Below are 288,358 nucleotides of genomic sequence, written 5' to 3'. Positions count from 1 at the left end.
GGCCAGCACAACATCAAGGGCTGAAAGGCCTATACTGTGCTATACTGTTCTATGTTTTAAACTGCAAAGAGTCACATTCTATTGAACCAGATATCTTGAAGTTTATTTATCACATCAACTATTTACAAGCCGACAATATCACAGACTTACATTCATTGTCTTGAATTCTACACTTACTGATGTTATCATACTAGCTGTACTGACTCATTACACAGACCATTACTAAAGGTGAGGCAGGTACCTTTAAATCAGAATGTAATATGCTATGATGTCATGTGATTGTCTTAAAGTTCAGTGCCTGTGTGGGCTGGAATCCATGCCAGAACACAACAATGAGAGAGAGAACATATCTCTACTACTTCACTCAGGTATTGACATCGACCTGATTATCAGTACAAACCCTTCACTTAAACAAGTGTTGCAATCAAACATTTCAAACTGGCCAGCCTGCCACTGAAGAAATAAAGTATATGTATATAATCTAAAAGTAGGACAACATGGAGTGTTCTGCAAATTAAATTCTCAATGCAAAATGAATAAATAGCTTTTTTTTCATAGGAGGGCATGGTGCATAGGAATTTCTCAATGTAATTCCACTTTGAGCCAGCTGGGAATTCTAGAAACAAGGCTAACATTATGGCATTGAAATAAGAGAAGCAAAGCAGTTCAGTAATTATCCGATCTGTGTCACTGTGTATTTTACAGATAGATACTCAAAGATGATCTTAAAAATCACTAAAGCTTTCTGGATTTGCATGCTTCTGTTCTGCAGAACCTAGTACTACAGTATCCGTTATCAGTTGGCAAATAATACCATTAATCAAAATTGTTCACTGTTCCAATAACTGTTAAATCCAATACCTTTGAAACCATTGTTTCAAAGATCCCTTCAACAGTCCCCAGTTGTCAGTTTTATTTCTATGTAACTGATAGTTCAAGGCTTCAGTATAGTTTTTCGGCAACATTCAGTCATCTTTGTGTACAGGTTTTTGAACAACATAATAATGGAGACAGTCTGTCAACAGTGAACTGGTCAACAGCTAAAAGGAACATTCCAGAAGCATTAGCATGGCTTGAGAAATTGAGACGGCCTTACATCATCATTATGCCTTGAGGTAAAACCTTATCTGTGAACTTATAAGAAGCCTCTGTGCAATTGGAGACATCTGTTTTGATTTTCATTTCTTAGTGTTATAATTGCTTATCGGTACACGGCTTAGGAATTTGAGGTTGGAAATGGCACAATGTGATGAGCACTCTTCTAAAGTCAATTTCCACTTAACCGAGGATTTCACAGCTTCTACTGCACTTTTATTCATTTCCCCAGTTAAGAGATGTCTGTCAAAAGAGGAGTAATGATGTCTTTTAAACTTGTGTTAGTTCTTTCAAATGGCCAAAAGAACAATTATCTCAATGTTTCTTGTGAATAACATTTTCCATTTTAAGTGCTATGTAAATCTTAAAAGGACAGCTTAAAAGCTACTCAGCAGCCATTCTTAAAAATTGGGAAAATTTGTTAATAATTTTGCAGATAGACAATTTGCAGAAGTACAGATGATCCAATTTTAGTTTTGGGTACAGTTGCGCCACTTTGCATCAATGGCTCAAAAAAACTTTTGTGGGAATACTGGGTTGTGAATTTGTGGATCACAGACATTAAAACTGGGCAAAATGGAGTCTATACCATAGGGAAGACTAATCCTGACCAGGGTGGGACTCAGCATAAAGTCACAGAGCATGGAACAGACCCTTCGGTCCAACTATTCCATGCTGAACATAATCCCAAACTAATCTATTCCCACCTGTCTGCTCCAGATCTATATCTTATCAAACCTTCCCTATTTATGTACTTGTCCAAATATCGTTTAAATGTTGTAACTGTGTCCACATCCACCACTTCCTCAGGAAGTTCAGTCCACATGCAAACCACCCTCTGTTAAAAGATTTGCTCCTCATGTCTATTTTAAAATCCCTCTCTTCCCACCTTAAAAATATGCCCCTTAGTCTTGAAATCCTCCATCCTAGGAAAACCTATATACGGTCATCACTCAAAATCCTATGTTCCAGTGAAAACAATTCAAACCTATCTAGCAAGCGACATAACTAGAGGTGTAGTGAGTGTTTTATTTAAGGAGTAGAGGAAGGTATCAAAATTAGGAAGATTAAATTAAAAGAATAGAAACAAGGAAATATAGGAAATGAAAACAGACCATGGCAATAATTTAAGAGTAAATTAACAGATAAATCTAGAGTTTACAAAAATAATGAAAAGGATAAAATTAAAGGCTCTGAACCTGAATACACATAGCATTCTAAACCAAACAAAACAGACGAATTGATAGTATAAATAGAAATAATGATGTGTAGGTGCCAGCATTGTACTGGGGTGGCAAAGTCAGAAGTCACATGACACCAGGTTTATTTGAAATCACAAGCTTTCAGAACTGACCTTCACCTGACGAATTGGCAGCCCTTCAAAAGCTTGTGATTTCAAATAAACCAATTGGATTATAACCTGCGACTTCTGAAACAGAAATAAATAAGTACTATCTGATCACCATTGAAGAAACATGGCTGCCAGATGACCAGGACTGAAAACTGAATATCGAAGGGGATATGATTTTTAGGAAGGATGGAAAGCTACAAAACGCTACAAAAGGTGGTTCTGTTAACGAATGATGACATTAGCATAATACTGAGAGATGACTTAAATTCTGGAAAACAGGATGTAGAAGTAGTTTGGATTGGGAGCGCTGCTCCTTCATCAGGTACCCTAGTGGGGGAGGATCATAGGACACAGAATTTGTAGCATAAGATCAAAATGTCACACAATTAATGAGATGTATTGAAAAAATCTAGATAGCTATTAAGCCTTTAATTACTTAAAATGGGTTGCATATTTTGAATCATTAATATGTAAATCCCAGAACTACTTACAAGTCACATTCCCAAGATGATTTAAGATTTTATATTTAAAAAGTGACATCTCAATTCAGACAATGTTTTAAAAGTGTGAGGTTAGAATCTGTCTGTATTCCAATCTTGAGGCAGACCAGTTCTATTTCCAAAGTAGGAATTGATAAAATATCACATGGACTGACTGCCTACAGATTGTGCTTTTTGAACAAATAGAATACAAATCTGCAAATGCCAATTCACCCCATAGACGTGTATGCACATTCGTGTGAGGGAGGAAGAGAGTGTGTGTGCGCATATGTGATGGAGTGTGTGTGTGTGTGTGTGTGTGTGTGTGTGTGTGTGTGTGTGTGTGTGTGTGTGTGTGTGTGTGTAGTGTAGTGGGGTCACCTGTAGTTTGACATAAACCCAAGATCCTTTTGAGGATGGCCTCAACCAGGATCTTTGATTCGTGTCACTATAGGTGACCCCACTACACTATACTCATACTCACAGGCATATACTCACATTAATGGGTGGCACGGTGGCACAGTGGTTAGCACTGCTGCCTTACAGCGCCAGAGACCCGGGTTCAATTCCCGCCTCAGGCGACTGACTGTGTGGAGTTTGCATGTTCTCCCCGTGTCTGCGTGGGTTTCCTCCGGGTGCTCCGGTTTCCTCCCACAGTCACAAAGATGACTGTGACTGTGGGACTTTGTGATTCATCATCACAATGATGTGCGGGTCAGGTGAATGGGCCATGCTAAATTGCCCATAGTGTTAGGTAAGGAGTAAACGTAGGGGCATGGGTGGGTTGCGCTTCAGTGGGTCGGTGTGGACTTGTTGGACCGAAGGGCCTGTTTCCACACTCTAAGTAATCTAATCAATACTCCGTCATGCACAAATACTTCTCTCTCTCTCTCTTACTCACATACACCCACACATACACGTGTCCATGTGATATTTTATCAATTCCTACTTTGGAAATAGAACCAGTCTGACTCAAGGTTGGGATATAGACAGACACTAATCTCACACCTTTAATGCATTATCTGAGCTGAGATGTCACCTTTTGTTTTAAAATGTTAAGTTATCTTTGGAATGTGACTTGAAAGAAGTTCTGAGATTTACATATTAATGATTCGAAACCTGCAACCTCATTCTAAGTGATTAAAAACTTAACAGCAATCTAGGTTTGTTCAACATATCTCATCAGTTGTATGGCACTTTGATCTTTTGCGATACATTCTGTGTCCTATGATTCTGCCTAACTAGGTTCCTGACGAAGGAGTAGCACTCCAAAAGCTTGTACTTCCTAGTAAACGTGCTGGACTATCACCTGACATTGTGTGATTTTTTAACTTTGTCCACCCCAATTCAGCCCGACACCTCCACATAAAGTCATAACAGCAGAGCACATAGAAAAATTCAAGGTAATCGCACAGTGAACACGGGTTTGAGAAAGAAAAATCATGTTTAACTAATTTATTGGAGTTCTTTGAGGAAGTAACATCAGCTCAAGGCTGTATTATACTTACATTGCCAGAATTTGATAGACGCCACAAACTGGGACAACACATCCATCCAAGAACAAGCCAAACAGATACACACAAGAACTCATAGAAGCATGGCATTCCAACCAGAACTCTATCAACAAACACATTGACTTGGACCTCATTTACCACCCCCTGAGAAAAAGAACAGGAAAGGATATCACCACAGGAAATGACATCACCAACCCAAAGAAACCCAAATATATAAATAGAAAGCAGGAATCATCAGCAGTGCTTTGTCCAGAGGCTCACTGAAGATGTTACGTGGTTATGGTAATGAAACATCTGAAAAACGAACCTTCCAGCTCAGCAAGCAAACCTACATCTAGATGCCACAAAGTTTATTGTGGAAAATAAACACCCACCATTCAATGGTAGCATTGGCATGGATAGAATATTTTCAGAAATTGTGGTGCTGGAATCACACAGCAGGTTAGGCAGCGTGTGAGGTGCAGGAGAATTGACTGTTCATGCATAGGCTCTTCATCAGGAACTTTGGGGGGTGGGGGTTGGGGGGGTGGCAAAGGGGGCTGAGAGATAAATAGGAGGCTGGGGCTGGGGGAAGGTAGCTGGGAAGGCGATAGGTGGATGCAGGTGGGGGATGATGGCGATAGGTCGGAGGGGAGGGTGGAGCGGATAGGTGGGAAGGAAGATGGACATTCGTACAGTTGAAGAGGGTGGGGCCGAGTTGGAGGTTTGGATCTGGGATGAGGTGGGGGGAGGGGTGATGAGGAAACTGGTGAAATCAATGCTGATATTGTGTGGTTGGAGGGTCCCAAGGTGGAAGATGAGGCGTTCTTCCTCCAGGTGTCGGGTGGCTAGGATTTGGCAGTGGAGGAGGCCCAGGACTTGCATGTCCTGGCAGAGTGGGAGGGGGAATTGAAATGGTTGGCCACAGGTTGGTGGGACTGTTCAATGGATAGAAATTAGAGAGTTAAAAGAAAGCAGAGAAGAGTTAATGGGTAATTTTCTGATTGACACAATGTAACAGGTGGTAACCATAGGGATCAGTGCCAGGACCTCAACTTATTACAATTTATATAAATAACCTGAATGAACAGACCCAAGACATGGTTGTTAAATTTGCAGATGATACTGAGATAGGTAGGAACATAAGTCATGAAGTGGACCCAAGGAGGCTACAAAGGGATAGAGATGGATGATGCAAGTGGGTAAGTAGAACATAATATAGGAAAATGTCAAATTGTCACTGTTGGCAAGAAATGGTGAGCAATTGCAGATTTCTGTGAAGCAGGAGAATCTCAGTGTTCGAGTGCATGAAATGCAAAAGGGTAATGTTCATGGACAGCAAGTAATTAGGAAATAGAACCTTCTTGTTTTATAGTGAGGAGAATTTAATAAAGTTATAATTTGGGTGTATGAGGTAATTGTGAGACTACATCTGGAGTACTGGATACACTATCAGGAGATACGTTTGAATTGGCCTGTTCAGATGCACTTATAGAGCAGATGGAAATTGAGCACAGGCCTCCTGGCCCAGAGATACAGGCAGTAACATTGCACCACAAGAACCTTTGTATGTTACTGGTTTTCCTTATTTAAAGGAACAAAATATTGGCAGTAGTTCAGTGATGATATACTAGACTAACACCTCTTATGAGGGATGGTTTGATTGGATAGACTTATCCAGTGGAGTTTAAAAGGGTAAGAAGCAATTTGTTTGGAATCTAAGATCCTGTGAGATCTTGACATTGCATATGGAAAGGATATCTCTTTTTGTGGGAGAATCTAGCATTAGGTGGCCACTGTTTAAAAATAAAGCATTGTTCATTTAAAACCGAGATAAAGAGAATCATTGAGCATCTTGATATTTTCAAATGCACATCCTCAAAGCACCATGAACGCAGAGTCCTTAAATATTTTTAAGGTAGAGGTAGATAGATTCTTGGTGAGCCACTTTTGGAATATTCTGTGCAATTCTGGTCTCCCTGCTTTAGGAAAGGTTTTGTGAAACTTGAAAGGGTTGAGAAAAGATGTACAAGGATGTTGCTGGGTTTGAGCTATAGGGAGAGACTGAACAGGCTGGGACTATTTTCCCTAGAATGTTGAAAGCTAAGGGGTGACCTTTATAGAGATTTATAAAATCATGAGGACCACAGATAGGGAAAATAGACAAGGTCCTTTCTCAGAGGTAGGGGAGTCCAAAACTAGAGGGCATAGATTAAGGTGAGAGGGGGAAAAAATTAAAAGGGCAACTTTTTCACACAGAAGGTGGTGCATGTATGGAATGAGCTGCTAGAGGAAGTGGTGGAGGCTGGTACAATTACAACTCTTTGAAAAAGATTTTTGGATGGGTACATAAATAGGAAGGGTTCAGAGTGATATGGGCCAAATGCTGACAAATGGGATTAGATTAATTTAGGATATCTGGTCGGCATGGACGAGTTAGACTGGGGGGGTCTGTTTCCATGCTGTACAGCTCTATGACTCTAAAGAGAGTGAAAGGTTATCAGAGAGTAGGTGAGACACTGACTAATCAGATCAGCCATCACCTTATTGAATGGTACAGCAAGATCAAAGGCAGTAAATTGTTCAGAGACTTTTCATCTTGCAATTTTAAATGCTTTTTCTTTCTACTCCTTTCATAGGCTGAGACAGCACAGAAGGTAACCATCTAGCCCATTGTCTTTCTACCATGTCTTTGGTAGAACTATCCAACTGATCCCATTCCCTGCTCTTTTCTAATAACCCTTGTGAAATGTTTTTCTTCCAACTGATTATCCAAGCCCTTCTGAAAGTTATTACTGACTTTGTTTTCATCCTCTCTGTCCTTCAGGAGCATATTACAAATCACAACATCTCAGTGTTTAAAAACCTTCCTCATGTAGCCTGTGGTTCTTTTCTCAAACAGCTCAAGCTCATGTTCTCAGGTTGCTGACCCTCCTGCCATTGAAAACAGTTCCTCCTGTAAAACCATTCATAATTTTGGGTAGCAGTGTAAAATCTCATTTTTAGCCGTCAGTTTTCCCTCAATTTCCATTTTTCTTTCCATATTTATTTTGACTTAGATTCACCCAATTTCCTTTACTATAACTCCTCTGGCTTTGAAATACCATTGGTTAAGGAGTTAGCTTGTTTGTCCAGTCACCAAGGCAACTTTGACCTGACTGTGTCATTATCAATCCACACACAAATCTAATAAGCAGGATATACTGAGATGTCCCTGTTTCAACACATTCTGGCTTCTTTTATGCAGAGTGGAATTTGACAGGAGAAAATTATTAGTTGTATCATTTGCAAAGGTAGAATGAATTCCATGTACCCTATACTGGAGCAGAATAATTATAATTGGCAGCAAAGTTTACCAGAGTATGCATCAACTCTTCCCCAACAGTTTGAACATATCGCAGAAATGAAAAGTGAGCTTTGTAAATTGGCTTTCACATCAGCAACCCCAGTTGTTACCCCCCTCTGAATAAATGGCAAATACCTCCCTGAAGTAAACACAGCTCACCTGCTTTTAATCCCTGTGTTTTGGCATTTAGAATAAAACAGCACAAATTTTATGATTCACGACAGATGCCTTTGTTATGTGAATGTCCCAACTGCAGCGTGTTTCTTAACACAGAAAAGAAAACAAGCTGCAAACAAATGAGTTAAATCCTCCTTCAGAGAGCAAATTTGGACTGAGCAGTAAGTGCAAAACCCACCTATTTCCCAAATTGTGTATTTACTCTGCTCATTATTTTAGAGAAGATGACTAGAGTATACAAGATCATGCAACAGGATTATAAACATAAGTCTTCCCCCAAGAAATAATCATCCTGCTGTGTCAGGGAAAAATATGCAATAATGTCTTAACTCCGTTCAGCATAATAGCAAAAACATCCACTTGGCGTGGAAGGAGATAAGAGTCGAGACTATAGTGCTGAAAGGCACAGCAGGTCAGGCAGCATCGAGAAGCAGGAGAATCGACATTTCAGGCATAAGCCCTTCATCAGGAGATCAGGTATATACATGTTCATGGATGCATGTTTCATCATTATCCTTTGCACTGATTGGAATGCTCATCCCATATATATTTGTTGAGGATGTCTCTTCCGCAACTATCACACTAAACATGTAATGGTGATTTCAACCTGCTGTAGGATTATTTACAGATATAAGAATGTAAATCTGCTCATCTCTACATTTAATCTTCCTAGCTTCCCCATGTTCCCTATGGATATCACCTCCATGGATGCATTTCTTCCAGTCATCTTTCTCTATGCTAATCTTAGCTTCTCACTATTTTTGGCTCTGTATATCCCTATCCTCTATCATTGTGACCTGACAAATTCTTTTTTAGATTTTGTGTTCATAAATACAGTTGAATATTGATTATCTGGCATTCAATTATCTGAATTTCGGATTATCCGATAGGATCGCAAGGTCCCGATGCTTGGCTAAACTCTATTATCCAGCATTCAATTATTCGAACCAAAATACTCCCTGTCCGTGTCATTTGGATAATTGAGATTCCTCTGTATATATCTCAAGCTGAAATATGATCACTATTTTTATGTCTTGCTGGATTAAAGCTTGCTACATGTTATCCAAAATGACGACACATATCCACATACTCACATATAAGGATGGCGGGTTTATCTTGTCATTTACTTCTTTTGTAAAAAATAGGTTCACCTTGAAATATTTAACATTAAAAAATATTTCATTTTACAATAAGACCACAAAATGTAGGAGCAGGAGGTCGTTCAGCCCATCGATTCTCCTCCAAATTCAGTGATATCGTGCCTGATCTGAGAATCCTCTACTCCACTATCCTGCCTTTTTCAACAGCCCTTGGTTCCTTTACTGGTTAGAAATCGGTCTCTCTCAGCCTTGAATATAGTTAACAACCCAGTCTCTGCATCCCTTTGCAGTACAAATTCATATCCTCTGAAAGAAGAAATTCCTCCTCATCTCCATCTAAATCGGGTTACCCCAAACTCTGAGATTATGGCTTCTGGTCCTACAGTCTCGCAGGAGAGGAAGAAACCTCTCATTGTCTATATGTACTATTCCTTCATTGTTTTGTTCCAAAGACAAGATGCATTTAAGAGCCACTAATTTTGCCTTTTTTAAAAACCATTTCTTTCCCCCCTTTTGCCAGGTGTTTTTAAATGCCTGTACACTGTGTCCTTTCCTGACACACTCTGGATAGTGGATTTGAAATAAAAGCTCTGCAGTGCTGTCATCAATAATGATTTTTTTTTCACCAGATGGATCTCTGAGGTCCATGAGTGGTGGCAGTTTCTGAAACCGGATGTCAATGCTGGGCACTTTACAATCTTCTGGACTCAATATTGAGTTCAACAACTTCAAATTGTCAACCAATTTTGCCCTTTAGCTTTGTTTATTACATTCTCTGTCACCATGTCTTCCCCAACCAAACTCTACCCCCCACCTCCCACCTCCAGCCCAGTGAGACTGTTTGTTCTTTCCAGTCTGTCAGCTAGACACACCGCTGTTCTCATTCCTGATGAAGGGCTTTTGCCCGAAATGTTGATTTTCCTGCTCCTCGGATGCTGCCTGTGCTTTTCCAGCACCACTCTAATCTCGACTCTGGTCTCCAGCATCTGCAGTCCTCACTTTCACCTACACCATTGTTCTGCCATTCTCACATTCCCATCACTTAGTCTGAACTATCAACATCCTTTCTCCCCCCAGCACTCCACACAACCCCCCTCGCAAATATTTTATAAATGTTGCCCTGTCCACACTTCACATCAGCTCAGATAAAGAGTCATCTAGATTTGAAACACTCGCTTGCTCTCTCCATGGATACTGCCTGACTCATTGTGATCTCCAGCATTTGTTGTTTTCACCAGAATAGCTCCCTCTCACCCCAGAGTCTCATGAACTGAAACTATTTCTTCCACTCCATTGAGCCACACATTTAACTCCTTAACTTTCCTTACCTGAAGGTACTTCGCCCATAACCTGAGATAATAATCTCGGAGCGTCTGCTTTTTAGTTTAGGTACTGACTGGTCACTGGTTTTTTTAACAGCACAATCTTGTTTATAGCCCTATCAGTTGGTACCAGTGTGGATGTTGAAAACTGTATCCCTCTTCACATTCCTCCCCAGCCCCAAGGAGATGTTGTTAACCCTAGCACCAAGTGGACACTACAGCTTTCGGGACTCATGCTCACAGCTGCCTGGGGCACAATAAACAACACCAGAGCATGACACACTCATTAAATGTGACTCACTGTTTGTTCCTAGGTCAGCAGTTTTGATAAGCTTCTTCACTTTGCGATGATCAAAGCGAAAGTAATCTTCTGAAACAACTGTGAATGCATCAGTACAAGTCACTCTGAGCTGATACCTACAGTACACACATTTGTTCACTCGGGATTTCACTGCCTTCTCTGAATAGATAACAGTTCCCCAATGTTGCTGTATCTTGTTCTTCCTCTTCCTTAGGCAGAGCTATGGGATGGAGCACTGGCCAGGAATTTCCCAGCCTCACGGAATTGGCTTCAGAGACAGGAAAAACCAGATAGACTCCCCCATCTGGAATGTTCCACAATGTTGTCCCACCTTACACCCACTTTGCTAGAGACAGTGTGAAGCCAATGGAGATCACACATTGTGGCCATTTTCAGAACCCACCGGTATTTTTGCGAAGTCAGGCCAGGCTCCTGTTAATTCATTTCCCAGGCCCTGTCCACTTGAAGCCGCGTCTCAGTTATCCCCACAATATCGTATCTGCCTATTTCCAAATTTTTAATTTAACGAATTAAAAATACTATACATGAATGCACGAAGCATTAGAAATAAGATGGATTAGCTTGAGGCTCTTTTGGAAATTGGCAGATACGATATTGAGGGGATAACTGAGACATGGCTTCAAGTGGACAGGCCTGGGAAATGAATATTCAAGGCTACATGTGCTATCGTAAGGACAGAGTGACGGGCAGAGGGGGTGGGGTGGCCATGTTGGTAAGGGATGATATTCAGTCCCTTGCGCAGGGGGACCTAGAATCAGGGGATGTAGAGTCAGTGTGGATAGAGCTGAGAAATACTAAGGGTAAAAAGACCCTCTTGGGAATTATCTACAGGCCCCCAAACAATAGTCTGGATGTTGGATGTAAGTGAAGGCAGGAGCTGAAATTGGCCTGATGTTACTACAGTTGTTGTGGGGGATTTCAATACGCAGGTAGACTGGGAGAATCAGGATGGTAGTGGACCTCAAGAAAGAGACTTTGCGGAGTGCCTGAGAGATGGATTCTTAGAACAGCTGGTGCTGGAGCTGACCAGGGAAAAAGCAATTCTGGATCTGGTATTGTGCAACGAACCAGAATTGGTCAGGGACCTCGAAGTGAAGGAGCCATTGGGAAGTAGTGACCATAATACAATAAGCTTCGATCTGCAATTTGAGAGGGAGAAGGTACAATCGGAAGTGACAATTTTTCAGTTGAATAAAGGGAACTATGGAGCTATGAGGGAGGAGCTGGCCAAAGTTCAATGGTGCAATACCTTAGCAGGGATGACAGTGGAGGAACAATGGCAGATATTTCTGTGTATAATGCAGAAGTTGCAAGATCAGTTCATTCCAAAAAGGAAGAACGATCCTAGGAGGAGGCATGGGTGGCCGTGGCTGATGAGGGAAGTTAAGAAACATATAAAGTTAAAAGTATAACATAGCAAAGATAAGTGGGAAAACAAAGGACTGGGAAGGTTTTAAAGAACAACAGAGGATTACTAAAAAGGAAATACGTAGAGAAAAAATGAGGTATAAAGGTAAATTGGCCAATAATATAAAGGAGGATAGTAAAAGTTTTTTTAGGTATGTGAAAGGCAAAAAAATGATTAAGACTAAAATTGGGCCATTGAAGACAGAAACAGGGGAATATATTACGGCGAACAAAGAAATGGCAGACGAATTGAATTGGTACTTCAGGTCTGTGATAACTGGGAAAGACACAAGCAATCTCCCTGAGGTAACAGTGGCTGACGGACCTGAACTGAAGGGAATTTATATTTGCCAGGAATTGGTGTTGGAGAGACTATTAGGTCTGAAGGTTGATAAGTCCCCAGGGCCTGATGGTCTATATCCCAGGGTACTGAAGGAGGTGGATTGAGAAATCGTGGATGCATTGGTGATTATTTTCCAGAGTTCGATAGATTCGGGATCAATTCCTGTGGATTGGAGGGTGGCTAATGTTATACCACTTTTTAAGAAAGGTGGGAGAGAGAAAGCAGGAACTTATAGACCAGTTAGTCTGACCTCAGTGGTGGGAAAGATGCTGGAGTCTATTATAAAGGATGAAATTACGACACACCTAGATAGTAGTAACAGGATAGGTCAGAGTCAGCATGTATTTATGAAGGGGAAATCATGCTTGACTAATCTTCTGGAATTTTGAGGATGTAACTCTGAAGATGGATGAGGGAGATCCAGTAGATGTAGTGTACCTGGACTTTCAGAAAGCTTTTTGATAAAGTCCCACACAAGAGGTTTGTGAGCAAAATTAGGGCGCATGGTATTGGGGGCAAAGTACTAGATTGGATTGAAAATTGGTTGGCTGATAGGAAACAAAGAGTAGTGATAAACAGCTCCATTTCGGAATGGCAGGCAGTGACCAGTGGGGTACCACAGGGATCAGTACTGGGACCGCAGCTTTTTACAATATATGTTAATGATATAGAAGATGGTATTAGTAATAACACTAGCAAATTTACTGATGATACTGATCTGGGTGGCAGGGTGAAATGTGATGAGGATGTTAGGAGATTACAGGGTGGCTTGGACAAGTTAGGTGAGTGGTCAGATGTATGGCAGATGCAGTTTAATGTGGATAAATGTATGGTTATCCACTTTGGTGGCAAGAACAGGAAGGCAGATTACTACCTAAGTGGAATCAATTTAGGTAATGGGGCAGTATAGAGAGATCTGGGTGTTCTTGTGCACCAGTCAATGAAGGTAAGCATGCAGGTACAGCAGGTAGTGAAGAAGGCTAATAGCCTGCTGGCCTTCATAACAAGAGGGATTGAGTATAGAAGCAAAGACGTTCTTTTGCAGCTGTACAGGGCCCTGGTGAGACCACACCTGGAGTACTGTGTGCAGTTCTGGTCTCCAAATTTGAGGAAAGACATTCTGGCTATTGAGGGAGTGCAGCGCAGGTTCACGAGGTCAATTCCTAGAATGTTGGGATTACCTTACACTGAAAGACTGGAGCAACTGGACTTGTATACCTTTGAGTTTAGAAGACTGAGAGGGGATCTGATTGAGACAAAAAAGATTATTAAATGATTGGACACTCTGGAGGCAGGCAACATGTTTCCGCTGATGGGTGAGGGCCGAACCAGAGGACACAACTTAAAAATAAGGGGTAGACCATTTAGGACAGAGATGATGAGAAACTTCTTCACCCAGAGAGTGGTGGCTGTGTGGAATGCTCCGCCCCAGAAGGCAGTGGAGGCCCAGTATCTGGATTCATTTAAAAAAGAGTTGGATAGAGCTCTCATAAATTGTGGAATCAAGGGTTATGGAGATAAGACAGGAACAGGATACTGATTAAGGATGATCAGCCATGATCATATTGAATGGTGGTACAGGCTCAAAGGACCGAATGGCCTACTCCTGCACCTATTGTCTATAATTTGGCAGCATTTTAGTGATGTCAATCTTCCTCTCAAAGTCCCTGTGAAGGAACCACAAGGAGAAGTAGGATGAAACAAGAGCTGCTCTGTCTAACAATTTACTCTTCCCCCTTCCAGGTCCCTAGTTAAAAGCTGCTTCATTATAAAGTCAAGATTAGAGTTGTGCTGGAAAAGCGCAGCAGGTCAGTCTGCATCCGAGTAGCAGGAAAAATCGACATTTTGGGCAAAAGCCCTTCATCAGGATTTTGTCTGAAACATTGATTTTCCTGTTCCGCAGGTGCTGCCTGACCTGCTGTGCTTTTCCAGCACCACTCTAATCTTGACTCTAATGTCCAGCATCTGCAGTACCCACTTCTGCCTCATTATAAAGTCAGCCAACTGGATGTGCTGTGACAAACCTCTGTGGCCATTACAATGTGACCTTCTGCCCTAAAGGGAGGAACACTTCCTCTGAGCCACAAGACCCCTCTTAGTGATTGTAACAAGGTCAGCCAGGTCGACCTCATAGAATGGGAGTTCCCTGACTGGTACTGTTAACTTGGTCCAATCAGGGAGCCCTGGCTGACAGCTATAAACAGGAATATGTTTTTCCTGGTAGTGGAAATATAGAATAAAGTTCTTGCACAATAGAGTTTTTTAGAATTTATTTCCATCCCCTCACCCCCAAATAGGGGTGATATGGGGGAAATATAAGAACTCCTGCTGTGCAGTGGTAGAGTAGGGGAAAAGAAAGAAATAAAAGAAGAAAAAAGTTTTAGAGAAACAAACAGGAGAAGTGTCAGGGGATCTGCTCACTCCAGGATCTGGCTCAGTGTCACGTCTATGCACATGTAAATAAAGGATGACTTGATGATGGGATACTGGCCTCTGTGGAGTTTTGTCATTCTCCATGAGGATAAATAGGCCACAGATTAGTGCAGTGTGCATGGGACTTCCCCTCCACAATGGTGTTCACAACAGCACTGGGTCTTCTGTACAACTGAGTGCCCCTTTGTACTGAGGTGCATCTCTGTCCCACACAGCAAATCTAGAGGCAACTTCATAAATCATTGAGTTCCAAGGGTGGGGAGCATGGGGCTACAAGACACAAGTGGGATCTGTACAGAAATGAGCCCGACATTCACTGGGAAGTTCAGGCCCAGAGCCTGTCCATGAATCCAAATCTGAAACAATGTGGTGCCCCTCACACTTACTGCATCGATGGCTGACACCTCTCTGTGATTGACAGATTGACACGTGGATGCAGAAGAAAAGGTCAGTTTTCATCCTCCTCCCAGAGGCATGGTCAGAACAGACAGATGTCATGCAATTGTTGAAATCTGACACAGCTTACAAAAAGCTGCAGCGCTGTCACTATTAATATTCTTGTGGACAGCTTTCGAAGCTCTGATGCAAGACATTTGTTTTCGATTTGAAGAAAGGTAATGAAAACACAGTCGAAGCTGTCACACCTCAGTACTACACCAACACGCTCTCATTCACAAGGAGTTGAAAGCTGACATGCGACAGTGCCACAAAGCTTTTAGAAGCTAAAAATAATATTTAGTGGATTCCAAGCTAAGGGAAAGCAGCAGTGGCAACCATGGAAAAGCAAACAAAACATAATGAATTAAGGAGTAGGCAATGGAAAAGAAAGGAAAAGATAATCTCAAAGAGAACAGAAAAGTCCTTGTTTGATGAGAGCCATGAGAATAGATGCTTCTATGTATCAGGGCCACAGAATGGTAGCAGCATGAAGTAGGCCATTTGGTCTGTCCTGTCAGTGCCAGCTCATTGCAGGAACAATTCCCTTCTTTCCCATAGTGCTGTTTTTGTTTATTCACCTTCAAATCCTTATCCAATTCTCTTTTGAAGGTCACAATTCTGTCTCCACCACACTGTCAGCAAATCGTTACAATTTGGAATACACTGACGGAGTGAAAGAGGATCTTTTATTCATTCATGAGATGTCGGCATCACCGACTGGATCAGCATTTGTTGTATGTCCCTAGCTGCCCTTTGAGAAGGTGATGGTGGCAATGATGGTGATGGTGAGGGTGAGCTGCTTTCTAGTGGGGTAAATGGACCCACAATGCAAGGAGGAAGCTCCAGGATTTTGACCAAATGTGGCTGCAAATCTTAAAATTGTGTTTACTGTTTCCCAGCTTCTCAGTCAATGCCAGCAGATTCTCTCTGTCCAGAACCTTTGTGCTTTTAAACACCTGCCCTAAATCTTTTCTCAACCTTCTCTCCTCTATTTGGCCAAGTGATTGTCAATCCTCCCTCGTTGAGAATAATTGGTTTTGGCAACACAAGCAATGCAAAACAACTTAACCATGAAAACACAATCGGAAAGAAATGAGGGAAGAGAAAATAAATACTCCAAAAATGAAAAGTGGAAGCTAAGCAAATACAGAAAATGGTTTGTAATAAGAGTGTGTGAAGCATGATTTTACAAAAAAAAAGCAGACCAATGCCCAATTCAACATAGCCACAATCATATTGATCCTGACACAAGTGAAAACATCAAGTTGAATATGAAAACTCACTGGAACACAGGAGGGATCTCCGAGACCATCTTGATGACACTTCACAATTTTTCTCTTACTTGCTCAGTACCTTAGGCACAATGATTTGTAGCAACAATTTAACTTTGGTCTTAGTTTATTTAGCACCACTATGGAACTAAACTGAGAACCAGCTGAAGAAGTTTTTGTGTTTGGTCCACAATGGGGAAGAAAAATCTTTCTCTCTCTCTCTTTCTCTCTCTCCCTCTCCGTGACTCACATCATTGTGTAAAAAAGTTGCAACAAAATTAGAGCTTACAAATCCTGGCTTCAGGGCATACATCCTTGTAGTTAATGCTCATATTCACATCTTGATTTGTTGTCATAAACCTTTCCTCACATCAATTACGCTGTGCGAAAAGAATGACAAATCCGTACCTACCATCTCCTGCTTGCAAAGATGAGGCAGATGATAGCAAAACAAGGCTCCCTGAATGGTTTGATTGAATGGTGGTCACACTAGTTTTCATTTATTAGAAGGGCTCAGAGAGGTGAAAGCACATTTGGCCACTGCAGGCTCAAAGATGAAATCTCACCCTTTGCTCACCAGCCGTAGTTATCTGACAGAAAGCGTGAACCTTGCTGTGAACATCTGGTGTCTGCTGGCATCGAAGGCTAGGACAAACAAAATGGCCCACCCCCAAATTTATCCGAGCGTCATGCCAAGAGGCCACTCAACATCCCCTTTATAATTCCTTTTTCTTGTGGTAGTTCCTTGAAGCAAAGAGGACTCTATCATTGGAGTACAGCCCACGTTAAGAACCTGTGTGTCTTTGGCGTCTGGAGGCTATGCTGAGGCTACCACATTATGCTGGATGACCAGGCAACTTGCTGTCTCTTATCATAATCACCAGAGTGGATTTGGCAGGATTTGGAGGTTGGTCATTTTATTGCAAGAGGATTGGAGTACAGCAGGAATGATGCCTTGGTCAAGAACCTTAGTGAGAATTCACTTGGGATATTGTTCTGGTTCCATTTCCAGGCAAGGATCTAGTTGCCAAGAGGAAACATCAAGGTTCACCAATAAATTCTTGGATTTGGTGACACCATTCAATGGGGAGAGTCTTAGAAGACAGGGTGTGTCTTCATTGAAGTTTAGGAAAATGAGAGGCATTCGCATTAGAAACCGTCAACATTTTTAATTAGTTCAACAGAGCGGATGTGGAAAAGATGTTTCCTCTGGCTGGGAGATCTAAATGCAGTCTCCAAATACGTGACGAGACATTTATGAGGAATTTCTTCATTTCAAACTTAATTGAATCTTTGGAATTCTGTACGCCAAAAAGGACCACAGAAGCTCAACCTTTGAGAGAGCTCAAGACAAACTTAATTTGATTTCTAGATACTACATGAAGGGATATGGGGACAGTGTAGAAACATTTATTTGAAGCAGTTGTCAGCCATTATCTAGAATGGCAGAGAAAGCCCAAATGGCTGAATGGACTCCTACCCTGATGTTTTTAATCAACCAGTTTGACCACATCATGAAATGTGGCCATTGACTGCTGGAAGAGTGCAGCGTAAACTTTGAAAATTAGTGGCTGTGTGTGACCCATTTTGTTTCAAATGTTTCATTATTTTCGGCATGGCTGCGGGCAGCGATTTATCGCAGCACAAGACTGACACAATACCTTTCAGGCTTGGTGAGAGCATTGAAGCTATGAAAGGTTAAAATTGCCCCTTTAAAGAAAGAGAGCTACAATCCATGTCAGTTTGACAATTTTTGCAAAACCACAGCATGATCGTTTCATAAATATATTCAAAACATGCATGCTGATTGGTTACACACAAAGAATGGACATTGTCCCCATTCCTTCCAGATCTCTTTCAGCCATGGGATTAATCACTAACATGCATCTCCAATTCCCTCCTGCACGCCCTCCATACAGCTCATGTAACACCTTGTACACGACTGTACCAAACTACATGTGCCATGGTTCTGGTTGCTTAACAATGTTATTTAAACTAGTTAATTCGCAATTTCATCCAAGTGATTCCTCTCCACCATAATGAGCACCCGAATGGTATCCCCACCTCGCCTCCCCCACGCCCCCCCCAAACCAAACACACACACACACACACACACACACACACACAAATTGTATTAGATTTCTGAGTTGTTTATGTACGTAAGATGTGTCGGCGCAGTTTCCTAGACTATCCAACTCAAGCCTCATATCAGTCAGAGGCAGATGGAGACAGAGACAATCTTGTTATCTGACTCCAGATTGCAATCCAGATGCCCACTGCCAGATGCAGGCTGTCACAAGGAATTTTATCGAATGCTTTCTGGAAGTCAAGGTGCACCATCTCTCAATGCTTTCCAATTTCAAATCAGGATTTTATTTGTAAAAATAAAAGTATGAGAAGATTCCAACCAAATTGTCCTTTCCAAAACCAAGTTGACTGCTTTTGCTCTTTTATTTTAATTTCTTTTCCAAAATACGCACCCACAGTGCATCTTGTAGATGGTACTCACTGATGATGATGTGCCATTTACAAGATGCATTGTAGAAAGCCCCTTATGTAGCATTTTGCAAACATGAACACTATCAACTAAAAAGGTGGCAGATACACAGGAACACCACCACCTACAAGTCCCCCTCCAAGCAACTCATCATCCTGGCTTAGAAGTATATCGCTGGTCCTTCAGCATCACTGAATCAAATCCTGGAATTCCCTTCCTAGCAGCATTGTGGGTCTACCTACATCACTCAGATTGCAGTTTACCACCACTTTCTTAAGGGCAGCTAGGGATAGAAAATAAACACTGGCGTAGCCAGCAACACCATTTCCCATGAGAGAATTTTTTTAAAAAGCCTTCCTCCCAAGCACCATCTCAGACGCGGAAAGAATATCCTAAAATAGAATGTATTGTAGTTTTGTGCCATCTGCCCCTGCTGCTGTAGTCCACAATCAGATGGACAAAGTGGGGACAGATAGTTACTTATTCATGGAGACGTATTGTATTTGCCACAAAACCAAACTATGAAAACTGTGCTCAAGCTTTAAAATACAATAAACAAGTTAAAGTATTGCCTTGGAATGGATTTCCTATATGCTGCCAGAGTTCAGCGTGCATTAAAATTCTTTGGGGAGTCAGACGTTTATGTCCTACTGGTATAGCATCAGAGTTTCAATTCTTTTGTCACAATTCCCAGCTCAGATTGAGCGAGCACATCTCATTAAAAAAAACCCACAACACCCATAAATTATCCAAACTATAAACACAGAATCAAACGTTAACCTTACTTCAAGTGAAATTACCTTGGAAAGGAATTAGCTGAAGCTTTTATACAAAATTGGCAATCAGCATGAGCCAACAGCCATAAAACAAGTTCTGCTCTGGTCTATAAGAATACACTTGGTGAAGTCTTCCCAGCCCCTGAACATGAGTGCTGCTGAGAAAGTTGGGAAAATAAGGTGGGATCAGCGGTGAGGAGAATTCCAATGTCCAGAGCAAAACTTCCAAATATCCACCACGTGTCGGACAGCAAGGAAAGAATTGCGCTAGTGAGCAGTGAGAGGCCTATTTGCATCTTTTTCTTTTGTACATTAACACGTTTTTATTCCCTGATGGCATCTCATGGTGATGCAATTTCCTATTTCCCACCCTCTGGAGAGAATGGAGATGGTGACAATCCTCGACATGAAGGTTAGAGTTGGTACCTGGTGACTCTAGCTCACCACTTGTTCCCTCCTGCCCTCCCTCAAACAGCAGTTGCCAATATTTCAGGGACATTCCATGGGCGGCGACTGCACGCGCTCATATTCATAAACATTGGCATTGCTCATGCACCAGCCTCACCATACCCTCATGGTGCATCTCTGATCCATTTATACGATGGTTCAACACTTCAACGTTGCATCTGGACTGCACCAGTGCCTTTCATTGGAATGCTGCTGTCAGGAGAATTTGCCCACAAGGACAAGTGTCCAACCTTAGGCTCTATCTCTGCGTTCCTCCTTTGCTCTCTCGGTGCTCACTTACTTTGTGCTGATGTGGATGGCAACATCTCTGCCTTGCCTCTTTCAGCTCTGGCTGGAGCAACATAGCTCAAAGGCTCACAGCATTTCTGTCTCGACTTGCCTTTTAGCACAGAAACCAAGTCAGGCAGCATGTCATGGTTGTCAGCAGTGATCAGTCAAGAGGGTGGCAGGTTGCTGTATGCACCATGCTACATCAATGTCATACCTGTACCATGTGCCAACAGGTTATGCAGCAAACACACTACACATGCATCAATCAAGTTGCCATGTCTCAAAGCCTAAGGAGATCAGTCCTCAGTCAAGTCAAGGGGGCTGTTGACAATCAGAGGCCACAATGATGGAATACACATCTACATGTGTCTCCGACAGCCAATGAGCATTCTCCTGGACCTGGCTGTCCATGCAGCTGCCAATGTGTCCTGAGAGACAGCCAGGGTCATCATGGTACAGGTAGCACTGATGGACCCCTCTAACCTTCCATCCCTTTTCCAGAGTGTCTCTGACACAGCTGCCTGCTGCTCCCATGTCTGTTTGTACATTTTAGTGAAATTATTAATAGCCAAAACATAGAGATGGGGGTGTCCTTTCCAGCCTGAGGCTGAGCAAGTGCCTGGTCTCCAATGATCCTCTCAGTGTCAGCGACCTGGGCCGTTTCTTCCTCAGCCAGCTGTGGAGATGTGACAGGGATGTGCTCACCAGAACGTGCTCCCAACTTGAATGTAGGTAATGTTCTCACTGAGGTGTCAATGTCTGAGCTGGTGAAGGGTCCTGGGAGACAGCCTCACCTGTGTTTCCTCAGAAGGAAGTGGCTCTTCTCCTCTTTCTGCCCTACTGTAGTCAGTTCAAAGGAGAAGGAAGTGACTGCCACAGATATTACTGTTGCTGTAGGTGGAGGAACAAGGGTGAGGTGTCCCAAGTGAGTGTGAGTAGGAAGGCATGAAAGGGCAGTTGTCTGGGGGCATAGAGTGGATCAGAGCTATTGAGGGAGGATGCTCCATACAATAGTGAGAGTGATGGACCCTGAGCCCTGGTGAGAGAACGGTGCAGTAGCAGTGTGGAGATAATGGCTGTTAACTCTGTAGAGGCTAGTAGGTTGTTATCTTTCTTCTTGCATTGCTATGTATTTCGTTGGGTCGAGCACACTGCATTGATCCAGTTAGCAACCTCAGGCCAGTGTCTGGTGCCACTGCCTCCTCAGTTAGTCTTAAGGAAAGAGGACAGACCTCTTTTCTACGCCACCCTGTCCACCAGGCATCTCCAGGCTCTTGCTGGTTCCTCTCCAGCCATCTCTAGAACGTTTCCTTACATGCCGTAACTGTGGAGTCGAACTTCACGTTTGCACTGAGATGCACAGCTAGGGCTTAAATGGAGAGGAACTTTACAAGGCACCCACAGCAGTGACCATTTCCCCCACTGGTGAATGCAAATGACCAGAGGAGCAGAGCCATGAGGGCACGGTGCCTAGTTAATGAGGAGAGCACTGTAAACCACTGAGCAAAATAAAACCCAGTTACACCTCACAGAAAGAACCTCTCCATGAAAATCCTCAAAAATGACACTTGGCTAACCTTTGAGAAAATTCAACCCTGTGTCCTATTCTGATACTTCTCTTGCTGTTGAATCCCATTACTGACAATTCGACAGCGACATCTCTCAACTCTCCAAAACCTCTCCATTATCTACAAGGCTTTAATGATGAGTGTGACAGTACACTCCCCACTTGTCTGGGTGACTGCAGCTCTCACAACACTCAAAAAGCCTGACACTATCCAGGATAAAATAGTCCCCTTGATCACACCCCATCCACTAGATTAAACACTCACCTGTGCATAAGAGGTCAGTAACTCATTAATCCTCCTGTGATAACCCTCCAACCCCCTAATTTCCACCATTCAGAAAAACAAGTTCAGTAGAAACATAGGCACACCACCATTTGCAATTTCTCCTCCAAGCCTCACGTTGTCCTGGAGTAGAATTACATCATCATCCCTTCACCATCAAACAAACATTTTTAAAATAGGAATTATATCACCAATTTTTGACATTGCTAAGTAATTGTTACCAATATATGAAACAATATCCACTCAGAAAAGTGCAAAATAATGCCCAAAATAAAAACAGAAAATGCTCAAGAAACTCAAAAGGTTCAGAGAAACAGTTAACAGTTTGAGTCCAATGATACTTCTTTAAGTACTAATTTGACCTTGCCAAATGTGTCTCCAAACTTACAACAGCCAAATTGAAACTGCCATTTGAAGTTGCAGATCACTTAGTTATACCAAACAATTGAATAAAACTATGAGAGTGCCTTCAGTATAGACTATAGCAATTTGAATAACTTCTCAATACTTTCTCAGGGAAACAAGTATTGGGAAGTAAATGCCAACTTTACCAGCAACACAAATGCCCCAAGAATACATTTTGAATAAGTGATAAACAGGTGGGCCCACCTCAGTTTCAGAGAAATACAAATGCACTTGCTTTGTGTTGCTGTCAATATAGTGGTAATTTCACTGCACTAATATTCTGAGTTGCAGACTAACGCTCAAATTCCAACTCAGCCGCTAGTGCAATTTGAATTAAATCAATCAAATTTGGAGTAAAAAGCTAGTCCCATCAATTGCCCAAAAAACACCCCATCTGATTTGATTTTTTTTTATTGTCGCATATACCTAGGTACAGTGACAAGTTTTGTTTTGCATCCAATACAGGCAGATCATACCATACAAAGTGCACAAGAGTAATAGAACAGAGTGAAGAATACAATGTTACAGCTTCAGAGAAGATGCATAAAGAGAGAGGTCAACATTAAATTTGAAATTTGTGAAGTCCATTCCAAAGGCTAATAACAGCAGGGAGGAAACTGTTCTTGAAACCGTTTAAGCTTCTGCCTGACTGAAGAGGTTGGAACAGATTATAACTGGGGTGGGAAGGGTCTTTGATGAAGTTGGCTGCCTTTCTGAGGCAACAAGAGGTATCGATGGAGTCAGTGGATGGAAGGTTGGCTCATGTAATGATTCACTAATGCAAAGACAGCTGCCTGAATTCTGATGCTATTTGCATTGGAATTTGAGCCATGACGCAACTGCCTTGTGTAACGTGGACTCAAATTCTAACCAGTGAATTTTTGAAGCCCAAGTTACAGACTTTTCATTATGAAGCATAAAACATAAAAAGCACAAACAAGGTTTGTGTTTTGTGTGAAATGCTGAGGAACTGCTCAGTACTAAAACAGTAATTCAAGGCAAAACTACTGCTGAGCAAAAGCTGACATCCAAATTAATGGCACAAAAAAAATTACTGAAGCAACATAACCTGACATGATTGCTGAAAGTTTGACAATATCATATGCCACTGAAATCATAAGGACAATGCTTGGAGAGCAGAACTTGAAAATATACTTATGTCGATTGAAAGTGTCAAACGACCAATTGATTTAATGTCAGAAGGCATAGTTTTGCAGTGCATCGAGCAGGAGTTCAACAATGACTTTGCTGTGCAACTCAATGTATTCATGACATTTTGAAAGTACTCCATTTACTCCACAAATAAGAAAAGAATCTTTTGGTCACACAAAGAGCTCAAGACGTCATCTCAGATTGATTTCGTGACTTTGGTAGGAATTGCACAAGGGCTTACCCTGATAGGGCTGTGGCAAAGACCAGAAACCACTCTGATGTACAAAAAATAGAAGTACTTTTTGGACTGGAAATTTATCTTGGGTAATGGCAGGAAGTGGGTGGTATTAGATCAGCTGGTCATTATAGCAGCCACTCAATATGTCACACCATTGATCACTAGGCAGATCGCTGATCCAGTACTGCCTGAGAGGTATTTCTATCCTAGTGGTTTTGTACATTGTAAGACATTTGAACATGGGAAATAAGCGCAGGAGACCATCTAGCCCCTTAAGCTTTCTCTGTTTTTTAATACAATCATAGCTGATCTTCAGCCTTAACTCCACTTACCTCCCCATATTCCCAAGTAATTAAAAACCCCGGCCTGGAATATACCCAATGATGAAGTATCCATGGCTCACTGTGCTCAGCAGTTTTGTCGACTCAGATCTCTCTGACCGAAGACATTTCTCAGTTCTAATTAATTGATCTCTTATCCTGAAACTGGCTTCCCATGTCCTAGATTGCCCAGCCCAAGTGAACAATGTGTGTCCGTCCTGTTCAAACCTCTTCAGAATTTCTCATGGCTAAATTAAATGGCATCCTTCTCTTCTCATCTCCAGAGTTATAAGCCTAAATTTCACAGCTTTCATTCATTATCTAAACTCTACAGTCCTGCCACTTCCAGTCACAAAGTTGGCAGACAATTAAACAACTAAGAGGGCAAGGAAACTTTAATGGTAGGGGAGCCCAGCATTTCAGTGCAAAAGACAAGTTTGAAGTATTTACACCTGTCTTTAGCCAGACCTACTGAGTGGCTGATCCATCACAGTTTACACTGTGAGGTCCCCAGCAACATGGATGCCAATCTTGTCTCTTTGATTCACTGTACATGATATTTACAAACAGCATCAAGCACTGTATGCCATGAAGATTATTGCTCTGACAACAATCGTGCTAAAGACTGAGGACCTAGTAAACCTGGAATTCATGGAAATCATACACAAACTTTCTGCTGGTTGGAGGCATATCTGGCACAAAGGAAGATGGCTGTGGTTCAATTTGAAGGCCAATTATCTCAGTCCAAGGACATTGCTGCAGGAGTCCCTCAGTGAGTGTCCTAGGCCAGCAACTTCATCTGCTGCATCAACAACCTTACTTCCATCACACGGTCAAAGAGGGGCTATATGTTGATTGTTGCACACTATTCAGCACCATTCATATATCTTCAAATCCTGAAATAGTCCACACAGAAATAACTGCACAATATGCAAGTTTGAGCTAATAAATTACACACAACATTTGTGCCACACAAGTGCCAGATAATGATCATCTCCAACAAAACAGATACTAACCATCGCCACTTGACAGTCAATAGTGCTGTGAAGAAGGCATATGGCATACTGGGCTTTATTGGTAGAGGAATTGAGTTCCGGAGTCCTGAGGTCATATTGCAGTTGTATAAGACTCTGGTGTGGCCTTATCTGGAGTATTGTGTGCAGTTTTGGTCGCCATACTATAGGAAGGATGTGGAGGCACTGGAACGGGTGCAGAGGAGGTTTACCAGGATGTTGCCTGGCATGGTAGGAAGATCGTATGAGGAAAGGCTGAGGCACTTGGGGCTGTTCTCATTGGAGAAAAGAAGGTTTAGGGGAGATTTGATAGCGGTGTACAAGATGATTAGGGGTTTAGATAGGGTTGACAGTGAGAACCTTTTTCTGTGTATGGAGTCAGCTGTTACTAGGGGACACAGCTTTAAATTAACGGGAGGTTGGTATAGGACAGATGTTAGGGGTAGATTCTTTACTCAGCGGGTTGTGAGTTCATGGAATGCCCTGCCAGTATCAGTGGTGGACTCTCCCTCTTTATGGTCATTCAAGCGGGCATTGGATAAGCATATGGAGATTATTGGGCTAGTGTAGGTTAAAATCTTCGAGTAAAAAATGAGGTCTGCAGATGCTGGAGATCACAGCTGAAAATGTGTTGCTGGTTAAAGCACAGCAGGTTAGGCAGCATCTCAGGAATAGGGAATTTGACGTTTCGAGCATAAGCCCTTCATCAGGAATGAGAGAGAGTAGCCAAGCAGGCTAAGATAAAAGGTAGGGAGGAGGGACTTGGGGGAGGGGCGATGGAGGTGGGATAGGTGGAAGGAGGTCAAGGTGAGGGTGATAGGCCGGAGTGGGGTGGGGGCGGAGAGGTCAGTAAGGAGATTGCAGGTTAGGAGGGCGATGCTGAGTTGAGGGAACAGACTGAGACAAGGTGGGGGGAGGGGAAATGATGAAACTGGAGAAATCTGAATTCATACCTTGTGGTTGGAGGGTTCCCAGGCGGAAGATGAGGCGCTCCTCCTCCAGCCGTCGTGTTGTTATGTTCTGCCGGTGGAGGAGTCCAAGGACCTGCATGTCCTCGGTGGAGTGGGAGGGAGAGTTAAAGTGTTGAGCCACGGGGTGGTTGGGTTGGTTGGTCCGGGCGGCCCAGAGATGTTCTCTGAAGCGTTCCGCAAGTAAGCGGCCTGTCTCCCCAATATAGAGGAGGCCACATCGGGTGCAGCGGATGCAATAGATGATGTGTGTGGAGGTACAGGTGAACTTGTGGCGGATTTGGAAGGATCCCTTGGGGCCTTGGAGGGAAGTGAGTGTGGAGGTGTGGGCGCAAGTTTTACATTTCCTGCGGTTGCAGGGGAAGGTGCCGGGGGTGGAGGTTGGGTTGGTGGGGGGTGTGGATCTGACGAGGGAGTCACGAAGGGAGTGGTCCTTGCAGAACGCTGATAGGGGAGGGGAGGGAAATATATCCTTGGTGGTGGGGTCCTTTTGGAGGTGGCGGAAATGACAGCGGATGATACGTTGTATGCAGAGGTTGGTGGGGTGGTAGGTGAGAACCAGTGGGGTTCTGTCTTGGTGGCGGTTGGAGGAGCGGGGCTCAAGGGCGGAGGAGCGGGAAGTGGAGGAGATGCGGTGGAGGGCATCGTCGATCACGTCTGGGGGGAATCTGCAGTCCTTGAAGAAGGAGGCCATCTGGGCTGTGCGGTGTTGGAACTGGTCCTCCTGGGAGCAGATGCGGCGGAGACAAAGGAATTGGGAATATGGGATGGAGTTTTTGCAGGGGGCAGGGTGGGAGGAGGTGTAGTCTAGGTAGATGTGGGAGTCAGTCGGTTTTATAGTAGATGTCTGTGTTGAGTCGGTCGCCCGAGATAGAGATGGAAAGGTCTAGGAAGGGGAGGGAGGAGTCTGAGACAGTCCAGGTGAAGTTGAGTCGGTCGCCGTGTAGGTTAGGTAGGCTTCGGTCAGTGCAACATCGAGGGCCAAAGAGCCAGTACTGCGCTGTATTTTTCTATGTTCTATGTTCTAACATTACCATTACCGAATCCCCATAATAAACCTCATGGGGTTACTGTTGACCAGAGACTAAACTGTTCAATCCATACAGAAACTGTGGCTACAATAGCAGGTCAGAGACTAAGAATGCTGCAGCAAGAAACTCATCTCTCAACTTCCCAAAACCTGTCTACCATCTTAAAGACACAAGTTAGGAGTGTGATGGTATATCTCTACTTGCCTGAATGGGTGCAGTTACAATAACCACTGACAAGATGCACTGCAGTAACTCACCAAAATGCCTTCATCAGCACTTTCCAAACCTGTGATCTCTATCACTTAGGACAAGATTAGCAAATGTTAATCATAAGAACATAACATTCCCGTCAGTCAGACACCATTCTGAATTGGAACAATATCACAGTTCCTTCAAGGTCAAAATCCAGGAACTCCCTTTTTAACAGAACTATAGATTTACCTATACTTCAAGGAATGCAGTGGAATAAGAAGAGAGCTCACTAAGACCATCTCCAGGACAATTGGGGCTAGACAATAAATGCTTGCCTACGCCAGAAACACCCACATCGTGTGAACAAAAGAAAAGTTCTCAACTTGTCCAAGTGACTGTTAGTTAGCCACACTTAACAGCATCCAAACACTTTCCAACTTCGCAAGTTAAACTCACTGGTCTATAGCTGCTGAGACTATCCTTGTACCATTTCTTAAAACAAAGGCTGTAATATTTCCAGTTCCCCAGTCCTCTAACACGATCCTTGTATCAAAGGAAGACTGGAAGAATATGGGGCAACGCCTCAGCAAATTTACAACCTTACCTCCCTCAGTAACCTCATACACATCCATCCTGTCCTCGTGACTTAACACCTTTAAGTACAGCCAGCCTCTCCAATAATCCACTTTGTTGTTCTTGCTTTCGCCTGATGACTTTTAAAGTATCATCTTCCTCGGTATAGACAGATACAGCATATTCATGTAACACCTAAGCCATGTTTTCTGCATAGATTTCCCTTTTTACCCATAATTAGATCCCATCATTTACTGCCCTTTGATGATTTATATGCCTAAAGATGACTTTTGGATTCCCTTTTTATGTATTCCCTGTCTCTTCTTACACTATCATTCTGTGTCTCTTATTCCCTTTTCCACATTGCTTCCAAACATGCTATGTGTGTTACCAACCAGACACCCACGATGTGCATTCTTTTCCTCCCTTAATCTTGTAGCCTTTCATCATCCAAAAGAGCTCCCTATCTTGACTGCTTAGAGCAGTTGTGTTACGAAATGAAACCCTGGAAAAGAACCAGAAGAAAGTCACAAGATTGATGCCCACTTTAAACTTTCAGTTACCACAATAACTGGAATGTTTTAACTTTAGAGAAAGGTTTAGATTTAAAGCGGATTTGACAAAAGATTTTCAAAGTATTGAACAAAGTAGATTCAGTCCATATGGGACGTCTGACTGAGTTGGCCAAGGAGCAAAGGACAAAGTTTTAACCTAAGAAGGGATAAAACACATTTAGATGTCAGATTTATCTTTTCTGAAAAAATTGTTGAACTAGTGAATGGCCATTCCAATAAATATAGATTTACTGCAATCTAAAACAGACCAAATTCCCATGCGATTCATGTCATTTGGGGGTGGCACAGTGGCTCAGTGGTTAGCACTGCTGCCTCACAGCACCAGGGTCCCAGGTTTGATTCCAGCCTTGGGCGACTGTCTGCGTAGAGTTTGCACATTCTCTCTGAGTCTGCGTGGCTTTCTGTGGGGTGCTCTGGTTTCCTCCCACAGTCCAAAGGTATGCAGGTCAGGTGAATTGGCCATGCTAAATTGCCCATAGTGTTAGGTGCATTACTCAGAGGGAAATGGGTCTGGTTGGGTTACTCTTCAGAGAGTCAGTGTGGACTGGTTGGGCCAAAGGGCCTGTTTCCACACTATAGGGAATCTAATCTAATCTAACAAAAACATTGGGTCTGTTGGTCACTGGGATGTGCATGATCTCTTTCAGAATTCAGTTCCAGAAAGAATTTCCCATCATCTTTAGACTGAATTCGTCCATGATGTTATTTAAAATCTGAGTTGATCCCTCTCTGAGAAGGGTTACATCACTGCAGGTGTCGGAGTGGAGAAAGATGGAATAAGATTCATTCATGTTGCTAAATCACACAAGTCATTGATTTAAGCAATACGTGTAAGACAAGCTTAATGGTTCCGTTGGCTTTTGTGGTGTTTCATGTGGAATAGACCAAACATAATGGCCTTTTCAAAGGAAACACAGTATTCCAGTCAGGATACTGGAATACAACCTCTAGGTGGACACTGCAGTGCAGTCCAAAAAGACCAGTGCAATGTCGGAGCGACCCTCATTTCCATAAGATGTTAAACTGAGGATTCATCTGTCCTGATGTGAGCGTAAAGATAAAATTGGAACCTGCAATGGGAGGTTTCCTGACAGTGCCTTGGCCAATATTTTTGCCTGATCTAGCATCACCAAAAAGAAATCCAGTTATTTCCATATTGCTGTTAGTGGGATCTTGCTGTGTACAACAGAGGCTGCTTCATTCCTACATGACTACACAGTGGCATTACTGCATAAAGTGCTTCATTCACTGTGAAAGGCTTTGGGATGTCCGGCCGTTATGAAAGGTGCTATACAAATGCAAGTTCATTCTTCCACAACGATGTTGCGAGGTGTGGACCTTGGCATTGTTTAGTGCAGCTGACTCGCTGTACCTTCTAGCTATAATCACACGACATGTATGGATGCTGTTTTCTGTCTCAGGTCATGAATAATTCATTAATATTGACCAGCAACAGTCCTTTGCTATCCCCAGAGCTATTGTACAGGAGGAAAGCATTCCTTTATTGGCGAGGGAATGTCTCCTGAAGCTGGTTTGTAGTGCTTTAGCAGTTATTAATCACCCTTCTATCAGAAAGAGGGATCTGACATTACAGGTGTGAAAGCATTTGTCAGGCAAATCATCATCCTGCCATGGCTCCATAAATTGATGTTATAACCAAAGAACTAAAGGCTACAAAACTCTTGCATTGATAGGTGATTGTATTAACCGTGAGCCACACATTATTCATTCTTGTTAAGACAACCTGCCAAACTGAGATTATGATCTCTATTAAATTGGTTGCAAAAATGTAACACTCTAAAAGTATTCAAAAAAGGCATATTCTATTATGGTCAGTACCTTGACGAGTGCAGTTTCTAGATATTTCCTTTATAGTCCATCTTACAATCTATCTATTTCCTCGCTGTAATATCTTCGGGCTTCACCCAGGTCTCAGCTCATCTGCTACTGAAAGTCCTCAATCATGCTTGGTTACATCAAGACCTCACTATTTACATGCACCTACTGGCCACTCTCCTACATTCCACCCTCTGAAACCTTGAGTTCATGCAAAACTCTGATGCCTGTGGAACTGCCTTATTCACCCTTCACCACAGCACTTGCTAGCCTGTGTTGACTCCCAGTTAAGCAAAGTCTCGATTTTGAAATTCACATCCAGGTTTTCACTTGTGATCTCTGCAATTTTCTCTAGCCCCACAATGGAGATTACTTTGCTCTCTAATTCGGGTCTCTTGTGGATTGTCGCTCCACCAACAGTGACATGCCTTCATCTGCTTCAGCCCAAGGCCCCGGAAAGCCTTTCCTAGCCCTCAACTCTACACTGTTAAGGAATAGGCCAGACCCCTCAAAACATTTCAAGAGGGTAGCCCTGACCCTAACTTGTCTAGTTGTTTTAAGTAGATGTATAGTGGATATTGGAGGAGTGATTCAGCTGGTCCTACCATTCAGTTTTACACAAAACATAATTTATTAACACTTGAACAAAAGAGAACAGAATATAGAATAACACAGCATATCTGAAAACCCATTTGACTCTATTGCAACTTAATGATGTCGTTCTAAATACTTGCAACATACCCATAAGCATCCCCTCGGCAAAAGAAAAGGTAAAATCAAACAGGTTCTTATAGGGGAAATGTCGAGAAAGAGAGAGAGAGAGAGAGAGAGGGGATCAGCATGGACCTGTTCCTTTGGGATCCCAGCAGCTTCTCTGGGTTCCCAGCTGAAACAAGACCAGCAGCAAACAAAAAAACTTGCTGAAACCAAATCAAACCAAACCCTGAACTGGAAGAACTGGCCAAGTCCTCTTTCATTGTACAAGTGCTTTAAAAAAACACTTAAAAGTCTTCTCAAGTAGATATTTCCAGACGTATCAGAACCCCTGCCTTTACAACCTCTTTGAAAAAAAACCAAGGGCAACATAACCTTGTTAAAGGAGCAGCTTCATCACAATAGCTTTTAACTCCTCTAAAGACACAATTTAAACTGACCCCTTTGATTAGTCATTTCATGGTTCTGACAAGCACTGTTACGATGGCCCGAGAAACCTTTCTCCATGCTATAAAAACTCTTAACACAATGACCAAATTTTTGACCAGATGCCTGACTATGTTACGGAGTTGTTTGGTGTCCAATTTAGTTATAAACCTCCTCGGAGCACCTATGTATGTTTCATTAAATCACAGGCATGGGAAAAATATTAATGGTTATACAGATAAAGTTGCCAGAGTCCTACCAGGCCTCAGGGCTGCTCTGTCACTTGGTATGGAGGGTCACCATGCCTCTGGTAAGAGGAGGTCCCCTCACAATGACCTCAGCTGGCTTGGAAATTGAACCCATGCTGTTGGCATCAGTCTGCATTGCAAATCAGCCATCCAAACAATGGAGCTAACCAGCCTGCAGTTGTGGGATTGTCCTGCCCTATTAGATTCAGGGTGGCTTTACTTAAGCCGTGAACTTCGAAATAGATGAGAAACTTGCAATTCTTGTACATTCTAGAACATAGAACATAGAACAATACAGCGTAGAACAGGCCCTTCGGCCCTCGATGTTGTCCCTACCTGTGAACTAATGTAAGTCCAATCCGCCTACATTATCCCATCATCATCTATGTGCTTATCCAAGGATTGTTTAAATCTCTCTAATGTGGCTGAGTTAAATACATTGGCAGGCAAGGCATTCCACACCTTTACCACTCTCTGATTAAAGAACCTACTCTAAAATATATCACTTCTCAATTTGGAGCGATGCCCCCACGTACAAGCTGACGCCATCATCCTAGGAAAAAGAAATGGGCTGAGAAGTAGCAGATGGAGTTTAATTCAGATAAATGCGAGGAGATGCATTTTGGGAAAGCAAATCTTAGCAGGACTTATACACTTACTGGTAAGGTCCTAGGGAGTGTTGCTGAACAAAGAGACCTTGGAGTGCAGGTTCATAGCTCCTTGAAAGTGGAGTCGCAGGTAGATAAGATAGTGAAGAAGGCATTTGGTATGCTTTCCTTTATTGGTCAGAGTATTGAGTACAGGAGTTGGGAGGTCATGTTACGGCTGTACAGGACATTGGTTAGGCCACTGTTAGAATATTGCGTGCAATTCTGGTCTCCTTTCTATCAGAAAGATGTTGTGAAACTTGAAAGGGTTCAGAAAAGATTTACAAGGATGTTGCCAGGATTGGAGGATCTGAGCTACAGGGAGAGGCTGTACAGGCTGGGGCTGTTTTCCCTGGAGCATCAGAGGCTGAGGAGTGACCGTATAGAGGTTTACAAAATTATGAGGGGCATGAATAGGGTAAATAGGCAAAGTCTTTTCCCTGGGGTCGGGAAGTCCAGAACTAGAGGGCATAGATTTAGGGTGAGAGGGGAAAGCTATAAAAGAGACCTAAGGGGCAACCTTTTCATAGAGGGTGGTACGTGTATGGAATGAGCTGCCAGAGGATGTGGTGGAGTCTGATATAATTGCAACATTTAAGAGGCATTTGGATGGGTATATGAATAGGAAGAGTTTGGAGGGATATGGGCCGGGAGCTGGCAGGTGGGACTAGATTGGGTTGGAATATCTGGTCGGCATGGACGGGTTGGACCGAAGGGTCTGTTTCCATGTTGTACATCTCTATGACTCTATGACTCTATGACTTTCACTGTCTACCCTATCTAATCCTTGATCATCTTGTATGTCTCTTTCAAATTCCCTCTTAGCCTTCTTCTTTCCAGTGAGAACAGATCCAAGTCTCTCAGCCTTTCCTCATAAGACCTTCCCTCCAGACCAGGCAACATCTTGGTAAATCTCCTCTGCACCTTTTCAAATACTTCTGCATCCTTCCCATAATGGGGCGACCAGAATTGTACACAATATTCCAAGTGCAGCCGCACTAGCATTTTGTATAGTTGCAGCATGACATCACGGCTCCAGAACTCAATCCCTCTACCAATAAAACCTAACACACCATATGCCTTCTTAACAGCACTATCAACCTGGGTGGCAACTTTCAGAGATCTATGTACATGGACTCCAAGATCCCTCTGCACATCCACACTACCAAGAATCTTTCCATTGACCCAGTATTCTGCCTTCCTGATACTCTTTCCAAAGTGAATCACCTCACATTTAGCTGCATTGAACTCCATTTGCCACCTGTCTACCAAATTCTGCAGTTTATCCAAGTGCCCCTGCAACCTGAAACATTCTTCCACACTGTCCACTACTCCACTATAGTGTCAACTGCAAATTTCCTAATCCATCCGCCTATGCCTGCATCCAAGTCATTTACAAAAACAATAAACAGCAGTGATCCCAAAATATATCCTTGTGGCACACCACTAGTAACCGGACTCCAGGCTGAATATTTTCCATCTTTCTTACAGAAAGCCAGTTTCTAACCCAAACTGCTAAATCACCCTCAATCCCATGCCTCTACATTTTCTCCAAAAGCCTACCATGTGGAACCTTATCAAAGGCCTTACTGAAGTCCATATATAAATTGTCAACTGCTCTACCCTCATCCACATGCTTAGTCACCTTCTCAAAAAACTCAATGAGGTTTGTGAGACATGATCTGCCCTTGACGAAACCATGTTGACTATCTGCAATCAAATTGTTGCTTGCTAGATGATTACAAATCCTATCTCTTATAATCCTTTCCAAACCTTTTTCCTGCAATAGACACAAGGCTCATTGGTCTATAAGTGCCTGGGTCATCGCTACTCCCCTTCTTGAACAAGGGCACATTTGCAATTCTCCAGTCCTCTGGTACTAAGCCTGTAGACAATGACGACTCAAAGATCAAAGCCAAAGGCTCTAACACCTCCTCCCTAGCTTCTCAGACAATCCTCAGATAAATCCCATCTGGCCCAAAGGACTTGTCTATTTTCACTCCTTCTAGAATTGATAACATCTCCTCCTTACTAACTTTGATCCTTTCTAGTCTAATATCCCATATCTCATTCTTCTCCTCCACAATATTTTCCTTTTCTTCAGTGAAAACAATGAGAAATATTCATTTAGCACCTGTCAGATCACCACAGGGTCCACACACAACTTCCCACTTCAGTCTTTGACTGGCCCTATTCCTCCCTTAGTCATCCTTTTACTCCTCACATAACCATAGAAAGCTTTAGGGTTCTCCTTTATTCTACCTGCTAACGACTGATCATATCTTCTCCTTGCTCTCCTTATCTCTCTCTTTAAACCTTCCTAGCTAACCTGTAACTCTCCAGCGCCTCATTTGAACCATGTCGTCTCAACGTCACATAAACCACCTTTTTCCGCATAATAAGAGATACAATTTCTTTAGTAAACAACGGTTCCCTTAAATTATCACTTCCTCCGTGTCTGACAGGGACATATCTATCAAGGAGACACAATATCTGTTCCTTAAAGCAGCTACATTTCAATTGTCCCCATTCCCTACATTTTGCTCCAGCATTCTATGCATCCTAAGTCTTGCCTAATTGCATTATAATTGTCCTTCCCCCATCTATAGTTCTTGCCCTGTGGCATGTACCTATCCATTTTCATCATTAAACTAAAGGTAACTGAATTATGGTCACTCTCTCCAAAGTGCTCACCTACAACTAAACCTGGTTCATTATCAGGTACCAGATCCAATGTGGCCTCCCCCCTTGTCAGCCCTTCAACATACTGTGTCAGGAAACCCTCCTGCACACATTGGACAAAAACTGATCCTTCCAACGTACTAGAGTTATCGCATTTCCAGTCAATGCTGGGGAAGTTAAAGTCCTCCATAATGACCACCCTGTTCCTTTCACTCCTACCCAGAATCATTTTGCCGATCCTCTCTTCCATCTCCCTGTAATTCTGCAAAGGCCTATAAAAAACTCCCAGCGGTGTGACCTCGCCTGTCCTGTTTCTAACCTCAGCCCATATCACCTCAGCAGATGAGTCCTCGTCGCAAGTTCTTTCAGCCATCGTTATACTGTTCTTGACGAACAAGGCCACACCATCCCCTCTTTTACTGCCTTCCCTGTTCTTAATGAAAAATCTTGGAACCTGCAACATCCATTCCTCACCCTACCCTATCCATGTCTCCGAAATGGCCACAACATCGAAGTCCCAGGTACCTATCCATGCTGCAAGCTCACCTATCTTATTTTGGATACTTCTGGTGTTGAAGTAGACACATTTCAAACCAGCTTGCTGTCTGCCAGCACGTTCCTGGGACTGTGAAATCTTGTCCATGCCCTCTCTACTGTCATCCGCCTGTGCACTGGAACTACACATCAGGTTCCCATCCCGCTGCTGAGCTAGTTTAACCCACTTGAATAGCACCAGAAAATTTCCCACCCAGGATATTAGTATCCCTCTGGTTCAAGTGAAGACCATCCTGTTTGTACAGGTCCCACCTTCCCCAGAATGAGCTCCAAGTACCTGAAACCTTCCCTCCTGCACCATCCCTGCAGACACGTGTTCAGCTGATATCTCTCCCTATTCCTTGCCTCGCTATCAAATGGCATAGGTAACAAACCAGAGATAACAACTCTCTTTGTTCTCGTTCTCAGCTTACACCCTAGCTCCCTGAAATCCTGCCTTACATCCCTATCCCTCTTTCTACCTATGTCGTTGGTACCTACATGGACCACGACTTGGGCCTGGTCACCCTCTCCCTTCAAGACCTCAAAGACATAATCAGGAACCCTCCTGATACTCTTCTGAAGTCAAGTTTCACACATTTTCCTGACCAAATGTTATTTCTGACAATGTTTTTTTGAAAAACCCTGAATTTACAGAAAATATTTCAGTGGAACAGGATATTTCAATGGATGGGAATTGTATTTCATGCAGAAACCTTTCAATTACAGTTTTACCAGTTCTGTTCAATGTGCATGCGTGTAAAGGCTAGGTTCCAGGATATATATCTCACATTCACACACACACACACGCACACACACACACACACACACACACACACACACACACACACTTGGGAGAGACATTGCACACTGAACATCACTAGGAAATGCAAGCCATCAGATGTCACTTTTTCAATAGTACAAGTATGATGGAAAATAATTGGACAATAATGCAGATTTCACAAGATGTTTATTGAAAAACAATTGGGGTGATAAGATTTAAAATGTGAAATTGCATTGAGTTCATCCAATCATTCCACAATATACTATGAAATCGGCCTGATAAGATTAAAAGCTTTAATTTATTCTCAAATGTCCTCTGCAATCTCCACACCCAAACGAATAGCAAAATGAACTACTCAAAATAACCACCATTCACACACTAAATATATTGTGCACACATCAGTGAAGGCACAGTGAAGAACAACTTTTACCATGTTTTTTAAAAATGACCAAATTTTACCATGCTCCAAATAACAGTGAATACCATGTCACCTTAGTAGATTACATCTTTAGTTCAGTCAAACAAATCACAATTCTGAGATTGTGTTTTGCACCAATCAAACCCTTTGACTGGAGTCCTGTCTCAGACCAAGCATTCACTCCCCTCCATGACAATGTAAATTCCTGTTGTCTATGTACCCAGGATTTAAAACAATGTGTGATTCGGCTAAGCACAATGCCCCAAAGTTTCCTGGACCATGCAGATAAGGAAAATGCATCAATTCTTACACCTGTGTTTGTGCCAATTAATCTTCTGGATTGGAATCAACACCTGAATGTAAAAGTCATTTACTATGACAGAGTGTAAAAGCCAGTGCCATTAATTATGGCACAGTTGGACACACAGGGCAAGGAACTTTTAAAATTAGGTATCCCCCCACCTCCCCAATGATTTTAAAGCTTGTGTTTGTTTTGCTGTTTGGTGGACTTGTGAGAAATGAACAGAGCACCATGCTGCTTCCCAGCAGCAATCACAGCACCTTTTAGGGACATGACAACAACTACCAAAACATGTCACAGCTGGAAAATGCTTTGGGCTCAATAAACTCAAGGCCTTTTTAAGTTCCATTGCCATGCCCAGTATCAATGATTCACTCGCACACCTCTGACATGGTGACAATTTTGAAAATGAATTGCTGGTTAAAGCGCAGCAGGTCAGGCAGCATCCAAGGAACAGGAAATTTGACGTTTTGGGCATAAGCCCTTCATCAGGATTATGATGTGCTTTAACCAGCAACACATTTTCAGCGATGGTGACAATTTTGGCAACATTCAATATTGATCTCAAAAAGACATGGTTGCCATTGTCAAAACTGAAGTCATAATTACCTCACAACGTCAAATTCGTACCAGCTGTAGTTTCAATTTTAAGTGATCTTTGTTGTGATAGTAACCCTGGATTCATTGACAACAATGCTGCTGTAGCAGTACTTCTGTGAAATTAGATTTGTTTTCTGGCATTAAAAATCCCAGAAAAATGACAGTTTTTCACATCATTGCACTAACATTCCCCGTTGAACTAATGCAAAATTATACTGATTGATAACTTTAGTACATTTGCATTAATGTTCTCACAGTAGCCAATTAAAATAATAATGGCACAGATGTATTAATCTCAGGAGGTCAAATGAATTAGTTCTAATAACATGATTTGTTTGAACTTTCATGAGATTAAATTCTTAGCTAAATACATCATACTAAACTCCTCTTTGGAATTCGGTCTCATGTTCAGTGTATATCATCAGGGTGGAGGTCACATGCCTTTGAAGAAAGTGAAAGTGGCAGATGTATTTATTTCAGCTCATTTTAAGGCCAGAAAGTGTTTTGCAACAACACCAGAAGGTTGAGGTTCTGAGGCATATTTGAAATTGCACCTCATCTGAACAACTCCCTAAGCTATAGACACCCATTAGATCACCTGGGGTATCTACAACAAACTTTGTTTTAACTGGCAGCTTATGAACCAGCAGTCTTGAAAAAGCAGCAAAAATTATACACCTCAAATACTGCAAAGTTTATTGTACAAGTTATACTGCTATAAATGCACGTTTTGTTAACATAGATTCGTGGAAGTGCGATTGACAAATTGAGGACACTGTTTCTACAGCGTAAGCTTGTAAAATGTGTGTTGGCTGTAATGCGATTACATTGCCAACACTTTAAGTGCTGTTTCTAAAGCACAATTTTTCTATAATACAGGGTTGAACTAGAACACAGCTATCGCGTTATAGAAGAACGACCTGTATTATTCTGTCCAATCATCACAGTTTTGTTAAAACCCATTTACCTCAACATAAACATATCTGTTGTTCAATCAAGTGGCCACACGAAATATCAACAGTTGATTCGATTTTGAATCGACTTCTCCTCAAAGAGCGCGATCTACTATGATGTCCGAGTAGTCACTTGAGGGTGAGAGTGAGAAGTCTCTCTGCCGGTAAAATTTATTTAAGGCAAAGTTGTATTATTATTTAAGTGATTTATGTTGTAAGTAAAGTATAAACAGTTATGTGTATACCCCTTGCAATACGTTTCCATGGCTTAGTTTTACATTGATGTGGACCTCTTGATCATCCGGAATATTTGATCAATTGGCACACTCCAATCACATAGGCATTGGAAAATTAAGAAGTTTGCTGTATCTCCATCTTCCAATTTTGACCAGTTGTGATACTGGTAGCTACTCCTGTATAGTTCCTGGGGATCAAGAGGGAAATATATTGTCTGGGACGACCTCCTGCTTCTCCTGGCTCCACATTTTCATAGGAGAAAACAAATCATGGGTTAAACCATCGAAGGAACTGGTGTCACACACATATTAAAGATGGCTGCCAGATCAACCTTACTATCAGCTGCACCAATATATGGTCAAATCTTGCCCATAAAATTGGACCTTTTATCCAATACTTTCCCCACCAGTAGAAAAACTAATGAAATGAGGGTTAGTTTTGCAGCCAATTTGTTCAATGGGAGTATTGTTGGGTAGTTGCTACTAATGTCATCTTTGTAACAGAGCCAAAAAAAGGCATCCGTGAATGCTCCTCAAAAATTGCAAAACAAAACATAGCCATTTGTCTGTAAATGAAACAAATTCCAGCTTTGTCACAATGATAAGGCAGAATTGTTCAGAATTCAATAACTTAGGTCTCACCAGTGACAATCTGCTTCATTAGCTCATGGTGTTGTCAGGATAAGCTAAGTCACTCTTGAAGAACCTTGATTTAGCTTGCTGCAGAACTTTCAAAATTACCACACTGTGAGGAAATGTTGAAATAACTGCAACAAGAAGACTGGGACATGATTGGAATGTGACTGTTCCAGGAAAAGTCATTGTTCCCATATCTTCTGTAATAGTGGCTTGGCATTCAGCTCTATGGCCTCTTCCACTATAGCAAAGTATTCCTAACCTGCACAAAACAATGCCAGAAGAAAATGGTCCAGCACTGGGAAAACAGAACAAAAATCACATTTCCAGCAGATAAAAATCAAAGTCTGGCCATTCACACACCAGAACTTCAACTCAGCCTCATAGATGTTAAATCAAAATAGCTTCTGCCACATGTAGATTAGATTACTTACAGTGTGGAAACAGGCCCTTTGGCCCAACAAATCCACACCGACCCGCCGAAGCGCAACCCACCCATACCCCTACATTTACCCCTTACCTAAAGAGCATCAGTAATGGAGTAAATATACATAAGAGCAATTTGTCTGTAATGGCAACACAAATTTCTATTCAAATCTACAGTAGCTTCAAAAACAAAGACTACAGTTAAGGACTGATGACTTTGCCATTGATGATTGCGCTGGCGGGCATAACATTGAACATTGCTTTGATTACCTTTGATCCTACTGTTTTCATTTAATATGTTATGTTTCAGCTAATTTGTTAATTTCCTTTCACCACCTTTAATGCTGAAATTTCATTTGCAACTACTGCCAAGTTAATAAAATTCAATTCATTCCTGATGAAGGGCTTATGCCCGAAACGTCGAATTTCCTATTCCTTGGATGCTGCCTGACCTGCTGTGCTTTAACCAGCAACACATTTTCAACTAATAAAATTCAATGCCTCAGATTCTAGACATTTTTGAATCTCCCTTGGTCTCATCTGAGAATCATGCCACTGAGGGTCAGGATTTTGTATTTTGGATCAGGATGCTTGTCTTAGGGTTAATGGCAGATCCAGATCCTGCACTATGGGTCAAACTGGAAGGTAAGTAGGACCGGTCCATCACATAAGGGGATGCACATAAGAGAGATGGCAATCACATCTTGAGGCATTTTCTCAGCATTTTGAAAACATTGAAGGTAAATTCGCCCATATATGCCAATACATTATTGTGGAGGAGAATGCACAAAAGTCTTCCGGGAGCTCTGGGTTCCAGTTCTGTTTCCAACTGGCCACTTCCAAACAACCCTCTGTCCTCCCAATGCCATGGGGAAACTGGCAACCCTGATAACTGTCCCTGATTTACCCTTTAATTATCTTAATTAGCTACCTTTTGCTTACAGGCTCCCTAAACACCCTCCAGGAAAATGTCCTTGTGGCCAATAAACCCACATAACAATAGAAAATTTCACATTTGCCCACCTTACTTGCCATAACTCTAGCAAAATCTTGCCCTTGGATCCCACTGCCTGAAATACTGGGTGGCACAGTGGTTCAGTGATTAGCACTACTGCATCACAGCACCAGGGTCCCAGGTTCAATTCCAGCCTTGGGCGACTGTGTGAAGTTTGCACATTCCCCCTGTGTTTGTGTGGGTTTCCTCCAGGTGCTCTGGTTTCCTCCCACATTCCAAAGATGTGCAAGTCAGGTGAATTGGCCATGCTAATTTGCCCATGGTGTTAGGTGGATTAGTCAGAGGGAAATGGGTCTGGGTGGGTTACTCTTCAGAGGGTTGGTGTGGACTTGTTGGGCTGAAGGACCTGTTTCCACACTCTAGGGAATCTAATCACATACCCTCCTTAAACCCATTCACCACCAGTTTCTCTCTAAAGTCCTTCTGAGGTCTCCACCCAATTGGAAGCTCAGTTTTTGTTTCCTCCAAACCTGGCATTCTCCTCAAATGTTACTGGGTACTACGTAAATGAAATTTTTTTTCACAAGAAAAAAAATTTAGTAAACTGGATCATAATCTTTCTCCCAGCTCACTGTAACAAAAGGAGATATGTGACTGTTAACTGTACATCAACAGGATAGAATGGCCAGGGCAATTAAATATTATAGTAAAAAGTCCACACTCTACAAAGATTCCAATCCGTCAAAAAACATTAACTTCAAATTTTGAATACTGCGGGGAAGAAAAGATGAATTTCAATCAATAACCCAAGATCACAAAGACCTATTCTTGTGATTTATAGTAAAGGAAATCACATGCTTACTTTTACCACACCACCCGTAAGATAAAGAGTGAAAGCTTAGAGTTGTTGTTTAAGTGAAGTTTATAATTAAATCTGCTGGACAAACTATTCCATGATTAAATATCACTGGTGCCAAATTGATGCCACTTTGCTGATAATTAGAAACTGATGTTGTTTTAACTTTGTATTTGCTCCTAATAAGAAAATAGCATAATAAGTTCTATGAATAGATGCCTGAAGGATGTATGACTTTAGATAGTCCACCAAGGTATAATTAGTACCGTTAGAATCCACCAAAGCTATGAACAATTATGGATTAAGTTACTGGTCAGAAACTAATTTGATCGTAATAAAATTACTTCAGTCATAACAGGCAAGACAATGCTTTGTCTTTATAAGCGCAACCGATGTTTAAACAGACATTAGATTTAGTGGAAGTTGCACACAAATCTTATTTCCAACACTTAAAAATCATGTGTTATTACTAAGGGAGGTTTATTAGCCTGAGCTAAGAGGGGGAATAATGACAATTTTTTAAAATCTCTTTGAATCTTGCTGACTGATTTCAAATTCCATTTGAATCATCAATTATGTGTGGTCACCGAAGAGATGCTTCCTCACCATCGTTCAAACAAAAATCCTTTATCCTTTATGCTGGGGCAGAGAATGTGTACCATTTCTAAAATACCGATGGTTTAACACTTGTATGAGTTTGGAGAAAATTAGCATGTGTGGATTTGGGTGGGATTCCTTTTGGAGGGTTGGTGCAGACTTGATGGGCTGAACAGCCTCTTTCTGTGCTATAGGGATTCAATGATACTAAACGGCTCTTAATTGCCTGCATTGAAAAATGTGGTGCTGGAAAAACACAGCAGGCCAGGCAGCATCCAAGGAGCAGGAGAATCGACGTTTCAGGCATAAGCCCTTCTTCAGGAATGAGCGAAACGTCGATTTTCCTGCTCCTCGGATGCTGCCTGGCCTGCTGTGTTTTTCCAGCACCACATTTTTCAACTCTGGTCTCCAGCATCTGCAGTCCTCACTTTCTCCTAGTTGATCTTAATTGCCTGTTTCTGGGAAGATCTTGCAGGCTGACATGCTGACAGCAGCTGCAAGGACCCGAAGCTGCTCCTGACCCACAAATATTTTTTGAATTACATAAGGATCCCCAGAAGCTGATATAGTAGGTTGGCCACAAAGGAAGTTATTTTTCAGTAGAGTTATCAGTATTTCTTCACCTTTAAGATTATATCACTCCAGAATGTGGACCATTTACCAAAGATGTTAAAGAGCTGAATCAAATCAGGAGTCAAATAATTTCCTTTGATCACTGGAGGTAAAAGCCTGGCAAATAAATCTCCCTAGCTTATTGTACAAGATCATTGGGATCTGAAAAACATTAATTAATGTCATGAGGTGGGCTCCATCCATAGGATATAAAAGATTGTCCATGGGAGGAGCTTTGTCAGAGTTGTTAGAGTTCTGTGCTTGTTATCAATGTCATAGCAGGTTATTTTTATAGGGGTTGTATTATGTTTTCAATTAAATCTAATGTCTCTGAAACTGTGATGAAAGTGCCTGATTTATACGCACATGCATAAGTATATAAAGATCATTGTTAGAGCTTGGTTTTAGAAGAGTGGAATATGGGATCATTTACTTTTCAGAAGCATTTAGAAAATGCCCAGGTCAGACAATCCTTCTGGAACAGTGACCTAATCCACTGTGTATGTCAGAGCACTTGTATGACTTTGGGCATAGCTGACTGCTTGCCATAGATGCGGTGTGCCTGGCATGAAGCTGTTGGGGTGAGCTTTGAAGACTGTGAAGAGAAATGGGTGAGAAGGGGAACTTGACACCACATTACTCCCACAGGGCCTTGAAGGTGGTGGCCCAGGAGAGAGGAGACTTCTTCGTGGAGGACCAGAAGAGATGGCCACACCACACGACTATGACACCTGGTCAGAGTATACTATAACAATGCCACCCCAGGGTGAGGAGGGCTGAGCTGCAGTGCAGGAAGTCAATGACATTTGCCACTCTGCCAGGATAAGTGCCATGCACTTCTCCCTACTGTCTTTCTATCCATGCCACCACACCCACCTCCCAGCAAGGCTTATGCTGTGACATGTCCACTGTTGCATGCAAAACCTTCTCTCATTACCTCGATCCTCCAACACTACTGACCATGCACACCCTGTGAACTGTTTCCTCACTCCCTCAAAATACCTCAACACCTAGCCCTCACCTGTACTAGTCCCTGATTTACCCTTTGCTATGCTATGCCATTTGCATCTTACTCATTCACCCCTTTTGTTGTTTCTGCAGCAGACATCTCATGCCAAGGTGAAGTAACGCTGAACAGGTTGATGGGGCATTTGTCTGATATCCCCCTTCGAAACAGAATCCTTACACTTGTAGGAGAACACTACCACATGGTAGTTCAGTGGTTAGCGCTACTACCTCATAGCACCAGGGACCCAGGTTAAATTCCATCCTCGGGCGACTGTCTGTGTGGAATTTGCACATTCTCTCCGTGTCTGTGTGGGTTTCCTCCAGGTGCTCCGGTTTCCTCCCATAGTCCAAAGATGTATAAATTAGGTAGACAGGTACCACTAAATTATCTATAGTGTGCAGGGATGTACAGGCTAGCTGGATTAGCCAGGGAAAGTGGGAGGTGGGGTGGGGGGGAGCTTGGTGGGATGCTCTTCAGAGGATCAGTGTGGACTCAATGGACTGAATGACCTGCTTCCACATTGTAGTGTTCTATGATTCTAACACTGAGACTGCTCCTATGGGGACACAGAGTCCTGCCCAGATCCCTGACTGTTGGTTATACATGTTTACACTGTGACAGTCTTCACCCATTCCCTCTCCCGCCCTTGAACAGGCCTCTATAGAAACTAACTGTGAATTACTCCCTGGAACAGAGAGGCACGGATTCCCTTTGCAAAGTCAGAATGATCAGATGCCTGACTGTGCCTGATGCCCAGGACTTGTATTGCCATGTCAGGCTCACCCCAACTAACGGTGCCACCACCAACTTAACTGAGGACTAATGTTTTGAAGACTTTGGGGCACAGCTGACTGCTTGCCGCAGATGCAGTGTGCTTGGCAAGAGTGCTGACGCCACCTGGTATAGATGTACACTGACGTGGCACATATTACATGAGCTACTAGGTTGTATGACTGAGCAAACTGACATTGCAAGGCATGGAAAGGCAGTAGGCCATGAGCTAGCAGACGGGCAGGCAGCCTGGTTCAAGCAATGGACTTGGTTTCTCTCCCTGTGTAGTAACTGTACCCAATGCAGCCTTGCACTTCTGGTTTACCAATGTGCCCATCTAGGCCAGCATGGTTTTCCTGGGTGAACTGTCAGTGCATCAGAGAGGTGCCAGGGTGTTTGTGAAGGTTCACTGAATGTCAGATGCCAATGTCTGTTGGGCAAGGCTGGAGTTTGCAAATCATGTTCTGGGCTACTGTTTAATCATGGGCAACAGAGAGGTCACTAGGAGTTTAATCTTTTTTTGATTTGCTTTATTATTGTCACATGTACCGAGATACAGTGAAAAATACTGTTTTGCATGCTATCTAGACAAATCATACGTAAGTACAAGTACAACAGGGTAATAGAACTGAACATAGTGTTACATCTGCAGGGAAGGTGCAGGGAAAGTTCAACGTTACTACATGAGAGATCGTATCATATGTTTCATAACAGTGGGGAAGAAGCTGTTCTTGAATCTGTGATATGTGTTTTCAAACTTTTGTTTCTTCTGCCTGACGGGACAGAAATTGTGAGGTGAATCAGCCAGGTGACATGCTCTGGTTTCCAGATCAGGTATTCCTGATGGCTAGTTTAGCAATATCAGAAGCAGTATACTATTGAAGTGAGTCACTCCACCAATGGGAGCTTGACAAACATAATCTCTAACAATTTTCAACTCACTGCAGCATAGCAAGAATTTTGGCACATGCCTTGCGAAAAGCATAAAAGCTGGAGTGGGATGGTTTTAATGTCAAAATTGGCCTCACTGGACTTCCTTCCAGATTCTGTCTCACATTCACCATAGTCCATGTTACTCAGCTCCTATAAGATACCCCCTTCAATCTCGTTTATATAGATTAAAAATAATGTTTTTTTTATCTTGATTTTTGATATTTCGGGTCCTCTTAAAAATATCACATATCCGTAATAGCCTGGAACTAATTACACCAATACATGTAATAGCCAAATGTTTGCAAGGTTGGGTCTTGAATTAATTAACTTGTATGTAAATGATATAAATGCATGAAGAAGTCAATTCATACCCAGAAATATATCTGTATCACAAGCAAATACATCTAAAGTGGATTCGTAATTATGAGATAAATTACATTCTGCCTTTTAGAAGCAAGGTGAGTTGTACCAGGTTAAAGAAATGCAGCCAGGATTAAGCAGATACCACAGATAATGAAAGTCAAACTGTAACTTGAAGATTCGTGATGCATCATTGAAAAAAAAACAGAAGTACCAAAACCTATAAAAACCGTGTCCTTTCTGTGGTTGAATGCATTTCTCTGGAGGGTTCAACTATTAGTATATAATTTCAAAGTCAATAACGAGGCTGGTACAATTTTAATTTTTTCTGTTGTAATGTTCCAATGATAGAGCAGTCATTAACCCCCTCCTCCTGTTGCATCAAACTCATTAACAGAAAAGACTGTTGGAAAAAAACCCAAGACAGAATCATTGGGTACTTTTGGACATGTGAACTTATGAAAGCTTAATATCCTCCTTGGGCCACCATTATATTTTAACAAGTTTGTTTTAGTAAAGTCTATTCAGTAACATGACACATTCTGTCATATTGAAGGACGGTCTCTAAACAAATCCATTATAAACAGCATTGAAGAGATCATTTGAATCTGAAATATTTCCCCTTATTAATAAATAAACAGAAATGGTCTGCAAAGTTTCTTACCTTTCTGGCGTTACTTTGAATCAATACTATTTCACTTGCTCTGCACTGACCAGATATGCCAGGTCAGAAAATTCATTAGATATCTATCCTCCTGATATTAGCTGCAAATAATGTTTTCAAGAGGCATCATTAGATCCAAAAGCAAATCAGTATTCTTTCTAGGTCTGGTTGCTGGTCTGGGGGTGGCTTTATCTGAATCACTCAACACTTGTGTGCCACATCTGTTCTGAGGTTTGATGGGTTAATAATCTGTGCCATTTCTTGGGAAGACCTTCCATCAGACAAATATTGTTTTCTTGGTTTTGCTAACGGGTTCTAAGATTGAACACAAGAGTACACTCACATGGCCTTTTGTAAAGAAAAGCAGAGGTTAGTATGTTTTAAAAAAAAATCCACTCAGATTGAGTCAATAGTCATAGCTTGACTGATATTTCTCACAACAGAGAATAGCTCAGTAGGTCATTTTCAGCCTGTAGTTTGCACATTGAGGGAGTCTATATGTAGCTTAGTTATTACGCTTCTAATCTGTGGAGGTCGTAGAACACCATCAAACAATTGACAGTCTCTGTTTCTGATTTTTTTTTAATTTGCAGAAAAATATGGCAAGGTTTCATATAGATCATGCACGTCCATACTGTACACCATCTCCTCAAAACAAACTTATTAAGAACATAATACTTAGATGGTGTCTACAATAAATTGACAGAAAGCATTTGACCTCAGAAAAAGTTATGTTGCATAATGATCAAGGACTGCCATGAAATGTTCTGCAATTCCAGGTGGTGGGCATATGCTACCAATACAGAGTAATACTCTCTTTGGTCTAGCCTCAGCCCCCAGGGTCTTTACAAAGTGTCTGTCAATAATAGCCACACATCTGAGCATCAAAGCACTTGTAATGAGCCCTGACTGCTGTATCTCTGGCCAGTCAATCCGCTGAACTGAAAGAAAGCCAGGACACAGTACTCAGGTTTGTGACATTTATTGTAGGTACTGATCATTACTCTGCTGTTTTGGAGACTCAAACTGTATCAATCTTTCTGGCATCCGCTTACATCAGTGCAATGAACATCTTCTTGCAGCCTACCAGGTGGCTGCTTCCTCCCTCTGCACACAACATATTAGATTTTAGTACAGATAAAGTACTGTCTTCTGCGTAACTTTCAAATAAGACCTGAGGGAAAACATCTTTATGTGAATGGTTCCTTACAGACTACATGTCTATTCTTACTTAGTCAACTCATTCACAGGGAGGAGTCACATGAGCTGTGCTCCAGACAGTCTTAGCATCTAGCCAGATGGTCCTCATAGTAAACCTGGAGAAATCCCATTTCTTTCCTTCCCAGGACATCATTTTTATGGAAGCCAGGTTTCAAAGATGAGAGGCTCTGGTCTCTAAACCTGTCATTAGACTAAAGATGGCTCATTCACTGGAAAACCATAATGCTACATTGCTACCAGCTGGCAGGAAGAGATAACCTGGAAAAATTAAAATACACTTCACATAAATTGCAGTCACCACGGGGGCTAATTGTAATCATGTTGCACTAGAGGTAAAGTTAAACTAGATGTGCAATGTCGCCTAACTGTATGTACTGGTCTTTATATTTCTTAGCATGTCTCTCTGGAGACTGTCCTCTTGATATGGATTATGACTGATTGCAATATCTAAACCTTACTAATCCGTTAGCAGAAGGCAGGAGATCTAGAACAGGATTCTGATAAAATACATCTTAGCAAATGAGAGAAAAAGAGATTCCCAGTGCAGCAATTAAATGTAACTTTCCAATGTGTTTAGGAATAGTGCATTACACAATTCCTTGTTTAAGATGAACCCATTTGACCTCAATACAACTGGCGGATCACTCAATTAAATGTGAGGAAATTTTGCCAATGAGAAAACTTGCAAAAGAAACAGAATTGTTTCAAATGAACCCTTCATAAGTTGTCGGGAGAATGAACACTGACTGGTAGTGAGAGTGTGATGGAATAATCCCCATTTGCCTGGATAAATAAAGTTCCAACAAACTCAAGAGGCTCAACACCATCCAAGACAAAGCAGCTGTGGTGGAAATAGACTGAGGGTAAGTATGGGGTAAGTGAGAGGCTGGAGCTGGATTAGAATGAGGGGAGGAAGTGAGCTCCTGGTTGGGGTTTGGAGAGTGTTCAGAAGACAGATGCAGCGATCATGAAGGAAACAGTGAATGAGGTGGGGAGCCCCTTGAGTATTTTGGGAAGGTGAGAACAACTGCTGTTAACATCTAAGCCTCATTTGATGAAGTATGGCGTCATGGAACCTTAGCAAAACTGGAGTCAGATGGTGGGTGGTATTATTCTTAGCATATTTGAAGATGGTCATGGATGTTGGATGCAGACATCTCAGTTCCAAGTCATTTCTGCAGGAGTTCCTCAGGCTAAGGCCCAAGCATCTTCAGCTGCTTCACCAATGACCTTCCTCCATTATAAGGTCGGAAGTGGGGATGTTCCCTGATGATTGCACAACGTTCAGCATCATTGTGACTCCTTGAATACTGAAGCAGTTCATGTTCAAACGCAGCAAGACCTGGTCACACTTGAGCTGACAAGTGGTGAGTGATGTTCATACCACACAGAGCCAAGCAATAACCATCTCTAACAAGACAGAATCTAACCATTGCCCCTTGAAATTCAATGGCATTACCATCAATGAGTCTCCCAATATCAATATTCCTGGGCATTACCATTGAAAGTGAACTGAGCTGCGCAAGCCATATAAATTTTGTGGTTACAAGAGTAGGTCAGTAATTATGAATTAATTGTGAGTGACTCACTTCTTGATTCCCTAAACCCTTCCATCACCTAGAAAGCACATATAAGGACTATGATGGAATTATCCACATTTGCCCGGATGATTGCAGCTCCAACAAAACTCAAGAGGCTCAATACCTTCCAGGACAAAGCAGCATTCTTGATTGGAACTACATCCACAAACAGTCACTCCTCAACTATTGATGAACAGTAGCGGCAGTGTGCAGAAATTCACCATGGCTCCTTTGACAATATCTTCCAAACCTGTGACCACTACCATTTAGAAGAACAAGGGCAGTAGATACATGGGGACACCACCACTTACTAATTTCCTTCCAAGTCAGTCATCCTCCAGACATGGAATTATATTGCTGATCCTTCGCTGGGTTAAATTCCTGGAATTCCATCCCTAATGACGTTGTGCCAAATGGACTGCCCTGGTTCAAGAAGGCTGCTGACCATTACTTTCTCGAAGGTAAGTATAGATGGGAAATACTGACCCAGGCAGTGACACCCACTGTCCGCTCTACCTAACCCTCTGATTATCTTTTACGTCTCGATTTAGTGACCTCTCAACCTTCTTCTCTCCAAACAAAAAGCTATAGTTCCCTCAGTCTTTCCTCACAATACCTTCCTTCCTTACCAAGCAACATCCTAGTAAATCTCCTCTGAACCCCTTTCAACGCTTCCACATCCTTCCTATAATGCAGTGACCAGAACTGTACGCAATACTCCAGGCACGGCCACATCAGTGTCTTGTACAGCTGAAGCATGACTTTGTGGCTCCAAAACTCAATTCCCCCTACCAATAAATGCCAACACATCATATGCCTTCTTAACAACCCCATCAACCTGGGTGGCAACTTTCAAGGATTTATGCACCTGGACACCAAGGATCTCACTGTTCATCTACACTGCCAGGAATTTTACCATTAGTTCAGTACTCTGCATTTCTGTTACTTCTTTTGAAGTGAACTACCTCACACTTTTCCGTATTAAACTCCATTTGCCACTTCTCAGCCCAGCTCTGCATCTTATCTATGTCCCTCTGTAACCCACAACATCCTTTGGCATTATCCACAACTCTGCCTACCTTAATGTCATCTGCAAATTGACTAACCCATCCTTCTATGCCCACATCCAGATCATTTCTAAAAATGACAAACACCAGTGGCTCCAAAACCGATCCTTGCGGCACTCGACTGGTAAATGAACTCCATGATGAACGTTTCCCATCAACCACCACCCTCTGTCTTCTTTCAGCTAGCCAATTTCTGATCCAAACCACTAAATTACCTTCAATCCTGAAATTCCATATTTTGTGCAATAGCCTTCTGTGTAGACAACGTTTTAGGTTTTTTAAATTTCTTCTTCAGAATGTGGGAACCATGGCTGATTTTTATTGCCCATTCCTAGTTATGCTAAATATGACACAACAAGGGTGCCTTGGTCACCTCAGAGAAAAGCGAATTGTCAGCCATGTTGTTGTGAATATCTGGTCAGGACAGTCAGCTTCCTACAAGAAAGGACATGTGTAAACCAGTTGAGATTTTACAACCATCAAAAGCTGAATTTTAACTTTTATCAATACCAACAAATTGCATCTCAATCAGAAGGTTGTTAATTAAAGCTTTGGGACTTGAGCATAAAGCCTAGGCTAACATTTCAATGCAGTGCACAGAGACTACTGTACAGTTGGTAATTCCACCTTTTGGATGAGATGTTAACCCAGGCTCCAACTGCCCTCTCAGATGGATATAAAATCTCCCATGAAACTATGCAAAGAAGGATAGGAAATTTCTGTACAGTGTCCTGACCAATATTCATCCCGTAACAAATTAGCTAGTCATTATTACATTGCTGTTTATAGAAGGCTATGTGTGCAAATTGGCTGTCACACTTTATGCATCTCAATACTTCTTTCTTGGCTTACTTGATGAGGTGATGAAAGGTGCTATGTCAATTCACGTTCTTCCTTTTTGTTTCCTATTTCCTGCTTATTTTCTAAACTGAAGTCTTGAGAAGTAGGGGAATCAATCTGTGGCTGGGAGGGGGCAGATGTATCAGGAGGAAGTGCAAGTGCAACTATGGGTGGTGTGGACAGCAGGGGGAGAGCTCCAGTGCTTTGTGCAGGGTTCAGAAAGCTGAGCATGGGCTGCAAAGTCAGACCTGAAGTTGAAACCCTGAAGTATCCTGGAACTGTCCTGCTGAATGAACTTAGTTCCAGGGAGGAAACACTCAATAAGTCTGCTGGTGTTGTTTGATTTGGTGATTTTTTTTCCTCCAAAATACAGACCAGACTTGTAACTTTTAGGCTTCCTCCTTTCTGCATTTAAGCTAATCAACAATTGTGTAACGGAGAGTAGCTATTTTGTCCAATCAGTTGTTATTTTTCAAGTGTCTTGTGTATTTTCCACATGCTAAACACTTATAAGATGCAAAACCAATCACTCTACACAAAACAGACAGAAAAATGCTCAAGGCAATTTTTGTAAGTTATGTCACAATAAAATGTGCTGTGTTCACTTGTGGTAGATGAAGTCTGACTTTATTCCAGCATTGGGCTACAATTCTCCTTTTTTAGTAACAAGAATGTACTTGAAGTGGTAACCCATTGGATCTGTATATTCTCCATGATCATGTATCATGCAGGAAAACCTTCCCCAAACAGACAGATCAAGATGCTTGTGGCATAGATGAATGGCATTTATTTTAATCCTCCTGGTGTGTTCCCCTCTAACATCCAGTATCACATGTGCTCTGAAGACACACCAGGAACAAGCCCCTCACATCTCTTCAGCCTAACCTCCAGATAGAAGGCACCAACTCCTGCCATCCTCTGTCTCTTTCTTGACAACAGAGTAAAGACCCAAGCCTCCCTTTGGCCACCTTTGTTGTTTCTCTTCCTGCTGTTGAATTGGGTCGCTTTATTTCATTTCCCGGATGCATCAGATTTTTTCAAGTTAAGCTCAACTTTCACATTTTTCTTGAAAGTTTTCATGTGTTTCAAATTGAATCTCTTTGAAATACATTAGCATAGTTACCTAATCTCAATGATGAAGGCAGTGAAATATTATACTAGCCTGCCTTCTGCAACTTTTAACTCAATGTTGCCTGTGTAGATCACATTGAAGTGGGCCTCACCATCACTCATTTTCCTTTATAATTTGAATGATTAGTTATTGAGCAAATTAATTTTCATTTAGAAACTGCATGGGATTCTATTGCATGCAAAGGTTACATATTTATTAAATGGTGAGATAATACATAAAACGTCAATAAAAAAGAGATGTGAAATGTGATTATTTTGTGTATGTCTATATTTATAAAGGCATCTTCTGTCATTATTTCCTAACTTTGTCTTTTACAGTATCAAGTTATCATTGAGCCATGGAAGAGACATCAGGTGACAGAAACTCAGCCAAAGCAATAGGTCTAAAGGAGTGTCTTTAGGAGGTTTATTGAAGGACTTCCAAAGCTTTCAGCCTAGGCAGCTGAAAGCAGGACTGCCATTGCTCCTAATCGTCATGGGATCTCCTTTGCTCAAGGGTTAATCTACATTTTCCACTGCTACATGCAAGCTGTGATTCAGAGGATTATGCAACCTGTTCAAATAGGTACCAGTTTGCAATGCAGGTTGACATATCACATTTTTCACCTGAAGTTTGATTGGAACACGAAAAGGAAAAGACAATAAGAGGTGTGCCGAAATTAAGTTATGGATTGCCAAACATTGGCACTTGTGTTGGTGCGACTATTCAATATCCATTGGTGAAATGGTGATGTATATGACAACAGGATAAGGTAGGGGAGTTCTCCCCTGTGGCCCAAGTCTGATAAAACTCGTCCAATGCATTGGTGAAGGGTTAAGACTGATTTAAAGATGAAAAGTGTTAGTTGACTTCTTACTTAAAGTGTTTTTACACAGACACTCTGCTGACAGCTGGTATTCTTCAGTCCTCCTGTCAATTGCACTCTCTGGTATAAAGCTACGAACCTCCAGAGACCTGATGATATTGGACTCAGCTCTCAGGAGGATCTCTTATTACCTCTGAATTAACAGAACCAGATCACTTTCCATTCTGCAATGAACCATTGGTTTCTAGCATGTAAAGAGTGCTTGTTCACCACCTTTTCTGTTGATCTTCTTAATCAAAGAGCAGGGAGGGTGATAGTGTTGTTGTAAGGACAAGTTTCAGTCAGGATGTATCAGAAGGTTATGCTGACAGAGTGAAATGAAGTAGAATGAGAAGAAATTAAGTATTTACTGTGGAAAAGGATATGGAAGATATAGACTGTATGGAAATAGATGGTGATACCTTGCAAAATGTCCATATTACAGAGAAGGAAGTGTTGGATGTCTTGAAATGCATAAAGGTGAATATAACCCCAGGACCTGATCAGGTGTACCCTAGAACTCTGTGGGAAGCTAGAGAAATAATTGCTGGGCCTCTTGCTGAGATATTTGTATCATCGATGGATGTCGGAAGACTAGAGGTAAGCTACTGTGGTGCCACTCTTTAAGAAGGGTAGTAAGGACAAGCCAGGGAACTATAGACCAGTGAGCCTGACCTCGGTGGTGGGCAAGTTGTTGGAGGGAATCCTGAGGGACAGGATGTACATGTATTTGGAAAGGAAAGGACTGATTAGGGATAGTCAACATGGCTTTGTGCATGAGAAATCATGTCTCACAAACTTGATTGAAATTTTTGAAGAAGTGACAAAGAGGATTGATGAGGGCAGAGCAGTAGATGTGATCTATATGGACTTCAGTAAGGCGTTCGACAAGGTTCTCCATAGGAGACTGATTAGCAAAGTTAGATCTCATGGAATAAAGGGAGAACTAGCCATTTGGATAAAGAACTGGCTCAAAGGCAGATGACAGAGGGTGATAGTCAAGTGTTGTTTTTCAGACTGGAGGCCTGTGACCAGTGGAGTGCCACAAGGATCGGTGCAGGATCCTATACTTTTTGTCATTTACATAAATGATTTGGATGTGAGCATAAGAGGTACAGTTAGTAAGTTTGCAGATGACACCAAAATTGGAGGTGTAGTGGACAGCGAAGAGGGTTACCTCAGATTACAACAGGATCTGGACCAGATGGGCCAATGGACTGAGAAGTGGCAGATGGAGTTTAATTCTGATAAATGCGAGGTGCTGCATTTTGGGAAAGCAAATCTTAGCAGGACTTATACACTTAATGGTAAGGTCCTAGGGAGTGTTGCTGAACAAAGAGACCTTGGAGTGCAGGTTTATAGCTTCTTGAAAGTGGAGTTGCAGGTAGATAGGATAGTGAAGGCAGCATTTGGTATGCTTTCTTTTCTTGGTTAGAGAATTGAGTACAGGAGTTGGGAGGTCATGTTGCGGCTGTACAGGACATTGGTTAGGCCACTGCTGGAATATTGCGTGCAATTCTGGTCTCCTTCTTATCAGAAAGATGTTGTGAAACTTGAAAGGGTTCAGAAAAGATTTACAAGGATGTTGCCAGGTTTGGAGGATTTGAGCTATAGGGAGAGGCTGAACAGGCTGGGGCTGTATTCCCTGGAGCGTCGGAGGCTGAGGGGTGACCTTATAGAGGTTTACAAAATCATGAGGGGCATTGATAGGATAAATAGACAAAGTCTTTTTCCTTGGGATGGGGGAGTCCAGAACTTGAGGGCATAGATTTTGGGTGAGAGGGGAAAGATATAAAAGGGAGCTAAGGTTCAACTTTTTCACGCAGAGGGTGGTATGTGTATGGAATGAGCTGCCAGAGGGTGTGGTGGAGGCTGGTACAATTGCAACATTTAAAAGGCATTTGGATGGGTATATGAATAGGAAGGGTGTGAAGGGATATGGGCCGGGTGCTGGCAGGTGGGACTAGATTGGGTTGGGATATCTGGTCGGCATGGACGGGTTGGACCGAAGAGTTTGTTTCCATGCTGTACATCTCGTATGACTCTAAGTTCACGTGTTGTATAAACACCAGCATAGACCAGAATGGGTTGCTGCTGTGTTGCAAATGTTATGCAACTGATGGAAGAATTTCTGTTTTTAACCACAAGTGTGCTTAACCCATGTAATTCAGCAGCACCTAAACCCCAACCTTGATCATTCAGTCTATAGAGCAGGGCTTGGACTTACGACCTTCTGCCCAGGGGCAAGAATGCTTACTCTGAGCCAGCCAAATACTGAATGATACTGAAAGTTAATGGCTTTTTGAACTGGATTTTGATGCACGGGGTATGACAAGATCGATTAGTACTAGTTAATTCATTTCTTGGACCTTTGATCATATTCCATCTTGTGATTGTTGGTTTTGCGCTTTCCCATGAAAGAAATGTTAACCACAAACAACATTTTGTGTCTGGATGCATAGCACCAGTGAAAATAGTGACAAAATTAAAGGTGTTAAAAGCTGAATAAAACCAGAGAATGTTAGCAATCAGATTGGGCAGCTTTTCAAGGAAGATCAGATCCTTTCCAAATTTTCAGGAAGATTGCTGATAAAATAAACAATTTTTTTAATGAACTTGTTCATATGTGCTATGACATGTCTGGAGCAGGTGGAACACGACAAGTCAAAGGTAAGGAACTATCACGGCACCGTCTGAGAACGTTAGCCTGGAGCTCTGTATTACAAGCCCAGTGACTCTGCAATGGCAACGTATAATTGTAGCAACAAACTCAAAATATATCTTCTCGAAGAACAATACTTTTACACTTAAATGCTGTCTAGTTCCAGCATATCCCGCCCTCAGCAGTAAACACAGCCTTGCAACAATTTTAGCTCAAAATGTTTGAAAACATAATCTGTGTTTCAGGAGTTGTGTTCCTGATCAACAAATTTGCAATCAAACACCCAATTCTGAATATAATACAATACAGACCAAGAGCTGTTCCAGAGTCACATTGCACAATACTGTGGAATTGTCCATGCTCTCTATTACAAAATAGTCACATTTAGTTGCTTCATAAATAAAATCAAGGTTAATTTAACATGAAATATTCTCCTTCATCTTTCATTATTAGCTTCTCTTTCTAGTCTTGGAGCTGTCAGGGATATAAAAGAGCCTGGTTTAAATTCGAAATCCAAATTGGTTGATATAAGTTTGAAGAAAATGTTTTTCTGGCCTGAGGTTCAAACTCTATAGCTCTAAATCTAGGAAGAGGGTAGCAAGACAGAACTGGTGAAGAATCCAAATCAGTCTGTATTATTCAATCGAACAAGCAAAGCCCATTCCTATCACAGGTATGTGATCGCTCTGCTACAGACTTTGCCTCTTGCCTTTTATCTTTGAACGTTTACCATAGAAAATAAAATCACCATGTCTTGGTCACCTGGACAGATAGAGAGACTTTGTAACAACACTGCTTGGCCTCTCTCTGCTGCAGTCAATCGTGACTCAAATCCAGTCAAGAGATTCTGACAATCGGAGTGAAGTCCATCACTTGGAAGAAACACAACCCTCCTCTCTCTCGTCAGGCTGAAAACGAAGGCAGACAGGGTCCGGGGGTAGAAAAGCTGTGAAAGAGGACATAAAGATTGACAAGCCTTTATCAAAAAAGATCAGCCCCACAGCAGCAGAATGATAGATAAATCGGGAATTAGGATAAGGCAGTGATCGTTAAAACAAATCTTTGAAGAGCTGTTGGAACTCATCTGTTCATCTGATAATCAGATTTACAATTTACTGAAAAGGCCATGGAACGTGCGAGCCGCAGCTTTGAATGCTAAACTGCCTGACCCATTTTAAACAACCCAGGTGCAGCAATGGCAGTGACTGAAAGCCTTGGTGGAGGCATTTTTACCTGCAGTCAAATTTCCTTCCTCCACACCTTTTTTGTCTTCCACAGCTGTGTTAGATAAATCAATCTCCGTTTACCAATCCGGCGACTTTACAGAACACCAATGCAATGAGTATCACCGCGATTACAAGTTTCAGCCAAGGTTTAATTTGTGTTTTTTTTTATGCATTATATTTTCAAACACATCATTTTGTACAGTGTGAACTTTTTTTTTCTTTATTATACAACGTTTCCATAGTTTAGACACTAGGATGATGAAACTAATTTTAATTGTCATATAAATACATTTCAATCTCTTTGCTTCACGGTAATTGGTAAGTGGGAGCAACTATAAAGTTACCCGGAAGTAACATATACAGAGAAACTACTGGAAAATGCAGTGTTACATATGCCAAAACAATGTGAGGTGGTTATTGTAAAGCAAGAGGTTGTACAAAAACTCCTTTTATTTAACAATGCCACAAAAAATGAACTCGAGAAACACTAATAAATAATTTAAAAATAACAAGTAATTTAAATAATAAAATATGTTCTACACACAAATGCAAAGTCGCATGCCTGACGCAGGTGAGGAGGAGCAAGGGAGGAATTCAGAAACCGGAGCTGTCACTAAATAATGTTGCAAAAGAAAAGTCATAGATGCTACATATTTTAGCATGGGTTTGTTTGCAAGTTGGTGACAAGTATAGCAGACACAACTATAAAAATTCTACACTCAGTCTAACATAAATACAGAATATATAAATGTACAATACATACAGCCTTACTGAAATCATGGACAACCTTCAATAAAGGAGACAGAGGTTTACTTGTCTTTTGTTCTAAACTACGGGGCACACCAAACTGTAAGAAAATTCACTGTACATAACTTTATACAGAATTTATATTATTCCCATTTTCGTGGTTTTTATTTAAGACGCAGAACATATTAGGGCTATGACCCTCCCGGAATGGTTTCACTTCAAAGTTCAGCCATGGGAATGTGGGTGTCAGTAATAGCCAGTACTCCATACAGTTTTATACACCAATTAATAAAGAGCAGAGAAACTGTTCATCAGTGAACTTAGTAATCATTTTCATTTTACACTTGCTTTGAATGGACTTATGCACTTCAGGACTTTATTGATCTTGTTTTTTGACTCCTCCAGTATTCCAAGTCATTTTTCAGTATCAGTTAATAGTGGACAATTTTATAATCTCCAAAAATCGTATGGCATTAAAGTACAAATATACATAAGCAAGGAAGTTAATAGTAAAAAAGAATTTGGTGGTTGATGTGTTGGTTAATTTGTGCTTTTGTTTCTACTATTCTTAACAACTGGTCAAGAAAGACATCTTTTAAACTGTCAAACAGTTTTAGGTTTAAAGTTATAATCCAAAGTAAAATATTGCAGATTTGAAGGCATATTCTTTAAACAAATATGCTTTTTAAACCAGCTTACCACACTGAATAGAATCACAAGAAGTGGCAACCCAAAGTATTAGTAGTTAAGTTTATGTGAACATAGTCACTGCAGCACTAACAGAACTCTCAACATATTGGCGTAATCAATCATCATTCTGTAAACCGTTCCTTCTGCTTTCCTCAATAGAAAATTCACTTTGAATGACAATGGAATTACTATATAATTTGATGCATGCATACAGTAAAGAGGCTGGTTTCCTCCCCAGGTACCTATAGAGAGCAATCATTGCATGGGAAGACTAATAAACTGCAGTTGCCTTGACCCACAACCTTCCAAGTCCCAACTGTATAATCAATGGCATGCTGTCTGAGTGAACACATCAAATGCTAAGGGTGCCTGACAGGAGTTTGTCAATTTACTTTTCGCTTTAAAGTATTGCTTCAGTTAAAGCACATTATCCTCACTTGAGCAATCATACTGTCCCATGGCAGTCCCAAAATGAGGCGAACAAAATCAGAAAGGTCAAAGGCTGCTTTCAGGCTTAATCTTTTACTGGAACTCTCAGGTCAAAGAACAGAAATTACCATTAGATGGGATGAATCTTAATACAAATGATGGTAACAGTACTTGTACTTCTACTCTCATACCTTTGAACTCTATCAGTGGAATATGTTTTTGTTTCTGGGGTGCTTATGTTGTCTAATTAATATTAGAGAACAAGTGGCTCCCAGTTGAATTATAGGTCAAATGTTTCTTGTATATTTTGACTTGAAAAGATAAGGTTAGCTTTCAACAATTACCTTTGGTTTGTAATCTCTAAGTATTTACCACAGGGATACTGTGATACACTAATATAAAACAGTAATATTGGTGAAGTAAATGTGGACTGATTTCTCACACTATCTCTATAATCCCAATTATTTGGTGACGTGATGGATATAGAGCAGGGAGGGAGAGGGGCTTCATGTCTCTACTTTTATACAATTTGTCAATTCTTGTCTCGATATTGCATAATATCTCCCCTCTTATCAACATATTCATCATTGCTGAATACTGAGCAATTTTGTGAATGGAATTACTTATTGTGATCAGGAGGTAAGTTTCACCACAATAGAACTTCATTCACTGTACATTTTCTAAAGCAAAACTTTGGTTTCTTTATCACGGTTGGGGGATGCTTTGCCACTTTCACTAAACAACCTAAAGCTAAGCATTGAAACCACTTCCATTACGAAGACTTTAATTTAACATTGTAGCTTCATATTTGAACCTACATGATGTACAGCAATGTAAGCAACGTAATAGTGAAAACCAGTCTGACATGCTAAACAGTATGAAGCTACACCTATTAATCGCTAACTTATTTTGAAATAGCAAGGTGCAAAATAATTCTGGTCGTCAATTTTGGCAGATTATCAACAGCCATCTTTGCAAACAATTTTCCCATTTCTTGGCACTCACGTGATGGCGCTGACAACAGCGTGAGTCACGCATTATTCCGCACTGTAGAATGGGGACATCTTATTCCAGCCATAAGCAGCAAATACTGTGAAAGGAAATGGCAGTGCAAACTTAAGCACTACAGTTTATAGCTTAATAAAGTGTTGGCTGTTACCCTGCTAGAGAGATGATTCATGCAAAACACAAGGGAGCTCAGAACAAATTAGTCTACTTGCTATTTTATGCATATGTATCTGACTAAGGTGAAAATGAAGTATAACATTTTCTAACCTCTTTTACATTGAGCGTATGGAGAATTGGTCATGTAAAATATTTTTGAGATCCAGTTGTTACCAAAACAAGTAATAAACAGAGAATGGCAGGGAAGAGGCTGAGATGAGATCCCCAAATGTTGATGTATATGCTTAAGAACAATAAGTTCTGGAGTATTTGTATAAAAACATTGAAACAATGGAATGCAGCTGCAGTCTCTATGTCCCGGTGCTTTCATTGATGTGCTGATTTGAATTCTATTGAATTTGTCTTTTTGTGTGTCACTTTCATTATCTTCTTGCTGTCAGTTTCTCGGCCACATGGGAAATAGTGGATAAGTTCATTATGAGGCAAGAATAAGGTAATATATGGCTGTACAGTTTTCTTTATTTAGTTTTTCCATTCTTCCCTGACCCCCCTCCCCCCCGATTTAAAGTCACCATAATACATCAAATTTCTTCGAAAGTCCTGCTGCTTTCACGAAGCAAAATATGAGTTCTGCATGGAATACAGCCTGTCGATAGGATTTCCCACTCTAGCTTGCATGGGGTTAACTTCTGAAGAGGCGAGAAAACAGTCGCTCAAGCTGGTGAGGGAGGTGTCGCTGTCGATATCGTGGAAGAGGGAGTCATTTCCTGGAATCACAAAATGAAAGCACTTAATTGACAGTATTAAATCACTTAAAGGGTGCTATGATGAATTTTCATTTTTAATGAGGCTTCATGACTTCTTTGTGGTCCTTGGATGCTCATAAAATACAGAAATCCAAAAAGCAATTGATAAATAATAAATAATGTATGAAAATGAGAAAAAAGAAATACAGGGATATTTCAACTGTGTCAGTGTAGGCATATGGAGGAGCATAGAATTATACATTCTTGAAGAGAGCTCTTTTTCAAATGTGTGGGTACATTATTAGACTACTACTTCCAGAAAACAGTATTTCCTTTTTGCACTGGTACACATTGACATCACACTTATTAATGTCATGATTCCACTTGAGACCAAATGTTACCATTTTTTAAACTACATTGAGAGAAGGTATGCAGAACAACACCTATTCAAAAGGCAAGATTCCGTCTATACCACTGAATCCAATGCAATCCTTTTGCAAAGAACATATTTGCATGTTAAGCAGAAGGAATCTGCAAATATGTTCATAACAAAAGGGTTGCTTTGGATTTAATGGCACAGAGGGAATCTTCCCCTATTTGTGGTATTAACATATTCAAATATAGCAATACTTTTCCTCACTACTGTGCTGGAAAGGAGGAGAAATTAAGCTTCAAATTCCAAGTAGGTCATAGAGAAGAGGCTTTCCTAATCGGAGTTCTGTCACAATGTAACAGAGACTAACCAGAGATTGGTCGTGACCTGAAACATTAATTCTGTTTTTCTTTCTCTCTATACTTGCTGAGTATTTCCAGTAATTTCTGATTCCAACAATTGTAATGCCCTTGCTTATGGCATGCAGCTGAACCTGGCTTTCAACTAGGTCCATGTTTCTCTGTCATTATCAGAGATGAGGGAATCAAGATTTCACTTGAGCAGCTGGGATTGTTCTCTACAGAGCAGGGAAGGAGAAGGGAAGATTTAATACAACTGTAAATGAGGAGTTACAACTCCTGCTCATCCCCTCATGTGAACGTGAGGAAGTGATGATGTTTGCTCAGCATCATTAGGCCAGTGTCTAAAACTAGTGAGGGCAAGCAGGAACAGAAATTGATAACCTGGCCACCATTTTGAAAAGACTAATGAGTTTGTTAACAACCCAATTGTCTCAGATTATTCTGTGCCTGCTGCATTTGTTGGACATTCAACATGAGAGAGTCTGAGAGTGACTTTACAGCAGCTTTTTAAAAAAATTATTCATGAGATGAGGCATCATTGGCTAGGCCAGAATTTATTGCCAATCCCCAATTGCCCTGAGAGCAGTTAAGAGTCAACCACATTGCTCGGGTCTGGAGTCACATGGAGGAGAAAGTGAGGATTGCAGATGCTTGAGATGGGAGACGAGATTGTGGTGCTGGAAAAGCACAGCAGGTCAGGCAGCATTTGAGGACCAGGAGAATTAAGCCTCATTCTTAATGAAGGGCTTATGCTCGAAATGTCAATTCCCCTGATCCTCAGATGCTGCCTGACCTGCTGTGCTTTTCCAGCACCACACTCTGGAGTCACACATATGCCAGACCAAGTAAGGACGAGTTTCCTTCTGTAAAGGACATTAGTGAACCAGATGGGCTTTTTTCCCAACAATCAACAATGGATCCATGGTCATCATTAGAGTCTTAATTCCAGATTTTTGTTGAATTCAGATCCCACTATATGCCATGGCAACATTATCTGGGTCTCTGGATTAAAAGTCCAGCGATAATACCACTAGGCTATCACCTCCCATTGTGACAAGGGGCTCGGAAGCAGAAGAAAAGACATGTCACAAGCACCACAGCCAAGTAACAGCAGATTCTGCCACTGAAGGTGACAGCACCTGTATGTTTGCTTTAAAAATAATTTGAGCTCTCATGAGCCTTCAATAAAAACAAAAGGTTTCTGAGAGGAGGGGGCTTTTAGACTTGCAGCTGTGACCAGCTTCCTAGCCTCTCAGTCCGGCCGAGATTAGGAATGGTTCTGCTGCTCAGGTAGGCCTCCCTGCCGGCAGACAGGCGCTGACTGACCATCTGCTGTTTGATTGGACGGGCCGAGATGGCAGGGTGGGGGAGTGAGTGGAACTCTCCATTTCCTGTTCTGCCTCTCTCACTCTGGCCAAAAGACTGTAAAATCCAGCCCACAGAGTTAGTGGCAGATTAGGCAGGAGCAAAAATCACAAGCTCTGGTGCTGCTCCTGGCCTGGGCTCCGCAGCCACACCTCAGGCCCCTGACCCAAACACGATAGGCTTCCAAGAGTCCCAGGCCCCAGTTATTGGGCTATGATAAACTCTCCCTCACCCCCTTGTCCTGGGCCCTGTGATGGGGAGAAACTGTTTTTACTGATAAGAAGATCAGTAACCAGAAGACACAATTTTAAAGTCACGCTCTAATGATGTAAGGATTCTTTTTTACAAACCCAATGAGTTGTTTGGATTTGGGTTCACTAGCTGAAAGAGTGGTGGGAAAAGATTCAATGGTCACTTAGAAAGGGCGTTGGATATTTGTAGAATTTGCAGGGCCATGGAGAGAAAGCAACAGAGTGGTACTCATTGATAACTGTTTCAGAAAGTGTGTGCAGTCACAATGACCCTCCTTTCACCACTCTCTTTGAGTGTATGAAAGTAAAAGAGAAATGGACTCAATTTTCCACTTCTCTCAGTTCTAATGAGGTCTATGGTCAGTTTTATTCAACGTTTTTCTTTGACACAAGAGACTTTCCACAATTATCTGGGAACAGTAGTGGTACAATGACATTTGCAGGGATTGGGAGGGAAGAGGGAGAGCGTGGAGGGCTCTACATTAAAGTGACATTGAATTTCAATTGTTTCACTTCAATGGCTCATCAAGGATAGCCACGGGAATGCCAACTGAAACTGAAAAAACAAAAATAAAATCAACAGTGCAACTTTCCAAAAAGGAATTAAATCCAGGAAGAAACATGTGCAAGAATACAATGGAAAATAAGCCGAATGTAAAATCTAAGCAAGCTTACGTCAAAATGTACATCTATCCACTGGATACAAAATACTGCCAAAGCCTAGAATTTTATTGCTAGCTTACTTCTACATGGAATAAAAATGTCATTCTGAGTAACTGAGAAATTCAGGTCATCGACTAAAAAATGCAATTAGGAACTGACGCTTATAGGGTGGAAGAAATCTAATAGGCATAAGCCAGATCATGTTTAATCTAGATTTGGGTCAGGGATACCCATAGTTACTATTCATATCTGAATTACAATGACATAACAAAATAAAGTTTCAGAATTCCTTGTGAATATCTCTTACTAATCCTCAGTGGGAATAGTGAGGAAATTATGGGTTTTGTTTTACCAGCCTTCAGGAAATAAAATGGTGATGGGCATGGGGGATGGAATGGCAAATGTCATCTTTCCACTGCCATGCCATTTTGCCAGCTGTGGGGATAGGTCACAGACAGTCACTCCATCCAGAGCCCAAGTGAGCCACTTAGGCAGCCAATTAAGAGCTTCTTCACATATCAAATGGTGGCTTGGTGGCTCAGTGGTTAGCACTGCTGCCTCACAGTGTCAGGAACCCAGGTTTGATTTCAACCTTGGGTGACTGTCTGTGTGGAGTTTGCACATTCTCCCAGTATCTGCGTGGGTTTCTGCCAGTTGCTCTGGTTTCCTCCCACAGGACAAATATGTTTAGGCTTGATAGATGAGCCGTGGTAAATGCTGGTTATGGGGATTGGGTCTGTATGGGATGCTCTTTGGAGGGTCGTTGCAGATTCAATGGGTTGAATACCCTCTATCTGCACTATAAGAGATTCTATGATTTACCTGCAATGTCACAACCAGAGACTGCCAAGCCAACACTGGCAACCTCCCAGTGGATTTTAGGCCAGGAAGAGGTAACAGGCTGGTGGGCAGTCCTTCTGTTCATACACTCTTTGGCAAGAGGAGGGGTCCTTGCTGCATTTGCCTCACTGGCAATGGTGCTGTCTGCCTTTATAGTGTCCACTCCATCCCCAAGTTAGACCAGGAAACCCGATGGATGTTATCTACCTAGTCTTCCAAAGACTTTTGATAAGGTGCCTCATGGGAGGCTGCTGAGCAAGGTGAGGGCCCATGGTGTTCAAGGTGAGCTACTGGCATGGATTGAGGATTGGCTGTCTGATAGAAGGCAGAGAGTTGGAATAAAAGGCTTTTTTTTGGGATGGCAGCTAGTGACAAGTGGCGTCCCGCAAGGTCCAGTGTCGGGGCTGCAGCTGTTCACTTTATATATCAATGATCTAGATGAAGGGACTGGGGACATTCTGGCAAAGTTCCCTGATGGTACAAAGTCGGGCAGACAGGCAGGTAGCACTGAGGAGGTGGGGAGGCTGCCAAAAGATTTAGATAGTTTAGGAGAGTGGTCCAAGAAATGGCTGATGAAATTCAATGTGAGTAAATTCAAGGTCTTGCACTTTGGAAAAAAGAATAGAGCATGGACTACTTTCTAAATGGTGAGAAAATGATAAAGCTGAAGTACAAAGGGATCTGGGAGTGCTAGTCCAGGATACTCTAAAGGTTAACTTGCAGGTTGAGTCCATGGTTAAGAAAGCAAATGTAATGTTATCATTTATCTCAAGAGGGTTGGAATATAAAAGCAGTGACGTGCTATTGAGATTTTATAAAGCTCTGGTTAGGTCCCATTTAGAATACTGTGTCCAATTCTGGGTCCCACACCTCAGGAAGGAGAAACTTACAAGATAATGCATGGCTTAGAAAGGGTGGATGCTGGGAATTTGTTTCCATGAGCAGGGATACTAGGACCTGTGGACACAGCCTTAGAATTAGAGGGGGTCGATTTAGAATGGAAATGAGGAGACATTTCTTCGGCCAGAGAGTGATGGTCCTGTGGAATTCATTGCCACGGAGCACAGTGGAGGCCGGGATGTTGCTGAGCTGACCAATCTCTGACTGACCAGCACCTCTTGGGGTCGATGAACATCTTTGATAAGGACAGCTTCCCTTGCTGCAACAAGTTTTCGGTCGTTATGAATGAGATGTCCTGGGTCCCTTTGACCACAGGAGAGAGTTGTCATTCATTTCCTAGTCCATGACTGTCATTTCCATCATCAACACTAAATTCTGGTCTCATTCATTCATTGGCAGTCTCTCTCAGACGAGGATGACTCTCTTCCACTCTGAGGGCAAATCACTGGTAATATAGTGGTTCGTATCCCCGCCCGTCACATGGAAGACCATGGTTCAATTCCCTGCCAGGGAGGACGCTAGCTGGGAAACATGATGGCTCAGTGGTTAGCACTGCTGCCTCACAGCACCAGGAACCTGGGTTCAATTCCAGCCTCGGGTGATTGTCTGTGTGGAGTTTGTATATTATTTCCCTTGACTGCGTGGGTTTCCCCCCATAATCCAAAGATGTACAGGTTAGGTGAATTGGCCATACTAAAATTGACCAGTGTTCAGGGATGTGTAGGTTAGGTGCATTTGTCAGGGGTAAATACAGGGTAATAGGGCAGGGGAATGAGCCTGGGCGGGTTACTCTCGGAAGGTTGGTGTGGACTTGGTGGGCAGAAGGGCCTGTTTCCATGCTTAAGGGATTCTATGATTCATTGGTGGGTGTACAGACTGATGCAGATACCAGAGACTATGTCATATTTGGGGCAGAAGGTAGTCATGGGAAGGAATGGATGGGGCATTGGTGTGGCAGCATGGTCCATTCTCTGAATTTGCCTGGCTTTAGCTTTTTCCCAACGGCAAGTCTCATGTGCTCAATGTCTTCCCAAATGCTCCTCTTCCACTTTGGATGATCTTGGGATTATGGGATTTGGATCTCACTGCTAAATCAGCAACTATTGCCTATGGGAGAAAGTGCGGACTGCAGATGCTCGAGATCAGAGCTGAAAATGTGTTGCTGGAAAATCGCAGCAGGTCAAGCAGCATCCAAGGGGCAGGAGAATCGACGTTTCGGGCATGAGCCCTTTTTCAGGAAGGCTCCTGTTTCCTGAAGAAGGGCTCATGCCCGAAATGTCGATTCTCCTGCTCCTTGGATGCTGCCTGACCTGCTGCGCTTTTCCAGCAACACATTTTCAACTATTGCCTATCCCTAGCTGTCCTTGAGAAAGTGGTCTGCTTTCTTAAACCACAGCAGTACATATGGTATAGCTACATGGACAGTGTTATCAGGGAAGGAGTTTCTGCATCCTGCATGACAATTCTTTCAGTGTCACCGATCATTTCCAAGTCAAGATGGTATCTGGATCGAAGGCAATTTGTAGGTGGTTGTGTTCCAATATATGTGCTGCTGCCCTGTGATGAGTTGCCACAATGCACCTTGTGGAAGCTACGTGCCATTGCCACTCTATGCTGATAATGAAGGGAGTGAATTTGGTGGCAGGATGCCAATCAAGAGGACTACATTCTCCTGAGTGTTGTCAAGCTTTTTGAGTGTTATTGAAGCAGCTATACTCATCCAGATATGTGAAGGATATTCCATCACAGACCTGACATATGCCTTGCTGATGATTTAGTGGCTTTGGGGACTGAGCAGGTGAGTTATCTGATACAGAATACCTAGTTTCTGGCCCATTGTCGAAGCTACAGTATTTATTTGGCTGGCCCAAAAGACAAAAAGTCAAAAGACATTGACAGTGGATACTTCCAGTAACTGATAATTAAATTGATTGTCAAGGAAAGATGTTAGACTCTCTAATGCCTCACACCTCTTTGATGAATCGTATATCAGCTAAGATCTGAATATGGGCACAGACTGCTTCATCACCTGGGAACTGTAAATACAACTGGACATTCTGCAATCATTAATAATCATCACGTTCATATAATCTCATCATCATCCATATCATCAGCATTCTGTTCATTGATGGAAGAAAAATCAATGGGGAATCAGTTAAAGACGTAAATGATTTGGGCCCTGCCCTGAGGAGTCCCCGTAATGATATCCTGGGGTTGAGATGATTGGCCTCCACAAACCACAATTATCTTCCCCGGGTTCAACATGACCCCAACAAGTGGAGAGATGTCCTCCCTGAATTCCCAGTAAAACACCAGGTTTACTAGAGTTTGTTTGACATTTCACACAGTCCAATGTTACCTTGACATCAAGGGCAGTCACTTTTATCTTCTTATTTTGTGAGGAAATAATGCTTTTGTAAAATCAGAACTTGATGAATTTCCAAATATAAAAGATTCTGAAAGGCAGGGAATGCAAAGACTAATATATCTATGCTCTTGGACGGTACATTCGATGAAATTTTAGTGCGGAAATGTCATTTCGGGGAGAAAATCTGGCATCCTCAGTGCCACTGGCTACAAAGTCTGATAATGGGAACAAAACCAGTGGCCTACCCAACATTGAGCAAAGGACTTGAAATAACAATGGAATACGTAGCCCTGGAAAGACCCCTTAGGAACAACTGGAGACTTTACCTAAATTGGAAAAGTTGACTCATATGCAAGGGAATCCTGATTATAGCATAATTTCCCAGACAGTGCTGACATACTCCCTGGATATGTGACATCTCTCCAACAGGACTCACCCAGCAGAAGTGGCAGCACAGTGCAATCCAGTCAGAAGGGACTTGCCCTGGGAGTCCTCAACATTGTCTTTGACCCCATGAAGTCTTACGGCATCCGGTCAACATGGAGCTGGCATGGTAGCTCAGTGGTTAGCACTGCTGCCTCACAGCGCCAGGGTTCAGGCACGATTCCAGCCTTGGGGGATTGTCTGTGTGGAGTTTGCACATTCTCATTGTATCTGTATGGGTTTCTGCCAGGTGCTCCAGGTTCCTTCCACAGTCCAAAGATATGCAGGCGAGGTGGATTGGCCATGGTAACTGGGATAGGATAGGGGTCTGGGTCTGGGTGGAATGTTTCTCGGAGGGACAGTGCAGAATTGATGGTCCTCTTTCTGCCCTGTAGGGATTCTATGATTCTATGAGTAGGAAAATCTCTTGCTGATGACTCCATACTGCCATCCTTCAGCTGGTAAATCAACACTGTGCCATGTTGAACACCAATCGGATAATGCAATGAAGGTGGCAAGGACACAGAATGGACTCTGGGTGAAGAACCCATCACCAAGTGTGGCTTGAAGCACCACTACTGACCAAGTTGGCTGAGTCTTAAAGGACATATCTGACAGGCCACCTCTGCGAAAGGTGGTGGGAGAAACATATTGATCTCTACTCCAACAATCTACCTGTAGCAGATGCATTTGTCCATAACTGTATAGGTGGGAGTGACCACTTTGTGAAATCAAAGTCCTGAAATACTCTCCACTAAGTTGTGCCACACCACTGAACATGATAGATCTTGATCTAGCAGCTCAAGACTGGACATTTGTGAGGTGCAGTGGGTCATCAACGGCAGCAGAATTGTATCCACTTAAAATCTGCATCCTCATGGCCTCACATATCTCCCAATCTAAAATTCCCATCAAGCCAGGAGGTCAACAGTGGTCCAATGTACAGGGCAGGTGTGCCATGCCTGGAGCAGCACCAGGAATATCTAAAAGTGAGGTGTCAACCTGGTGAAGCTAAAACTCAGGACAACTCCCGTGTTAAGCAACACAAGTAACATGTGATAGCCTGGGCTAAAAGATGCCACAACAATCTGATCATATTGATGATTTGTAATCCTGCTACATCAGTTGGGAATGGAGGTGGAGAGTTAAACAACTCACTGAACAAGGTGGGGTCTCCACAAATATCCACGTCCTCAAAGCTGAGGGAATCCAACACATCATTGGAAAAAACAAGACTGAAGCATTTGCAGTCTTTTGCATCCAGAAATGCAGCGTGGATGAACCTGAGTTCACCATAATCACAAATACCCTCAGCCAATTTGAATTCACACCACAAGAAATGATTTGAAGGCCCTGGACACTGCAAAAGCTATAGGCCCTGAAAACATTCTGGCAGTATTATGGAAGATTTGTCTTCAGAACGAACCTTGAACCCTAGCCAAGCTGTTTCAGTACAGCCACAACACTGACATTTAGCTAGCAACATGGAAAATTGCTCAGGTATGTCTGTGAACAAAAAGCTGAAAAACAAGCAAATCCAACTTGGCCCATCAGTCCACTCTAAATATTTAGTGAAGTGAAGAAAGGTGTCATCGACAGTGGTACCAAGTAACATGTGCTCAACAATGACCTGCCCAACGATACTCAGTTTGGATTCTGCCAGGCCCATTCGGCTTGACTCATTACAACTTTGGTCCAACACTGACAAAAGAAAATGAACTCAAGAGTAGAAGTAAAGGTGGCTGCACTGAACATCAAGATCCATTTGACTGAATGTTCAATCAAATAGGCCCAGCAAAACGGAAGTTAATGCAAATCAGAGGAAAATTCTCCATTGTTTAGAGTCATACATCGAACAAAAATAGGTGGTTATGGATGATAAAGGTCAGCCATCTCAGGCCCAGGACAGCTCTGTAGGAGTTCCTCAGGATCATATCCTAGGCTAAATCAACTTTATTTGCTTCATCAATGACCTTCCCTCCACCATAAATTCGAGTTCACTGATGGCTACACAATGTTCAGCATCATTCGCAACTCATCTGACACTGAAGCATTCCAGGTCCAAACACAGCTAGAGCTGGACAATATCCAGACCTGGGCTGATAATGCTCCCACCACACAGTGTCATGAAATGACCATCTCCAACAAGACAGAATTGAACCATCCCACATTATCATCACTGAAGTCCTACACTCTCTATATCCTAGGGGTTACCATTGACCAGAAACTGAATTGTATCAGCCATACAAATACATGGCTACAAGGGCAGAAGCTGGGAATTCTGCATCATGAAATCACCTCCCAACTCCTCAAAGCACGTCCATTTAATATCTCAAGGCAAGATATTAAAATTGAGTAAAAGTAACGACAAAGACATCAGGGAGGAGCTGGCCAGAGTTGATTGGAAGGAGAGCCAAGCAGGGAAGACTATGGAGCAGCAATAGCAGGGGCTTCTAGGGGTAATTTGGGAGGCACAGCAGAAATTCATTCCATGGAGGAAGACGGAAACCATGGCTGACAAGGGAAATCAGGGACAGCATGAAAGCAGAAGAGAAAGCATATCATGTGGTGAAGATTCATGGGAAGCCAGACGATTGGGAAGCCTTTAAAAAACAGCAGAGGACAACAAAAAGAGCAATAATGGGAGAGAAGATGAAATATGAGAGTAAGCTAGCTAGTAATATAAAAGAATATTGCAAGAGATTTTTTAGATATATAAATGGTAAGAGAGAGGCAACAGTGGATTTGGAAAATGAGGCTCGAGAAGTTTTAATGGACATCAAGGAAATTGCAGAAAAACTGAATGCGTACTTTGTATCAGTCTTCATGGTGGAAGGCACATCAAGCCTTCAGGACAGTGCTGGAGGGGGGGGGGGTGTAGCAGAGGTTAGTGTAGGCGGCACCACTTAGGAGAAATTGCAGGTGAAGCTGAAAGGTGTGAAGGTGGATACATCACTCAGACCAGATGGACTACACCCCAGAATTCTAAAGGACATGGCTAAAGAGACTGTGAAGGCATTGGTTCTGATCTTTCAGGAATCACTGGAGTCAGGGAGGATCCCAGAGAAATGGCCAATGTAACATGCCTGTTTTAGAAAGGAGGGAGGCAAAAGACAGGAAATTATCGACCAGTTAGGCTGACCTTGGTTGTTGGTAAGATTCCATTATTAAGGATGAGATTGCAGAGTACTTGGAAGAGCATGGTAAAATAAAGCTGAGTCAGTACGGCTTTATCAAGCATGACAAATTTGTTCAAATTCTTTTAGGGGATAATAAGCAAGTTAGAGAAAGGAAAGCTAGTGGGCTAATTTATTTGGATTTCCAGAAAGCCTTTGACAGGAGGCTGCTAAATAAGAAAAAAGTCCATGGTGTTAGGGGTGAGACACCGGTATGGATAGAAGATTAGCTGCCCGGCAGAAGCAGTGAGTAGGGCTAAAGGGGTCTTTTTCAGCATGGCAGCTGGTGACTAGTAGAGTTCTGCAGTGGTCAGTGTTGATACCACGTTTATTCTTGTCATATATCAACGACCTGGATGAAGGAACTGAGGGTATTGTTGCTACGTTTGCAACAAAGATAGATGGGAGGGACAGCTAGTGCTAAAGAAGTAGAGATGCTGCAGAAGGATTTGGACAGGCTAGGAGATTGGGTAAAGAAGTGGCAGATGGATTAAAATGTGGGAAAGTGTCAGTTTATGTATTTTGGTAAGAATAGAGGTATAGACTATTTCTAAATAGGGAATGGCTTCAGAAATGTGAAGCACAAAGGGGCTTGGATGTCCTAGTTCAGGATTCTCTTAAGGTTAACATGCAAATTCAGTTAGCAGTTAGGAAGGCACATGCAATGTTAGCATTCATTTTGAGAGGGCTAGAATACAAGAGCAGAGCTATACTACTGAAGCTGCATAACTCTCTGGTTGGATCATATTTGGAATATTCTGAGCAGTTTGGGCCCCATATCTAATGAAGGGTGTGCTGGCAATGGAGGGGTTCCAGAGGAGTTTTACAAGAATGACCCTGGATGAAGGGCTTGTTGTATGAGGAGTGATTGAGGATTCTGGATCTGTACTCATTTGACTTTTGAAGGATGGGGGATTATCTCCATGTACATTTACAAAATACTGAGAGGCATGGATAAAATAGACATGGAGATCATTGAAGGAGAGACTAGGACCCAAGAGCTTCAGAATGAAAGAACAACCCTTTACAACTGAGATAAGAAGGAATTTCTTCAGCCAAAGGGTAATGAATCTGTGGAACTCATTGCTGCAGAAGGTTGTGGAGGCCAAATCACTGACAGCATTTAAAACAGAGATAGATACGCTCTTGATTAGTAAGAGGATCAATGGTTACAGACTGAAGGCAAGATAATGGGGCTGAGAAACTTGTCAGCCATAATTGAATAGAGGAGAAGATTCTAGGCACCAGATGGCTTAATTTTGTTCCTCTGTCTTATGGTCTTATGCCTTATGGTCAGAGTTGTGAAGGATGTTCTTTCAGTTGCCTGGATAGCAATCAACAAAATACGGTCAACGCCATCCAGGCCAAAGCAGCCCACTTGACTGGCACCCCATCAACACATTCAGCATTCATTCCCTCCACCATAAATGCACAGCGGCAATAATGTGTACCATTCAGTACCATTGACAAGACACACTGCCACAACTCTACATGCCCCCTTACATAGCACCTTCCAAACTCCTAACTAGAATCTAGAAGGACAAGAGCAACAGATATATGGGCCAGTGATGCCCACCTCCCATGGATGAATTAAAAAAAAGAGTTGTACCAGTGTTTATGTTCTGCACAACCCTCCTTTCACTTTATTACCTTTGTCTAACCCTATCAGTGTATCTTTCTATTGTTCCCTCATGTATCTGTTATCTTCTCCTTAATTTTATCCATGCTGTATATTTCAAACATCTTGGTATTATTAGTGATTATCTTTTATTCGTGGATCTTGTTTTGGTTTCCTTCAGAAGTGGAGACACCTTCTGTATGTCCACCCTTTTCTAAATTGAAAGAGCTCTTGATTTTCTGTTCTCTGGAGAAAAGAGCCCAAGCCTAGTCAATCCTTCTGGCTTGGTGGCCTGAACAAGTATAAAGTGAAACTGCTGCAGGAAATGAAATTGCAAGTTGACAAAGTAACCGAATACAAGCAGCCACCTACCATATGGATTCATGTGGTCCCCTGGCATTTGAGGTGGAGTGAGTCCTTGTTGAAATGGATCAGAGTTGTAGCCATTTTGGTCCATGGACACAAGTTGCTGCTGTGGAGGTGCAACTGGTGCGTACGAATTTATCATCCCATCCATTCTACTTGACATAACTTCTGTTATTGAAATGAAGATCAATCAGAAATTTGCCTCGCTTTTCTGCCTTCAGAAAATAAAAGCTAGTTCTAGTTGTTTCTTTGTTAGAAAGGAACCAGCTTTCTGTCTGAATAAAGCATTTTAATCTTCCATGGAAATGCGACATGAATTACAATAAATTATGGGAGCGAACACAGTGACAAGGAGCCACAGCAGATTCCTTGCCTGGTCTAATAATTCACAAGAACCATAATAGTGAGTCATCCTCATAAGTTGGATATCAATTGTATCCTATGGCTGTTCATTATGGGCTCTGTTTATACCACAGGCTAGATAAGTAATCTAAATTAAAATGATAAAACCTAGATGCAGGTTTTAATTTTAAAAGGAAATTAAACTGCAGAAGTGACTGTGCGATGGTTGGGGTAACATCACTGGGAAATATTCTTTTTGTTCTAAACTGTGGCACTGTATTGATGGATTTCGACAACTGGAGTTTTACACTTAATATTTATAGTGACTTTTTTTAAAACAATGTGTTGTGTTTACACACATTGATTTCAATGGCAATGCAATTTAAAACTAGGTTACTTTGAAGTCTTTATTACAGAAGTATCAGCAGCCACCTACTACTTTCAGAACAGTTCCTGAGCAGGCTTTTATTTCTGTCCTTTCCATCCCCCCACCAGCCCCATTCTCAGATGGCTACCTTGTCCAAGCCGCTGACCGTTCTGTTGTTCTTGTTGCTGCTGTTGTCTTCGGGCCAACTTTTTCATCTTAAAAATCACAAAGAAATCACTTTGAGCTCAGGTGACGTAAGAGGAGTTTTAAAGCATGTACACTGAATGACATCTCCAAACTTCAACTAATAACAAAACAAAGACATCCTGAGAACATACAGTATTTTAGCAGGTAGTGACATTGTTCTTCATGTTGGAGAAGTAAAGTACAATTGAAAAGAAAAGGTTGTTGCAAAATGGAAATCACTTTGTGAATGGAATAGCACTACATATGATAAAATCACACTCTTGTAACTTTAGCTATTATGAGTGGAAGGGCATCCTTAAAACTACGATTTAGTTGCCCAAATCACCCACCAAACAAGAATATTTCTCTCTAATTAAGTTTTAAAAAATGCAATTTAGTGTTTTGATCTACATTAATTAGAACATAACAACAAAAAGCTAGTTCAAGGAAAATGAATTATGTATTTTATTCCAACCGTGCAGTTTGTACCTGCCTATCTCAAATCTAACACTACTATCTGTCAAATCTAAGCTCTGCATTTACAATGCTTTGTGTTATTTGTGGCTCCTCCTGCTGTATCAACATGTGGTAAGGTGGTGTTTTTTGACCATCTCTAGTTATTACAATGGATCTCTTGCTGTTTATAGCTAATTCACAATTGAGTTGGCACCAGGTTAAGATTTGGAGTCAATGTAAAGACAAATCAGATGCAGATGGTAAGTTGATTGAAAGGCATGAGTGACTGAGCCAGGTAACAGGCAATCTGGTCACTTTCATGATTACCATTGGTTGTTATCCTGCAAATTACCGACTTCAATTTCACAACTTGTTGTGTTGGAGTGATGAGCTTTGGACTCCCAATCTCTGAGTTCCTTGCCCACTAGTCAATTATTGAGTAGTCAATGATTACTTAATCACTGTGCCCCACTGCACGGGAAGTCATATTGTAAACATTATGTTAAGCAAAATGATTTCAAAGTTGACTGATCTGTGACAAAAAAATTACCTTGGCTCTTTGATTCTGGAACCACACTTGAACTACTCTGACACTGAGCCCCGTTTCTGCTGCGAGTGTCTCTCTGACCTGTTCAGAAAAATCATTTGCATGTTGACTTTATTACATAAACAGAAGGAGTTAAGTACCAATAGTTAAAATCAAAAGCAAACCATTTTGCATAGATGACAGACAGCAAGTAAATCAGGGGATGTGTGGATAAGACATGGATTTAGAATCAGGATAGGAGAGCAGTACATGATGTTATAAAAAGGCAGAGTGGGATGCTGAGGCCAAAGAGTTTCGGAGAAGGATCACTGGACTCGAAACATTGACTGTTTCTCTCTCCACAGATGCTGTCAGACCCACTGAATTTCCACGGCACTTTCTGTCTTTATTTTAGATTTCCAGAACCCAAAGCTGTTTGCTTTTAGTAGCTTACTTCTGCTCCTATTTCATATGCATTTGTAATAGTTAAAAGCTTTGAAAAATAAAACAGATCCATTTCAACCTCTGCCTCACTTGGCGGAAATTGAGAGGTCTAGAGGGAGTCAATTAAAATGGTTGCAGTGACTTACCATTCCCTATTGACCCCACTGCCTTTCTGTAGTTTGCAGTTTTAAACAGTCAAGGAACACTCATCAACAAGGCAGTAGGGTCCTTTTCAAAACAGGAAAGCTGGTCTCCAATCACACGTGCATTTTTAACTCAGGCCTACACAGGAAGGCCCCTGAGGCTTCATCACCAAGTCAACCTGGTCCAAGAGGAACCAGAGCCAGATGAGAACCAGAAAAATGAGCTCAATTTATATCTTTTGTTCACTAATCCTTCAAACCCTGGAAAGAAGTTGTGGCCTCCCGGTCCTGATTTTCCTCTTCCCTAGATCCATTCCACTCCCACTATCAACCTCATCCACCAAAGACAATAGACACAAAAACAGCACCTCACCCAGAGATCAGTCTCAAACCCACAGCAAATTTCTAGGGCTCATTATTTCTGATCTCAGGCAGTAATCTCCTCCCATGGGAAATTCAGCTCCCACATAAACAGAAAGCTGGTGCTTTGCACCAGCTTAAGATGGAAGACCAACACAGCTTATGCAGAAAGCCAGGAGTGCTTATTTCCCAGGCATCACTCAGTCAAATATTGGACAGTTTGGCTTCCCCCCTTCTACTCTGCTCACGTAACACCCACCAGATGTTAAAGCTGGGTTGGAGGAGCAGTAAGAGTTTAAAAGCCTTTAGCACTGATTTATTTTTGTACTTGCGTGAAAACTCAAATAGCTTAAGTAGATGTACTTAACAATAAGAGAAAACCTTTACCTTTCTGCATGGTTTGGAAGAAACTTCAAATGACGCTTTAAATGCTCTCCTTTGCTGTGTTGTAAGAATTGTCCGAGGACGCTTTGGTCGTCTCTGATCCTTGGTGTCTTCACAAGCCTTTCCCTGAATTCCCTGAACTTTATTTGGCTTAATGTCAAGATCTTCATCATCACTCTTCACTGTGAATGTATCAAATGCAACGCAATTCATTATCACTCTTTATCCACGGGTAATTCTATGCTCATTTAATGATTTGAAAAGATACAGCAGTCTTTTAAGAAAAGAGAACTTTGGTTTCAAATATTTTCTAATCAACCTGTTCAGAAACATTGTACACACATCTGGACCATGTGGGACTTGAATGCTAGTCTCCCACCTCAAAAGATAGGGATACTACCACAGGAGAAGTTAGGCATAAGGTGACAGATTGGAATGAGCACTTTGTATTAATGCAAACACTTAACTGTGAAAATCAAATACACAAAGGCCACATATAGGATCAAACATTATTGTTGTAGTTAAATTCTAACATAAAATGTTTTTCTGTTGGCCAGTGAATATATCCATCTGTGTAAGTTTAGAGTTGTGTTTCCTGAGTGAACTGTTCCAGCATCGCAAAGTCACTGCCGCATACCCTGCATGCCCTTTGGCTTGGGAACAAAGGTGAACTTTTGAGAGCAATTCCTATTTCTGATTTGTTAGAAAATATGTCTGGTATTTAGTGAGGATAAAATCTGACACATGGAAGCATATCCAGTAAAGTATTTACAAATTAATTTTTCACTATATGAATCAACAATTATTATAAATCAAGTTTAAAAGGCATCTGGATGGGTATATGAATAGGAAGGGTTCAGTAGCCTATGGGCAAAGTGGTAAATGGGACGAGATTAGGTTAGGGCATCTGGTCAGCATGGACATGTTAGACTGAAGGGTCTGTTTCTGTGTTGTACATCTCTATGACTCTATATAGTGTTTACATATAAGCTGATGACCCTTCCATTCTTTTACACAAATAACATGCAATAGTCCACAGGAAAATGACAGTTCCTGTGCTGGTGCTGTACTTTATAATTTTGATGCCTGTGAATCTTTGAGTATGCACCCAACCCAAATATATTCCTCTATTTGCCAACACACACCTCTCCCCCCACTACCCCCCACCCCACCCCACCCTACCCCATCCCATAACTACTCTCTGTTCCAAACCCCACTGTGATCATGACGCAGCTCCATTGACGATACCTACTTCCAAGATTTAAAATGAACTTGGGCGGTTGGCATCTCCATTTGGGTTGCCATCTGTCCCATGTACCTGAAATGGATGGCCTCCACAGAGACCTCAGCATTGGAGTAAATGCCCGCCATTCTTAAATGGAAAATGAACTTGCCCACTAGAATCCCTAGAGTGTTGAAAGAGGCCATTCAGTCCATCAAGTCTTCACTGACCTTCCAAAGATCATCCCACCCAAACCCAGTTCACCCTATCCCCAATTTAGAATGGCCAATTAACCTAACCTGCACACCTTAGGACTGTGGGAGGAAACCGGACCGCCCAGTGGAAACCCATGCGGACACAGAAAGAATGTGCAAAGTCCATACAAATATTCACCCGAGGCTGGAATCAAATCCAGGTCCCTGGTGCTGTGAGGCTGCAGTGCTAATCACTGAGCCACCGTGCCACCCAATTTGGGCCACTTTGGAGAAGATCACTTTGAGTGGCATGGTGTGGACATATAACCTTCATTTGACCCTGACGGTAGTCAGAAGCCTGCAAGGAATATCCTGTGCCAAATCTCAGTTTGAACCATTTCCTCTGTTATATTATGAGCCAATATAGGAAGGAAAGAGATATACTGCACGCAAATGGAACCTCCCCACCACTGATATGCCTGCTGTTGTCTGTATGTTTTGTTTGACGTTACAGTTAAGTTGTAGTACTGTTCCCGGAGGAACATCTCACTCACAGCACAAATATGTCCCTAAGAGGCAGTGCAGTCAAATTTGAGCTTTGAATGTCACATGATCGAGTACCAACCTCCATACCTTGCAACTTTGTTAAGAGTCCTTGCATTTATCTTTCCTGATGTAGCAACTGGGATCATTTTTTATCTGTTCTGTTTATATTAGATTTCTATCCTAGCAGTTGAGGGAGATGAATATTAGCGAACATTTTTCATCGTACATCATAAGGGTAATTAAACTGCAGTAACTATTAAAGAATTTCTTGGAAAAACACATAGCTTATCCATTTAAAGAATGGGTTCTTCTGGAGAAGGAAGTATCATTTAAATTGCAAACTAGCTAAAAGTTGAAATTTTGAAGTTACAGTTTAAAGGATTTTTAATTCAAAAGTTATTGTCTTTAAAACTACAAAATGTAAATCAACAGTTTGGTTTTTGCAAAATTTGGAAAAGTAAGCCAGCCAGAAGAGATTTGTTTGAATATTGCTCACCATTAACTTTGCCTCACACATGCTCTGCCCCATCATTTTCCTTTATTTCGATTCAACATATTTATGCAATGATCAAGCGCTGGCTCACTCACTTTAATAGCCATGTCATTATTAACTTCCTGAAATGCCATTTAAATTTAATGGCTTTCTAAACATGATAACTCCTAGTCTTTGGAGATTAACTGCAGGTCTGGCATCATCAAATGGTTTGTACTTTTTTAAAATTACATTGAAAGTGGACATTTGCAAACGATAAAAGAAGAGAAACAATTCTACAGTAAATAGTGATCCCCAAACCACCCCTCCCAGACACATACACACAACATTTGCTCACTCTCTGCCAATATGAGTCTTTCTTTGATCATCTGTTTTTGATAATTCAAAAATGGTGAGCATTTTGTACTCTTCCAGCTAAATGTTATAAAGGTTAGTTAACTATTGGTGTTCCTTGATGCCATATTTACATCTGGGCTGTTAATCAAACATGGAATTTGCCCTAGTCCACTTTGAGTTAAGAAGGAATGTTCCAGAAAACAAAAACAGGCACACGGAGATGCTTTGACAAATTCTTTGACAGTTGTCTGCAACAAAATAAGGAACAGCTGTAGCTAATAGTGCAAATTGAGTAATGGGTGTGGATGTTTAGTGGTGCATTTACTTGAGTGACACACTGTTTCTTATAAAAGCTAAACAAAACAAACCTAGTTATTGACACATGGAGTAATTTTATCTATGACTAATTCATAATGTTATACATCTCACTGAACTCCAACTGGAATAAGGCAGTAACAACATAAATGAAACAAACTTTGATAATAATGCCAGATACTAATTTAATGAAGTGAATTTATTCATAATCAGTGGTGCAATCAACAATTGGAAGGATTGCAGGATAGTAAATATTTTTGGAATTTATGAATACTGGCCGCTATTGAAATAAAATGGAGAAATTTGGATGAAAATATGATCATTGTTGTGTGGTAGTGAACAGAAAAGATAGGTTAACTTTGTCAAAGATTCAGAAGAAAGCCTGTACCATTTCATTGATTTCTGCAGATGCCATTTTGTACCATTTCTAATCCGGACACTGATCTCAAGAAAATGCCAGATGCTATGATCACTAAGACTAGGACAAGTAGATATCGGCAGCAGGAAACCAAGACAGGGCTACACTGGGCAGTAAATCACTAGGCCTTGGCTAGATTATGTGTAAAATTCTGGACACCACTCTTTAGGAAGGATTTCAAAAATTCAAATGGAATACCCCAAGGGGTGAACTACTAGAACTGGGCCAGAGTTGAGGCAGTTATATGACAGTGCTGGGATTCATCACCATAAAGCAAGAAAGGATCATTTATGATTTAATGAAGGAGTTCCAAATTATGAGAAGTTTTGATCATAGCATTAAGGAGAATCTGTTTCCACTTGCTGAAGACTTGGTAACCAGAAGATTTGAAATAATTGACTGAAGAACCATTAAGGTACTGGTTTTGCCTCCAGTAGGGTAATTTACCTAATGCGGCATTGCTTATATTATCTCCTGTGAAAAATGGGGTGTGAGTGTTGAAGTATCTAGCAGACATTTAGTATAGCTAACTATCATTTACAAACATTACGTTCACAAGCGCATAAGTATCTGGGCGGACATTGGATTTCAACGAGCAGCACACTTCTGGTAGAGTGTCTTGCTTCAAGTGATCCTGAGGTAAAACGGAGTTTAAGACTTTCATGTCTTCTGGGAAGGTGATGACTTAGGGATACTATCGCTGGACTATTAATCCAGGGACCCACATAATGTTCTGGGGACCTGGGTTTGAATCCTGCTATGGCAGATGGTGGATGATTCCAGACCCACAGCAATGTAGTTGACTCAACTGCCCTCTGGGCAATTAGGGATGGGCAATAAATGGTCTAGCCAGTGATGTCTCATCCAATGAATTTTAAAAAAGGTTACGTGTGTGGCACGGTGGCACAGTGGTCAGCACTGCTGCCTTACAGCGCCAGGGACCTGGGTTCAATTCCCGCCTCAGGCGACTGACTGTGTGGAGTTTGTACGTTCTCCCCGTGTCTGCGTGGGTTTCCTCCGGGTGCTCCAGTTTCCTCCCACACTCCAAAAATGTGCAGGTCAGGTGAATTGGCCATGCTAAATTGCCTGCAGTGTTAGGTGTGGAATGGGTCTGGTTGGGTTGCGATTAGTTTTGGGCTGAAGGGCCTGTTTCCATACTGTAAGTAATCTAATCTAGTCACGTGTTATGATAAGGTGACGATATCACAAACATGTCTTTTAAAGCTGCACTGATAAACTGACTGTGGGATATTCATAACAGGGGGAAACATTTTTTTATTTAAGCAGCAAGTAGTTATGATCTGAAATGCACTACCTGAAAGACTGGAATGGATACAATAATAAATTCCAAAGCTGAATTTGGTATATATTTGAGAAACTAAAAACTGAAAGGCTATGAAGACAGAAAAGAGGGTTGGAACTAATTTGATGGCTCTTTCAGAGAACTGGCACATGCTCAAAGTGACAAATGGTTTGGTCTAAAATCAAATATTGTCTGTGATGTAATATGTGTTAAAAATGTTTGATGAAATTGATCTTCAAAGTGCATTAAGTATCAGAGTTGGGACGTCATGTTATGGCTGTACAGGACATTGGTTAGGCTCCTTTTGGAACACTACATTCAATTCTGGTTTCCCTGCTACAGGAAGGATGTTGTTAAACTTAAAATGGTGCAGAAAAGATTTACAAAGATGTTACCAGGGTTGGAGGGTTTGAGATGTACGTTTGGTATGCTTTCCTTTATTGGTCAGAGTATTGAGTACAGGAGTTGGGAGGTCATGTTGCGGCTGTACAGGACATTGGTTAGGCCACTGTTGGAATATTGCGTGCAATTCGGGTCTCCTTCCTATTGGAAAGATGTTGTGAAACTTGAAAGGGTTCAGAAAAGATTTACAAGGATGTTTTCAGAGTTGGAGGATTTGAGTTAAAGGGAGAGGTTGAATAGGCTGGGGCTGTTTTCCTTGGAGCATCGGAGGCTGAGGGGTGACCTTATAGAGGTTTATAAAATCATGAGGGGCATGAATAGGATAAATAGACAAAGTCTTTTCCCTGGGGTTGAGGATTCCAGAACTAGAGGGCATAGATCTAGGGGAAAGGTATAAAAGAGACCTAAGGGGCAACTTTTTCACGTAGAGGGTGGTACACCTATTCAATGTCCTGCCAGAGGGTGTGGTGTAGGCTGGTACAATTGCAACATTTAAAATGCACCTGGATGGGTATATGAATAGGAAGGGTTTGGAGGGATATGGGCCGGGTGCTGGCAGGTGGGACTAGATTGGTTGGGATATCTGGTCGGCATGGACGAGTTGGACCGAAGGGTCTGTTTCCTTGCTCTATGACTCTAAGCTGGGGCTATTTTCCGAAGACTGTCGGAGTCGGAGAAGTGATCTTATAGAGGTTTATAAAATCATGAAGGGCATGGATAGAGAGAATAGTCAAGGTCTTCTTCCCAGGGTAGGGGAGTCCAAAACTAGAGGGGATAGGTTTGTAAGGTGAGAAAGATTTAAAAGGGACCTGAGGGGCAACGTTTTCATGCAGAGGGTGGTGCAGGTATGGAATGAGCTGGTGGAGGAACAGTTGGAGACTGGTACTATAGCAACAGTTGAAAGGCATCTGGATGGGTACATGAATAGGAAGGGTTTAGAGGGATGTGGGCCAAATGCTAGCAAATGGGGCTACATTAATGAAGGATATCTTGTCAGCATGGACGAGTTGGACCGAAGGGTCTGTTTCTATACTGTACATCTCTGTGACTCTAAGACTCTAAGTCCTATTCCAGCTCATTGGTAGTTTTGGTGTGAACATAGCCATTAAAGTATGCAAAGTATTGCAGATTATTGTCACGACAGCACATGACAACCATATGGCATCAAACACTGGTCACATGATGTTTTTTTTTAGATTACTTACAGTGTGGAAACAGGCCCTTTGGCCCAACAAGTCCACACCGACCCGCCGAAGCGCAACCCACCCATACCCCTACATTATCCCTTACCCCTTACCACTATGGGCAATTTAGAATGGCCAATTCACCTGACCCGCACATCTTTGGACTGTGGGAGGAAACCGGAGCACCCGGAGGAAACCCACGCAGACACGGGGAGAACGTGCAAACTCCACACAGTCAGTCGCCTGAGTCGGGAATTGAACCCGGGTCTCCAGGCGCTGTGAGGCAGCAGTGCTAACCACTGTGCCACCGTGCCGCCCACTAATGATGTATTTTCCGATAAATACCAGACAAGACTGGGTCTTTAGATTCAACTTAGTTTTTCACAGGAGGACAACATATTTGGTTTATGCAGTGATATCATATATTTTGTGCATCTGCAAACATTTAACAGCAACGAGTAAAGTTATACAAATGAATAAAAATAATTTAGGCATTCATGATGATCTGTTAGCTGCGGGAAATATTTGTAATGTGTAATCAGTACCTGAGTCAGAATCATCAGGGCTAACAGAGCTCAGCAGTTCTTTTTCTTTCTCATAGTCACTTTTGCAAAGCAGCTGCCCCTCTTTCAAAACGTACTCGTCGCCTTTCCTCAGTTGTCTTTCGCAAACACAGCAACAAAAACAGCTCAGGTGGTAAACACATTCTAAAGCTCGCATCACAAATTCTGTCGGTGCTATCTTCTCCATGCAGCCATTGCATTTTGTGGCAAACAATCTGGAAAAGACAAGACGGTCTAAGACACGGCAACTCATGCATGGCATTTTGTGAGGCTTAACATCACTTGGATTAATAATTATATCTTAGTTGCATAGAAGCTCAGGGAGTTTTTTATTTATCCAGAAGTTTGAATATTATAAGGATTTGTATGAGATGGGACATGAAATTGCTTTGGCAAATAGAATTAAGGAGAATCCAAAGGGTTTTTACAAATACATAAAGACCATAAGACCATAAGACATAGGAGTGGAAGTAAGGCCATTCGGCCCATCGAGTCCACTCCGCCATTCAATCATGGCTGATGGGCATTTCAACTCCACTTACCAGCGTTCTCCCCGTAGCCCTTAATTCCTCGAGACAACAAGAATCTATCAATCTCTACCTTGAAGACATTTAGCGTCCCGGCCTCCACTGCGCTCCGTGGCAATGAATTCCACAGGCCCACCACCCTCTGGCTGAAGAAATGTCTCCGCATTTCTGTTCTGAATTGACCCCCCCTAATTCTAAGGCTGTGTCCACGGGTCCTAGTCTCCTCGCCTAATGGTAACAATTTCCTAGCATCCACCCTTTCCAAGCCATGTAAAGGACAAAAGGGTAACTAGGGAGAGAATAGGGTCCCTCAAAGAATAGCAAGGCAGCCTTTGTGTGGAACTGCAGAAAATGAGGAAGATACTAAACGAGTATTTTGCATCTGTATTTACTGTGGAAAAGGATATGGAAGATATAGAATGTAGGGAAATAGATGGTGACATCTTGCAAAACGTCATTACAGAGAAGGAAGTGCTGGATGTCTTGAAATGCATAGGATAAATCGACAAATTCCTTTCCCTGGGGTGGGGGAGTCCAGAACTAGAGGGCATAGGTTTAGGGTGAGAAGGGAAAGATATAAAAGAGGAGCAACTTTTTCATGTAGAGGGTGGTACGTGAATGGAATGAGCTGCCAGAGGAAGTGGTGGAGGCTGGTACAATTGCAACATATAAAAGACATTTGGATGGGTATATGAATAGGAAGGGTTTGGAGGGATATGGGCCGGGTGGGACTAAATTGAGTTGGGATATCTGGTCGGCGTGGACGCGTTGGACCGAAGGTTCTGTTTCCATGCTGTACATCTCTATGACTCTATGTCACACTCAAACAGTGCCTTGTATAATTTCCTTCAGTTATTCTAAGTCAGCTAGTATCAGATACTGGTGATCTGTTCTGGGATTTGTACCACGTTATTGAGGCTTGCACTCCAGCACAATGCTGAGATACCCTTTCATTAGAGAAGTGCTTTCTGTTTGATATGATTCTGAACAGTTGGAAAACTGATAAGACCGTTCAAAGTGTGGGAGAATTGTCCTGGCTATCATTCCTCCGGAACCCAAAACCATGTTGAGCAGATAGATTGTTTTTTTCCACTCAGCTCTTTATATGGAATGGTGCTCTATGTAAATTGCAGGCTGTACTTACTGATGTAATATAACAGATAATTACATAGACATAAAAGTAATGCATTGAATGGTAAGCAATTGCAAGCCTTAAATATTAACCAATGCCTATGTTAATGAAACATTTAAATCAATTACCTTTTGATCTTTTTTCTCTTCACAGACTACCGATTGTAGCAAATTGTTTAAAAGCATCTTGTATTAAATTGTTTTTTGTTTTCACTATATCTAATTATTTTTCCTAATTGTTTACTTAGTTCTCATTTTTTATCATGGTTCTAAAAATAAGCCTTATACATCCATATAAACCAGGAACATGTTTTTATTTTTAAAGAAGCTAAAGCAAGAAACATTTGCATTAATATATAATGAATCCTTGGAATTCTCTGCCTGAGAGAATTGCGGAGATTCAATGTTCAAGATTGAGATCAATAGACTTGTATATTTTAATACATCCAGGGATATGAAAATGGTGCAGGGAAATGGTGTTGAAGGAGATGATAGGTCATGATCCTATTGAGTGGGTTTCAAGGCTGAATGACCTCCTTCTGCTATAATATATTTCTTACGTTCTTACATAACCCCATCACAAACACTAGATGATCCAAAGTGTTTTACAACCAATGATGTACTTTCGAAAAGGAGTCACTGTTGTAGGAAGCATAGTAATCAATTTTCAAACAACAAGCACCCACAAATAATCCTGTGATAATGACCACATGATTTGGTTTAATAATGTTGACTATGAAAGTTTGATGCAGGTCAGTGGTCATATCTCTCCTGTGCTTCTTCAAAACAGTACCAAGGAACCTTTTCCCTCCAACTGAGAGAGTAGATGGGGTCTCTAATGTATCATACAGGAGATGACACCACTGATTTCATTCCCAAACTACTGCAACAGAGTGTCCATTTTGATTTTTGCATTCAAGCCCTGGTGTGGGATTGGATCTCAGAACAATCAGAATCAGAGATATGAGTGCTACTAATGGCAGCTACATTTGTATACTGCAAAACAGAACAATCATATTGTACATAGGCATTTAATTGATCAATCACTCTCAGAAAATGAAATAGTGTGAAGTGAAAAGGTTAAGTTAGTTTCAAGGATTAAATTGGACTAATTTATCTTTTTTATAGTTTACACTATGTGACTTTGGCTATAGGTCAATTAAAGTGAGTATTGAAGAATATTGATTGTCCAGTTATTTCTTTTCAGTTCACCAAAGTCACCAGGGCCACACACAAGTTGCAGCAAAGACACAGAGAAGAGGACTAGCTTGCAGGATTCCATCACTCTTCAAGCACATGCTGATTTGGTCAGCATTGATTCTCAGTCTTGATCCTATGGTGGGAGCAGGATCCCACAGCAGACGCATCAGAGAACAGAAACGTAGCAATATTAGGATAACCAAACCTGTAACCCCAGCCTAGCCCATAGCTGAGGCGCTGTCGATGGATATTACTGCCATCCGACATACAATGATTACCCTTGATACCTCTGTAAACATTTGAATACAATATCTGAAGGTTCTCTAGAACATCAGGCAGCTCATAGGAACAGTCTCGTGAGGGAGCTTCCACATCAGATGCAATGGTATGAGAAAATATTGATAACAGAAATACCAATCAAAAGAAAAAGCTGATTATACTCATTATACACCAAGAATTGTCAATTTTTTTCTGTATGTTTGGCTGTTGGACATCGCTGACCAGTTTCAAAATCACACGCATGTTAAAAATTTTGATATTGCGCATTGGTACTTGCAGTGATTGGAGTGAGGGCCAGGACTGTAGGATCCTTGTTTGGGGTTATTAAAGTGGGCCAATTGTGGAGCCCTTTCTGACAGATATAAACAGCTGACGATCCTGAAGCATTGTCCCCTAAGAAGGGCACTGCTTGTCACTGGCCACCTGGTGGTGGAAATTGAATAAAGATTCGTACACCTTGTGTCTCTCACTGTGCCTCACACCTGCACACATACAACATGGGTGCTGGGGAAAAAATAAGCATTACCGCAGTTAGGCGGCAGTGTGGGGGTAAGAAAAAAAGAAGCAGGAGTGTCAAAATAAATAAATAAACAGCTGATGATCCTGAAGCATTGCCCCCTAAGAAGGGCACTGCTTGTCACTGGCCACCTGGGTGTTTCCTTTCTTCCTGGCGGTGGAAATTGAATAAAGATTTGTACACCTGCTGTCTTTTACTGTGTCTCACACCTGCACACACACAACATGGGTGCTGGGGAAAAATATAAGCACTACCGCAGTTAGGCAGTAGTGTGGGGTAAGAGAAAAAAAACAGGTGGATCAGAGAGTCTCCTCATTGTAGGGACTGGCTCAGAACTGGCTGGTCAGAGCCCATGTAATGTGCACATGTAAATAAAGGCTAGTTTGGTGATGGAATAACTTCCCTCTTGGAGTTATTTCAGTACTGTTTTAAAAGAAAAGAAACAAAAACTTACAGTGCTTCTCAAGTTCCCACACACCCTAAAGTGCTTCACAATCAGTGAAGTAGTTTTGAAGTATAGTCGATGCTGGGTGCCAGATAATTTACATGTAGCATGGACTCACAAGCAGCAGGGAGACAATTTGACCAGTCATCTGTTCTGAGGTGTTGGTTGAAGAATAAATATCTGGTCAGCACATCAGAACTGCTCCCTACTTTTCTCTGAATGGTGCCATAGGATTTTGCATATTCGGGGTAAAAACAATGACTGCAGATGAAGGGCTTTTGCCTGAAATGTCATTTTTACTGTTCCTCGGATGCTGCCTGAACTGCTGTGCTCTTCCAGCACCACTAATCTAGAATTTTGCGTAATCAACTGAAAACAAACAGTACAATGTCTCAGACAAAATAACTCCAGAAAGTAGCTTTTCAATTTGAATCTAGCAATTTATCACAAGTTACCAGTACATGATTCTGAAGGAGTTTGGTTCTGTAATAATTAGCCACTGGCCATCTTTCAGACTATCCTCTCGACTATTGTACTTTTTTTAATGTATAGGTATATTTCACTGACAAGTATACTTATTATATCTGTTGTTAAGGCAGCCTTGTCCAGAAAAGCCTAAAGGATTACATTCGGAAATCTTAAGCCTGCTGCCTGTATTGTCAATGAACCACCTGTGACTCTCAACTCACAATAAGCTGTAAACCAACCTCTTTGCTCAGTTTAATTAAGCCTCAGGCTGTTGTCTAAATATGGGTGTTCTTATGGTATAAAGTTAAGTAACTTTTTTTAAGCTTAGTGGGTTTGATATAACATGATTTAAATTTTCCTCTTCGACAGCAGATTAGCTGTAATACAACAATCAATAACCAAAATCAAACATTTACAACAATTAACAACATTTGCAATAGTGGGTGGAAGTGAGGATGAGTTATTTAACTCAGGCATCTAGTTCCAAGATAGAAACTGATCCACATTTATCTACAATGGTTAGTCTTGGCAAAAAGACCCATTTTCCTGGATCTTTCATTAATTCTTGATATTTGTTGTGCAGGTTAAAGTTCTACAGTTTTGTTTTAGGCACAACAAATAAAAAAATGTTGCTTCACAATCTGAGCTCTATCTAACTTAGTGAAATATCATACATTAGGCAGGATAGGTCTGTGCAAAGTGAAGTTCTCAACCCAAGTCTTTTTTAATACTCTTTGTGCTTGTCCATGCATAGAGTGACATTTTACATGATTCATTAAATGTTAAAAGAAGAGCCAATCAGTTTATTCCTTTCTAAGTACAACCTAATAAATCTTTTACACATTTTATCATTTTTAAATGAAGTAGGGCCTGATAACATAATTCTTTTTTGAATATAACCAAAATAGAACCATTTGAGATAGACAAAGTAACAACTGTAGAATAATTTGTTCCTCATGAGTGCAAAAGGTGTGAGGGACATTTCATGGTATGGGATAAAATCCACTTTCATTATGCAGTGTAAAATCCACACTCACTGGTCTTTTCTGTGATTAATTTAAGATCAAAACCATTATTCTCCTGCTTATTATCTCAGAATTCACAGAGTATCTTTATTTAATGATAGTCTTAAGCTGTGGTATGTTCAATTATTTCTTTAAAAATGAAGTCATTTGGAGACTAAGTGTAGAAGGATTCACAAACTAAATAAAATGTTTTGTACTCTTCAAGAAAGTATATCAGCATTCATTACTGTGAAATGATTTGTATTTGCACTGTGCCTAATCTAACTGCTGACTGGAGTAAATCTAAGAACCTGTCAGCAATAAAGCCAGTTTAAGACCTGAGATGACGATAATATTGCACAGGACACCTATTATGAGTGAACACTATGTAGGCTTCACTGCACAGTTTCAGATCATGGCCATAAACCTTTAAAGAGTAGGCAGATGTTTCAAGCCTAAATCAGAAGGCTGATCTGTGTTAGTTAAAGGAAGTGACTATAAAGATTTTATATAGTAGGATATTCCTCTGAAGTGAAGTCTGATTCAGTAATCCTTACAAACATAACTGCTGTTATATGATCCATTGTGTCTTCCTGCTTGAGTCAGAAACATCTGTTGTTTAATATGTACAGCTGATTTACTATCTATAGGGTGCTTATCTTGCTTTGGATTTGACCCTGTCCTTTTTGCTACAAATCAGTACTCCACTGTTTACTTTTACATTGTCCTAACAACCCACTCTTTACCTCTGTATAGCTTTGTCCTGCCCTTCATTTCCTTTGTTGTGTGCAAACATAGTTTAATTGTTTTATTATAACTAATTAATTATGATTCGATAGGTTTCAGTGCAGTTCGTGCAATTTGCTGTTCACATTAAGTGTGCTTCAAGAAGTCTGATAAATGAATGGTAGTTATAAAAGTCTACTCACTTAGATATGTTGCTTGTTTACTGAATTATCTCTTGTTCTGAATGGGGCATAGCAATAAGCAAGGATTTATTAACTCTTTGTTTGAATTTGACTATGAAACAGATGCCACTGACCTGTTCATGTTTTAGATTGTGTACTTACATGTTTCATTGGGTGACAATTTATGATAAAAATAGTCTGCATTTTCACACCATTAAAACAAGTGCAAGGAATTATTTTATTTCTTTATGTTTCTCGAAACTGAACAAACAATAGTGTGCTTCAATAATAAAAAACATTCTCACAGTTTAGATATTACAACTATTATTTCTATCTTGGATTTCAGTCAGGTTTTCTTCCATGAGTCTATTTGTTCCTTGTCTCAATTATGTAGTTTATTCCCTTGTATCTGTTCATTATCTGAAAGATGCAGTTTGTGTCAATTTTTGTTTCATGACATTTTGATGAAAGAATTTATGAAAAATCAAATTATTGCTTCTGGCAGGGAATTAAAACAATTTTTCATTTATAAAGCAAAGAATATTACTACCTTTGGGAATTCCATAATTCTTTTTGTATTCCCTTCCCTCTTTACAGCATTAAACTGCACAGTACATATAATGGCTTCAATTTTTCCTAATCTGTGCTGAAACACAGAAATCAGTATCATAAATTATTGAAGTCTCGAACAGAAACCCATGGCACTGCCATCTGAATTTCAAACCCCCAAAAGTAAAATCGTTGATGAAAATACATTTTCCCTTCTTAAATGGTGCACAGTGGATTAAGTGAAATACTACCCACGATGATGCAATGAGGTTTGAGATTTATAGTGACACATTACAAGGGTAAGCATCTTCCTTGGGGTACTCTCATTTTCTTGCAAGCGGCGACTCCTGTGTTTAGTTCTTTTCGATGTTTGTTTAATGGCTCACTAAAAAAAAATCATAACTGCTCATCAAAAATGTTGCAAGGGTTGATGATAGGAACATGGAACCTTAAGATTATAATGCCAGGCCATCACCTATATAAAGTCAATGATGTGCCATTCAACATCAAATTAAATTTAATCCCCTTAAGCAAGCATTTCAAAAAATCTCTGATTTATATGTAGAGGATACATTATCATTGTGCACCTATTATGAAAAAAAATGATAAATTTGTTGGCAGTGAACATTCATTTGTTGACTATTCATCCATCACTGACAATCTGACAACAAATAATATATGATTCTGATGAAATCTCATAAAATTCTGGCAAAAAATCCTGCATGATTTTACCACTGTTTAAGGTGGAGTATCTGGTTGAATCAGGTTTTTCTACACAAAAGCATAGCATATTGTCATCTGTGCCAGACACTCACATGCATTTTTGTAAAAATATCTATGCTGTCACAATGATTGTTAAATAGAAGCACTGTTTGCTTCTTGCATTAATTGCTATTGAAATATTTTCTCCATTCCCTTCTGCCAACCCCAACCCCATTTCAGCATTCAGGTTTATGATTACAGAGTATGTCACCAGCCACAGCTATAATCACTGAGTACAGAAGTAATTATTTCATTTTGTCAACTCGCCACCGTAATGCAAACAAGTTATGTTAAGTGGTGATACCTGCAATCCACTTCCTTCAGGAGGATTGTGAGATTGGAAGTGAATACAGAGGTGGTGGGAGTGAGACACATGCAGCAATGTGAATTTAAACAAGGATGCGATTTTTCAAATTGAAACATTGCATAAGCGAGATTCAATGTCAATTACCTCACTTTTCAAGTTCTTTCTGGATATAGGCACCTGTGATTTATTGCTGACTGTGTCAAACTGTAGTAAGTGTTCTCTCCTTTGGCACTCGCATACAGCAAACTCAACATGGCATGACAGTTTATATGCAATGTGCAACAACAACTTACATTTATGTAGTAGCTCAAATGTAGCTGTAAGACAGGAGTGTTATAAAGCAAAGCCAAGCCATGTAAAAAAGTAAAATGACAGATGACGGAAAGACAAAGGCACCCTGAAGGAGAAGAGATGGGTCATGTGGCAGAGGAAAAGGATGTAGAGAGGCAGTGAGTTTCGGAGTTTCTGAACTTCAGTTTTGGTGTAAGGAGGTCACAAATGGTGGAGTTGATTAAAATTAGCAAGGGTCAAGTTGTCAGATTTGGAGGAATGCAGATGGCTCGGAGGATTGTGAGATTGGAAGTGAGTACAGAGGTGGTAGGTGTGAGACACATGCAGCAATGTGAATTTAAACAAGGATGCGATTTTTCAAATTGAAACATTGCTTAAGCGAGATTCAATGTTAATCAGCAACGCAGCCCTTGAGTACTGGCTGTATGGCACTCAGCTGTGGGTTAGCTCACAAAGCAACAGAGGTTTAGATGACATCACGTTTACGGAAGGTAGGATGTTGGTGGCTGGCAGGGAATGTTTTGGTGTAGTCCGTAATCATATGCAACAAGCATGGCATGGCGATGGACCTGCTGCTCCTAGAGCAGCTTCTTTCCCATTGGGTTATTTAGTCAGCTTGTGGTCCACCTACTACCCATTTCAATAAATGTACCAAATTTTAACTTACATATGCTGTAGCAAACAGAGAATATCCAATAAAGTAAGCCCAGTGAACACGGGAAACAAAATTACCCCAAATATTATAAAACTGCTTCTGCACAAATATATATATATAGCATTCTAAGAAACAGTACATGTTTAAGAAACAACTTCATTGTAAGATTTGTTAAGGTGACAATTTGTTATACTTTTCCTTTTATATTAAATCTGTATCCCAGCTTCTTCATTTTGCCTCTCATTCAACATGACTTTCCCTCCCTTTCTCCTATTGTTGTTATCTATTATTTTCCATTTCCCCTTATTTCACATTTCATTATTTTTGCTGTTGTAATACCCATTTGGCCTGTCTCCTGTCTTCCTGTTTATCTATTGTCATGTTTTCTAAACCTCAAGATTTTCTCTTTAGCTCTTATGCCAATGAACACTGAGGTTTTTAAGAAAATCCAGGCATGACACTCTACTATAGCAACCACACCTCCCCAGGAAAGCAAGGACAATCTCTTATGTACCAAGAAAGCTTTTCACAGCCTGGCAGCAAGAGTAATTCCTCCTTTATGGAACAAGAGGGATTAGTGGGGTGCACTGGACTGAGGACTTAACCCTACCCCCAGCTTTTTTTTTCAGCACTAATCATTCAGACCCCTGCTGTTGTGTACCATCAAACAGAGCAGAAAAAAAGTTCTGAATGATACAAGAGCTGTGTTGTGGAAGAGTCTAATCTTTCTTTAATACTTTTCCAAGTTCAGAACCTACATAGAAAGGCAACGTAACCCATTAATGACCCTGTGCATGCTATTAAGAGGAAAATCAGTGTTGTACGAACCAAAACATTATCTACAAGAAACATAGATTCATTGTGACTATACAATTCCATTGTGTTACTAGTTAAAAGTTAGTCTAAATAGTTAAAGTTTAATATTTAATTCAATTAGAACAATGGTTATGATTAGAATTTAGTGGCATGAACATTTTAAACAGGTAAGTCTTTGAACATTCAATAAAATGATTGTAATACAGCAAAAATGCAATTCTTTTATTTAATCATTTTCTTACTCAATAGAGCTCTATCAACTGCAGCATAATGTTAATTGCTTACTTCAAATTACAACAGAACTCTTATATAACCACAACTTATTTTGGTAATGTGTAAGGTGCTGATTAAACAAACCATAAAATGTGCTTCATTTCATAACTGGGACCAACAAAAAACCTGATCTATTTTTATTTGCCTCTTATTTTCAAAAACATGGTTAAAATTTTCACAGCATTTGAGTGTGCTGATAAACAGAACTATTTTTAACAGTGCAACCGAAAAGCTCCCCTGTCAGTGTTAGGTAAATGACCCAGTAAGTAGTCTGTTGGGATACGATTAGATAAGACTGATAAGCACTAGCTTAGCTCCTGGCATGTCATTTGTGCATCTGTGTTTGTGGTAAGGATCTTACGGACCATCCTCTTCACACCTGAATCTACAGATTTCCAGATAAATTGCGCATGGTAAACTACCCCGTGTGGCCTTTCACCGAGAATACTAATGTTGACTCTGTGCTTTCCCATAGGTTTACACGGACTGAGGATCTCTACAAGGAATTAAAGGTGTGCAGAGTCAATCTTTGACAAATAATCAAAACGAGATCTGAAAAGCAGATTTAACATTGTGCAGTTTATTCTGGGCTTTTAATGCTGTGCTAAAACATAGGTCTGTCTGAATGCATTTCTGTACCTGTGTAAAAGGAATTCATGTGAAGATTTGAGACTGCGAGAACAGTTGAACCACTTTGTGAGAGATATGAAGTCAATGTTCAACAACACTTACTTTTCCCAAAGTTCTTTAGAATATGAAAAGAAATGTTAAGAAGTATAATGTACATAATATTCCACCAAAGACATTTTATGACTTCTCTGCTTCATTGCTACATCATGGATGCTTTAATTGTTTTATTTATTCTTCTAAATATATAATCTACTAAACGATATGAATTAGGTTACTGTTCCACTACAGTGTACTTCCACTGCAGTTTAAGCAAGAACAAAAACTTTTAACGTAGAAGCCAATTAGCATGGAGTAAACTTTGATTTGAAATTATTCAAAAGAAGTACACTCTAAGTGTTAGTACCATGAGCTGCCTCACTCGAAGTGAGTTTAGCCACCTTGTCATTTTTCTGACTGTTCAGGGCCAATACCTTATGACAAATCCCATTGATATCTTCGAAACAATGACCATCATGCGGTGGTCTCTGAACTGCCTACAACTCATGTGTACGTTAGATAGCACAGTAATAACAGGCTCAGTTTGATACCATCATGTTGAATTGTCTGTAAATTAAAATTGCTTACTTGCGAATTAAAGATCTCCCATTGGGTTACAAAGCTTTCAGAAGTGCTAGTAATTACCAATCTTAAATTTGACTTTATTACATTTTTGTTGAATTAAAAGACATAAGCATTTGTCAACCTATAACAAGATATTGATACGTAAGATGTAACCAATGGGAAGGTCATGGTGTATATGAAAGATACTGAATGTTTCAAATATCTGGCTAAACAAGCATTTGCATGTTTTCAAAGGGTTCCTATTTTTAGCTGTACTTGCAATAATAAACAATGCCCAATATGCTTTCAAAGCAGGACTTGTAAAATAAAGGTAAAAGGCACAACTGCAAGTTCATTTGTGCAGTGAAATCCATTAGTGTTGATTGCAGACACCATTAAGCTGCTTCACTGCTCTTTGAGAATATAATCTAAATTTTTCTAAGTAAATGCTTTACTTCTCAGAATGCTTCTACCTGCTGAGGACTCCTTAGAAACAGTAAGATGAGACTCTGACCTTATTAAGACCAAGTTAAAGTATAACAACATATTAAGCTTTCACCACATGACATGAATGATTCTAGACTAAAGACTTGTCATTTCTGCTACACTTCTCCTTCAGATAGGAATCTACACTCCAATCACTTGAAGAGATAAAAGCTGTTAATAGCTTTAGTACTGGGTATTTTGACTCAATAACATGTCTTGTTTTCATCTTTGCACATTATTGGTTGAGTTTTCACTGTCTCCAAGTACACAATCTATTTAGAGACTTAACTGCTCCATATTTTGGCCAAAAAGAATACTGTTTATTAGAATGAAAGTAGAAACAGCTGTAAACATTTGCTTTGATGAAGAGACTATGACTTCTCTGTGCCTTAAGGCACATACCCACTGTGTGTCAATCATTAAAAGAAGAAGGTAAGGTGTATTCAGGGTCAGTAGAAGGCCATTGGACATTTCAAAGGCCTTGGGGGTTCTAGCAAACCCAGCATGGCTTGGGGGACTGAAAATTTACAGGCTATATCGCCTTCTGACCTTTGGCCTGTACAGGCACCTCTCTGGCTAGCCTCAAGCCTGAGTCTGTCTCGTGGACACACAAGGTGGCACTGCTTGAGATCTCAGGACTCTCACATATTTCTGGCTGCCATGTGATGTTGCCTGCTTGTACAAAGAGTGAGTCAATTCATCCTGATGTTCTAAAGATGCAAGTTAAAGACAATAAATAGAAGATCCTGCTGGTTTTTATTAACACTTGAGTTCCATGTGTGCGACATAGAGTATTATGATCTGTGGAATTCAATTAGGGATATTTAACATATATATTTACACAGCCTCACTCTTAAAACGATAGATTAGGCATTTTTTTAATAACAGTGCAGTAATGTGATTTTTCTAATGTAATTTGCCTCTAAATGTGAAGATATGATGTGTTTTTCCTCATTTTATTTTTCTGATTATAAGTTTCATTGAAAACTTCAGAAATGTTACCAGCTGTAAAAAAAATACAAGAAATGGAGCACAATTTGCCAACTGTTTAGCATGAGAAATCAGTTGGCTGTTGGTGCCAACACTCTAGGGGAGAGAACACAAGCAATGCAGAACAGGAATTGCCTTTCATATCTGATGGTATTCATCATTAACTAGAGCAAGTTAGTCATGTCAAACTATTCCAAGAGAAGGCGAAAATGTTTGGAACTGTTTGCAATGACTTGTTACCCTTCTCAGGGGACTGATAAAATATTTATCTTTATTGAGATGCCAGCTTGGCTCTAAGTCTTTGTACACAGTAAGATGTACAAGCAATCTCAAACAATTTAATTTAGTTACCGACTTGTGAAAATGAAAGTAAATTCAGCCTCTTGCCCTTGGTCAGCAGTTTGCAGCATGGATCCTGTTTGATGCACTGACCTTATCAGAACTGAAATAGGATCGCCGAATAAAATAATTTTTCCACACCAAGTGGCACAGCACACTCTTTGACTTTGAGAATGCTCTGAGTCAGTTGAAAAGACCGAAATGGTGCTGCCTTTCTGGAAATAAAGGCACTGGTGACAGCAAGGTTGGAGTCAGAGAGTTTGTCGCCATGAATCAAAACACAGATTTCCATGAAAGCAATTTCAGATTAAGTGATTTTAGGAAATTGAGATTACACCATTGCTAAGCCTACATGCTAAACTGGTATATTTCTGTAATAGTGTAAAAAGAGTTACATGGGAAGGTGGATCTTTCAGCCAAAAGAAACTCATGAAAAACATAATTTATTGAACCATACGCACTTTTGTAGTCTGTGATTAGTTTAACAGATTAAATGAAAACTATATTGAAAATTAAATTCTAGATTTATGCTATTTCTATTATTTACCAAATAGTGAAGCAAGTTAACGTACTGACTCGAAAAAACTCCTATTCTTCTGTCTCCCAGGCATTTTAAACCTCCTTTTTAAAAGGATGCATTATACTTAATCACCGCCTGATTCTTACTAAATTAACATATGTTTACATAGTAATGAGCTTTAAATTGAGGCCCTTTCTTTTTTAATTAAGATCCCAGCAGGTGCAAATATAACAGATTACTTAAGAATATTCGAATATCAATAGCCCAAAGCATTTTCTTTTTTTAAAAACAAATTTTAATAGCTGCAGGTGTTACATATCTAATTATGCTGTTGTATTACATCTGAAAATTATAAATAATTTATTTTATCTATTATACAATAAAATCAATAGCCTGAAGGTTCCACTCAGTTCTGTTGGATTTTTTCCAGGTGCAACTCACCTCAAATCAGAGTAACTGCTGCAAAAGATTGCAGAATTTCAGGCAAGGATTGTGTTCTGCGTGAATAGGGTTTCCATAATCTTTTGTGCTAGCTTTCCAAAGTACAAAATGATCAGGCCCTGCCCAGGAATCAACTCACATCACACCACCACCCCACCCCCTCCACCCCAAGGCTAACGTAACCACCACTAGGAGCTTCTGTGAATTGCAATCACTTACAGGCCTTCAAAAAAGCTCTAAATATTACTTTGGAACTTTTGGATTCTCGGGTGTATTCAAGGGCTTGGAATGCAATTAATAATCATTAAGAATCAGACTGTTGTGCTCCAATATAACTTTAAAAAATGGTGCGTATTTAACAGTTATTTCAAAACAAGTTGTCATCGATGGTGCACTGAGCGTGTGATTTAAAATATTTCTTTAGTTGATAAAGCCATTTTTGGTTATGTTAATCAAACTTTACCCAGTTGCCATTCATATTTAAATATCTCAAGGATACATTTTAAAAAAAGAAAAATTGCATTTTAATCACCACCTGATTGTGCTGAGTTGTGGCAGATTTTGTGTCTGGTGATATACCAATGAAATATTGATGTAAGATTATGGTATGATTTTGACACCACCGAAGGTCATTTCACCAATTCTACTCAATATGCAATTGTATCTTTAAAAAATTTAAAAAAAGGTAAGATAGTCAGGCACACAATGGATCAAATAGCCTGTGCTTTAAGATGTTACAATTGTATGATTATGGGCTGTGCTTTCTATGGTTGAAAGCCCAATTGAGCAACTAGTGCTTTTGATTGTTTCATATCTTCACATATGCTTTTTTCTGTTTGGCGAAGCATTGGAAAGATTAGCAGGTTGATTATCAACCTGTTGATCTGCATCACGAAGGAGCTTTCTTTGCCAACATTTATTGCTCATTCTTAATTTCAAGAGCAGGAATTGAACCCGAACCCTCTGGCTCCGTAGTAGGAATGCTGCCTTCAAGCCACATCACGTCCTATTCTGCAACTAAGAAGATTCTGCATTGAAAGGTGAACATTTTGAAGTAACTTCAGAAATTAAAGAGTGTGCACAGCTGTCACAGCAATGATTATAACCAGAATTATTCAATCACAGCCATGCAACAGCAAGCATGCATAATGTGCTGGATACGGAGAGGGAGGTCTGGGAATGCAGAATATGTGAAGGATTTGGGAGGTGGAACTGAGTACATTCCTCATCTAGTGAATCTATCAAAATATAGGCAAGTAAATGGACATAAGAGGACCACAGAAACCCTCCAGGTGCTCACTGGTCAGGAGTCAGGAATTGTCAAAGGTTGGATTTAGTCATTCTGCTCAATTTTTGGGTGCCTCAATTTCTGCATGCAATCTCCAACATTTGGTGTTACCCATTGGCAATTGCACAACCTACTTAGCTCATTGTGGAATTGCAAATAAAAGTGAAAGTCAGCCAGCAGTCTCATGTGAACACCGTTATCAAATTTCCCTCCAAATCAGACACCACCACAGACATTCCCATTGGATCGATATTCAACCATGTCCCACAGAACCCAATTGTAGTAACACTATCACCACAGAGATTGCAGTAGTTCAATAAATCTGACCATCTCCTTCTCTACTTAGGGATAAGCAATAACTTCAGCCTTGCCAGCATTGCTGTAGGCTCAGTGCTTTGTCAGGAAGCTCCCGTCATGGGTGAGGGCTGAGTTATGGCACAAAACTGTTTGTAATGACTGCCGAGTCATTGCTCCTCTGCAACTTCATATCTGCTATTAATAGAAGGGATATTATAAACAAATAATACACTTCACACTTACCCATTTGTGGAACACAATTTTACTGCATGGACCGTTATGGAATATGAATGGATATTTTCATGCAGCAAGCCATACAAATCATAAAGTAATGAATATTGTACATACTACAGACCTGTGTTAGCTAAATTGTCACAAACACAACCACTTTCCAGGTTTTACTTTATGAAGAAATCCACCAATTTTTCTTCATATGTCAGAATACATTCAGGTCTGGTAATCTCTATCTGTCACAAGTTACACTCACCTATAATGTTCAAGCTCCCTGACATGTGAAAGCATTGTGATTTGAGACTTGATGATATGCTAAGTGTAATTTCCTTCTGCAAAACATTCATTTGAATCCACCACAGTATACATAAGATGCTATTTGCATAATCCTGCTATTGATATGTCAAATGTTTACAATCTTATGACCATTTCTCCAGTGATCCACAGATTTTTCTTTCATGCAGTTAACTTTGTTTCACATCCTATGTTTTGATTTAACAGCAATATCCACTGTTTTATTCCTATTCTTTTTAAATTGGACTCTTTCCCAAATATCCTTGCAGGTGCTTTGAGTGAAGGGCACAGCATTGACACTGCCAGAAACGTATGAGTACATCTTGCTTGACCCTGTTAAATAACTATCCTACTTCTGCCAAAGACAAATTCATTTCTGAACAACAGGATTTGCCAGGATTTGCTCATTGAAACTGGTCTCATACTACTGTTATTGAGACGTCGCAATTAAACACCCGAAGTTTTAAAACTTTATCGGGGTCAAGTGGCTTGTCAGTTGCTTCAGAATATTGTTCCAGGTAAACAATGTTTGGTGAATACATTTTCATTCTCCTTATAACTTGTATTTCACACAGTCACCTCTTAAGGATTCTGCGCCCTATAGCAACTTCATTGATAAATGCCTTACTCCCCCAGTGAACTACTAAAGGTAATAGTCGAGTGTGTAGTGCTGGAAAAGCACAGCAGGTCAGGCAGCATCTGAGGAGCAGGAGAATCGACATTTCAGACAAAAGCCCTTCATCAGGAATATAGGTAATAGCTCTAGATATCAAGGAACATGTGAATGTCTGAAATGCTTCCTACTCTGGGTGAGTAAATTGTGTTATTGTCACTACATTGTTCTTAGACTACATGTGACATATTTTGTATATTTGACAAAACCATGCCATCACCATTGACTGCACCTCAAACTTCATTCATTGCTTGTAAAGTGCACTGGGAATTCCTGGGCTTATGAAACCACAACAGAAATACAAATTGTACATCGTGATCTGAATTTTTAGGTGGGTGTCAGGTTCACCCATCAATCGTCAACTGATTTGAGTTTTAGTTGCTAACCAAACAGAAATAACAAGGACCCTTAGGCGGAATGTACAATATTCCAGTCACAGTTCAAACAACCATTCACCCAATGTTATGTCCTGATTCATCTGTGGGATAACAATGGTACGTAGCAGCTCCTCATCGATGACATTTTAAGAAAACTTTTCTTTTACTCAAATGCCTAGATTTGCACCCATGTTACCTGCTGACCCTTCATTTGGAGACCTGCCAAGGAATTAGGAAACAATTTAATGTGGCAGGAATATACCAAGATCAAAATTCTATTCTTATAGATCAGTGTCCAGCAACACATACTGATTTAAAATTCTCCCTCATAGCAGAAGTACTTTTTTTTCTGAAATAAAACACTCCCTTTCACCATATTGCCGTTGTGAGAAGGATGGCCTGTCTAATGCAACACATGAACCATAATGGGATACTGTTAGACTGTGATTCTTCACAGCAAACTGAGTAGTATCAGTTAAGTACTGAAACAGATAGACACCCGTGGCACTGTAACTAAGATGGTTTTGTAAATATGCATGAAAAGCTCTGCCCCAGTTGTGTCGAGAGAAAGCACCTAAAATAAGTTTAAAATTGTTAATTACAGTGATATCAAACCATGACAGTTGCAGAGCAGATTTCTGGAAGGGAACAAGAGTTGATGTATGACAGTTGTGTGGAGAGACTAGAGAAACTGGATTTGTTCTTTTTTTTAATCAGAGAAGGTAAAAGGATGATTTATTGGAGGTAATCAAGATTATGGGGTTCTAAATAGTGAAATCTATCATGAGAGTTGATAACCTAAGGTCACAGATGTATGATCATTGACCAAAGTACTAAGTGGAGATGTGGAGAGTTTTCAATGTAGCTAGTTGCTGTGATTCAGAATGCACTGAACAGAAAGGATGGGCGAGGTAGATTTCAATCATGACTTTCTAATGGACATCTCGTAAGTTCAATACTTGAGAAGGACGAAATATTGCAGAGTTTTATGGAAACAACAGGGGAATGGGATTAATTTTATTGCTTAATATGAAAGACCTGACACAACTAGGATGGGATGTAATTAATAATTGGTAATGGGGTATCTTGCTGTTGTCTGGGAAACCACGTGCTGCCTGTGTTGAGAAAGACCCATGAAAATGAATCACCCATCAAGCAACAAATGGCTGGTGTTGTTGGGTTTAGCCCAGGATTTAGGCAGCCTTCCACCATCCACCAGCACCACCATGAGGAGTGACTGCTGTCTGAAATGAGCCAAGCAGAGGCCAAGTTTCATTGAGAAACTCCCATCCCATTCTCACTCAAGTGAGTGGGAATGGGATGGGAGTAGTGGGAAGAGGGTCACTCACATTGTGCGGTGGCGTGGGGGAAACAGGTGCAGTGGAGATGGACAGGGCATCAGAAGAAAGGGTTGGAGGTGACACTCAGACAAGACTCCCCCTCTGGATTCAAGTCTCCCAACCAAGTGCTCAGTCTTTTAATGAAGAACTCTTCACTGTCCCCAACCCCTGCCCTCACACCACCAGAGAAACCCATAACCCCATAGGTAAACCCAACAGAGTCTGCCTCTTTTTAAGCTCTCCGCATGATGAACTGTTGTTGGTTCAATACAAATGGCGGCAGGTGGGGATGCTAAGTGGACATTCATTACCCACTTAAGGGTCTCACTAATGTCTGGCTGAGAAGGCCATCTACAATGAGGAGGTGGGGCTGCACCCACTAAATCTCCAAATTTCTGTCTGGAGAGGCACCACACTCCACCTGATGGACTGTTGTCTTCTCTGCTGAAAGATTTCACAGGTTCAATTCTGTCCAGGAATCGTGGGGAAGAGATTGTACTGATATAAAGATACAACGTCCCATGTGTTCTTCTGCATTAGTTTGATTCTTATGTGGAACCATGCATTAAATTTTTAATGAGAAAGTTAAATCCCTGAACTGTTGAAAACTAAGTCACTTCTTTTCACACCTGCATATTATAGGTGGAATTTAAAGGGCCAGCTCAGGAACAGGCTGAGAGACCAGATTGGGTCAGTGTACAGAATCAGGAGGGAAAGTGGAGATGGGGGTCCATATTAAGTTCCCATCTCCCCCTGCACCTCCAATTAAGTCAGGGAGATGAGAGGTCAAAGGTGGTGCTCTCATCTAGGAAACAATTGAGGATGATGATCTCATCATATCCTAACTAATAATCTACTTAATGTGGGGTATCCACCCAGTAAAAGTGGATGGCCTTCCTGATCATCGTACACATGGTGAGGGACAACCCTGTTGCAAGTCCCATCTCTGCACGCATGACTGATCACCACCTTATAAGAGTCTGCTGGTTTGGCCCCAGCAAGTCCCACAAACTCACCTCGATCCCAGGACCTACCATGCTTATTGGATCCAGGATTTGTGCAATTCCAGCAGTGGCCATCATTCTTAGTAACACTACTGGGACAAAAGAGCCTACAACCCAATGATTGATGGCAACTGATGGAGAGGGGATGTCAGTCCTTATCAGGGCTGTAGGCCCAATAATAGGCTATTAATGACCTGACTGTGACTGAATTCTGTTAGGGCTTCTAAAAATGGTCATGGTGGCTTTTGAGTCGTTGGATAGGGCCACCACTGAGGCTATTAAATTCATCCCTATGTCTTAGCACTGCAGACAAAATCATTGTAAACTGAAAGGCTTCATGTTTCTTAGGTTTCATTATTAAAAACGAGACTCTTGTTCTCTTCCATCCAATATCTTTTGAAACCAATTTTGTTTATCACCATAGAGAGAGTGTGAGGAAAGATTTCTTCACCCAAGTTTGTTCGATCCGGAATATTCTACTTGAAAGTACGATGGAATCAGATCCCTCAAATTTTTTTAAAGACAATTGGACATGTACATGAACAACATGAATTTATTGGACTACAAGGGAATAAAACTACTGTATGGGACTAAATTGCAAAGAACTAGTGCAGGCGCAATGGACTGGATAGTCTTCTCTGTGCACTTAACATTCTCATCTGTTACACTAACAGCACAATACAGCTGTTGCATTGTTAGGAGGTTGGAGAGATGGTGGAGTAGTGGTAATATCACTGGATTAGTAGGCCAGAAAACCAGACTAATGTTAAGGGGATGTGCTCTGAGAACCATCATGGCAACTAGTGAAATTTAAATTCAATAAAAATCTGCTAGTCTAATGGTGATCATGTAACCAAATCTAATTCACTAATGCCCTTCAGGCAAGGAAATATGCCATCCTTACTTGATCTTGCATACATGTGAGTCCATCCACATGGTGGTGTGGTTGACTCTTAGCTGCCTTCTGGGAGATTAGAAAGAATGTAAAAGAATGCTGATCCAGCCAGTGAAGCCTACAACCCATGATTGAATAAAGAATCTCTGAATGAGAATGATGTTGATACCCTGTTTGATCTGGTGGTGTTCAACATCCCAATGCACAATTCAAAGAAACTACAGAGAGAGTGCTTTGTTCTTCATCCAAATTTCATCCTCACTCCACCACTACCAACACATTAGATTAACTGCTTATTGTCATGCGTAGGAATCCACTAATTGATTGTAACAGTTCTCCCTAACAATGTCAATGAAAATATCTGTTTTTAACTGGGGGTGAAAATCATGTTGAAGAATAGCACCAAAATAAGCAATAACCAATTGACAAGCCTAATCATGACTTGAATGGAAAAGAAACCATTGTAGCGCATTAAATTGTTGCCCATTTGCTCTCACTGGTTTGCACTAATATCAAGGTGAATTTCACAACTCTACTTGTCTGCTTCACTGTCAATTTCATTCATGTTGAGATTACGCCAAAATGCAAACAAGGTAAAAAGGAGAAAGAAATACATTTTCATGTCTGGGGTTATAATTTTTATAAATATGAACAACTCTCAAGAATGATGTAACGTGCCTTAACCTGCTGTAAAGTTTTTTTTCCCACAGTAGGTCTCAAATAGATATGTGAACATTTAATCACAAATTGTATCTCCTCTTATCTCTGAGTTCCTTTCTAACTAGTGTGCCTTCTCTCTCTGTTCCAGAAGGCAATTATTCACTACAACGAATGGTCACTTAATAGTCCACACCATGTTCTATGACTGTTTTCCAAAGGAAATAGTACCTCAGAATATAAACAAATATGACAATACATATTCCAAAAGTTCTTTCATCATGGTGTACCATGATGTTCATAGTTCACTTGCGTGAGGAAAATAATGGACTTTCATTGGCTGAGTATCCTTTATTTCCAACCAGAGATGCAATAGACTGTGTAAACTGGCTTCAAAACTAGAAACTCCTGTCAACAAACCACTATATTGTAACATCTGTAGTTTGACACTGCAGCTGACTAAACATTGGATGTGTACCTGGTCTCCAGATAACTAACTGTTTATTCTTTGTTAGCCAAAGTACACAGAGCTATTCTCATACATTTCATCACCCTCTTTTTCCTTTCTCTCCCAATAGCCTATTTCATCAGGAAGTGCAAGAGGGGAATCACTCTTAAAAATACCGAACATCTTTCATGTCAAACATTGAGAGTTGGCCCTTCCTTCTGGCCACGTTCATCAGAAGTGAAGAAGCCGAGAAGACATGATGAAACCACAAGACCGAGGTATCACATGGATACTTTCTGTACCGTGTAGGAAAGAAATACTGCATTGTTTCTTGTCCCAATGGATGACACTGAACAAATGAATAATGGCACAGCAGAGTAGGTCATTCAGAGCAAGACAACAGCTGATGTGCACTGTAATTGCTGGCACATTCTGTGTGCTGGTCTACTAACTCACTTTACAGTCTGAATGGAACAATGTTCTGATGAAGAATAAAAATTGCCTTATGCTCTCTGGATGAGTGCAAAAAGAACCTGAATGCAATAGACAGGAGTGAGGTCCATCTTTTATTCTTTATCAATGGTCAGGTATTGTCACATTAATGCTTAACTCATCAAAGATGAAGCACAGAAGTTAAAACCTTTTTAACTCAATGTTTCCTTATGAAATAACAATTTCCTTTTAAATGTATGTTTAATTTTTGTAATTGAACAAATAAAGTGAAACTCACAATATTTTTCATTTATTCGAAGGTTACTAAGAATTATGAAATGCGCTTTACTGATTGATGTTTATTTTATTTGTGCTGTTAACAACTCATCCAGATATTTGCAGAGAGTAGTTCAATGTGAAAAACAGCCAGATCATGAGGTCCAAAACTGATTTTGATGACCCAGATGTATTGGAATATATATTGTCTTGCTGCAATATAGAGATTGCAAATCAAGATCAACATTATATCTCTCAATCTTTACTTTCATTTACAGCAGGAGGTAGTTAATATGGGCTGCTGATTTCCTATCGACCATTTCATATGTTACACAAAATTTGGAACTATTGCATTTAACTTTAAATTTGAGAGCAGCAGGGATTGAAACAAACAAGTATTTACTTTTAATATATTTACAATATTTATTGCTATCTTTGTATTCTGTGCCTCATCTCTCATGTGGAATTGAGACCTATCTTCCACATGAGAACAACATTGAAAATTTCAAAACCCACTGCAGAGCTTGAGCACAATTCTAGGCTGGGTGAGTTCTGTACAGTTTATCACTCAACTATCTCCACTAAACAACAAATCATATGGTCATAATCATTTGGGTGCTGTAGCATCTTACTCTACACCCCAATTCCTGAGTGGCATCTGTGGCTAAAACATGCTACTGCGTTCAATTCTGGTCTCCCTCCTATCGGAAAGCTGTTGTGAAACATGAAAGGGTTCAGAAAAGATTTACAAGGATGTTGTCAAGGTTGGAGGGTTTGAGCTATAGGCAGAGGCTGAATAGACTGGGGCTGTTTTCCCTGGAGCATAAGAGGCTGAGGGATGACCTCTTGGATCTATATAAAATCATGAGGGGCATGGATAGGGTGAATATTCAAGGGGTAAAAAATGAGGTCTGCAGATGCTGGAGATCACAGCTGAAAATGTGTTGCTGGTTAAAGCACAGCAGGTTAGGCAACATCCAAGGAATAGGAAATTCGACGTTTCGGGCATAAGCCCTTCATCAGGAATATTCAAGGTCTTTTTCCCAGGGTAGCAGAGTCAAAAACTAGAGGGCATAGGTTTAAGGTGAGAGGGGAATGATTTAAAAGGGACTTAAATTTTTCACACAGGGTGTGTATGGAACAAGCTGCCTGTGGAAGTGGTGGAGGCTAGCACAACTACAACATTTAAAAGGCACCTGGATGGGTATATGAATCGGGTGGGTTTAGAGGGATATGGGTCAAATGCAGGCAAATGGGACTACATTAATTTTGGATATCTGGTTGACATGGACAAGTTGGACCAAAGGGTGTGTTTCCGTGCTGTACTATTCTATGAGTCCAATTGATTGCAAAGCAATTTGGGTCATCCTCAGGTCATGAAAGTTGACATATGAATGCAGGAACCCATGGCTCTGCATCTTTATGGTACATACTCTGCAAATGAAAACACAATGAGGGATATTAATGCAATGCCGCTGCGGTATGTGGCTGTCACTTTCCGGCTACAATTTTTATATACCCATTACATTTCAAATCATCTTTTTCTGCCAGTTAAATCTAATGCAAACATTATATATGAAAGTCATAAGTTCACTTTATACTGGTGTTTCAAATCACAATCTTACTCCTTGACAATATGATCAAAATAAAATAAAAAAGTGTGTGTAGAGAAATTCCACAACTGGTGGCGTTAGGGTGATATTGTAAATGTCATTATTGGAATTTATAATGAGAGCAAAAATATTGTGAAAATGTCCAGTAATTTTGTGATGTACACAGAACACGCCACCTGTTTCAAGTACATTTTTTAGAATTTAAGAAAGTATCAATGGATAAGAATGACAAGGGATTTCCTGGACAAACCCAGTCAATGGCAAAACCTGAAAAAAAAACCCGACAATTATATTAGATTCCCTACAGTGAGGAAACAGGCCCTTTGGCCCAACCAGTCCTCCAATAAGTAACCCACCCAGACCCATTTCCCTCTGACTAATGCACCTAACACTATGGGCAATTTACCTAACCTGCACATCTTTGGACTGTGGGAGGAAACCCACGCACACACGGGGAGAACATGCAAAATCTACACAGACAGTCACCCAAGGCTGGAATTGAACCTGGGAGCCTGGTGCTGTGAGGCAGCAGTGCTAACCACTGAGCCACCATTTCTATTCTGGGAACAAAAGCAAGAATTGCAGGAAAAGCTCAGCAGGTCTGGCAGCATTTGTGGAGAGAAATCAGATAACATTTTGATTCAGGTGACCCTTTAGAACTGAACATTGAGATATTTTGGCTGCCTCTGACCTGTCATCCACAGGTTGTGGTGCAACATTTACTGCACTGTTTCTGCTGCAGTTCCAGTCATTCCTACTTTCAGCTTGTTTGTGTGACATGCGGGCAGACAGCTTGTTTGTCTCAGATTGGAAGCGATTGTTGACATTCTCATCCTTGCACCTCTCAGTCCCCTTTCTCACCAAAAACTGCTTGTTCTGAATTTACTGGCGCTATCTGCTTCTACTGCAGTCAATGGAACAGATTCCCCAATCCTGGGTGAAATAACAAACAACGGTTATGTTTCATATTTAAATTGCACCATGTAACATATTTTTAAAGAATTGTTCATAATTAAAAACGCCTTGGCCAAAGCTCCCAAAAAAACATGAAGCCTTTAACGGAAGGATATTTCTGGTGTGGAATGTGGAAAGTAACTTTGTATCATTTCCTTTTGGCTTTCACCTGAATTGAGATGTTAACTCTGATTTCTCTCCACTGATGCTGCCAGACCTGCTGAGCTTTACCTGCAATTTCTGTTTTTGTTCCCAGAATTGTATTTTTTTTTCAGATTTTGCAATTGACTGGATTTGTTCAGGAAGTCCCTTGTCAGTCTTATCCATTTGCACCTTCTTAAACTCTAACCTTTCATTTCCTATCCAAGTATGTCAGGTGTTACTCAATTCTAAGATGAAAATATGTTGCTGGAAAAGTGCAGCAGGTCAGGCAGCATCCAAGGAGCAGGAGAATCAACGTTTCAGGCATGAGCCCTTCTTCAGGAATCCTGAAGAAGGGCTCATGCCCGAAACGTCGATTCTCCTGCTCCTTGGATACTGCCTGACTTGCTGCGCTTTTCCAGCAACACATTTTCAGCTCTGATCTCCAGCATCTGCAGTCCCCACTTTCTCCTTACTCAATTCTAAGTCTGTTTTTAAACAATATTGAATAGATCACAATTTTCTTCTTTCCTTATGTTACATGGATTCTAGTTCAATGAGGACAAAATGTCTGTGATATCTCCACTCCCATTGCCATTCAATAACCTTTTATTTCCACTTCTACATAATGCTCTGGGGCATGTCCATGTCAACTGTGAAGCCATTCTCAACTAATCCCATCTACCTGTCCATGGCTCATATCTCTCCATTCCCCACCTGTTCATATGAATGTCTCAATTTTGTAACATGGCTGCTTCTACCACCTCCCCCTGACAACACATTCCAGGCACCTACTACTCTCTGTGTAAAGAATTTGCCTTGCACATCTCCTTTAAACCTCTCCCATCTCACCTTAAACCTATGTGCCCTAGTGCGCGTCATTTTTACCCTGGGAAAAAGATTCCGACTAACCACCCTATCCATGCATCTTATAATTTTATATGTTTCTGTCAGGTCACCGCTCAGCTTCTGGCATCGAGCGAAAACAATCCAAGTTTGTCTCACATCTCCCTATAGCAAATACAGAACGTGAAGGAATTTCTTTTCCAAAGAGTAGTGAATATCTAGAATTGTCTACCCCAGAGAACCGTGGAGGTTAGATCATTGAAAATATTTAAAGAGGAGTCAGATGATTTTTTAAAAAATATCAGGGAGCCGAGGGCTATGAGGAGATAAACAAAAGAGGAGCTGAGGTGTGGTACAGATCAGTCATGACATTGTTGAGTAGCTAGCAGACTTGAGGGGCTGATTGGCCTACTGCTGTTCCTATTTCTGATGCTTTTAGGACTGAACATCAGACTGCCTTCCCTCCCTCAAGCGCCAAATATTTTATAAGTGGATTTAGGTTTGGTTGGGCAGGAACCCAGGCTTTCTTCCCCCGCCAAAGCTCAGCCTTCTTCAAGTATAAGGAAAGTGGTAAAGCCATACTTCAAATTATTGCCAGTGTGAAAGCAACAAAATCCAACAATAAAATCTAGAAACTGTGTATTTATTGCATATCGGTTTCACATGTGAGCAATGAAAGACTCTGTGCACTGTTGTTCATAAACAGGCCGACAATATAACCCCACTTGTTTCTGCTGGAAACCGTCACCCCAGGCTTTATAAATGTGGAGTGGAAAAGGAACCATAAAGGTACAATTGACCATAACTTTGGTTTGCACTCCAACAAAAGAAAATACATTCTTTGTTTCCCTTTTATCAAATGAGAAAAGGGACCCAGCTGTCATTGTTTACCGTTGGCATATCATTCAGCCATCTCTCAGTTGTCTGTACAGTATGAAAAGTGATAAAAGCTGGTCATCTTTGAAAGCTGACAGGTTTGTAAAGGGCACTCATTTCTCTTTTGCTAGTGCCTATCATGCACCAGGTTATAATGTACGTGCTGTCTCCTCAGCTCTCCATGATGAAAATACAGGCAGAATCCTTCATGGGCTGAGACTTGTGGTTTGGATAGTTAAACTCAGCTGCAGGTACTATGGCAGGAATTTTTCACATTATTGCAAAGGTTTGAACTTCTGAATTTTTTTGAAAAAGCAGGAAATCCTTCTTCTCAAATGGAAGAAATTTCATATCATTTCTGGGTCACAGGCTCTATGGTCAGGTATGAACAGTGTGCCAAATGCCACATAAATAGTGTTGCCATGACAACATGCTCTACAGCGTTCGAGGCTTGTTATAACAACTGTGTTTCTATCCCCCCAAGCTGTCAGCAGGATAACACACAGCCTTTAAACTTCAGAATGGCATTCTACCTGGAAATACTCCCTGCACTGCTGTAGTGTAACCATTTTAAAACCGTACTTTTATAAATGAGACATCAATGTAATGCAGTTACAAAAGAACACAGCATTTTCCACAGAATATCTTCAACTGAGCAAAAAAAAACCCTTTTATGATTAAGAGCTAAGCTTGCTTCCAAGATATCAATTGTATGCCTTAAAGGATTAGAACTTAGAAATCCTCACAGAGCTATGAAGTTGTCTGACTAAATATTCAAAGACTGACGCTTCTTGTGAACATCATGATTGTTTTTTTCTTCTTGTTTTGCTCCATAAGCCTACAGGATATTACAGCAGCTTTTGTATTACCGAATCTCACTGTGACCCAGCTGCTCTTTATTGAAAAATTCCAACGCTGGATACCGAGGGCAGAAAAACCTGACCTTCTGGTGCTGAAAAGGTTACAATCTCTAAGAAACTGCTGGATTAGACAGAGAAGGAAAATCTGGAGAAAAGCCATGTCTGGTGTTCTCTGCTTTGGTTGCCTTTGGAATACTGGCCTAGAGAGGGATGTTTGCGCAGGATTTAATTAGCAGGTATCAGGCCCAGATGATTGTTGAGACTATTTGCTCAGCAAACCTTCGGGTCTGAGTCAGTCTTCAAAACCAGCCTGCATTAGAAAACGAACATTGGTTTTACTTCAAGAGTCAGATAATAAGAACATCACCAAAGACGAGACTACAGGCTGTGGAATACTAACATCCTGCATAATTTATTTCTAAAGTGGCCCGACTTTTGTACCAGCAACAAAAGACGGAATATGGAGTTAAGTATAAATTTCAACTTGCAAAAATTTTATTAAACATTTTTGTAACCAATGAAGGCAAGGTACACGGCAAAACTTTCAGCTTCTGGAAAAAAGCATTGAGATGGAAAGCACAAAAAGATTGCAATATCATCAGGAGATGCTGCTGATGTTGTGGACCATAGGAACTATCAACAATCATTTCAACACTGCAACAGTGTCTGAAGACACCAATAAAGTCCACAACCCACTGCAATGCAAATGGTCAAGGAGCTTTTATTTAAAGTTGGTTCCTCTCATGCGCACTGGAATCTTTCTGGAACTAAATGTGATTACTATTCACAAGAGAAGATGGAAAATAAAGGTCTCATAAATATTCATTTAACATTTTCAAATAGTAACAACCTCATCCTTTCACTTGATTCTTATTTTTCATTTTGTGCCAGTCATTGTAATTCATTTGAAGACTTTAATCCACTGGAAAAGAATACTTCTCACTTACTAACTGATGCCAGCAAGATAGATTTTGCTTGATAGCCTGATTCTGTGATGATCAAAATGAATCTAGTTTTGTGTGTGTGTGTGTGTGTGTGTGTGTGTGTGTGTGTATATATATATATGGGGAACTGTGTGCAAAGTTTACAGAGTATTGCAGGCAAAGGAATAATCGACAGGACTGATGAAGAAAGCTCTCGGTTATATTTAATTGCACGACAGGAAGGACCAGTGATTCTGCATCAAACTTGATTCACAGGCAAAACTGAGAATTAGCTCCTGTCTGGGCAATAGAGGTGAAAAGCAAAGCCACAAGTGCTGGAAAGAAAATTAAGAAAATACTTGAAAAGCATTATACATCAGTCACTGTCTGAAAAATTATGCGGAACATTCATAGGTTAACAAATGAACATCACAACTTGAGGTTACACTTGTTGAAACTATTGATCTAATTGATCTTTGCAACACTTTTGGTTTTCATTTTACTTTGTATATTCCAATTAAACTCTTTAATCAGTTTGGGGGTAATGTTCAGTATTATGACATATAGTATTGTAGTGTATAATACAATGATAAATTCAGCAGTAGGTTTGTGATGGCGATATTTAATTTGTTTTCCCAATTCTGTTGTAACAAAGTAAAGTATATAATGGTCACACCAACTTATCTTCACTCACGTCCCACAGAATGTTGGCTGAGCAAGTCTCACTTGATAGTGAAGGGCCTCTGGTGTTGAACTACTGAAAACAATTTTTCTCCCTCCATTTACAATTATGTACGAGGTTTGCTTTATTACAGACTGAGCCTTTGGCCATTTCCTCAACAAATATCTGCTTGAAGCTGTCTGCTGATAAGATCGAGACCCTTTTTGCAGGCAAATAAAACCCAGAGCCTTCTTCACTGGCACCAGCTATCTAAGCAGTGTTAAATTAACTCAAAGCAAACCCAACACCGATTCTCCAAAAGTAAAAATAAACTGGAGGCTACTTCAGAATCAAAGCTACTTAAACACAAAGGCTTCTCAATGCTTTTTGCAGATTTGCATTTCACAAGTAGATGCTGCTAATTCAAGCAGTTGTGCGATTGGCACTTTCCAGTTAGACCTGATGGTGCACGTGTAGCAATGATGTGAAGGCTCACAGCTGTTACTATGTACTGAGGGGAGTGTTTAAGGATGTGGTAGTGCCAATGCTTGGCAACCCAGCACTGGGTATGTAGCTGAGGAGCACAGCACACATTCTGAGTGGAAGACTAAAAGAGAGCTTCTTTACATGAGTTACTAAAATCTCAGTACTGAACTGCATTTCTTTTAAAACATGGCATTTGTGAGATGCTTTTTTCAATGCAATATTTCTGCCCAAGCAAAGGGAATTTAATTAGCAACTGATTTATTTGAAAACAGAAAGCAGTAAAATAATTAATGAACACCTAAATGATTGTTACACTGTCATAATTGTTATGAATCAGATTTCCTACATGGCTACCATTTAACTAAACCCATTGAGTCATAGAAACTTTCAGCATTTGGCAATGGTAATAACAAGACTTGTGCTAAAGAACTTCTGCAAATGAACAGGGCTTCATTTTAAAATGCTAACTCAGTCACAACATATACAAACTGAAAATGGCCATGCTTTTGATTCAACATAGTAACTAACTGAGACCATGGTTAGTGGGTTTGCTCAGAGGAACTCATACTTTCAGCACGCAGAAGGTGAAATGCTGAAGGATTACTTTAAAAAAAGGAAACTGTATTTATGCAGGAGCTTTTCCCGCAAGTGGTCTCCTTTAAACAAGCCATGTAGTTTCAAAAGGAACTTTTAAAGAATTCACAATCCAAAGCATCAGCTGTTAAACTAGAATGAGTAAAATTTACAACAGCAAATAACTGTTAAACAAATAGATGGGCAATTGCTTGCATTATCATTAACTTAGAGGACTAATCATTTTAATGGAACAACATGTTTGTACTGTGCGACCATACTTTTACTGAGATGTTTTTAAACATTATAATTTACTCCCAAAGTCAACGTATTCATAAGTCTATTCCATGAAATCAATAGGTTAAGGCAAACAAACTGAAACTATTGTCATATTCACATAACCTTGCAACAGATCAATACTGCAACTTATTAAAGTGGTATGAAGATGACTTGGCAACTTTTTGAATTAACTAAGGGACTGTCCAGACTGTGGTTGGTCATTGATGCTGTACCTCCACACAAATGGCAGATTTGTTTTTTCCTTTTGAAAACTTCTCTTCCCACAATACCAACCTTGCTTTGAGGTTTGAATGCCCCCTCCCCGTAAACCCCTATACCATGAATTCTGAGGATAATTTTGATTTTCTTGTTTGCTCTTACTGGCAAAACGTTGAAGCCAGTAGCTATTTACAAAAAAACAGGATGAATACAATATTGCTGTATTCTGTTGCCACTACAGAGGAAACTGCAAGCAGGTCAAATGTGAGAAAAGCCAAGCTTTTTAAAGCTTCAAGTGGTTACCACAAAAGTACAACTGACGATTGCAGGCTGCTGAATGTCTTACATATCTCCAACACCTTTGCTGTAATTCAGCTTTGCACGTCTTAATTCTATTTTAAAGAATAAATCTGTTCTCCAGCACCATACACATTTTTGTAAAAATATCCCCATGCTTCTAATGCACAGAACCCTCAGATTCTATAATAAGGCTGCCACGGTTGGCAAGAGAAATAGAATGGTATTTTCCCCTTAGCTGTCAAGCGATGAATGTTACACGATAGCTTTGCCAAAGGGGTGCCTTTTACCAAATTAGCAAGACGCATTATTCGATAATGTTCTTGTCTGAATGTATGGAAATGAGATCGTTTAATCCTAAACATATAGAAAACATCAAGGAGCCTCAGAACCAAACAAAAAAAATAGATTTGGTAAATGACCAAAAATGCTAAAAGTCAAGTAAAAAAAATAACAAATTATAAATTCAAACCACATCAATGAGCAGATTGGCTGTGGTGACATCTCTGTGAAACGTGTTTCTTCCAACTGCCTTCTGTTCTCAATTATGAGATAATTTCCATGAAATATAAACATTATGATAAACAATTAAAGAGTCCTAAACTAGCCTAATACTCTGCAAAATTATTTCTGTATTTTATGAAACTTTTTTTTCTATTCAGAAGGCAGATTGTGGACACCACTGGTTAATGCTTCTCTCTGAAAGCGGCTGGACATGGTGAATCAGCTGTATTTCTGCTGCTCGCATGTGCCTGAAATTGTCTTTATATCTGCTCTCCATCCAAAAACCAGCAATCTATCAAAATGAAAGTTTGTGAAGGTGAAGTGCGACTTCCCCTTTGCTTTCACTCTTTGCAGAACTGCAGGCTTGCTTCAGCATGGTGATTTATAGAGAAAACTATTTTCTCTGACAGGATGTGAATGAACCAAAGGCCAGGGATTACTGCTGAGATTAGCATGAAACATTTATTTGAATTTCTGATCAGCAGGGTTCTTCAAAAGGACCAGGGAGAGATTAGCAGGTGTTATGCAAAAAAGCTTTTGTGTTACAAAGTTACGCTAGCAAAACAAATATGTCTTTCACTTTGATGAGCTAGATAGGAATTTGTGAATGTTGCTATAGAAACTCAACAGGCCTCGAGCTATGTAGCCAGGCTATTTCACAAACAGTGTAATATTGGAACTATTAAATCCAATCTATCTCATTTTATTCTGTTACAACCCAATGTAAGCCACCATGGAGGGTTCATCAAATTGAAATGTTATGCTATTATAAATACTAAAGGACATTTTTACCAGCAATTTTGCTCTACCTTAAACAGATCATAATTGATTTGAAAAATCCTCAAAAATCTTCCCTATGCGATCACTCTTCTGAGAACAGGTAAGGGTAATAACTAAAACCACGCAAATGCAATTAAGAGCACCAAAATACTTTGCTCTGTAACTGAAGCCCACATGAGCAGTAGAATAAGCTTGTTTCAGGGTGATAAATGCACCACATCACCAATTAAGCTTTTTCTAAATTGTAATTAGTAGCATAAAACTAACGTTCCTGCTCCAGACATGATCTCAGTTAGCAATCGAAGAAACCTAATGCGTTCTAGTATGTTTCTACTTTCAGGCATTTTGTTCAAGTGTCTTATGGAGGAGATACTACTGCAATATTAATGCAGAGATTAGTGTTTCACATCAATTTGCTCATCCAATTGATAAAATGGATGGTGCTTTCCAATGTTTAAAACAGATGCTTATCTTCTGTAGATTTTCTAAATGAAAGAGTTATCAGTAGTGATGAAATGAAACAGATTGATTACTTAGTGTAAAATATCCACAATGTTTGTATTTTTTTGGTAAAGTTGGAAGTCCTACTTAGGATTGCTTTTTAATTAGATATAATTACCACTTAGCTCATCTACCAGGCTGCTAAAGATACATTTACCTGCAATGTAATAAATAATCAATCACTCTTTAAACACATGTAATTAAAGCTGGTTGGCTGCATAGGAAACTTCCTTTCTAAGCAATGTACATTTATAATTTTCCAAATGTTGTTTAAAAATGCATTTTTTATGGGGTATGTAGTTTTTGGACATAAATATTTATGGCTTCCTATCACTCATTGCCAAGACGAACTTGGAGACCGAAACAGCTTTAATACCAATTAGCTAATTTAGCATTTGATTTTTTAAATGAAGGGAGAAAGGTGATAGCAATGCATGTGATTCAATGAGGAAAATAAAGAGTTGTTCATGTTTGTAATAGATTATTGCAGTTTATTTGGATATCTCCATTTTTATTTACAAAGAATGATAATAAACTTCTTATATCATTCAGAAGGTAACTGCATATATTGCTTTAATTACCATTTAATGTAAAATTCTAGTCTAAAGCCAGATTCAACATTGATTAAGAAACTGTCAAGAAAACTTAAAAGATTATTTTATACTATCGAGGGGAATGAAATATGTTTTGAAGAAGAGTCAAACCAGACTCAAAACGTTAACTCTGTTTCTCTCTGCACAGATGCAGCCAAACCTGCTGAGTTTTTCCAGCTTTCTCTGTTTTTTTTTTGAATGAAATATGCTGTTTATGAGCTCTCCCCAAAACCACTTACTTGTGGCTCAATTGGTAAAGAATTGCAAGATGGTGTCACTACTAGAAATAAATACTATATGAGTCAACCTTTGAATCCTTGAATAATCTCTCCAAAAGCAGGGCTCATTTATACATAGAATATAAAGTGAACCATCAGGTGGGTGTAAGGTAGTCACCAACTATGTTCTTCATAATTCTGGGTCTGCTCTACCTGGGTATATCTTAAATTTCCATCATCTTCGCAACACAGAGCTTATTGCCTGCATGATCTGTTGCACACAGTTATAAGCTACTAAGAAATAAAACGTCCACTTGTGAAATTAAATATTGAGGCTGAACATTCATGTGAGCATACTGTTTAATGGCTGTAAAGGAATGTTAATGTACATGCTGAGTTTATGTAAAACCACAAGTTTTGGGGACCAAACATTGTGAATGTCTTATATAGCCAGATCAATCTCTGGTATAATTGTCTACGTTTACAATTACAGATGTTATTTTCATTCTATATCTACCACAGGTGGAAATTTGAACAGAAAACCCATCGACAAGTCAGTACAAGAAAAAGGGTTTTCTCTACAAAGTGCTCTTCATGGGCTTTTTGAAAAATGAAAGCAAATATGCTCAATGCTCTCCCCTTCTCTGTGAAAAACAGTGATGAATTGATAAGGTCATCCAACTATATCTATCAAGTGTCAAGTATGTCATGTCTGTCTCAATCAGGACCTCATGCAAGACTAACTGGTTCTCTTCTGAAAATTTGTTGCTGGTTAAAGCACAGCAGGTTAGGCAGCATCCAAGGAACAGGAAATTCGACGTTTTGGGCCAGAGCCCTTCATCTTGATGAAGGGCTCTGGCCCGAAACGTCGAATTTCCTGTTCCTTGGATGCTGCCTAACCTGCTGTGCTTTAACCAGCAACACATTTTCAGCTCTGATCTCCAGCATCTGCAGACCTCACTTTTTACTAACTGGTTCTCTATCCAAAGATTATGTGAGCTCATCAGGTTGTGTAAGAGCTACTGCAATTTCGACATTAACTCTTTCATCTTATTATCTTGTCCAGGTTGACAACCCTTTATCCAAAATCTCAAAATCCAAAAAAACTCCAAAATCTGAAGATTTTTCATGAAGTTGTTATCTCATTAACAAGGTTGTTTGGCATGCAAACATTTAACCCAACTCCACACCCACTCAATGTATGTCACTCAGATGCGATATAGATTGGGGAGGGGGTGTGGCCCAGCACTGGCAGGCCCCAGTTCTATCTCAGGACCCTTTACTCACTGTGAGTCTGCTGTTCAGTAAAATTTTGAAAAATTTCACTGTTGAACTATCATTTATTCCGAAATTCGAAAAATACTGAATTCCAAAGACCAGCTGGTCCTGAGCATTTTACATCATTGTGTACCTGTATAACATCTCTCCCCAAGCATTTCCCCTTTAATACATAATACAAGCCTTACATTTACCTCCACCCCAATTTTCTTCTATCTACCACTGCAAAGTCTTCATCTTTACTGAAATAGGCTGTATGGAACTTCCACAATTCTTTCAGGATGCAATGTCTTCCGACTTGGGAGATTGATAAGTCTTCAGCTGGAGGACTGTTACATTGATTCTGAACTCTGGCAATTTCTCTGCTGGAAGATCTTTTGTCTCTTCAATATCCTTTGCAGAGGATGTCATTCACGTTTAACCCATAGATCTATCCATCACCTCAAATGGAGGATCTTAATCCCCTGAGGTTCCTTTGCAGAGGAACCCTTCTTTGCTTGCTCAAGCAGTTGCACCATAAAATCATCTGAGGGTTCTTTCTTCTCATGAAAACCCACCATGGAAGATGGTTGATTTGTTGAAGCATGGACTTTCTTCCTCGCTATATCCTGTATTTCTGGACCAGCTGATTGTCTTTTGATTTGAATGGGTATTCTTTACCTTGTAGTACCCTGAATGTACAGACCAGGTAATTTCTTCATTTTGACCATATGCTGAATACCTGGGCTTAGGTCTGGTTTCCATGGAGATGCAGCTCATCTCTGCTTTGTACAAGCAAGTCATTACCCTCAATCTCCTGATATATCCATGTTGAAGTGTGCAAGCTTTTCACTTCAATTCCTCAATGAGGTTGGTCATTTTATTTCATCTTCTGTGAATGGTTTTGCGGTGAATTAGACATTTTCACATCCTCAATTATAATATTGGAGAATTGCTGCTCATTCAGCAATAATCCTGTAATATAGCTGTCTTCTTTTCCTTGTCTTAAAGTCTGATGACTTTTTAAAAGTCTGTATTACAGCAATACTTCAAGATATTTTTCCAATAAAGCTCTAAATTTAATTAACTAGCAATACTGAATTCTGTTACTTCTTTTAAGTTTCAACTGCTATTAGATGGCAATAGTTTTTTGCTGGACTGCTTACCAAGGTTTCCTGCATTGTTAAACAATCAAAATGGAGGTTCCTGCTTTCTGAAAACTTTTCCCACTTTCTGTGGCCAAGTTGAATGTTTTGCCAATTCTTCCTGGATGAATGGATGTTTTCCCACCTTTCAGTGTGTGTCAATGCACAGGTTTTCAAATAATGATCTTTGGCTCCAGCCTTAATAATCCTTTTTGCTGAGATCATGGTTTAAATTCTGAGTGACTAGAACTTATAAACGTCTTAAACTTTTTTTTCATCTTTTAAACTCTCTCTTTAAAACTCCTAAACATGCCTTTTAGAAACTGAGCAGCCTTTCTGATTCTGCGGCTCTGGTATAGATCACTAGAGAGCCTTATCAAGAAGAAGCACTCACCATACATAGTAAGATACAGTATTTGTTTTGACATAGCAAGAGATATAATCAACATCAATTGGTTAAGCACAATTATTACAATCAGGAGGCAGGTATGCCATTTCTATCTCCACTGGGACCACATATAAAATTGTTGCTCCACTAAAGACTATATGAGGTTTTACTGGAGATAATGCAACCTCAACTATAATTCTTCCATTGCTATTTCCTTGTAAAACAGTTCACTTTTATTACATAATAGCCGAATCATGATAATGAAAGGAAAAGTTCACTCCAGTTTGTTGCTCACTTTAGAACTATCCAAGCAGCACTAGGGCTGGGTTTGGGTCCACTGTATATTTACACTATACTAGCTTTGCGCAAATCTGACTCTAAACATATCTAGCATAATCTCATAACAAAATGAATGAGGACACTGCAAAATGTACCTGGGCTGCCCTCGCGATATATGTCATGGGAGAAGCACAGGTAGAAGCAAAGAACAAAACAAAGGATCTAAATAGAAATCAAAATACTTCGCAAGATTTTCTTTTCAAATAATGTCAAAAAGGACAACATCACACTGAACATAACCTTACCTCTCCGATCCCTCGAATCACTGAAGCAATTAACCAAAAATAAGTAAGATTTATTATGTACAGATCTAACATTAGAGTATTATGCAACATGAAATTTCTATTTTGACTACAAGCTGTTCAATTACTTACCTACATTTTATATTCCCAGCGACATGATATAAGCTTTCAAGTGATGGGTTTCTATATTAATTCATTTATCTCAATGCAGTAGCTCTCTGACTGACGGTCTAATGACAGGTGCCAAAGCCATTGTATGCAGTCCACAGTAAAATGTTTGAAGCAGAATTGACGTGCAGCCACCACAGTTTAGTATTGTGACATTTCCCTGGCTACCAAAGTTATGTGTACAGAGCTGGGACAATGACCATGCTATGCATCCTCCATTCTACATTGCAGGGATAAGAACTCAGTGTATTTACCAGGTTTGTAATATATCATTCAGCAAATTGAAAGAAGGTGATGATGAATGAAGACACAGGGAGGACATGTTCAGTTTAGGTCATATTATTCTAAAATGTTTTGGCTCCACTGTAAACACAAGAAATGAAGAGATGGAAATGGGTGGCAGATAGCTGGATGTGTGCAAATAATTATATGAAACATTTGCCATTAAGATGAAAGCCTACAAACTGGCACTATCATTTGTGTCCCATCATCTTGTGGAGACTGACAATTAAAATTGGTTGATTGATGTACACAATTCATGCACTCACACTCTATTTTGAACCCACTTTTCACAATAGCCAAAACACTTTGAAGAGATTGAAACCTTACAAAGCAATGACATCTGCCTCATTTATTGATCTAACTGATTCCACTTTGCTGCTGCCACTCATTAGATTCTAAAGGTACTTTTGTCAATTTCCCCACTTTGGCTTGTTAGAAAGGGATATTCATACAATGTCAAATGGGCTTTAAAATCATTGAGGAGTATGCGAAGCTGTGTCAGTTACAAAGTGCGACTGACCTATTTGTGTTGTACTAAACAAAAGCTTACAGGGATGTTCAAAAGTATAATAGGCAAAAGCCATCTCAAACATTACTTTTGATCTCATGAAGTTTAGACGTTGTTCAGCAAATTTACAAATCTGACTCAATGTAGACATGTTGCTGAGTGATGCTATCCTTCCACATTGCCCACATGCAAGCTGCAATACACACTGTAGAGCAGCACATGACAAATCAATGAATGACAGAATAGGCAAGTAAATAAATGTGCAACTGGTTGAAATTGCTTTTATCTGTTCAGTGCATAAAATAAATTACATGAGGAGAGTTCAGGATAAGCACATTAAAGTAAGTGTGTTCATTTCAAAGATTGATCTTTTTCTCTTTATTTTCTCAACACCTTTGTGCCCCACACCTTTACAGATGCAGACTCTTTACTAGAATGTAATTCCATAGGCAACATTCACTTTACAATTCTTGAGGCCGTTATCAAACACATGCAACAGGCAATGACAAGTAGCTACCTTGCTGAGGGATTGCTTATCAATCCTGTTCTCAGCCAATATTCAGACAAAAGTAGTTGAATGGTCAGAAGCAAGTGTAAGAACTTTGGCTTTCCCTAATCTAAGGGCCCTAAGAGAAAGTCAGTACAGATCAGATCAGATAGCTCAGTAAAGATCAGTTGTAACTAGGACTTTCTCGATCTATATGGCTCACCAGATAAACTCACTAATTACTGCAGAGCAAGAGTTTGTTTCTCATTTTGTCATTTTAACTAATAGGAACCGTATATTTTGCCCCAGGAATTCAAATGAGCATGCTGTTTTTGTAAACATTGATGTTCATCAAAGTATAAAGAATTATTGACCTTGTAGTTTTACAACAGTTTTGACATTGTGTTATTATCATAGCACTGACTCCTGCAATTAAAAGCTTAGGTGTATTTTGAGTTGGAACTATCATAACAAAGAAAGCAAACACTTTTGTTTGCATTAAATAAATGTTACCTATTTAAACATCCATGTTGCTCAATTGAACTCAACTAAAATATGTCTGCTTTATAGTTTTGGCTCCAATGTCTAAAATTAATGAATACTTTAACTTTTATCACCTGTCTTCACAGATGAGCCATTCTCCACAAACAAGAGATAGGAATTTTTGGGAAATGGAAGAGTATTCAAATTCTGGCTTTGGGAACTAGTTCAAAAATACATTAAGCAACTCAATAAAGGCATACACCATACATACAAAATAAATAGCATTTTTATTCACTTAATATTAGACAGAACTGGTAAAATAGTTGTGCAATGAGGCTTACACAAGGTTAAGTCCACAGTATTTCGAGCATTTAACAGTACAAATAATGAAGATGCAATGACAGAATCAAAAACCTTCAAATTAAATAAGTAAATTTTGTACCATACCTAAAATTCTGGCAATCCCATTGCTTTAATGTTTTGTACTGGCATTCTATTATCAAGACGGCGCAGAATGAGGTTCCTGTGCCGGGGCTTGTCTGCACCAATCACTTTTCTTTTCATTTGTTTCTCTTTTCTTGTTTTTTTTCTTTATTTATTGACTTCCCTTTCCTTACCATCATCAGCAGCAAGGAATCCCAAAGTGGACTCCAGTGAGCCCTGCACGGACTTCACGGCGATGGTGAGTGACATTATGGCAGCGAATGGGCTCCTATTTATTTTTCTGGGAGGAGCACAGGTCTTGACATCAGAATGGGTGGCTCGTACATCAGCAAGGCATCAAGGGCAAGGTAGGCCCAGTGGTGAAAGGTGGTGCCTGAAGATTCGCGACTTTTGTTGGCATGGCCCAGTGCTGGCAGTGATGGAAGGGCATCACAACAACATCAGCAAGGTGGGCCCAGTGGTGAGAGATGCCACTCTGACATTGATGGGTCCGGTGCAGATGGCGACCAGGTCACAGCGGAGGAGAATTGGCCAGTGGTGAAAGATGGCACCTGAAGAGTGACAACTTTGATTGGTTCCAGTGTAGACAGCAGTGAGGCGGTGGAGGAGGGATAGGGTGCAGGTGTTGCTGATGGTGATGAGCTGCCTCAGGACTGATGGTCTCTCTTTAAGGTATATCTTTCTTTTTTTTCCTATTCTTAAACTATTCAAAATGGCACCTGATCATGGCAACAGTGGAAAAGCTTATCATTGTATTTTTTTCAGGATAAAATACACATGAAAATAAAATCATAAATCATAATCCTGAAAGCTAGTCTTTTTTTAATATCACCAAAGCAACATAGGCTGCAGTTTTCTGCTTTCTATATGTTGTGATGAATGAGAAAGCTGGTGAAGTGGTAAACTATGGTAGGAACATTTATAGTTTATGTTCAGGATAGTTGGAAATGCTAGCATGAGGATTTTTCTTTTGTTTTTCAAAACTACTCCAGACAATTTCATGGCAGTAGCTTTTAAGATAACTGGCAAAAGAAACAGGTCAGATGTGGAGAAGTAAATTTTCTTTAAACGTAACAAGTTATTACGGTCTGGAATGGAGTGTTTGATGGGGTGGCGGAAGGGAATTCAATAGCAACATGTAAAAGGGAATTGTATATAAATTTGAAGGGAAAAGTATTGGAACCCCGGAGAACAGGGATAAATGAACATCTCTTTCAATGGCTGGCACAGGTTTGATTGGATGAATTGCCTCTTTTTATTCTGTACCTTACTATAATTCTATCATCATAATAACAAACATCTCTTCAGTTCAAAAGCTGCTTGGGGATTTCTTTAGGTTTGAGTTTTTGGAACTTTCCTTCAGATTGAATTAAATTTGAGTGACTTAAATCCAAAGACTAATTTCAGTTTCTTGTAGCTGAATCAGTTCCAAAGCAGAAGGTCAGGTTTTTGTAAATTACAGGAACTTTTACCTTCAGCTTTCTGGGCTGGAAGCTAAATATACAAATGCATAACCTTAAAAGTCAGGCTTATGCAAGTTAAACCACTCATCACCACTGTAAAGGTCAGTTACTCATACATATTTCTCATACAATAAGCTCATTTAAACTTCTGAATTATTACAGTAATACCTCCACACTAAAATAAGCTTTTAGCTTATCTACAGAAAAAGAAACCCACACTCCAGGGCTTCAGTTCATAATCTAGATTGACACATGGGAGCATTACTTACAATGCGTTACACTATCAGAGATGCCATCTTACAGATGAAACATTAAACTAACATTGTGTCTGCCCGTTCATATGGGTATGAAGGATTCCTGGCACTAATCAAAGAAGAGATGGAATAGTTCCCTAAGGTCCAGTCCAATATTTATCCTTTAACCAGCACCTCAAAAGCAAGTTAGCTCCTCATCTAGTCCATCACTGTTAGTGAAATAAATTTTTCCAGTAAGTGACTGTGACCTTTCCCAAAGTAACAATGGTGAAAGTTCAAGAACAATTTGTGGCTTGTGAAGTAGTTTGGGGATGTCCTGAAGATCTGAAAGATAATAATTTCTTTATCTGTCAATCCAATTTATTCTAATAACAATGTGCATGAAGATCAATAAATATATCTGAAGAAATCTGAGGATTTTTCCATTGTGTTTCTTGTAAAAATGAAGAAATCTACAGATAATAATCCTTGTTAATATTGTAAAGAATTGATGGATGGGTATGTAATTGCACAAAGAATTAAAATATCTTTTTTGCTCCCTTTTTTTTATTAAAACACATCATTGGAAGTCACGAATAATGTTTTCGTACTCCAATTGGCAATTTAAAAAAACATTCTTTTCCCAGTGCTCCATATTATATATCACAATCACTCTGATTTTTTAAAAATTTGTTTGTTTCTTAAGCTGTGACTGGTTATTTAAAATAACTAATATCTAGGGAGGAAGAACAATTAATTAAAATTCACACACAGGTTAGGTTCTCTAACATTTTTATAATTAGCTAATCATTAGGCAATAAGTATTATCAGATCTTACTTAAATAATTGCTTGTGTCTTACAATCAATCATTTGTTAATCCTGTAATAACTGCTTCCTTAATAATCAGTTAACTGCTGTATATTTTAATGGTAAAACTAATTGATTTGGGCTACCTTGGAAATTCTGAAAATTAAGTTATTAAAATTGCAAGTAAAATTTATTGAATTATTCATGCTTGGAATGTAAATGCGCAAGGATGCAGCTCAGCATCAAAAAGCAAAACTGTTTAACACGACATAATGCTTTGAAAGCAGTCGTGGCTAAAAGTGGATAATGAGCTCTGGCTTGCTATCCACATACACATGAAAAATGTCCTGCAGGGATTTTTTTCAACATGTAATCTAATTACAGCCTTTAAACTATTAACAACTTGGATTTAGACATCTTGAAACCAATAATACACTGAATAAAATAACAGATTCAGTATCAATTGATGGAAGATATTTTGCATTGATTTAGTATGGCATTAGTGGTGAGAAATGACGTTAAGCTGCAAAAATAGAGGTTTTGGTTATTAATTGTGACTTACAAAGACAATCAGCGGTCACTCATAATTGAAAAACGGCCCTTCATATCTTTGAAATATAATCAGTGTGCAATAAATTAGAATACTATGGAACATAAGCAGACCTGAGAACTACAATAATGATTCAGCAAACTAACACAGATGATCCCTCATCTGAAGTGAGCTTGGAATGGAAACTTAATCATCTCCTTCAGAGAGAATCCCATCTATTGAGACATGCACTACATGAACCTCAGCCAAAGCATTTTATACATGCTGCAAACCAACAAAACTCTCCCATTCATCAGGATATACAGTCTATGGGGAATCTCCAAGTGCTGTTACTTAGACAAGAGTTTTGAACAAATGAATTATATTACAAAAAATAATGTTTAGGATTTCCTGACTATCTCATGCCAAACATATGATTCATTGTACAGGAACACTTTAAAATTTACACATACGTTACAGATATATATTGCCTGTGAACTTATGTATTTTAGTAGACTGTTGGAATATTTATGTTTAATTACCTATACATGTCAGTCATATAATTGAGTGTGTATCCAATATCCTGCATGTGTAACAGCCAATATAGCTTTAAGGATACTTTCAAATCTACTGCATAAAAAAAGATAGTTCCTTCCAAAAACCTGAATACAGTGATTCTTGAAAGCTCAGTTTGCAAATAGTAAAATCACATTGAGAATATTATTGAATTAATTTCATTCCTTTAAAGATAAACTAAGCTTTATTATGCCATGTTTAGAGTTACAAATGATCATTTGTGCAAAACATATTTCCTTTAAAGAAAGCAGCAGCTTTGCACCATATTGTCATGTCCGAGATTAGCTATTCATACATTGTCTTTAAGCAAATCTACTACATTTGCTTGCTTTTAACTCAGTAGGCTTGAAACCAATGTGTTTGGAATTAGAGAGTTAAGGTAAGAAACGTGTGCAGATTGTGAAATAAATCAGGGTATTGCTAAATCAGGACAGGCAGTATGTTACTGTTCTGCAAATGAGCGCAGAGCTCTGAATTCAGCTGTGCATTATGGTGCATAGAGAACTAAATGTACAATGTGGAACATGGCTAAACTCAGCAGTCTATTATGCAATGCATTATGTTAGCAGCCACCAGGATCTGCAGCTGCAAATGGAAGCAAACAGGACATAGACAATCCTTGTCAATCTTTTGAAAGCATTAATTAATCTGAAAATTTCACGCCCCTGCAATAATCCATTGTTGGGTCACTGGCTAATTTACCTTGTGAAACAGCTGTTTCTGTATGTGTGAGGATGAGCAATGGGAGGTTTGCAACCCAGGCCCCAAATGATCCGCACAAGGGGAGGTCTTATCCCCACCAGCCCCATATTGTCTTGGACACCAGTGATCTGCCGCAGGGTAGCTAGCCTTTCCTACCCAGGTGTCAGTTGCTTCTAATCAGCGTTTCCAGCGCCAGTATTACTTTCAATTCAATTCTGAATCCATGAAATGTGTCCCCAAAAATAGGCAGTAACATTTGTGTCATATAGAATTTAACTGACAAGCCCTCTGGCTAGAAGCTTTCTTTTACCCAGTACATTTAACAAGTATAGTGCTTTTTAGGTGGTCCAAGCTTCAATGCCATATCCACTGCAATCCAAGACCCCAAATGTAGTGCCCCAGGGCAGAACCTATCAGCAAATCCCAAACACAAATTGGAAAGGGACCATACTCCAGCTTGTATTCTTGGGATTCCAGCTGTCCAAATCAAATAACTGGTATTTCTCTAAACTCAGGTTGATGTAATTTTTTGCGTAAAGTGAGCTTTCAGGTATTCACTCTGTTTGAATGGTTAATAATGCCTGCTTTCTGGAGTAAATTACCATCATTTCACAAACTTCTTTTGCAAGACACAAGTACAATAGGAGAAATTTAACAGTATTAATGTTAATGGTTCAGCTCCTGTTCCAATGAACTGTAACTATCAAAGTAAATGTGAGGGCTAGTGCTTTAAAGGTAAATGAAATGCAACCCCTACCCCTACAATCAAACTTATCCTGCTACATTATAAAATTTTAAATAACACAAGTTTATCAATTGTTTTTTCACTCTAATACTTCACACTTTGCACCTCTATTCTACACCCATATTAGTCATTTAAAATCTGTGTTCATAAAGCAATAAAAAATTCCAATAAAAATCCAGTGAAAGCTCCAATAAAAAAGAATGTTTTCATACTGCAGTGTTCATAGATAAATTAAAATATGAGGGGAATGGAGGCATTATGATGCATTGATTTTACCAATGCACAATACCACAGATTGTTGTGCATCCACAATTCTCTACCAAGGGAGGTTTAATCTTGGCTGAGATATTGAAGAAGGTGCCAAGTACAGGATAAACAATCCCTCCACAGAGAGCGAAAGGGAAATCTGAGGGCAAGTCACTTGGAGCCACTTTGAATCCACTTGTTAGCACATACTGTAGTTATAGAGAAGCATTGGCAGGGGACAGCAGACATTAACACCTGACCAGAGCACTGCTTAAGGCTTGATGAGTGGAGGATCAATCTGAATGGGAGAAGAGAACAACTGAGACGAGGTTTAAAAAAACATTTCCCCTTGCTCACCATATAAACTGGTAACATTTTACCTTTTCTGGGTCTAGGCCCGTTAAATGGATGCATACTATTCCATCGTTTCCAGTTACAACTCTGTTTACATTATGATTTACTCTTCTGGGATGACAGCGAACATTTAAACTGAGATACTCATAAAGTGCATACTAACGTGAAAGAGACCACGGAAATGCCTTTAACAGCTACAATGAACACTCCAAACTGGCCTTAATCTAGTGGTTTAATAAAGTAGACAACAAACAGATTCATGCACTGCTATGGATATCGTCAAAAGAAATTCTAGGTCTTAAACAAAATAACTGAATCCTTTACATGAAATATGCGACTAAAAAAAAGAATACTTCTGTTGAATCACCAATGATTTACAAGCAAGCAGTTACTTTTTGCTACAAAATATAGCCACAACAAAGATATTATGGCGTCGGCATACATTATAATGTTGACAAGACACAACCAAGAAAGCTTTTCACAATTGTCTACCATCAAACGTGTGGAGAATTCAATCAGCGATCCCTGTACGCCAAAGCACAGCCAGTGACAGAAGGCATGAAATTGTAATTTAGCTTGAAAAGCACCAACCAACACACCAGCAGCAGCCGGCAGGCTCTATTCTATAAAATGGTCATCCTTCCTTTTAATGACAATATGGTATCAGTTAGTAGTTACTGCTTTGTAAGTCATGCTATTTTTCCCGAGATGACAATATATTTACTAACTTACTTGTGCACTAATATACTAAATATTCTTGCTGTCAAGCACTAAAAATGTTATACAAACTAATCATTTTCTTCCTATTTGGAGAACCCATGTAACACGGCTTTGCTGAAATAAATTATAACAAAACAATTGATTGCAAGCTACATAGAACCAATTCTTAGATAGAAAAGAAGCAGAAAGTTTGTATTGTATATCATGTTGTCCCTTGATTGGTCATACTTGCTGCCATTTTATAGATTGCTGCCAGTGTTTTTTAAATAGCAAATAACACTGAATATTAGAGAGGCATTGTAAGTTAGGGTTCACATTTTCAGCCGAACAAATAGATCTAGGGACCACTAATTAAATATCACTCATTATACATAGGAATTAGATTTTTAAAAATCAAGAGCTGCTTTTTGAAATAAGGTTATAGTTGGCCTCATCCATCATGTTTTTAACAAACCAATTTATAGTCAAGCATATCTGCAAGCCAGTGTTATTACCTTGTCATCACTAGTTAAGGATAAGATGCCTGGGCAAACTTGTGATACATATAGCTTTTATCTCATTAGTTTACAGTTATTTGTCAGTCTCTTTGCTTAAGATAAAGTGTAGGCAAATAATCAGATTATTGAGGTTAACTGCTGCCAAATATCCAGCTGGTATGATAGTTGCACTCAAAATAATAAATAAAATGAACATAATTGCAGACACAACATGTTTAATCATACAGTTACAACTGTAGCTACTCTGTCACATTCCAGTTATCATCTTTTGCCAATCAAAGGCAAATTGATTCAAAAGGTACTTCTACTTTCCAGTAAAATAGGATAAGAGTTATAAACTAAACTACTTCCAACATTATAAAAATCACCACAGGAACAAAAAAATAGGGATAAGTAGGAACACTCTCATGTTCCACTGAAGACAAAATTAAAGATATCAATTAAAGCTACATTGTATCAAACATTACACCATACCAAATGCTGGAACTAGAATCCTCAAAGACTAATATGAAAATGTGATGCAAAAAAATTATCATACCAACTGACAAAAGAGCAATATTGAAACATTTCCTGATCCGACAATTGACTTTGAAATTTTAAAGGAAACAATTAGATTTACATGACTTTCATGAAAAACAATTTTTAAATTAATATCTTGAATTTCAGTTCCATTAGAACTTAATTGCTTTAGCACTTTCCAATTTTGGCAGATATATGTATGCTGTAGAGATTTTACTTTGGTCTCAGGTAACTTAGAATTTTCATACAAACAAATTTATGTAAACAGACTAGCAAGTATCGTGTCCTTTCAAATTACTATCTAGAACATTAACAGTATCTGAGTAATAAAATAAATGACTCTAAATGAAATGTGTTTGCTAAAATTGTAAATTCTTCTAAAATAATCATTTCAGACTTTCAGCCAGTCGAATATCAACTTTCAAAAAACTCCTTTGGGAACCTTTAGTAGAAAACACAAGTTTGCAAAAATACCAGAGACAGCATTTATGTGTGATGTTAGTACACTTGGCGATCAATACCTCATTTTCTTCTTCAGTTTCTTTCACCATTCATCAAATGTATTAATTTCAATACTTGATACACTGTCTTCTATTTCCATATGTTTATCTGATTTTCTTTGGTAAAAGAAGGAGGACCAGATCAAACTACTTTTCCAAGCTTCATTCATAAAATTATGTTTCATGATGTCACATCAATCTCTCCTTATCGTCTGTAGATCAGCATGATAATGTAATCACATGTTGTACATTATTCATATGTAACTTAGATTTTAAGTTTCTCATCCTCGGAATGACAAATGCAAACAAAGAAAAGTGGTAGCTTCCAATAAGCAATAAAGATATTATTCAATTGTTCAATAATGTATTAGAGCAAGAACCTCCAGGGCTCCGTTGGAAGGTGATCGCTTCCCTGACTGTAGTTAGACGAATCACAATAAAATTGCAGGCCCCTTTCACCACATTGGTCCACAGTTTCTAGTCTTTATACAGGGTCATTAATATCATATCACTTTCTTGAGAAGAAGTTCCATTTATCTGTATACTTTCATTTCTTCTGACTGTTTTTAAACTGGAGATCATTTAAGACTTAAATCATAACTGTTCTGATGATAGAATTCAAACTATATCATAAGGGCATTTGAGTACAGGACTGGTGAAGTCTTGCTTCGGTTGTATAGGCTGCACCGAGATAATTGCGTGCAGTTTCTTATCTTAGGAAGGATATTATTGCCATAGAGATTATGAAATAAAGGTTCACCAGATTTGTTCCAGGGATGGTGACAACGGTCATTTGAAGAGAGATTGAGGAAACTGGGCCTCTAGAGATTTGAAGAAAGAGAGGAAATGTCATTGAAATGTACGAAAAGGCATAGACAGGGAGATGCAGATGAGATGATTCCTTTGGATGAGGTGTCTCGAACTAGGGGAACACAGTTTAGAAATAACAGGGAAGCCACTTAAGATTGCAATGAGAAAAATGTATTTGACTAGAAGGGAAGTGAGAGTGTGACCGTGGACAAGCACAGCAGGTCAGGCAGCATCTGAGGAGCAGGAGGATCGACATTTCAGGCATAAGCCCTTCATCAAGAAATGTCAATTCCTTATCTGCAGTCCTCACTTTCTACTGGGAGGGTAGTGAGTCTTTGGGATTCTCTAAGGCAGAGGGCTATGGAGAGTCAGTTATTGAATTTGTTTAAAATAGAGATTGACAGGCTTCTAAATAGCAATGATTTGAAGGGATATGTAGATAGTATGGGAAAACTGGATTACATTGAACTGGATGATTAGCTACCATTGTACTGAATAGAGGAACAAGTTTGATGGGCTTCGTATGCTACTCCTACTCCTGTGTTCCTATGACATGTGAATATGAAAACTTCATTAAATAAAAATAAGTTCTTCTATAAACCATTACAATGTGCAAGCTTGCATTATAATCATATTAAATTCAACTGCTCTATTAACATCTTCAAAAGGTCAAACTCTCGTTTCCTTTGGCAATTCAAGAACAAAATGAAACATCCAGTAGAGAAGATGCTAAAATACCTTCTTGTTAGAGTGGGATAGGAAGGATGCACCTTGGCCCTGGATTTAAAACTGTGTGCAGGCTGTGCAATATCCAGGTTGGGCTGAGATGTAAAACTGCATTCAGTCTGTCTTATATTCACTTTCATTGAATTCAATGGATCAATGTCGAGAGCAGCTTATAAACTGTTGACAGATGTGATAAAGTCAGTTTTGCAATACATACAAGTCAAAATTCACCAACCTCCTTCCTCTGTACCATCTCCATTTTCATGAAAAGGAACTAATGATGTCTTAGCAAAGCCAAAGGTTAAACATTACTTTCAGTCAACTTTGCTATCAAGTAACTAAATTGTGCCCTTGTACACCTTTTGTTAACTTCCTTAACTTTACTTTTCCTTCTCTCAACTTTCCAAACATGGCTGTTCCAGGAGCAATGCCAAATCTTAGCAATTCTTCAAATTCAACAGCTGGGTGACCATCACAACTAAGCATAATCTCATCAGCACCTGACAGCTAAACTTCACAAGCTTTACTGCAAAGGCCATTACATGATGAAGAGCAGCAGTTCCCGAGGTGCTTACATCCCACCACCCTGAGAGTAATTGTATCATCCTCGCTGTTCGTGAGGTTGAGATCAGCTAATTGTGAAGAAAATCAAACCTGGGAATCTATTGGTCTGTATAGCTCAGTTGCACACTGCTGTTGTAACAGAATCACTGGGGATGCAGTTAAACCCAATGTTTTGCACAAGCTCCAGTTGGGGTGAGGTAGGAAATTGATCTGATGAAATCTCAAGGAAACTCTCAAAAACAGCCCTATGGTCTGCCCAGCAACTTCAGAAAATCTTGGGAGGAGTTCCATAGTGAAGGATGTGCAAGAGGTGATTATGTAACTAGGAAAGATGTGATTAGCATGCATCAAGCTATATAACATACACTTTGCATTCCAGAGACCATCATAGCCCAACTTATCAGAGGTTCTCCTTTCCGCTTTTGAATCTAAATATTACCTGACATATTGAGCCTCCATTCCTTGACTTCTTTATTTTGAAAAGGGAATAAATTCTGAAACAAAAAGCAATGACAGCTGGACAATGTTTATCTGCAGCATTCACATGCAAGCGCATTTCTGAAAATGCAGTAACAATAAAGGATGCCAATTTCACGTCAATGACAAGTGGGTTTAGTTGTGCATCCATTCTTATAAGACAAGCAGTTTTATAAGCCTAGGGACTAATAAGTATCCTTAAGCCATGACTTGAGAGACTCCTTTTCAGGAGCTTAGCAGAAGATTTGCACTGACCATAGTTCAAATCCACTTGAAATGATCTGTTGTACACCCAAATATTGAAGGACACATGCCATTCACAAAAATTCCTGGTTGAACAAGCTAATTATGCGGCAGTGTTACTGAAGCGTTGAAGTACATTTCAAATCTCCATAAAATCTATCTTGCAAAGGTGGAAATATTTCTTGGAAAAAAAGCTTGATTTTTCACTCTTTCATGTGCTCATACTTTACCTCAGGCAATATTTATTTTACAGACTGATACGCATTTTAGCAGCCAAACTTTAAGTTCACAGTTCTTGGAATATTTTGATGTACTTCAACAGCCCCCAGAGGTTCCAACACAGCAATAAAAAGTAATTTATGTCTGAACTGTAATACCATGCACTAGAACACAGCAAAGGTAAGGCACATGTTTGAGAATCTGAATTTTTTGTTTGCACAATTGCAGTGATTGTTGTTAAAAAAATACACATAATGCAAATGATCAAAATCATTTTCTGCTTCAGTATTTGTCCTACCATTCCATTATACACAGACCTACCTATGATAAATACTTTAGTCTATTCAGAGGCATTGCAAAGAATTCTGTTGTATATATGTATGTGTCAAAGATAATGCAGCAGTGAAAATGCACGACAAAACTTGTTTTTCTCCCCCATAAGCACAAGACACTCATAAATCACAAGCAGTGAGTTATGCTAATACCTCCCAGTATAAAAACAAGGCATCAATGCTACTACGTTATATTTGTTCTATGGATTTGATCAGGCTTCAGAGTAGACTATACAAAGAAGCAATAACTGCAACTAATTATCATTTTTAATCTAGTTCTATTGAATTATTATTCAAAGGTGCCAAATTAACTTTGGTTCTTTGCTCAATTAAAAAAAAACCATCAAGCAACCAAATGTTAAGTAAATTAAAGATACACCTCTGAAAGATATTTTGCTCCCTTATATCTGAAGGATTTGGGAACATGAAGTAATATTCAATTAAAAATAAGTTATCTTTCCTATATTGCACAACAAGAGCTCTTCAAAAGTATTTCACTCACTGAAATACAAAGAGGGTAAAATTCAACCAGGTCTATTTTTGGAAGTGGGGAAGCAGTAGTTGGAATTTGTAAACTATCCATTCCAATTGCTATTCAGGTAAAAGCATGTGAACTTTGTGCTGGCTCATTAATTTCCACCGTGTTTCTCCTTATTCCAGCAGGGTTCACACTGTTGGCTGGCCACATGCATATAAAAGAGGCCTAACATCATTTGAGGCTGACATGCATTGTCACCAGCCTTCAGCTTTTAAAGGCAGTATGTCCGAATGTAGTCATGGAAGGTAATAGGTGGAGAGATGTCACCTATTTGGTGTGAGAGGTGGAATGAAAGCATGAGTGCCTCATCTGAAGGGAAGCCAGGCAGCTCCATGCAATGTCGAATTTAATGCCCATCCGTATGGTGAGTTCAGTGGTGAGGATAGGCATTTGATCAAAGGAGTGCCCCACTACTTTCCAGGCCATAACCAAAATTAATCTACTGAGGTATTCCAGTGCCCAATTAATGTCCATTGCAGCATCCCTTGCCACCATCTATTGTATCAACCTAATGGGAGCTGGGGGAAAGACCATTAATAAGCAATAAGCGAACCCATACCAATTTGTTTGTGGAGTCCCAGAAACGATCCAATATTCAGAGGCATCAAGAGCCCCAGTGATGGGAAGCTGGGGTGGGGAAGGGGGATGGCACTGAAAGACACATCTCAGCTCGCAGCCAAACCAGCACAGGTCAGGCACAGTTCCATCCACTGGGTCAAATGCTGAAGAATATGCTATGTGTTATGGAGGTATCTTTAACAGAACCCATAGCATCTGATACTGCTGAGAACAAAATTATGATATGCTACTGTCTTATACTCCTTCTTGATTCCCATTTCACACTCATCCTGTTATGTGGCATAATGTGCAAACTACAGATAGTATAACTATGGACACCTTGCTTTATATTCTTCCATGTCCTCAGCAACCTTCCTTTTCTAATTTTATGCTTTCAGATTGTTACAACCAGGCAAGAGGAGATAAAATGACTCCCCTAATTCTCCCACTGCTTGTATGACCATTACAAGTTTTTACTTCTGAATGTAGAGAGGACATGCCTTGCTAACTCTCTAAGTGTCTCACTATTTACATTTTTATGGCCATGAAGAATTTATTCAAACAAGTTTCCTTAGGTTAAAATATAGATAAGTTGAGGTAACACAACACAGTCACACAGAATGGTCTGAGCCCAAACACGTATGTAGATACCGGGGATCCAATGAATTCAAAATGTTACCTCACTTTCTTTCACCACAGGGGCTGCAAAACCCCTAGCACTTTCTGTTTTTAATTGCACAGACAGAAATCCTTGGCAGAGTATGAGGTTAGGCTTTCAAGAAGAGATCCAGGGAGGAACTCAAGCGGTGGAAGGGATCAAAATTATGACAGTTGAGAGATGCTGAGTTGGTGGGACATAGGCCTAAAGGAGATTACAGAGACATGGAGGGGCAAAGCCATGGGCAGATATGAAAACTAGGATAAGAATTACAAAACTGATCTGTTCCTTAACTAGGACCCAATGCAGACCTGAATGTCCAGAAAGGTGAATGGGGAATGTTTGCAAGTTAAGACAGTGGAACTCTGGATCACCTCAATTTTATGGAGTTTAGAAGGAGGCCGGCCATCCATGAGTACTTTTGAATATACAAATCGGATTTCAAGAACAGATTGGCTTAAGCCAAGTCGGGCGCAATGCCACAGAGGCATAAATGGAAAACATTAGAAATAAGAGATGGGAGGCTCACCTTAGCTTGTGGCTGAGGAGCAGACTTTGTGTTGGGAATTGAAGACCTTGGTTTTTGACTTCCCAAAAGTTAATGAAGAAACAGTTTGGATGTTGGACTAGGAGTCTGACAATGTAGAGACAGTAGAGGGATGATTGATCATTAACAGTGATCATTGTATGGGTAAGCTTGATTATTTCTCGACAAAGGAAAAAGTGAGGTCTGCAGATGCTGGAGATCCTGATGAAGGGCTTATGCCTGAAACGTCGAATTTCCTGTTCCTTGGATGCTGCCTGACCTGCTGCGCTTTTCCAGCAACACATTTTCAGCTCTATTTCTCTACAAAGTCTAGATTAGAGTGGTGCTGGAAAAGCACAGCAGGTCAGGCAGCATTCGAGGATCAGGAAAATCGACGTTTCGGGCAAAAACCCTTCATCAGTTCCATTCCTGATGAAGGGCTTTTGCCCAAAATGTCGATTTTCCTGCTCCTTGGATACTGCCTGACCTGTTGTGCTTTTCCAGTACCACTCTAATCTAGACTCTGATTTCCAGCATTTGCGGTCCTCACTTTTGCCTATTTCACTACAAATGTAATTTTCATATTGCGAATAAAACAGTATTTTCAATAATACATTCTCAGTTTAAAATTGAGATTTTGCGCAATTTGTTCATTTTGTCTTCAAATATTCTCCCTGTACAACTCTGATTCTAGGATTTTTTTTAAAGTGATGACTGGTTTTATTGCTACTTTCACATAGGTGCGTCCTATATTTGAAATTTCTTGCTGTTTCATAAATAGGCTTGAACTCATCAAGGGCATGTCTGATATGAACTTCTGCATGAAAACAACAAGGCATTCAAAGTACAACATCTCCGAATGTAGGATATATAACATAGATTTGATAGGTCCTACATGGCTCAGTGTGAATGAGAATTTACAATAATCTTCCCAAAGTGTTGGTTCCAATCCTGAATCATCGATTTTAAGTCAACAAAGACTGTAATGGTGCTCTGACCAAGTATTAATTATAGATAGCCCTCTTTAAATTATTGCATTTTTTAAAAAATAGTGGGCGTCACCTCACTGGTTAATCTTGAGGCTTGATTCTTATTCTGAAAAAAACAGTTTGGGGGTAGGTGCTTTGAATTTAAACATCCTACTGTTTAAATATCCCAAATTCAAAACTTTCCTCCCTCCCCTCAACTGTTTAACACAGTTCCCTGACTCCCATTCCCCCAGCTCTAGAATCCTAGTGCTCTTCAAACCTCAGAATCAAGTTACAATGAGAAATAGTTGGGAAATACTGAGTTACAATCTTACAAATATGGGTTAGTGCATTCCTCCAATGACGACCGTTTGATAAATTCGTAACAGATCTCCTGAGGAAGAGTGATTTTTCCAGGCTTCTTGAAAATAAACATTTTCCTTCCTTCCATTCTACTAGCAGTGAAATAAATAAAATGCCACAGTTTCATATCTCCACATATAGAAATCTAATGAAGTCCTCAAATTGAACATCTTCAAAGACTGAGCCTGCACAGGACTCCAGACCATAAAGTTCGAAGCATTTACCACCTTCTGAGTGAAGAACTTTCTCCTCACCTCAGTTCTAAAGAATCTGCTCCTTATTCTGAGTGTGCAATTCCCGTTTGCAGAATCACATCCCCCCCACCACCCCAAAATGTGGAAACATCATTCCTGCACCCACCTTGTTGGGCCCCAGAGGAATTTTGTATGCTTTAATGAAATCATCTAAACTCTAGAGAATATTGGGCCAATCACCCCAACTTCTTCTCAAAGGATAGTCCCACCAACCTAGAAATCAGCTGGATGATCCTTTGTTATGCTTCCTCTATCCTTCCTGAGGTAAAGTGACCAAAACTGATATTCCAGGAGCAGTCTCACCAAGGCTTCAAAATACAACAATAATGATTTAATCTTGAACTGAAAATACTCTTACACTAAAGGCTAACATACTGTTTGTCTTCCCAATTATATGCTACAATTCTGTGTTCAGTTTCAGCGACTTATGAACAAGAATGCCCAGGTCCCTCTGGACATCAACACTTCCTAATCTCTCACTATTTAAGAAATACTCTGCATTTCCTTCCAAAATGGATAACTTCACCTTTTTTTCCATATTAGATTCCATCTATGTTCTTATTCTTTCACTCAGCATGTCAAAATTATCTTGAAACCTCTTTGTATCCTCCTCACAATATAACATTTTCACCTGTGTGCCATCAGGAAACTCACAAAAATTACATTGGTCCTCAAATTATCGATACAGATAGTGAACAGATAGAGGCCTAGCATAAATCTTTGTGGTACTCACTGGTAACAGCCTGTCATCCTGAGAATGATCCGTTTAATCCTAATCTTTTTCCTGGTCGTTAACCAATTCTCAACCCATGCCAGGATATTGCAGCCAATCCCATGTGCTCTAATTTTGCTGACTAACCTCCTGTACGGGACCTCATTCAAATACACCACATTCACAGGTCCCCTCATCCATTCTGCTATTTATATCGTCAAAAACCTTTCACAGGTTGTCAAATATAATTTTTCTTTCATAAATCCATGTTGACACTGCCAAATTTTATCACTGTTTTCTAAGTGTCCAGTTATCACATCCTTTATTTTAGATTTTAACATTTTCCCTATCATGGATGCTAGGCCAAAAGGTCTGGCATTAATCCTTCTCTCTCATTTTCTGTTGTAAAAGGGCATAAGGATCTGAAAGGGTTAATACTGAGGAGTGCCTCAAGCACTGCCCTCTATAATAATACCATACAGAACGACTGGGAGAACATCTCAGGATCTCAAAGGAGTAAGACTGATCAAGCAGGTCCTCCTATAGTCTTTGTGCCATTGTCTATCATATCAGTGTGACATATAACTTTGTTGCTAACATATAATAAAAAGAATCTTGTTTAAGAAAAGAACCTCATCTCGTTAGCTTTGCAAGTCCTATACCACTAGACCCAAATAGACCCTGTCAATTCCTAGGAGAAAGTGAGGGCTGCAGATGCTGGAGATCAGAGCTGAAAATGTGTTTGCTGGAAAAGCGCAGCAGGTCAGGCAGCATCCAAGGAGCAAGAGAGTCGACGTTTTGGGCATGAGCCCTGCTCCTTGAATGCTGCCTAACCTGCTGCGCTTTTCCAGCAACACATTTTCAGCCCTGTCAATTCCTACCCTAAAAGAGGATGATAGCAGCAAACCTACCTCACAGTGAGCAGTAGTGCAGACAACATCATACAGCAATCTGATTGTGGTGAGGATCACTCATACAAAGGAAGGGAAGGTCAGGGTTGTTCCCAGGGTGTGATCTATAAATGGCAGGTCTTGATACAATGTTTAATAGTTTTACACATTGTATTAAAGGAATTACATCTTGACTTTAAAACCTTCATCTTTGTTTTCAAATCACTGCAGAGTCTTCCCCTTGCCCCACCCATCCCTATTTTTTTAACCTTCTCCAGCTCCACCACCCGCCAAGATATCTGCAGTCTCTAAATGTGGCTTCTTGAGACCCCTCCTTAAGTGCTCCACCATTGGTGTATGCCCCTTCAGTTGCCTAGCCTCTAAATTCCAGTTTATGCTCCCATCCGTCTCAGTCTCTCTACCTCACTTTCTTTCGCTAAGATGCTCCTTAAAACCTTCCTCTTTGACCAAGCTTTTTTGGTCACTTGATCTACCATCTTCTAAAAGGTTCAGTGCCATTTCTTTGTTTTATAATGCTTCTCTGAAACACCTTGAGACTTTTTATTATATTAAAGGTGCTATCTTAATGTAAGTGTTGTTTTTGTTGATCATTTTCAGTGATACATTTAGGGGCATGCAAATCCTGGAAGTTCAGTTTTTTTATGGAGGTATTGGCCTTTAAACTAACTGTTTCTCACAGCAATTTTAACACAGAAAACTTCCTTGTTTATTTAATAATCTTCTACAGTATGCAATTTTAATAGCGTGTTATGTTTATTTCTATTAATTAGTGAACTTAGTAATGATTACCACGTGGAAGCTAATGGAAATTGCAAGCAATATTGGGAAAAAAAGTAATATTAGTAGCTGTTTCTTTCTGCACTTGTTTAAATCAGTTTTTGTTTAACCCTGACTTCCACTGTCAATGAGGCAATACTCTCCTGCCTGTCCAGTTGATTATTGTTGCTTTCTGAAGAGGACATGAGGGACAATGGCACAGTGGTTAACACTGCTGCCTCACTGTCACAGGAACCTGGGATTGATTCTAGCCTTGGATGACTGTCTTATGTGGAGTTTGCATATTCCCCTATGTCTGCATGGGTTAATGGCATGGTTTCCTCTGGTTTCCTCCCATAGTCCAAAGATGTGAGGGTCAGGTGGATTGGCCATACTACACTAGCCCATAATGTCCAGGGATGCGTAGGCTAAGTGGATTAGTCCAGCAAATGCAAGGTCACAGGGACAGGGTGGGATGCTCTTTGGAGGTTTGGTCCAGACTTGACGGGCAAAATAGCATCTTCTGTACTGTAGCAATTCTATGTGCTACTGTGACACAAAAATAAGTTTAAATAGCTGTGATATCCATGCTGTGGTAGAGACAGGTTTTCTTTTTACAAATATAGATGCTGAGGGATCTATGGAGAATTCAGATAGAAGTAGTACCCTTGTACATTTGGTCAGTTTTATTCTACTTGCAGGATGGACTGGAATCCCTGGTCCTCTTCTGTACTCAAGTCTCACTACTAGCTCCAAAGTCCACACTCTAGCACACCATCTTAGCTGATGGGCAACATGTAGTATGAGGGGAAATGATTAGATTAGATTACTTACAGTGTGGAAACAGGCCCTTCGGCCCAACAAGTCCACACTGACCCACCGAAGCGCAAACCACCCATACCTCTACATTTACCCCTTACCTAACACTACAGGCAATTTAGCATGGCCAATTCACCTGAATTCGCACATCTTTGGAGTGTGGGAGGAAACCGGAGCACCCGGAGGAAACCCACGCAGACACGGGGAGAACGTGCAAACTCCACACAGTCAGTCGCCTGAGTCGGGAATTGAACCCAGGTCTCTGTTGCTGTGAGGCAGCAGTGCTAACCACTGTGCCACCGTGCCGCCCACTAATAAGATGGAAGCATTTCAAGCAACTTAAGCAACCATCATGTTCTGCACCCCAAGTGGGTCATGGCAAATTGAGTGGGCTACAATTGTTGCTAAACCAGCTATCAATATAATAGCAAAGCAAGGAATGTCCATTCAAGTTTTAATCAGAAACCAATCTGGGAGAGGTAAACTCTTGCATCCAAACCAACAGCCTGCAGACCTCACTGTCACCATCCTAGATACTGGACCATGACAGAGGAGCTCCAGGCTTGAAGGCTGCGGGGTCTCTCACTGCTAACTCTCCTCCACTTTAATGCTCGACAGAACAGGCAGGAAGGGAAAATGAGTCTACCTCAACAAGGACTCAACAAGCAACTGCTATAGCATTGAGAAAGGGGTTCAAATGGTAGGTATAAGGTGACCCTAGCAGACATGTGTCTAATCCTCCATAATAGACACTGCAGGATATTGTTCATTTTGTCAATGAGCTAGCATTATCATCCACTGACACCATGAGTGACCACAGGAGCACAGCTGCCCACGGAATGGGAGAGGGGTCTGAAATAGGTGCCCTAAACAACTGCTGATCTCAATGCTACCCACGTGGCTTGCTGCAGTCAATAGATATCTCATGTAGCCAGACAGCAACAGTGAAAAAAAACATGACTTCCTACCCTTGCTTCAAAAGCAGGAAAAAGATTTTTAAAATTTCTGAAACTGGCTCACTGAGACCTAAATCAATGTTCACCTCAGGTGACAACAACGGGATCACTCCAACAATATTCAGCTCTGGAGCTAATCAGACTTGACATTGATAATTCAACTCTGAGTGAAGACACTTCTCAGAGTATGGCAGAATTCAATGCTGGCTACAGCCTCTGTTGATTGGTTTAGATCTCAAGTTGAACAACACTTTCTGTCATGTCGGTTTGATGGTGAAGCAAGGTATCACCAGGTAACTTTGAAGCCTGCTAATGAGCTACTCTAAATACATCATGTTACTGTGCCTCCTCCTTCCCCAAATCAGCAACTGTCTTCAGTGTTTCTACTCCTAACCTAAAGGCTAGCCCAGCTTGACAGGGCAATGTTCCACATGGATCTCCATGAACCCATCCAGAATGTGCCTCCCAAAGACAAAATTGTCATTCCTGTTGGATTCAGAACGAGAGTTGGCCATAAAATCCTGGCAGAGAATGGCATACTTGGAAATCATAACATCGGATACAGCAATGAAATCAGATGTACGTTCTTGGAACGCTGTGCAGAAAAACAGCTGTCCACACACAACTGCACCACAAACAAGGATATTCTGAAACAAACACAGGAAGTGCTGCAGAAACTCAGCAGGTCTGGCAGCATCTGTGAAGAGAAAACAGGGTTTGTGTTTCAAGTCCAGTGACCCTCTTCAGTTCTGTTTTCTCTTTATGGATGCTGCCGGTACCTGTCGAGTTACTCCAGCAATTTCTGTTTTTGAAATCAATTTTTGTTGCGTAGCAAGTTACTATGATCTGAAATGCACTGCCTGAAAAGGTGTGGAAAATAGAGTTACTAGCAACTTTCTAAAAGGAAATTGTATGAATTCTTGAAGGACAGAAAATTGCAGGGTTAGGTGGAGGAGAGTGGGATTAATTTGGTAGCACTTTCAAGCTGTCAGCTCAGGCATGATGTGCAAACTGACCTCCATCTTAGTTATATCATTGTGCAACTCTATGCGCCATGGCATAGTACTTAGAAATAGTTTGTACAACGACCAAATAAAACTGTCTCGTGTTCACTTACACTCACCCACAACTGCAAACTAATTTGCAAAAGATGCCATTATAATAGTTGTACACTGGTCACACTGTGTACTTATGATTACATAAAGATTGGTTTGAGTGCAACACCACTGATCAGATTCATTTCTTCCCCCCCAAGCAGTGTTGTGGTCGAACAAAACATCTGCCCTTTATTGAACCAGAAGACAACGAAATAAAACCCATAGGAGTTTTTTCATGTCTTGAGTCATGAATAAAGCAATAGCGACCCGGTGCAAATATTAAAATGTCAGTATAAAAGAGTAAAGCTTATATTCATTTATCATCAGCCTTGGCTTGGTCCAAACTGAAATCTTTCATTCCTGATGAAGGGCTCTTGCCCAAAACGTTGATTGTCCTGCTCCTCAGATGCTGCCTGACCTGCTGTGCTTTTCCAGCAACACACTCTTGACTCTGATATCCAGCATCTGCAGTCCCCATTTCTCCAAACTGAAATCTGTCAATGTGCTACCCACTGCAGTTATTTTCACACAAGTGCTGGCATGCACTTCATTTTTTTATAAGAAGTTAGTGTAAAGTTCGAGAGAATACAATTCATTTTACACAGTCTTATGGTCAAACATTACCCTGTGTCACAGCAGGAGGACTTACTACCAAGCTATGAAGATTATATCCCCAATGTTTTTGTTACCTGCACCAGATGTCATTTTGGATCTGCTGTGAGTTTGTCCATTTGATAACAAACTGAGGTCAGTTTAATATTCCGGACCTGCATTCACGAGGAATATAAATGGAACAGCCCATTGTCACTTTAGAATTTTATCAGCCAACAAAGTGATAAAACAAATTGCATTTAGGAACTTAATTCATGTTAAGGAAATTATTTTTCCAGATGGAAAGAAAGAGTTGGAAAACCGTGGATAATAGTGAAATATGCTATTTTGAATTACCCTGAGATCTTCTTTACAAATGTACTTTTTCATCTGCATTTTATTGTGTTGTAACAACAGAAAACATTTTCCATTTATAATACCATTCATTTTGACAAATAAGTTACACCATTATATCAGTGTGACACTATCGTCTGTAAGTCTTTAGAAGTTTTATGCAAGATGCACAAACACATCACAACTTATCAACAAATAACTCTGTGGGAGGCTTCATTAGTAAATCCCAGAACACGAAGTTGTTTATATTTAGTGGAAGAATGTTACTTCATGTATATTCAAGATACAATATACATGAGTAATGGTCATGCTCTTTAAAAAAATTGAACCCTGACTTTTGGCGAAAAGATAATTTTACGCTTTACACGTACCTCATGTATAGATGAACCCTGACATTTTGCTAAAACGTCTATATTCTTTTGATGAAGGTAAAAACAATGACTGCAGATGCTGGAAACCAGAGTCTAGATTAGAGTGGTGCTGGAAAAACACAGCAGTTCAGGCAGCAACCGAGGAGCAGTAAAATCGATGTTTCAGGCAAAAGCTGTTCATCAGGAATACAGGCAGAGAGCCTGAAGGGTGGAGAGATAAGTCACAAAAGCTTTGACAAAGGGTCAGTCAGACTCAAAACATCAGCTCTTTTCTCTCCTTACAGATGCTGGCAGACCTGCTGAGATTTTCCAGCATTTTCTCTTTTGGTTTCAGATTCCAGCATACGCAGTAATTTGCTTTTATTTAAGAAAATTATGCATTGCAAATTTCAAAGCCAACTCTGGTGACATACCGGGTTTATTATCAGAAACAACTTTGTCCTGTGTCAGAAGACTACGATTTCACAGTGTCTCCTAACACAGAAGGATAACAATTCAACACTTATAATCAAACATCACAAAAAATACACCTTGGCCTGTTTGAGAACATGAATGACGCTCCCAAGAATGTTGAAATGATGAGCAAAGTTGGAGAGAAAATAATGTTAGTGAAGACAACTGGTCATGAAAAGAGTAGACTCATAGTTGTCTAATGGGATAGACCTAAACCAATGATGACATTCAAGATTAAAAACCTTAAGTTCCCACAAGAGATTGATAGATAGATAAAGGTAACTTAAACATATGGCTGAGGGAATTTTGGTGTTTCTGACCAGAAGGATTACTAAAAGAAAAAGTATTCTCATTTGGGACATGTTCAGATCAGCCTCTCTAAACAAGCCCCTCAAAGATAAAAAGTGGAATGTTTGGATGATTGGAGAAGACAAGAGATTCACCAAGGGAGGCAGTAGATGATCTCTAATGTGAGCAATCCTGTGGGAATGGAATTGTAGAATTCAGGGATGAATTCAGAATTGGAAATGTCATCCAATCATTCACAAAATGTGGGATATCTAATGCACTTGATGGCACAGAACATGATTATTTGCAGAGTTATATGGCTGCTGACAATGTGAATGCCAATGAAGGTGATCTACATGATGATACTATTCAAGAAGCAGGTCAGGATGACTTATTTGGTTCTGATGAGGAGAAAGAAGATGAGTTTATGGATTTTAGCGTGAATTCAGTGTATATGCTGCTGCATGCAAGGTAGTATTCTATTTTGCACAGTTAAAAAAAACTGTGTGAAATTGTACAAATATAAATACATCGCTTTTGTTCATGACAAGTTTGATTAATTTGTGCACACCAAAGTCTGTCTCCATGAAGATTATAATTTATTTATAAATACCAGAATAATAATAAAAATACTTTCAGCTTCTTTTCTGCTATTTTTAGGGGTCATTTTGATGGGACAACTTCCAACATGGCAGCTGCAACAGTGAGGAGTCAGATGAGGAAAGATTTCAGTTGATCCAAAACATTATCTGTATAAAAGTTACCTGAATAAAAGTCAACCTTTTTGACTAAAAAATTAATCTCAGAAACTCAACTTGTATGTGCGCATATATATGTGTGTGCATACCTTATCAAATTACAGCTAGCCACACTTAATTCAAATTTAACATGTACTTTGCATGAACATTTTTTTTTCACAATGTTGAGCCCTAACAGTGGTGTGCACTGTTCTCTTTTATTCCTTAATCTTTGTCATGGACGTATCATCAGCCACAATCCCACAATCTCTATTATCTGTGCTTTTCCCTTAGTCAATCTGTCTTCATAGTGAACAGTAAATTCACCCAACAGCAAAAAAAATCACAAAGCCATTAATTTGGGTGCCCAGGGATGTTTGTACCTAACGCCCTTCACACTGTTTATTTTGAGGCAAACTAATCTTAAGTGTGAAGATGGGCAGCTCAAGCTGAAGGCTGCAATTAAATGATAATTAGGGGGTTACTTCATGAAGTGATTGATAGAATCTCACTAGGCCCAAACTGCATCTTGTTACATCCTAATAGGCCAGACACGATTCTCCACTTGAGACAGTAGGCTTTCATCTTATCTCTAGAGAGATAATCTACTATGGGAGTGATCTAACGTCTTTGGTATAGTGCTGTGGTGCTTGAGGTGAAGTCTTTTTCTGGAAACTGTGAATCTTCCTGCGGCACTGTCTGACAAGGTTCATTTTTCTTCTGTGTTTTTCAGGCTTTGGGAGGGCTCTGTTGGCAGCTCCATCCAACATAAAGCTGCTAGTTGTCAGGTAAGGTTTTATTAACTGATTTATGTAGAGGTTCTGTAAAGCTATACAACAATGGTTCTTGGGGATATGGCAGTGACTTGGCAAGTTCTATAGATTACGGTTAATCATATTAAACCCAATTCTTATAAGCAGTGGGTCATTTTTATTTTGCAGGCACTGTTTATGTTTTTGAAAGGGGAAAAGCCTTTAAAACCACAAAAGTGTCATTTCCACAGTTATCACCGCCATGCAATATTTGATCTTTGCCTTCAAAGCTCCTAAATAAATTTTATTTGGGAATGTAGCATTTTGGATCAAGGAAGAAATATTTAGGTTACTTTTAGTAACAGGCGTACACTTCTTGCTGCTTTTCCAATAAAAAATATCATTTTGTATTGGAAATAAAATGTCAAAAAATTCTATTGTCCCAATTCAAATGTATCACAGTTTAGATACTTCATGTCCCCTTTTACCACTTACTTAACGACCAGAAATGGCAACAATATTTCAATAGTCTGCCTCAGCATTCAGACTCCCAATTATCTATAGTGCACTTTTCAGTTTATCAGAGTCATTACCTAAATTGCCTACAAGACATCAGAGTATATATATTACCCTTCTCTTAAATGTACCCTGGAGACAATAGAATGTAAACTACTTGGTGATCTTACATTTGATAATTAACCCTCTAAGGCTACTCAAAGCTTTTCTCTAGTGTTTAAATTATGTTAAGGTTAGCACTTTTCATTTTCTGTTTAAAATGCTGCTGTTAACCCTACCTTCAAATTGTAGTGTCAAACATTTATTGTGTTTCAACACAAAGTACAAAATTAATTTGAATGTTACAGACTAATATGTTAAAGGAGCTTGCAAGATAAACAAATATACAACATTGGAGCTTTAGGATAATACCAATGCCAATAAAAATGGCATTTTCCTCCTTTTAAAATTAATTTCTGACCAGTACCCAATGCCTACCCCCACCAAAGATTCTCCCCATTTCCTGTTGTGAAAAGGAATTGAAACTCTATGCTGTTGCTGACTCTTGTTTTCCTTCTGTGTTTTGAGAAAAAGCCAGTCCTATATTTGCAAACAAAAAAAGATTAGTGGCTGCCAAGCAGCAGCTCTCCCTTTGATTAAAGCATAACACTCGCTCAGATGAGAGCAAAGACCTAACCTCCCATCTCGCTCAACGTCCTTTCCCTATCTTTTTTTTAAGCTGACTCTGCTTACACATTTGCTTTCAGAAATCCTGTACTTGGCAGTAAGGGGTCATCTTCACCCCCAAGATGTTGCCTTTTTATGCTCGGCATGTTTTTCTACTGTCCAGTCAGCTCAGCTGCAGGAGGGTCACAAGGATAAAATAAAGAAAGGGGCTACAGAGAGAAGATTGGGTTACATGAACCCTAAGTGCTTTTGGTTACAGTGTATATCGTCCATGACTATCAGCACTGTGGAGGAGTATCAAGTTCACATCATTTTTGTCTCCTGGTCTTTGATCCTGTCAAGTAAAGAAAGCAGCTCAGTGTTATTCTTTTCATCACAGAAATGAATCATTTGCACCCGATCATCCAGCACTAAACACCTCGGATTTGTTTTTTTTGGCATTCTTTGCTACCCATCCTTGAAGGAAACATCTTTCAACTCCTGGCAGCAAATAGCACAGCTCGTACTTATCAGAGAACAAACTGTCACAGTACAGCAGCTCACTTAACAGTTAACATTTCACTTGTAGATAACAGTTAGATGAGAAAGCCAACGTATGTAAGATATGACACAAAATCCAAACAAGACAGCACCAAAGAAAATAAATCAGTCACTGATACAACTGAAAATGGGAGTTTTTAAAGTCAACGCTCAACACATACACGAATAACATTGCAAAACTCAGCTAATTCATGCCTTTGTACCAGTCATGCAGTTTACAATTATGTGCATTATCAAGTTTGAATTTCTTGCATTGACATTACAACAGAAGTGACTGGAGAATCTTCATATCAATTTATCAGACATTTGAGGTTTTCATGTGTCAAGCCAAACATATATCATATATATGAATAACGTATTACAACAGAGGGCTATCAGAGACCTCACACTGGGGTTCACTAACATTTATGTACAAAGTCATCATCTGAGCTCCAGTGACTCCTTAAATGAATCAACTTCATGAGTAAACTTTTTTTTTTCTTTTTGCAATGGCTGAGTAAATACATACTGTAATAAATTACATTATTTGATCTATATTAACCAATTATCAAAAATTACTATCACTACCGTTCCATCACATCCCTCCCATAATTACTGCACCTATTCCCAAATTTCATGATGGATTAAAAACCAACTCAAATACACACAGGCTGGGAGGTGTTTTGAATACCATTTCAGATCTGGGATTACACATATACACTATTTATACTGTATCATTAGTACTAATGTCACAGTGCACATCTTGCCAGAAGTTAATTTTAAAGATGGGTTGGTAACACAAGCATAGGCTTCTTTATTTCCCAAGAGCTTCTCTCCAATCTGTGGGAATAAACAGATCAATGAATGTTGCCTGTTGATTGGAAAATGACAGGGTGATCCCAAAATCCCAGGACTAAATCCAGCTGGCACCATTGCACATGTTTGAGGAAAATTGATAACAAAATAGGAACATTTCCCCAATCGTCTCTCTCAACAATGGCTTGTGTTCAAGCAAAAGGAAATCTCCAATATCATGCAACTCAATGAGAAGTTCTCTAAAAGCTGAAAACGTAAACATATTGAAGAACTGTGCCTCTGATAGGAACATAACATTCAATTTGTTAAATGCTAAGTCATCCAGTTTTAATTTTGTCCACCATTGATAAGCAAGGACTTTCCTTTATTGTCAGAGACATGCACCCTGAAAAAGAGCCAATGTCACACTGAGGGTACAGGAAGAAAAAAAAATGATGATGAGGTAATGAGCCAAAGAATGTTGGCAGTGGACTATTATTGGAAGCAGAGTGCATTTCTCTCTTAAAGGGGGACTGCTATCAGTGGAAGGGAGGTGGGATTAGCTGCCTGTAGGAGGTGTACAATGGAGCAGCATAGAAGAGACAAGCTTCCGAGGTTCACCAATCTAATGCCTGAAGCGTAAGTATGGAGGTGAACAGGATAAGAATATTTTGTTGTTATCTTCTTTGTGGGGAAAGGCTGGAGGCAAGGATTCCCTCAAAGTCTGCCCTTTGAAGGAAATGAAAGATAGTTGATAAGGAGGTCAAGGTGTGCACTCTCAGGACCTCTTTACAGTGTAATAACCTGAGACCTTCTCACAGTCCCAGAGTCTAATACCCTGAGCCCTTCCCACCATCCTACAGCCTAATGACCTGAGACTTCCCCACCATCCTACAGTCTTAATACCCTGAGACCCTCCCACAGTCCCAGAGTCTAATGACCACCGTCACACAGATAATACCCTGAGACCACCTCACCATCTCACAGTCTAATACCCTGATACCTCCCCACCATCCCACAGTCTAATACCCTGATACCTCCCCACCATCCCACAGTCTAATACCCTGAGACCTCCCCACAGTCCCACAGTCTAATACCCTGAGACCTCCCCAGCGTCCCACAGTCTAATACCCTGAGACCTCCCCAGCATCCCACCGTCTAATTCCCTGAGACCTCCCCACCATCCCACAGTCTAATACCCTGAGACCTCCCCACCATCCCACAGTCTAATACCCTGATACCTCCCCACCATCCCACAGTCTAATACCCTGATACCCCCCCACCATCCCACAGTCTAATACCCTGACACCTCCCCACCATCCCACAGTCTAATACCCTGAGAACACCCCACCATCCCACCGTCTAATACCCTGAGACCTCCCCACCATTCCACAGTCTAATACCCTGAGACCTCCCCACAGTCCCACAGTCTAATACCCTGAGAACACCCCACCATCCCACAGTCTAATATCCTGAGACCTCCCCACCATCCCACAGTCTAATACCCTGACACCTCCCCACCATCCCACAGTCTAATATCCTGAGACCTCCCCACCATCCCACAGTCTAATACCCTGACACCTCCCCACCATCCCACAGTCTAATGACCCAAGACCTCCCCACCATCCCACAATCTAATACCCTGACACCTCCCCACCATCCCACAGTCTAATACCCTGAGAACACCCCACCATCCCACCGTCTAATACCCTGAGACCTCCCCACCATCCCACAGTCTAATACCCTGAGACCTCCCCACAGTCCCACAGTCTAATATCCTGAGACCTCCCCACCATCCCACAGTCTAATATCCTGAGACCTCCCCACCATCCCACCGTCTAATACCCTGACACCTCCCCACCATCCCACAGTCTAATACCCTGAGAACACCCCACCATCCCACAGTCTAATACCCTGACACCTCCCCACCATCCCACAGTCTAATGACCCAAGACCTCCCCACCATCCCACAGTCTAAAACCCTGAGACCACCTGAAAGTCCCACAGTTTAATAACCTGAGACCTCCCCACCGTCCCACAGTTTAATAACCAGAGACCTCCCCACCGTCCCACAGTTTAATACCCTGAGACCTCCCCACTGTCCCACAATCTAATACCCTGAGACCTCCCACCATCCCACAGTCTAATGGGCTGAGATGTCCTCAAAGTCCCACAGTCTAAAGACCCCTTAACTCCCCACCATCTCACAGTCTAACGACCCGAGACTTCCTCTTAGTCCCACAGTCAAAAAACCAGGGGATCTGCTCACAGTCAATGACTTTAGGTGAGTGGTCAAAGTCATAAAGTGTATGCTACCCACCACATGCTTTTTGATCAACTATACCACCATCATGTTCCCATAAGTAGTCACTGTCACTCAGTACTTCCATATAGCAATCAGATACTCCATCTTACCCTCCTCACCTCCTGCTGTCACCTTCACATGTCTCCAACAGTTCAGCTCTTGTATACAAAGCTACATAGTCACTGAGATTCTACTCACCCACTTGCAGATCTCAGTGACAGTAACCAGAAAGGAGCAGGGTAGAGCTACTCGGAATAAAAAATGAGGTCTGCAGATGCTGGAGATCACAGCTGAAAATGTGTTGCTGGTCAAAGCACAGCAGGCCAGGCAGCATCTCAGGAATAGGGAATTCGACGTTTCGAGCATAAGCCCGAGCTACTCGGAACAAGAGCATTTGCATCTCCTGAGTACAACAAAGATGATAGTTCTCATCATCATGGTGCCTATGCCAGCTGATATCGCTGTAAACACTAAAGTCGCCAAGGTGTTCCTGCTTGAAGAGCCTTCTCACCTCCCAGCTCACTCTTGCCGTGCCATCTGGCATAATGTGGGAATTGTTGAGAGTGTAATCAGTAATGGAACTCATTATTTAGCTCCTGTCCCTTCTCTCATCTCAATCTCCTCCTTCCTGATTTCTTTCTTTCAGACACTCAAGAATGGCAGTCCACCCCAGAAGAAAGAAAAAGAATAGCAGCCCAGCAATGATGAAGCAACTCCATCACTCACAGCCACCAGCTTAGATAATGGCACCACATGCAGCCTAGAGGCCAGTGCAGTCTTGGGATTTGGATGTGTTGGGATAACAGGCGCAAGTGGGTTGGAATCAAACAAGAGGGTGGGGAGGTGTGGTGGGGGTGGCGGGGGGGGGGGGAAGAAAGTGTGGCAGGATGGTTCATCTGCCAAATTCACCATGGTGGGGTGGACCTCGAGGAGTCCTGCTAAAGTGTATATTGATGAACAATAGAACATATAAGAGAACGCTGGTGACAATGCACACCATGAAACTGGGTCATTGGCTGACCTGCCAGCCAACCAGTTATCACTGGGCAAGGTGCTCAGAGGAGTCTAGCAGAGCTCTACCTGCCTGGAGCCTCCATTCCACTTCCCTGACATCCTGCTGCATCCCTACCCCCCTAACCCCTCCCCCCACCTTTCGTCAACTAGTTACTTGATGAAGGAGCAGCGGTCTGAAAGCTAGTGCTTCCAAAAACAAAACCTGTTGGACTGTAGCTTGGTGTTGTGTGATTTTTAACTAAATCTACTTCAGACTACTTCCAGAGACTTTGCAATAAGAGAGGTTGAGTGTAGCTCACCTCACCTGCAAGATGGGTTCCTAGCCCTTTAAATAGTGCCAGTGGTGGATCTAACTTGTGGTTGTAAGCACAACTGTTCAGTGAGTGACCAGTGAACAGCCTGAATAAGAGTGTGCAATCAAAATGTTTGAATTCACATCAGCCAGGAAGGCTGGATAACATCATGATCTGGCTAATTTACGGCACACATGCTGCATGCCCCTTACCAACAATTGACGCCGCATGGGCCTCACTCCCAGAGCCTCCTGCTTTCATTGCGCCAGCTCCAGCTGGTTTACAAATCCAGATCTTGAGGTCAAAGTTCAACTGTATCAACCAATGAATCAAGTCCATTTATTGAGGTTTGAAATTTCATGGAGAGAGAATGTCTGCCCCCATAAGTACATTACTGAATGTAGGCTTAATTCAGGGATTAAAACTGCAACTGATTTAAGTCCAGAAAACATGTCACATTTCTAAATGATAACAAAACGTTTTGACTGTTTTGAGATATGTGAATCTTTTGTTTAATGGATCTGCTTATGATGGACTATAATTTTATGAATATTGCTGGTGATTATCACTTGTTGAGTGCTAGTTCTTTTTAAAATCTGTCCTTCCAAATTAACAATTGGCCAGCTCTATATCTGAACAACTGGAGGTGCTGCCATTGTGCTGTTAACACTGGACTAGTAATCCAGTACCACTGGGTTCAAATCCCACCATTGCAGATGGTAAAATTCAAATTCAATTAAATGCTGGAATAAAGACCTAGCCTGAAGGTGACAATGTAACCACTGGGCATTGTTGTAAGAAAATGGCATCTGCTTCACTAATATCCTTTCGGGAAGGAATTCTGCCATCCTTACCTGGCCTGGCCTTCCATGTGACTCCAGATTCATTGTAATGTGGTTGACTGTTAACTGTTCCTCTGAGCAATTCAGAATTGGCAATAAATGCTGAACGTGCCAGTGATGCCCACATCTCATGAATAAAGAAAAGGTTCTTCTATGAGTACATTCCCTTGTCCCTGCACCCCCTTCCCTCAATGACATAATCTGTTCACTTCTACGAGATGCTCATTGGCCGAACAGCTTATTTCAATAAAGAACTCTTTCATGTGAATGCTGATAAGTGAGGGAGATAAAGGTAAGCTTTAAATCACTGGCTCAAAGTGAAGAGATGAAAATATTAACAGCTTTTCGAACTTATCTTTAATTGCATCAGTTTTTAAAGGAGAAGTGTTTTCTGTATGTTACTTTGATTTCAGTAATTTTGAACTGGTTTTAAGATGTCTTGACTATGAGTCCATGCTGGTTATTATGTACTTCATGCCACTTTATATAAGATATACCATATGGTGGAAATTATGTTAATCTCCATAATGAGTTGTTATGTGCTTTTTAGTTCATCAGAAAGACATCCCATGGAACCTTATTCCCACCAATATCCAGTTCCAGGAGGACCTGTGTCCCTTGCCTGTGCGGATTGGTCTGCTTCTACTGACCAGGCATCCAATAGTAATAGATTTCTGTAATATTTCCTGCCAATAAAAGAAAGCAGCAGAACACTATATTAAAGAGAATCCATGTCAGCTTTCATTGAGGATAGTGATAAATATGTTTAACACATTTTTGGCACAATGGTACAGGTGTACTCTGCTATCCAAAAGTAGAGCCTTCCTATGAAACCGTTTGTAAGCCAAAATGGAGTAAAGCGAAGAAGCAATTACTATTAGTTTATGGAAAAAAAATTTGACCATTCTCCGACCCAAAAAATAGCCTACCAAATCATACCAAATAACATATAGTAGAGATCATTAGAGATTGGGGTGGAGGAGGTACAGGCGACAGGGGTGTAGGAGAGGAAGGAAGAGGATAATCCTTTATCAGCTCAGCATTGTCTGAATCCATCAGGTAGGCATCTCCCTAACATCTACACTTCTTTCTATGTCGGCCTGTCTCAATGTTGAAGGGTAAGGTTCATCATCTGCTGTGGCTGATGTAGAAGGTTTGAAATACAACAATATGCTTGACTGTTTAGCCTCACTCATTTTTCTATCATACAGTTCTTTGTAGGCACTGAAAACATCCTGCAAACCTGTCCTGAGCCTACGTGAACTTTCAAAATTAAAGTCATACTTTTCTGCAATCATTGCAGTACTGTCAATTGTAGTGAAAATCGCACACAAGTGCTTCACGTCCAGTTCCTGGATGATTTCACTTACAGGCTGTTCTCTATTGCATCCCTTTTGAATATTATCCTTTCCTCTTGCAATTGCATCAGCCCTTCATCTGTCAGTTCTTGGTCATGGAATCATCTTCATCAACTTCCATAAACCTAGCATCATTAGCCAAAGTCACCATTGCTGTATTTGTTGTTTTTGGTTTTGAGCTTTGAAGATCTTTCACTGCTTCGGACACAGCTTTCTCCAAACGCCATTTCTCATCGGGACCGTTAGCTTATTGAGGACATCTCCAAGGTTGGTAATTGCCAGTTTTATATTGTACTGTTTCCGGATCGCTTGCAACAATGCTTCAGAGTTGCCCTGTCTGTCAATGGCACTTACAATAAAAGGCATCAGAGTTTGCATATGATTAAGCCTTAATTGTGGCTAGTAGGCCTTGATCACATGGTTGGAGCAATGACATCGTATTCGGCAGTAAGAACACAACATTAATGTTACCGCCATTCTCGGCAATGCCAGGTGGATGAGCAGCACAAATATTAACAATCACAAGACACCCATTATTGAGGTTATTTTCCCTACAATTTTTTTCAACAAAAGGACTAATGTATCCACGCATGTACTCAGAAAAAAATCACTTGGGTATTCCAACAACTTGGATGTGAACGAAACACAACAAGAAGTGTATCCTTATCAGCGCCTTTAAATGCCCTCAGATTTTCTGAAATATACACCAATAGAGGCCTAAGGACAGCATCACCAGTGGTGTTAATAATAGGCATTAGGGTAAACCTGTCCTACAATGCCTCGTGTCCCTTAGCCTGCTTTTCTTCTGTCAAAATAAATGTCTCGCTTGGCAATTTTTTCCAATAAATTCCAGTTTCGTCGCAGTTAAACACTTGCTTATATAAATCACCACCTTCTGTAATTATTTTCTTCAGTTCTTCTGGGAACTTTTCGGCAGCTTCAGTATCAGCTGAGGCACTCTCTCCAGTAACCTCTATGCTATGAAGCTGCCTTCACCTCAAAAACCAATCAAACCACCCATGAGTACCTTTAAATTCTACTTTCGCAACACTTTCATCACCATCGTCCAGTGTTTTCTGTTTCAGCTTATAAAGAAGACTGACTGATTTCTCCTTAAGTATAAGATAACGTAACGAAAATTGAACACCACGCTTTGTACACCCATAAATCCGGTCAAGCAATAGACTTTCCACTTTATCCATACTGGATGCCAACTAAAAGAGACCACTCTGCTACGAGCCGAACCAATAGTAACTTTGTCAGCTTTCAAGATTCCGCGCACACAATGTCTTTATTTCATTGACCATGATTGAAGTGTTTCATTATATCCAGTTTTACGCTGAGTGTAACAACCTTACGAGCTCTTTAGGCTTTTCTGAGACCTTAGGACACATCTTGTTAACGGATGCACAAAATAAATCGAGATAAAGCACAAATGCTCACAGGCACAGTTCAAAGCTATGGCAGCTTGATGCTGAGACGCTGAGTGTAGTTCCTGGGGAAGGCACATGGTGGTGCCACTCTCGCTGCGCGCACTTTCTCATAAAAGGCATTTGGTTAACAAAAACAGGTACTAAAGCAGATCTTTCTTAAAAGCGAATTGGTTACCTGTATCACTCTCAGAAGATCAGTGCTGCATGTCCCACTCTTGACTCTCCAGCAGGCACTCCAGAGCAGTGCAAGAACGGAAGGTGCTGTCTTCCAGGTGAGTTGTTACTTGTCTGCTCTCTCAAGTGGACCTAAAGTGTCCCAATGGCAATCATCCCACGAGAAGCAAGAGAGCTTTCTCCTTGTGTTTTATCCAATATTTATCCCTTAACCGACATCAATGAGACAGGGTTAAATTCTGGGTGAGAAGATCCATGACTGACTTTCCAATGCCACCACCATTCAAGAGCTTCAGTCAACTGCTGTTGGGATTAACTGTGGGCACATGGACAGTTTACTACCTCAACCTCACTTTATGGGCATTAGTCAATCAATCAAAGACCATCAGTGCCCAACCATGGGACTGGACATTGAGCAGAGTATTGCCCGCTGGAAGCTAACCCCTTGTTCAGATTTCTGATACTCTGATACCTCCACTCTCCAGATTTCTGGGGAATGCCTGCCATGCCTAATCGGCTCATGGTTTGATGGAACTCCCCTTTAAGAGGCAGCGCAGCTGTCTCACCTGCTCTCCAGTGAATTAAAAGGTGATTTTACTGACAGGTTCACTGGAAGGAGGTGAGCCCCTCAAACACAGGCAGACAGTTAACTTTCTTAATATGTCTGAATGTAAGTGCCAGAGGCAGCTCAAACTCTCATGGCAGACTATTGCAATTGTCTATAGCCGCCTGGAACAAAACTTCCCTTTCTCCTGCTGCAAGAGGTGGACATGCATTGCCAGGAGGGATAAAATAACTGTCACTCAAAGGCCACTCCCTACAGAACACTGAACTCCTTTCCCTGTTTGAGGTTACCTACTCCCAACTACGTCAAGGGAAGAAAGTAGAGAGATATAACTCTACAACCTCTGTCAAGGATCACTTGGAGTATGACTGGGAGTGGAAATGAGACTGAGGGTGAGTGAGAATGCTGACAGCTCAGATAAGAATGTGAGCTACCTCCAGACAAAGGGTGTCCCGACGGCTTGGATCCTTAACTTTATTGGCTGGTCCCTATTTCTGCAGCTGATTTCTTTGACTGTTCCATAACTGCTTGGTTGGAGAACCATGCTCTTCCACCGAGCCTTGGATGAAGCCAGCTCACTGCACTCCCCCTGGTCCTGCAGGAGGACCTCCAGACATGAGCAACAGACATTGGGAGCAGCATTCCCAGATCTCTCCTTTTGATCATTGCTTCAGCCTCAGAGGTCCAGAGGCTGGTGTTACCCACGGTGCAGACTCCTTAATCAGAATGGACACACCATCACCAATTGGTTGGGGAAGCCAGAGACTGGCCTGTTCTAGGTAAGAGTGTTGCATGGACTACCATTTGGAAATTGGATTTGCCATCCGAGAAAGTTCCCTAAATCCAGCAGGGAATTAGAAGATTCTGCCCATAAAAAAACATGAAAAATTGAGGTACGCACATAGATGTAGTAAGTCAGTTACTGACACATGTATGCTGTCATTTGACCAGATCAGTATTTAATATTTAAACAAGCCTTTATGAATCAATACTGATGCAGAAAAAGTTAAAAAGAACATTAAATATTATCTCTACTCTTTGATTTTAAAAAGGGAATCTTGAATGTGAGACTCCTTTTCTAAGTGTACATCAATAAGACAGGCCAAATATATCCTAATAAAATGTAGATTTACAGCTTTTTGAACTATATGAAAACTTTCTCTGACAGAATAAGTTGTATGGGCTTACTGGACCTGAAAGCTATCATGACAGTAACTGTACCCTGCTATTCTTTACAGGATTAATTGCAAGTTGGACTAATTGTTACACATGAAACTTACAAAACAAGCACATTTAAGGGATGGCTTTCCTTAATTAAAATGATCAGTACACTGCAGACTGCAGTCTTCCACAAAATAGAGCTGTTATATGTTTCTGGCATTGACCATGAATCTTACAGCCGTGTGCTCACATCTGTTTTGAGTTTGGTGACTGCACATTCAAATTGTGAACTCTTTGCCAAAGGGAATTGCAAGTCTTTGATTCTTATTCCCCTGGCTTACTTTAATTGTCATTCCTCATTATTACTATAAGGTGCAAAAATAAAACACGATTACAAGAGAAAATTTCATCCATGGAAAAGAGGACAATTTTCAATGTTTTTTTTGGTTGTAAAAACCTAATACATTATAAAAGGGTAGAATCATCTTCACTATCTTGAACAAAAGCAGTGATTGAAATCTGCTTCAAGAAAAATGTTGTAAGCAATTTAGTCACTTTTATGAAACAATAATAAGCTCTTGTTTAATACTTTCTATGCCAGTTCCTTTGCAATGTATCTTTATAACACTAAACATTAGTGAAAAACAGAGCCAAATTGATGGGTTTAACATTTTTAAATCATGCTCATGGAAAGAACTATTTAAAAACTGTAACTTTTTGTCTTACATCTGATACAACGATGTGACTGCAGCTGTCCAATAGACAAGATATTTATATAAGATAAAAGATTAAAAGCCCAGGTCACTGAACACAAAGTCCTGGGAATAAAATGAAACCTCGACTTTGTAAGACTTCTAATGAATCAACAAGAAATCATTCTGATGTTCAAGATACACCTCTGCTTCAAGCATACAACTTGATGCATAAAACTCTTCTGTTAAAATTTGTACGTGAATGAAATCCAGGACCAATTCCAATTTAAAAATCTATGCTGTAGTTATGGGAGCATTATATTTTAAATGAAATAATTTATAATGGTATGTTTAATTCTTTAAACAAGGGGTGGCACTGTGACTCAGTGGTTAGCACTGCTGCATCACAATGCCAGGGACCCAGGTTTGATTCCACCCTCAGGGTGTGGAGTTTGCACATTCTCCCCATGTCTGCTTGGGTTTCATTCCACAGTGAAAAAAAGTGAGGGCTGGAGAGTCAGAGTTGAAAAGTATGGCACTGGAAAAGCACAGCAGGGCAGGCAGCATCTGAGGAGCAGGACAGTCTATGTTTCAGGCACAAGGCCTTAACCAGACATGGAGGACTCATACCCAAAACATTGACTCTCCTTTTCTTCAGATGCTGCCTGGCCTGCTATGCTTTTCCAGTGCCACACTTTTCAACTCTCATTGTCTTCCCCCAGTCCAAAGAGGTGTACATTAGAGGTGGATTGGCCTTGCTAAATTGCCCAGAGTGTCCAGGTATGTGCAGGCAAGGTGGATTAGCCATGGGAAATTCAGGGTTATATGGTATAGGGTGGATATGGATGAAAGACTCTTTAGCAGATTGGTGTAGACTTGATGGACCAAATGGATTGCTTCCACACAGTAAGGATTCAACAATCCTGGAAAGGCTCAAAACATACATTTCCTACAGCAAATGTATTGTAAAGAGCTTCCTGTACAATGATATCAAACTCATGGTTACAAGATTACACTTAGCTCCGAATTTCAGAAGTTGTGTTTCTTCAAAGATTAAACAAGAAATGTCTATTTTATGGACCAATGATACTGCATTTCTTTCATGAGGTGTGAATGCCACCTCAAACTTGATATTGGCAATGAGTACACTGAGAAACATTTTCTCTGATGTTAAAATCACATAACTCCAACAGGTTTATTTGGAAGCACTAGCTTTCGGAGAGATGTCCTTCGTCAGGTAGCTAGTGCGACAAGATCCTACCCAACTTTGATTCTTATTCCCCTGGCTTATTTTAATTGTTACTATAAGGTGCAAAAATAAAACACAATTGCAAGAGAACAATTGATGAAGGGGCAGTGCTCTAAAAGCTAGTACTTCCAAATAAACTTGTTGGACTATAACATGGTGTTGTGTGATTTTTAACTTTGTCCACCTCAGTCCAACACTGGCACCTCCTCATCATTTCTCTGATGTAGAATAGTTTTCTGCACGTGGTTGGGTCCTGGGTCAGCCCATGTCCTGAGAGGCACTACTGATCAGGGTGATCCACAGAAGCCTTTCCAAGACTGTGTGTTCTCAATAATCTATACTCAGTGGAAGTCGCACATGGTGAATTTCACCTGCCTGAAAATAATTACTTTTAAAAATTAAAATACGATCAGTTCTGAATCTAAATCATGATTTAGCAGAGTGAATGGATCATCCACACAGGCTGTCACAACCAATTACACCTCTAAACTTGCTTCCCTTGGTTAAATCAGTAGAAGAATCTTAATGAAAGCAAAACTTTCAGATGAACAGTTGAATCTTCCATTTGCTTGTATCTTATAATTTAGTAAAGTCTGAGAAAAATGTTGTTTTGATCTTCATTTCTTCAAAATAAAGTCTTCAACTTTTTGAAGAGCGATCAACTCAATTATACATCTAATTGAACCATGACACACAGCAATCACAATTACATATTCACTGATTTGATTTATGTTACCAACAAAAGTACTTTTCAAAAAATAATAATAGCTGGGGTTCAAACTTTCAGCATACTATCACCTTTGTAACTTTTTGGACAAAAAATGCAATCAAACAGAAATATTAAATGTAAAAATAATGAATATAATCACAATTATTTGAAGGATAATAAATACACCTGATGAGATTTCTAAACTTACTTAGAAAAGGAAAAGCAGACTTGATTCCTTATCAAGATAATATTTCTGAAATTTTCATATTTGACTGCAATAATTAATTTCACAATTAAATTTTGGCTGCTATAGTGAATTTGAAGCTTCCAGTATAAAGGCACTGTCAATAAATGGCACTAATATGCACTGGTAAAGGTCAGGTTGATGGTAAATCTACACATGTCTATTGGTCAACCATGGAACAATACAAAGGTTGACACAGCCATAACTCAAGCTGTAACATATACACAACTACACAAGTTTGCATCAATTGTGTAGAATAAAGACCACAATGGCATCAGTCTTATGGATACTGACTCAATATCACTAGCATCACTTTGGAAGTTTTTCTGAAATATCACTCAACAATATAGTTGCTCAAATATATATAGCTATGGAAATTGCTAATGTTTTGATATTTAGAAATGTGCAATTACTCAAAGTTACATTTTTTGAAAAATCGCAGTCAAATTGATGCTCGCTATGGGGTAATTTTCTATGACATTACACAATATGATTCGCTGTTACTTCACAATTTCACAGAGATGAAATTCAGGAACTTTTAGCTTCTGCTGCACATCAGAGGTAACACTAACAGTATAATACTATAATCTCTTAATTTATTTTAATATCCATATATGAATAGCTTGCAAAGTGCACAGAAATGAAGCCTCCTAATAGAAACAATATGAGAACAGTTTGCTTTTTAAACAAAGAAAACCAGAAATAAACTTTGATATCTTTTTGTTTGCAGCTCTATTGAATTATGTAAAGGAATTCAGTATGTCCAATGAGAAGCCTCTGTGCACGCGTGTGGTTAACCTCAGGCCTTCACATTCTTGGCCTCACTCTTTGGTGTTGTAAAGCTGTGTCGTAGCTCTAATGAGGCCAAGGGTGCATGCTGGTGACTTTTGCCATCCCCACCTCTCTCCCACCACCCTTGAAAATCATGCAGAGCATTCAATTACAGGCTACTAATCCTTCGTGAAATGCAAACTATGAATTAGAAATGTGTCAGGTGTGAACAGGTTAGGCTTCAATGAATGAAGAGGAATGGATTTGAAGGCAGAACAGACACGTTGATCTTTTGAGTTTGTTTTGAAAACTAATCAGCTGTGAAATAAAAATGTTCTATCCTACATTAAGTATTCTAAAACAGAGAAAGATTTGTGCAGTGTTTTTCTCCTGGCCTTGCATTCAATTTACAAACTTATTGCCCACTTCACTTGTACAGATTGACCATGGAAGACTTTAAGTTATAAAAGGTGCACATACAGAAGACAGGATAAATTATTTCAGAATATGCTTGTAGGTGCTTTTGACAAAAAGCATTCAAACAAAATGACTTAAAACTGAAATAGATTTATACTGCGGTGGCAGCTGGCTGAAAATGCAATACTTTTGATAATGAGGTGTAAAGATTTTATCTAGCTTCTACACCACTTGCTGAATGCGCTTTTTGTATTGACCATGCTGTAGTCCTGTATTAAGTGGCAGGAATTTTGTTTTCTTTTCTAAGTGGAACATCAGATTACAGAGGTCTTATTTCACTGGTGATTGTGGCAGGCCACTTAACGTCTTGACAGATATTCAAGATTGGGACAAGGTTGGTCACAGTGTAGGGTGAGAAAGCACTCATCTATCATCTGCAAATAGATCACTAGGTGGTTGAGAACAAATGCCATTAATGAGTTTGGCTCGATACTTCTCTTGCCTTGACTCTTTACTGAATGTCAAGAGACTTGAGGCAAGTTATTGGACCTGGCATTTCATGATTTATGGAAGCTAATAACCTAATGTTCACACCTTAAATTTGTACAACAAACAAATTTGTGCGGAGGAATTTCTAACTGAGCAGATTTGCATTTCAACGTGACAACAAATGTACTTTTATTTAAAGCTGTGAGAATCAAGGAAATATAAGTCTACAAGGGTACACAAAAGACTTTTTAAGTCACCAATTAAATTAACATGCAAGACTGAAGGCTGTTAGATCAGAAAGCTTTGTTTGCTCTGATGATGTATTGCAATTATAGGGAAATTAAAAAAGAATGAAAGTATGTGTCTGCAGATCACTAAATATGAGTTTGATCTGTTGATCACAGGAGATCCCTTAAAATACCACCAATCACTGATTGCCAATATAATTGAATTGAATTTACTGGAATATATATTTTAACGCTTTACATAAACAGAATATCCCAATAGTCACTTTGCTAAGTCAATCCTATCAGGTTGTGCAATGTGGGGAACAGATATCAGGCCACACCATTACTGATGTTATCTGTTTACTGCCACTAACCATATTGTGTTATTTTGAATATCTGTATCTACTAAAGGAAGGGAAGGCACTGTAAATCATTACATTGCACAGTTTTGGCTATTTTGAGAGCTCTAGAATAAAATAACATACAGAAAAAAATTTGACTCGAAGAGCACAATTGTGCCTTACCACATTTAAGCAAGAGATCTAAACAAAAGCAGATACTTTTTGGTTTTAATTTGCCAATTTTTACTGCATCCAGTCAACAAATTAATACAGCATTTCTATGTAATATAACATAATGTGCAACAGCCTGCCAAGATTCCTTCGACAGCAGCTTCAAACAGTGGAACTCTAATACTAAGAAGGAGAAGGGCTATAGGCATATAGGAAAACAACCAACTGCACGTTTCCCTTCAACATTCTGACCCACAAACCATCCTGGCAATGAAACATCTCTCCATTCCTTCTTAGTTCCTAGATCAAAATGAGAACAATGTGAGAGTACCTACAATCATTTGCACTTTGGCAGTTCAAGGAAGCAGCTCATCAGAGCTTTCTTAAGTGCAAGCATGGGTAATAATTGTTGGCCCTGCCTACAATGTCTACACCTAGTAAATTAATAGAAAGGAAAACAATGCATAAATGTCTGATAAAGTGTGCGTCTTGTCCTCAGTCATCAACATCTTAGCACCTCAAAATAAATTTCAAAATGCATCCATTATGTTGGATTTTTATAGTCAAGTTTTATTGTGAAACGGATAAGAATTTTTTAAAATCACTAATTCATAGAAATTATTGTAGTTTAAAATTAAACTGCATTCTATGTGCTTATGAAATAAATTGCTAATTGCATCCACCAAAAAATAGAGCAACAAACTGACTTAAAAAGGACAATTGCACTTAGAAGCCATGTTGTTATTTCAATATGAGAATTACATGATAAAGCTACCATGTTCATAAGCAGCAAAGAGTTAAAACAGCACTCAAAACATTCAATTTTCTTCAGTTTGTTTCAATCAACAGTTTGTTTACCAGAATGTGGTTTTTGGAACCAGAGCTTGTATTTTAGTTGCCTCGATTTTTTGGCAACGGGTGGCTCTTAACTACAGACTTCAAATATTTTGCATTGCTGTGGGTAGACAACAATCTGGAATGATACTGGAGAACAAGCAGCCAGGTCCACAGTTTGTTCTCTGTTAACTCAGCCTTAAAATTTCATCACAGTACCATTTGCAGTCAATGCTCAATTTTGTTTCATAAAACTTCAAGAAAATGGATGTAAAATTGCAAACAAAATGTGAGAAAGCAAAAATCAATAAAATCTTTGTAACCTTTTATCTGAAAGTTGGATCATTTTAGAATGCAGGAGCTGTACGCAACAAACTACTTGTTATGTGACAAAATATTTGTGCTGAATTGTCAAGCAGTATATTTCTAACAAATATTATAATGTACATTTTTCTGAAAGCTGGGGAAAATGGGCTTAAGCGTATGACTGCTTGTTTGATATGTTATTCTATAATTTACACCTTTCGGGTCCAACTTGTAACACTTTTATTTAATATAAAGGTTGCTTTGGTAAAAAAAATGTTCATTGTAAGCACACCTTTATGACAACAGATCCAAAATTTTGAACCACACTGAGCAGAAAGCAACATAACAGGAAGGCAGTTAAATATTGCAACAGAGCATACATATCTGACATGTTCAGTGCAAACTACAGACTGGCAATTCTCAGCTTAATAGTATTGATGCAAAGATGTTAAAAGAAAAGCTTCTGTTCAATTATTAAATTGTTTAAAGGCATCTTACATGGTCTTATGTGCAATAAAGCACTGTAATAACAAACCACAGTAAAATTGTAAAAATGTCTTACACTGAGGCTGGTTTTTACAGATGCTAATTAGTTTCATAGAAATAACCTCACATTTCTAATAACATACCATTTGAGAATGTCTGAATTATTGTATTTGTTCATTAAACAGATACTCTTACAAGTGCAAATAAATTAAGTTTTAGCTTGAACATCAATACAAAACTCAAATGGATCCCAGTAATCGCCAATATTATGTTAAAGAGAGAGAGGAAATTATGATGATTCTTAATAATTATTGCATCCATGACATAGGGAAATAAAATATCTTGGTTTATAGGCTCATTTGTGGTTTATAAAAACTGAGGCCAATGTGCTAAGAACATTAATGATGTTATAAAGAATTATGAGAGGAAATCAAATTTTCTTGCCACTTGAGCTGCTCTAAAATGCCAAACAATAAACTACCATATTGCAAATTAGATCAAGAGAAATATCAAACACATTGCAGTATAAATTCCATAATTGCATTTAGGGGCTCCACTCCTTGGGGATGTGCTGCTAAAGATCATCACCACACCACATATGAGCAACTATTGACAGAACGATAAAAATCGACAGCCTAACCAAATAAACACTGCGGGCTTCATTAAATATTCAACAGCTGAAATTTGACTAAGGTGCCTACATTTCCCCTTGACACCCCCTGCAGCAGCGTTGAGAATGTTTATTGTGACAGCAATAAGTAATGCTGTACCCTGCAGGTCCTTGTTGCTCAGCGCAGGAACAAAGAAGCGGATGACCAGGACCTGTCAATCCACAGTGTGGCCTCTGCATTTGCCTGACAACTCCATCCCAGAACGCAACTAATAAAAAATGCTCGATTTATATTTTGTTCTGTTTGAGCGTGCACTTCAAAGCATCCCTGTTCTTTCAAAATGCATCCCTTGTTGCTGTAGGTGCACATAGGATCAGGCATAAAAGAAAACAGATGTTGAGCAGCTAATAACCGAACATCATTAGTCGTATATTTCTCCAACTGAGTTATTAGCAAAAAAAAGATAAGGCATCAACTCGAGTTTTGCTTTTGGCAGGAGAACTAATGAAAATAGACTCATTCGCCCAGATATTACCGAAAAGGACACCTCTCTTTGTAGTCACAGGCACAACCTCAGAAACAAGACACATACAATTACTTTCCAATCATTAACACAACAATCTCTTTTGAAAAAAAAAGAATGTATTTGATATTCCGTTTTAATGCTATGCATTGGTAAATGTATACTTGATCATACAGACATAGAGTACTGGCAGAAAGGATAACATGACTGAGAAAGAGGAATTTATTATCATGCATGTCCTGCTTTTAAATAGCATTAAGTTTTAAACTTTTTGATTGGGTTACTTTAAAAAATGATACTTCCACAATTCCATTTGGCCTGTTTGAATCGACGGATTAGCACGTCTGGAGCATGGGATAAATAATGCATGCACTGTAAGATTGTAAGCAGTCATATGCTTTTCATGCAAGAAAGTTTATGTAAATGACTGATGACAGTATTATTGTGTGAAGAATATCAATGGAGTAATTACAGTTGCATCATTTGCTGCTGCACTGGTGCTTGAGCCTGTGTTAATTTTTCACACTGCTCCCTTGGGAAAGATCTGAGCGCGCTCCTAAGAGCAGAGCTAATAATCCGAGCTCTGAGCTACAGCCGCTTAAACTAGCCCTGAGGTCTTCACGGCAGACTGCTAAACACTGACTGTCTCCCACGAGAGGGAACAAGAGAGATAAAATGATTAAAAACTGCCAAATCGGACTGGCAATCACAGGCCGGTGCTGTCAGTGGATGCAAAGGGGGAAAAAATCGCAGTGATTTTACTTTCTGTTCCGTTCCCTGAATACCAAGGATAAGACCTGACACCGTTGCTGTTCTTAATGCATGGAACAGTGGCGTTGAATGGACTTTTGCCAACTCGTTTTTACTGCTTCAGGTATTGATAAAAGCAATTAAATAAACGACAGTAGCTTGAGACTATATGATTTTCATTAGACTTTCATTTAATAAAACAGAGAAGAAAAGCAATAATGAAAAATTAACACAAGTAATTACTGTATGTGCTCTCCATGTCAGTTTGCTCTGCTAAAGGCATTACTACTGTAATTTTCTAGCTATGTACGAGACATCAGTGAATATTATTTACCAGAAATAAATTAATTGTGCACATTTTTGAGATATTATCACAGAAGACTAAAACTAAACAATAAAACTTTTTTATTGTTATTACTTCTTGAATTTTAGCGTCAGGTAGAAATTTCAGGCTTAAACTATAATTTTTGACACCATTAAATTATAGCTGGAAATATAAAACGTGGTCATCGGTTCTGAGCCAGAACAGTGCAGTGGTTCAATAACTTCCAGCACAGCACAATCAAAATGTGAATGCAGTTAAAATACAAAGCTGCGCTAACAAAACTGTGGTCATATTACGTCGTAACGTAAAATGTACGGTAACTCTGTTCTGCATTGTGGCCACTGTTTCAGGTACAAATTCCTGCAAGTACTTCCTGTATGAATATTTATCCCATTTCATCCACGTGTAACATATAGAAAGTAAAGTTCTATTTTCAGAGCAAAACAAGGCATTGGATAAACCTTCCTCCAGATTAGAATCGTATCACCGTAATTTTGTTAATAATATATACTTTTTCAAAGTTGAGCACGTGTCAACATTGATAGTTAACGCATTAATTATGTTGCATTCTGTTTGCAGTACACTGTACAACCAATAATAACTACCCATTTGACTCCCAAGATACATCTGGAACAATTTGGTGTTTTAATATGATAACAGGTGTAGGTGAAAGTGACAATCATTTAACATCTTAATGCTGGTACATGGACACTTCCTCAATTTCAAACACAGTATCAAAATAATTTTAGATTCTACAAGCTTAGGATTTTTACCTCGTAGGCTAATGTAAATACTTAACTTGATAAGACTCTTCTTGTGAACGTAATCCTATTGCATTATCCCCTAGATAGCTTCAAATATTCTAGTGCATTAAGGTTCTGAAATGATGTAATAAAATGAGTACGTGTATGCCTAATAATTATAGTGTATTATATATACCATCTGTATTTATTCTTTCTACCCATGATGATTAGTGCAGCTTAAAAACCACAATAATGCTCAAGGCCATACCCATAGACAACACTTCCACATATGCTTTAACTGAAATTAACAATTACCTGATGACCATGAATGCTAAGATTATGCAGACTATGAGGAGAGAAATAGTGAAAATATAATCTGTTCCATATGGCTAACAAACTTAGTGACCTCCAAATACCAAGAAGATGTCTATATTCATGGAGCTTGTGTTGGAAATCAGAAGGAAGAGGCTTGGCAGGACAACAAAGGGCAACATTGGCAAATGTCATCAAGAAGGTCTGAGAGAAACCTAACTGTAAATTCTGGGCACATTGGGAAAAATGTAGGCTTCTATCTGGAAGTGGAAAACTTAAGACAACAACTGCTTCTCCAGAGAAAATGTGGTAAGAACTTAATAATGATAATCTAACTTTGGACGAGGCTGCAAAAGGAACTAACCATCCATTATATACCACCTGATTTACTGGAAAAAAAATGTAGAATTTACTAATACCCCCATCCTTAACAAAAAATGGATTAAATGGTGTGAATCAGAGCAAGTTGTACCATTTCAACACTGAGTGTATGTATTGAAGACTGTGCAAAGATATTGGATTGATTTTCTAGTGAACTGTGCTGTCTTTCAAGCTGAGTGTTGCCAGTGTTAAGAATTCTCTTTTCAGGAAGCCAACATTCACTTTTTCTTCAGGTGGAGCAGATACAGCTGCAAAGTGAATGAACCTCCTTCTACTCTGCCTAACTCCAAATTCAAAAGCAAAGCACCCACTCTACAGCTGTGAGATATTTTCATTTCCTGGTTGATCCAGCTTTTGTGACCATTCAGGTGGAGATTTCCAAATTACAGTCATTTTTGTGCCATTGGCCCAGAAGCAATAAAAGCTGGGTTGGGCTTGCTCAAGTAGGATGCAAATGAACAGAAAGAGAAGACCATCTTTGCATCTGTCTGCAGTGAATTTGAAATAAGATCCTAAAGGTTAAGTTGAATATATTATCCATTGCAAACTTTCCATTGTAAAATATTTTATATTTGCAGTTTAAATCAATTGTAGAAATTTACCAACTTTATATTTACCAAGCCATAAAATACTGAGCACATAACAACATTATTTGCTCACCATAAATGCACAGTAATCTACATATAGAACTATTGATTTTTTTCTCTGTTATTTGATGGCAGGGATATGATACAATATTAATGATTCATGGTAAACATTTAATATGTGTTTTGGATTTAACTAACGTTGCACTTTTTCTAAGGAACAGGAAAAATCAAACTTATTTATCCTGAAGTCATATGTGAGGCATACAAATGTCAGCACAGGGTGAACAAACAAAACCAAATGCAAGAAATAAATACAATTTGTATTTATATAGCACATACACCTGCATATCGTACACATAAAGCTAATATCATAATGGTCTTCAGATGACAGTAACTTATACTTCGATCATTAAAATCTAACACCTGCACATTAGTTTATGATCAAAATGATCAATTCAGTTCTGCAGAAAGTTGATCATATTCAGAGACAGCTTTCGAAAATAAAGCTCAGAATTTAATACTATCCCAGGGGCTTCCACAGAATCTGAGATTCTTGTTGTAATGTTAAAACAAAGAATACAATGCAAAGAAATTAGACATTGCTTTCTCTTTCAAATTATGTTGCAGTGTTTCTGATTTTCCTTCTCATTTTGGTGTGTTTGAAGACTGTAGCTCATATTAGGAGTCACCTAGAAAAAGTGAAATCTTCAAGGAGAAAGTGAGGACTGCAGATGCTGGAGATTAGAGTTGAAAATGTGTTGCTGGAAAAGCGCAGCAGGTCAGGCAGCATTCAAGGAGCAGGAGGGCTCATGCCCGAAACATCGATTCTCCTGCTCCTTGGATGCTTCCTGACCTGCTGTGCTTTTCCAGCAACACATTTTCAGCGAGAAAAAGTGAAATACTGTTCAGCTTTTCTATTAGGAGAAGAACTTTAATTTCGTGACAAAGGAAATCTCAATGTGTAAATTTGATAACTATGTGGTGAAATATTAATCGTAGAACAATTGGATATTCAAGGTTGAAAGTCAACCCATTGTGACAATGCCATCTCTCTGGGACAGTTATCCAACTGATCCCATTCTCTTTCTTCATAGTCCTGGATCATTTGATACTTTTATGTTGATTAATCACAAAAAATACGTAAAAGTTTGCAGTTACTGTGAAGGAAAAAAATGCCACATTAATATCTCCCCCAAAAAGTGCTTTGAGAGATCTGATTGGTGAACCTTGTTTTTTTTTAACTTAGTTATTGGCCATTGGATGTTTTGAAAGTTCTCAGCATTCTGGGAGCTCTCTAAGAAACATAGTTTATATCCATACATTGCCTAATGCTTCTCTTCTACTTAACTCGCGATTTACATTGATCCAACTAATTATATGTGACAGGGAAGTGAAAACAGAAACATGACAATTTCAAGGAAGCAAATTTTACTCAATGTGTGCACAGAAGCAAAACTGTTTACTGTATAATAGGTGTAATAAAGTAAAATTTACTTGAAAATATTGAAAGGAATCAATAAGGCTAGGTTAAAATACTTTACTGTCAAAAATATTAAATTAAGTGCAATTTCTGCAACCATCAATATTGAGGAAACAAAGAATGCACAATAAGAATACCTATTGTGATATTTTTAGTCATAAATTTCTGTTATTGTATATTTTCTTCTGTAGAATGCAGTACCACATCATATTTACATTTGTTGTTGACAGACTTTTTATCTTTGGCTACTTAAACCAATGTTTCTACTTTGCCAATAATATAAGCATGTTAAACCTATTCTAAATACATATTATAGTTTAATACTGTTTTGCTCAGAGTTATCCTAAGCAGATTTTTTTCTATGAAACATCTTGTAAATCCATGCAGGATAATCTCACCATAACTTCGATGCCAGTCCAAAGTATCTGAGTCAAAATATTAGGATCATCGAAGTAGCTTTGGATCAAAGAGACATTTCCACTGGCTCTTAGAGCTAAAGAAAAGGATTGCCAATTTGGTGCAGAATGACTAAGCCAAGCTCAACTTCAGTTCCTAGTCCAAACCACTCTTCTGACATAATCATCTCCCCATTCCTTCTGCATTCCCACAAAATTCAAACAGTCAACAATTTTCACTGTTACTGAGCACATTCTCTTGCATGCAAGGTTAAGCCATTTGTTCAACAGCACATCAATTCCAATCAACTAACATGACCAAAGCTTTACAACACACACATTGTTGTCAGACAACTGATACATTGCGACCTCCACTGGTTAGTCATTTTCCCCACTTATACATTGGTATGATAAACATTTGACGTCATTTACTTTTCTTGGTTAAGGTGTATTCTCAAGCAATTTCTAACACTTCTACTTTTGAGGGCACCACCAAAAGGAAACAATAATGAACACATTGGAAGTCAATAGCTTGAAAGGGCCCCTTTAAACATTTCAATTTGAATAGCCTTCATAGCTTTCAAAATATACTATCATTTAACAACTCAAGGGTCATTGAAAATGTCCACCACTTGGAGATTAAATGCAAGTTTGTAAACATTCTTAATATCACAGAGTGAGAGTTCATTAAGATGAAGTCAAGACTGAGATACTGTGGGCTGAAAATTCATCTTGTGAAGTAGTTCAAAGTGCTGATAATGAATCAGCCACCGGTTATACACAGCACTGTATTAGGTCCATTGATTACGAATCAAATTTCTAGCCCTATAGGCATGAGGAATGGATTCAGATACTAAGGTTATCTCCTTTGGAGTAAAGACAGCACAGAGGAGATTTAATAGAGGATATTAAAATTATTAAACCATTTTCTTAGAATGAACAGGGACAGATTTTCTTTAAATCAGAGTTAGTGATAAGGCTTATCAATTCAAACCAGATTACCAGGAGGGAGGAGTAAGAATGTTAGACAACTCAAAACATGTGAATTTTTTTAAGGCATAGAATTTGTTCTAATAGGGAACACAGTGCACTACTTGAATTTTAAGGGAAATGACTGAGCAAAGGATCAAAGGCTATGCAGAAAATAGTAAAATAGCACAATTCATTTTGAATGATTCCAACAGGTTTCTGAAACATTGCATCTAAAGACCTCATTCTACAATATATGGTTCTAAATCTGATAGAACACTAACTGACTTGGCACCATGTAATTTGTATGTTGCTCTATATTGCTCTGCTAGTCATTTCCAGTGAACATCAAATCTCCTAAAAGCCCATTCAGCTTCCTACAATAGCAATTTCTAAACTGCATCTCTTATAGAATTATATGAGCATGGTTAGGAGCCAGCATAATAACAACATACAGCAATAGCCCAGTACATTTTCATACTGCATGACCTTCACTTGGTTTTCTTATTTTGCAAACAATTGCACAACTGTCTACAGGTATTTCATGAATCTGCACCCTCCATGAACTGGCAAATACTGAAAAATTAAGAAATCTTGGAAAGTTACCTTGATTCAGGATTAGAATTCTACTTGTTTACATGGACAAATTTTATACCAAATGGGAAAATAGGGAAACTCTTAAATACTTTACCAGATTCAACATTGCTACAGCTCAACAATCAACATCTAATAAGAAACTGAAACTCAGAAATAAAACCTAACAGGTAATGATAGTGGGGAACATCTAAAGCTCTGCCTTGCAAATAAAATATTTCTGAATTGTGTTTAGCTGCCAAGCATTAGTTTGATCACTGGAGCTGTTTAAATAAAGCTTTGGATCTTCACGGGCGGAAACATTCTGTCTACATCTGGTGTCCTACATGCATCATGCCAATACCCCCAACCTCCTTCAAAGCAGGTTGCCATAAATCTACAGCAACAGATAAGCCAGTACAAAGATAAATGGGAATCTTTAGCTTAGCATTATATTTCAACAACCTCTGTGACTTCTGTCTAAGTTACTAAGAAAAAACACAGTAAAAGCGTCCAGAACAGCAGGCAAACATTTGATGACAGACACTTATGAAATAAGAATGTCACAGTCAGAAATAAAGCAAATATTAAGAGTATTCATCAGCTATTTTTGACTCTAATTCACAGACATCCTTTCTCTACTCCATATCTGACTCCATTAAGCTTCACTGAGTAATGTGACACTCAATCCATTGAGCTGGCCTGGACCAAATTACTGGAGTTTTTCAGAGTGGAATCAGCACTCCACTGTAAATACTAAAAAAGTTGCACAACTAGCTATAAGGATGTTTTAATGATCTTGTTTTAAAATTAATTCAAGAGTTGCGAGCATCAATGGACAAGACCAGCATTGGTTGCCTCTCCTAATTATCCATCAAGAGGTGGTGGTGAGATGGCTTCTTGAATTTCTGCAGTTCATGTCAATTGGGTGCACCCTTAGGATTGTTTTGAAGGGAGTGTCAGATTTTTGAACAGTAAAGAGAATAAGGAGCTGGTGATATATAGTTCCAGGTCAGAATGTTGTGTGCTTAGAGGGAACTTGAAGGTGGTCTAATGCTCTTGATCAGATTTATTGTAATTGACTCATGGGTGAGCAGCACTGGCTGGACCAACACTTTTTGCCCATCTTTGAGAAGGTGATAGTGAACTGCCTTCTTCAACCGCTGCAGTTCATTTGTTGTAAGTAGACCCACTGTGCCCTTAGAGAAGTAATTCCAGGATTTTGATCCCGTGATACAGAAGGAATGTTGATTGATTTCCAAATCTTGATGCTGATGGATCTGTAGGGAAACTTGCAGTTGGAGGTGTTCCAATGTATCTGCTGCCTTTGTCCTTCTAGACTGTAGTAGTTATACATTCATAAAGTGCTATCTTAGGAGCTTTGGTGAATTTCTGCAGTGTATCTTGTAGATGATGTATACTGCAGGTACTGAGTGTCAGTGGTGGAGACAAAATGTTTGTTATTGTGGTGCTGATCAAATGGATTGGTTTGTTCCGAAAGATATCAAACATTTTGACTGTTGTTGCAGCTACACTCACCCAGACCAGTAGAGAATAATCCATCACACTCATGACTTGCCTTTTGTAGATGGTGGACAAGTTTTGGAGAGTCAGGAAGTGAGTTACTCACTACAGGATTCCTAGCCTCTTAGTGGTCTGGCAGCCACAGCTATACAGCTAGTCCAGTTCCATTTCTGGTCAATAATAACCACTGGAAGGTGGTTCAGTGATGGCAATACCATTGAACAGCAAGGGCTGATGGTTCAATTCTCTCTTGATGGAAATAGCTATTGCCTGGTAATTGCATGCCATGAATGTTAATTCCCACTTGCCAGCCCAAGCCTGGATATTGTCCAAATCATATTGTATTTGGGCATGAACCTCAATATGTGAGGAATTGTGAAAGATGCTGAATGTTGTGCAGTCATCGTACTTCTGACCTTGTGATGGAGGAAAGGTCTTTCATGAAGCAGCTGAAGATGTTTGAGCCAAGGACACTATCCTGAGCAACTTCTTAAGAGATGTTCTGGAGCTGAGATGATGACCTTCCAATCACCACAGCTATCTTTCTTTGTACCAAGTCGTAGTGGCTGTGGCTTTGATAAATTGTTCTGTGCATCTTGCAAATGGTATGCACTGTTACCGCTGTGTGGGTCAGTGGTAGAGGGACCGAATGTTAAACATTGATTAAGTGGCTGCTATGTCCCAGATGGTGTCAAACGTCTTGAGTGTTGTTGGAGCTGCACTCATCCAGACCAGTGTTGACTATTCAATCACACCCCTAACTTGTGCCTTATTGATGGTGGAAAGGTTTCGGTAAGTCAGGAATTAAGTTTATCCACCACAGAATTCCAAGCCTCTGACCTACTGTCATAGCCAGAGTATTTATCAGACTGATCTCGTTCAGCATATGATCAATAGGGATGCCCAGAATACTGATGTTGGGCACACTGACAAAACTGAATGATGACATAAAAACAGTTGCAATGTGGGCAATCAGTTGTCTCAATGAGATAAGCAACCAAGGTCTAAAGGCATTCCTGATGTAATAATAACCCATGTAAGGAGACCTTTGATTCCTGATCAGCGCTAAATTTTGACATGTCAATGACAAGTGTATTTGGAAAGCCCCAGCTGAGCTCTACCCCCTTACAGGCAGAAGGGGAAGAAAAGGATTCAGGATGGGTGGGATTGCAAAAGGTCTTTTTCTGGTCATTAATGGTCTTCTGTTGGTTCAACTTTTCAATTTTTCCTCAAAGGATGACCCCTTTATCCCAGGAAATAACCTCACGAACCTTCTCCCTTACACCTCCAATGCAAATATATCTCTCCTTAATTAAGGAGACATAAACTGCACCTTGTACTCAACATTTGATGTCACCAATGCCCTGTATAATCATAGCAAGAATGTCCTACTCTTATAGTTGAGACTGTGGTGCTGGAAAAGCATGGCAGGTCAGGCAGCATCTGAGGAGCAGGAGAGTCAACGTTTTGGGCAAGTGCCCTTCATCAGGAATGAAGCTTGTGAGCCAAGGGGGTAGGGAGATAAATAGGGGAGGGGGGGGGGGGAAGGTAGCTGAGAGTGCGATGGGTAGGTGGGGGTAGGGGTAATGGTGATAGGTTGGAGGGTGGGGCAGATAGGTGGGAAGGAAGATGGACAGGTAGGACAGGTGATGAGGGTGGTGCCGAGTTGGATGCGTACCTGACAGGTCCACGCCTCCCCCCACCATTGCTCCCTCCCCTTCTGGCACCTTTCCCTGCCACCGTAGGAAGTGCAAAACCTGTGCCCATACCTCCACCCCTCACCTCCGTCCAAGGCCCCAAAGAAGCCTTCCACATCCATCAGAGTTTTACCTGTGCTTCCACACGTCTTTTACTGTATCCGTTACTCCCAATGTAGTCTCCTCTACATTGGGGAGACAGGATGCCTACTTACACAGCGCTTCAGAGAACATCTCCGGGACACCCGCACCTACCAACCCCACCACCCCCTGGCCGAACACTTCAACTCCCTCTCCTGCTCCAGCAAGGACATGCAGATCCTAGGCCTCCTCCATCATCACACCTTAACCACCCAATGTCTGGAGGAAGAACACCTCATCTTCCACCTTGGGACCTTCCAACCACACGGCATCAATGTGGACTTCATTACTTTCCTCATATCCCCTCCCCAAACCTTATCCCAGATCCAACCTTCCAACTCGGCATCACCCTCATGACCTACCTGTCCATCTTCCTTCCCACCTATCTGCTCCACCCTCTTCTCCAACCTATCACTATTACATCCAGCTCCATCTACCAATCGCACTCTGAGGTACCTTCCCCTCAGTCCCACCCTTCTCTCATTTATCGCTCCACCCCCTTGGCTCACAAACCTCATTCCTGATGAAGGGCTCTTGCCCAAAACGTCGATTCTCCTGCTCCTTAGATGCTGCCTGACCTGTTGTGCTTTTCTAGCACCACACTCTTGACTCTGATCTCCAGTATCTGCAGTCCTCACTTTGTCCTACTTTTATACTCTATCCATTCTATAACAACGAGCAACATTCCTTTTGCCTTCCTAATTAATTGCATGCTAACTTTTTGTGTTTCACATACAGATTGCTCTGTGCACCAACATTCTGCAACTTATTCCATCCAACTAATGTTTTGCTTGTCTCCTATCAGTGTGGAAAAGGACATTTTTTTTCCTCCACATTATCTTCAATTTGGCTAATTCTTGTCCACTCACTATCCTTTTGCAGGGTCCCTGCCCAGTGAAGTAGTTGAGGCTTCCACATTGAAGGTTTTTAAAGCTAAGATAGATAACTTTTTGAAAGTAAAGGCATTTAGGGTTAGGGGAGGAGGGTGGGTAATAGGAGCTGAGGCCATGAAAAGATCAGCCATGATCTTAATGAATGGTGGAGCAGGCTCGAAGGGCCAGACGGCCTACTCATGCTCCTAGTTCTTAAGTTCTTTTGTTCTTTGCATCCTCTTCACAACTTGCTTTGTCACCAACATACTGTCAACAGGTTTTTATTGACAATATACTCCTTCATCCACATCATTAATTGTAAACATCTGAGGCCTGAGCACTGATCCTTGTGGCATAGTTTGCTAATCTTGTCCATGACCAGGGTCGTTTGGGCAACGTGGAATGTGGACAATGGCCTGTGGAATCATATCCCAACAACAACTGGCATTTTCAACAGCTCAGTAGGAAAAGGAATTAAATTGGAGGTGAAGATGAAGGGTGGGAAACCAAAATTTAAAGCCTCGTGCTCTTAATGAAATAGAACAATTTAGGTAAATTTTAACAGTTAGCTCTTATTCACAAGTTGTTACAGCAAAATGCATGAAGACTGAATGAGATCTAGTTAGAGAGAGGAAAAGAAAACACTCCAAACTTTCCTTTGAATAAAATGATTGTGGTACTCGAGGCTCTCTGAAATTACTTTTGAACAGTTCCTGTGTCACAATGTCATATTTAAAAGATCAGACATCACTGGCAGGGTCAGTATTTGTGCTCCATCCCTGATTGTCTTTGAACTTGCTTGGCTACTTCAGTGGGTCTGGAGTCACATATAGGCCACACTAGGTCAATATACCAGGGATACTGTCTCATGGACCACAGCTCAGCATGGTAACCATTCACAATGATCTAGGCTCTATGCACATCTGCCAATGTAAATCTGTTTAAGTCCAAACTATCCCTCAGCTAATTATACCTGTGTAGCACTCTCATTTTGGTGTACCTTCTGTAAGCTAATATGTTAGAAAGCCTAAACAATTAAAAAAGCCCCGAAAGGCTGAAAATGAAGCAATGCATAAACAAACTAAACATTACTAATGTGCAGATTGTCCAGCAAGGAATGAGCACTGAAGAGATAGCCCATGAATGGTGAACCCCACAAGCTGTTGTCTGCCTTACACTTTTCTGCCAGGTACATTTTAAACTCATCTCAGAAAGTTAACTGTCATAATTAATTATTTTTGAGATTTGTAGCTCAGGTTGATTATAAGTATGTAAGTTAGCTCACCAAGCTTGAAGGTTTGTTTTCAGACGTTTCGTCACCATACTAGGAAACATCATCAGTGAGTGTCTCTGGTGAAGCACTGGTGGTATGTCCCGCATCTCTATTTATAGATCTTGGTTTCTTAAGGTGGGTGATGCCATTTCTGGTTCTTTTTTTCAAGGAAAGGTAGATAGGATCTAAATTGATGTGTTAATTCATGGAGTTCTGGTTAAAATGCCGACAGGAATTCTTGTGCGTGTCTTTGTTTCGTCTGTCTAAGGATGTGTGTGTTGTCCCAATCAAAGTGGTGCCCTTCTTTGTCTGTATGTATAGGAAATTTAACAATAAAATAATTGTTGCTGACTGCCAATCAACCTCTGTGCCTTAGAAAGTAAACAATTAAAAACAACTTTAACGGGGTGATGTGGTAGTATCCCTACCTCTGGGCCAGACAGTCTGGGTTCAAGTCCCACTTGCCCAGTGATGTGTCAAACGCTAATCCAGAATTTATAGCTGATAAAGTAAACGTTTCTAACGTGAGAGACTGAATTTTTTTATTAACTGTCTCCCAGAATTATAAATTTTACTGAGATTGTTTTCTTATTTATCTTCTTCATTCAGCAACATAATTAATAAGAACAAAAGTGAAATTATCAACTGGAACTACCTGCAACAAAATAAATAAATTGCACTTTTTAAAGTTGTTTATCTGTGCGTTCATTGCTGCACACATTTCATCAAACCAGCAGTAGGAAGCGTGACTTGTTTGAGAAAATTTCAACATTCTAACTTTACTGTGAAGGCATTTAATATGCCAACCACAGATTTAATGTCATGTTACAAGACCTTTGGGTCAGAATTTACCGAAGCAGGGCATCCCAGTGAGTGCTTTGTTATTACATTATTATCATTATAATTATTATTATTCCCACATCTTGAATTGAAAATGTGTTTCCTATAATGTTTTGGAAGTATGAGCGAATGGTGGTGCATTAGGGGCAACAAGGCATCCGGGACTTGGTGAAAGACAGGGCATCACCTTAACCAATGAAGATTTAGGAATAGAGAAACAAACAACAAAAGGACTGAAGTTTGGATTAATGGTGAACATCAAATCAATTAAAGAGAAAAGCTGGAGACAGAGAGAACGGGGGTGGGGGGGGGTGTAATTTCTTGTTTAGAAAGGTGAATGTGATTTTTAAAAAAATCTCAAACTGCTCTTCACTACCTGAAGGAATGAGGTTCCCTTCACCCTCCGCATGAAAAATTGCACTAGCTGTGATGGGAGGGCAACAGCTGAAAGAAGCTTTTTAGTGGGCACAATTTGTCCAGGAAAAGGCCTCAGTTAGTGGGCCATCCATACCCACCCAGCCATGTGTAAATCACAATGGGTCAGGGGCAAACAGAAGGGCACCAGGAAAGGGCCATGGCATCTCACTGAATTTTATGCCCCCCCATCAGCCTACCAACCAGGCCTTGTTAGAACCTAAAATTATGTCTGGGAGTTTTTGATCACTGTTAGACTCCCAAAAATCCATTATACGACAATGGGTGCTCAATGGAGAATCATATTTCTAACAAAGTGTCAGTCTCTCACTCTGCATGTCACAATGATGGATTGCACGCCTCACAATGGACTGGTGCCAGTGTGAGAATGATTCTGAGAAACTAGAATCAGCTTTAGAAATCCACTTTCACTTTAATTTAATGCATCAAGAGATAAGCAAGCCAATTGGAGCATGATCTATCAAAGAATCGGCCTCATTGTCAGTCATTAAAAGAATACTGGCATTTTAAAGTAATTCCCATCTCAGCTTTCAGATCAGATAAACAATAATCCTTTCTTACACATTCACGCTTCTGATTGGAAATCAGATCTGGTTTGGGGAACAGCCTGTTGCAAAAGGTGCCATCACAACTCAACATGTGATATCTACCAACATGTGATATCTACCAATAGAGTTCTACTCAAGGTGCAGTGGTTTTAAACTTTAAAAAGGCAGTGCACTGCTTCCTAAATACCATGTCTTCATTGTGCTCTGCAACATGTTCTGCTTTGGCTCAAAATGGAGCCTTTACAACTCTACCTCAGATCCTCAGTCCCAGAATACCATCAGCAATGTTACAGATACATAATTACTCATGCTGCAAATGTGTTGCTGGTCAAAGCACAGCAGGCCAGGCAGCATCTCAGGAATAGAGAATTCGACGTTTCGAGCATAAACCCTTCATCAGGAATAATTCCTGATGAAGGGCTTATGCTCGAAACGTCGAATTCTCTATTCCTGAGATGCTGCCTGGCCTGCTGTGCTTTGACCAGCAACACATTTGCAGCTGTGATCTCCAGCATCTGCAGACCTCATTTTTTTACTCGAAGATTTTAACCTACTGCGAATCCTCTTACAAGGATGCCTTCCTTGAAGAAGCTCTCTTCCTCCATCTACAAGGATTTCAGTGAGTCCCTCTCTCACTGCACCCCCCAGGTCATCTCCTCTGCACAGAAACTCTTCAGCCACGTTCTCAAACAGACCCGCTACCACAGCCACATCTCCTTCCTCAGCAGCTGCCTAAGGCCTTATTCCTGATGAAGGGCTTATGCTCGAAACGTCGAATTCTCTATTCCTGAGATGCTGCCTGGCCTGCTGTGCTTTGACCAGCAACACATTTGCAGCTGTGATCTCCAGCATCTGCAGACCTCATTTTTTACTACATAATTACTCATGTTTATTTAATATATCCCAGTGATTTCTCTTTCATTATGCTGCCAAAATTAAATCTCTCAGTGTCTCGTTCCCGTTATTGTACAGCAACTAAAGTTGCCACTCTCATTTGGTACACCTAGTTTCTTGTTAAAGTCCAACCCACCTCCAGCAGTTAGGAGGTTAAGCATTTTTCAATATTAATTAGCTTTAACTGTATTAAGGGTCACTTACAATGATAACTTTACAACAGTGCAAAATAGTTTTTCTTCATATATATTGCATTCGTACACAGACCAGAAGTCCTCTCAGTAAAATTATTCAGCACAATAATATTTTTCAATTTTCTAACTTTTTTTGGCAAAGGAGGTGAAACAGTAACTCAATGTAATGAAATATAATATTTGCAAAAAAGTGAAAGAGCTGAAAATGTGTTGCTGGAAAAGCGCAGCAGGTCAGGCAGCATCCTGAAGAATGGCTTCAGGATTCCTGAAGAAGGGCTTATGCCCGAAACGTCGAATCACCTGCTCCTTGGACGCTGCCTGACCTGCTGCGCCTTTCCAGCAACACATTTTCAGCTCTGATCTCCAGCATCTGCAGTCCTCACTTTCTCCTCCTATTTGCAAAGAAACCTGGTCAGCATTGTGATAACTGGTAATTCCCCAGAATTTCGAGTAACTCAAGAAAGGTTACCATTGTTATGGCAGCTGTTTTTGTTTTTGAGTTTTATTCTTGCTAGGATTCCTATTATTAAAACATCTGAGCTGGCGAGTGAGAGATAGGTGGTGTTGCGGTGAGCACCGTTCATGTCCATGTTTAGAGACATTCCCTTTATTCTTTCCTGCTTGTCCAATTTGACAAAAGAAAATTCTCACTGATGATTTAAGTAACTCCATGAAGGCTAGTATCCCATCACCAAGTCACCCTTTATTTATGCATGCAAATACAAGGCACCAACCAGGCTAGCTCAGAGCCGGCTCCTAGAGTGAGCAGAACCCCTGACACGCCTGTTTATAGCTGTCAGCCAGGGCTAACTGATTGGACCAGGTTAACAGCCCCAGTCATCTACCAGGCTGACACCATTACAATCACTACATCAGTCACATTCTCTTTCCTGCATGTTCCTCTGTCTCTCTCTCTCTTTATTTGCCCTCCCACCAGCCACCCTCGCTCTCACCCAAACCATGCTCTCTATTCGCACAAGCCTTGAACATGGACATAAAAAACATGGAATGGGAAAGGTTTATTAATCAATACATCTTTCAACATTTAAAAATTGCTTATGAATGAGTATCTTGATTTTACCTAGTTACTAAATCCTCCTTCCTCTGTTTCCTACTGAATCTGAGATGTGCCTCCTTCCCATGTCAACAGAGTCCATTGGATAATGTAACAATCAGCTTCACTGATTGTTACATAAGCTACCGACACTTGTGAAGAAATTAAGTAATTGGTGAACTGCCATTGAGTATAAAGACCTTCCTCACTTTACTTGCGATTTTTCCAACTGATCTCTTATTTACTTCTTCGCTTCAAGTATCTATTAACTAAATCTAGAACAAACAGTTGACTGTAAGATGTCCAAGCAGTGGAATTGCCAATAAATCTTAATTCTGCAGAACAACATTAAATCAAATACTTTTCAACTGTGCATCCTAAACTCACAGAAAACAGTCTCTCGCAGGGTCACTCATATCTCAAGAACTCTTCAAATGAAAACCCAACATTTAAGTCACCAAATGTTACTGCTTAGGTTGCTTGCTTCACGTTTGAGGAGGATGTTTTAACAATCTCTCTCTCTCTCGCCAGATAGATTTGTTATAAATAATACAAATAGATTTATTGTTTATTAATAATAAATATATTAAAAAGGCTTTACATGCTTCTGCATTTGTAATAAAATACAGTACAAACATGGCACTGTATTTTTAAAAGCATCTCTACAAATTGTAGGTCTGTGCAGAACATACGAATTCCTCAATATCCATTGATTCACTAGCCATGGATCCACACAATCATAGGTTTGACCCCGGACCCCTTTATTTTGTCCCATTTAACTCATCTAGTTTGAACTTTCATAGTATGTAGGAAAGTTACATTGGTGTGGCATCTGCATTCTTGGTCTTTCGTGGGAAGTCTATGTCCCTGTTCCCCATGGATAATGAGGATTTGGTGTATGAATAAGTCACATTGATTAACCTTTCTGCATCTTGGTTTTTATAGGAATGTGGTGTAAATGTCTCTTGTCAAATAAATACAACACCACAGCAGTTGAAGCAAAGGAAGAAAGGAGCACACTCTCATAAACAAGTAAATTTACAAATAGGTATAATCTTACTGCTCCAGAGATAGAAATTATATCCATGACAAGTGACAATATCCCAAAGGATCCAGACTGGTCATCACAGTACTTTCAAGCGCCAGGCTGTTACTTTTAGATTTGAGACCACAGGAATTGTTTATCACTGGCAATCTTACTGACTAATTGAAACCAGCCATGACTTTACAACCTGCAAGTAACTACAAAAACTCTTTTAAGTATTTTTACCCAAAGAGACCCAGTCTTGTGACATGCCTCTCTCTATTTCCTACTTGCAGGGAACACAGTGTTGTATTCAAGCATTTTTGTGGAGTACAATCAGAAGAAATCTGTTTGATTAAATAACCTAACAAAAATATAACCCATCTTTTATAAAACAAAATATGCTTCTTCATGGAGTACAGATCAATGTATAACAATCACTGGCACAAAATGAATTGGTTACATACAACATTGTCAGAGACTCAGAACGTTATAAGAAAAATATAACTGTCTAGTTTATCAAACATGCAGCTTATCCTCCTACATTGAGTATTTAGTTTTAATAACTTCAACCAAATGAAATTTATGATAGTTGATATCACAAATAACCAACTTTCTCTGTCTTTTGGCCATGATGGAAACAATTTAACCAAAAAACGTTTGGAGGATTAATGGAATTTCACATGAAAGGTTAACATAGCCATTTTTCCTGGCACTGTGCACACTTCGTGGTTTGTGGGTGCATCAATTATTTGCAAAGTGGTGCTCAAACAGCAACACTCTTATATCAACTCACTGAAACATATACAAAGATTTCATGAAAACTTGAAAAGCAACATGCTGCCTTTATAAATGTTTCAAAAATCATAACTGAATGAAATGTTGGTTTCCTTGTTCTATCATATAGTTGTAACTTCAAAATGTATAGACAGCTCTGCGGAATGATTACCAGATTATCCAACATAAATCAGAAAAATGTTAAGGTAAATGAATATATAGCTTTCACTTCTGTCAAAGCTGGATGAAATACTGAGAATTTAAATCAATTTGCTAACTCCATTGCCACCTAAGTTACAATGCTTTCATCCAACATGCACAATACAAATCAACAGGTTAAAGTTTTAATTTTATATCATACCATCAGCCCTGACCATACCAATATTTGTCCTGTAACACCTGTGGTTGTGGTATCTGTCACAAATATAAGTGGAGATTTCTGAAAAAAACTTAGCCTTGCCACTTCTCCCAGTTTCCTCAAAATTCTCTGAACCTCTCTTTCATTATGCATCTCACTTGTTCCCCTCACTTCCCAAGTTCTTTCTCATTGCTGTTTTGCATCCTCAGTGGAAAGCTTTTGGTGCAAGGAATACTATAAAAATGTAGTAATTGTCTCAGTCGTTTTGCTTTCATTTGAATACAGAACACATAGAAGACAAGTATACAGGGATAGAGCAAAACACAGACAGCAAGGTTATTATTAAAATAAAGAATTGAATTGCATTCTGAAAATAGTGACTTTGCCTAACAACAGAGGCCAGCAAGTATTTTCATTTTGAAAGACCAATTAATTTTTCAATATTTTAGTTCTATGGTTATTTTGAAAGGATTGAATTTCAAATACAACCCACACTTTAAAAAGGGGTTTTATCAGTTCACTTTTCCTTCCAAATTCAAAGTGCTGGCCCTGATTGCATGCTGGTAGTTAAACATGTGGGTTCATGTGCCATATACTTGATCTTTACTGATAAGTCTGGACTTCCACTTATCAGACTCCCATCTCACAGTAGGGCTACCTGACCAGACCCACTTATTGGCTCCAATGCTCTCAGACTGGAACCAGATCCCTGCCTGTTGAGGTAAGAAGGGGAGGAGGTGGTCACCTCCATGGGACATCCAAATATAGTTCAAAGTGACAATTTTGAACAATCCCTCACTATGTTTGATATTTGGTTCAAATGATAGAACTATTAAAGCTCCACCTAGTCCTCATTTGAACAAAAGCCTAAATGACATTTTTAGTTAATTGAAATAGGCCAAGTATTTTTGTAGCTACTGCACTTAAGATGGCCGAGAGAAGATTTTACACAGCTTTCAGTTGCTGGGAATAGAAAAGCAGCAGTTTGAAAGTTGTCCCATTTTCTAGCTGCACACTTTTAAAATTTAGAATGCCTAGTGGCATGTAGACGATTGATGTAATGGCTAAAAAAAATGTATTGCAGGGAAAGATGACTTTATACTGTGGTTACTGAAGGAGACGTCTATTTTACCAGAAACAGGTTTGACAGTAATTTTGTGGCAGTAATAACTATTTTCTCTACATATAGCTACGGAATGTTGTCTTTTTCCACTTAATTGAATACACTATTGCAAGAAAGATATTCTGTCTTGTAATAAAAGCAGCATGGAGAAAGCATTCAAAGTTAAAATAATCAGAAGCAATTTTAATTCACGAGCAGAATGATGTACTGTTTTGTCTTGCATGCTCTGCACGGAATCAGTTTTGAGGTTGGGGAGAAACTTAAACCCTCAATCAAAATAATGAGCAACAGTTAGAATAGAAAACTTCTAAATATAAAAAATTTAAAACGATAAGAGATAAATTCTAATATCAAGGTTTAGTAGAATTTTTACTGATTAAACTGATGTCCATCAGATATTAAGCAGTGATTAGGAAGAGGAAATTAAATCCAAACCGTTAACTTTCTCTGATATGAATAGAGAGATTTTTATGGGAAGTCCATACACTTGCCTCCCATTTGGATAATTCCTTTACTAATTTTACTAGCGCCTGACAAAATATGGTCTAACATCATACAGGACCCTAGTAAAACTGCAACACCATTACACTGTTTTCTGAGTATGAACCAATCTATGTTCGTCCCTGTCTTCACATGACTTGTTTCAGGCTAAACCTCCCTCTCACTTTTCGACACATATAGAAAATTCACATTCAAGAATGCTACCTATACATTCAGTTACAGAGAGAAGGAAAAATATACACAAAGCATGTACTTATCCATATGGAAAACAGATGATTTGGAAATATACATACAAGCAACATCAAACTGCTAAAAGAATCAGCTGATTCACGAGGGATCACATTTTACAGAAAGCCACATCAGCTTTCCTACATGCTTGCTCAGCATCATTATAAGCCCGAGTGTTTCACTTCATTTCAAATTCACAAAAATCAAATGCTTTGCTGAGTAAATCACGTTAAGTCAGAAAGAAACTCAACGCCTTGCATGGCTAACTCTATAAACTCCAGTATTTGGCACTTGGAAAGGTTGGCAAGATACCAGTTAAGTCCAGAGACTAGGAAGAAATACAACCTGCATCAATATTTTATAAACTTTTATTGAAATAACATAAAGGGAAGGAGAAAAAAGCACAGATCAAAGCCAGAACACAGAGCCCTCTGTACCCTTGATGAGTCAGATCTGAGAGACAATAAAGTCTCAAATGAGCACTATCACCCAGAATGCTGCAGAACAATTAAACTTCTTTGATGACAGCTTATGATGGCAATCTGCAGTAGTAAGAAATCTGTTATTTCAGCAAAATGGTCATCTATTTGCCGGTAATCAAACAATAATTAATACTGATTTATAATATGTGCCACATTTGATAATGCAATCCATGCTGGATAAAATAACTGTTGTCAGTACCTGTCCTGCTGAGATTCATATGTTGAGTAGTTCTTGTAATATTTGTGTCAAGTTGTCTCAATCATTTTGCAGGTTCTGTCTTACTGCATGAAAGAATGATTGAAAAATAACCTAGGCACAATGCAATTTTATAACACAATAAGAAAAACTCAAATTTTAAATTTAATGTTGATATCACTCTTTTTGCACTTTCTCTGTAGCAGGAACATTGTAATCCTTGCTCTGTTCTATTTCCTCCATGCATTTTCTATAGTATGATCTGCCTGTACTGCATGTAAAACAAAACTTTTTGCTGTATCTATGTACGCCTGACAATAATAAATCAAATCAAATAAATAAAACCTTTTATTTATATTAAATCTTATCTTAATTGTAACAGCGCAGGAGGAGGCTTTTCGGCATAAAGTCTTGACCTTAGCTAGGGTAATAGATAATCGGGGGGTGAGAATAAAATGTATTTGCAACTTAATGAACTGGTTTGGAGAACACATAAAATCATGTATTGTTTCATATTTGGATTGCCTTTCCCTATTTCAGTGATCTTCTCCAATCGGCGCAACATCGAGGGCTGAAGGGCCTGTACTGCGCTGCATTTTTCTATGTTCTATGTTCTATGTTCTATTGATATTTCTGCACTCATCCAATTCTGGCCTCTTATGATCCTCTATTTAAATTATGCCACAATTAGTGGCCATGCCTGAAATCCTATTATTCCATCCTTAGATCACTTCACACTCTTTACATTCCTTAAAACTTTCCTTGCTGTGACATTACTGGTGATGTACCCTAATGTGGCGAGGTGCCCAATTATGTGTGAAACCTGCAGATCACTTTGGGAACTCTGACTGTATTACAGCGCTATATGAATGGAAGCTACTGTAGTTGCCATCTGAAACGGGTATTAGATTACAACGTTGTACTTAATTACAAAGTGCTGCTATTTTGCACAAGATGCATGAACCTGGACTTTGTTCTTCCAAAGTCATTTCCATTACGAATGGGCTGCAAAGACTTTGATAAATGACAGTGACATTTGTTACTGTGGAAATATTGTACTACGTAATTGACAGGAGGGTCAAAATCAGAGAGATACTATGCAACTGCGATACTAAAATTACAAAGAAATTAAAAGCTTAAATTGTTCATATTTGTACACACACAATGTATTCACGCTGTCTTGCCTCTTCAAGCAAACCTAACCAGTTTTAAAGGGCTAACCATCTCCTTTTAAATAAAATATACATCAATGCTGGTATGAAGTGCAAACTAGGTTAAATCAGTCATTTCCAAAGTACAACATGAAAAATGTGCAAAGAACTATTGATGAAACAAATCTGGAGGTTTCATGGCATCAAAAAATCATTTCAAGGTATTAAGAAACCTGTCCTTAAGGTCATCGTTAATCTAATCAGCGTTGTTGGCTTTTTCATTACTCAAGTAAAGCAGTACAGAGCCTTATAAAAACAATTGTAATTAGCCTACATTTCACTGTGAATTTTAGATTACAGCATAAAATTACAGTGATTAAGGTACTTAATGTTCTTCCATTATTTACCAATTTTCTCCATATAATTTCACAAAGGTAATAAAAACAATTTGGCTAACATTCAGAAAGAACACTGTGCAAACTGGCACATAAGTTGGTAAAACCACATTAGACTGGTCTTTATTGCATGTAATACTTTTACTGCCCAATTTTCAAATGGTCTTATTTTATGATAATAGCACTTTGGGGCAAAACTCTAAACCTAGTGGATTCAATGCTGATTAAAATAGCTTAATGGCAGCGTTGGTGGAATGACCCTGGGAATCAGAGGGTGGTGTGACAGAGGCTGTCACTGATGTTACAGCTCTGTCCCTGTTTTGAAAACAGAAGGACCAGTTCTATTTGCATTATCCACAAAACTAACTGCTCCCAACCATGTTTTTATAGGTATGGGGGAGCAACGTAATTTTATCTGACATTAAATCCAATACACTTCTCTGCTGGGTGAGTCGCTGTTCCCTTCTCCTTCTCTGGACGGTCATTTATTTTGTCTTACACGATGGACATGATGGGCTGAATGATCTCCGCTATACTGCAATTTGTGATTCTGAGTGTGGTGAACCCACACAATAATCCAGGTGCTCACTCTTATACATTTGGCTTAAAAAGGGCCTGTTTTGTCTTTTAAATGAATAGTTCTCTTGTTGTTTTTATGCAGATATAAGTTCCATTAGGATTTATTCCTTTGAGGGCTAGAATATTAAAACTGAAATCATTTCTGGAATTTCAATTGAATTTAAACAGATTCTGAAATATTCAGTAAGAGGAAACAACAGCAAACACTTAGCTGTTTGGATAATGGGTACATTTCTTGTACAGCTGGAAAATTACAATTTCAAAAAAGTCCAACAACAATGATTTTGAGGTTGTCAATTCATAGGCTGGAATCATACTAACATTTAGAATTTTCTGTCACAAAAAAATTCAAAAGATTCAAATTTGAATGAACCTTTAAAAATTGGTTCTTTTAAATAAATATTTATAAGGAAGAATATAGTGTTGAAAAACAGCATTAATCACATTCAATTGAAGGTGCCTTTAAATTATTAACTCATGGAGATGATTACAAACAATGAGAAAATAACATTATCAATGTAAATCCTTAACTCTGAAATCAAAAGGGTTGAGAATTTGAGCCATGTTGCACAGCTTGAATACAAAACTCATGTTGTCACTTCAGTGAAGTATTGAGGGAGTGCTGCATGGTCAAAGATGTTGCTTATTGGATCAGTCATTAAAACAAGGTCCAGCTGCCATTTCAGATGAATATGAAATTCCCCATGGCAGTGTCTTGAAGAGGTGCAAGGAAATTCTTCCCATTCAATTGTTATTCTTCAATCATATCACAAAAAACAGAATATCTGGCTATTATCACATTGTTGTTTGAGGGACTTTGCTGTGTGCAAATTGACTGTTGCATTTCCTACGATGCTGACTCACTTCAAAAGTATTATAAAGCCCTTCAGAATGGCTTGTGAACATGAAGAGTACTATATAAATACAAGTATTTCTTTCAATCATCAGATGTTTCAACTTTAGAGGAGCGAGAAAGTAATGGTGCAATGTACCAGCAGGAGGTTCACCATTCACCAATAGGTAATTTCGCAGACTATTAAAACTTACTGGTATTCTGTGGCTTCTATTAGCATGTAAATCTTCTCAAGATTTGACTTTTCCAATTTTTGAAACATTTTGGAATTAAACAAACCTTTGGGTTAAATCAAAAACAGAAATTGCTAGAAAAGCTGAGCAGGTCTGGAAGCATGTGTGGAGAGAAATCAGAGTTAACATTTAGGGTCAAGTGACCCTTCTTCAGAACTGGTGCTGCATGGTCAAAGGTGTTGTTTATTGGTTCAGCCATTAAACCAAGGTCCAAAGCCCTTTCAGATGGATATGAAATAAACTCATGGAAGTGTCTTGAAGAGGAGCAGGGAAAACAAAAAGACCTTAGAGTGCAGGTTCAAAGCTCCTTGAAAGTAGAGTCACAGGTAGATAGGATAGTGAAGGAGACGTTTGGTATGCTTTCCTTTATTGGTCAGAGTATTGAGTATTGGCAGGTCATGTTGCGGCTGTACGGGATGTTTGTTAGGCCACTTTTGGAATACTGCGTGCAATTCTAGTCTCCTTCCTATCGGAAGGATGTTGTGAAATTTGAAAGGGTTCAGAAAAGATTTACGAGGATGTTGCCCCCAGGGTTGGAGAATTTGAGCTATAGGGAGAGGTTGAATAGGCTAGGACTGTTTTCCCTGGAGTGTCAGAGGCTGAGGGGTGACCTAACAGAGGTTTATAAAATCATGAGGGGCATGGATAGGAGAAAGAGACAAAGCCTCTTCCCTGAGGTGAGGGAGTCCAGAACTAGATGGCATAGGTTTGGAGTGAGAGGGGAAAGATATAAAAGAGACCCAAAGGGCAATTTTTTCACACAGAGGGTGGTGCGTGTGTGTGTGTGTGGAATGAGTTGTCAGATGAAGTGGTGGAGGCTCATACAATTGCAACAATTAAAAGGCATCTGGATGGGCATATGGGATTTGGAGGGATAAGGGCCGGGTGCTGGCAAATGGTGCTAGATTGGATTGGGATATCTGGTTAGCATGCACCAAAGGGTCTGTTTCTGTTCTGTACATCTCTATGACTCCATGACTCTATAATTGTTTTTTTTTTAACTGTATCACAAAAAACAGAATATGGAAGCATTTGAGAAGAGAAATCAGAGTTAATGTTTCGGCTCCCTTCTACAGAACTGCTGCTGCCAGACCCACTGAGCTTTACCAGCAATTTCTGTTTGTTTGCAGATACACAGCATCCGCAGTGCTTTTGGTTTTAAACCTTTGGGGTAGTTTGTGAATGTTCAACAAAAAATGGCACAGAAGTGCGATGCATGCCTCCCCACGAGCCCCCACCACCTCCGAAACATTTATACCTTTCCTATCTGTACAGAAGCTGAGTGTGGTAATCTAACACATAGCTTAAAATGCAAAGCAAATGGATGGCAAAGAACAAGCTGACACTCTGCAGATATTGATAGTCAACACAGGTCACCAGCCAAACAGATCAAGGAATGGGAGATGTGCTGTCCATGATTTTGTGACCTATATAAGTACCTGACAAGGTTCCCTATCATACCGTGTATTCCAAAGCAACTTTTTTTCATCATGTTTAGTACCACACTTCTACGATAGAGCTAACCTTAATCACCACAGTGTTTAAATTAACCTACCCCACAGTTGAGGAATGCAACATAGCATCAGCAAAGCCCAGGTTACTGCAGCTTTTGCATGGTTCCAACTTTTACTCTGTCCACCAAAAGAGAGTTCCGCACAACCAATGACTTCTGCTCCTCTGGCCATTGTCTCCTAATGTTAGGGAAACCTTGAAGGGCAACATGTATTCATTACATTTAAAAAATTCTGTGGATTAATTTTATGTAAAATCTGACCTCACACTCCCCTAGAGTTCTACCCCACATGGGATCAACTCCAAGCAGCATCGTGGAGAAATCTCATAGTTCTTAGATTTAATGCATCCCAGAGTCAGATTGGGGGGCAAATCCAGAGTTCTAAGGCCACCTTCACATCAGCAAACACTCACACCACTTCAGATTGATGCAAGGTGTCAGTAGAAAGGCAGTCTGAAAAACACCACCTTTGCTTTGAGGAACAGTTCGTGACCTTGACATATCCTGCAGTCACACCAGACATGCTCAAAGTCAAAGCATACAAATCCTAAATCTCACATAGGCTCAGGTTTATCTTTTGAATCTTACTAAATTGCTAACTCAAAGTAGCTAAATATTTCCAAGTGCTCCTGTTGGGCTCAGACACACTCACTCAGAATGCTGTCTACAGCTGCCAGATCTGGAACAAGTTGTCACTTGAATAAGTTTAAAGACACCGCGCATGTATCAATATCGAGGTGAGATGTCATGCAGTTTCGATCTTCCTGCTGTAACCTTACAGTACAATATCACTCTAGCTTATATATTTGATCTAGCACACTGATGAGACTGACTTTGGTCTGCAAACATGCTGCACACACTGGGGATCTTGCACGTATCATGCAGAATTTATAAAATTTGAATCAACTACAAATTAACATATGGCTAAATCATTAATAATATTCTTGGCACACAGTTTGGAACACACTTTCTCAAGGGCAACTTAGGATGGGAGATAAATACTGGCCCAGTCAGCATCGCCCACATTCCATGTATGAATTTAAAACAAAAACTTGCTTTAAAAAATAGAAATGAAACACTTATGAATGGCCAACTTTGTAAACACTGTATTTAAGACACTGGTACAGTAACCCTGTTTGAAAAACAAGGGTATAGTAATTCAAACTGCAGTAAGCATTTCTTTTGTGCCTGGAACCTTGCCAAGAAACATACAGCGTTCACTTGTTTCTTTTTGCATTCAATTTGTTTTCTATGCATCTGAAAGCAAGAAGTGAAAATGATAACCAGTAGGCATCTTGAACAGTAAGATAAACTTTCCTTAATTAGAACCTCACAGAACTGTAAATTAATCTTTCCCTTTCGGTTGCTGACTGCTCCGGCATTCATTTCCCATGAATTTTCCACCTCAAATTTCCAGCTTTGGAATTTCTCCTTTCATACAGGTTTTCTTGTCACACTTGCTGCAAGTAAGACCACTAACATGTGCCAAACGAACCTGTTTCAACCACAGAGGTGATGTGTGAGCAGGTATTGCCCCTACAGCTAAACAACTGCGTGGTTCACTTTGGTTTCAAGATTCACATTTTCTCACATGTCTAATCCTATTAGATACAAGTAGTTGCATACAAAAGAATGTCAGAGTTCATAATTTATATATACACACACACACACGTATATATATATATATATATATATGTATATAATATTGATTTGACTTTTAAACCAGTTTTACAAGTTTTGGGATTCTTTACACCCTAGGATATACTAGTGACAACAGCATAAAACCCTAATACAACGACTGCACCAGTAACATGTTGTTAGTAAAACTCAGAGGGACCAACAAAGTTTATAATCCAAGGTATTCATTAGCAAGTATTTATCATAATTCTCTATGATACACAAAGATACTGCTGGGAATGGCAAAGTGAGTTTTCTTAACAAGGCTATTGTAATATCATAGTTTTCATTAACAAGCTTGAACTTTATATTCATTAATTCCTAAGTGATTTGTTTTAATAAAATATTAAAAATTTATCAGCACAGTTATTTGTTGAACAAGAGACCCATGCAATGGGGCATTTGCTGATACATAAAACTATGTACCATCTTCCAAGCACAGCATAGTTTGACCAGTGTACCTCAGTTGGCACTGTTCCCTCCTCAGAGACAGAGGCTAGCACAATCTTGTTCTGTAGTTCAATGCAGCCCTGAGGGAGTGCTGCTCTGTCAGATCTGCCATCTTTCAGAGTGCTATTCAAAAAGCAGTAACTTTGCCAACGATCCTTCTCAAATACTGCTGTTAAAAAAAAATCAAATTGCCATTCCTCTCAATGACGTTTCTCAGACATTGCTGGAAGAGAACTGTTGTTGTGCTTGGCTACAGAGTAATAGTTACTGCCCTTTCAAAACATAAATCAGCATGTTGCAAGGTTTTGGCTTCTTACAAATATAAATGGAACCATTCAATACAAAGACTACTAAGCAATAATGAAATACATTTGAACAAAAAGAACTGTATAATTGTTGCATGTATAAATGTCTCAAGTTGTGACGATTTTGATATGAAATATACATAAATGGATAGGCAAAGGCATGTGGTACCAGCACAGTAGAGCAGATAAGGGAATGTTACAAGTGCAATTCAAATAGATTTGGAATATTGCATCAGCAGATTCTACAGTTATATTGTAATGAGCAATCATCACTGTAGATTATTCCCATTAAAGCTGGCATAAGAAGAAATTGCTTAGTTCTCATTTTTCAATATTAACATTATCTAATAATGTTTTGTTGATCAGACTAACATTTCATTGCAACTTTGTCCCTACAGAAGCAGAACCCATTGACTTTTGACTCCCTCCTACACTCTTGGCTTTGGAGAATATACTAATAAAGGATTTAAACTCTTACTGTTTGACTTATTTTGATGGGAAACATCATCAGGCATAAATTTGATTTGTTGAACGCAACATGATCCCTTTGCTGAAGAGAATGGGCATTACCTTTAACAGTTCCCCAAATAACTGGAACTGAAATGGAACCACTCGCTGCAATTTCAAATTGGTTGAAAATCAAAGTGGTAAGCCTGGTGCAGTGGCTTTTCCTGTCATCGGTGGGCAGTTCTGATCGGAAACATCTGCATTGTCTTACATTGGTCAGCTACATCCACTGTTCCTCTGAACCTCCACACGCTTCCCCTCTTCTCTGTTTGATGCTTCCCTAGGTCACGGACCTCTGAGCACAAATCATCTTGCCTAATAGTGGGGGGTTGGGGACAGAGAACAGAGGCTCTGAAATTCAATCTGAAAACGTTTGCTAACGTTATTTTTCTTTTCCAAGAGAGCAAGTTGCCATCAGCTGCAACACCACAACAAAGTCCAAGGGAATGGGCCCCGATACAAATGTTGTTCTTTCAGTTTGCAAAACCTCTTGTTCCGAAAGCACAGGATAGCTAGTGTGCTCCACACCCTGCTGGGCAAAGGTTCATGACTTACCCTGGATTTTGTTCACTTTGATAGATGCAGTACTTACAACATTGTCTAGTTTCCAATAAAACAGAGCAGTTAGTTTTTACAGTGTAACACTCAGCTTGCGGCACTTTTTATGAATTACTGCCACTGTGGTAAACAGGTCAAGAAGTTTTGAAGCACAGTCATTTTTATCACTCAAGCAAAAATGCTTTAAAGTTTACCTAATGAAAACCTGATTTCCTTCCACTTGCCTTAACTTTGTACCATAGAAGGTGGACACACTGTGCCAATTTCAGATGTATCAGAAACATTAAAAATAAACTGTCTTAGCTTTGGAGAGGCAACAAATTTAAGCATGACAGCTCTGCACTATTTGAATGCGAGAGAGGAGAGAGAGAAACAAATGCACAGAATGATTATTGATTGTGCTGGCAGAAGTATCATTTATAAATATGCAACTTCTAACTTTACTTTTCTTTTACTATGGACTACAAGAGCGACAAAAGCACACAAGCCAAGCTGAACAGAAAAATATAAGCAAATAATTATGATATTCAAAAAGACAATAATAATGCTTTTATTTACTATTGGTTTCACCCTTATGAAAAGGCAGGAATCACCCAGAATAACTAACTATTTAATATTAAAAGATTGCTGACAGACAAATAAGGCATGGATTTTCTCAAAACCTCACAGTCTTGTTTGTGTCACTCTGACTTTTTGCAGCCTCATGAAAAATTATTTTTCATGAACAGGGTGAACACACACACACACACACACACACACACACACTCTCTCTCTCTCTATCTCTCTCTCTCTCTCCCTCTCTCCCTCTCTCACACAGACATATCTATCAATGTTTAGGTCGCTTTTTTAAAAAAAAAGCCTTTGGTTCTGCCTCTTTTCCAAGAAAAAAACTATATGATTTATAACAGGTCATATTAAATTTGAGAGTCTAAGCTGACGCAGACATTCCTGCCCACCTGCCGTACGTGTATTAGTTCTAGCTGAAGAGAAGTCAATAAAGAAAGGATAGAAAAGAATTTGCTGGACTGGTTAAGGTAATAAGATTTGTTTCAGTGCATCTGATCTTTACTCTAACAGACTTCCAAACAGTTGGACAAGTAAATAAAGCACTCCAGGGAATAACCATTTCAAATGGTTTACCACAGGGATATGAACAAAGGAATTTAAGTTAGTCAAAAGCTGCAGCTATGAAAGTATAATACTGACCACAGAGAATAATTCTGGTGTTACACCAGCCAGCAAGAAGTGTGCAATTTTGTCTTCTTTCCACCATTATATTGACATATCACAGTTAGCTATTTCCGGTGATACAGAGTAAATTGTAATATTTAACTCTACTGATGCAGCACTTGCTTGAAGTTTTTCCACTCATCAGTAATGTCAAAACAATAGAGAGCTTGAGAACATTTTGTTATCTTTGCTGGAGTGGAATTCATGCAATTACACAGTTTATACCGTATAATAATTATATCATATAACATAAAGTTTATGCAAATTTATATCTTATACCTAATAAAGTAATAATTTAAAGACAAGATGACAAATCACATCTGTGATAGTTATTTTAAGGGGTATATAAAAAGGTATACAATTTTTAAAAAATAAAAATGTTCTATGTTGATATTAATTTATTTTGTCAATCTCTTCCCTATAAAACCTCTTCTACTGCTTCAATGGGGTATGGTTCTGTGTGAAAATCTTAATGTTTCCTAATTACATAATGTCTTCTACATTGCCACAGTGACTATCCTTCAGATTTGCTTTACGGGCCATAAAGTTACATAAATGCAGTTACAATGTTAGAGTTATACAGCATGGAAACAGACACTTCAGTCCAACTTGTCCATGTTGACCAGATATTGCAGTCTGACTTAGTCCATTTGCCAGCATTTAACCCATATCCATCTAAACCCTTCCTATTCATATATCCATCCAGATACCTTTTAAATGTTATAATTGTGCCAGCCTCCACCACTTCCTCTGGTAGCTTATTCCATACATGTCACCCTCTAAGTGAAAAAGTTACCGTCAGATCATTTTTAAATGATTCTCCTCTCATCTTAAACCTAAGCCTTCTAGTTGTAGATTCCCCCAACCCAGCAAAAGGGCTGCAGGAATTCACCCTATCCATGCCCCTCCATGATTTTATAAACCTCTATGAGGTCACCCCTCAGCCTCTGATGCTCCAGGGAAAAAAGCCATGACCTATTCAGCCTCTCCATATAATTTAAACTCTCCAGTCTCAAGTTTAATAACATCTTCCCTTTAGAAGGGTGACCAGAATTATGCGCAGTATTCTAAAAGTAGCCTCACCATTGTCCTGTACAGCTGAAACATGGCGCCCCAACACCTATACTCAATATTCTGACAATGTAGGGAAACATGCCAAATGCCTTCTTCGCTACCTGTCTACCTGCAACTCCACTTTCAAGGAACTATGAATGTGCAGGGAGAAAGTGCGGACTGCAGATGCTGGAGAAGTCAGAGAGGAGAGAGTGAGGACTGCTCTGATGAAAGTCTTATGCCCAAAATGTCGACTCTTCTGCTCCTCAGATGCTGCCTGACCTGCTGTGCTTTTCCAGCACCACACGTTTTGACTATGCACCTGCACTCCAGGTCCTTTTGTTCTGTTTTTTTCTTTCTCTCGACCCTCATTTTAGGATTTGTGCATTGTGTACAAGTCTGAATGGTCAAAATATTGGTGAAGTGTCACCTCATGCAAAGACCAATCCAACCATCCTCTGACATGTGCACGCACTAGAATTCCTGAACAGTAATCTGGACCAAGGTTACTCACCAAACTTCTCTCTGGACACACACACTGGTAACAAATAGGACTTCTCTTTTCTGTATGTTCACCACCTAACCATGTAATGCATTTGGGCACTGAGGCATTGCAGAACATCCTTCACATTGAAAAAGAGCATTTCTCTCATTGAGTAGTTCAGATGCTGTGATCATGAAATTGGTTTTGTAAGTGAAATATGACTTTACAGTGCATTGTAGCTTTCTCACTCCAATTAACTGCATAGAGAGCACTGCAAACAATAGAAATGATGGCCAGTCTGGAAGAAGGAAAGGTTAAACATGCCCATCATGATTAGGGAGAAATAAGATTCACCCCACAATGTCAGGGGAAATCTGTCCACTGTTCATTTGGCTCTTGGTTGTAACCCCATTGTCTGATGCCATCCAAATGTGAGTCAGACTTCTTTTCTTTGCCTGACACAAGTAAGGGGATTAGGGTGGCATGCTTCCGTCAGATCACCATATTGGACAAAGAGCCTAGGGGTTTAGTGTCACAGTTACTGATAAAAGTACAGGGGCCTGTCAATCAGGTTTCTCTTAGGTACTTGTGTTTGTGACATAATCTTATTAGGGGATAAAAGAGTAAAGTCCCTTTTATATGGAAAAGTTAAGTTTAATTGCTCTCATCCTATTATTTCCCCTTTCCATCCATATGCTGTTTTGCTTTCTACATTAAAGAGAGGCACCTGTTCTACTTCCTGAACAGATAAGTTTTAAAATCAGAGTTTTGAGGTTGCAGTAAATTAGAATGGAGCAGAGGGGGAAAATAATCAAAACTGTTTTTCTGTTGTCATGCGACAAGGGTGTTGCTAATGCACTCAGAATAATGTAAGAGGATTTAAAATTCAAATGTTTCACATATTTAGATGTTGTCATTCAAAGTCATCAAAAAACCAGTTCCATCCAAAATTGTTCAAGTCGAAATTAATTATCAATCAGTACTTTTGAAATGAGAATATATCAGGTTAGAACAACTTTCTTAAAGACAGTTTTAAGGCTCCCTGCATCCCACTTTGCTAAAGAAATGTAAGTGTTTTGCCTTTCCCTGCTTTAAACAGAATCACATAAATGTCAACAAAATAAATCAAATATACAGAAACAGCCTTTTGTTAGGGTGTTTACTTCAAGCAATATAACAGTGTTGCCCTGTATTTCAGAACAAGGTCATAACATGCTTAAGTTGTTACAAAAGTCAAAAAATGTAACTTAGCTCAATACATTTCTCCACTCAGTACAACAACACTCAATTTAAGAAATTGTAGTATATTTCACTCTTGCGGTAAATTATCCCTGCATTGCAATGGCCATCCTTAAAACATTATAGGACAGGGGTCAAAAGAATAAAAATGAAAACCCATTTATAGTACAAATATAAAAAGTCTATAAAATCGATTAATCAATTCCATACAAAAAAAGAACAAATGAACCAAATAATCTCGATGCTTCATTTTAAAATAATGCAATTGCACACAGTTCCAACTAACTATGAAGAAGTCCTGTCAATATCAGCTCTATTCCTTCTAAAATTTACAATAATAGCCACTCATGGGACAATAGAGCCTCATAAAAAGTTAGCAATAATGCAACATAACCTAAACATGGTAGCTATGATAAAGGCAGCAGTTTAGCAGATGCACTGCATGTACTGCCTATCAGCTGCCTCTTTTCCCAAACATTTAACCAAACTTGAACGGTTTTTCCAGAAGATGATGGATTTTTTTACTGACTTGAGGTCAGGACTGAGCTCTTTAAAGTATATTATTAATAAATAAACATTCATCACAAAAAACCCTAAAGGTCTTTGGGGAGGAGGATTGTGTTGTTTTTGGCATCAAATGACACAGGACACTTATGACATATCGGGATCAGTCCAGTAAACTGATAAAATGGCAAACATCACCTAGTCAACTTTGTTCAGCTTATGAAGTCTCATTTCTTTTCCAAATCCTTTCATTTTAAAAGCTGACTTAAAATATATTTTGTTTCAGTTTTCCACAGGTTTCAGTTATTTATAAAATTAAGAATTAAAGTACTTATTCCAGTTCCAAATGAACCTTTATGACTCCCCAAAGACCCTCGGGTGGTGAAAATCAAGTGGTTGGGACTGGGCTCTTTTAAGTTGCCATTGTTTATAGGCATTGTTGCTTGACTGACATGTTACAAATGGTCTTTAGTTTAATCAGTTGAAGAAGCCATTCTGGATCTGGTGTTGATTTAAGCTACTATTAAGTTAGATATTATTTTCATCACTTCTACATTTATTATCTAAATGAGAGGTGATGTAAGCTTTGATTATTCATGTACTTCCGACTCAGTTATTTTTATTTATAAAACATGCCATATGGGTTATGATTTCACTTGGGCATTTGGAAACAAACTCTAAACGTGGAGGTTTATAAAATATACCATGGCAGGCAAAATAGTATTGTATAAAATGAATTTTCATTTTTACATTGCATTGGGATTGTTTTTCATGAATTTACATAATTGTGCTGCATAGCTGGAAACGACAGCAGACTGCAAATGTTTCAGAGGTTGTTCAGAAAGCAATGCCTTAATGCATTAGAGATCATCTTGATGAACTCATTCTGACATGCATAACTGTTAAATGTCATGGAAATAACCACACAAATGCTTGCATTTACTGAATTCTTTCTTTTATTCAATTTTACATGAGAAGGCTGACCCAGGAGGGACTAACAGACATAAGGCCAACTTCGTATTGATGGAGTACCTAGGGAAGCAATTCAAGGTTGAAGACAGTTGTTCATTGGTTTCTAACTAAAAAAGAATTCCACATTCTGTGTCAATAGTGAAAAGCACCAGTTCAAACAGAGGCTCTAGAAGTATGTGCTGTATATTTGTACAAATAGTACCCACAGCTCACTGTTGTCATGTGGCATTTGATTCTATACCTCATTTTGCTCTGTAAATTTGATGGAGAGGAAATTAAGTTGCTATACACAACAGAATTAAGAGAATGTTTTGAAGCAAACACATTTTGCTCAATAAAATCAAAATAAAATTAAAACAAAGAACTTTCCAACAGCTGACAGGAATCGCAAAAAGTCCTTGATTGCTAGAATAGAGATTAAATAAGTTAGAGATCTATATTTAAAAAGGTACAGTAAATTACACTTAATATATCACCTTCAGCATTGTAAACTATTTCAATTGGTTTCACAAGAAATTTATAAAACAAAGTCTAAAATAGTGCTGTATAAAGATATAGTTGGGGATGGGGCCAAAGACTTGCTCAAAGTGGCAGCACTGGAAAAAGAGGAGCTGGGTCAAAGAAGGTTTTAGAGACGGAATTCTGGTATGTAAAGTTTAAAAATTGAAGGTGAATTGTCACATGGTCAGCAGTTAGGTATGTGAAGTGGCCAGAATTGGAAGAGTGCAGAAACTCTACAGCGCTGGAAGAGACTATAGAGACATAGAGCAGTGAGGTCATGGAAGCACATGAATAAAAGGATGAGAATTTTACATTTGAGGTGTTGCCAGACAATGTAGGTCTCTGTGTACAGGGATAATGAGTGAATGGGACTTGACCCTACCATGTTAGGACATAAGAATTTAAATGAGCTAAAATTTATAAGGGGTAGAAGATCAGAAGCCAGTCGGGGATATTATATTCCATCGATAAGTTGAGGCAAGGGCAGAGTTGGACAATAATGCAAAGGTAGAAGTAGACCTTCTTGGTAAAAGAGAGGATATAAAGTGGAAAATTCAGCTCAGAAACAAATTGGATGGTAGGGTTATGAGCACTCTAATATAGGCTCAGAGAGTGACCCAAGATGAAGATGGAGTCAATAACCAGAGAATGGAGTCTGTGGAGTGGAAGGAGGGAGAGTACTAAAGCTAAAGTATGTAGTGACAGGAAATCCCTGCTCATCCAATATTGAATGTTTGACAAGTAGGTTGCCAAGTCAGAGGCAGTTGAGAGATTGAGACAGCATGGAGAGTTGGCAGCATATATGTGGACTGGACATTGTGTTTTCAGGTGCTGTTGCTGAAGTATAGTAGATACATAGTAGGAAAAATGCAAGGCATAGGTAACACTGCAGGAGTGCAAAGAGCAAAATGGCAATGCCCCATAGCAACATTCCACCAATAAAGTTGCTTACACTCCAAGATTATTTTCACTCTAATTCTGGCATGCTTATGTAGTGTGGTGAATGGAACATACCTCATCATACTGCCTATTTACATTGGTTTTGGCAGAGAGTGATAGAGCTATATGGTTGTGGTCAAATACATGCACAGGATGAAATCAGCCTTCTGGGTATCTTCTCCAGATTGAAAACAGCCGATAAGAACACTCATATGTTTCCAGTCTGTACAAAGTCTATGCTGAATGGCAGCACAGTAGGCAGCGCAGTTCAAATAAATCTTCCCATAATGGAAGGAAAAGCTGGAGCAGAAAGACAGGTTTCATTTTCAACAATGGCTTCTCCAAGGTTGTAAAGGTTGATGTTGAGCAGACTCTGTTACAGTGCAGTTTCTAGGGTCAGTTTGAGGAAATAATCACAGCATGCCAGCATTCTCAAAAGTGCAACATTGTGGGACTCTTTATGGATGTCCAAACATACAACTTAACAGAGCTCAGAGCCCTGTTATGATTCCTACGATAAATCACTTTTTGTTGTCTGCAAAAAGCAATATTTCAACTTCAAGAATCTGTGAGAGTTCAACATTCTCACACATGTTTCCACCTCTAATAGTTTTTTTTGGTTTAAGTTGAATACTGAAGGGATGTAAAAGCAGCCTATGTTTCTCCTGCGATACAGTGTACTTGTAAAGCAGTTTCACATAGCCCACTGACAACTTGATCACTCAGAATATAAGTACACACACCCTGTGTTGCCTTGTCAATTCCCTTTAATATCTTATTTTCTAGTAAGAAACATTCAAACACATGAACAAGGACCGAGCGGAGGCCATTTAACCCTTCCAGTCTGCTCAGACATTCAATAAGACCATGGCTGATCTGAAGTTAACCTCAACACTACATTCCTGCATATCCCTGATAATCTTTTATCCTCTTCATAAGGAAGAATCTATCGACCTCTACCTTAAAAATATTTAAAGATTCTGCATCCATTGCCTTTTGAATAAGGGAATTCTAGAGACTCTCAAATCTCATAGAAAAGCATTAGCTTAAATGAAGCACTTTTGAAGGGAAATAAAACTCACCAGTGTATCAAGCATAGTTGCAACTAAACTGACATCGTAAGTATAGCTTTTTTTCTGAAGGACTAAACTTAACAATGAATGCAACTATGCTTTTATAAATATTTTGTCCTGAGTTCTGATTTTCAGTGTTCAACTAAAAACTGGTATTATTCTATGACTTTGTGTCACAAATGTAAGTACGGACATGTTGTGGTTAACGCACTGGACCAACAAACTAGTGGCTGTAAGTTGAAATCTTACCATGATAAACTGTAAAATAGATTCAATAAATCCAGTAAATTGCGGCTAATGCTAAGGAAAATGAAATCTGATAGTCCCACCCAATCAGTTCATTAAAGTTCCGCAGAAATTGGAACTTGCTATCCTTCCTGGTCTGGCTGACTGGTGATTCTAATCCACAGGTAGCAGTTCACACTAGAGGGGGTACGTGTATGGAATGAGCTGCCAGAGGAAAAGGTGGAGGCTGGTACAATTGCAACATTTAAGAGGCATTTGGATGGGTATATGAATGGGAATGGTTTGGAGGGATATGGGCCGGGTGCTGGCAGGTGGGAGTAGATTGGACTGGGATATCTGGTCGGCATGGATGGATTGGACTGAAGGGTCTGTTTCCATGCTGTACATCTCTGTGACTCTATAAGTGGCTGAGCTAGCCATTCAGTCATTTCAAATCAAAAACCACAATGAATCACCACGATAAGAAACACTGGGAGCATTATGTGAAAGAGGACTGCAGCAATGAAGGAAAGCTTCCAGCACCAGGGCAACTGGATGGAAAATAATTAGCTGGGGATGTTCTTCTTCAAGCAGAGTAATAAGAGGGGATCAAAACACCAATTCCAAATTATGAAAGGTTTTGATAGGTTCTCCCTCCTTGCTCTGTTTCCTCTAGAAAATGGTTTGACAACGAATGGTCCTAGATTTAAAATAACTGGCGAAAGCAATAGAGAGGAAACAAAGAGAACATTTTCACAGAGGAAGTTAAAAGTCTGGAAGCATTACCTGAAAAGAGTGATGGAAAGTTCCCATTGAACCTGCTCCCACAGGCAACTGGGTATGTCTTTGCAAAAGTCTAATTTGCAAGATTTTGAGCAACAAGCTGATAAATCAGACTATTTAACAGTTCTCTCAAAGAAACGGGCTGAATATCTGCCTCATATTGCAAGATTCTCTGTTTTTCTGATTCCATGAAGATGTTGGATCTTTTTTAATTTAATCCTATAGGCTAACAACAATTGCACAAATGGCTATTATGCCTGGTTAAATCTCAGCAATTAACGTATATTTCTATCGAAGCTCCTGTTTGAAATTCAAGACTACACTTAATGCGTTATCAACACTGCCTACCCATTACTGCAGAATATCAACAGCTTATACCTGTATCATAGTCTCACTGCCATTGACACTTTCAGGCTTGCTCTCTTTTCAGCTCATGACTAAATTTCTTGGTACTGTCCTGAGCAGCTTTCTGACCACCACTCGATGTAAACTGCAACTCAACTGGAACTGTATTATTTACATCCAGTAAGGTACTTAATCCCCATATATCACCGATCACCATGTTCTTGAAACTCTGAAATCCCACTCCTACTTTCAAATTATTTTATGGCCCAAATTTGATCTATAGCTCAGTGCCATTGTTCTGTTTATGGGACCCTGTCCCCTAAATGCCTGGACACAAACCACTCAACCACTGGCATTACTAATAGGGGCTTCTATACTTTGTCCTTTTGAACTTTCAGGTAAACTCATCCATTTTGCCATCTTTTTAAAAACTGTCAATCTGGACTACCTATTACCACTTTATAATGGTGCATTTGCCAAAGTTTTCAGGTAGCTTACAAAAAATGCTTCTCTTAAATTCTTCATATTCTTCTTTAACAATTAACACAAGAACTATACAAGTTCACTAATTACCAATTTTGGATACAAATCAGCTGCTTTTTTCTTTCTCCAGTAACCAGCCAAAGTTATGAAAACCTATCAACCATGATGGCTCGTTTCACCATTAAGCAGAATAAGATCTTGAGAGTTAGTTATCAGAAACTAGGTTTTCAATAGGATGAAATAATTCTATCAGCTTTTTGAATCTTATTTATAGCCGCTAAGTCATAGAGTCATACAACATGGAAATAGCCCCTTCAGTCTAATTAGTCCATGCTAATCCCGAACTAAACTGGTCCCACCTGCCTGTGGCTGGCCCATATCCCTCCAAACATTTCTTATTCATATACTTTCCAAATGTCTTTAAATTTTCTAACTGTACCTGCCTTGAAGTTCATTTCACACATGAACCACTCTGTGTAAAAAATTGCGCCTTTTTTTTTCTAAATCTTTCTCCTCTCATCTTAAAAATATGGCCCTCTAGTTTTGAAATCCCCCATCCTAGGGAAAAGATACCTGCCATTCACTTTATCTGTACCCCACATTATTTTATAAACTCGAACCTTCTGGCTACAGTGAAAAAAAACCTCGCCTCTCTTTATAACTCAAACCCTCCATTCCTGGTAAATCTTTTCTGAACCCTCTCCAGTTCAATAATATCCTTCCTATGACAGGGCAACCAGAACTGGACGCCGTATTCCAGAAGATGCCTCACCAATGTCTTGTGCATTTTCAACGTGACGGTCCAACTCCTATACAGTACTTAAAGGTCAGAGAAATGAAGGTAAGTGAGCTAAATGCCTTCTTAACCACTCTGTCTACCCTGATGCAAACTTCAAAGAATTATGTACCTGAACCCATAGGTCTCTCTATTCTACAACACTACCTAAGGCCCTATGTTTAACTGTTAAGTGCTGCAGTTGTTTGTTTTATCAAAATGCAAACATCATATTTATCCAAACTAAACTCCATCGGTCATTCTTCAGCCTGTTGACCCAACTGATCAAGATCTCTTTGTAATCTGAGATAACCTTCTTCACTGTCGATTATATCACTGATTTTGATGTCATTCACAAACTCACCTGCAAGGAGAACTTCCAGCCCCCATAGCTGGGTGGTTGATGGGGCAGAATTTTCACTTAGAGCACACTGGCCAACATGGGTGCAAACTGCATCCAAAATTGTTCCAACTTTTGCTCCACACCTAGTTTTCACATGAGCTCACTTGCACATCCACAAAATCTATGTGAACATAGTTAAAAATCACACAACACCAGGTTATAGTCTAACAGGTTTAATTGGAAGCACACTAGCTTTCGGAGCGTCGCTCCTTCATCAGGTTATCACCTAATGAAGGAGCAGCGCTCCGAAAGCTAGTGTGCTTCCAATTAAACCTGTTAGACTATAACATGGTATTGTGTGATTTTTAACTTTGTACACCCCAGTCCAACACCTGCATCTCCAAATCTGTGAATTTATGTTATCAGGTGATATTACAGAAAATAATTACTTAGAAAACAAATTGTGCTTTAAAATGTATCCTTTGATAAACTTAAGAATGGTAATGTGATGAAATTTGATTAAAATGATTGTAAATGTGTTCAATTAATAAAGTTACAATTTTTATCGCAGATAATCCACCAAATTGTTGTAGTAATATTGAGGTACATTCATGAGTTTCTCAACAATAAAGGAAGTTTTCAAGAAAAACAGACCCATTTAATTCTCAGGACTGAAAGTTCCAATTTAATTTTCAGATTCTCCATGAAGGAGAAACAAATGAGACCAATTAATGGGAACTCCCAGTGGGGATTAATTCACCAGGGAAGCACGGCCAATTTGGTCAGCAAGGCTAGCTTCTAGCACAATGGACCTCACCAGAAATTAGCCTAAACTCATTCCTGATGAAAAGTTTATGCCCAAAACATAAAGTGTCCTGCTCCTCGGATGCTGCCTGACCTGCTGTGCTTCTCCAGCACCACACTCTTGACTCTAAACTCATTTTTGGCAAGTTTAATGGAGGGTCACTCGTTGTGAGCAATAGCAAGCTCTCTTGCACTATCATCCCAAACTTGTTCCATTAGCTATCCACCACACCTCTGTTGTACACCATATTCTCATATTCTCCCACTCACCAGAGTTAGAAATACAAGCCCCTGCCACCTTTAAAGTCTACCTGTGAACCTGGTTAAGCACTGGCAGTCCACAGCTGCCCTGCAACTCTTGTTTTATTTGCCTAGGGCATGTCAGACAGAGAGTAACTGGCACCCTGCTTTACTGCTAGCAATCTGGTTGCCCTAGCAGGTGGGGGAAGGGTTTGAGGAGGGAGCGGCAATATGTGGAGTTGGTATTGCCCAAAGACCAAACCCTGAGATGTTGGTAACTGATTGAGATCTATAGGAACTAGCATTGAGCTGGAGATTCTAGACTAGTGGTGCTGGAATAACACAGCAGTTCAGGCAGCATCCGAGGAGTAGTAAAATCGACGTTTCAGGCAAAAGCCCTTCATCAGGAGTAAAGGCAGAGAGCCTGAAGGGTGGAGAGATAAGCTAGAGGAGGGTGGGGGTGGGGAGAAAGTAGCATAGAGTACAATAGGTGAGTGAGGGAGGGGATGAAGGTGATAGGTCAAGGAGGAGGGTGGAGTGGATAGATGGAAAAGAAGATAGGCGGGTAGGACAAATCATAGGGACAGTGCTGAGCTGGAAGTTTGGAACTAGGGTGAAGTGGGGGAAGGGGAAAATGAGGAAACTGTTGAAACCACACCACCCCGTGGCCCAACATTTCAACTCCCTCTCCCACTCTGCTGAGGACATGGAGGTCCTGGGCCTCCTTCACTGCCGCTCCCTCACCACCAGAAGCCTGGAGGAAGAACGCCTCATCTTCAGCCTCAGAATACTTCAATCACAGGGCATCAATGTGGACTTCAACAGCTTCCTCATTTCCCCTTCCCCCACCTCACCCTAGTTCCAAACTTCCAGCTCAGCACTGTCCCCATGACTTGTCCTACCTGCCTATCTTCTTTTCTACCTATCCACTCCACCCTCCTCCCTGACCTATCATCTTCATCCCCTCCCTCACTCACCTATTGTACTCTATGCTATTTTTCCCCCAGCCCCACCCTCCTCTAGCTTATCTCTCCACCCTTCAGGCGTTCTGCCTTTTATTCCTGATGAAGGGCTTTTGCCCGAAATGTCGAGTTTACTGCTCCTCGGATGCTACCTGAACTGCTGTGCTCTTCCAGCACCACTAATCCAGAATCTGGTTTCCAGCATCTGCAGTCATTGTTTTTACCACATTGAGCTGGAGATACCAGGTCATTGCTCTGACTCTCATATTGGGAATTGTCACTGTCTAGTTTCTACATTCAATGCTTGGTTGGAAAATGGGACCTTTTGCTCTTGATGTCAAGCAATTCCTCATTAGCCATCTCAGGTGATTTTTCCCAACTTTCTAACCAGTGTCCACATCATTCAGTGCCTGGGATGATCCCAGCAAATGATTTTAAAACTAGCATAAAAGATTGTGGAAACTTAATGATGCTAAAAGCAATTTGCATTTAAAATTCCGCAATCATTTGCAATGCTTTGGCCAATAGATCAGGTGAGTCTCATTTAAAAAAAACCCTGGTAAATAACTTGAAACTCCAGGTCATATATTTCTAATTTCCACTTGATCTGAGAATGTCCAGCACTGCTCATAATTGGTGGTTGATGCACTCAAGCAACAAATAGCCTTGGGTTGCACATCTTGATGATGTGTCTGCATAGGTTTCCTCCAGGTATGCTGGTTTCCTCCCACAGTCCAAAGATGTACAGGTTAGGTGGATTGGCCATGGAAAATGTAAGGTTACAGGGGCGGGAGTGGATCCAGGTGGGATCATCTTTGGAGAGTTGGTGTGGACTCGGGCTAAATGGCCTGCTTCCGCATTGTAAAGATTCTATGGTCTATCTGAACCATTTAAACTAGTGTAATATCTATTACTAAAGGAAATATCAAAATGTAGAGAATTAATTCTATATTAAATATTTCATTTATTCTAATATTGCCTTGTAAATTACATAGTGGAAACTAATAGGACATGTGCTGCTTTTGCAAAACGCATGCTGACATCTGAATAATTTGTGACTTGTGTACAAGGGAAGCATTACAAATTAATTTTCTTTAAGAGTAGTCAGTCTGCGTCACAGATTACAAAAATGTGCCTCTTACAATATAGAGTATCAGCAGACCAAAAATATAGTCGACTACTTCACTACAGGACAATTGCGCTGAGAAGTCATGCTTTATTTCATAAAACCTTGCAAACAGGTAAATAATACTGACATTATAGACTCTAAAGAACTGAAAGCACATTTTTGGCAGAATGCCGCACATATAGTTCACAGAAAGGGCATTACGATCATTAACTGATGGATATCCTCTTCGCATAAAAGGCTTTTGGCCTGAGTTTGATCATTCTGTCATTCAGATACTGAGCTTTATTAATACCAACAGGCAATTATTATAAAGCAAGATGGGTGAAGCATCTTAAAATGGCAGAACATGCCTCAACCCCTGCCCTCGCCAAATATAAAAGTTAATTTAAAATAAATATTATTTCTGCTGATTATTTTTTAAAAGTCAACAAAGCAGCTGTTTGGTTTCAAATTTCTCCCACACTACAAGCCACATTAAACTTAACAAGCACACTATCCCTTTCAAACTGAACGGTGCTGCTAATAAGACAATGAGAGGGTAAAATTATTTGTTCCGCTCTTTTAGAGCACGTCTGTATAAATCTTCAAGACGTGCACCCAGTAAAGAAGCAGCAACTTGTCAAATACTCTGCAAAACTGCATTTTATTCCCTCATAAACAAGAGAAAAAAGAATAAAGAAATTATTCCTCTGCAAGATCAGGCTCTTGAGCACATTCCTGCCGCATCTTAATGTACCCAGCATTTAATTTAACAGCTTTCATGCTTTTCTCTTTTCACAAAAAGACTTGCAGAGGACACTCCACTCAGGCAGAATACATCGAGGAGTTGGGCAGACCTTATAAATTGTTAAAATGAAATGCCACCTGAACCCAAAGCTATGTTAGGGATTTGGAACGCACATCAGGGCGGCACGGTGGCACAGTGGTTAGCACTGCTGCCTCACAGCGCCAGGGACCTGGGTTCAATTCCCGCCTCAGGCGACTGACTGTGTGGAGTTTGCACGTTCTCCCCGTGTCTGCGTGAGTTTTCTCCGGGTGCTCCGGTTTCCTCCCACAGTCCAAAGATGTGCGGGTCAGGTGAATTGGCCATGCTAAATTGCCCGTAGTGTTAGGTTAGGGGTATGGGTGGGTTGCGCTTCAGTGGGTCGGTGTGGACTTGTTGGGCCGAAGGGCCTGTTTCCACACTGTAAGTAATCTAATCTAATCACTTATCATGCTGAATAACATGTTTTGCTGAGGTCCTAATGTTTGTGAATAGGGCTTATAACTTGATAATACAAGATGGTTGGAAGGAGCAAAAACTGATAGCCACATCTAACAATAGTGAGAGGGCAAATGGCATTGAATCCTAAAGACCACAAGGACCAGTGTTGGAGCCACAATTTTGATGTCCTTTGTCAGATCAAATAATGGTGTAGTGGCAAGATCATTGGACTAGTAATACTGAGACTAAGGCTTTCGAGAGGCAGATTCAAATTTATCTTTGGTAGAATTTAAATTAGTTTGTTTAGAATTAAATAACTAATTTCAGTAAAGATGACCATGACATCTATCATGAACAATCACTGATTATTGCAAAAACCCATTTGATTCACTTCCTTTAGGGAAAGAAGTTTTACTCCAGATCCACAAAAACATTAATTGCTCTCTGAGATGGCCTAGCAAGCCAATCACTTTCAGGGCAATTACAGATGAGTGATATACGCAAGACTTGTCAGTAATATCCAACTCCTAGGAAAGTAATTTTAAAGAGTTGATTTGAATGTGTGGATCAAAGGCAATATTTGCTGATTGTTCAAAACCAGGCCCTCTTGGAGGAGGTTTGGCAAGATGGGCAAAAACATGATAAATTGAATATAATGCAAATAAACACAATATTATCACTTTGGTAGAGAAGACAGAGTGTTTCTTAAAAGCTGAAGCATTGGGAAGTTTTGATGTCCATTAGGATCTGGGAGATTCATCACTTGCATGTGCAGTTCAGAAGGCAAATGATATCTTGGCTTTCATCACAAGCAGATTTGAATATAGGGATAAAGATGTTTTGTTACATTCATACACAGTCTCGTGCCTGGAGTAACTGTGGACACTTTTGGATTCCTTATCCAAGAAAGAATATACATGCCACATCAGTCCAACTCATCCATGACGACCAAATATCCAAACCTAATCTAGTCCCATTTGCAAGCACTCCCTCTCAACCCTTCCTATTCATATACCCATTCAGATTCCTGCTAAATGTTGTAATTGTACCAGCCTCCACCACTTCCTCTGGTAGCTTATTCCAAACACGCACCAATCTTTGCGTGAAAAGTTGCCCTGTATGTCCCTTTTAAATCTTTCCCCTCTCACCCTAAACTTATGCCTTTACAGATGTGGATGATGGAGATCTAAAATAAAAACAGAAGGTCATGTCTTCAGAATTTGATTCCAATGAAGTGTCAGACTCAAAATGTTAATTCAGTTTTTCAGTCTCCACAGATACTGGCAGACCTGCTGATTTCCTCCAGCACTTACAGTTTCTATTTTAACAGATTAATCATGGAACAACAGAGCGGCATGGTGGCACAGTGGTTAGCACTGCTGCCTCACAGTGCCAGAGACCCGGGTTCAATTCCCGCCTCAGGCAACTGACTGTGTGGAGTTTGCACGTTCTCCCCGTGTCTGCGTGGGTTTCCTCCGGGTGTTCCGGTTTCCTCCCACAGTACAAAGATGTGCAGGTCAGGTGAATTGGCCATAGTGTTAGGTAAGGGGTAAATGTAGGGGTATGGGTGGGTTGTGCTTCGGCGGGTTGGTGTGGACTTGTTGGCCCAAAGGGCCTGTTTCCACACTGTAAGTAGATCTAATCTAAAACTGTTATCCAGGATGGATGTGGGTAAGGCTTTAACCTGTTGAAGGCACTTAGAACCAAAGGTGTAAGAGGTAAAGTATTTAAAATTAAAATGAGAACAAATTTCGTCCATTAGAGATTAAAGAATCTTTGGAATTCTTTACCTCAGAGGCTGGGAATGCTCAATCATTGCTTGACAGACAGTGCTCAATAGATTTCTGAATACTAATATCATCCACGGATATAGGAGTGGCACAGGAAGATGGCATTGATGTCTAATTAACTAGTTGAATGGCACAGCAAGCTCAAGGACTGAATGGCCTACTCCTATTCCTGTGTCCAATCCCTCAGATACTAAGTGCCTTTGAACGCAGAATGTCTATCTGCACCCCTCTGCAAGGTGATAAAATAGTCGCAGTGGTTGAAAAACCTTAAGGGATCCTTGAGTGATGCTTAGTGGCCTCAGTTGTGGAGCAGGAAGATTAACCTACACCACCTTCCCATTTAACTAAATACCCTTGCTCCCTTTAAACTCACCACATCCATCTACAGAAGATTCCACCATGAACAGAAGACACAGGATACGAATTAGAATAGTGGTCAGAGTATTGGTGAGGCCAGGGAAGGGGAAGTCATGGGAGCTAAATAAATGGAGAGAAATCCAGACAAAAAGAAGGATGAAAAGCAATGGGAAGGAACAGCATTGTAGGTCATAGCAAGTGTATTGCATTGGCTCAAGAAGGTAACTCACCACCACCTTCTCCAGGGAAACAAGGGCTGGGCAATAAAAGCGTGTCCAGCCAGCGCTACCCGTAGTCCATGAGTGAACAAAAAGAGTGTGGAAAGAATAATCTTTGACAAAATTGCATGACGTTCTACTGTACTTTTATAAACACAAAATATTGAAATCAAAGTATGAGCTCATTGAGGAATCTATATATATATATATATATATATAGTTTTCTATCTGTACTCATTTCCTGTCGATGGAAAATCAGATTGAGTATAGATGCTTAGACATCGACAGGTCTCGGATCAATCACCCAAAAACCGAATCATTAAGACTGAACCTGGATGATGAGAAAAATCTGTGGCAAACTGTGGCTTCTGAGCTTACTTCCAACAGGGACTAGAGAGCAGAAGTCAGGAATGGAAACAAACTGATCTTCCACTTTCGCCTTGGCATAGTGAAACTAGTTGTGTCACCTTAGAGTGAGCACAGCCAAAATGCACCAACTCAGCAAATATAAGATGAAATCTTCTGATCAACACAACGTAATCACACCAAACAATTATTGTGCATTTAATCACTATGCCATAAACTCAGCATGCAAGAATTTGATTTCCATTTTCTTCTACAAGAAGATTTCAACAGAAGATTGCAAGAGTAACATCACACAAGTCATTTTGCATGTTTGGGTGGAATATTGATATTTACTGACATTGGGGATGGTTTACAGAAAGAATGCTACCTCGCCATTTAATTGCTCATTTAAGCCATTTCTCCCACTTCTACATTTATTTTGTTTTGTCGTATTTATGCACAGAAATCAACAAAGATGGTAAAACTTCAATTGATGCACTGCCTATTTTACACAGACTTACACCACAGATGCCACCATATTCTCTGTTGACCATTTTGGAAAAGGCAGAGGTGTTTTGCACCCTGCCTGAAATGCCTGATATGCAAATGGGAGGCCCCAATGAACAAAAGGAAGTGATGACCGAGCTGTATTTTTGCTGGATTGTTAATTCAGAGACCCAGATTCTGAGGACCTGGGTTCAAATCCCTGCTTTGTTGGAATTTGAATTCAATGAAAATCTGGAATTATGAATTGAATGATGCCAATGATAGGATTGTCAGGAAAAACCCATCTGATTCACCAATGCCTTTTATGGAAGGAAACTGTTGTCTTTGCCTGGCCTAAATGGCAAGGACTGATTAGGGATAGTCAACATAGCTTTGTGCGTGGGAAATCATGTCTCATGAACTTGATTGAGGTTTTGAAAAAGAAACAAAGAGGATTGTTGAGGGCAGAGGGGTGGATGTGATCTATGTGGAGTCGACAGTGTGGTGCTGGAAGAGCACAGGTCAGGTCAGGCAGCATCTGAGGAGCAGCAAAATCGATGTTCTGGGCAAAAGCCCTTCATCAGGAATAATCTTTATGGACTTCAATAAGGCATTCAACGAGGTGCCCAAGGGAGACTGGGTGGCAAAGTTAGATCTCATGGAATATGGGGAGAACTAACCATTTGGATACAAAATTGACTCAAAGGTACAAGACAGAGGGTGGTGGTAGAGGATTGTTTTTCAGACTGGAGGTCTGTGACCAGTGGAGTGCCACAAGGATCAGTGCTGGGTCCACTATTTTTCTGCATTTATGTAAATGAGTTGGATATGAACATAGGAGGTATAGTTAGTAAGTTTGCAGATGACACCAAAATTGGAAATGTAGTGGACAGTGAAGAAGGTTACCTCAGATTACGATGGGATCTTGGTCAGGTGGGCCAATGGGCTGAGAAGTGGCAGATGGAGTTTAATTTAGATAAAAGCAAGGTGCTGCATTTTGGGAAAGCAAATCTGAGCAGGACTTATTCACTTAACGGTTAGGTCCTCGGGAGTGTTGCTGAGCAAAGACACCTTGGAGTCAAAGTTTATAGCTCTTTGAAAGTAGAGTCGCATGTAGATAGGATAGTGAAGAAGGTATTTGATATGCTTTCCTTTATTAGTCAGATCATTAAGTATAGGAGTTGGGAGGTCATGTTGCGGCTGTACAGGACATTGGTTAGGCCACTTTTGGAATTCTGTGTGCAATTCTGTTCTCCTTCCTATTGGAAAGATGTGAAACTTGAAAGGGTTCAGAAAAGATTTACAAGGATGTTGCCAGAGTTGGAGGATTTGAGCTATAGGGAGAGGCTGAACAGGCTGGGGCTGTTTTCCCTGGAGCATTGGAGGCTGAGGGTGACCTTATAGAAGTTTATAAAATCATGAGGGGCATGGATAGAATAAATAGACAAGGTATTTTCTCTGGTGTGGGGGAGTCTAGAACAAGAGGGCATAGGTTTAGGGTTAGAGGGTAAAGATAAAAGGGACCTGAGGGGCAACTCTTTCACGCAGAGGGCGGTGTGTGTGTGGAATGAGCTCCCAGAGAAAGTGGAGAAGTCTGGTACAATTGCAACATTTAATAGACATCTGGATGGATATGTGAATAGGAAGGGTTTGGAGGGATATGGGCCAAATGCTGGCAAATGGGACTAGATTAGGTTGGGATATCTGGTTGGGAATGTTGGTTAAGAGTCAACCACCATAGTATGGGCCTGGAGTCACATGTAGGCTAGAATAGGTAAGGAAGAAAGACTCTGTTCCCTGAAGCATTATTGTGAACCCAGAAGGGTTTTTACAACAATCAATAATGGTCACCATTACTGAGACGAGTTTTCAATTTCAGAATTATTAATTGAGTTCAAATTCCATCAGAATTTCATAAACACCAGAAGAGACTTGTTAGACTGAATGCTCTGTTACTGGGGTGTAATTCTATATTTTTCTAAGAATGCAATCCCGAGTGCTGCCCTAACTCTCAATCTCTAAATCACCCCCACCCTCAGTCTCATCATCACTCATGGTCTCATTCCCAGTGGCTATACCATACTTCCTTTACCTACTCAAACATTGACAGATACGTGAATTGGTGTATAAAATTCCCTTGCGTTATCATACAAAAGCTTCAGCCTTTAGGCTGTCTACTTATGAAACAGAGTTAGACCTTGCCACATTTTGCACTTTTTACCTTTTTCACCGAAGTCACAAAAGCAATGGTCAATAATTACAGAAATGAAGCAAAATTCTACCTGGTTCATTCAAGCTTTCAAAAGCAGCAGTAAATACAATAAACCGTACATAATGCACAGGGCATCATTAAAATCTTACCACAATTTCGTTCCTTGCATGATACCATCCCTATACATATCAGATTACACAGAGACACTAGCTCCTTTTGTCAACCTTCAGAGACTGTACTTGGATGTTTTATACACACTGCACCTTCATCTTCCATCAATCTTTTCATAAAGAAAAATATCTATTTACAGCCTGATCAGTAAAGACAATTTAATTACTGAATGGCTCTTTTCTCTACTGCTGCGTGTTAAATTTTAAGTAATAAAGCTAGCCTGAAAATGTGCAGGAACCTGCAATATGTTAAGTATGGTGTTATGTTACAACTCACTTTCAGCAGCTAAGATGGTCCCAGATAACAGCTGCTGCAAGGGTGGAAAAACATAAGGAGTAGGCGTTCTGGCAGGTATTGGGCTAAACTCTGTTCTGCAACTGGCTGTTTGTATTCTGATGCATGCCATGAAAAATGTACCTTTTAAAAAGAGTAGAGATGAAGGGCGTATTGAGATGCAGCTTAATTTGAAAGATGCCGTGTAAAATGACGGTGGTGATGAATTGCTGATATGCACATTCCTGTGGCTCCTTCTCAACTTTGAGCTTGTATGAGCTCAAGTGCCAACACCAGTCTTGCAGATACAGGCACAAAGGCAGCAAGGGACCCCACACATACCATCCACAGTTCAATCCAACAGCCTCATTTATTCTAATGACATCCAAAATGACTTCCCTTGCCCTTTGTTTCAGTTACAACAGAGTGCGCAAACTGCAGGTGAAGAAGCCAAAGATTAGGGACATGTGACAACATGGACATCAGACAGTAATATATAACAGGTATAGCAGATGTGGAAATTAGGAGGAACAATTTGAATATTCGAACACATATGCAAAATGAAGCAAACAAATACCATTTAAAGGCAGCTTTCATGGTCCCCAGATATTTTTTCAACCAAAAACTGAAATCTTAACTCTAGCCCTGATATTCTTTCCCTGGTCAAGTGCATAGAGAGTTGGGAGAACCCCTAGCTTGGGGAACCAGGCCTTTAAAAATGGCCACACACTTTACTGAGGTTTGGTCTGGGGATGTGGGAGAGGAGTGGGTTGGAGACTGGGGAAGCATCTTAGTCGCTGACCTGCTCCCGACACAAGCCTTCATGAGCAAAGCCTTCCTACCTCCAGCACTGTGGTTAAAGTTTAAATTACAGATGAAAGGTAAAGCATCTCCCTGCTCTCACACCCTCACAATCTATGCCCATCCAAGCCAGCCTGTACCACTCTGCCCATCCCATGGACCCTCATACTCCCTGTGCCATCATATGTCCCAGTCATCCCTATGGCCCTTAATAGTCCCTCTTCAATTCTATGCCTAACTACCCAATCTTACTGCCCCTTACTCCCATGCCACTTTATGACCAATCTACCCACTACCCTAAACCATTCATAGACCCTGTGCACCCTATGTCCCTAATTGTCCCAAGGTTCTTTGTAGCCCTATACTAACTGATATGAACTCATGCCCCACAACACACCAGTCCTTGTCCTTCCCACTCTATGTCTAGATCAGAGTGGTGCTGGAAAAGCACAGCAGGTCAGGCAGCATTCGAGGAGCAGGAAAATCGACGTTTCGGGCAAAAACCCTTCATCAGGAATAGAGGAGTTTTTACCTTCCCACTCTATGCCAACCCATCATGGACAGACATCATGAGGCATGCTGACAGCATCCATTGACAACATCACTATTTGAAAAATACAGTTTAATTGATTGCAGAAACATATTTACTACAGTGAAAGTTCTTCAACCAATCCATAATGAAAACAAACTTTCAACTTATTAATCTCTTGTGTAAAGGAACATTTTCAGTTAATAAGCAGCTGCAGCTGTCCATCAAAATGATCAAATAATTGGCACTCAATTGTAAAAATGATACTTCAAGATATCAGTAATGCAATGCAAACTCTATAATGGCCTATGTGAACAGGGGCTCTGAAACAATACAATACACAATACAATATAGCACAGAGACAGACCCTTCGGCCCACCAAGCCTGTGCTGCTTCCTAACCCTTATTTAGAACCACTACTTATTGCCCACGTGTGGTATCCATCCTCTGTTTACATCATATTATCTATCAAGGTGCACCTTAAACTTTGCTAATATGTTGGCTTCTACGACCACCACTGGCAGTGCGTCCCAGGCGCCCACCACCCTCTGGGTGAAAGATTTTCCTCTGCACTTCACCCCTTAACCTTCCCCCTCTCACCTTGAACCTGGACTTGCTTGTAGTTGACCTTTCCACCTTGAGAAAAAGCCTCTGATTATCCACCCTATCTGTGCCTCTCACAAGTTTGTAGATCTCTATCAGATTGCCCTTCAGTCTTCATCTTTCCAGTGAAAACTATCCAAGTTTATCCAACCTCTCCTCAGACCTAAAACCCTCCAGTCCAGGCAGCATACTGATAAACCATCTCTGCACCCTCTCCAAAGCATCTATGTCCCTTCTGGTAGTGTGGCAATCAGAACTGCATGCAATATTCCAAGTGGGGCCTAACTAAAGTTTTGTACAGCATTAACATAACTTGCCACCTTTTATATTCAATGCCCTGGCAGCTAGGACATCTGTAGTATAATCCCAGTATTGTAATCGCACCTTTCCTGTTCCTAAACTCTACCTATAACACCTTGCTGCAAGATCCCTTCAGGGTGTCCTACCTCCGCACAGGTGTGATGTGCTCCCTAACCGGTAATGCAACTCCCTCATCTCTTTTATTTCCTCCTCTGTCTCATCTAAAACATCGATATCCCAGAACATTAGGCAGTCAATCCTGTCCCTGTTTCAACCATGTCTCTGTGATATCAACAACATCATAGCTGCATGCATTTAACCTAGGCTCTAAGTTTGTCGATCTTAAGTGTTATGCTTCTTGCGCTGAAACAAATGCAGTCCATGCCTCCGCTGAGCTTAGCAACTTCTCCCTGACTGCTCTTCCTCTTAACTATATTTGCCTCAAGAATCTCAAGCTCTTCCCCAGTCTCTATAATTACTGACCTGCTTCTCCAGTTCCCAGCGCCCTGCCACACTAGTTGAAATCCTCCTAAGTGGTATTAACAAACCTCCCTACCAGGATATTGGTGCACCCCGAGTTTAGATGCAATCCATTATTGTACAGGTCCCACCTTCCCTGGAAGACACCCTAATGACCTAAATATCTGAAGCCCTCCCTGCTACTCCAGCTCTTCAGCCATGTGTCCAATCGTGCTCTGACTCTGTTCCTAATCCCAACAGCATATGGCACAGCGAGTAATCCTGAGATTACTACCTTGAGGTCTTGCATTTTAGTTTGCTACCTAACTCACTGAATTGTTGTTTAAGACCTTCCTACTTACGTCATTTGTGCCAGTATAGAACATAGAACAGTACCGCGCAGTACAGGCCCTTTGGCCCTCGATGTTGCACTGACCTGTGGAACCAATCTGAAGCTCACCTACCTTACACTATTCCCTTTTCAGCCATATGTATATCCAATGACCATTTAAATGCTCTTAAAGTTGGCGGGTTTACTACTGTTGTAGGCAGTCCATTCCACACGCCTACTACACTCTGAGTGAAGAAACTACCACTAACATGTGTCCTGTATCTATCACCCCTCAATTTAAAGCTATGTCCCCTCGTGCTAGCCATCACCATCTGAGGAAAAAGGCTCTCACTGTCCATCCTATCTAACCCTCTGATTATCTTATATGTCTCAATATATGTCTCAGTAACCTTTCAACCTTCTTCCCTCTGATCAAATCCCTCTACCAATAAAAGCTAACAAACCGCATGCCTTCTTGACAACCCTATCAACTTTGGTGGCAACTTTCAGGGATCTATGCACATGGACATCGAGTTCTCTGTAGTCATCTACACTACCAAGAATCTTACCATTAGCCCAGTACACTTTATTCCTGTTACTCCTTCCAAAGTGAATCACCTCACATTTTTCTATATTAAACTCCATTTGCCACCAGCCCAGCTCTGCAGCTTATCTGTGCCCTCTGTAACTTCCAACATCCTTCAGCACTATCCACAACTTCACCAACCTTAGTGTCATCCACAAATTTATTAATCCATCCTTCTACACCCTCACCTAGGTCATTTGTAAAAATGGCAAATAGTAGTGGACCCAAAACAGATCCTTGCAATACACTAGTAACTGAACTGTAGGATGAACATTTCCTATCAACCACCACCCTCTGCCTTCTTTCAGCTAGCCAATTTCTGATACAAAACACTAATCATCCTCAATCCCATGCCTTCATCTTTTGTGCAATAGCCTACCGTGCGAACTTTATCAAACCCCTTACTGAAATCCATATACACCACATCAACCACTTGACCCTCATCCACCTGTTTGATTTGGTCACCATCTCAAAGAACTCAACAAGGTTTGTGAAGCATGACCTACCCTTCATAAAACTGTGTTGACTATCCCTAATCAACTTGTTCCTCTCTAGATGATTATAAATCCTATCTCTTATAACCTTATCCAACACTTAACCCACAACCAAAGTATGGCTCATGGGTCTATAATTACTAGGATTGTCTCTACTCCCTTCTTGAACAAGGGGACTACATTTGCTATCCACCAGTCTTCTCGCACTATTCCTGTAGATGAAGACGACATAAAGATCAAAGCCAAAGGCTCTGCAATCTCCTCCCTGGCTTCCCAGAGAATCCTAGAATAAATTCCTTCCAGCCCAGGGGACTTACCTATTTTCACACTTTCCAGAATTGCTAATACCTCCTCCTTGTTAACCTCAATCCTGTCTAGTCTAGCTGCCTGTATCTCAATATTCTCCTCAACAATATTGTCTTTTTCCAGTGTGAATACTGACAAACTTCTCCTGTCTCCTTGGGCTCTAGGCACAACTTCCCACTACTATCCTTGATTGGCCCTAATCTTTCTCTAGTCATTCTTTTATTCCTGGCATACTTATAGAAAGCTTTAGGGGTTTTCTTCATCCTACCTGCCAAGGACCTCTCATGTCCCCTCCTGGCTCTTCTTAGCTCTCTCTTTTGGTCTTTCCTGGTTAACTTGTAACTCTCAAGTGCCCTAACTGAGCCTTCATATCTCATCCTAACATAAGTCTTCTTACTTCCCTTAGCAATAGATTCAACTTCTTTAGTAAACCGTGGCTCACTCACTCGACCACTTCCTCCCTGGAGTCATATGGACAATGACTTCTGTCTGTTTATCCTCCTGTTTTAGGATGCCTTGTACCCACTCAGAGACATCTATGACCCTGGCACCAGGGTGGCAACATACCATTCTGCAACCTCTCCCCAGCCACAGAAGTACCTATCTATGCTCCTGACTATCAAATCTCCAATTATTATTGCTCTGCTATACTCTGTCCCTCCCTCCTCCGAGCAGCAGGACCAGCCATGGTGCCACTGCTCTGGCTGATGCTGCTGTCACACGATGGGCTATCTCCCTCATCAGTATCCAAACCAGAATACTCATTTAACAGGGGCACAGCTGCAGGGGACTCCTGCACTGACTGCCTGCTCATCCCCCTACCTTCCTGTACCTTGAGTGTAATCATGTTTCTATAACTTCTATCAATGGCACACTCTGCCATTTGTTTGCTCCTTAGTGTCTCCAACGGCCACTCAAGCCAATCCACTCACTCGGTGAGCAGTTGAGGCTGTGTACATTTCCTGCAGATGTAATTCTCAGGGATGCTCTCAGTTTCCATGATAAACCTCTGAGCATTGCCTTTCTTAAAAAAATCCACATATTTTGTAAATAGTTTTCTTGACAGTTTCAATGCGTTTATGCACTTTTTACAGACAAAATTGCGTTTGCACAATCCAAAAGGGTACCTATCCTCCACTAAGACATCTACCAAAGGACTTCCTGGGACCAGATCCTGAAAGAGGAACAATATAAAACATTCCTGCAACCCTCATTCTCTCTCTTGTGAACCCATGAAGCCAAATACCCTCTACATAACCAATGTACCCCCAAACCCCAATGCAAACTTACGACCGCACATCACCTTTTCACCTATCGTGCCAACTCATTAATTATCCTCAAACATCTATGCACTTAGGAGAAAAAATATTGTTCGACTTGTTAATGCAAGACAAGTATTTGGATGATCAATAGTCACAGGTGAGCTGCTGGAAGACTGAAGGTTGGCTAATGTGGTGCTACTATTTAACAAAGATGGTATAGAAAAGTCAGGAAACTATAGACCAGTGAGCCTGAATTCGATGGTGGGCACATTGTTGGAGGGAATCCCGAGGGACAGGATTTGCATGTATTTGGAAAGGCAAGGACAGATCAGGGATGGTCAGCATGGCTTTGTGTGTGGGAAATCATGTCTCACAAGCTTTTATTGAGTTTTTTTGAAGAAGTAACAAGAAGGATTGATGAGGGCAAATTGGTGGATATGATCTATATGGACATATGTAAGGTGTTCGACAAGGTTCCTTACAGTAGGCTGGTCAGCAAGGTTAGATCACATGGAATAGAGAGAGAACTAGCCATTTGGATACAGAACTTGCTCGAAGGTACAAGACAGAGGGTGGAGGGTTGATTTTCAGACTAGAGTCTAGATTAGAGTATTGCTGAAAAAGCACAGCAGTTCAGGCAGCATCCGAGGAGCAGTAAAATCGACGTTTTGGGCAAAAGCCCTTCATCAGGAATACAGGCAGAAAGCCTGAAGAGTGGAGAGATAAGTGAGAGGAAGGTGGGGGTGGGGAGAAAGTAGCATAGACTAGAGGCCTGTGACCAGTGGTGTGGCATAAGGATCAGTGCTGGGTCCACTGCTTTTCATTATTTACATAAATGATTTGGATGTAAACATAGGAGATATGGTTAGTTTGCAGATGACCCCAAAATTGGAGGTGTAGTGGACGGTGAAGAAGGTTACCTCAGACTACAATGGGATATTGATCAAATGGGTCAATGGACTGAGGAGTGGCAGATGGAATTTAACTTAGATAAATTTGAGGTGCTGCATTTTGGAAAGGCAAATCAGGGCAGGATTTATACACTTAATGGTAAGGTCCTGGGGAGTTTTGCTGAACAAACAGACCTTGGAATGAAGGTTCATAAAACTTGAAAGTGGAGTCTCAGGCAAATAGGATAGTGAAGAAGGTGTTTAGTATGCTTTCCTTTATTGGGCAGAGCATTGCGTACAGGAATTGGGAAGTCATGTTGCGACTGTACAGGCCATTGGTTAGACCACTTTTGCAGTTCTGGTCTCCCTCCAATAGGAAGGATGTTGTGAATCTTGAAAGAGTTCAGAAAAGATTTACAAGGATGCAACCAGAGTTGGTGGAATTGAGCCATAGGGAGAGATTGAATAGGCTGGGGCTTTTTTCCTTGGAGCATCAGAGGCTGAAGGGTAACCTTATAGAGGTTTATAAAATCATGAGGGGCATGGATAGGGTAAATTGACAAAGTCTTTTTGTCTATTGGGAGAGTCCAGAAATAGAGGGCATAAATTTAGAGTGAGGGGGGAAGGTTTAAAAGGAATCTAAGGGGCAACTTTTTCACGCAAAGGGTGGTAATGTGTATGGAATGAGCTGCCAGAGGAAGTGTGGGGACTGGTACAATTACAATATTTAAAAGGCATCTGGATGGATATATGAATAGGAAGGGTTTAGAGGTGTATGGGCCAAGTGCAGGCAAGTGGGACTAGATTAAGTTAGGATATCTGGTCAGCATGGACAAGTTGGAACAAAAGGTCTGTTACTGTGCTATACATCTCTGTGACTCTAAGTCAGATCCCATCCTGAAATTTGGCTTGGTGATTGTCTTTTTAACGTGGTGGTTTTTAACTGAAATGTAAGTACACAATTCTGTGGATTTGTTTTAACAATTTTACAGCAGTTTATTCTGAAAGAAAAGATAAAATAGAATTAACCTAGTTATTTACAAGTAACACAAATTTAAAGTTTTCTAAACACACAGTAAAATTGCAATCCTATCTACTCAAAAAAAATCAATGTAATACTTAAACAGATTTGGCTTATCTGCTTCTTTTCATTCACAGTCTTGAAAATTTAGTAGATTCTTCAGTGATTAGTCAACCGAGCTTAGAGTTTGCATCTTCAAATAAACCATTTGTGTTCCAGTCGAAACACTTCTGGTCTCAAGCTTTCAATTAGGACCATTATACTGATCTGATCTATTGTTAATTTTTCTAAACTAACTCTTTTTACCAGGCAAAACTATTTTGTATGTCTAAGTTCAACCAGTATTCTTAAAGTCAAACACAAACTTTCCAAACTATGGGCTTTTTTATCCAAGCAAAATGTTTAAAATCCTGATCCGCCTAAATTGAAAACAAGCTCATGCTCTTCACTGTTTAATCTGTTTACTTGTAAAACTCGCCCAATGGAAACAAATTCCCATTAATACACCAGATACCCTCTCTCTGATCCTAACAAATTCATCATTAAATCCCCTCATGCTCACAGACCAAAACCCACATGCCTCTAGTTCAAACTCCAAACTGCAAAATAGATGCGGGGATGTATAGAACTTCTAAGACTCCTCCCACATTTTACAGGCATTTTCATTACTCTTCAAATTACCTTAACACTATTTCTATTCACATTAACAGTAATCATATAAAACATACAATGAATTACACAATACAATAACCACATGAAGTCTACCAACACCATAACACTTAGTGTCCTTCATGAGTTCTTTCAATACAGCACTCACTATAACATTTTCTTTGCCAGGAACAAGAATGAATTTCAAATTATGCAGTTGGAGAATTATGCTCCACTAAAATAATTGTAAGTTCTTGTCCCAAAACATTTGCATGAAAATCAAACGATTGTGGTCCATATAAATAACAGCTCCTTCCAAATTGTTGATGATGCATATTTTTAAATGATGTACAGTCAGCAGAAGATTCAATTACTCCTTCTCAATCACTGAATATTTTTGACGACGTGCATTCTTTTTGAAAAGTAACTGGCAGGCATTCAATCTACATCTGGGTCGTGTTGTCGTAAAATAGCCCCCCACACCAATGTCGTTGGCATCCACAGCCAGTTTGTTCACAATTTAGCTCAGCTAAAACCAATGAAGTTGTCAGCACAATTTTTATGTTGTCAAAGGCACTTTGATATTCTTGCATCCATTCAAATTTTCTGCCATTCTTAAACAATTTTGTTAAAGGTACAACAATGGTACTGAAGTTCAGAACAAACTTGCAATAAAATCCATGCATGCCAACATAACAAAACATTTCCCATTTTCTCTGAGGCACAGGAAAACTAGCTGTTACTTTCACTTCTCTAGGTGCCACCTGGTCTTGTCCAACAGTGTGGGCGAAATAAGTCACTTTTGTTTTGGCAAATTTACTCTTAACCAGATTTATAAACAAAGCAGCTTTTTGTAGCCAATCAAACAGTTCGGTTAAGTGGTGTAACTATTCTACCAAGGTTGACCAATAACAGCCAAATCATCGATGTGAAGAGTACAAATACTGATTCACTCAATGGCTTAATTGGTTAACCTTGGAACACTGATGCTGCTACAATTTTTATTCTGGTGTTACAAAAGGGGATATTTCTTTCGCTTTATCAGTCAACAGAACTTGAAAATATACTTTTAGCTCATCAACCTTTTAGAGAAGTCATGTTTCTAATTTGCTCAGTACAGTTACCAAACCTTGGAATAGGATATAAAGCTGCTTTTGTTATCATGGTGACTTTGCATTAATCTATCAGAATCTATGTAACCCATCCAGATTCAGTACCATCATGATAGATGAGCTGTAGGTACATTGTGAATGTTATGTTTAATGGTTTGGGACAAGTTTGCAACAAAAATTCCTGATCCTTCCAAACTGAAAATTAGCTGATGCTTCTCAATGTTTACTCTGTACATTCAGAAACCTTTCCCATTGCAAGCAAATTCCCATTGTCACCCCAGAGACTCCCTCTCTCATACGAATTTAAAACAAATTATGGCTCCAGAACCTATCTTAAACCTATCGGAAGGATGTTGTGAAACTTGAAAGGGTTCAGAAAAGATTTACAAGGATGTTGCAGGGTTGGAGGATTTGAGCTACAATAAGAGGTTGAACAGGCTGGGGCTGTTTTCCCTTGAGCGTCAGAGGCTGAGGGGTGAACTTACAAAGGTTTATATAATCATGAGGGGCGTGGTTAGGATAAATAGACAAAGTCTTTTCCCTGGGGTGGGGGACTCCAGAACTAGAGGGCATAATTTTAGGGTTAGAGGGGAAAGATATAAAAGAGACCTAAAGAGCAACTTTTACACGCAGAGGGTGGTACGTGTACTGAATGAGCTGCCAGAAGAAGTGGTGGAGGCTAGTAGGATTGCAACATTTAAAAGGCATTTGGATGGGTATATGAATAGGAAGGGTTTGGACGGATATGGGCCAGGTGCTGGCAGATGGGACGAGATTGGGTTGGAATATCTGTTTGGCATGGACGAGTTGGACTGAAGTGTCTGTTTCCATGCTGTACATTTCTATGACTCTATGACTAAGTATAGACAAGTTCATCATTAAACCTTCTCATACACAAAAGCTAAAATCCACATGCAACTAATTCAAAATTCAAACTTTAAAATGAATTCTAATAAAATATTATATTAATTTTATATTAAAATATATAAATCACACACCTTACATCACATATTACTTAAAAGATTTACATTCCACATTACACTCATTCACAGAAACACATTTTGACATTTCTTGACAGGTCAACATTTGTTGACACTCCTAGTCACTTCTTGACATGGTTTGATATATTGGACAGTTCCAAGGGGTTTCTGCACCTTTTACACACAATCCTCTCCCCAGTTAACAGTCCCAAAGAGCACTTGACTGCACCACTCTCCCCCAGAGAATGCCCAACCTTCACCATTAAAGGATCCAGAGCCCATATCTGCAAGGGTATTTTTGCTAATCAGAAATACGGCACTGAGAATAGACATATTCTAAACTCTACACTTTGAGTTCAGACACTGATATTCCGAAATCCACTGCCTCTGAAAACCACAGACATAACCACAGCCAACCCCCAATCCAAATCAGACAAGAATGAGAAATGTTGGGTTCATGAGTGGGAATTGGGATTCATGACTTCTTCTAGCATCTTGCCACGGTGGGGATGACTTCCCCTGAGGTGAAAATCTAATTTTTATTTCTTACCATGTAGCAAGTAATTCTTGCATCTTCTGTTTTTAGTCTGGATTTTCAACAATATTCATTTTTGTGTTACGTCAAAAGATTTGTTTATCTATTCATACTGTTACCAATATAGAACATAGGCAGACAATTTTCATACAATAAGTTCCAATGAACAGCAATCTGAAAATGATCCAGATAAGTTGCTTATAATGGTGTTGTTGAATGATTAATATTGCCAAGGAAGAATTCCTATCCTTCTTTGATAAAGCCATGGGATCTTTTACATCTACCTGAGATGGTGGCTAACAAACCAGGGTTTTAGTTTTGAACTCTCAGGGGTTCGGATCCGAGGTAGGTGGTTAAAAAAGGCATCAGCAGCCTGTGTACTAGCACACTACTTCCATCCTATCCCAGAGGCCAACTGGGGATCAAGCAACAATGTTACCTGCCTCTACATGACAGGTACCAAACAAGCTCAACTGAGGCCGTTGGAGGCTAATTAAAGGAAGTCCACTGAGATTTTCCAGTTTGCTTTCTCATTCCCTCCGGGAAAGAACTTGACTGCTTGGAGGCAACTTCCTGTTGGCAATCCAGAGTGTCTGTACTCCAGGCAAGCCTACATGCCCTGCCTGACTGTTTGGGCACTACAGCAGCCAAAGAACACTATAATGGTGGCCTAGTAGCAAAAGTCATTTTATCTTTAAACATTTAACAGGTTCTAAAGGGGGCCCTGTTTCACTTACTTGCCATTGCATCCTGCTACTGCTTTCAAGGCCTCTGATTGACCCTCTGGTTTTGAGAGTTGGTTGGCTGTCCTTCAATGAACAGCAAGCCCACCCTGTGGCCATGACTAGAGCACTTTGGGGAAAATCACAGTAGTGACTGTTTTCCACACATTATGGTTGCTGAGCCCACATTTGAGATGGACCATGGGGCTCAGCAGACCCCTTGAAAACTTCAGTCCCAAGACTCCACCACACTCCCTCAATAACGATGTGCAAGATAACAACTTCTCTATTTCATGTCATTTTTTTCCAATTGGGTATGAATTTTCATTCCCGCAAGTTTGATAGTGGAGGCATAGAGTCATACAAGAGAAAGTGAGGACTGCAGATGCTGGAGATCAGAGCTGAAAATGTGTTGCTGGAAAAGCCCAGCAGGTCAGGCAGCATCCAAGGAGCAGGAGAATCGACGTTTCGGCCATAAGCCCCTCTTCAGCCCTATTCCTGAAGAAGAGCTCATGCCCGAAACGTTGATTCTCCTGCTCCTTGGATGCTGCCTGACCTGCTGTGCTTTTCCAACATAGAGTCATACAGGAAGCATAATATATGTCATATTAATACAATCTGGAGCCTTTAAGCATTTTTTCCGTTGATTATATTCTGGACAAATATTAGTACAAACTTGCTCTGCCAACTGTGGATAGATTTAAAAATTAAACATACCATGAACATTCACTTGTTTCACTGTGAATGACAAAGTCAAACTGTTTCAATAATATGTACTTAGCTGATGGAAAAGAAAATGATATGTTTGAATTTGAAGTTATTTCAATTTATAGATTTGAATCTTCTAAACCTAGATTTCAAAGTCTTGACAAAATAATTTCATTTGAGGATGATATTTGGTGGTCCATCAAAACGAATTCTACAATCCTTCTAATTCAGTGCTAAATTATTTCTGAATAGATTTCAGATTTTTTTTATTTGTATTGTTCTATCTTCAAAGTTTGTGAGAAGATTTGTAGCTCGGGTGCTCGTTGTTGTGGTTCTGTTCGCCGAGCTGGGAATTTGTGTTGCAGACGTTTCGTCCCCTGTCTAGGTGACATCCTCAGTGCTTGGGAGCCTCCTGTGAAGTGCTTCTGTGATGTTTCCTTCGGCATTTATAGTGGTTTGTCTCTGCCGCTTCCGGTTGTCAGTTCCAGCTGTCCGTTGCAGTGGCCGGTATATTGGGTCCAGGTCGATGTGCTTATTGATTGAATCTGTGGATCAGTGCCATGCCTCTAGGAATTCCCTGGCTGTTCTCTGTTTGGCTTGTCCTATAACAGTAGTGTTATAGGACAATTACTACTATTATAGGACATGCCAAACAGAGAAAGCCAGGGAATTCCTAGAGGCATGGCACCCATCCACAGATTCAATCAATAAGCACGTTGACCTGGACCCGATATACTGACCATTGCAATGGACAGCTGAAACTGACAACCGGAAACGGCAGAGACAAACCACTATAAATGCCAGAGGAAACATCACAGAAGCGCTTCACAGGAGGCTCCCAAGCACTGAGGATGTCACCTAGACAGAAGACGAAATGTCTGCAACCCAAATTCCCAGCTCGGCGAACATTGTTCTATGTATAAGTTCATGCCAAGTGTTAGAAAGTGCTTCCTGGTACTTATCTTTTCACTAGTTTGACATTATATCCATTAGTTTTACTGTCCTGAAAAGTCACCAATATTCACGATTTATGTTTTCTTCATGATTTTGTGTGTTTCAATACTGTCATTTTTTTATATATTGCCTTTTTCAGCTGAAACACAAATATTTTGAAAGACGTTTCTCATAACTCAGTCCTTGAACATCTGTGACTCTTTGTATTATCTCATACCTGTATATTGCCATTTATTTCTCAGTGGCTGGAACTGCATAGAGCACTCAAGGTGCAGTCTGACCAAAGTGCTGCACAGATGTCGTCAACTGTACTATACTTAGATCATGTGGCTCAGCTACCTGGACCTAGCAGAAGCTGAACACTGACAACCAAATTTATACAATCCTCAGAAAGCTAGGGGATACTTGCCAGCCTTATTTGGTCTGTATTTGACTGTGCTATTGGTAAATGCTATTACAAGCAAGAATCCAGTCATGGTTCACAGTGGGAGTTTAGAGTCATACCTTTGGAACAAAATATACAGACACATATTTTGGCAGCTGATGAATTTATTTCTGACAGCTGCATATCAGAATGTTCAGTTGGACACCTCGAAAACGTAACTAACATATTAATGCAGCTGTGTGGAGCCTGAAGGCTGAAGGCAAAAGGTGCAATGAAGACAGTGTACATGTGTCATCCTTTAAGTAGGGATAAACTGAATTGTTGCAGTTACTGAGAACACAGTTTGGCCATTCTTTGGACTGGCTTTGAACTATATATGATAAAATCACAACCATAAGATATAGGAGCAGTTTGGCCCATCATATCTGCTCCGCCATTTGATTATGGCTGACATGTTTCTCAACCCTATTCTCTTGCCTTTTTTCAGTAATCCTTGATCCCATTACTAATCAAGAACCTGTCCATCTCTGCCTTAAATACACTCAATGACTGGTCTCAATGAGTTGCACAGAATCACCAACCTCTGGCTGAAGAAATTCCTCCTCATTTCAGATCGAAAGGGTTACACCTTAACTCTGAGGCTGTGCCCTTGAGTCCTGGTCTCGCCTAGTCCACTTTATCCAGACCTCTCAGTACTCTGTGAGTTTTAGTGAGATTCCCTCCACATCCTTCTAACCTCCACTGAATACAAACTCAGAGACCTCAAACATTCCTCATACGCTAACCCATTAATTCCTGGAGTCATTCTTGTAAACCTCCTCTGGGTCCCTCATACGGGGCCAAACATTGCTCACAATATTCCAAATGTGGTCTGAACAGAGCCTTATACAGCCTCAGCAAGAAATCCCTGCTCTTGTATTCTAGCCTTCTCGAAAATAATGCCAACATTGCAGATGCCTTTCCAACAGCTAACTGAACTTGCATGTTCGCCTGAAAAGAACTTTGAACAAGGACTCCCAAGTCCCATTGTGTTTCAGGTTTCCAAAGTTTTCCCCATTTAGAAAATAGTCTACACTATTTCTAAATGGTTTCCCTACCAAAGTGCATATCCTTATAGTTTCCCACAATGTATTCCATCTGACACTCCATTGTCTACTTTCCTAGCATGTCCAAGCCCTTCTGCAGTCTTCCTGCTTCTTCAAGACTACCTGTCCCTCTACTTACCTCTGTGACACCTGTAAACTTAGCAACAACATCCTCAGTTCCTTTGTGCAGATCGTTAATGTATAGTTGTGGTCCGAACACTGGCCCCGGTGGAGCTCCATGAGTCACTGGCTGCCATCCTGAAAAAGAACCCTTTATACCTGCTCTCCACCTTCTGCCAGTCAGCCAATCCTCTATCCATACCAATACCTTGACCCTAACAACATGGACTTATCTTATTTAGCAGCCTGCTGTACAACAACTTGTCAAATACCTTTTGGAAATTCAAATAGATCATGTCCACTGGCTCTCCTTTGTCTAACTTGCTCATTATCTCCTCAAAGAATTCTAACACATGTTGTGCTGTCCCTTGACAAAGTTGTGCTGACTCAGCCTATTTTACCATGCACTTCCAAGTATACTCATCCTTAATAATGGACTTCAAAATCTTACTAATGACCAAGGACAGGCTAACTGGCCTATAATGCCCCGTCTTCGGCCTCCCTCCCTTCTTAAACAAGGGTGTTACATGATTGGCAGCACAAACTGCAGAAAGTCTGAATTAATTTGGTTTTGATCTTAGTTTTGTAAATCTGAAAGATGCCCTGTCATGCAAACCCATGCAAAGTTATCCAAACTGTTACTAAAAATAATCAATTGAAAATTGCTATCTTCATTATGCTGGGTTGCAGCAGGAAAAAAAATCATATGCTATTGTCACAGCAAACAACCGAAAAGGAATACTTCAGTGTCACTTGGACAGACACTGCAGAAGCTAAGACCAGCTTTTAATCAGATTGCATTCTGCAACAATTAATTGCATTTATATAGAACCTTTAAAATAGTAAAACATCCCAAGGGGCTATTGTGCTGACCATAATCATTCTGTAGGTTTGACGGTCATCTTGTAATAAAAATGCATGTCTGTTGCAATAGATCAAATGACAAGAAGAATGACAGTTGCCCAATATTGTTGTCCTGATACAGGAATGCTGGCATGCTGCTGTCTCAGGAATAAAGATGGCTTCAACCCTGTCTGACACCACGTCAACAAGAGATTCACATTAACTGACTTTGATTTGGTTGGGGGGGTGGTAAAGTATGACAGAAAATGAAATGTTTCCACCTGCGTTTTAACTTGTACGAGCTACTATCACAGTTGCCTGATCCCCAAAACCCTCCAGGATCACAGAGCTCCTCTTATTCTGGCCTCTTGTAATCATTTTGCTTTGGTGACCTTGCCTTCAGCTCTCAAGTGCCTAATCTCTGGAATGTCGTCCTGACAACAGTCCATCTTACTTCCTTCCTTTAAGGTTATAATGAACTGAAATACCATTAATGTGTTGTTGTGCGTAAAGGGTTAAAAGTCAGCTTCATTCACAGCATTGTTGTGGAAATCAATTATTGTCAAGCAGGTGTTAAAAGATAAGGTCAGGCCAATTATTTTAAATGCTAGAATATTGCATAACATGTTCAAATATATTTTGATTGATTTAGAACTTAGCACAATTCTTTTCGAATCCAAAGGACATTGGCACATTTTTTGAATCTGGCCTCAGCCAAAGAGTCTGCTTTTTTATCTTTCAAAAGATAAGTAATTGGTAAAAATCAAGCCCAAAGTTAGTTACAAAACAAAAGGAAGCAGACTAATTCACAGGAATACACTATACTTCCAGATGCATTTGCAAACACCGTGCTTTTGTCATCCCTAGACAGCTAGCTCAAGCTTAAGATCTACAAATCCGTAAATTATGTTATAGATGTTCCTTGCATGCCCGTTTACTGTGTGATGTGTGAGTCAAAATCACTGGCTTTACTCTAGCACCTCCTGGAAATCAGAGAATGACTGAACTGTTAGGTACAGAAGGAGGCCATTTGGGTCATCGTGCTTGCACCCGTTTTATTACCTGGTGCCAATCTCTTGCCTTTCCCCATAATCCTGCACACAATTTCTATCCAAATAATCCAAACCTGGACCACGGGAAAGCACAGGATAATTCTAATACATAAAATAACTTGAAAAGATGCTCTGCTCTTTGACAGTGTTACAAATTTGCCACGGGTCTCTCTCATTCTGGTACACAGTGACCATAGTTGTCCTCCAATAATGGTGCTCTCTGATGGGGCAGGTGTCCAGCCAACACCTCTCACATCACTGAAGATCTTGCCCAGTTACTTGGGGTCAGTCAGGCTTGGGTCACTCCCAGTGGAAATCCCGTCATCATGGCAGTTGTCCTATATTCGTTGACTGCAAAGCCCTGGCAGTGCTGCCTGAGGCCCAGAGCAGGTAGGTGGGTACTTAACAAGGCAGAAGTATCTTGAAGACAAAAGATTAGCATCCAGCTGGCACACTGTGTTCAAGATCCTTCCACAAGCTTGTTGGTGGCACACCGGAGTAAAATCCTGCTTATTACACCAATTATACCATTCACTTGTGAGAATGACTGGTGAAATTCCCAGAAAAATAGAGAATTCAGAAAGAGAAATGGGAGTCTGAAGTATATTTTTTCATTGGCTATTTTATCCATGCCAATACTCCAAAGCCTTTGCTATGCAAATTTGCTTTTGTACCAAATCTCTTTCAAATATTCCTGTTGCTAACTTCCAAAAGTCAGTTTCCAAATGTACTGTGATTGAAGAAGATCACATTTATTCATATTCAGCAACAGGAAGAATAAGTGAATATGTACAAATAAAAATTTGGAGCATACAACTTGCAATGAAATATCATAGCCATTTCATTGTCTCTGTACAGTTTTACGCAACTGCCAAACTGCTGAATCATCTATGTATTGAGAAAACAGGAGGAGTGAGTAACATAGAAGGAAATAACACACTTGTTTATTTGTGCATTGGATGTGGGTGTTGCTGGATAAACTGGCATTTAACGCCTATCCCTCGTTGTCGGGATAAGTTGATGGTGAGCAGCATTCTTTAAATGCTGCAGTCCTTGAGTGTCAGGACTCACACGGCATTGTTAGCAAGGGATCTCTAGGATTTTGACATAGTGACAATGAAGGAACAGCAAAGTAGTTGCAAGATGTATGGTTTTGGAGGGGAACTTGCAAACAGTGATGTTCGAATGGATCAGATGCCCTTGTCCTTCTAGGTGGTAGATGTCACAGATTTGGAAGGCGCTGTTCGATATCAGATGCAGATGTAAATGTAAGCCATTCAGCCCATTGAATTTGATTGGCAATTCATTGAGATTACAGTCTACCTGATCATCCTCAATTCAACTTTCCGACTTTTTCCCCATGACCTTCCTGATTAAAAATCAGTCTATCTCAGTCTGAAATATACTTAACAAACAGTCCTCTTCAGCAGGACACAGGAAAGAATTCTACAGGTTTTCCAACCTCAGAGAAGAAATCCCTCCTCACCTCTGTCCCAACTGGATGACCTGCTAATCTGAGATCATGCTATCTGACTCGAGGGTCTCCCCATAGTATCTAGCCTATCAAGCCTTCTAAGAATCCTACCCATTACAATGTAGCTGTAATTCATAAGAACTAGGAGCGGAAAGAGGTCATTCAGCTCCCTCCAGCTTGTCCAGGTTCAACTCCTCTTTCATGTCAGCTCCTCATTGCCTTCAAAGTCTCAAAATTTCAAAAATGTATTGACCTCGTGTTAAAATACTTTACATGATTAAACCTTCATAATTCTCTGAAGTAGAGAATTCCCTATGTTCATTCCCTTTGGGAGAAGAAACTCATTTGTGCTTCAATTTTAAATGAGTAACTATGTCCCTTTGTTCAAAATTCCCCGACTAGTGGACCTTCTCAACATCTACCCTATCAAGCCCCTTCAGAATCTTATATGTTTCAATAAGACCACCTCATTCTTCTCATGAATGAAGGTTTAATTGTTCTTAAGCAGTCAACCCTTTCATTCTAGGAATCAATCTAGTAAATCGCTTTTCAACATACTCCAATGCCAGTGTTCATTTCCTTAAATACAAAGAGGAAAAACTGTACACAATACTTCAGGTGTGGCCTCAATAACACCTTGTAGAGTTGTAACAAGCTTTCTCTATTTTCAACTCCAACCCAATCACAATAGAGGACAAAATTCCATTTACATTCTCAATTGCTTGTAGCACCTATATGCTGACATTTTGTGTTTCATGCACAGGAACACCCAGATCCCTCTGTGCCGCATTCTCCTGGAGTCTCACTCTCTCTTTTAATAAGTCTGCTTTTTTGTTCTTCCTAACAAAATGTATAACTTCACACTTTCCTGCATTAAACTCTCTCTGTCAAGTTTGCATCCGCTCATTCAACCTACCCACATGCCTTGTCAGTTAGGTTCTCACCACAACATACCCTACCCCCTATTTTTGTATCATCAGCAAATATGGATACATTTTGCCCTCTTCTCCAAGTCAATAATGCAGACAGTAAATAATTGAGGTGCAAGCATCGATCCTTTTGTTACGTCTTTCTAATATGAAAACAACTTTAATCCGAACTCTGCCTCACATGTGTTCACCAATCCTCTGTTCATGCTAATACATTAATCCACTAGCATGAGTTTGTAGCTTGATTAGATTAGATTCCCTACAGTGTGGAAACAAGCCCTTCAGACCAACAAGTTCGCACCAACCCTCCAAAGAGTAACCCACCCACACCCATTCCCCTACCCTTTATTTACCCCTGACTAATGCACCAAATACTATGGGCAATTTAGCATGGCCAATGCACCTGACCTGCACATCTTTGGATTGTGGGAGGAAACCAGAGCACCCGGAGGAAACCCACGCAGACACGGGAAGAATGTGCAAACTCCACACAGACAGTTGCCTGAGGCTGGAATTGCACCTGGATTCCTGGCGCTGTGTGGCCCAACCACTGAGCACCCGTGCTGCCCCAAAGGTTAGTCGTGCACTAACCTGTTCTGTGGTACCTTATCAAATGTGTTCTAGAAATTGAAATACATCTACTCTTTCCATTTTATTAATTCTGTTTGCTATGTCCTCAAAGAGCTCTAGAAATTATGTCAAACACATTTTCCCTTTCACAAAACCATGTTGAGTCTTTCTGATTTTGTTAAGATTTATTTAAATTCTCGATATTTCTTCCTTAATAATGGATTTTAGCATTTTCCCCAAAGAAAAGATGTTAAGCTATCTGAACTATACTTCCTGTTTTGCTTCCATCCCTTCTTGACAGAGGAAACAATTTAGCGGTTTTCTAATCTCCTGGAACCCACTTGGAATCCAATGAGTTCTGGAATATTTTGATCAATGCCTCTGCAGCTGCTTCCTTTAAAACCTCTAAATCTTCAAAACTCCAATGAGTACAGGACCAATCTAGTCAACCTCTCCTGGTACAAAATCCCTCCCTACTCAGGATCAACCTCGTCTTCTAGTGCTAGCATATCTTTCCTCAGATAAGGGTACAAACCTTTCATAGTTTTCTAGATGTGATCTATGATGTAACTTGTACAGTTCTTGTAAGACTTCTCTTTTTTATATTAGAATCATAAAATCCTTACAGTGCAGATAGAGGCCATTTGATCCATCAAATCTGCAGCAATCCTCCAAAGAACATCCCATCCAGACCCAGCCTAACCCTATAACCCCACATTTAGCATGGCCAATCCACTTAACCTGCATATCTTTGGATTGTGGGAGGAAACCAAAGCACCCGGAGGAAACCCATGCAGACATGGGGACAACATGCCAACTCTACACAGACAGTCACCTGAGGCTGGAATCAAACCCGTGTCCCTGGTGCTGTGAGTCAGAAGTGCTAAGCACAATGCCCTCTATGAAATAAACTGCATTCCTGACAAAATAAACGCAACATTCTATTTGCCTTCTCTAATGCATGGTGAACTTGTTTGCAAGCTTTTTGTGATTTATACAAGGATCTGAAGTCCCTTTGTGCTACAGTATTCTACAGTTCTTCTCTGTTTAAATGATATTCAGCTCTTCTATTCTTCCTGCCAAAGTGTGTCACTTCACATTTTTCCAAATTATGGTCCATTTGCTAAGTGTTGCTCACTCATGTAGCCTGTTTATATTCCTCCACAGATTCTTTGTGTCACCCTCACCATTCGCCTTCCTGTATTTTTGTCATGATTTGGAGATACCAGTGTTGGACTGGGGTGTACAAAGTTGAAAGTCACGCAACATCAGGTTATGGTCCAACAAGATTATTTGGAAGCACTAACTTTTGAATGCTGCTCCTTCATCAGGTGGTTGTGGAGTATAAAATCATAAGACAGAATTTATCGCAAAAGTTTACAGTGTGATGTAACTGAAATTATATATTGAAAAACACCTGGATTGTTTGTTATGTCTCTCATCTTTTAGAATGACCATGTTGATTTCAGTTCTTTCATATGTAAATTGTAGAACTTTTTTAAAGTTATATTCTCAAGTGAACTTTAGCAATTGGTGTCATGTTGGCCCAGATAATGCATTGGAGATGTCAGATGCCCTGTCTGATACTGTCTGTGCCACAATGTTCACACTGATTAGATTAGATTAGACTTACAGTGTGGAAACAGGCCCTTCGGCCCAACAAGTCCACACCGACCCGCCGAAGCGCAACCCACCCATACCCCTACATTTACCCACTTACCTAACACTATGGGCAATTTAGCATGGCCAATTCACCTGACCCGCACATCTTTGTGACTGTGGGAGGAAACCGGAGCACCCGGAGGAAACCCACGCAGACACGGGGAGAACGTGCAAACTCCACACAGTCAGTCGCCTGAGTCGGGAATTGAACCCGGGTCTACAGGCGCTGTGAGGCAGCAGTGCTAACCACTGTGCCACCGTGCCGCCCACGATTCTAATCTAAAAAACAGATTTAAAGAATCTTACATGGATTCATAAGAATTACATTTTATTTAGTTCAAAAACTGCATGAATCCATGTAAGATGTAACTTTAAAAAAGTTCTGCGATTTACATATGAAAGAACTGAAACCATTGTGTTCATTCCAAAAGATGAGAGACATAACAAACAATCCAGGTCTTTTTCAATATATAATTTCAGTTACATCACACTGTAAACTTTTGCTATAAATTCTATGTCTTATGACCTTATACTCCACAACCACCTGATGAAGGAGCAGCACTCTGAACGCTAGTGCTTCCAACTAAACCTGTTGACTATAACCTGGTGTTCTGTGATTTTTAACCCTGTATTTTTGTGTTATCCACAACTTGGTGATTGTACATTCACCTCCCTCGGCTGAGTGTCTAATAAACATTGTAAATAATGGCATTTCTATTTGCTCTGCTCCTACATGTTGAATAACAGATTAACATTTTCTCAATGACAAATGGTAAGCTGTAGTTACCAGTATTGTTTTTCGAATCTCACAACCTTTTTGAACAATCGTGTTCTATTGGCAATTTTACAATCTTCTGAAACTTTTCCAGACTGTAAGGATTCTTGAAAGATTTCTACCTGCTTGTTCACTAGCTGTGTGTTCCCTCCTTTAATATTGTAAGCTGCAAGACATGTGATCCAGGGGATGTATCAGCCTTTAGCTCCATTAGCTTCCTTAGTACTTCTTTTCTAATGATAGTTATTGCATTTATTTCCTCTACTCCTTTTGCCCTTTGATCATTTAGTACATTTGAAATGCTATTAGTCTTCCTGCATCTTGAAGACTGATGCAAAAATACCTCTGCAATTTCCAGTACACCATATTTCCTCAGCCTTGTTTTTGAAGGGGCCTTTGTACACTTTCACCTTTATCTTCCTTCTCATATTTTTAAAGAAGCTCTTGTTGTCCATTTTGATATTACTTCCAAGTTTATCCTAAAATTTATTTTCACTCCTTTTATTTTGTCAGTTTTGCTGTTTTTTAAAACTTTCCTAATCCTCTGGTTTCCTGCAAATATTTGCACGTTGTATGTTTATCTTTCATTTTGAAACTATCCTCAACAGCTTCAATTATCCATGGCTGATTTATTCTGTCATAGAATCCTTCTTCCTTCAGTCATGGTGGTGTCATTGAATGTCAAGGGGTGATAGTTAAATTGTTATACTAGAGATGGGTATACCTGGTGTTTGTGAGCAGTAATTGTTACTGCTGATCAGCCCAAGCCTGGATGTTGTTGAGGTTTTGCTGTATATGGGTAGATGCTTCAGTATCTCAGGGGTCTGCAATCCCCAGCTTCTACCCTAATTCTGACCTTATGGTGAAGAATCACATGGGTCTGAAAGGTGAGCTCCGTTTCTCTCTCCAAATATGCTGCCAGTTCTCCTGCTTTGCTTCAACACCTTCTGCTTTCAGCTTAATGAGATATCTAGGATACTTTAAGGCATGGTTTGGTGAGTATGTGGTGACTATGTCAGGCTTTAGCTTAACTAGCCTGTGGGGCAGCTCTGTCAAAATTGGCACAACCTCCAGATGCAAGTAAGGTGGGTTTAGCAGGGTCAACAGGACTGGGCTTGTGCTTGCTGTTTCTGATGCATGGGCCAGATTTGTTTTGCTACATCCCTTTTAGACTTGGGCCATGGCTTGACAGAATTGAGTAGCTTGCTGGCAATTGTAGGGTCATCCACATTGCTGTGGGTCTGGAGTCAGGTAGGCCAGACCAGTTTAGGCAGCAGATTTCCTTCTCCAAAGGGCATTATTGAACTAGATGAGTGGCTTTCATGAAAGTCATCATGACCAAGCCAAGTTTTTAATGGCAGATTTTTAAATCAAATCTAAGTTCCACCAGCTGCACTGGTGGGATTTGAATCCATGCCAACAAAGCATTGAACAAGGCTATTAGATTATTAGTCCAATGACAACACCATTATGCTAATATCTAATAGAGTGATCCCTATAGCATCTGGTTATTATGATGAAAATGATTGTTAACTTTACTGTTACTTATGTGTTGCATAGAAGCTCTTCCTTCCTACCTACCCATGTAACTGAATCACATGTTCTCATTCTTACCAGGCTGTTGAACTTAAGATATTCAGAACTGAGTTGGATAGATTTTTGTTGTGTAATAGTATCAAGGGATAGAGAAAAGCCAGATAAATGTAGTGGAGATACAAATCAAACATGGTCTAATTGAATGGTTGTACAGTCTGAGGGCTGAATGCTGTACTCCTGGTCTTTCCTTCGATTCAAAGCTGTATCTGATTATGAAACTGCAGCTGAGCTGTTTTTGAATGTCGAGGTTTAACATGTCCCAAACTCAATCTTGCCTCAATTTGCTGGTACAAATATATTAAACATTGTTTAAAATAGTGTAAGTTGGGTTTCAGTTCATTTGTTCAAATAATGAAAATTCTTCCTTGACTGCGTCACTGAATGGTATCCTACGGGTTCACCTCTGTGATTTTCCATCTAGTAATTCATATTCTCTCTCATGCAATTGAGATGGTTGTTAAGGAGAGACTGCTTAATTCTCCATGCAAGGACGCAGACACACTGACACATGTATCATTTTGCTCTCCTATTTGCAAAGCTGCACAAGGTAAGTCACCTTGCCTCCTGATGGGAAAGTCTCTTGGGCTGAGATCTTACAATGGGAGATGTACCTAAATTAAAAATAATGTAAAGTATATGTGAGAGAATCTCTAGAATGTGGGTGTTTAGATGGGATTGTCTCATAAGCTGAGCAGACTAGTCTTCTGAAGTAGAAATTCATGATAATGAAAGGAGGAGAATACTTAATGGCTTAATCTTCCTTCCACCATTACAAACTTTTGTATATTTTAGATTCATTTGTAAACTGTCATCTGAAAAAATAATTAAATACTTCACAAATGTTCTGCTTGCCAAGGTAACCATTTGGCTGTTGTACTATCCTGTCAGCTTCGGTGTATGTGCTTGTCTTCCAACATATTTAAAATCCAAGTCCGTCTGCCCCGTTTAAGTTTGCTATATCACAACATTTATGGGGAGGCAGTGGTAATGTCACTGGACAATTATTCAGAGGCCTAGATGTTGTTCAAATTCCACCACAGCAGATGGCGAATACAATCTGAAATTAAAACCACTGTTAATTTCCATTTTAAAAATTCAACTGATTCTGCAATGCCCTTGAGCAAAGGAAATCTGTCACCCTTATCTAGTCTGATCTACATTTGACTCCAGTCCCACAGCAACTACCACTCTCTGAAATGACTGAGCAAGCCACTCATTTTATCAAACCATTGCAAAGTGCAAATAAATGAATAAAGCTGATGGACCACTTAGCACCAACCCAGAAAGGAAAGGGTAAACAGAGACCTGTTGACCCTGGAAAACCCTTCTCATTAATATCTGGGAACAGTACTAAAATCAGGAGAGCTGACCCACAGGCTAGTCAAGCACCCATGGAATTATATGTGCAATCATACAGACCATGTTCCAGAAATGACCAACACCATTCTTTGGTGTTCCCTGTCCCACCAGCAACCCAGAAATGGTAGGATAGTGGTATACACCTAGGAGTGGGTTGCACTGGGAGTCTTCAACATTGACTCCAGATCTAATGAAGTTTCTTGGCATCAGGTCAAACGTGGGTAAGGAAACCTCCTTCTGATTATCTCCCATCATCCTTGACCCTCTTGCTGATGAATTGAAACTCCTCCATGTTAAACACTCCTTGGAATTACGACTCAGAGTGGCAGGGGAGAAGAATGTACTCTAGATGGTGGACTTTAATGTCCACTACTAAGAATGACTCAGTAACACCACAACTGACTGAATTGGCCAACTCTTAAAGGTCATACCTGGTAGACTGGATCTGTGACAGATGATGAGGGACCCATCTTCACACTGAGCATAACCTCCACTGTGTTGTGTGGCACTAGCACTTTGCTAAATGGGATAGTTTTGAACAGATCCAGAAGCTCAAAACTGGATAGCCATGAGGCACTGTGAGCAATCAGCTGCAGAACTGTGGTCAGCCACAATCTGTAACCTCATGTATTGGCATATTCCCTACTCTAGCAGAACCAACAGGCAGGAGATCAAATATGGATCAATGAAGAGATCACGAATGCATTTGAGGAATAGCGCCAGTCATCCCTGAAAGTGAAGTGTCAACCTAGTGAACTGACAACAGAGGACTACTTGCATGCCGAACAGCTGATGCAACAAGTGAACCCACAAACAGCAGATCAGATCTGAATTCTGCAGCCCTGCCACATCCAGTCATGAATGGTGGTGGACAGTTAAACAACTGCAGGAGGAGGAGGAAACTCTACAAATATCCCCTTCCTTAATAATGGTCAAGATCAGCAAAATAGTACAAAAGTCAAAGTTGAAGTATTTGCGACAATCTTCAGTCAGAGATGTCACATCGATGACTCATCTTCACCTTCTCGTGAGGTCCACAGCATCAGATGCCAGACTATAGAAAACTCACTTTACTCTCCATAACATCAAAAATATGTTGAAGGCACTGGCTACTACAAAGGCTTTTAACCTTGATAATATTCTGGCAATAGTATTGAAGGCTTGAGCTGCAGAACTAGCTGTGCCCCAAGTCACGTTGTTCCAGTAAAGCTACAACATTGGCATCTATCTAGCAATGTGGAACATTGCCCAGGAATGTCTTGTTCACAAAAATCAGAACAAATTCACCCCAGCCTATGATCACCCCATCAGTGTACTCTAGATCATCAGCAAAGTGATGGAAAGGGTCATCAAAGTGCTATCAAGTGATACATACTCAGCAATAATCTAATCATTGATCCTCAGTTTGGTTTTCACCAGGGTCATTCAGCACCTGATATCATTACAGCCTTGGTACAAGTCTGGACAAAAAAAGCTGAATTCCAGAAATGGGATGAGACATTGTTGAAATTAGATGGGTAAGAAGCCTTTAGCTGTATATGGCATCAAATAGCCTTAGCAAAACTGGAGTGAATGGAAATCGACAAGATGTACTGCCGCAATTTAATTTGGGCTCCTTTCAACACTTTCCAAACTGGTAACCTCAACCATCCAGAAGGACCAGGGCAGCAGATGCATTGGAATACCTCTATCAGTGAGTTTTTCTTAAAGCCACATACTAATCTGAGTTCTAGCTATACTGATGTTCCTTCACTGTTGTGAGGTCAAAGCTTGTAACCCCCTTCTTAGCAGCACTGTGGAAGTACCTACACCACATGGAGTTCAGTGCTTCAAGAAGTTGGCTCACCACCACTTTCACAAGGGCAATGGATGGCAATAAGTGCCAGTCTAGCTAGTGACATCTATTTCCCAGGAAGACATACATTTTAAAAATCAAGTTTTTGAAGTTTTCTTTGTTTTTCTTCCTTTTTCCAATGCATGGAAAATTAACTGGATATTAACTTTGTGCTATACCACAAAAGCAGCAAAGAAGACACATTCTGTAGCTGGGTCAAGCCAATGTGTGAGTACACTCTGCTTTCAGATATAGGTAACTTGCAACATAGGATCAACATGGAATGAATGAACAGAGAAGGAGACCATTGGCCCATCATGGCTATGCCACTCTATGCCAAAAGGCTGAAATGAAATGGAATCAGGCAGTTGTCATCACAGGTACACCACACAAATATCTTAGAACTGAATTAAGAGTGATGGAAAGACACTATGGAAGGGGCTTACAGCCATTATTAGCAGAGGTTACAATCAGCAAGGTTTGCTATGCTGTTACTAGCTGTACAACTAAATTGCTTCAACTCTTTAATTTAGTCAACATTTGTACTAACATTTGGAATGTGGGTCATAGGTACATCCAATGTTTATTGCAAGATGTACTTACAAGAACAGGTTCTATTTCAACATTTAATCTATTCCTATTCTCCAATCCATTGCTGATAATTCAGTCACTAGTTGCACTAAAAATGTTGAATTATCAAGTAATTAGAATGATGTAATGAATAGAATTCAGCACTGGACAACAACTCAGACCATCGGATAATTAACTTTAAATTACTTTTTGCCTCCTGAAGAAGGATGATGTGCTGCTATTCACCTTAAGTACAAAATCTAGTCATTTTTCTCCTTTGCAAGCTTAAAAATAGGAGATCAATTTTAATGGTCTCTTTCTCCTCTAACCAATAATAATTAAACTCAGCACAGTATGGGTACAGAAACTGAACACTTTCTGGTGTTTATGGCTTATCACCAAACTATATGTTGTGTTTCCCTACTGGATTATCTGGACAATGAGAACAGGAGACTAATGAGGTTTGGGCTATTTATCTTTTATAAATATGAAGGTTGTTAGCCTTATAAAGGCACAGCCACCCTTTACAGCAAAAGGTTATCATATCAAACTTAAAACTGACCAAACTCTTGCATTCTCAATCAGATCAGCCTCATAAAATGTGTATACACAATGCTAAGACTCTAAAAAGGTAATGAGTCTTTTTTCATGTAGTGTGTAATGATAGAAGTGTAGAAAACCTGCAACAATAAGCTAACTCTTGCTTCTTTTTTGGTGAATAAGACTTCTAATCAACAGCTCACAAATAGAATCTGATTTTATCTAATCAGAACATTTTTAATAAATAGATTGTTAAAAAAACAATGCAAAATGTCAATACTGTCTTCACACAATGCCCTTAATTTTAATACTGTCTTTTGAAATCCACTCCTATAATTACCTGCAAGGTAGAATTGCTGAAATAATTTGGCACAGTCTGAAGATTTCTACCATCTAAAGCATGCAAAAATTCAGAACGCAGTTGAGACAAAAGGATTAACATACATAGCTTAAAGCAAATCTCATGTGTCCACAGATCTTAGTGCAGCAATGTCATAACATGCATTGAAGGAAAGGATTAGTGAATAGCATACAAGTTTATCAAGATCAGTGCCAATTTCACCAAATGCTCTGACGTTCTTAGCGGTCAATTTAAGAACCATGGAGGTAATTTTATAAGGGAAAAAGAGACTAATTTTAAAATGCAAGAAGAGATCATCTTCTTAATTTTTAGATGCAATGTAACTAAATCATATATGAACTATACCTATGCCTTTTCTGCTGGAGGCCATGTGAACCATGGAACTTCTCGCCCTACTGGAACAGCAGCCCATTGCCCTAGCATGTTTGGTGTGCTGCCAGGTTTCAGCCAGACATAACTGGGAAAATGCTGCTGAGATGGGACTATGTTGGGAACTGTTCTGACATGGCTGCCCCAATCTGCCTGCCTACCAGGTCATCTCACTGGGACATTAACATTCCACCCTCCCTGTCCAAACAAGCCTACTGGAGAGATGACATTTTCAACCTGATCTTTCTCTCCCTCTTCTGACCTACCCTCTGAAAAACTTCTGTGAAGTTCCTGGCCATGCCTTTGACAAGGAAAAGAAAGAATTCACATTTATATACCATCTACCAAGTCCCCAGTATATCCAATAACACTGCACAGATAATTCATAACCATTGACTTGTTAGTTGGCTTGTTAGTTTCAGCAGGCAAATGCAGCAGCCAATTTACACACAGCTAGGCCCAGAACAGAAAATATTTGCAGGGCTCCACTGAGTGGACTGGGGAGTGGGACTATCTGACTTTTTATAGCGGAGTGCTAGTGTCAGACAGGCAATACCTCCTTCTATGAGAAGCATTCCATTCTGTGTCTCAATAATAGTAATGAGATAACTAACCAGTTGATGTGTTTTTGCACTAATTGTTTGCAATTGTTTGATGAGTGATGGTCAGAAACTGGTGGCGTATTCCCAGCTCTTCTTCAAATAAGGCTACTCTATGCTTTATATTGAAATGAACAAATAGACAGGGTTTTAGTTTAACATGAGATTATTTACTATCTGAAGTGAAACACTGGAATCCTTGAAATTAAAAAACAACCATAGAAAATGCCTCTCTGTCCTTTGCCAATGTCTAACAAACATGATACTTCTCATATTCATCAATCGCTTTTCCTCTAGGATCTGTTCCAAGTCTTCTGAGAATTCATTGGTATAGTCAGGCCTCACAGTGTCCCTCTAGCAGTTCATTCATCACTCTCTGAATAAAGCAGTTTGTCAACACTACTCCCTAAGTAGTTACGAGGAAGTGCACCATACAAACCATTTTCTAATTTTCCCTCCCAGCCGTACCTGCAACATGTCCAATACTTCCCCCGTAGTCATCTAGGATCAAGATTCACTAAGTAGGCAATCGTGAATGTGTAATAATATCTGAGCACAGATCAATCTATGAAAGATAAATCTTCTTGTTTCCAAAACAATGAGATAGGAGGATGCAATCCACATCGCTGCATAGCTTGAACATGATGGAAATAATGTGTGGGTGTTCCAACTGCTATCTCTCCCACAAAAGTGTCTCTTTTACAAGAAAATGACTCAATTAAAAAACAAGTGCAGTTTTATTATTCTAACCCCATAATACTCCTTCTGAAACCTTCTTCCATTAGAGATGGCATTAAAAAATATAATGCATTATTTGTAAGAATTTTGCAAAACAATAAATACTGCAGCTTCTGTGATGTTCTTCCAGTTATTTTCTCCTACATATAAGTAATCAGTTTGTCTGCAAGGGGGAATAATTTACAAGAAAGATCCACCCCTGTCATCGATCAAAGCTTGTGCATATGGCACAGAGACATACAGACCAGCGGACTGACAGTTCCAATCCTGTTGTTGCTTGCTTAGACAATCTCTGCTGGCAAGGCATGCGAGTGTACCAATAGTTCTACTATTCCTCACTCCATCCTCTGGCCAAGATAAAATAAAGTCATTTAGTGGCTGCGTTTGGGTAGACTTTGAGGGAGAACACTATCAGTCTTGATTCCAATGACCTTCGTGATTCAACAAGTCTCTGAAACTCAACATTAAGGCTGTTATCTGCAACATCGTGACCTATTGTGAGTTAACGCCATTAAGGATAAGAAGATAAAAGTAAACATCAATAATGGAATAATACAGCAGAGAAGGAGGCCTTTCAGTGCATCATGCCTATGGTGGCAGCAGATATATGTGAAACCAGACAATCTGGCCCTTGAGTCTGAAGGAAGACATGGGCAGGTTAACAGCATAGGAGACAAACTATTGGTTGCCGATATTCCTTGGTGTTAAACATACACAACAGTGATTAGTGGGAATCAGTCTATACTGCATGCTTCAGCTATTTACTTGTCCTCATTTTAATTTCTTCAGCTGCTGAGGTTACGGAGAGACAAAGATAAGTCTGTCACCTCCATATTGTTTCCTTCATTTTACTGATGGGAAAATTAATTTTCCCAGAAAATAGGAGGCCACTATTTATTCAGTAAACTGAGGAATATTTTTTAAGTATCAGCAATCTAAACACAGAGAGAATGAGGGTGTATTCCGATCCTCCCAATCTTAACACAGTTCCCTAATGACATGCTCTCCCCAAAGATTCTTTGCACCGCTAAAGCAGCACTTCAACAGCTGCTGTACAAGACGAAGGATGACTGGAGGGGGAGAAGGAAAAGCCAAATGAAGGTTAATCAAAATCTGGTTAAGAAAATCTGCAAATGTTTAGTAACTTTAAAAGCAGATGCTGCTGTCACTCAGTATTGAATGGCACTGATGATAAAGAAGCAGTTGCCATTCAAATGAGTAAAAGGCATTTAAAAACTCCCCAGCTTAATGCTAAATTTTGACTCTTTATCAAATGTTAGTACGTTTTGTTTGTAAAAGTGGACTAACATTGGAACGTATGAATCAAAGCATGAAATGCCTCATTACACTTGTAAATACTGCACTTAATTTAACTGATTGAACACTGATTAGAAAGGTAAATGCAGTTATGTATTATAAGCTAATCTCCATTATCTAATAAAGGACATGCTTAAAGCACAAAATATAAAGGATCCAAAAATTCTAATAAGCTTCTTTTTATCGCATTTGTTAATTTCAATATTTTACTAACTCCCTTCATGCTTCCTTTTCATTCATTCATTCAAGTCTCAAAATTCTAGAGAGTTAGCTAGAAAAAGATGTGGAGTTTTGGAAAGGGAATGAAGCTAACCTTAGTTTGCTTGTATCCATGGTGAAAAGAGAGCCATGATTTTGTGGCACCAGCCTCATGTAAATAAAACCAGTGAGTGGATGACTTAACAGAAACATTATGCCATTTGTTAGATTAAGGCTTACCAACATTGGGCTGCTTAATGTCAGAGAGCTGCAATCCTGTATGATGCTCCTTGTCAATTTTATAATATCTTTCTAATCACCCATGTAATGAATGGAGCGTTGCACAGCACATGTTCTAACCATTTCCAAACTGAAATCACAATCAAAGCCCTCATATTGCATATTGAAATTGGCTACTGCCTGAAACAGGAAGATTCTAAGGTAAGTCCCTTTCAAATTAGCACCAGCGCCACGGACATGACCACTATTAACTCCACTCTAAGGACATGACCATTCTATTAAGTTGTAATCTTCATACTTTTCTACTCGGAGAAAACAAGGGAAATCAGCCTCAAAGTGTTACCAAGATTAAATTACAGAATCGTCTGCATTTTTAAAAGTGAAATACACATGTGCTTTCTCTTTCCAATTTTCTCCCCCTCTATATCCCCCCATCTCCTGAGGGGAGTGATTTACAGCGAGACATGGCAGGCCGTGGTACCTGGTTTGCTTCATGTGCAAGTGTAGAGTGGAGATGTCAACCAGCTACTCCCAATGGGCTGAACATCACAGCTGAGTCCACTGCTGTCCTTACCAGACATCTACATGCACAGATAGATCCAGCAGTATTCAATGAACAGCAGGCAGAAGTGGACCCTGACTGCTTGTTCTAATCTGATACTCTGAAGGTAACTGTACCACTCTTTCAGTAAAACATAGCACCAATAAAGAATTAAACTCTCCTTGGAGGTATTGCTGGTGCACACAACTATCAGGGCAACTCAATACTTGCTTCACCAACAAATCTTAGAATCTCTACAGAAGCAAAACAGCATTCCCAACATTGTGGTATTTCAAGATTAAACATATACAAATCTAATTGTTCATTGCCTAAAACAGTATTTTTATTTGTTAGCTCTCAGAAAATGACAGCACTGATACTTCCAGAATTTAACCAACACTTACGCAATTATGCCACAGCTACGATTTCCTTTAATGAACTCATCAGCATGTTTTAAAACTGGGCGTTAGACTGCTCTGAAGCTATAATAAGGAACAGGAGATGACCTTTTTCAAGGTGTGTCACACTGCTCCCCTTCAGAATCACGTCTAGACTTGACTTTACAGTTACTTTGCCGCATTTGCATCACTGTGAAACATAAAGATAGTAGTGCAACTGTAACTTTAGACTTCATCATAAGGTATAACCTAAGACAAATTGCATGCTGGAGTACTGCATACACACCAACTAAATTCCTGTCTTATTCAGCAATGACAACAGGGTAAATCGTATACATTTCTGGTATGATACCTTTATTTCAGCCACTATATGGCCTTACTATAAACAAAATTAAAAGTTTAATTTACTAGAAACTAAATATCCTGAAGAAACTTACATTTAAATAGATATTACGCATTTTGTTCACTTGCTCTTTACAACAAAAATAATATTAAATACACAGCATTTATGAAAAAAATCAGTTTTTCGTAAAAATTGCATGGTTTCTGGGCTTGATTCCTTTAAGAATAGGCCATGTAGACAAGTCTTTGGGTACAATAACAATCAGCAGTGCCCATAATTTAGGAAGCATGTACTGTAATCCTAATTAACAAATTAAAGTGGGTAAAGAAATTTGACTCCACACTTTATGTAACATTTTTCCTTGTGGTCTCAATTGACAAAAAATTCCAATGATAAAGCACCAGCTTCTTTGTAATGTTAGAAAAAAAAGTGATTAGGATACAACGTTTCAATTTGTAGGGTGCCTTTCGTGTTTAAGAAGGTCCGATAAAAGGGTAGAGAGAAAAAAAACTATGGGTTACCATGCTGAACATACCTACTTATAAAAGCATTTCAGAACAGGGTTCTTCCAAAGGGCTGTTGATTTATGTGGCTGCATCCCATCTCATTAAATGTTTGTTGCTGTCAGTCTGAGGTGGCGTTCACAGCAGGCTACCATGTCATGTCACACCAGGTATCATGATTCAACCGAGGTTAATAAGTATAAAGTATTCTGCTACAGAACAGTTTACACATCTCAGCTGCACCATTTAACATGCCAGGTCAATGTATAACTTATTTGTACATTTAAATAATTTTGCATCAGATCCACATGATGTCACAAGGTTCCCTGCTCAGGTAAATCAAACTTTAGTATTTCAAACTTTGCATAATAGAGTGAGCAGAGACCTCAGCCAGTGTTGAGGAAATGTAATGTTATACCAGTTTGCATTAAAAGTAAACCTTTCATAAGCACAATAACCTCAACAAAGATTTTCCTATGTAAGCATTTACTGCCAGTATCCATGGCAATGGATTTTCATGCTGTAGCTATGAAATTCACATTGTTGCCACTAACCACTTAAAGCCCTGTTGGGAAGCCTAGTGAATGCCTGACAAAAGTTGATGCAAAGCAATAGTTGTTGTCTTTTGTTTAGTTGCCAGGCTTCTAGCAGAGTACTATTATGCTTCAGTGATTGAAGTGGCCATGTTAAAACCCTATATATAAAAAGGGCCTAAATTTTAGTGACAGGCATGAAGTGTGATAATGCAGTGGACAGCTATGTGGGGTAGACCTTTTATTTTTTTAAGAATGACATCACATTGATTCTCTCTGGAAAGCCCAAAATTTGGTGAAAGAAAGTCTTACTAAAATAACTAAGGGCTAAGCTTAACTCAGAAACTCACATAAGGGTGAAACAAACTGAGCCCTTGTGCTATGAATTCACAGAATTGGTCACAAGTGGGAACTTCAGATCAGAAACCCCAGAATAAGTAGTCAACCTGTATCAGTCAATGGCATTTCAGCCCAGACAGGAAGGAGCAGATTGGTGGAGGTAAATGTTTGTGAATATTGGGCAATTCTGACATATCGGTAATGCAAATTTGGTCGTAGCAGAGAAATCCTAATAAGGTTTATATTAAGTTTTTTTTCAAAAAAAAATACAGCTTGTAATAAATTTCTTCCAGACAGAACATTGTAAATGAATATTTTACACAATCATAGAGTGATGATAATTCCCACCAAAGGCGATTTCTTTTCTGATTATGTGAGTTAACTGTCCACAACGATAACTAAATGGCTGACAGAATTGCTGTTTCCACAACTCTCAATTCCTTGTAACGTATCTCAGTAAATGTTACAGCTTAAGCAGCAAGTTAATATTAAAGCTTTGCAATGGTGATCTGAAAACCAGTATCAATCCCTTGATTAAATTACAACCTTACGAATGTTCCCAAACATAAATTGTACACCTATATCATATGATGGCAATTTTGATTTCTTTGCAATTAACTTCCAGAGACAACACTGTTATCAGCATACACTTCTGAGAGAACTGGCAAATGAGCGTGTTCCAAACAGGAACAATTGTAGGAACTACTGTAAGAAAAAAATTCTGCTTAGCAACGTGATCATTTCTATGGGGCTCGTTTTGATTTCTGACAGCCGTTACACCAACTCAGTCGCAAACAATTTACACCAGCTGACTGCAACAGACAGAATAATCATTTGTAGCCATTCAAAATCGTTTCAAATCATTCGCCTTGAATTGAATTAAATAGAAACGGAACACAACAGCTCAGTGATCTAAACCTCTCAAACGCGTGGTCTTATTCAGAAGCACTACCGAAAGTAAATGTAGTGCTTCCCGTGTTACTATAACACAGCCCTTATCTGCAATCGTGTGAGTTCATTTTTATTATTTCATAGGGAGTTGCGTCGTTGAAAATAACATCGTTCGTTTGCAATGTTGTCGTTTGTTTTATACCGAATTCACGCAAAATATAATTTCTCCGATCCAAACGGGATACCTTCCCTGACACTGTAATAGAATGCACACAGTCCAACAATTGCACTTCAGAGATGGTTGATTTTCTTTTAAAAAAAACGAAATTCTTTCAAAACTGCTTCGGGCCTAAAGGTTTTATTAAGGTCGACTTCACCGTACCAACGGAAGCTTCTCGAGCATTTCAAACTCTCACTTTACAAGAGATATCGTAGAAATCAAAGCACTGCAGTAAGTTTATTTCTCTGGAGGGTTAGTCCGTCGGCTCTCGATCTAACCATCTAATTCCTACACTTTAAATATACATTCCTATACATTAAAATCCCACCAACCGCGTCAAAACAAAAAAAAACTGAAGGCACCAAGATGTGTTGAGAACTCGTGGTGCCGAAAGTGTTTAATACATAGTCCGCGGGGAATATTTCTCTGAGGGATATGTGCATGGCGAGGGTAAAATTGGGGAGTTTTTTTAATCTACTTCAGTTGACTGCTCAAATTTTCAAACCGCAGTGACCAAACTTTCAAACGAGTTTTGAAAAAACTGCCCTCCCCACCCCCGAAAAAAGTATTCCCCGCCACACACACACACACACAGACAGACAGACACACGTTAATGAGAGGGCAGGTTTAGACCCAGTCTGACAGGGAGCTGGGAGCTCTGGATTTCCCCTCGCGTCTGCTTGCCCTACCACCTGTTACTGCGGAGACTGCAGAGAGATCACACACACCATCCCGTAACTTGCCTTTATTTTTTCAAAAAAAATACAAAAAAAAGTGAAAAGACAGAAATAAATCATGTCATTTTTGAAAGGTTGAATTTTTTTGTTTAGTCAAGAGGCCGAATAAATCAGCCAGCTGTAATGACGCGTGCTGCCTTTCCCGCACTATCCCGGTCAGAGTGTGTGCCTGGGCTGAAAGGCGCCGCCTCTGTGCATCAACTTGACACGTGAACTCTCCAAAACACTTGCAACAAACTCCTCCAGCATTTCTACTGCCTCACACCATTAAACCCCACTCAGGCAAGCAAGATGGACCGCACTCTGCTATGAGTCTACACATCTTTCTCCCCCTTTTCTTATCTTCCTCCTTCTCGCCCTTGCCTTTTTGTTCCTCCCTCCCTTTTATCCCCTTCTCTCCTTCCTGCTCCCCTTTTTTCTTTTTCTCCTTCCCACTCTCCCCTTTTTCTTTCCCACACTCTTTCTCCTTTCTTTCCCACTCTCTTTCATTTCTGTCTTTCTCATTCTTTTTTTCCTTTCTCTCCTTCCTACTTTCCCTTTCTTCTCAGTCTCCCATTTTCCTCTCTCTTTCCTTTCTGTCTTTCCTACTTTTTTTCTTTTATCTCTTTCCTACTTTGCCTTTCTCTCCTTCCCACTCTCTTTCCTTTCTCTCTTCCCACTCTTTTTTTTGCTTTTCTCTCCTCCCTGCTGTCCCCTTCCCCTTCCTACTCTTCCCTATTTTCTATCTCTCCTTCCCAATCCCCTTTCTTTCTTTCCTTCATTCCTGCAGTCCCTCTTTTTCCTTTGCTCCTTCGCGCTCACATCTCTCTTTTCCCACCTTGGCCTGTTCTCTTCCTACCTTGTGCTCACACCTCCCCACCCCCCACCCCCCCTCACCCCTTCCACCTTCCCCCCTTCCGTCTTCAACACTTCATCGTCCGCTTTTCCTCTGCGCGCCCCCACCTTCTCCCCCTCTCCCACCCTACGCTCTGGGATGGTCTGGCCGGAATTAAACTCCATAAAGGAGCCTTTTCTGTTCCAGACTGTTGGGTGGGAAATGGAGAGCGCGGTTTGCGAAAGGAAAACTTCACGATTATTTAAGTAAGGGCGCAATGTTTAGGAACGCTGTTAATAATTGAGAACAAAAACCAATGCGTGCATATAAAACGCAACTTTTAAGCTCCACTGAGCTCTCCGTTCGGAGTGTAACTAACTTTTGTTTTAGAAAATGAAAATTCCAGGATCCAGCAAGGCCAAGAATTCACAATCAGCTTTCTTTTCTTGCCTACTCTGTCCCTTTCCCACTTGAACAACTATTTGGGAAGATGGCACAATCGCCCTTCAATATTAAAAACTAAATTTGTCTTTGATAATAAATACTTTCGGTGGCATTTTCCAGCCGATCAAAGGCAGTCAATTGTAAACGCTGCTTTGATTTCCAGGCCGGCGAACACACATGTTGGACCGGTCAAATCCGGGCGCTTGGTTTTGAGTTCAAACTGTGCCCCCCAAACCCGTCCAACGTGACTTTGCCCAGAACCTGTATTCATCCAAAGGCCTGTGTGAAACCGCTGGAGCTTTCGCATTGCATTCCAGGTCTGACTGCGAGACTCTGTTTGGGAAATGTGTGAAGGATGGGCTTTTTAAAAATTATTTTGAAAGATCTTTAAAAATACCGACCCGGGACAGGCTGATTTCCTCCCCCCCCCACGTTTCTTTCTCATATTTAGAACTTGTACAAATATCTACATCTGACCCATAAACGTGGGAATACTGAATAATTACAGATTGAATCAAACTCCCAAAGCCTAAGTGACACCTCAAACACCATTTTTTTAAAAAAACATTAAAGCAATTTTGATTTAAAACAAAATGTATTAATTAAAGACGAAAAATAGTGGTGTCAGAGAAATGTATCAGCACTGGCCGATTTACGGGGTTTTTATTTGGAAGCTCGCTCACTCTCAATGCAAAGTGTCAATCCGACTCATGCAACAGCAGTGGGTCAGTGTGTCTGACCCATCACAGCGAATCTTTGGAGGGTTTTGAGGTGGGGGGCTTTTTGTGTGTGTGTTGAGGAGGGGTTGGGGGAAGCTGAAACGGTCCAGGCCGATAGGATTGTAGCGCCTTGCCATTGCTGTCCCGGGTCCACGGCGGCGTGTGCATTACTTTGCCCGAGTGTTTTGTTTGATATTTAGCTACCTGCAGTTTATCTGGCAGCCCGCTAATTTCAGCGAAGAGAATAGTGCTAAAGTAGCCCAGGTGATGACACTGCCGGCACCTTCAGTGACACTCCCCCCTCCCTCCTTCAACCCTCCACCCCCCCCCCCCCCAAAAAAAGAAAAAAATAACAACAAAGTTCTAAATGGAGAGAAACAGGCAAATAGCCGGGTGGAGGTAGGGACTGCTGCACGAGGGGATTTGAATTAAACACACACACACAATACATTCGATTCCGTTCAGTTGCGATTTGTTTCTGCAGCACTTGCTTTATTATGAACGAATGCTGTATGCATATTGTTGATTCTGTTGAGGATAATGATGGCGAGGGGGGAAATACTTGAGGTATCATTTGGGGTTTTGTGGTCATGTTGTACCCAGACATAAACGGAGCTTTTTTTTAAGAGGAAAAAAAATTAGATACAACCATTCCTCATGTGTTAAAATTATTCTCTTCGAAAGTAAGGTGAGAGTATTAAAATATGTACTCATAGCTATACCACAAACTGTGCTCCAAACACACATATCCACAGTCACACTGCCAATCTCGGCTAATATCGATATCATTCTCATTATCGTTCCACACACACAATACAGTTACCAAAAACAAAAGAAAATTCTTGACATAGAACATCGACCAAGTTCTCTTTGCTGGGGGATGTCTAATTATTGTGGCACCGTTACTGTACCTTAGAACAAGGTCAAACTGCATGAAAGAAACGATAGAGAAGATTCCGCTGGCTTTTCCAAGCGGAATCTCGGAGGCACCGACCCTCACGTGAAATGGAAGCGAATCCATGATTACATTTCCACCTTGGCGGAGTAAGGCAGGCCCAGAGATATAGGCCGCGAAACTGACATTTGCAAATCAGCCGTTTTTGTTTTGTTATTATCACGCATTAAATATCCTGAGAGAACGTGGGAAACCCCAGAAATAGGGCCTGGAAAAATGCGCGGGTTTTGTTCTGCTAGCAGGCTTTTATATTCCTATTTTTAAAACAAAAAATCCCTGAGTCAAAAGCTCTGGTTAACAAAGAAAAACTCACCGTCAATAATAGTGACCATGGAAGCAATATTTTGGGGGGTGAGGGGGAGGCTGTGATGGAAACTGACTTTGTGTTTTGCAAAGTAATCTGGAAAATTGCGGCGTCAGTATCTCCCCCCATCCCTCAAAACAATCCTTATTCACTACAGAAGAAGAAAAAAAAATTAAATGGGGTACAGTCTCCCTGTGTTCTTTAAACAAGATGGGCACGAACTTACTGTTCATAGTCTTGTTTGCAGTAAAGTTTCCTGTCTCGGTAATAGCAGCTCCTGGTGAGAGGCTGATGACACACGGTACACTGCAGACAATGTTCGTGCCAAGAGGCTTCATTCACTCTCATCAGAAAGCGATCCTCGATAGGTCTTTGACAACCGTCGCATACTTCTTTATGTTTACAGTCAGAACCTGCAGCAATAAACACAAAAAAAATGCATTGAGAAAAGTATATCTTGCTGGATGATGGGTGCTTTTTTTATATTTTGGCTATTTTCATATTGACCCTTCCCCAGCGCATCGATCTGTACTGTATCTTCCCCCCCTACACCTCATCCCCGCCAGAATGATTCCCCACTTCTACAGGCAAAGGTTTGTTCAGGGACAGCTCGGGAGAATGTGTCACTCCTTGAGAAAAGAGACGTGGGCTGTCGGAGGCAGAGAACAACTTGGAGAAAGTTAGTGCCATATCGACCGGCAGCGATGGTTCCCCCAACGTTGTTTCGTAAATAAATCCTGTTGTACAGAGTGCCGGTTTCACTGAGTGTCCGAGAGCTACTTGACACATCTACAACTGGCCACTCAGTCAGTGAAAGGTTGCACACAAAGCCAGCAATAGCTTGGTTCACGGTATGCAACAAATGGCGCTTACTTTGTTTTCAATTAAATGAGACTGTATAAATGGTATAAAGACTTGATTTACCCAGTAGCATTCCCAAGGTAGCAGGACCTGAATGTAACGGGTGCTCCTCCATTTTGATGCCGTCTAGCATCTTTCGACACTCGGGTTCTCGTCTGCTGAAGCCCCTGGTCAGAGATTCGGGACCTGTAGTGAGAGCCATCCTTAGGATTACTATTCTGAAAGCACCAAGCGGCGTCCACTCACACATTCACCACCTCTCCCCCTCCCCCCCCCCCCAACCTTCCCACAACTCCCAACTTTAATGCTAACTTTAGCACAATCGATACAAACTATTTCCTACACACGTTCACATGCACAGGAGGGAGAGAGAGAGAGGGGGGGGGGGAAATGAGGCGGCAGACAGCTCGCTTTGTAACTTGGTATTGGTGAGTAATTGATCGTTGCACTTACAAGATCAGCACTTGGTTCAGTTTAAAAATAAAGGCTGCTCTGAAGTAAAGACGTTACTTATTGGCACCTGGGGGAACCCAGTGAGGGAGGAAGGGAGCAGTGCTGAGACTCGCCAGGACAAAACTTGCAATCCAATCTTCTCGGGGTGATTTCTCTTTTTTTTTGAGGGATGATGAAGGAGGAAATGAGCTAGGAGTAAATCCCAAGAAGCGAAGCTGAGGTTTTCCCTGGGTGCTCGGGTGGGAATGTGCCATGGACCCTTCTTTGGAGCGGGGTGGGTATAGAGCCAGGGAGAACGATGGGGGGGGGGGGGGGGGGGAGGGGGGGGGGGGGGGGGGGGGATAGAGGGGGGGGGAGGGGGTTGGAGAGCCCGGCGCACGGATACATACGCCAGCACGCTGGAGATGCGCCTCCCCCCCCCCCCCCCCAGGTTGTGCACGCTGTCTTGGCCGCTGTAGCACTGCGCCTCCCACGGGCCCGCTCTACTCACTCCCTCTCTCTCACACACACACACACATGAGACCAGGTGCGGTCCCCACTCACCGGCAGCAGCTCCACTCTCTCTCTCTCACACACACACACACTCTCCCCTTCAAACTAGCAACTTCCCAGCTTCAAGGCAATAATAATGAAAGCGAAAAAAGCTGACAGCGAAACGCACCCTGATTTCACTCCCTCAACTTGACTCAGCACTGATTTCCCATTTCCCCTCCTCACAAACTTAAAAAACAAAATGTTTGACGAGACAGTATTTCAGGATAAGCCTGGCGACATGCATATTTCTGCCCTGGAAATGTGAGCCGGCGTAAGTGACGAGTTAATGGTTTCGGAAACGCTCGTGTTTTTGTTTATGTTAAAATGACAGGGGAGGAAATCGTTAAATGTGACCAATTGCCGCCCAGAGACTTCGCTCCGGCTGGGAAAGGCGAGAGAGCTCCCCGAGATACCGAGGAGAACCGAAGGTGTCTCATTCGGGCCACTCGCTTGTACCGTGACTGACAAGAGTGGCCGTCATTGACTTCACTTAATACAAAGTGTGTTAAATGTTTACTGGAACACACACACACTTGTTTAAAAGCGAAGGCTGCAGTCCCCAGATTGCACTCCCCAAAAGCGAGCAAAGACTGTCTTTCCAGCAGGGCATCGGGCGAGCCTGGACACTTGATGCGCGTTCAGATTTTAAACCAATATGTCCGCACTCCTAACGACTTGCTAGTACATTTTTAAAAATAAAATACAATGTTAAACAAAAGCGAGGCTTCACATTTGATCAGATTTTTAATGATTAACTCAGTGATGTTCGCTGACAATAAAACGAATGTTGGAAAGCGAGGAACACGAACGAGGTTCTTTTTATTTTATATTCCTGAGCAAATTGCCAACCTTGCACCTGGCTCTCGCGTCTGATAATCTCCCCAGGAGCAGAGAGGCGAGATAGGCTGCGCTCAGCACCCTGATATCTACGCCCCAGCTCCAGCCTGTATCTCTGCGCTGAAATATGCAGTGATAGATTGCTCAGATATCGGGCGGCGTTAGCCGGCACCCATTGTCAGTTTGTCTCCCTCTTTTCGACTGCAACAAGGGACTGGAGATAATATTCAAGCAGGTCCTTCGAAGCGAGACATCTGCAAATATCCTCCTCATCAAACACACACACACACACACCCGTTTGATTTTTGGTTCATCTGACATCTGCACTCGCCGCCAGCAAGTGTGTCCTAATGTCTATCACTAAAATAGTCTGCGCAGCAGCTCTGAGAGTGGTTATATGTATAAAGAACGCATCTTCTATCTGAACGGTTACTCTGGGACGTTTTGTTATGTTCTTTCCAACTGCGCGGTTGGCGTTTTGAAGTCGTAATATCTCAATTAAAATATTTTTCGTCTTCCTTTAATAACATCTGAATTTCATCAACGGCATATGTCCTTAGGTGTGAGTGAGCCGCTCTCAGTAAGATCAGTGTCGGCGGCTTGGTTATGATGTTGGAGAAAATCTCTCCCTCTTCTCTGATCAGACTCTGGATCTTTTACAACAATTATTGAAATGATTATTAGCGGCAGACTTCACTAACTTGCGTGTAAATTGCCCCACCAAGGGGACTGGACAGTCCCAATCCTGCTCAATTTATATTTTTAAAAATGACTCTGGTCTCTGTACTGACCAGAGGAGATTGATGTGGCTAAGTTGCAGGATGAGCGAGTTAAGATCACGGAGTCTTCCTTCATTAGTGCTCAAGCGTTAAATAAGAGGGGCTTTAAAAAGAAATTAGACATACACACATCACTGGGCCGCTTTCACGCCTTTAGACGTGGCTGCAAGTGGCCTCTCACGTTTTTAGGTGAGTTTAGGCGAATTTGACCGCGCCAAGACTAATGCAACTTTTGAGTCGATCGAGCACAGTCAGTGGGGAATTGTGACCCTCAGCCGCTAAACCATTGGGTTTATTTAATTAAAATGTACTTACTTTCCGTTACTTGCCTATAAACCACGCATCGCGAGAGGCGCACCGGAATAAGACTGATATGCCCGTGTAAACTTTTCTCGCACACAATGGGAGATTATACTGAATGGGAGCATTCGTCTGCAAATGTCAAATCGCCGTACAATCCATTGGAAACGATTCCGGATCGTATCTCAATATAATCCAGGCTCACAAAATTGTCCAAACTGCTTTAAAGTTGGAATCGCGGGAGCGAATGGGTCGTAGTTATTATTAAATTCTAATTGGCATCCTGGGGAAATCGCCTGCTTATTTCAGGTTCATAAAAATCACACATTGATTTTATTAAATATGTATTATTTAGAACTTGCAATTTCATGTTAGTTGGCCCATGGAAGGAAACATTTTAAATTAAAATAAGGGGGTTTATTAAAAAATAAATCGCTTAAAATAACTAGGCCAAAATATATTTTTATATATGTGCATCATACTCTCCTAAATAATTGTTCTGTTACCTTGTCCGGCTCTCCACATTCTACGCTGAATATTCCACTGCTGTGTCTGTTAGAAATTCGGGGAAAATTAGCACAAGATGGATTTATCTCTCAGATTCCAGAAATTTCGTTTTAGGGAATTTTCGATTTCTGGGTTTGAAGATTATGGGATGCAAACGTGCCCGGCCTTGTTTCCCCGTACGATTACATTTAGTTTTGACATCGAATAGATGTTCAAAATCCTGGAGATTTCGAATTGTGCAAATCTATTTTTTTTAACAGCAACTGAAGGAAATTTACAAGCACCGCGATGTAGTTTCATTGCCAATTCGAATACAATCATTTTATTAACAACAAAAATTCATAACACGGACTACAGTGCAAGGAAATGGCAGAGCGAGATTTTCTTTATCGTTAGATTTTACATTTTTGAAATGTTTCGATTCAGAGTCAGTCATTCCTTTAACAAATTGAAACTGAGAACCATAACTGAAAGCAGGCGAATAAAACAATGCTATAGCCTCTAATTTATTCTTGTAAATATTTGAATTGCAGTGTTTGATTTTAAATACTTTGTTCACTGTCTTAATATATTCTTAGTTCGGTTTGCGAAACGTGTAATGCGCTGTTGCTTTTTGTGTTCAAACGCTTGATTGCAATTTTGAGGGCGATAACGTACCGGTTCTCAATTGAGAAATAGCGACAGTGTTAATATAAATTAACGTTTCTCACTGCAGACCATTGCTGTTATTTAACATCTCAATCCACACAAGTGAACGTAACAGAAATGTCACCGACGTGAATACTGAAGCTGTATGAACTGACCTCTATGTTTACACTATTTTTGTTTATTTTGGGGCTCGGACTAGAGCGAATTATTAGTCGAAATGTGGATGAAAATGGTTTACTGCGAAGTAGATTGGAATATAAGTGGGGCATTACAGTACCTTAATTCCTGAACCGCATCAGCTCTCCCGCAGGCAGGTTTGTAACTGAACTATACCAGCGAGGCGCAACCGGACCACTGCGCCCCCCGCTGTCCCTGTGTCGCCAATACATCGACCTGTCCGGATAACAATAGAAATAGAGGGTTTGTACACCAGAAAACACTCAACAAGACAAAGACAGCCTCCCTTCTGTTGCAAAGCTTTGCTTTTGTAGCACACATACCAATGTAAGGAAGAAGACAACCTTTCAGGCAAAAGCATGCTAAAGGGCGTTTTGTGTGAATGTATAAGAGAGAGAATGGGGGCGCTACACCCCCTGGACGGAAGAGATTATATGCGGTACAGTCGCACCATCAATCCGTTCGGGCAAGCATGCATATGTCTTGCATGGGGGGAAAAAAAACACAGAACTGAAGCCGATAAGGTAGAGAGTGTGAGTGGGACTCTATTGGGTATTCCAGTTTGGAGCATTGAGCTTTACTAAAGTGAGAGCCGAGCCATTTGCCGTCAGTGACTGCAAAGTTTCTCTCACGTGGGCAACTCTCAACAAGAAATAAGCTGAAAATGAATTGTATCCGCGTTCAGATCCCTTAGCTTTTCCAACTATGGTCTACTCTGGCCAAAAGGGACTTAAAAGATAAATTACCTATACATTTCACACATAGCAACGTTTTCAATTCCATCACTTGGGCGCGGGTTTGGAGGTCTGGTTATAACAGACTTTAATGTGTCCTTCATATCTGTCAGTGAATGAATGAGATACAGCTAGCTATAGTACTAGTGTTATAGTCGCAATAGCTGAGGGACTGTCACGTCTGGGGCAGAAGACAGATGTTACCTTTCATATTCCGGCGCAATCTCTTTAACGAATGAAAATGACTATTTGCAGGGAAGTAAACACGCCAGTGAACAGAATCAATACACTGACGGTGTTTTGATAAAGTTGGAAAGTTTGTGTCCAAACCATATTATTAGAACAAACTTTTGACAATAACATATTAGATTAGATTAGATTAGATTCCCTACAGCGTGGAAACAGACCCTTCGGCCCAACACATGCACACCGACCCTCTGAAGAGTAACCCATCCAGACCCAACTCCCTCTGACTAATGCACCTAACACTATGGACGATCTAGCGTGGCCAATTCACCATATTGTGTAGTTCATTTTCCATTTCTTCAAAACAGTACCCTTTTCATTGGCGGATGTGCAGGTTACAATCAACCAGCACCCACATAAAATTATTGCTAAGACTTTGCAACTGTATGTTCAAATTTATCCATCGAAAGGAACTTTATGCAAATTAAAGCGCAACAATCAAATGAACGATATTTATTAATTTACAAAATGTATTCGCTCAGCACAAATGTAATTTCTATGCAGTGTTTAAAAATCTCTCATATCCGGGATGAAACGCCGTAACTGCTCTTGCGGGTTAGTGGCTGGTTTTGTGCATTGAGATCTGATGTTCCAAAATCAACTCAATGGAAAGTTTTTGCAAAAGTTCAGTAAACGAAGCCAGTGCAGACTGTTGCCTCTAATCGATGGTATGGGCATGAAAATCAAAAAGGGCATGTGGGTGAGGGCGGGGGTGGGGGTGGGCGTCAGATCTGGGGCTCTGAGCTGGGTCAGAATCCGGGCTCTGAGGGAGGGAGTCCGATCTGAGGAGGAGGTCAAATCTGGGGAGGGGGCTGATCAGGTCCGGGGGAGGGAAGTTATCAGGTCTGGGGAGTGGGTCTGATCTGGGGGAGGGGCAGATCTGGGGGTGGAGGTTAGTTATGGGCATGGGGGGTCAGATCTGGGAGGGGGTGATCAGATCTGGGAGGAGGTTAGTTATGGGCATGGGGGGTCAGATCTGGGAGGGGGTGATCAGATCTGGGAGGGGGTGATCAGATCTGGGAGGAGGTTAGTTATGGGCATGGGGGGTCAGATCTGGGAAGGGGTGATCAGATCTGGGAGGAGGTCGGATGAGGGCGGGGGGTCAGGTCTGGAGGGGGGGTGATCAGATCTTAGGAGAGAGTTGCACGCTTGTGCACCCTGTCCTTTCCTGGGACTGTCTCCCAATGGAACGCCGAGGCACGTTGCCCTGGAAACAGCCGGGGGGGGGGGGGGTCACGTGCCACGTGCCGGGTTCAGTGTGCAGGAGGAGGCCTTTCGGCCCGCTGCTTCATGCCTTGGCGCCAATCTCCTGCCCCTTCCTCTCGCAGCCTATTTCCATCCGAAGAAACATCCAATTCCTTCCTAAACCTGCCTCCACTACATTTCCAGGAACAGTTCCCACCCACCAGCTCATGGGGTTTATTATGGCCCAATTTCGAGGGATCTCCAAAACTTAGAACAACTGATTAGATTTCCTATAAGAATACTTTGAGAAGTGCTACGTTGTTTTCCCGAGTTGTGTTCAGTGACACTGGGCCGTCTGTGTCGAGACAGAGTTGCGTTCTTCACAAATATAGATACGGGCTGCATTTACCTCGTTCGTGTTGTCCAGGTCTGGCTTGTTGGTTGGCTTCTGGACTGAGCCGAGCAGCTCAATATTTCTGCTCTCAACCTAGGTCTACCTTGTAAATCCTTCCCGGGTCATGAACGAAACGTTATTCACAGAACAGAAACGCTGGCGTTTCGTATATCTTCCCAATGCTCCAATACGCAGCAAAAATCTGCCTGGAAACACCAAGGAAGTGACACTTTGTTAAGGCCGGAAAGACCATAAGACATTGGAGCATAAAATAAGCCATTCAGCACATCGTTTCTGCTCCGCCGTTCAATCATAGCTGACAACTTTGTCCCCATAGTCCAGCTTTCTCCAGGTAACCCTAGATCCCTTTGATATTCAAGAGCTGATGGTTATCAATATTACAGTCGCACATTGTGAAAATCATGTCACTGCGGGTGAACCGTGTGGCCGTTCATACTGGCTATGCAATTAACCTGAGTCTTTCCCACCTTGCCAATGCAAACTAGTCTGAGATATGCAATGTGATTAAACCGTCAGGGAAACAGTCAAAGTCTTCATGACACTTAAACAGTACGGCACAACATCCGGCTTGGAAAAAACATCTTTGATTGCCACACGGTGCCAACAGAGTCGGAGCAACCCCCAATTCACTGAAGCCATGAGCTAGACTTCCATTCCAACACCTCCCTACCCTGTTACAGAGAGCGTTTCCCCACCTGGAACATTGACAGACCAGGCCCTTAAAAGGGAGATGGATGGTCTGGAAATCAGACGGGACACCATGCGAATGAGAAGGCGAGAGGATTGGAAACCGACAGAGCTTACACTTGAAACAAAAAAAATCACAGAAATTGCTGGAGAAGCTCTGGCAGCATCTGCGCAGAGACGGGCAGAGTTAATGGTTCCAGTTTGAAAGGATTTCTTCAGAATCGGCACTCTTTTGATCTCGTTGAGATCCAAGTCTGCATTCGCAACTTCCACGGTGGTCTTCTGTTGAGAGGTTTCAATTTTAGGATTAAATATCAGTTCTGAAGAAAGGGTACTGGGCTTGAAAAGTTAACGCTGCTTTCTCCTGCACTTTTTGGTTTTATTTCCAGCATTTTATAAAACTATCCATTCAGCATCGCTAGCTAAACTGACATTTACTGTCCATTCCTAAATTGACCAGAGGAGAGTTAAGAGTCAACTACAGGGTCTGAAGTCAGATGTAAGGACGGTAGATTTCCTTCCTAAAAGGTATTTGCGAGTCGAATTGAGAGCAACGGATAGTATACTTTTATTTAAATGCAAATTTCATCATCGGCCTTGGGGTGATTCGAACCGAGGGCCCCAGAGCATTAGCCTAGGGTTACAGGATTGCTGGTCCAGTGACATTAACACATTGCCTCACCATTTGATCATGCAACTTAGGTCAACTGCTCTGTACATTCACCATCCAGGTCCCCAGGAGAGAACGAAATGAAGGGTTGAACGAATTAATGGGGCTGTCTAAGCTAGTCCAGTCCCTGGGCCTGCGATAATATAATTCAGAGATAGCTCGACAAGTATACGAGGGTGTTGGGGGGGGGGGGTGTTGGGGTTGGGGGGGGGTGTTGGGGTGGGGGCGGGAGGTGTGGAAGTGCACAAGAGGCATACCCATTGGCATAGACCTGATCGACCTGTTTCTGTGTACACAGGAAGGATACAGTTCCCTGGGTTTGAGCGTGAATGATCGTTAACCAGAGCCTCAGACATGAACTCCCGTGTCTATCGAGGCGGCACGGTGGCTCAGTGGTTAGCACTGCTGCCTCACAGCGCCAGGGACCCCGGTTCGATTCCAGTTTGCACATTCTCCCTCTGTCTGCGTGGGTTTCCTCCCACAATCACAAATGGCCCATAGTGTTACATGCAGTAATCAGGGGCAAATCGAGGGTCTGGCTGGGTTACTCTACGGAGGGTCAGTGTGGAGTTGTTGGGCCGGAGGGCCTGTTTCCACACAGTAGGGAATCTAATCCATTGTTGACACCCTGCTGTCAGGGTGGACTACAAATAGAAAAGGAAGCAGAACAAAATTTGACAGAGTCAAGGGGAAATCTTAGGAGTTGAAAACAGTCGTTGGGCCCGATTTTACTGTCTGCGCGCTCTCTCATCCTATCAAATACATCTCCTGGATTCACAAGGGTTTACAAATCAGGCCAGTAAGCTGTCAGAACCTCTAGCCGTCATTTGCCTGCAGGTTAGCGGGGAGACGCTGCTGGGGTCAGTATGCTGCAGGGAGTGAGTCTCTGTGCTGGACACGGGGAGAACGGGGCAGACGGTACAGTTTTCACCCACACTGGCTTCCTCGAGTCTTAAACTGAAACACAGTTAATAACACTGGCTTCACACTCACTTGACTTTGCGACCGAGTTCAAGTACATTAGCAGGCTGGTTCATTGAAGCTGTGCTTTACAGGGGTCCGTCAGGGCTACTGGAAACCGAGCTCGTATTAAACATTCACAAACCTTCAAAACACCGTCTCCGGAGCGATTCTGCAACACAGAACGGGGCGCGTTATTTTTCATTTTGCTTTGCCCTAGTCAGGATTTCAGCCCCCGAGCTGAACGCGCGGTGAGGCTGACGTGCTTGGAAAAAGCTTTATTTTTTTTGGTGTAAAACCGTTGAGATGGACTGACAACGGCCCGAGCTGCTTCACACGAAATGATCATGAACCAATCTAACATTTGAAAAAAAAACAAATGCTGCAGATTTCTCCATTTTTGACAGAATTACTTCAAGGCAAAAGTGTTGCCATTTTCGTAGCTGCATACAGCACTCTGTACCCAATCTATACAACAGGAGACTGCGCCCCTCGATGTTGTCAGGAGTTGGTTTAGACTAAAACAGTTGACTTGTGGCAGTATTTAGAAACGGATAGATCTTACCCACCGCCTTACATGCAACAGAATTCGAACGTACACGCCCTGTCAACATTTTGTTGGTCTGCGTTTGTTTGGGCTGGGGCTACCTCATGTTTTGAGTGTGTTAATAGTTGGAGGGAAGAGGTTCATTGAAAGTCAGGCCACGCATTGCCGTTTGAGGATCAGGGCGGACTGTGTTGTGGCGTTGGGGTAGTGTCCGTACTTCTGGACCGGGGATTCAAGTCCCACCTGCTTCCCCAAACGTGGGCCATAACATGACCAAGCAGATTGAGCTTTAACTCCCGAATAAAAGCAAATTACTGCGGACGGTAGAAATCTAAGACAAACAGAACATGGAGGAACCTGGAAGGTAAACCGTGTTTCTCTCCACAGATGCTCCTAGGTCAGATTCTCTGGGAATCAAAATATTCGATCCTAATCGAAATCTGATCTCTGACTCTGGGGAGTGTTGCCTTGTACTGTTTTCAAAAGTGACCCTCATTCCTCTGGTAGACCCGCTTTCCTTTCACTCGACAGAGAGTCGAGCTGAAAAAAAAATCCAGTGAAATGAGCCCCGGCGGGAGGGGGACTCTAATTAACACTTCATCCACGTTAGGGTGACAACTCGGAGAGTGACAGCCGAGATGTGATGATGCTGACGGCTTCTGCCGGTGGCGGTGGGGGAGCTAAAACATTTGGTGGCCTTGTAACATACTGCGGATAGTCCCCTGCTGCAGCGAGATGTCCAGGAGATCAGTGCAATATGCTGACGGTTACAGAGCTCTCCAGGTGCGCCCACCTGAACACTCAGCCATGGGCTGTCTTTGGGCGGAGAGCTGTCTTATGGGGATCTAGCAGTCTTAGTTTCCCGCTCCCGCCAAAACTTTGCTGTTTCTTTCTCACCTCACCCCTGTCCGAGCTGCCAATCAGCGCCGCTTCCACACATTTGTACTCGATTATAACCTGGAAAGTCCCGCCAAAAGAATTCAATTTTTAAAACTGGGAATCTTCCCGGTAGAGTTTGGAATCCGCGTTCAGAATTCAATTTGGTGACTGAAACCGCAGAGAAGTGCATTGTATTTTTTTTATATTTTATTAAACAATTACAACAGATTTTCCAGGTAACATTTACAGCTATATGCAACAGCAATTTTACAAGGGAGAGGAGCAAAGTCAGGCCCCAAACCTCACCGGTTCAACCAGTTTACAGGGAGATGAGGACAAACCTCAAATCCCAGTTCCACATATGACAAGACAGCAACAATGACATTTGTACATGAGACAATCCTGTTACATAGGAAAGTGCAGACAATACAGACCCAGTAAGCCCCCGTCCCTCCCACCTTCCGGCCACTCTAAGGCAGCCCGCCCCTACCCTCCTCCTGGCTCTCGGTCCAGCCCATGAGAAGTCCATTGTACTGTAGTGAGAAAACGTTATCAATTAGAGGAAAACTAACTCCACTGAGAATACAAACCGTCAAACCTATTTGACCGTCTTTTTTTTAGAAAAGCAGCAATTGGAATCCAGCAGCGCCGATTTGAATTCTTATGAATGAGGATTTTTAAAAAATAATTAAATGACTCGATGATTCTAACCCACCGCAATCATAGTGCCTTCGTCTTTTCAGACAAGATCGAAGATGATAACTTAGCTGTCACAATCACGGGCCAACTTGAGACATCTAAACTGCTAAATGATCGATAAATAGTTCTGTTTACAGTTTCTATATTCTGTCTTATCAAACCGTTAGATCTGAAATATGTAGTTCGCATTTCGAACTTTTTGATTGAAACCAAGATTTTTTTGTAAAAAAAAGTGTCAGAACAATGTAAATGATTTCCTTGTTTTAGTCAAAACGGATTCCAGATATTTTCTGATCAACCTGTTCAAAAATGCTACCACACACCGCTTGGGCAGGTGGGACTTGAACCCATGCCTCCTGATCCAGAGAAGGGGACATTGCCAATCGACCGTAAGAGCCCTCCCACGACCATAGAGAACCGACAAAAGTAAAATACTGCGGATGCAGGAAATCTTGTTTTTAAAAGTACAACAAATAACACTAGCAATAGCCAACAGGTATTCGTGGAGAGAGAAACAGAGTTAATGTTTTGAGTCCAACATGGTTGCTATGACATACAAAACATTAACCCCACCCCCCTCTCACCACAGGTGCTGCCTGACCTGTTGAGTTTCCCCAGAGTTCAGTTTTCACTTAACACAGCATTGTGTCGAACACAATCAGTCACCACCACCGATTTACTTAAAAAAAAACAAGGGATCCTCAAAAAGGCGATCAAAAACGTGTTTGTTTCTCGGTCGGATGATGGTAAATTGCATCACGTGTAAGCCAGCTGCCCATAAACTCTTTTACCCAGCCCTGAACCAATCCGGCCGATGGGTCACACAACAATAATCACGCCTAAGACTTGTTTTTTGTTATATTTGCAAGGGTTGTCATTCTGTAACAAGGCAAGACTCGAGTACCTAAATTCGTCCTCCCTATCACCGAGGGATGGTACACCCTCCCCTCCCAAAATCCTTCCAGTGTTCCCCATTTCCGAAATACTTGGTGCAAACATCAAACCGAAATCTCGCAACTGCCCCCTCCCACACACACCCTTTCGGTTATATTTCTGCTTCTGCTAAAGATGTTCTGTTTTTAACAATTCAGCGCTAGCAAAAAGGGCTTGTGTTCCTCTCTCTGAAAGAGGGGAGAAGGAGCTGGGGGGAATGGGGGTGGTGCTGCCCTGGGCCGCTCACTGTCAGACTCATCCATCTCTCCTGCCTTACTCTGTCCCCCCAGACAAACCTCAAAACAGCCTTTATCTGTCCACAAGTCTGTCCAAACCAGGAACTTCAGACCAAGGGAATAAGCGTGGAATCTATTCATGAGAAGTGAGGTTTACCCTGCGCTTTACGCGTTGAGATGGGAGGAGAGATAGGTGTGGAAGTTCCAGGATTAATTATCTGATTAAATTTACCAAGGCTTTTACAAATACAAGGAGGAGAGAGTGAGGACTGCAGGTGCAGGAGATCAGAGTGGAGAGTGTGGTGCTGGAAATGCACAGCCGGCCAGGCAGCATCCCAGGAGCAGGAGAATCCTCGACTTCTAAAAATACAAACCATTCTGCATGCATTATTGTTTTAATAATTTTTCATTCGGGTCACGAAATTCACCCGTGAAGATTCTCGCTGCCGAGATCAGTGGGTGGCAGAGCATCTTGCCCAGTCCTGAAGGATTACACCCGAAAGGTCGACGTCTGCACCTCCTGATGCTGCCTGCCTTGCTGTGTCCCTCTCCCTCCTGATGCTGCCTGCCTTGCTGTGTTCCTCTCCTTTCTGAAACTGCCTGCCTTGCTGTGTTCCCCCAGCCTCCTGATACTGCCTGCCTTGCTGTGTTCCTCTCCCTCCTGATACTGCCTGCCTTGCTGTGTTCCCCCAGCCTCCTGATACTGCCTGCCTTGCTGTGTTCCTCTCCTTTCTGAAACTGCCTGCCTTGCTGTGTTCCCCTCCCTCCTGTTGCTGCCTGCCTTGCTGTGTTCCCCCAGCCTCCTGATACTGCCTGGTTTGCTGTGTCCCTCTCCCTCCTGATACTGCCTGGTTTGCTGTGTCACTCTCCCTCCTGATACTGCCTGCCTTGCTGTGTTCCCCCTCCCTCCTGATGCTGCCTGCCTTGCTGTGTTCCCCCTCCCTCCTGATGCTGTCTGTCTTGCTGTGTTCTCCCAGCCTCCTGATGCTGCCTGCCTTGCTGTGTCCCCCTCCCTCCTAATGCTGCCTGCCTTGCTGTGTTCCTCTCCCTCCTGATGCTGTTTGCCAGATACCAGGGAGAATCTAACCTTGTCAGATTCCAGTCAGTTCCTAACCAAATCCATCAACTCCTAACCTCAGAGAGTGGATGTTTTCCAGATCTCTCCAAATGGAAGAATCCTCGTCCTCTTTGAATGATTTGAAGATTACTTGTGAGTGAGGGTAACTTTCAACAGAAAGAGCTCAGTGGGCACTTTAGTGTGCCATCGATTGGACAGTCATTGTGAACTCTACTTTCTATTTATATGTTTGGCTTTCTCTGGGTTGGTGGTGTGGGCTGCCTGGGGGAGCTCTCCCTTCGCTTTGGGATCAGTCTGTGTATCTCCCAGTCAGAACTGGTTTTCACATCTTCCCCCTGCCCCCAAACACACAAACAATATTGAAAAGTCATCTAGATTCAAAACATTAGCTTGCTCTCTCTCCATGGACGCTGCCTGACCCGCTGTGATCTCCAGCATTTGTCGTTTTCAGTGCAGATTCTAACAGCTGCAGGAATTTACTCCTACACACAATTTTGTTTAATATTCACCTTTCAGCTCATCATGGTTTGCTCTTAATGATAGTCCCGGCTGCGCATAAAACACTTTATAATCACAGCGAGAGTCCAAGAACTCTTTTATGGAGCGTTGGTAGTGTCCATTCCTTTTATCCAGGAAGCCCGGGTTTAACTCCTTCCTATTCCAGAGCTGTGTGTTATAACATCCCTGGTCAGTATATAGTTATATACAGGATGGATTCTTTTGCCCAGACAGCTGGTGCATCATCACCCCACACCTTCACAGTATGCCCCAAACCTGAGCAATCCCATAAACCGGGTACTCCCCCACCTTCACACGCCCCTCCTTCCCTCCCCCCATCGGGAAACGGGGGTGTTGGGAAACAAACGCCCACATGCCGCTGGAATCCGTACATTTTAAATCCAAACAAGATGACAGGAAAGGACATTTGAATCCGTTTGATTGTCCCCTTTTTCGATTCTGCAGGTTGTGAAGTTAGTTCCGAAACTGGGACCCGACATTACAATAAAACAAGACCTCTCCAAACCACTCTGTGGCGAGTGTGAATCAGTACCCTGACTTAAGTACAAATCGCTCTCAACTCGAAGGTTTTTAAACCTAATTTACTAAGTAAACCGCTCTATATCTAGCACCCCCTCCCAATTTTATAAGCAGAAAGAATTCAATACATTAACCAGTTAAAACAAAAATAACACCGCCGTACTTTACCGGACCCATACACTCTTATCTCATTTGAGATTAGTTATTCCCCGACTGCAATAGCTTTAAAAAACACTTTCAGTCAGATTTCAGGGACATAAGGGGACTTGTTAGCAAAAATATCGCGCCCATAGTCACTCTTACCATTGGAGATTTACATTCTGTTTTGACGCCACCTTCCCGATGGGTGAACCGCGGCACCAAGTGATGTTCAGGGTGGGCCACCTGAGGCACGGTCTGGCCTTTCCCAGAGACCCCATCCATCTGAGCCACTTGTACAGTGATCCTCTCCAACTGCACCCCCCGCCCCCCCCCCACCCACCATCCCAACACCACCCCCCCCCCACCCCAACACCTCCCCTCCCCCCACCCCCCCGGTCTCAAAGGCCGCTCGGATTCCCACGTGCTAGTTGCAGCCCCCTCACCAGAGCTCGCTAATGGATGTATGGATCAAACGCCATTCAATGACCAGCTCGGTTTGAATTAGTTGCACTGTAAACGGCAGGCTTTAAAATAAAGCACACACACACATTGTAACTTTGCATTTGATCAGGACCGCTGTGAAAATGATGTAAGATTTGACCCCGGACATAGAGATGGATTTACAGACGTCTAACCCTCTGCTTGTTGGCAGTAATGTTTTTAAGGATGAACTTTCGGCTTTAACCTCTAGATCATTTCTTTTACTCGTTGAGATCGTCTCGACTTCAAAAGAATTTGTTTGGGAAGGGGGGGGGGGGTGGGTGGTGGTGTTTAAGGTAATTAGATTTCCCCTCCCAATATAAGTCTCCAACCTGTGTCTAGTTTTATTGAGGACATTGGTTTGAATCACAAACCTGATCATTTCTGGAACTCCAAGAATATTTATTTTAAATATTTCTCAGTGGAAGGTGATGGTAAATACAAACAGACACAAACTCCTAATTCTGAACCCAGCCCCACGCCACACGAGAATAACTGGTGGGTTAATACACAGTTAAGAAGGGAAGGCAAAGGCCAGACAGAGTGATTAATCGGTTGGAGCTCAAACGATTATCCCGCCGGTTAATAATGGTCATTACTTGGCGTTCAAAGGGAAGCGCGCCTTTTTAATCGTGTTTCGAATCCAAGTTGAACCATAATTGGCCACTTATCGTCCCGATTGCAAGAAAAATGGCCCCTACCTCAGTAAAGCGTGCACTGCTGTCACTCCCCAGTGAAGCCACATCGAAATGTCCTCATTGAGAAATGCTGATGGACTCTGCGTTGCTCAGGAGCCCGGGACCAGTTGCAGGGTCACATTGCTTCAGACTGCGGCTCTCACCTGTAAACCATGCGCCCGGGGTCCAAGATCCAACTGCGGATGTTGGAAACGCGAACGGAAAACACAGCTTATGGTAGAAACGTAGCCGGTCCAGAGAGAAGTCAGAGTTGGATTTCTGAAGGGTCACTGGACTCGAAATGTTAACTCTGTTCTCTTTCCACAGATACTATCAGACCTGCTGAATTTCTCTAATACATCGTTTTGTTTGCTTTCAATGTACAGTCAGAACTGGAAATCCACTTTATTCCATCACTGGATGGATTCAGCTTATTCCAAACAAAAATAAAGGTTAAAAGGTTTTTAAGCGTTGACTAAATTTTAATAAGCGTTCCCACCTTAACGAGTACCAATTTGTATGGAATGCTAAACTAAACTCCCCTGGACAATAATTTTCCAGATTCCTGCCTGGGGAATCTGTACACATTACCTCCACTATTACTAGTGATTTCCTTCAATATCTCATAGCGGACCATCTAACTAAAATTACTTTTTTTTTGTTAACGTTTTAAAATAAGCTTTTTTTGTTAATAGTATTCCACGCTTGTAGTTAAAGCTTCTACTGATTTTAGTCCCACATCCTGGGAATATCAACGATTGAAAATCCAAATGCCTTTTGATCGAATTTTAACTGTTAGCGCCCCAGAAAATGTGATTTCTATTTTTAAAAGACTGCTTAGGATTATTGGCTGAAATCGTCACTGTTGGTGTAAGTGTTCGAAAACCAGCGAACGAAATCCAAAGACGCGCCGATAAACCGATCTGCGATTTAGATTTATTTAAAAATAATGGTCAACGATAATCCAATGTCCCCCACCCCCGCGTGAATCTGAAGATATTAACACGCTGCGTTCCCCAAAACGTCCAATTCACACATTTACATTGCCGCCGGCTCAACTGCAAAACATTTTCCCGTTAGTTCAAAACGAAAAAATGAACAGTTAGGAAAGGGGCGAAGGAATAAGATTTGAATGTGGCGAGCGAGGTTTCATGAGAGTAAGTTTCTGTCTTGTACCTTTCACAGGTTAAAACGCTGAAGCTCCGATCAAAGGAGCTCACTGGGTTATTTTTGCAGATTGTAAACGATTGGTGATCCGCATCATTAGTGACTTAGTGGAGAAGTTTCAGAGTGATTTGTGACCTAACTAGTAATTCATATTTAACCACCATTATTATCCTGACCTTCCCCACCTTGAGGCGCGAGCAGGAATTTAAAGCATGCTTTTCAACGTGGAAGTAAATAGCACACATTCTGCAACTATTTCACACAGTGAGTGCGAGATGTGGTGCGCTGTTGGGACGACAAAGAATAGTTCCTTGCTCTCCGTTTTCATTTACTTCTCCGGCATTTAAAATAAAAAAAATAATCGAACACTTCAAACGTATCGTGCACCTGCTCCCTAGCAGTGATCGAACAGCAAAGCTCTGTTTAAATACTTAAACAAAAAAAAACCAAAATATGAAGTATTTAAAAGCAGCCTTTAATTGGGGCACACTGATCCATAAATCGAAACTAAGTCCACTAAGTATTGCATTTTACTAATACGTTAAATCTAAGTTATTTCTAAATCGGGTTTAACAGACACAAGCCTTCTACTTTTGATGTTTAAATTCAAAATTAAATGTCTGGCATTTCGTTTGACAATCGATCCCAAGTAAGTGCAATACCATTTGTTTTAACATTTAAACCATAAAGGCAGGAAACATTTTCCAAAACTAATGAACGCAGGATTCTTGGACCGCTCCTGCACATCATATTGCTTTACTCCGCTTCCTTTGGTGCCATCTCCTGGCGATGTGCAGTACTGTTGTTGCATTTTACTGTATTCATGTCCTGACTGTTTAAAATAACCGGCAGTAAAAACAAAATTACAATTGCTCCATTCTGTTCCAGCATTTACATAGTTCTCACACATGAAGCTACCAACAAAAATGGGTTTAAAACAACATTCCATTTTTATTTAAAAGCTGATACAGTTGTACTGCAACTGACTAAGCTGCCAACAGTACCTCAATACTGATTTTTCCTATTAAAATGTTTCAAGGTGTTGGCACGGCAGAAGTTAGTGACATATTGTAAATCCAACAAATGCTTAAACTTTTACTAACTGTATAAACAGTACAACGGAATCTTGACCAGATGGGCCAATGGGCCGAGGAGTGGCAGATGGAGTTTAATTTAGATAAATGCTAGGTGTTGCATTTTGGAAAGGCAAATCAGGGCAGGACTTCTATACTTAATGGTAAAGTCTGGGGAGTGTTGCTGAACAAAGAGACCTTGGAGTGCAGGTTCATAGCTCCTTGGAAGTGTTGTCGCAGGTAGGGTTGGATAGTGAAGAAGGCGTTTGGTATGCTTTCCTTTATTGGTCAGAGTATTGAGTACAGGAGTTGGGAGGTCATATTACGGCTGTAGAAGACATTGGTTAGGCCACTTTTGGAATATTTTGTGCATTTCTGGTCTTCCTCCTATAGGAAGGATGTTATGAAACTTGAAAGGGTTCAGAAAAGACTTACAAGGATGTTGCCAGAGTTGGAGGATTTGAGCTGCAGGGAGAAGCTGAATGGGCTGGGGCTGTTTTCCCTGGAGGGTCGGAGGCTGAGGGGTGACATTACAGAGGTTTATAAAATCATGAGGGTCATGGATAGGATAAATAGACAATGTCTTTTCCTTGGGGTGGGGGAGTCCAGAACTACAGAGCATAGGTTTCGGGTGAGAGGGGAAAGATTTAAAAGGAACCTAAGGGGCAACTTTTTCATGCAGAGTGTGATGCACATATGGAATGAGTTGCCAGAGGAAGTGGTGGAGGCTGGTACAATTACAACATTTAAAAGGCATCTGGATGGGTGCATGAATAGGAAGGGTTTGGAAGAATATGGGCCAAGTGCTGGCAAGTGGGACTAGATTAATTCAGGATACCTGGTCGGCATGGACAACTTAGACCGCAGGGTCTTTTTCCATGCTTTACATCTCTGACTCTATTTGTTCCTGTAAAATTAAAATGGAATTGAAACCAATTGGGAAATGTTTGCTGATCCATCATTGTTTCAGTGTCAAGGACTCGCCACTCTCTAAATTTAAGGTGACTTGGTAATGGAATGGCAGCCTCTGTGGAGTTATTTCACCAACAGTGTGATATTCAATGCCTGAAGCACTGCTGCAGGTCAAATGCTAATAATGTCCATAGAATAAAAAAAACAAAAATAAAAATATGAACCTCCTCGTGGGTCTGCTCTTGGGCCTGGCCAAACTGGCCATAAACTGGTCTAAGCAGTGGGTCGTGGAGGGGATGCTAGGGCTGAATGCCTGCCCCTCCCTCTTCCGTGGTTATGTCAGAGCCCGGGTGTCCCTGGAGAAGGAGCACACGGTGTCCACCAATATCCTTGACCTGTTCAGGGAGAAATGGGCACTGCAGGGAGTGGTGTTTTATTTCCCCCTCTAATTCTATTTTGATTTAATCCCTGCCCTCCCCTTCCCTGTTTGATCACACAACATTGCCCTTTGATGTGAAGGGCACTGGCCACTTGGGTGTTTCCTTTCTTCCTGGTGGTGGAATATAAATAAAGATTTACACACTTGTTGTTTTTCACTGTGTCTGACACTTGCACACACAATGACATGGGTACTGGGGAAAAATAAGCACTACCGCTGTTAGTGTGGGAGAAAAGGGAAAAAGACAAATATAATCAATAGATTTAGAAACTCCTCAGTTTAGGGGACTGAATCTGTGCTGGCTGGGCCACTGTCAGTGTGTAATAAAAAAAAAGAGGAGTGTGTGTGGGTATAATGGGTCTGCTCCTGGGCCTGGGCAAACTGAAGCGGGCTGTGGAGGGGGTCGCTCAGGCCGATTGTCTGTCCCTCTTCCATGGTTATGTCAGAGCCCGGGTGTCCCTGGAAAAGGAGTACAAGGTGTCCACCAACACAGTTGAGCTGTTCAGGGAGAGGTGGGCACCGCGGGGAATGGAATGGTTTATTTCCCAGTCTGATTCTATCCCTGCCCTCCCCCTCACTGATCATGCAGCATTGTCCTTTGATGAGAAGAGAATTGCTTGTCACTGGCCACTCAGGTGTTTTGTTTTTTCTGGGTGGTGGAAGATAAATAAAGATTTACACACATATTGTTCTTCACTGTATCCTCCACCTGCACAAAAAAAAATGGAGTGTCAGAGGTTCTGTTCAGCCTGAGAGTTGGCTCTGAGGGAGCTGGATCAGAGTGAAGGACTCTCCATGTCTAAATAAAGGGGGATTTGGTGCCTCTCTGGAGTTCCTTCAATAGACACTCCCGAAGAAATTCTTTATCAACACTTACCTTTGAGTTGAGATAAGCATATCTGGCATTATGCTGTTACTTGGGAAGCTTGACTCATTCAATTCTGCTATTGAAGACTGTGCCCAGAATGTGGAAAGAATGCATTAATTTTTCCCGACAAGTGACATTGGGGCAGATGAAATGCAGTGAGTAATTCTCCTGATAGCTTGTGGATCCGCAGCTTTTTCTGTTAATAGGAGTTAAACTTACCCGAGGCACCAGATACCAAAACCTTTCAAGAGTTGATGGATTTAGTTAAGGAACATTGTGACCTCCAAGCCTCCTCTGATTCTGAGATGCTATCGGTTTTACTCTGCAATTCGAGAAGCAGGCAAATCTGTTTCGGAATTTCTGATAAAGTTAAGAAAACTGGCAGAGACATGTGATTTTGCTTTAACCCTTAATGAGGTGCTGAGAAACCATTTGGAATGTGGGATTAATGATGTAACGATGCAAAAGAACTTACTAACTGAAGCCCAACTGGACTCCAAACAGGCACAACAACTGGCTCACTCACTGGAAATTGTGGCATGGAATATAGGAGTTCTAGAATGTTCCAATGAAAGTGGAGACACTCGCCAGTCCAACTGAGCTTGGGGAAACACTACTTGAGTGAAGACAGTTGTACAGTCTCACTCAGGACATATCGTGAACAGAGGGAATCTAGGCCAACCCACAGCAACACCCCAAAACAAAGCCAAGCCTCGTCCAAATGGTTAAAATTTCCTTCAAGCTGCAGGTGAGCAAGTCACTGTAGTTGCTGCTGCTACTTGGACTTGAGACAGCAAAAGACTTTCACCAGACCTAAACTGGGTAAGAGAACTCATAGGGTGGTAACTAGGAGAGTGCACACCCTGGAAAGTCCACCGACATTGGGTTTGGAACAGTAAAGTTGCTTGGTAACATCCAAATCAGAACCAATCAAAATAAATGCCTGCTTAAATGGTCACCCAGTTCTAACAGAGATTGTTACCGGTGTGGTCGTTTCAGTGAACCAATCTTTAATAAAATTCACTCTGGATTCCAACCCATAAATTTGCACAAGACCTCAGCTAAACTGAGAACCTCTACCAGGGAAACTTTACAGATTAAGGGGACAACTTCATTTCTGATTCCTTATGAGGAGCAGCTGGTTCAGTTACCAGTGATTGTAGTAAAAGGCTCAAATCCAAACTTAATGGTGAGAAATTGGTTGAGAAAGATTAATCTCGATCAGCTCAACATTTTTCAGTTGAGAAATGGTTGCCTGACTGAAGTCCTAAGTAAATATATGGAAGTTTTTCAAGAAGGTTTCTGGACTATCAAAGGAGACAAGGCCGCCTTGCATATTGACCAGGAAGCAACTCTATGATCCTGCAAGGGCTGTCCAGTGCCATTTGCCTTACAGGTGAAAGTAGAGGCAAAAATCAGGCTGGAATGAGAAGGAATAATGAAGTGTGTCCGGATTGTGGAATGACTGGTCGGACTGATTGTGAAGCCGGACCAGTCAGTTAGCATTTATCGGGATTTTAAACAAATTCTCCCAGGGTCACCCAGGGGTTTCCAAAATGAAGGTGTTGGCAAGAAGTTAGGTCTAGTGGTCAGACGTAGCTGGGTTGGTGGGGCAGTGCCCAGACCGCAATCTAAGACAAAGATTGCTGCCAACAGCTTGTCCACATTTGTGGAAATGGCCGGATAATCGCTGGACTCGGTTACATATCAAGGGTGCAGGTATTTTCATGGGCTGAACGTTCTTTGTCATTGTGGAGGACCACTGAAAGTGGCTGGATGTGCACGGAGTTCATTCATTAAACATGAGGGCGATGATAAAAAAAACTGCAAACATCTTGTGCAATAAAGTCCTGAAGAAGGGTTACGCCTGAAATGTTAACTTCTGCACCTCCTGATGCTGCCTGGTTTGCTGCGTTCTCCCAGACTCCTGCCTGTCTACTTGAATTCCAGCATCTGCAGTTTTATTGGCCCTTCCAGAAATGTTGGTCATAGACAATGGGCCACTGTTTTCCAGCCGGGAAATTGAGTATTTTCTAAAGTTGAATGGTATTTGTCATTTAAGGACAGCTCCACACCATCCATTATCCAACAATCTGGTAGAAAGAGCAGTCCAAACTTTGAAGGCAGACTTAAAGAAATAGCCAACAACTTCACTCAATACCAAACTGTGCCGGTTCCTATTTAATCACAGGACCACCCCCCGTGCAACTACAGGGACAGCTCCAGCAGATTCGCTAATGGAAAGAACCTCCTGGATCTGTGGGGAGAGGGTGAAATGGCATCAGGAACACCAATGCAAGACACAAGATTCCACAAAGCGAGAGAGACAGTTTGCTTTGGGGACGGAGTTTGGTGTAAGAGGCACAGGAATGGCCCTGTCTGGGTAAGAGGCCTGGTTGACATGAGGTCACATCCAGTGATGTATAACATTCAGGTCAGTGTGACAGTCCAGAACAAGCACATGGGCCATAGGAAAGCTGCAAACTTGCAAATGGTACAGGAGCAAAACCTATCCGGTTCCTCGATAGCCTTTCCAGCTGTTCTGGAACCAGTGGGTTCCCCCTCTCCATGAAGCGTTGAAGATACCTCAGCATGTTTGCTGCCTGAAGAAGAGAATTAACTTCTTCTAAGATGCTCAGGCATAAGAGGCAAGTTATGGTGCATCACATGTCACCCATATCGGAGACAGAGTAGGAGGAAGCTGACCTGATGCTAAATCACTCTAGGAGGAGCTACAAAAAAAACGAACCGGCCTATGGGGGAGGGCTGAATTGATTGTAATGAGCTCAGCCAGGTGGAGCTCAGAGAATATGAGGTCCCTGATTGTGTTATTAACCTGGTGCAATCAGGGAGCCCTGGCTGACAGACATAAACCAGGAATTTCTGACATCCTGTTCACTCTGAGAGCTCTGAGGGAGCTGGATCAATGTCAAGGATGTGTAAATAAAGGGTGACTTGCTGACAGGATACCAGCCTCCATGGGGTTATTTCAAGCACTATTTAACTCAGTTAATTTGCAAAGTAGTAATAAGACAGACAATGGTTGAGAAAGTAGGTTGACTTCCCAGCATTCCAAAATGCTGCTTTTAACAAAATATGAACAAAAGTATCTTGTCCCCCAGGGGGCAGTGCAGGGCTGGGTAGGGATTAATTGGACCACTGTTTCAGATTATGCAGAGTTGGATCTGCTAGATCATGCAGTGAACAAAAGAAAAACACTGACTGATAGTCATTTAGAACTTGCATCTAAAAGCATAACTATTGTCCAGAATTATCCCTGCACTGTCAACCACTTTCCCAGTATGACAAAGGTCACATATTTCCTTTTTAAACAAGGCATTTCACTCTCACATTGGTACGTCAGTGCACAGCAATTGTCAAAGTACCTCAGATAATAAAGCCGCCAGTTTAAATCGTAAGTCAGAATCCAGATCATAACAAACTCAAATTGCAAATCAGATACTTAACAAAACACAGAATAAAAACAAGTAACAGTGTAACAGTACAGCACAGAAACAGGTCCTTCAAACCAACAAGATCATGCCAACACATTATGCCTTTATAAACTAAAAATATTTGCCTCCACGCTGTCTATTTCCCTCTGTTCCCTGCCTATTCATAATCTGTCAAGTTGTCTCTTAAATGTTGCTGTTGTATTCACCCCTACACCTCCTCAGGCAGCACATTCCAGACACCTACTGCCTCTGTGTCACAAAACAAATGCCTCTCTCATCTCCTTTAAACCTTTCCCTGTTTATCTGGAACCTATGTACCCAGTAATTGACATTTCCACCCTGTGAGAAAGACTCCAACTATCTATTCTATCCATGCTTGTCATAATTTATTAAATGGTCTCTTCCTTTAGTAAATCCTCATCCTTTGACGTTCAAGTGAAAACAAACCAAGTTTGTCCAAATTCTCTACGTAGCTTATACCATTCAACCGGCAACAATCTAGCAAACAGTTTCTATACGTTCTCTGAGGCTTCGACAACCTTCTGGTAGTGTGGAGACAGAACTGTACACAGTACTCTGAATTTGGCTGAACGAAAGTTCTATACAGCTGCCACATGACATGCCAATTTTTATATTCTATATCCTGACCAATGAAGACAAGCATGCCATATGCCTCTTGACCACGTTATCAACATACATTGACTATTTCAGGGAACTGTGGATCTGTATGCCTCGATCTCTTTGTATATTGATGCTACTGAGGTGCTGTCATTTACTGTGATTTGACCTCCCAGAATGCATTACCTCACATTTGTCCAGATTGAACTCCATCTGCCATTTTTCTGCCCAAGTCTCTAGCCTATCTGTAATCTCCTCATAATCCATAGCTCCTCCAGTCTTTGTGTCATCCGCATATTTACTAATCAGGCCACCTATGCTCTTCTTCAAATAATTTATATATATTACAAACAACAGGGTCCCAACACTGATCTCAGCACTTCACAAACCTGTTTACTGTCATATAGGTACTGCGCGCAGACTGATTGCATTACTGCAGCTACATCAATATGCTTTTCTGATGAAGGGCTCATACCTAAAATGACAAATTGCCTATTGTCTCTATCCTAATTTGCTCCAAGTCTCATCCAAGTGCTTGCAGACTGGATTTTCTTCTGTCAATACTTTTGATTTCAAATTCTGTTATGATATCTCTCTGTTCCCTTTCTATCCCCCTATCTCAGACCTACTACCCACACTTGGCCAATTTGTTGTCTCTCCATTAGTGGCCATGAAGAATCTACCTACCTCTACCTTGACAAAATCTGCTTCCACCACCTATTCAGGAAAAGAAGTCCAAACATTCATGCAAAAAAACCATTTTTCTCATCTCTGCCTTAATTGGCACCCCATTAGTTTGAAACGATGACTATAGCCAGACTGTGAAATTAGAAATGCCAAACTGAAATCTCTCTGCCTTCCTATCTTTTCTCATTTAAGACGATGTAAGACAAAATCTCTTTGACCAAACATTTGGACACTTGTTCTTTTTGCTCTTTATGTGGCTTGGTGTCAATCCTAGTTTGGCCTATGAAAGATGCTCTGACATTTTATTGCATTAGCAATGTTTTGTGAATGCAAGGTGTTGTTCAACACATTCTGATACGTCCACTGAGTGTTTGAAATATTCTCTCTTTTGATTCTGACTCAACATCTGTGTTTTCAGTTTTGGTTGAATTCCTTTGTCAGGTAGCCAACCTGACATCATTTACAGAAAGTGCTGTGTACCATCAGGAAAGTGTAAAATCTAATCCTAGAATAAGTTCTGTATGCAAAGTCATCTTTAAAACTTTAACATTTTAACTGTTAGGAAAATGAAAATATTTCTATCTGCCCACCTTCATCATTAACCGAACTTCCTGGGAAATGGAATTTTTTCTAATGTATGGGTGCACTGAGCTCTTTTGCGGCTACCCTTAATTTATTTAATGTCCAGTCCACAATATAATTCCAGTATATTGAATGGGTTTAATCCACTTATGATATTGGCTAGCTAAAGGGCATCAAGAATTCTGTTGCTGTTTGACACAAAATTCTACCTCATGAAAATATTGTATATATCCATTATGACTGTGGTTAGCTTCTTGGCCAAAATATGTTGCAGCCAGTTTGTAGTAGTTTAATAACAGTTATAATAATAGTTGTAATAATAGTTGACACTCTTCACCTAGTCAGAAAAGCTGGCGGCACGGTGGTTCAGTGGTTAGCACTGCTGCCCCACAGCACTAGTGTCCCAGGTTCAATTCCAGCCTTGGGCAACTGTCTGTGTGGAGTTTGCACGGTGCTCTAGTTTCCTCCCACAGTCCAAAGATGTGCAGATCAGGTGAATTGGCCATGCTAAATTGCCCATAGTGTTAGGTGCATTAGCCAGAGAGAAATGGGTCTGGGTGGGTTGCTCTTCAGAGGGTCGGCACGCACTTGTTGGGCCGAAGGGCCTGTTTCCACACTGTAAGGAATTTAATCTAATCTACTTAGTGGCAGCTAAATATCAGTGGGTAACCAATGCCTGATGTATCAATACAGCAAGTCATTCTGAATGCAACTGGTATCAGACAAAACCAATGATCTTCAACTTACTCATTAACTCAGTGGTGCTCGTGTAGTTCACACATTAAGCACGACTGAATGATTTACTGTTTCTGAAAACAGTAGCAATGTAAGGAGGGAAGTCTAATGCCAACCATCCCTTGCACATGAAGCATACCATTTGTGAAATGGCAAACATTGAGCTGCAATTCAGTGAGGATTTGAGAACTGGCAGTGGAACTTTAATTTCATTTGCTCTACTGTAAATGCAAAAACAAAGAAAAGCAAGGTTCTGAGATTCTTTATGAGGTACAAAGTAGGGAAGGCACCAAGGATCCAGAATAAAACTGGATGCCTAGTTTCTCGATTGCATCAGCAGACTTAAGCACAAAAGTCAAACAGATTTTATCTCAACCAATTTACCATGAGGTAATGATAGAACTATATGTGCATGACAGATATTATCTTCTGAAAAAACATTTCTCCATACCATGTTGCCGTACATAAAACAAATGAAACCCAAATACAATAACAAAGTATTGGAAATATACAGAGCACTAATCAACATCTATAAAAGGAAAAGAGGTTATGGTATAAGTAATAAGTGTTGCCTGAATTCTTTTTCAGAAGTTGTATTATATATTTTCACATTGAGTATCAGCTCTGTTCAGCAGTGGCATGCTTGTTTCTGAATCAGAGGTCCAAATATCATTCTAAGACTTGAGCACATTTTTTTAGGTTAACAGACGAATGAGAACCTAAAAGAGTGATAACAGGAACAGGAGAAGGCTGTTTAACCCCTCAAATCTCTTCTGCCAAACAACGAGATTATATCTGATTTGTATCCTAACATAATCCATTATCTTTGGCTCCATATATGACTCCATTCATGTCAATACCCTCAGTAAGTAGCAATTTATTAATCTTACATCAAGTTATTAATTGAGCTATCGTCGACTCCTTTTATGGAAGGGAATTCCACAAAACAGCTACCATTGGTGAGGAGACACATTCCCAAACCTCTCTGACTGGCCTGGCTTTGATATTCAAGTTTTATGTATCCTCTTTTCCTAGTCGCCTAAATTCCTCCAACATTGGGGGAAATTATTCTTCTTTTCAAAATGTAAAAATTTCAATTGTTCCATCATTTAATCTCCTTCCTATATTCCAGGTAATGCAAATGTAGTTTATATAAGCTAATAAGCTACCCAAACCCAGGTAGCATGCTGATGAATTGGGCTACATCCTCTCCAAGGACAAGGTATCTTTTCTAAGATGCAATACCTAAAATACTATACAATACTTCAGATATGGCTTTGTATAAGTGTACCAAAACTTCATAACTTTTTTTTAACATGACAGCAATTTTTTAGTAATTTGTGTACACAGACTCTTAAAGCTCAATGAATTATTTATAGAAACCTGGATCTATTCTTAATCAGTCAAAACTGGGTAACACTTACCTGCGCTAACATGTTATTATCACGGTTCACTCCATTTACATGACTGGAGGTGCCCTCTTTGAAATAAAGACCTGTTTAGGTGGACAAAAGGAACGCAAGGATTTGTTTTGAAGAGGAGTTTTCTGATTCCATGTTCAATGTTATTCTATTAACCAACATGAATGCAAAGGTGCATAGTCCCAGAATAATAAGGACATTAATTACTATGTTGCTGAGTTAGTACAACTTGCTAACTTAATTCACATGGACTTATCTGTGATAATCTAGAAATATGAGACTTCCCACTTCATTATATTGCACACTTTATAAATACATAGTTGTTACTTGCAAGTTACCTGAACTGTTTGTTGCTTTAACACACTCAATGATTAATTAATATGTCAGATGTAAATCATTTGTGTTCAATAACATAAAGTCAGCAGAAGCTAAATTAAATGATACCCAAACAACTGATGTGTAATTGATTATGGAATTATACATTTGTCATGAAAAGTATAGAAAATCAATTTATGCAGTGTTGCTGTTTTAGAGAAAAAAATATTGCAAGACTTTTGCAAGGGGGAGAAAGAGGAATGTGGGGCTAATTAACTTGCCCTTTGAAGATATGTTGAGCCCAATAGCCACCTTCTTTGTTGAATGAAACTTCAATTATTTTGATAAACATAAAGTGAAATGCAAGAGGACTGACTTTCATTCAGGTTAGCACATTGCGCTTTCATATCTGGGATGTAGATCCAGATCCAGTCTGAACTGGCAAAATGAATACCTCCTTGTTCTGCTGGTTGTACAAGTCCCACATTTCTTAACTTTGAGATATTTTTAGAGCAATCTGTAACAGGGATTGGATCCATAGCAGATGACACTTTTAATTTGGTGTTTCATAAATGGAGGTGGTGGTGTTGTCACTGATACAGTCATGCAGAGATCCATGCTAATATTCTAAGAATAGGGATTCAAATCCTACCGTGGCAAATAATGAAAATTGATTTTCATTAATGCAATCTGGAATTAAAGGTTAGTCTAACAGCTACCATGAAACCACTACTAATTGTTGCAAAACCCCCATCTGATTCATTAATATCATTAGCGAAGGTAATTTCACATTCTTACTTGTTCTTGGATGTGACTCCAGTCCCACAGTAGCTGATTCTTAAATGACCTCTGAAATAGCCAAGTAAGCTACTCATTTTAATGGCAATTAGGGATGGACATCAAACACTCCCTGTCACTGACACTCATATCCTGTGAGAGAATTTTTAAACATGGCTATCCATCAAAACTAAAATTATCTGGTGATTTGTGACATTGTTGCTTGTGGTACCCTAGGCTATACAAATTGCGAGCAACATTTCCAACACTACAGTATTGCCTATATCTAAAAGGAAGCACTTCATCAGTTGTAGAGTGCTTTGGAGTATGCTGAGGTTACGAAAGATGCTACAGAAATATAAGGACTTTCTTATTGCCCTGTTAATACCTGACTCAGATTGGTGTAGTTATTCACAGATACGAGCAGACATGAATTATTGTTTTGTATTGAGCTCACAGACAAAACAGCTCCTCAGCTATGAATTTGGAGCAATAATTCGTGTTCCTGGATAGTCAATATTAATTATGAGTGAAGGAAAAAGCTGAACCAAATTTAGCATTGACCTCAAGAGATCCCAGTGGACTTTCTGGGGAAATGTTAAATATTGATTGTAATGAGTTTGAACAAATCCAGACGATGCACCAAGCTGGATTTGTCCTATTCCTCAGGTTAGACAAAGATAGAAAGAAATTATCTATCAGATTAGCCTCACAAACCCTGCTTTTATGGTGTTTGGGATTACAATACAGACTGAATGCTTGTGTTACACAGCTACTGTCTCATTAATTATCATCACTTCACTGAATTGCAAAAGGAATCATATAATGTAAACCTTACCCAGGAACTACTTCAATAGCTAATGAGTGGGACAGCAATTAAACACACACTTGGATTAAGAGAGAGTAGAGTTTGAGAGGGTGCTTCTTACATCAAGTTATGGCTTGATTATTATTGAGAACAGTATCAGTGTGCGCAAATAGTGGGAAAATGCTTCACTTTTCAACACTCTCATTTTTAGATAGCTAGAAAAATATTACATTTAATTAAAAGCTAAGCAAAGTTACTAGTTGGTATTCAATTTCTGAAACATAGATTTGAGTGATAAGAAGGTGTAAATTTATGGTTTAGCCTGGGGTCATCTAACTTTTTTACATGTGGGACCTCATTTCAAATTCTCTTCTCACACATAAGGTCAGTGAGAGTTCGACAATGGGATATTGCTAGTGAATGACTGCTTTGGTGGTATGGTGGTATGGTGGTATGTGGGTGCAGGGACGGGGTACTCCCAGAAACAGCAAAAAGGCATCATCTGCTGATCTGAAACTCTGAAGCAAAATAGAGGCAAAAGGGAGAAGCAAAGCTGAGGAGGGGGCAATAGAAGCAATTAGGAGCTAAGATGAGAATGTAATCAGTACATGCACCAATACCAAAGGCAACATACTAGACAGCAGTGTCTTGCAGTTGCATGGGAAATTATTCAGAGCGATGCTGGGATACTGACTGGTTAGTTCTCTAGCAGTGGAGCCATTTTCAATCGTGCATATGGTTCAAGTTTGGTTTGCAGGCTGGTGGGAAGTCTTTGACACACCAGAGAGTGCACATAGGTCAACATTGCTTC

At 40.4% G+C, this 288,358-nt stretch overlaps 1 protein-coding gene across 2 annotated transcripts; it reads right to left on the bottom strand.

Moving 5' to 3' along the window:
- Positions 1–61,275: 61,275 nt before the first annotated feature.
- LOC132825693 (LIM/homeobox protein LMX-1.2) lies at positions 61,276–258,052 on the bottom strand. Of its 2 annotated transcripts, none has more exons than XM_060841082.1 (8): positions 257,914–258,052; positions 257,216–257,402; positions 84,284–84,516; positions 77,329–77,507; positions 76,019–76,096; positions 74,944–75,041; positions 74,124–74,287; positions 61,276–61,433 (listed from the first exon to the last, which is right to left on the bottom strand). In XM_060841082.1, exons 1-8 carry the CDS (start codon positions 258,050–258,052, stop codon positions 61,276–61,278), a joined length of 1,236 nt encoding a protein of 411 aa, XP_060697065.1. The 2 variants fall into 2 exon arrangements, with proteins under 2 accessions (XP_060697065.1, XP_060697066.1); XM_060841083.1 differs by having other exon boundaries at positions 74,124–74,285; positions 74,975–75,041.
- Between the last annotated feature and the right edge of the window lie 30,306 nt (positions 258,053–288,358).

The sequence above is a fragment of the Hemiscyllium ocellatum genome, chromosome 21 (genome assembly GCF_020745735.1).
Source record: "Hemiscyllium ocellatum isolate sHemOce1 chromosome 21, sHemOce1.pat.X.cur, whole genome shotgun sequence".
Taxonomy (NCBI): Eukaryota; Metazoa; Chordata; class Chondrichthyes; order Orectolobiformes; family Hemiscylliidae; genus Hemiscyllium; species Hemiscyllium ocellatum.
Note: the sequence above shows the minus strand (reverse complement) of the source record. Positions and strands in the feature narration are given on the sequence as shown.

Coding starts and splice junctions, on each gene's coding strand:
- LOC132825693 (XM_060841082.1), bottom strand. CDS start 258,052: ATGGCTCTCACTACAGGTCCCGAATCTCTGACCAGGGGCTTCAGCAGA. Junction 257,403..257,913: donor TACCTTGGGAATGCTACTGG/GTAAATCAAGTC, acceptor TTATTGCTGCAG/GTTCTGACTGTAAACATAAA. Junction 61,434..74,123: donor GGACCACATGAATCCATATG/GTAGGTGGCTGC, acceptor TTGTGATTCCAG/GAAATGACTCCCTCTTCCAC.